At 43.5% G+C, this 288,358-nt stretch overlaps 3 protein-coding genes across 5 annotated transcripts; 1 reads left to right on the forward strand and 2 right to left on the reverse strand.

The window, feature by feature from the left end:
- Window positions 1–24,882: 24,882 nt before the first annotated feature.
- LOC311228341 (interphotoreceptor matrix proteoglycan 1-like) lies at window positions 24,883–71,747 on the forward strand (the record flags this gene model as incomplete). The annotated part of the gene is made up of 12 exons (XM_084314250.1): window positions 24,883–24,940; window positions 26,056–26,274; window positions 27,210–27,376; window positions 34,829–34,978; window positions 36,721–36,779; window positions 42,250–42,446; window positions 43,743–45,356; window positions 48,302–48,894; window positions 61,021–61,240; window positions 62,504–62,714; window positions 70,207–70,287; window positions 71,190–71,747. 11 exons carry the CDS (start codon window positions 24,883–24,885, stop codon window positions 70,244–70,246), a joined length of 3,528 nt encoding a protein of 1,175 aa, XP_084170376.1. The 3' UTR covers window positions 70,247–70,287; window positions 71,190–71,747.
- Window positions 71,748–71,779: 32 nt separating this feature from the next.
- On the reverse strand, window positions 71,780–239,570 carry LOC311229139 (unconventional myosin-VI-like). Of its 2 annotated transcripts, XM_084315166.1 has the most exons (35): window positions 239,434–239,570; window positions 184,724–184,858; window positions 173,760–173,829; window positions 172,888–172,961; window positions 167,464–167,593; window positions 167,115–167,220; window positions 164,148–164,203; window positions 163,953–164,050; window positions 163,691–163,855; window positions 156,561–156,641; window positions 151,903–152,083; window positions 142,214–142,358; window positions 134,957–135,114; window positions 133,169–133,260; window positions 131,333–131,405; window positions 122,284–122,411; window positions 121,527–121,622; window positions 117,177–117,347; window positions 111,293–111,331; window positions 110,568–110,661; window positions 109,119–109,249; window positions 108,916–108,993; window positions 108,053–108,182; window positions 105,020–105,110; window positions 103,224–103,374; window positions 98,911–99,119; window positions 96,610–96,688; window positions 93,145–93,305; window positions 92,580–92,621; window positions 91,126–91,161; window positions 88,370–88,408; window positions 84,099–84,202; window positions 81,569–81,700; window positions 74,362–74,580; window positions 71,780–73,857 (listed from the first exon to the last, which is right to left on the reverse strand). In XM_084315166.1, the coding sequence occupies exons 2-35, from the start codon at window positions 184,838–184,840 to the stop codon at window positions 73,658–73,660; spliced, it is 3,876 nt and encodes a 1,291-aa protein (XP_084171292.1). In that variant the 5' UTR covers window positions 184,841–184,858; window positions 239,434–239,570; the 3' UTR covers window positions 71,780–73,657. The 2 variants fall into 2 exon arrangements, with proteins under 2 accessions (XP_084171292.1, XP_084171293.1); XM_084315167.1 differs by lacking the exon at window positions 88,370–88,408.
- Window positions 239,571–240,826: 1,256 nt separating this feature from the next.
- senp6a (SUMO specific peptidase 6a) lies at window positions 240,827–282,802 on the reverse strand. Of its 2 annotated transcripts, XM_084314823.1 has the most exons (24): window positions 282,381–282,802; window positions 279,194–279,287; window positions 278,688–278,751; window positions 278,074–278,183; window positions 277,786–277,938; window positions 274,481–274,501; window positions 274,021–274,082; window positions 272,540–272,637; window positions 271,189–271,597; window positions 268,196–268,440; window positions 264,505–264,645; window positions 263,933–263,966; window positions 262,665–262,853; window positions 254,007–254,200; window positions 249,009–249,244; window positions 248,225–248,341; window positions 246,798–246,920; window positions 246,596–246,688; window positions 245,812–246,185; window positions 244,788–244,876; window positions 244,385–244,473; window positions 244,131–244,199; window positions 243,307–243,457; window positions 240,827–241,679 (listed from the first exon to the last, which is right to left on the reverse strand). In XM_084314823.1, the coding sequence occupies exons 1-24, from the start codon at window positions 282,409–282,411 to the stop codon at window positions 241,449–241,451; spliced, it is 3,417 nt and encodes a 1,138-aa protein (XP_084170949.1). In that variant the 5' UTR covers window positions 282,412–282,802; the 3' UTR covers window positions 240,827–241,448. The 2 variants fall into 2 exon arrangements, with proteins under 2 accessions (XP_084170949.1, XP_084170950.1); XM_084314824.1 differs by lacking the exon at window positions 277,786–277,938.
- Window positions 282,803–288,358: the final 5,556 nt, after the last annotated feature.

A 288,358-nucleotide genomic window follows, 5' to 3' on the forward strand; every position in this document is an offset into this window, starting at 1 on the left:
GGGATGGTTGATGGCCGGTGACTGCCCCTCTGACGCTTGGCCCCTAGGGTGTGCGACGGCAGCACTGAGGTCTGTAGGATAGTGGTACAGTACCTCACCCGGCCTAAGAGGTACTGTCTTAACCCAGTTGTACAGTAAATTACCAAGTATGGCTTTGTCAGTATTCCAATGTACAGTGTACAGTGTCGTCCCCCCCTACCCCAACCCCCCCCCCCCCCCCTCCAATGTACAGCCCCCACCCACCAACCCCACCCCACCCACCCAACCTCCTCCAATGTACAGTTTCTACGTCAAATGTATATACACTCTTTTTCTGGACACTTTTTGTATCACAAACAGTACTGTATTTGCAAATCTGATATGTCATAAATAGGGATGCTCGATATTGGCTTTTTTACCGATACCGATATTCCGATATTGTCCAACTCTTAATTTCGATACCGATACCGATACCGATATCAACCGATACCGATATATGCAGGGTTTCCCCCCAAAAAAACTGAATAATTTCAGGTAATTAATAATTTCACTGGATGCATTCAAAAGGCTTTCTAAATGTAAGCATTATCTGTGCAAAATATGATAATTAAAAAAGTTAAAATTAACATTACATATCTCTTGTTGTTGAATTAAACCAACATGCATACTTTTGACAATAAATAAAATAAGAATTGGTTCTTACTTTCTTGCCTGGGTAAATAAAGGTTAAATAAATGTAAAAAAAAAAAGATTTTTTTTTTTTTTTTTTTTTTTCCCGATACCGATATTTTCCGATATCACATTTTACTGCCGATATCGGCCGATAATATCGGTCGGCCGATAATATCGGACATCCCTAGTCATAAATGTATAGATGTAGCAGTACTGTCTATCTGTATGTCATGTATGTCATATATGTTATGATGAATTGAAAATGGGGGACCCTGACAAGACGAAAGTCTTTCTCTGGTCTGCATCCCCTTAACAATTGTATGTATTGAGCTGTACTGTACTGTACCCATTCTGCAATCTGTTAATAAACTTTTCAATCAATTCAATCAATCAAAGCCCCTCTGCAAACTGCTTGCTGACAATTTGCTCCAGCTTCCTCCCTTCACCAGCAGACTCCAGCCAGGGTGGCCAGCAGCTGGATCTGGTGCTGGTCGGTCATATTGTAATGTTGGGCACCAGTGTAGCAAGAATGGTGCTACCCCTAGGTTCTTCTTCCAACACAGTAGGCGTGGAGACAGTTACACACGCACGCACGCACGCACGCACGCACGCACGCACGCACGCACGCACGCACGCACGCGCACACACACACACACACACACACACACACACACACACACACACACACCGGTGTGTGTGTGTGTGTGTGTGTGTGTGTGTGTGTGTGTGTGTGTGTGTGTGTGTGTGTGTGTGTGTGTGTGTGTGTGTGTGTCCACTTCCAGCACACGACTATAGAGAGAGGAGAGAATAATTAGTCAAGCGCACCTGGCAAGGCTCCCATGAGCCATTCCTACCTATTTCTCCCCTGCATCTGAGCCCAAACCACAACCCCCCCAATAGGGTAAACTGCTGTGGAGGCAAATGGAGTTGGGAGTCAATGCATAATTGGAATGACAGTGTTGTACCTCAGTCAACAACTTTAACATCAATTCAGTCAAGATTTCTGTCTATATTCACAGTGAATGTGTTGCCGTCCTCATTCCCTTTTATCACGCTGCCTCTTCCATATAGTCTACAACACGACTGACATTGAATGAACTGACAGAGGGCACTCGTGTGTGACTCATGTCTCTCGTGAAATGATGGCCCCAATGAATAGTAATTCAAACTCATGACAGCAGTTTATTAGATGCTTCACACGGAAGTCTTCATGCATTTTAGATGAACTTTGGCCCCTTGGTTTATAAATCTTTTTTTTTTTTAAATAATGAAAGAAAGAAAGAAAGAAAGAAAGAAAGAAAGAAAGAAAGAAAGAAAGAAAGAAAGAAAGAAAGAAAGAAAGAGAAAGATAGAAATCGATCTTGGTCATTGGTCCTTTCTTTTTCTGAAATTAGGTGTGTTTGATATCTAATGGGAAATACCTGGAGGGTGGAAGCACAGTTAATGATAGATTGAAGAACCATTTCACCGCCATCCTACTAGTATGATGTGTGCGTGACACATGAAGACTTTGACTTGATTGCCTCCATCTCAGACAATCAAACTCAAGAACCTTTTGATTTGTCTTGTTGTGACTCTGTCCCCCTCTCATCCTATTACAGTGCCAATACACTTCATCCCTTTTACAGGCTTGTTGTGATCTTCCGTATATTACCCCGGTGATGACAGCGTGTTCACCATTGGCCGTGTCTTGGTAATATTTGGTGACAGGGACGTGGCCTAGTACCCCCATCCGGAAGACTAGCATTTGGTTCAGGCAACCCATGCTGCTTTGTCGGGCTCATATGATGTCTTCATGATGTGAGTCCGATACACTCACCCATTTCTCCTGTCACTTGCCACTGTATGTTACTGGCAGGGGTGTAAAAAGTATCCAGAAATTATACTAAGTGAAAGTATGGGTACCGTCTCAAAATCCTACTCAAGTAAAAGTATCTGGCTAAAAACACACTTGAGTAAAAGTAAAAAAGTTTGTACTTTTTTTCTGACTGTATATTCTTGTTTAATCCCCAAAGATCCCCGCTTTCTAGTCTTGCACAAGGACCAATCAGCATGGGTATGGGCGGGTAAATTTTCCATTGATGGGGATTTGATTGGCTGTTTTTAAATAAAGTGCGGCCGGAGGATTAATAACGTTAACGTTAGTTCGGCCAGAGAAACAAATATACTAATTAAAATGGTTGGACCTGCACGATTTGTACTTTGTAGGTCTGCATTTTAAATGTAAGGAGTAAAAAGTATGTTTTTTTCTCTGAAATTGAGTAAAAGTACAAGTATACAAACCTAATAATACTCTAGTAAAGTACAAATCCCCCAAAACAGTACTTAAGTATTGTAACGAAGTACAATTACTCGAGCACACTCGTGTGTGACTCATGTCTCTCATGAAATGATGGCCCCAATGAATAGTAATTCAAACTCATGATAACAATGAGTTATCACACAAAAATTCCTCATGCATTTTTAGATGCCTTTGGCCTCGTTGCAGTGTACATCTCTTTGAATGCCAGGCCAATAGAAACGGGTCATTATCCAAGACATTCTTTATAGCCTTTCTGACAATAATAAAGTTGGCCATAAACGAGTGAATGGAGTTACCCTATAGTGGAGTTACTCCTCAGGCAATAGCCTGTCTAGACACCCACTTCTTCTATTAGAACTCTTTAAAGAATCTGCATTCTAATTTCCATCTTGCATTGTCTCTTTCTGTAATTGGTATTTGCATATTCCCTTTTATTAAAAGAGATCAAGAGGTGCACATTTTGCATGGTGATTAGTGGCGCCCACTGCATTTATAAAAGGTCAAATAAGTTGCATCAGCATTGCAAAATGTTACATTAATTGTCTCTATTCCATTTAGCACACTACCTGTGCTTTGTACAAACCCTGTATTTTAGATAAATCCTAAGCAAACTAAATTAAGACCCCCCCCCCCCCCACACACACACACACACACACACACACACGCACACACACACACACACGCGCACACACACACACACACACACACACACACACACACACACACACACACACACACACACACACACACACACACACACACACACACACACACACACACACACACACAGTATATAAGTATGTTTATTTTTTTATCCACTTTTTCTCCCCATTTTCTATTTTTCTCCCATCCCAATTTCGTATATCCAATTCTTCCCTCCCCTGTCTTGAACGTTGCTAGACTATGCCTGCCACAGGTCGGTTGTAGTGAGGACAGAAGCCTTGCATCACGTGTCCCCTTTGGTACACGAGGAGGCAGCCTGTCGCATCTTTTCACCGCAGCAGCTCGAGCTCTCAGTGGCGAGGAGTAACGCGTGTGAGGCTCACGCTGCCCCCATCACTTCCTGCTTCCGTCGCACCGGCGTCACCAAACCGACCTGTAGGAGTCGCTGTCCACAACATCAAATCCCCACCCACCGGCTTTCCCACCCTCTAACACTTGCCAATTGTGTTAGTATGAACGACCGGCCAGCCGGTAGCAACGCCGAGAGCTGGGCTCGAACCCAGCGTCTCCTGCGTTAGAAGCGAGCGCCTTGCCCACTGCGCCAATCAGCCGCCCAGTATATAAGTATGTTAATGTTTATGTTAATGTCCCAGGTTTAATCATTCTTTTAGTGATTCATGTTTTGATTGTCCTGGTTACGCTATGTGTTTTCAGTGTTTGTGTGGCCATCATTTGTGTTGTGTATAACAGTTTAAACCTGTTCCGCCTGTGCGGTCCATCGGTGGACCGCAAATGACATCACAAATATGTCATAAATCAATATCTCCAGACTGTTTGACAAAAGTATCGTTTTTATTTTCAAACGTATTCAAGTATAAACATCATAACCATGTCACAACAGCATTTATAATGTATATTATCATCAATACGTTAGTTTAGTTTATCTTTTTTTTTTGTAAATTTTTTATTAAATTATAATGTCAAATATTGTAAGGAAGGGGCAGGGCTTGTTAAGTTGTTTTACTTCCACCTGTTCCTTCTCGAACACTTATTGTATGGAAATAGTCTTTGACTATTTACCTTTTTGTTTTTTAAACTTGTTTTATGTTTCTATGTTCGAGACAAATAAAAAAAATCAAATCAAATCAAATCAAATCAAAGAAGGTACTGAACGTCTGGTCATTATTAGCATGGTGTTATTCACTGTCAAAGATGCAAAGAAAAATCATAATTAATATTCTCCTTTGTTTCATCACAATTTAAGCAAGCCTAGTAATATACACAATATTTCTGACACTGGGAATACATTCACTGAGGTATTCACACATAAGAATATGCAAATGGGCCTTGTAGAAGTGGAGCAATATTCAATTTACTTAGGTATGTATTTTAGACATTTTTCAGAAAATAGGCTCCGGGCTTAAGAGGTTAAGAATACGGCACACACCAGTCTGTCAACTTACGACTGCTATTCAGCGATCCTAAATCCTGCTCTTAGTTAGGACCGAAGCCAAGACAAGGGACGGTTGGTGAATCCCAAAATCTGCCCGAAAATGTCTTAAGTGGCGCTAAGACAAAGATTTGTCAGATCTTTTGTCCTATGTCTGTTGGTGAATGAGTCTCATTCCCAAACGAAGTTACGATTTTTTTTTGTCTTAGCCAGATTTCGGCCCATTTAAGACATATTAGGGCTGGGAGTGGGAGTCCCCAAATTTTCCTGAGATCAGATTTGATCGTGGCTGAGAGCAGATTTAAGAGTGCTGAGGAGCACTCTTAAATCTGCTCTCAGCCACGATCAAATCTCATGATTGATTGACTAATTTAAAATGTCATTATAACTTGACAGACTGTGTTCTCATAGTGATTCCTTCACGTCAGCGCTACAGGCCTCCTTGGAATTAATTACTTAATCATAATTAAAATAAATATGACAATATTTGTACGATAAGAAATTACGCATTTTGATGTCGGAAAAATAAATAATATGGATTCATTTGATCACAGGGCAGCTGCTTAACCATATCTGAACCAGCTATTTTGGACAAATGTATAATTACTTTAATTACTCAGATATTCAAACACAATTATGCAATTATTGTGAAATGATTGAAAATAATAATTATTTAATGCCTTTTTTTAATTTTTTTTTTATCTTTTTTCCCTCCTTTTTCCTCCGATTTTCTCCCATCCCAATGTTAGTCGTTATGCCAATTCCCAATCCCATTCCTGGTCGCTGCGCACTTATCCCCCACAGTCGGTCTGGGAGAGTGGAGGCTATCACGTGCTTCCTCCGACACACGTCTAGCCAATCAACCGCTTCTTTTCACCTGGCAGCACGGACTCTCACTGAGAGGGTGTAACGTGTGGAAGGATCACACTACCCCCCTTAGATCCTATCCGCGCTGAGCAGGCGCCCCGACCGAACTGTAGGGGTCGCTGTTTACAACGACCCGGACCCACCCCGCCAGCTTCCCACCCTCTAATACTGCCAATTGTATTAGTGTGAACGGCCAGCCAAGCTGGTGACAACGCCGGAGCTGTGAGCTGGATTCGAACAGGCGAATCCAGCGTCTCCGGCGTTTGGTGACGAACGCAATCTCCGCTACGCCACCTGACCGCCCCTGTTACACATCTGTTTTAATGATTAATTATATACATTTGAAGGATGCAGGTCAACATGCAATGTATCCCATTGATTGGTATACAATGGGACAGACCTTTGTTTGATTGATTGATTGATTGATTGATTGAAAACTTTATTAACAGATTGCAGAATGGGTACAGTACAGTACAGCTCAATTACATAATGGGATGCAGACCAGAGAAAGAATTTCGTCTTGTTTACATCAGGGTCCCCCATTTTCAATTCATCATAACAAATATGACACACACGACACAGATAGACAGTACTGCTACATCTATACATTTATGACATACCAGATTTGCAAATACAGTACTGTTTGTGATACAAAAAGAGTCCAGAAAAGAGAGTACATTTGACGTAGAAACTGTTGGAGGAGGTTGGGTAGGAGGGGTGGGTGGGGGATAGACTTACACTGTACAAGCAAAACTGTACATTGGAATATTGACAAAACCATACTTGGTCATTTACTGTACATTGGAGGGGGTTGATATAGCTATAAACCTGCATTCCTTCGAATATATCATTAATCAATTAAACTTATATTGAAATACACTGTATAGCCTATACACCAACACTGAAATGACAGTGGATAAATAAATAAGAACTAAAGCTAATCGGTGCACTGGAAATAGACTGCATTAATATTCCATAACAAGTCTTGTGTGCGCCTACGAATGAACAGTAGCCTATAGGCTTAATTATGGAATAATAAGCCATACTGCGTTCATTCATTACGCCCGCCGTAGGCTATATATATTATATTTCATTCATTCATTCATATACAGTACTGCGCGCGCGCGCGCGTGTGTGTGTGTGTGGGCGTGCGCTGCGGCAGGTGTACCACGAGCTGTATATGATGCCAATACATTAATCTAATCTAGTTTTGATGGCACGCAAGCGTGATTCGAAACCTAGCCGCATTTCTCGGAGACGCTCTCTGATTGGCACTGACTGACGCTAGGTTTCGTAATCACGCGGCTCGCAAGACTCGCAAAGCACTTCCGCCAACTCATTTGCACACAGCTGCGTCACTAGTTGCCTTATAAGGAGCTCTGGAGGCGGTGTTTTGTATGCAAATGACCTGAACGGGAACGCGCTTTCGAGTTTAAGACAGAATGCCATTCTCCAAGCAGATATCAGATCATATAATTTGTGCGACCTTTTCAGCCACTTAAGACATATTACCAGCACGTTCAGGACTCAGAGTGAACTTGTCATTGATTATGTCTCAGTGGTTCCAAGATAAGTCTTCCAGAATATATCTTTGAAAAATGTTCGGGAATGGGACCCATTGTCTGCATTTTTACTCATTTTTACTAATTGTACTTAGATTGTATATTGTATTTTTACTGTATGTATGAGTATGAGTGTCATGTACTGTACACACTCTCACACATAACCAAGCATTTCACCGTAAAGTACATGTATTTTATATGTGACAAAATAATAAACAACTTGAAACTTCTTTTTGGCAGTAGCTGAGCTCTATTCCAAAATGAGATACCCACCATTTGAAAACTGTGGGGCGAATTCACAAAGAATGGATTGCGGCTGCTAATAGCAACTTTAAATGCGTGTAATTTGCGCCCGCTATGTGCTCTGCAGCTCCGTCTGCAGCTCTGTCTGCAGCTGAGTGCAATTTGCTCCGGATATCTGGCAGCGCAGTTGGCTCACGGAGCAGCTGAGTGCAATTTGCTCCTGATCTGGTAAAATAGTATAAATACTGCCCATGCAGTATGCATGTCCTAGGACAATGGCAGACAGAAAACGAAAGCTTCGATTCTCTGATCGCGATTTGGAAGTCCTGACGAATAAATAGCTCTTAGTTTCTTTTTTGATCCACTTTTTTCTCCTCTTTTTTCTATTTTTCTCCCATCCCAATTACCCGCTGTGCCAATTCTCCCCTCCCCTGTCTTGAATGTTGCTCGCATATGCCCCCCACCGGCCGGTTGTAGGGAGGATAGAAGCCTTGCATCACGTGTCCCCTCCGATACACGAGGAGGCAGCCTGTCACATCTTTTCACCTGCCAGCGCGGACTCTCATTGGCAAGGTGTAACGTGTGGGAGGCTCACACTACCCCGCCATTTCCTGTCTCTGCTGTGCAGGAGTCCCCAACCGACCTGTCGGAGTCGCTGTCCACAACGTCCAGATTACCACCCATCGACTTCCACCCGCTAACTCTGCCAATTGAGTTAGTATGACGACTGGCCCAAGCCGGAGGCAACGCCGACAGCCGGAGTCGAACCCGCAATGTCCGCTGCGCCACCCAGCCGCCCATAGCTCTTCGTTTCTATAGATAGACATTTTCCCCATTTGTAGTTAGTTTATTTCGTAATGTATAGAGCTTTCTTAATTTGTATTTTCATGACAATTGCATCCTTTTTGTGAGGTTTCTGTCCTTGCTCTCTCACTCGTTCTGTTCCTTTAACCACCTCGCTCTGTTTTCATTTGTTTTTTCTGTTAGGTTTTTCAATTCCCTCATTCACACGCTTCTCCCCAGTGACGTCATCAGAGACGTCGCTGATTGGTTCTCTCAGGTCCGCACGCTTTTCAATCACATTCCCCAGCTGTTACTGCTTGTCAATCAATCAATCCCTTATTATTTATACCCCGTTTCTCCACTCTAAGTTTGTTGGATCGTCTTGATTTTTCTCTGGTTGCATTCTCCGTTTTGCTGCTGCTGCTGCTTTTGCTCTCTGTGCTATCTCCAGGATTTTTCCAAGAAGCCTTCCTCTTGGACACCTGTTCCCGTGGCGCGCGCTCGCTCCGCTGTTGTTCCAGCACCATTACGCATTACGTCTGGGTGAGTTTTATTGACTGTCTTGATCTATTCCGTTTTTCGTGTGTTACTATTACACTGAAGATTACCACCTTTTTGTCAGACAGTCACTCACCCAGCGTTCCCTTTTGTTTGTTCCCTCTGGGATAATATTTTTGGGACTTTTCATCTCCCTCTGTGTGTTGCTCACACCGAAGATATTATTTCACATTTGGATTGTTTTTGGACTTCACTACTGTGTGTATATTACACGAAGATATTCACTTGGGACTGTGTTTGGAATTTTGCTCACTGTGTGTATTACACGAAGAGATTCACTTGGGATTTGTTTTGGAATTGTGCTCACTGTGTTTAATTACACGAATATTAGTTCACCCTGTTCTCCTGCTTGTTCAACCTGCACTGTTGTTGACTCGTTCCCTCTCTCCCTCTCTCGGTCTCGCAACACATCGGAGATTCTGCCGAGAGAATTCTGCAGAGCGGTTCTGACGTCAACATCTGCTATTCCCAAACTACCACCACGGGAGATGCTGCAGAGCAGCAGAACTTTTGCCCCCTGGCCTATGTACCTGTCTTGTTGACTTGCCTATCCTGTACTCTTTATATTTAGTATTCAAATAAACAAGCCCTTGTATTTGGCAACTCTGAATTCCTACTCTCTTGTGTTGTGCGTTTGGGGTCGGTGTCAAACCATAACATTACGATCCAACCAAAATGACGACCCCAGCCGACACAGAGAGGGTCAGAACCGCACTTGCAAATCAAGTCGAGTTGACCAGGGATCACAGTCTCCAATTAGAGCGGGCTGCGGCTGCGGTGCAGAATCTCAGGGATCTGGTCCTGCCTATGCAGGGTTCTATGGCCGCTATGGCGGGACAACAGTCCGACATTCTCGCTCAGCTTCACTCGCTGGGCGACACCGTTAATACCTTTCATCTCTCACACCCTTCAGGAGCATTCCCCGCAGCCCCAGCAGATCTCGCATCTCGGGAACCCCGTCTCTCCGTCCCACGGCTGTTCGACGGTAATCCCGAGGAATGTGCCACATTCATCATGCAATGTGAGTTGGTTTTCCGTCATCAACCAAGCCGTTTTTCTGCTCGTGGGTCCCAAGTGGCTTATATAACGAACTTACTTTCAGGCCATGCTGCCCAGTGGGTCACTTCCTCCTGGGCAATGGAAGCAGATTTTTTTGTTTTCCTATCCAGACTTCGTGGCGGAGCTCCGCAGAGTGTTCCACCATCCAGCCCGAGGTCTGGACCCTGGAGCCCGGTTGGGGACCTTCCGACAGGGGAGCGGCAGGGTGACGGACTATGTCATGGAGTTTCGACTGGCGGCGGTGGAGAGTGGATGGAACGAACCTGCTCTTCGCCTAACCTTCTTGAGGGGGCTCAGTGACGCAGTCCGGGACCAGCTCGCTACCCGGGAGTTGCCCGACTCCCTCGAGGATCTGTTTAGCCTCGTCATCCGTATTGACGGACGCCTCCTGGAGAGAAGGCGCGAGAGGACCCGACTGTTACCTCCTGAAGCACCCCGGACTCCTGGACGCCCCGTCCCCAACACTACTGGTGGTAACAGGCTTCCCCGTTCGGTTCGCGAGGAGGAACCCATGCAGCTGGGACGCTCTCATCTGAGCCAGGCGGAGCGTGAGGCAAGGCTCAGGTCCGGTCTCTGCCTCTACTGCGGAGGTGCGGGACACCGTATCGCCGACTGCCCCACCCGGCCAAAGGATCAGGCTCACCGAGACCCCGGGAGATCCTGGTGAGCCGTTTTTCCCATTCCCAGCGCCGCGCACCACCTGACCATCTGATGAGCGTCACCCTGGCCTGGGGGGACCAACGTGCCACGGTGGAGGCCCTCATCGACTCTGGGGCAGACGAGAATTTCCTCGACTTCGAGTTTGCCACCCGAGCCAACATACCTCTTGAGGACCTTGTGAGGCCCTTGGAGATCTTTTCGTTGGACCAACACCGCCTGGCCGACATCTCTCAACGCACCGGCCCAGTCGTGCTGACCATCGCTGGGAACCACGTCGAGAGAATCCAGTTCCTCATTACCCAATCCCCCCTTGTCCCGGTGGTCCTGGGTAGGCCCTGGCTCGCGCTGCACGAGCCCCACATCGCCTGGTCCTCCGGTACCATCAGGGGCTGGAGCTCCTCCTGTCACGCCCGCTGTCTGCACTTCCCGCACAGGAGACGGAAGTGGCAGTTCCCTCCGTGCAGGTCCACCTCGACCGCTGCCGACGAGTTTGGGAGATCACCAGGACCGCGCTGCTCCGGACATCTGAGCGCGCCTGTCGTGGTGCCGACCGGCGCCGGGTTCCTGCGCCGACTTACCGCCCTGGGCAGAGGGTGTGGCTCTCCGCGAAGGACCTCCCGCTACGGTCCTCGGCCAAGAAGCTCAACCCCCGTTTCGTCGGGCCTTTCGAGGTCCTGAAGGTACTCAGTCCGGCGGCCCTGCGCCTGAAGCTTCCTGCATCCATGCACATCCACCCCGTGTTCCATGTCTCCCGGGTTAAGCCCGTCTCCCTCAGTCCCCTTATGCCTCCAGCTCCTGATCCGCCGCCTCCCGTGTTGGTGGATGGTCACCCCCAGTGGCAGGTCCGCCGGTTGATGGGCGTTCGTCGGCGGGGCCGGGGGTTCCAATACCTGGTGGACTGGGAGGGTTACGGCCCTGAGGAGCGTAGCTGGGTCTCCCGGCAGCTCATCGTGGATCCCGGCTTGATCACCGACTTCCATCGAGCCCATCCTGACGAGCCGGGTCGGCCTGGTCGCCGGGTGGCTCCCGTGGAGGGGGGGGTACTGTGAGGTTTCTGTCCTTGCTCTCTCACTCGTTCTGTTCCTTTAACCACCTCGCTCTGTTTTCATTTGTTTTTTCTGTTAGGTTTTTCAATTCCCTCATTCACACGCTTCTCCCCAGTGACGTCATCAGAGACGTCGCTGATTGGTTCTCTCAGGTCTGCACGCTTTTCAATCACATTCCCCAGCTGTCACTGCTTGTCAATCAATCAATCCCTTATTATTTATACCCCGTTTCTCCACTCTAAGTTTGTTGGATCGTCTTGATTTTTCTCTGGTTGCATTCTCCGTTTTGCTGCTGCTGCTGCTTTTGCTCTCTGTGCTATCTCCAGGATTTTTCCAAGAAGCCTTCCTCTTGGACACCTGTCCCCGTGGCGCGCGCTCGCTCCGCTGTTGTTCCAGCACCATTACGCATTACGTCTGGGTGAGTTTTATTGACTGTCTTGATCTATTCCGTTTTTCGTGTGTTACTATTACACTGAAGATTACCACCTTTTTGTCAGACAGTCACTCACCCAGCGTTCCCTTTTGTTTGTTCCCTCTGGGATAATATTTTTGGGACTTTTCATCTCCCTCTGTGTGTTGCTCACACCGAAGATATTATTTCACATTTGGATTGTTTTTGGACTTCACTACTGTGTGTATATTACATGAAGATATTCACTTGGGACTGTGTTTGGAATTTTGCTCACTGTGTGTATTACACGAAGAGATTCACTTGGGATTTGTTTTGGAATTGTGCTCACTGTGTTTAATTACACGAAGATTAGTTCACCCTGTTCTCCTGCTTGTTCAACCTGCACTGTTGTTGACTCGTTCCCTCTCTCCCTCTCTCGGTCTCGCAACACATCGGAGATTCTGCCGAGAGAATTCTGCAGAGCGGTTCTGACGTCAACATCTGCTATTCCCAAACTACCACCACGGGAGATGCTGCAGAGCAGCAGAACTTTTGCCCCCTGGCCTATGTACCTGTCTTGTTGACTTGCCTATCCTGTACTCTTTATATTTAGTATTCAAATAAACAAGCCCTTGTATTTGGCAACTCTGAATTCCTACTCTCTTGTGTCGTGCGTTTGGGGTCGGTGTCAAACCATAACACTTTTCTTTTGTCATTGCATTTGTTTGTCATCCCAAAATAAATTAGTTTGAGCAGACCTGTCCATGGCGCTGAATCTTTCGGTGAAAATATTTTCAGATTCAGAAATATTTATATATATTTATATAGGAGTGAGTAATTAAGTATTTTATTTAATGTTTAGTTAAGAGAATAAACCCGCATTTTCATATACTCTTTTCATTAATAATAATAATAATAATAATAAACTTTATTTGTATAGCACTTTTCATACAGAAGTTGCAGTTCAAAGTGCTTCACAACAGTAAAAAATACAGGCATACGCGAGCATAAAAAAAGATAGAGAGGTAGCAAGGTAAGGTAAATCACAGTGTTTCACATTATCTAGCATCCCAATAGGCCTTTCTGTTTACAGTTTCATTCAGTAATACAAATAATAAAAATAGAATAGACAGAGTAAAAACAAAGTGCGGTTGGATTCAGTTTAAAAATAGGCCAAAAATTATAAAATAGAACGGACATACAACAGGGTATTTAACATACAACAGAGCAGTGCATCAGTAAGAAGTAAAAAGTGTGATAAAATAGTTAAATTTTGAATTACAACAGAGCAGTGCTCTTAAAATTACAGTGCATAGAACCGACACATGAATTTGATAGGTAGGGTAAGAATAGTGCAGGTAAAGTACAATTTGTGTCAGGATATCCCTGATGTTTCATTTAAATGCCTGAGCCAAGAGATAGGTTTTAAGCTGTCTTTTGAAGATGTCTAGCGAAACATTGACCGTGTTTCCAGTGTCTACTCCTCATAGACCTGACGAAACGTTACACATTAAAACTTTATTCTGGAGCATAATAGTGTGTGGGTTGGGTTCTATTCTCTTTATTGTGATTATTACCTAACCCTGGCTACAATCACTGCTGCCATTATCACCGGAGACGCTGGCCATGACACCCCATATAAATGTGCTTAGTTACCACCAACTCTCTGAAGACGTAAATAATTTCACTTTAACGGCGTGTGGCAATTAGCCCCGATCTTTGTGAATTGGAGTGTTTTTGCAATGAGGCTCATTTGCATAGAAAGGGGCACAATAGCATGGACGCACAGAGACGCAATGATGATGGTAACACAGTTAGCACAGTATTTCACCCTTTGTGAGTTTGTGAATAGCAAGGTTGGTTATGGGGTTATTTGCACAGACATAGCATCAGAAAAAGACACAATGACTTCTACTTACACAATTATTTGGAATAGGACATTTACAGTAGAAGAGGGTATGGAATGTTATGATTCATGTAATGTTAAAGCAAACGCTGGAAGATCCAGAGAACTTGAAGGCCACTCCTGATGAATCGTGGTAATCTCCTTTGGTCCGCCTTTAGATCGCTGTACCAAAGAATTGTGTTAGTATTGCTATGGAGAACCATTGTTTTTCTCCACCTTTTTGTTTATTATAATTTTTTTAGGACATACAAGTCAAAGTATATGCATTATTGTATTTTCATTGTCCACATAGAACAGATAACAACATTAAACTGAGAAAAAGAAAAAGTAAACAAGAAGACAAACAAACACTGACTTGGTCGCACAACACAGTTATCTCAAAAGTATAGTATATCATATATAACACATGTTCAAGTACCCAAACACGCTTCTCCAATATATATATATCAAATAGATCACACTGTATTATCGTTCACACAGATGAATGCAAGCAAGCAGCACGAGAATTGCTATTCTGGAATAGTATGGAACTGTACATCCATTGTTTCAAGTATTGACAAAATTCACTGAGGTCTTTTGTCATGCTCAGGCTGGGATTCCTTGCCACCAGGTGGAGATGAATCCCAACCTGAGCATGACATAAGTGCAAAATGGCTGCGGTGTGAATATGGTCAAAGGACAATGAGTTAGACTCAGGAAGTTGGAAAGCTTAACTCAAATACCATTGGCAATTCTATAAATGTATTCTGTGTTCTCACAGGTTAGTGCTACGGTATGCTTCAGAAACATTTCAGTGTGTGAAAATGGGAAATGCCCAATCAGAGCTTCTACCCATCACAAAAGGTGTTCCACAGGGATAAAACCTGGGCCCTGTCTTATTTACCATTTATATTAATAATATTGTCTCATCTCTGAGCAGCTGTCAAAGCCACCTTTACGCGGATGACACAGTTCTCTATTCTGTACTGCTGATTCTGTGCAACTGGCCACAAAATATTTACAACTCTCCTTTGACGCCCTGCAAGATGCACTTATTAGTCTAAAATTGTTGCTTAATGCCAGTAAAACTAAATTCATGTTGTTTTCCAAAGCCAAAAATATTGTTTATAGTAGTTGCATATATCTACTCTGAACGGTTCTGATATCGAGATAGTTCGTATTTGGATTGATGAAGGATTTACATTTAAATACCACTGGGCGTTCTCGCCAGTAAATTACGGAAAGATATTGGCTTTTTGTATAGAAATAGAGCCAGCTTCCCTATAATTAGCAGAAAGAGAGTTGTTGAAGCAGTGTTCCTATCTGTTTTGGATTATGGAGATGTGATTTATAGACATGCAGCGGCTTCCACTCTTAAGCCCTTAGACTCTGTTTACCATTCAGCCATTAGATTTATCACCGGGTTATGGTACTCACCATTGTATCCTATATAATAAGGTCGGTGGTCCTCTCTGACAGAGAGACGTAAGTTCCATTGGAATCTTTTTATTTATAAAGCCATAATTAGAGATTGTCCAAATTATATTAATTCTTTATTGGAATGGACCACTGGACCCTGTCATACACAATCCCGTTTTTGGCTTACACTTAGAGTGCCTAGAGTTTGTACTGAAGTTGGTAGATCTGCTTTTGGCTTTTCTGCCCCTACATCATGGAATATACCCTGCAGGAAACACTGAAACTAGAAACTATGGGTTGGTTTAGAACCTTAATGACCAATCAGGTCACCACAATATGTAATTGTTTTTAAATTATTACCTCTGTTTTATTTTTTTTGCTATTTTATTAAAAAAAACGAAAAAAATAGTGTATGTATTTTAAAATGTGCTCTTAATTATTCTGATTGTCTGATGTCTTTATATTTATGAACGCACTGTGACACTTGTGAATGTAACATCTCGACGGCACTGTAAATGAGTTTAATTACTCAGTGTATTATCGAGTATAAATAAAGATTGAATGAATGCTACTGCGTTGATCTCACATAGGTTAGTGCTATAGTATGCTACTGTGCTGATCTCACAGGTTAGTGCTACAATATGCTAATATTGTGTACCATGGTGTAAGATACAACATGTATCTTGTTGATATGTCAAATGATTGTGTAAACAGTTTGATAAAACCATGTTGGCATATTACTCTAAGGGGGAGAATGGCTATGGATTCCTAAGCAGCTGAGGCAATAACTGAAGCCATTGCAGTTCGTATTATTTCCAAACCCTCAGGCAGCGTAGACCCAGGCAATGTAAACAAGGTTTCGACTCATATTATGTCTTTAACTCACAAGGGGGTGGACATGATGAGGTTTGCTGGTGTCATTCTTTTTCTCCTTACAGAAGGTCATGGAATATAAAACAGTTCAGATTTATCAAACAGCTTGATGTTACAGTAGCTGTATTTTCAGAACCATTCTGACCTGTTGTGATCTATTAAGGTAGTCCTGTATCATGGAAAGTTAATTTGGTTATTATTTAGTATCTCATTTCTTAAAATGTATTTTCGATATGAACCCTTGTGTTTTTATTATGTTATGAGCTTCACTTGGTTTCTATCATCAAGCGTTGTCTGTCCTGGACGCCAGCTGTCTTTGGACTTCGTCTATAACTAGGGTCATTCACATACTCACATTGGGGACATTTTGTCAGTAAGACAGTAAGTGCTTGTCTCGCCTGCAGTCATCCATCGCCTGATATCCACCGCCCCGGGGGCACTCTGTCAGTCGAAACATGTCAGTCACCGCCCATTAAGCTACTCCAACGTAGGCCTACAGGGCAGCTATAGCTCCCTGTTCATTAATAGGATTACAACACCAAACTGTTGTTTTTTTCCCTCTCACGTCAAACTCACTTGACTTACGGCTCTGCATGGCCTGTGTTTACTATGCGGTGGGGAAGATTCAAGATTCAAGAGGTTTATTCATCACATACATACACAAGACATACTGTATAGTGAAATGAAGGTGGCCATGCCCGCTTCGATTGTGCAAAACAATTCAAGTAATAATAATAGAATAAAAGGCAATGAGTTCCATGTACACTTTCTATACAATATACAGTTCTGCCCTATGTCACTATGCTATCCTAACTATACTATACAAAAACATCCAGTTATGTTTTGTTTTTTTCCTTTAAAGTGACCTTTTTCCTTTCCTTTAAAGTGACAGAGTCCATTCTCTTCGGTTCAAATAACAAACTCAGCAAGACCGACGGCTTCTCAGTTACAGTGGGTGACAATATTGTCACAAGGAAAGAAGATATTACCTACCTGGGTTCCATCCTAGAGGCTAATCTTTCCTGTAACAAAATGGCATCCAATGTAATAAAAAAAAGTCAACCAACAAACTCGATTCTTGTACCGGATCTCCTCACTGGTAAACAAGAATACCCTGAAGACTCTAGCAGGAGCACTCATTCAAGGGTACTACGACTATGCTTGCACCTCATGGTACCAAAGCACCTCAAAGGCGCTAAAAACAAAATTACAAACATCTCAAAACAAACTGGTCAGACTACTGCTTGACCTTACTCCTAGAACCCACCTCACCCCTGCCCACTTTGACAACCTAGGATGGCTTAGAGTAGACGACAGAGTACAGCAACTTGCAATGGGCCTGGTCTACAAGATACACTACACGACCAAGGTACCCATGTACATGTCAAAATACTTCCCAAAGGTCAGTGAATACCACGATCACAACACCAGAGGGAGCTCCACAAATCATGTTAAACCCAGATTCGGCTCAAACAAGGGACTAAACACGTTTCGCAATTATGCCACATCAATGTGGAATGCCCTACCCAAAGCTGTAAAGGAATGTGAATCACTACCCACTTTCAAAAACACTCTCAAAAAACACCTAAGGGAGACTGCAACTCGAAACTGGCCCCTGTAAATGTCCGAACACAACCCCCTCCAATGTACAGTAAATTACCAAGTATGGTCTTGTCAATAATCCAATGTACAGTTTTGTTTGTACAGTTGTACAGTGTCCCCCACCCACCCCTCCTACCCAACCCCCCCCCCCCCCCCCCCCACCCACCCAACCACCTCCAATGTACAGTCCCCCCCCCACCCCCACCTACCCAATCCAATGTACAGTTTCTACGTCAAATGTATACTCTTTTTTTCTGGACTCTTTTTGTATCACAAACAGTACTGTAATTGCAAATCTGGTATGTCATAAATGTATAGATGTAGCAGTACTGTCTATCTGTATGTCATGTATGTCATATATGTTACGATGAATTGAAAATGGGGGACCCTGATGTAAACAAGACGAAAGTCTTTCTCTGGTCTGCATCCCCTTAACAATTGTATGTATTGAGCTGTACTGTACTGTACCCATTCTGCAATCTGTTAATAAAGTTTTCAATCAATCAATCAACCTTTTCTCATGTGATTAAAGTGGGGTTGTGTATTTATAGCAGTATCTCGTAAAACGTTGATACTGACTGGGTTAACAGTCGTTATGGTCTTGATCAGATTGTAGTGTGATTCACTGGGTGGTTGTTCTTCAGGAGGTGAACGGTCCGCCATATTGCCTGAAAGCTGCCGTGTTTTACTAAACCACTAGAATCGTGTAAAAACTACTTTTGTTATTGAAGAACATATGAAAGCCACTATCTCAGAATCAGAAAGCTCTTTATTGCCAAGTAAGCTTGCACATACAAGGAATTTGTCTTGTTCATTTGGTGCATCAACATTAACAGTCAATATCAACACTTACAAATCTGAAATATCCTCAGTGGTGGAAGAAGTACACAGTTCCTTTACTTAAGTAAAAGTAGAAATACCCAGATACATGAGTACTCTGGTAAAAGTAAAAGTCCACCATTAAAAATTCGACTTAAATAAATGTATAGAAGTATTTGATATTGGGCAGCTGAGTAGCGCAGTGGGCAAGGCGCTCGCCACTAATGCAGGAGATGCTGGTATCGAGCCCAGCTCTTGGCGTTGCTACCGGCTTGGCCGGTCGTTCATACAGTACTAATACAATTGGCAGTGTTAGGGGTGGGAAAGCCGGTGGGTGGGGATTGGACGTTGTGGACAGCGACTCCTACAGGTCGGTTGGTGCGCCTGTACAGCAGAATCAGGAAGTATCGGGGGCAGCGTGAGCCTCCCACGCGTTACTCCTCGCCACTGAGAAATCGTGCTGTTCAGGTGAAAAGATGCAACAGCTGCCTCCTCGTGTACCGGAGGGGACAAGTGATGCAAGGCTTGGTCCTCACTGCAGCCGACCAGTGGGAGGCATAGTCTAGCAACGTTCGAGACAGGGGAGGGGAGAATTGAAGGGAGAATTGGCGAGGCGAAATTGGGATGGGAGAAAAATAGAAAATAAGGAGAAAAAGTGTATACAAAATTAAAAAAAGTATTTGATATTGAATGGTAAAGGATTCGCACTACAACTCGTACACCTTACTGTAAATTGTACCTAAATTGTACCTCATCCCATTTCTGCTTTGCACTATATAGTATTGTATATTAGTATATTGCATAGTATATTGTATATTGTATGGTAACTCAGTTACTTCTAGTCTGCATCGAACATTGTACATATGTCTATACTGAACACTGTGACCTCTATTTTTACTTCTTTTTACATGCTACTTTATTTTATTTCATACTTATCTTGTCTAGCACAGTCTCTGGAGCGTAACAGTAAGAAGCATTTTGTATACAAGTATTCTGTACTTCTGTATGACAACTATTAAAGAAACTTGAATGAATTTAAGTATCTAAAGTACAGTAAATGCTTCCTTTTTCAGGGCTTAGCGTACGTGTACCAGAGGCTGCCGTTCGGCTACTCTCTGGTTCCTCGCATCTTCACCAAGTGCGTGGAGACCGCGCTGGGGCCTCTGCGTCGTCAGGGGATACGAATTTTATTCTACCCTGGATGACGTTCTGGTCCTCGGCCGGTCAGAAGAGATCGCCAGGTCTCATACCAGGCAGGTGGTGGAATTCCTCACCAGCCTGGGTTTTGCTATAGATTGGTAGAAGAGTACTCCTCTTCCCAGTCAACGGGTGGAGTACTTGGGCTTATTTCTAAGCTCAAGGTCTATATGGGCATCCCTCTCAGAGCGGCGGCGAGTGGATGTTCTCGGCGCGCTCGGGAGGTTCCGTCCTAGGACGGTTACGGCGCTGTCCGTGATGCGCCTGCTCGGTATGATGGCATCTGCTCACTCTGTGGTCCCTCTTGGCCTCCTCTTCATGAGGAGGATACAGAGGTGGTTTTCCAGTATGAAAATAGACCCGGTGATAGACAAGTGGAAGCGGCTGAAGGTTCCAGTGTCTGTACTCCTCAAATGCCTCTCCGACAACCTAGGCATCACCGGTACAGCTCTGTCATGGTTTCATTCATATCTCACTAATAGATCTCAGTTTGTCAGCGTCAGCGGCTCATCCTCCCCCCCGGCCCCAGTCAACCACGGTGTCCCCCAGGGCTCTGTGCTGGGTCCCCTACTATTCACCATTTACATGCTCCCCCTCGGTCAGATTATACGTCACCACGGACTCAACTTCCACTGTTATGCTGATGATACTCAGCTCTACATCAGCACCTCACCATCCTCCCAGCTCCCCCCACAGTCTGTAGTCAACTGCCTCCACGCTATAAAAACCTGGATGGCAACCAAATTACTCAAACTCAACAGCAAAAAGACAGAGCTCATGGTTGTGGCCCCCAAGGCACTGCTCGGGAAGGTTGGAGATCTCCTCCTCCACGTTGACGGCTGTTCCATCTCCCCGTCTCTCGAAGTCCGTAACCTGGGCGTCACCCTTGACTCCACACTTTCATTTCACTCCCACATCAAATCTGTCACCAAGTCTGCCTTCTACCACCTCAGGAACATCTCCCGTCTCCGACCCTCACTCTCAGACTCTGTGGCGGAGACCCTGATCCACTCATTTGTCACCTCCCGGTTGGACTACTGTAATGGAGTCCTGTTCGGGGTACCCAGCAAAGCCCTGGACAGGCTCCAGTATGTCCAGAACTCAGCTGCCAGGGTTCTCACTCACACCAAGCCCTGGCAGCACATCACCCCCACCCTCATCCATCTCCACTGGCTTCCAGTCAGGTTCCGCATCACCTTCAAACTCCTGCTCCTCACCTACAAATCCCTCCATGCCCTCGCCCCCCGGTACCTGTCTGATCTCCTCCACCAGTACACTCCATCCCGGAACCTACGATCCTCTGATCTAGGTCTCCTCTCCATCCCTCGCACCAGGTTACGGACTTTTGGGGACAGAGCCTTCAGCGTGGCGTCCCCTACCCTCTGGAACTCTCTCCCCCCCGAAATCCGCAACGCCCCAACCCTGGACACCTTCAAATCCGCTCTAAAAACACACCTCTTCACCAAGGCTTTCCCCATCAGTTAGTTTTAGATTAAATTAGGTCCATTATCCCCTACTTTCCCTCATCCCCTCTTCCCCCTCCCCCCCCTACTTTCCTTGCCCTATTTTTTGTCCTGATTGTAAAGCGACCTTGGGTTCTATGAAAGGCGCTATATAAATTTGATTTATTATTATTATTATTATTATTTACTGGGGGATCTCGACCACTGGGGGGGGCCTCGGGCCCTCTCCAGCGGGGTCTCCATGGGCAGCAGGCTATCACACGTCACGGTCTTCACCGACGCCTCCCTCACGGGATGGGGGGGGACGTGTCGGGCCGACGCAGTAGGGGGCAGCTGGCAGGCCATGCGGCCCGGTCTGCACTACATATCAATGTGTTGGAATTGAAGGCAGTCCTTCTGGTCCTCAAGCGGCTCGGCCACCTTGTGGTGGGCGAGCATGTTTTGATCAGGATCGTCAGCGTCGTATATCAACAGACAGGGAGGAGTACGTTCCCCCCGTCTGCACCGGGCGGCGGTCGAGCTCTGGCTATGGGCGTCTCTCAATCTGCGCAGCCTGAGGGCTCTCCACATCCCCGGCAGGGAGAATGTGGGTGCAGATGTGATGTCGCGGGGCGGTCCTCACCCTGACGAGTGGGGACTACGTCCAGACATAGTCAGACAGGTCTGGGACCGATTCGGGGAGGCCACGGTGGACCTGTTTGCGAGCAGACAGTCCCACCAGTGCCCCTTGTGGTTCTCGGTCAGTCGGAAGGACAACCCCTCTCTGGGGGTGGTTGCCTTCTCGATGTGTCTGTGGCCGCCCGGGATTCTGTACGCGTTCCCCCCCATACACCTGATAGCTCAGCTGTTGGGGCGGGTACGTCAGGAGTGCGGGACTTTGATCCTGGTCGCGCCGGGCCGGGGCTCGGCTGTGTGGTTCCCGGCCCTGATTCAGCTCTTGGTGGCCCCGCTGTGGCCTGTTCCGTGGTCACCGCGGGCCCTCTCTCAGGCACGTGGAACTCTGTTTGCCTCCTGTTCTGGGGCAGCCCCTGATGGCTTGGCTGCTGAAAGGGTGAATCTGGTGGGGATGCGTCTTAACTCTTCTCTGGTTAACGCCATCCAGAACGTGCACGCTCCATCCACTACCGCGGCTTACGCAGGGAAGTGGCGTATGGGTCGAGAGTGGTGTGAGGTTGGGGGCTTGGACCCGGTGTCATGCCCCCTGGACTCAGTTCGGCCTCAACAGTGAAGGTATACGCCGCAGCTATATCTTCTTGTCATGTGGGCTTTGAGGGCAGAACACTGTTCAGCCACCCTCTCGTGGGACATTTCTTGCTTGGCGCACGGCGTCTCAAGCCTGTGGAACGTTCTCTGTCTCCGAGTCGGGACCTCCAACTGGTCCTGGGCCGGTTGTCGGAGGCCCCGTTTGAGCCTCTTGAGCAGGCGCCGTTGGATCGGCTGTCTTTTAAAAGGCCTAATCCGGTCTTCGTGCCAAAGAATATCCGGAGCTCTTTTCGCTCCAGGGATATTGTGATTCAGGCATTTCATCCTCCTCCTCATGCTGGTGGGTTGGAGTCGAGCCTTCACCTGTCGTGTCCTGTCCGTGCACTGAGGGTTTACCTTAGTCGCACGCAGGATCTCAGGGCTTCCGATCAAGTGTTTGTTTGTTTGGCCCTCGCGTGGGTGAGGCGGTATCCAAGCAGCGCCTGTCACATTGGTTGTGTGAGGGCATTGCCCTTTGCTACACGTTGGCTGGACAGGTTCCCCCCGGGGGCGTCAGGGCGCACTCCACTCGTGGTGTGGCGGCCTCTGCTGCCCTGTTGGGCCCCTCGGTGGCCCCTGCGGCCTCCTGGTCCTCCCCGAGTCCTTTCGTTAGGTTTTACCTCATGGACATGACTGGGGGTTCTGTCTCCCAGGCGGTCCTGAGGTCCGGGACCTCTCCTGCATCCCGCCACCAGGTGGGCTAGCAGGAGTGTGTGAGTGTTTGTTTTGTTTCCCAGAGCACACTGGGAGATAATGATATATCTCAGTAGGCAGAGCGAGACGCTCAGCCAGTATTCATATAACTAGGGTAGGATAACCTTACGTTTGGCCTCCTTTGTAGTTAAGTTATGTAGGCCTATATAATCAGGGTCATTGATAGGGTTACTTGATAGGGTGCTTGAGGACATGGAAGAAAAGGCTCCGAGCATACAGTACACAGTATGAACTTGCTCTTTCAGTCCATCTATACAACACTGCATCTTTCTGGCCTGAGGGCTGTCTGCCTGAATACCAAATTATGTTGCCACTTACATGAAATTGCCTCCGGCCTTAGAGAGATATTGCTTATCATATCACCTTCCTTTGTTAACAGTTCAAAATTCAATGGGGCAATAACTATCACCTCTGAATTGTAATGGAAATAGTTCCAGTGGAATCTTGTGGAATGTCAAAACTGTGAGGAAGAGCAGAGGTTAGATGAGTACAAGGTCATTTGGTATAAGTGAGAGTTTTAGAATTCATTCTGAGATAAAAAAAAATCTAACATTCACTACTTTACGTTTAACCATTTATCATTTCTTTTACTGTTTGAAAATTGTTCCGACTATAACTGCCATTTGTTCTCAACATTAAGGATAACCCTTTGTCATGTCGCAGTGAAAGGGTTAACCCTTTGGTAGTGTGGTAGTGAGGAGCGAATGTTCAGATGATCCATAGACAGAGCGGACGCAGGTTCCGGAGGAGACACAACAATGCGTGACATTCTCCCTCTCCAGTTCACCGCCGCCTGTAGGGAGGGAGAGCGGCTCGTCTTGAGGGGAGCTTACCTCAAAGCCCTTTCGGGATAGGTGCAAAAATAAGCACGGATGTTAAAAACCTTTTGATGGATGTTGTTGATTTGCGGGGCTTCAGGGGTACCCTCAGGTGAGGATGGACGGTGGGCCACGGGATGCCAGGGGAGGGCGACGCAGCTGGTCCCTGCAGTTGACAGATGCCCCCAGAAAGCCACTAACAGGATGACGCCAGCGCTGCAAGGCCCATGGGGGTAAATAGGGATTAGGTCTGAGCAGTAGATAAACAGATTATTCCTGAAGCAGTGGCTACTTTTTTAACCTCGTCACTCTTGCCACACTTCGACTGTCCCGCTTACCCCGAGCGAGTGCTAAGAGTAGCCAGGGTTCAATATTATGCCCGCCCGATACCATCGTGGAATTATCACCATCCATTGGGAAGGTAACATTTCAAAGCCTTAGCCTATAATGACCACCCATCTCCATGTACGGTCGACCAATACTCGTGGTACCAAGTGATGCTAGATTCTAAAGATGAGCGTAATAGTGCTCATGAGTTCCACCTGAGGTAGAGGAAGCCACTCCTTGGAATATACGTTTGGATTCTAATTCTGGAAAGAAAAACTGTCGTCCACGATGCATTGGAATTTAATACTTCTGCTGCAGGCATTCCTTGTGCTCCAGGCCACTGGAGGTAAGCCCCGTTTTGTCGGGGGGAAAAACCCACAACACCTTGAACCTAATGAGGAATAAAGTGTGAATTCATACCTGTAGTCTCATGGAATCATATACTGTACTTTAACATTTCATCTTTACAGTATGTATGCAAAGGATTAACAATATCCTCACTATCAAATAGATGGACTGTACGACGCTATATAGACAATTTGAAGTATGGAACTATCTACTCACATGTCTAGGTATAGCACAATTCTGAAGCTACCAAACAGACAAAAAGTAAAGTGTAATGCAATGGTTATTGAATAAAATGCAGGTATTTCTTTTCCTGGATAATTTTTTTTATAATTTAAGCCATTGACCTGTTCCTTTTTACACATTCAATGAAAATGAACAGCAAATTGCTCAAGGATACTATATACATGCTTTGTCCAAAGACACAAATGTTTTATTGTTTGGTAAATTACAAAACACCCACCCAAACTAACCCACATTCACGTGACACAACCGAAGACATGCATACAAAGCAACACTGAATCATTTTAATTAATTCATTTTGATTTTCTTTGTATACATGAAATATCTAGGGATGTGCTCTTGGTTTCCTTGGATACAAGTGGGAAAGTACAAAGGCTCCATTACGGTCAGCGTTACAGTCTGACTGTCAGCATCACTGCCTGCATGGGGACAGAAGTGTTGCAGTGAATGATGGCCATCTGCCATTTCTCTTATCAGCACCTGCACTGACAAATCATCCTCTCTTACAGCCAGAGGGAAGATTGCCTGCACAGTGATATCTCTGAGCTATAGCACAGAGGCTGATGTTACAAAACCTGACAGCCTAAAATGTTAAAAGTCAACAATCCTTTTATTTATTTATTATTATTATTATTATTATATACACTGAATGTATTTGAGCTCCATGACAATCAGTCATGCACATTTACCACATGCAGGCCAGATACCAAGCCCGGGGTAGTATGTTAGTATCAACTGTATCATCTGTTTTTGTGTTATATTCTTCTAATTGTGTACTGTTACACGGTATGTTTACTGCTACACACTGTACAACCTGAGGCATCCATCTTACAGTGAGAATAACTAACACTTGTTGTTGTTGTTTATGTTTAGAGAGCGTTAAGCAAGACTCTCTGAGGAAAAGAGAGGCCGTCAATTCTGTGCATTTGGTTGAGCTTTTGAAAACGACCAAACAGCCGAACTCCACAGTTTTCGCCCTCGAAAGGCATCGCATCAGGAGGTCTGTTTTTAAACACTCTGGAGTAAGAATTTGTCCCAAGGAAACCATCGAGGAAGTCCTGACCAGCCATCAAGCATATTACCAGCTTAGAGGTATTGTTTATTGTTTGTTTATTCTTATGGGTTTCCCCTGAAGACTGTAGTATTACTACAGTTTAACACGTGACATCTTTCTGTGTTGGAGTTTAGTCTCCTAATCACTGGTTGACTTTCTTTGCCAAAGTGAACTGAAGGATAAGAGTAGTGCTTCCACTGTGACTGGTGCTTTTATTGCTCATACTGTAATTACACAATGACTTTTCTGAAGAGCTGTCAAATACAAATTGAGCTATCTCAAGCCCCAAACTAATTTCTTGATCCTCCAATCACAACTGCCGCTGTCCAAGGAAAGCAATGGTTGTGATTGGAGGATCAAGAAAAGAGGGCGGTGTTTGAGATAGGTCAATTACAAAACACACTAATAATTCAATGCACATTTTTAATACATGAAGTGAAAATACTGCTCATCTCTGAAGGGAATTAAATGTGTGTGGGGATTTATAAACATTACCTCAGGGCGAGCATGAGCATTATATAGCACTCTTGGAGTGGGAAATTATGACCAAAGTTCATTGAAAGTATGCTGAGTCCATAGAGAGTAGGCTATACTGTATGCTGAAAGTACACAGTGTGCTATCAGAGAATCTTTTTGTGAATTTGTTGTGAAATCTATTTCAATAACCTTTTGCTAGTGTTATGAATTAATAATAGCAATGCATTATGTAAACATGTATTCATCCAGAATGTGTTGCCAAAAATACCAAATATTCTAATTTATTCAACCATCATCCATCCACTATGACAGTAGTAGATACATTACTGAGTAGATAATTATACTGCAGTCGACTTTGCCAAAAAACATCTACTATATACCTTATCCTTAGATAGGTGCAATGGTAATTTACTCTGCTTTTACTTGTAAATGGTAAATTATCTATCTCAGAAGAACTTTGGTGAAATGCAAAAAACAAAACTGTGTCCTTGGTCAGTTTGCCAGGAGGCTGTGTGGGAAGCTTTCCGGATCTTCTTTGACCGGATCCCTGGGACGGCGGAGTACCAGAGATGGGTTCACGCATGTCAACACGAATCCCTCTGTATTTCTGACCTGGCCAAAAACTTCAGTAGCTCCGAGGAGCACATGAGCATAATCAACAAGGTAATGAAACAGAAAGAGAAACAAGGGCTGCTTATCTGTCCTTTAGTCCATTCAATCGGTTGGTCGACCAAGACTTTCTTGAACTTTGATGAATTTTATTTTTGAATGCTCACCTCACCACTGTGGTAATTATCTGCACCATCCTTCTGCACGATTGCATGTAGGAAACACAATTTTATAGATTTGTCGAAAAAATCAAGTTCTATGACTCTATGCTCCAGGACAGTCCTAATAGAAACCCATCCTTTCATTGTTATTGTTAAGCACCCACGGCTAGTGAGTGAACATATGCACGAATGGACCTATTCCAAGCCCCGCCCTCTTTTCTTGATCCTCCAATCACAATTATCTTTGCAACCAATTAAGAACTAAACATGTATCGACTTTTACAATTACTTGTATATTGTATAGTGTATATTACTATATGGCACACAGAAGTATTTGTTTATTGACCATATTCACACAGCCATTTTTCTCTTATGGCATGCTCAATATGGTCAATTGCTCTGTTTGTGTGACACATGTTTCTCCTGTGGCTCTATGTCAACAGAGGATGAACCGGTGGCGCGCGGGGAGGCAGCCGTCACGGTAAGGGACACCAGAGATTAGCCAGTGCCCAGAGAAATGATCTCCATTCACAATGACTGTCACTGAAATGAGAGACTTTTCATTCTATAGCACTATAGTTCTATAGTGCATTCTAATTGGCAATAATAGCTGTTGAACAGAACAGACATTATACATTTCCTGGGGCATTCAGGTAAAAAGTATGTATATAATGAACGTTATATCTTTTATAGGAGAGACATGGGCGGTCCGTTGCCCTTCACATCTGTTTCTCCATTCAGTAGAACAGGAGCTGAGTTCAGTCCCATGAAAGCAGCAAGGGTCAGGACCAGGAGAGGGTGAGGGTCAGGAGAGGGTCAGGACCAGGAGAGGGTGAGGGTCAGGAGAGGGTCAGGACCAGGAGAGGGTCAGGACCAGGAGAGGGTCAGGACCAGGAGAGGGTCAGGACCAGGAGAGGGTGAGGGTCAGGAGAGGGTCAGGACCAGGAGAGGGTGAGGGTCAGGAGAGGGTCAGGACCAGGAGAGGGTCAGGAGAGGGTCAGGACCAGGAGAGGGTGAGGGTCAGGAGAGGGTCAGGACCAGGAGAGGGTCAGGACCAGGAGAGGGTCAGGACCAGGAGAGGGTGAGGGTCAGGAGAGGGTCAGGACCAGGAGAGGGTGAGGGTCAGGAGAGGGTCAGGACCAGGAGAGGGTCAGGAGAGGGTCAGGACCAGGAGAGGGTGAGGGTCAGGAGAGGGTCAGGACCAGGAGAGGGTCAGGACCAGGAGAGGGTCAGGACCAGGAGAGGGTCAGGACCAGGAGAGGGTCAGGACCAGGAGAGGGTCAGGACCAGGAGAGGGTCAGGACCAGGAGAGGGTGAGGGTCAGGAGAGGGTCAGGACCAGGAGAGGGTCAGGAGAGGGTCAGGACCAGGAGAGGGTGAGGGTCAGGAGAGGGTCAGGACCAGGAGAGGGTGAGGGTCAGGAGAGGGTCAGGACCAGGAGAGGGTGAGGGTCAGGAGAGGGTCAGGACCAGGAGAGGGTGAGGGTCAGGAGAGGGTCAGGACCAGGAGAGGGTGAGGGTCAGGAGAGGGTCAGGACCAGGAGAGGGTGAGGGTCAGGAGAAGGTGAGAGTCAGGAGAGGGTCAGGAGAGGGTGAGGGTCAGGAGAGGGTCAGGACCAGGAGAAGGTGAGGGTCAGGAGAGGGTCAGGACCAGGAGAAGGTGAGAGTCAGGAGAGGGTCAGGACCAGGAGAGGGTGAGGGTCAGGAGAGGGTCAGGACCAGGAGAGGGTGAGGAGAGGGTCAGGACCAGGAGAGGGTGAGAGTCAGGAGAGGGTCAGGAGAGGGTCAGGAGAGGGTCAGGACCAGGAGAGGGTGAGGGTCAGGAGAAGGTGAGGGTCAGGAGAGGGTCAGGACCAGGAGAGGGTGAGGGTCAGGAGAGGGTCAGGACCAGGAGAGGGTCAGGACCAGGAGAGGGTCAGGACCAGGAGAGGGTCAGGACCAGGAGAGGGTCAGGACCAGGAGAGGGTGAGGGTCAGGAGAGGGTCAGGAGAGGGTGAGGGTCAGGAGAGGGTCAGGACCAGGAGAGGGTGAGGGTCAGGAGAGGGTCAGGACCAGGAGAGGGTGAGGGTCAGGAGAGGGTCAGGACCAGGAGAGGGTGAGGGTCAGGAGAGGGTCAGGACCAGGAGAGGGTGAGGGTCAGGAGAGGGTCAGGACCAGGAGAGGGTGAGGGTCAGGAGAGGGTCAGGACCAGGAGAAGGTGAGAGTCAGGAGAGGGTCAGGAGAGGGTGAGGGTCAGGAGAGGGTCAGGACCAGGAGAGGGTGAGGGTCAGGAGAGGGTCAGGACCAGGAGAGGGTCAGGACCAGGAGAGGGTGAGGGTCAGGAGAAGGTGAGAGTCAGGAGAGGGTCAGGAGAGGGTGAGGGTCAGGAGAGGGTCAGGACCAGGAGAAGGTGAGAGTCAGGAGAGGGTCAGGACCAGGAGAGGGTGAGGGTCAGGAGAGGGTCAGGACCAGGAGAGGGTGAGGAGAGGGTCAGGACCAGGAGAGGGTGAGAGTCAGGAGAGGGTCAGGAGAGGGTCAGGAGAGGGTCAGGACCAGGAGAGGGTGAGGGTCAGGAGAAGGTGAGGGTCAGGAGAGGGTCAGGACCAGGAGAGGGTCAGGAGAGGGTCAGGACCAGGAGAGGGTGAGGGTCAGGAGAGGGTCAGGACCAGGAGAGGGTCAGGACCAGGAGAGGGTGAGGGTCAGGAGAGGGTCAGGACCAGGAGAGGGTCAGGACCAGGAGAGGGTGAGGGTCAGGAGAGGGTCAGGACCAGGAGAGGGTGAGGGTCAGGAGAGGGTCAGGACCAGGAGAAGGTGAGAGTCAGGAGAGGGTCAGGAGAGGGTCAGGACCAGGAGAGGGTGAGGGTCAGGAGAAGGTCAGGAGAGGGTCAGGAGAGGGTCAGGACCAGGAGAGGGTGAGGGTCAGGAGAAGGTGAGGGTCAGGAGAGGGTGAGGGTCAGGAGAGGGTCAGGACCAGGAGAGGGTCAGGAGAGGGTCAGGACCAGGAGAGGGTCAGGAGAAGGTGAGGGTCAGGAGAGGGTCAGGACCAGGAGAAGGTGAGAGTCAGGACCAGGAGAGGGTCAGGACCAGGAGAGGGTCAGGACCAGGAGAGGGTCAGGAGAGGGTCAGGACCAGGAGAGGGTGAGGGTCAGGAGAGGGTCAGGACCAGGAGAGGGTGAGGGTCAGGAGAGGATCAGGACCAGGAGAAGGTGAGGGTCAGGAGAGGATCAGGACCAGGAGAAGGTGAGGGTCAGGAGAGGGTCAGGACCAGGAGAGGGTGAGGGTCAGGAGAGGGTCAGGACCAGGAGAGGGTGAGGAGAGGGTCAGGACCAGGAGAGGGTGAGAGTCAGGAGAGGGTCAGGACCAGGAGAGGGTGAGGGTCAGGAGAGGGTCAGGACCAGGAGAGGGTCAGGAGAGGGTCAGGACCAGGAGAGGGTGAGGGTCAGGAGAAGGTCAGGAGAGGGTCAGGAGAGGGTCAGGAGAGGGTCAGGACCAGGAGAGGGTGAGGGTCAGGAGAAGGTGAGGGTCAGGAGAGGGTGAGGGTCAGGAGAGGGTCAGGACCAGGAGAGGGTCAGGAGAGGGTCAGGACCAGGAGAGGGTGAGGGTCAGGAGAAGGTGAGGGTCAGGAGAAGGTGAGGGTCAGGAGAGGGTCAGGACCAGGAGAGGGTGAGGGTCAAGAGAGGGTCAGGACCAGGAGAAGGTGAGGGTCAGGAGAGGGTCAGGACCAGGAGAGGGTCAGGAGAGGGTCAGGACCAGGAGAGGGTGAGGGTCAGGAGAGGGTCAGGACCAGGAGAGGGTGAGGGTCAGGAGAGGATCAGGACCAGGAGAAGGTGAGGGTCAGGAGAGGATCAGGACCAGGAGAAGGTGAGGGTCAGGAGAGGATCAGGACCAGGAGAAGGTGAGGGTCAGGAGAGGATCAGGACCAGGAGAAGGTGAGAGTCAGGAGAGGATCAGGACCAGGAGAAGGTGAGGGTCAGGAGAGGGTCAGGACCAGGAGAAGGAGAGGGTCAGGAGAGGGTCAGGAGAAGGTCAGGACCAGGAGAAGGTCAGGAGAAGGTGAGGGTCAGGAGAGGGTCAGGAGAAGGTCAGGACCAGGAGAAGGTCAGGAGAAGGTGAGGGTCAGGAGAGGGTCAGGAGAAGGTCAGGACCAGGAGAAGGTCAGGAGAAGGTGAGGGTCAGGAGAGGGTGAGAGTCAGGAGAGGGTCAGGAGAAGGTGAGGGTCAATAGAGGGTCAGGAGAAGGTAGGAGAGTGCCAGGAGAGGGTTAGGGCCAGGAGAGGGTTAGGGTCAGGAGAAGGTCAGGGTAAGGACAGGGTCAGGTCAGAGTCAGGGTCAAGAGAAGGGTCAGGTCAGGCAGGGTCAAGAGAGGGCAAGGGCTCAATCAATAAAAAACATAAACTGGATCTGAGCACCACCGGCGTGGTGGGTCTGCTCTACGCCGTCCTCAGTCTGACCATGCCTGCTCTACTTCAGCTGGATCTGGGTGGTTCTCCTGCCCCCTGGGGAGAGTGACCTTGAGCCATCATCTTGTTTCTCATACCAGCGCTTGTATTCCTATGATGTTCTTATATACTTTAGATAATATTGCTACTATGAATATGTATGTGTTTATATTTCATGTATATACAGTATGCATATACATACCAATTGCTTGTTCTATTCTCCATCAATCTATCATCCACTGCAACACCATATATCACCGACACCTGATGGGGGATCCCCTTTGAATTGCCCATCTGAGGTTTCTCCCCACGTTTTATTTTCCTATTGCTAGGTTTTAGGGAGTGGTTCCTTAATATCTTCATTGGGGAAAGTCTGGGGGTGTTGCAAAATTGTGGATTTTATGGTGTTTTTTGTTGTGGATCTATTGTGATGTTTCTTTTTGATCTGTGAAGCCCATGGGGGAAATACGTTGTGATTTAGGGCTATACAAATACATTTTGATTTGATTTGGATTTGATTTGATTTGATAGAAGGGAACGATGGAGTGCCCTTTAAAAAAAAATCTTTTATACATTTTCAGTTGATGTCCTGCCCCATTTTAAATGTTGATTATGGTCAACTCAAATCTATATGCAAAGATTTACAATAAACAGGCTCTGTATTGGCAGGGCAAACTGGCAGGGACTCCAAGCCCCCTTTGGACCCTTTCTGTGCAGAGGACTCCCTAAACACTTGGTATCTCATGTACAGTATGAACCCAGCCCCCCTCATGTTACTCTATTTAGAACAGCCTTCTTTTTGTTAGCAACCTTACCTTTGTAGCTTTCCAACAAGCCATCTCAAGAGCAGTGTGCTTTTGGAGCCTTACTTACATACTGTATTAGTTGACTATATTATTTCAATGACTTATCTTGAAAGTAAATTAATAGTTTTTGATGTGTGTTGGATAATATCTTCCATTTTCACTCTGATTCCTCTCCCAAGACTTGGGAGAACACATTTCTGAAGCCGTTTCTGAAAATAAACCCTAGAATAATCTCAGCTTCAAATAGCTTACAACATGTTTCTAATATCAACACAAATCCAAAAAGTGAGCCTTTGAAACGAAGTGAGTTAGTTTAAAATTTCACTTATATTTTTATTCACTAGAGGTTTTATTCACTAGTGGTTTTATACACTAGAGGTTTTGTTCACTAGAGGTTTTATTCACTACATGTTTTGTCCATTAGAGGTTTTATTCACTAGAGGTTTTGTCCATTATAGGTTTTATTCACTACTAGAGGTTTTATTCACTAGAGGTTTTGTTGTTGTTGTTATTTGTTGTGGTAGTGAAAGGGTTAACCTTATGTAGTGTGGTTGTGAAAGGGTTAACCATTTGCCATGTGGCAGTGAAAGGGTTAACCTTCTGTATTGTCGCAGTGAAAGGGTTAAACATTTGGTAGTGTGGTAGTGAAAGTGTTAAACAGTGTTCCAGTTTTCCTCTCGGGACGCTTCCTATATTCAGTGCGAATGATCACCTTTCAGAAGTTCCCATTTCAATCCCAAAACTGCATAGTACAGATTTCAATCTTCCACATATTCCCTGCTCTCATAAATTGGTTTCTTAGAGGAGGCGAGTGTTGTAACATACTATAGCAAATTCAGGGGGCAGCCTGGAATCGAACCCGGGTCTCCCAGACCACAGGCAAATACCTTCTGCTTTTTCTACCAACAGAGAAGGAGCCACGACTACAGCACTGCAGGTCCCAGAGAAAGCAGATGGGGAACCTCTCTCCAGCCCTCCGAGCACCTCTCCCAGTGCTCCTCTGGACGGGACGGATTTTTTTAGTATCACAAACAGTACTGTATTTGAAAATCTGGTATGTCATAAATGTATAGATGTAGCAGTACTGTCTATCTGTATGTCATGTGTGTCATATGATGAATTGAAAATGGGGGACCCTGATGGAAACAAGACGAAAGTCTTTCTCAGGTCTGCATCCTCTTAACAATTGTATGTATTGAGCTGTACTGTACTGTACCCATTCTGCAATCTGTTAATAAACTTTTCAATCAATCAATCAATCACAGAGGAGGTAAAAAGCCTTTTCATTTAGCTCACTTAACTCCTTTCAAGCCACAAAGGAGAGCGTACATGAATAATTAGCTGTTGTCTAGAGGGGTGTGAGTGAGGTGACGGCACAGAGACAGAGGGTGTCCCAGTGGATCATGCCTTGCAACAGACATTAGCTCCTTCCAGGGTAGGAAGATAACAGGGACAATGCCCCAGAGAGACTTCGCAATAACCAGGAAATATACTGCATTCTAACTGGCACAACAGACATTATACATTTCTTGGAGCCTTCAGGTACTTTAAAAAGTATGTGTATTGTGAATGTTATTATCTTTTATAGGAGAGTTATGGAGTTCGGGTGTTGTGCGTGGGCAGGCTTAGCATAGTTTTTACTTCATTGCGACAGTAGGAAGGCTGATCGAGAGACAGTAGGAAGGCTGATCGAGAGACAGTAGGAAGGCTGATCGAGAGACAGTAGGAAGGCTGATCGAGAGACAGTAGGAAGGCTGATCGAGAGACAGCACTTGGAGAGACCATTTTCTCACAGACCTGACCAGCTATAAGGCACATGTGGTTCCAGCCAGGGGACGGTGGGACGGGGTTCTTAGTGACTGTTCAGTCTCTTGGTCTCTTTTTAACAAAAGATTTCTCTGGGCACTGGCTAATCTCTGGTGTCCCTTACCGTGACGGCTGCCTCCCCGCTCGCCACCGGTTCAGCCTCTGTTGACATAAAGCCACAGGAGAAACATGTGTCACACAAACAGAGCAATTGATCATCCCATAAATGCTGACATTTCCCCCCCCCCCAAAAAATCTGTTCACAGGGGCGGTTCACATAGAAAATAATGCTCCTTTTGTTGTCTCCTCTGGCTGTAGGACTCAGAGATTCCAAACCTTGTGCCCGAGAAGCCAGTGGGGCAGACGGTGGAGTTCATTATCGACTTGGTGGACCCGGGCTATAGAGAACTACTGGGTGACCCAGACTCTCCCCAGTACATAGACCTGTCTCACCACCTGCAAGAACAGGTACATAGACCTGTCTCACCACCTACAAGAACAGGTACATAGACCTGTCTCACCACCTACAAGAACAGGTACATAGATCTGTCTCACCACCTACAAGAACAGGTACATAGATCTGTCTCACCACCTGCAAGAACAGGTACATAGATCTGTCTCACCACCTACAAGAACAGGTACATAGATCTGTCTCACCACCTACAAGAACAGGTACATAGATCTGTCTCACCACCTACAAGAACAGGTACATAGACCTGTCTCACCACCTACAAGAACAGGTACATAGACCTGTCTCACCACCTACAAGAACAGGTACATAGATCCCCGGTACATAGACCTGTCTCAACATCTTGAGCAAGACACTTAACCCCTAATTGCTCGCGATGTGCAGGTTAGCACTTTGCATGGTTGCCTCCACCGTCGGTGTGTGAATGTGTGAGTAAATGGGTGAATGTGAGGAACAAAATAGATTTGATTGGATAAAAGCGCTATATAAATGCACCATATGATTTACCATTTACATAGACCTGTCACACCACCTACAAAACAAGGTGGGTAAATACACCCTAGTGGTGCATAGACCTGTCACACCACCTACAAAACAAGGTGGGTAAATACATCCTAGTGGTGCATAGACCTGTCACACCACCTACAAAACAAGGTGGGTAAATACACCCTAGTGGTGCATAGACCTGTCACACCACCTACAAAACAAGGTGGGTAAATACACCCTAGTGGTGCATAGACCTGTCACACCACCTACAAAACAAGGTGGGTAAATACACCCTAGTGGTGCATAGACCTGTCACACCACCTACAAAACAAGGTGGGTAAATACACCCTAGTGGTGCATAGACCTGTCACACCAGCTACAAAACAAGGTGGGTAAATACATCCTAGTCAGTGCATATACCTGTCTCACCACCTACAAGAACAGGTACATACTGCAAATCCCTAGTACATAGAGCTGTCTCACCACCTACAAAACAAGGTGGGTAAATCCACCCTAGTAGATACTGTAGACCAGTCTCACCACCTACAAGACCAGGTACATAGATCGGATCCCCAGCACAGTAGCACACAGACCTGTGTCAGCAAAGATCAGGTGAGATACTCATAAGATTAGATGCTTTGTGGATCCTCTTTACTCATGACGAGACGCAGGCTTAAAAGAGAAGAGAATACACAAGCTCCAGTGTGACCCGCGACCACCTATTACTGTACACGCAAGAGTGTCCCCGTCCTCGTGGCCTCCAGACTGACGGGGGTCGCGGTAAAGAGGCTCAGGACAAGTGCCGTAAGGTCACGACAGAGAAAGCGAGATGTTTGGAAAATTCCACTCGGACAGCAGCTCTCTCGGGCAATGTCACTCGGGCAATGAAATTAAGTTCTTATAGCACATCATTATCATCATGTTATCTGAGTGCTTTTAAAAGTAGCTGGAACACACTGAGCTGTGTTCGCGCCGCTGGCGGCTGTTCTATAACGGAGGCCTAAGACGATTACATCATACGAGTTTACAGGTGCTTACTGTAACACGTCTAAAAATAGCAGTCATTGAGGGTTTCCCATTCATACTTTGTTTCCCTTTTTTGTGTGTTTTACTTACAGTACTCATTGCACGGTTGCAAGGTTTTGTCTGTGGACTGAAAGGGCTACATAAGGTCAACATAAGGAGTCATTGACCTCTTGCCCCGTTCATTTAGGCAGTGAAATAGGATTTTAACGCACATTTGTTTTATTTGCAGATGCAACATGTGTTTGACAACCTTCCAGGTTTCAAAGATATCCATGTATTAGGAATCAGGTGAGTCTAAGGCATGACATTTGTATCTGGTTCCAAAAAGTTAGGGGCACCCATCAAATTTTTTTTTAATGCTGATTTATTTTGTACATAATCTCACACACATCCAAAATCTCAACCGTTTTGCATACATTCATTTAGTTTGACAGTTATTGAGAATTAATGAGTTTGAATATGGTCACCAGGAATATGTCAATTAATCATTTCGCTGTGTCAATTACAGCTCCATGAAATTATGTAGATGAAAAATAGCGATACCTTGTCTGATTCCTTATCATTTCACTGAGCTTTAATTAACACATGATTCACCGATGACATCACTGGTGACCACATTCAACCTAATTTACTCTCAATATCTGTCAAACTAAATTAATGTGTGCAAAATTGTTTTCAGAGTTTTGGGATGTGTGTGAGATTATGTGAAAAATAAATCAAATAAAATTGGTGCCCCTTTAAGTGCTGGATCTAAGTTGGCAAATCAAAATAGTGATGAACGGTGAGCAATAAAATATACAGCGTATCTTATGCTGGTGAGAAGTCAGAGTCTTGATAATGTCGTTATACTTTGAAGGAGTTCATTTAGCATGATGAATGTGCTCATTTCAATAGATAAGATGCTCATTCTCATCTAAATTGTTGCCAGAATCGAATCACATGCCACAGCAGAGGAGAAGAGCCACAGGCATCATGTTGTATTGGACATTTCTCATTTATATTAGACACTCTTGACACCTTCAGATCGATGGTGTTCTCATGATGACATGCAAATCACATTAATATTGTGATTGACAGTTGAAAGTAAATGACATGGAATCTCTCTCTTTGTTAGTTATTATTCCAAATACTAACGCCCTCTTTTCTTCTTTCAAAATGCAAGCGAGACACAGGACACAGAGGGGTAAGGGGTTTTTGAGTGGTTACCTTGGTTTCCCCTGTGTGTATGCTGGTACGCTACTCTGCATATTATTTGGATCTAACTCAATTGAATCAAATGACTTAAAACGTAATGACTTTATTTAGTTTGCTATGGAAAAGCCAGACAGAATTATTTCTGTTAGAGGTAGAAAGTTAGAAACACTATATTTGCTGTAAGAACTGACAAGTCATGTGGCTACACACGACACTTTTTTATTTCACATACATGTATGTATCATCATAGATATTGATTTTAGATTTTTTTTTTAAACACAAACAAAAATCACAAACATAAGTTTAACGTCCTAGTTTGACGTCCTAATTATCAGATTTACACTGGATCAAAGCACATTATTATTAAAGGTCCACTACACCCTAAAAACATGTTTTTCTACAGTTAACTCCTCTTGGAGGCATGACTTTGACTCAACAGGTTGTCATTTGTGCAGAACTTGTCAGAGCGCCCTTTTCACAATTCTTCCACTGAACGAAGGGGAACTTCTCTGTACCTCCTTAAAATCTGAGCCGCCTGTGTGACGCAAATAATCCTGCGAACCTACAGTATCATGGTCGTTCTTGCCCAGTTGGCCACACTGTCACCCAGGAAATGCTAATAGATCACGTGAAATGCTAATGTGACTTGTATTATAAGCTGATCTAGTGATCTATGCACAAAAACAATATTTACTTAGAATTAGTTTAGAACAAGATTGTTGTGTTTGGGTGAAACACATTTTTGGTGAACAGTTTAGGTGGAAAAAGAGAAAGCTAACCGACTTGGTGTAAGATTAAAATAAAACATGTGTGGAGGGGATCTATACAATTCAACGTTCTGAATTCTGTGAGGCTTTTCCTTAACAGACTAAAATGTAGTTGTTAGTCATTAATGGGGTAAATCCATTAATGAAACTTGCATTGTAGCTTTATACTTTGACTGATTTGAAACGTCAACTGATTTGTGCTCAGCTCAGCTAGTACCTTAGTCCTGTAAAGGGACACTGGGGACATTAATAGCTTAAAAGTTATTTCCACAAAGGGTGTGAGGGGGGGGTGTCCTAGTTGAGTTTTCCTCACGTATGCTCTTCTCGTTAAAGCGTAACGCGAGGCCTACGGTATGATGTTACTTCCTCCTGAACAAGTGTATATTGCTCTCTCAACTTCCCTGTGTGGAGGCAAGTGAGCAGAGACATGCAGAGCCTTGTTCTGTAGTTGTCAAGATGTTCCCTTTAGTAATTTGTCTTCCCTGGTGGCTAGTGTTGTCACAGCAAATAACACTGATGCCTGCCCGCAGCTGGAGCCGGTCCTAATCTCATGAAGGATTCACAACTCACTTGACCTTTTGTCTGTCAGACCTCAATGGCCACAAAAAAAGGAAATACACCGTTCACGGCGTTGCCGCACATAATCAAAATCCCATTGAACACATCAGTTTTATTCTCAACAACACTCTCAACAACATTGCCTTGATATTATTTTTCGGTGGTGTCATCGTAGTCTGCAGCAGTAAAGTGGCTTGCCGCTTCGCCTTGCATTCTAAGTGTACTCCATTTCCAAGTGTACTCCATTTCCAGTCCATGGCTGACAGATACAGTGAGAGAACAAAGACAGGTCCTGAGAGCGGCTGAGAGGAAGTATAGAAAGTCACGCCTCACTGCTGACATCGACACATATCACAACCTCTTGTTAACATTCTCCAAAACCATTACTAATGCCAAAGCTTCCTTCTTTCACCATAGGATCGAGGCCTCTGCCAAGAATCTTCGCAAACTGCATGCTACCATGTCCTCCCTCCTCACCCCCCCCCCCCCCACCCCCTCCCGCTCCCCCCTCATCTTTCTCTGCCGAAGACTTCGCAATCTTCTTTGAGGAAAAAGTGGAGAACATCCGCAGCTCCTTCTCCCAACCCCCACCCATTCCAAATGCTGAATCAAGAACCTCATCCTTCACTCTGTCATCTTTCTCTCCCATTACAGAAGCCGAGACCCTGACACTGGTAACGTCGAACCGTCCGACTACATGCCATCTGGACCGGCTACCCTCCCCACTCCTCCAGACCATAGCACCAGACATCCTCCCATTCCTAACTGCAACCATCAACTCCTCACTCAACTCGGGGGTGGTCCCCACCTCCCTAAAACAAGCCAGAGTCACGCCGCTCATAAAAAAACCAACCCTGAACCCCACCGTCATAGGCAACTATCGTCCTGTCTCTCTTCTCTCCTTCCTTTCTAAAACACTTGAACGTGCTGTATCCAACCAACTTACTGCTTATTTCTTACAGAATGACCTCCTAGACCCTAATCAGTCTGGCTTCCGGACTGGCCACTCCACAGAAACGGTCCTCATTGCGGTCACAGAGGCACTTCACTTAGCAAAAGCGAAAGGCCTCTCCTCTGTCCTGATTCTCCTAGATCTATCTGCAGCCTTCGACACAGTCAACCATCAGATCCTCCTCGCGGCCCTCGCAGGAATGGGAGTGGCTGGCTCTGCGCTGACATGGCTGACATCATACCTCAATGACTGCTCCTACCAAGTGTCATGGAGAGGGACCCTGTCGGCCACCCACCCCCTGCGGACGGGTGTCACCCAGGGCTCGGTCCTAGGACCCCTTCTCTTCTCCCTCTACACTAAATCACTGGGTAACATTATCACGTCTCATGGCTTCTCATATCATTGTTATGCCGACGATACGCAACTCTTCCTCTCCTTCCCTCCCTCAGATATCCACGTCTCTGAGCGGATCTCGGCCTGTCTGTCTGACATCTCCACCTGGATGACGACCAACCACCTCGAACTGAATCTAAGCAAAACAGAATTGCTCCACCTGCCGGCCAAATCCTCCCCCCTGACCGACCTTTCCATCACAGTCGAGAATGCAGCTGTGACCGCGTCCCCGACCGCCAAGAACCTTGGTGTTGTCCTCGACGACCAGTTGAACTTCTCTGCTCACATCGCAGCGACAACCAGAACCTGCAGATTCCTCCTGAGCAACGTCAGAAGGATCCGCCCCTTCCTGACAAAAGAAGCCACCCAACTCCTCGTCCAATCAACAGTCATCTCCCGCCTCGACTACTGCAACACACTGCTAGCTGGCCTCCCGGCCACTGCCACCAAGCCTCTTCAACTCATTCAGAACGCAGCGGCCTGCCTGATCTCAAACCTACCGAAGTCGGCCCATGTCACCCCACTTCTTAGGGACCTGCACTGGCTCCCCATTGCTGCACGAATCCGCTTCAAGGCCCTCGACCTAGCATACCGTGCGGCAAAGGGAACCGCTCCCGCCTACCTCCGGTCAATGGTCTCCAACTACACACCCTCAAGACCCCTACGCTCTGCATCTTCTGGCCGCCTCAGACCTACTCCTATCCGAGCTCCGGGAGGGTCATCAAGGAGAAGCCGCCTATTCTCAGTCCTTGCCCCACAATGGTGGAATGAACTACCCACCCCAGTTAGAACAGCTGAAACCCGTCCAATCTTTCGCCGTCGACTAAAGACGCATTTCTTCAACCATTATCTGAAGAAAAAAAAATATTAAAAATATATATCTAACCTTAACTAACCTTACTGTCATGCACTTGTCCTAATAACTAACCTACACTGTAGCACTCAACACGTTGATGATCATTGTTACGCTGATAGAGTTGTGCCCTTCCTGATGACTTGTCGTACAGAACTTGTAAGTCGCTTAGGATAAAAGCGTCAGCTAAATGACTAAATGTAAATGTAATGTAAATGTAAATAACAGACACTTTTGATCATCTCTCAGATCCCTGGGGGTTTGGTGGAGCTTTTTCAGAATGGTAAATACATACTGTCACATGTTGATACTAGTCATTGATACACAGCAGTGGAGGAGAACAAGGGTTTCCAACAACAGGCCACAGATTCAAAACGCAAAGAAGACTAGAGGAAGCCAATACAATCCAGAAAGTGCAGAAACGTGTATTACAGTAACGTGATTAAATTGCACACAACGTAGCAGCAAATTCAAACACAGAATTGTATTTATTTTTATTAAACCTTTATTCAACCAGGCAGGTAAATTAAGAACAACATTTGGATTTACAATGACGGCCTGGCAAGAGGACAAAAGGGTCTCTCGAAGGGTAACAGGGAAAGGGGACAAAAATTATGAATAAAATAGAAAAGAGTCGGATGATACATACATCACAGAGGTAAGGGAAATAATTAAAAAACACACATCAAACAAACAACCAAATAAAATGACAAGGTATGTAAATACATGAAACAATCAAATTACAGTTAAAAGGCCGGGTGACAGTTGCAGGTGTGTGTAAACAACTCTGCGATAGAGTCCTTAAAAGTAGTGAGGTGGATCAATTTATCCATTTTGCATCTCGTTCCAACTGCTGGGAGCAGCAAATTGGAAGGAGGATTGACCGAAGGAAGTGTATCAAATAAGGAGTGGTCAGACTTTCAGACTACAGTCTTAAATTCAACATCACTTATCTGTTGATACATAACACAAAATCCTTCATATGGATCTTTAATCTTTATCACAAGGGTAATAGTCTTTTATTTAATGTTTTCTCTTCAGACCTGGAGGAGTGTCAGTGCACTACTCTCTCCTCTTTGAGATCAGTTCACCCGACATCGATGCTGAGGCTGCAGAAGGTGGGGCCGGGACAGAAGAGTCCCCTGCCAGTCCTCCCAGCCTACGGGAAATGGTGACCAAGGCTCTGAGTGAAGATGCCTCTCTCCCCATTGATATGGATTCACTTGACTTTGAACCAGGTAGGAAAGTAACTTTGCTGCACATCTTTGTTTCCCTACCCTTTTCTCTCCCATCCCCCAATTTTGTTGTTATCCCAATTCCCTTCCTGGTCATTGCGCTGCCCTACTGTCAGTCTGGAGAGGGTTTAGACTACCACACATCTCCTCCGATACATGTGTAGTTGCTAGCCGCTTCTTTTCACCTGACAGCTAGGAGTTTCACTGGAAGAGTGTATCGCGCGCAGAGGTTCATGCTATCTCCCCCAGATCCCCTCCCTGCTGAACAAGCGCCCCGACTGACCAGTAGGAGTCGCTATTGCAATGACCAGGACTCATACCCCACTGGCTTCCCACCTGCGAACACCCAATTGTGGGCGTAGGGACGACCAAGCCGGAGGTACCGCTGACACTGGGATTTGAACACAGTGTCTCTGCGGTGGTAGGCGAGTGCTTAGATCTCTATACCCAGCCGCCCACTTTGCTGAAATTCTGACCCCTCACCAATCCCTTTGTTTATTTTTCTATGGTTTTATGACTATGGTATGACTTTTGAATTTTGCTTTGCTGCTCTACATACTTTTATAGAAACAAAGGTCCCCCCACCTTCAACAACAACAACCTCCCCCGTTAAAGAAGAGGTGAGTGAGAGTCTTGTCTGTGTTGTTTCGAAGAGCCCAGTACTACTACAAATGACTACATTTACTACATATCGGAACACTATCAAGCCTGAAAAACAATAAGCATTCAAAGTGAAACAGGCGTGCTACTAGTTTAAAGTGTATATGTCATTCAATTGGAAGAGGAGAGTGTGCTCCCCAACTCCCCCTACCTTCACGCTAGAAATGTTGTGTTTTTTTGCATTTTCATAGGCCAGTGAGATGGATTCGCACAATGACTTTGAAGTTTCCACAGATGAGCCAGAGAGACATAAACCCCGGCTGGACATTTCACTCGCCCCTGTGGAGAAAGAAAATTCCATCGTCACCCTGCTGGATCCTACTGTTGTCCCAGAGGCAACAGAAGCAGACAGCAATGATGATTCCTATGTCTCTGAGGATATTATGGATGAACCGGAAACAATTGATGTGAGTGACGCAGAAGAAGAAGAAGGAGAAGGAGAAGCAGAAGAAGAAGAAGAAGAAGAAGAAGAAGAAGAAGAAGAAGAAGAATTCATCATCACACACATGGTTGAGACCATTCATGAAACAACTGGTGAGCTTGTAAGAGACTACATCCCAACCTCTCCTGTGACTACCATTCCTGCTGAGGAGGAGATCGATGCTTCAAATATTGACCTCTCTCCTGATTCGATGCAAGAGGAGGACTTGGCTCCTGTTGACGATGGCGGAACACAGAGTTTAGATGTCGCTGAACCCACATCTGCCGCTCCGATCCTGCTCACCACTACGAGCTCCTCTGACAGGGATGTGACAGTAGCTGTTGGAGAAGTGGCATCTGACTTGGGAGGAGTACCTGTGACAACTCTGTCAGCCATCACAGGTCAGCCACCGACTGAACTGATACCGCAACTTCAAGAGGAAGATGATCTTAACGTTATCCCCGGTGAAGAGGGGGCTGAATTGGGGGAGGATGTTTTAGAAGCACAGGGTGAAGTTGAGACCCTGGAGCCAGAGGAAGAGTATGTAGTAGTAACACCACCACTCGAGCCAAAGGCAGAAGCGGTGGAGTTTTTAGAATCCGAGGAGGAGGAAAAAGAGGTTTCAGAACCGGGAGAGGAGATGGCTGACATTCCAGAGCCTGATGTAGCGTCAATAATGTTGGAACACCAGGAGCCAGATGAAGAGGTCGCTTTAGAACTGGATAAGGAAGCTCTGGAACCAGACGAGGGGGTCGTTGAAGTGCCAGAGTCAGTGGAAGAGGTAGTTGAGGTTTCAGAACCAGCACCAGAAGAGGAGGTAGTTGAGGTTCTAGAACCAGAACCGGAGGACGAGACAGCTGAGGTTCCAGAAACAGAGACAGAAACAGAACAAGACATGGATGAAGATTTAGAACCAGCAGAAGAGTTAGCTGAAGTTTCAGAACCAGATGAAGAGACAGTTGAGGTTCCAGAAACAGAACAAGAGGTAGTTGAAGATCCAGAACCAGCAGAAGAGTTAGCTGTAGTTTCAGAACCAGATGAAGAGACAGTTGAGGTTCCAGAAACAGAACAAGAGGTAGTTGAAGATCCAGAACCAGCAGAAGAGTTAGCTGTAGTTTCAGAACCAGATGAAGAGACAGTTGAGGTTCCAGAAACAGAAACAGAACGAGAGGTAGTTGAAAATCCAGAACCAGCAGAAGAGTTAGCTGTAGTTTCAGAACCAGTATCACAAGATGAGGTAGCTGATTCAGAGCCAGAAGAAGAGGCAATTGATGTTACGGAGCCAGAAGAAGTGGCTTTTGACATTTCAGAACCTGATCCAGCGGAGGAGGTAATCGAGAATGCAGAACCAGAGCAAGAACCAGAACCAGAGGCGGAATCAGAATCAGATGTTTTAGAGCCAGAGGAAGAGGAAGTTGAGGTCTCAGAGGAAGAGGAGGATATAATTACAGTTTTAGAACTAGAACCAGAAGAAGTAGTTGAGGTTGCTGAACCAAAGGAAGAAGAGGTTGAGGTTCTAGGGCCAGAACCAGAAGAAGCAGTAGTTATGGTTGTTGAACCAGAATCAGCAGAAATTAAGATTTCAGAAACAGAACCAGAAGTGGATGTCAGTGAGCCACCAGCCGATGAGGAGTATCTGCCGGTTGTGCCGACGGGGGAAATCTGCCCGTTGTGCCCTGAAGAGGCCACAGATGAAGTTGAACCTGAATATCCTGAATATGACGACGCATATGTTGATAGTATAGATGCGACTGACGAGGGACACGACGAAGATACACAACAAGAGACAGATGGGAGCAACCTTCAGACTGCACCTGACACCAATGAAGCAGGTTAGCAGGAGCAGATGACAGACTGAATGCAGAGTGTAATATTATGTGATTAAATGCCCCAATTAGGCCAGTAGAGTTGGGCAGTGATATTACGGATGATAATTACAGGCAGACACAGTGGGATATTAATGTTCTATTTTATAGGGGTGAGTGAGAGAGCACGGTGTGTGCCTGTTGATAAACGTTCTGTCTTGTTCGCATGCAGTTGACACAAGTCATTTTAACACTGCATTACTTATTTTATGTACTAATGGTTATACTGAGATACATACTGTATCAAAAGACCAAATTTTTTATAAAATAAATCAGAGGAACAGTATCGAGAGGATCCTTACAGAAACTAAGGAACAGTTTAAAGCAGGGGTGTCAAACTCATTTTCACAGAGGGCCACATCAGCATTATGGTTGCCCTTAAAGGGCCAAAGACCGTATAAATGTTAATGTAATGTAAAATAAATGTAGCTACTCATTTACATATTGTTAAACATGTTGTTTCTGTATTTATTACTTATTCAAGTTATACATATTGCATATGCATTTGCATAGATGTAAAAATATATGTTAGCTTATGTTATTTTAACAAATAATTTTTGTTTATCAGAACCCCATATTACTCCATTAATCAATGATCAAACCATTCAAGTAAATAACAAAGAAGAAGATCATCAAATACAAGCTATGACATTAAGTTTGTTCAAAAACTTTTTGTCACAGTCAAGAGGGGCAGAACTAACAACTGAGCTGCAAAGAACACGTGGGACAGATGTAGCAGATGTTACAAAAACAAATGGCTGCACACAACCTTGCAGAGGCCATACATCCAACTAATGGAAGATCGTTTAATTAACTTTAATTAACAGATTGCAGAATGGGTACAGTACAGTACAGCTCAATACACACAATTGTTAAGGGGATGCAGACCAGAGAAAGACTTTCGACTTGTTTACATCAGGGTCCACCATTTTCAATTCGTAATGAAATTGCTATTATGTGTCTGCATGAACACACAACTGTAACTGTACTAAAAAATAACAAAATAAGGGTTGTCTCAGTTCACAACTATATTGGTCAAGTTTTGGGTGGGACTTGTTTGCGTCCCTACAGCTTCTTATTCTTTGAATTGAGCGAGATGCTCGGTTATGTCACACAGCCAGTTTGCATCCGACAGTTCAGACAATATTTCTTCAACCCTTTGTTACCTATTCCGCCTGGATCTTTTTTGTATTTTGGGCTCTAAAATTGTCAAAGAATGTCTGAGGAGTAAGTGCTTTTGGCTTTTTTCCTTTGTTACTTCATCAATACCTCAGATGTTCAACATACATGTATGTGTAACAATGTGTAATAACTAAGGCTGTCAAAGTTAAAGGGGAACTATTTTACTATTCCTAGCACTATTTGGGCAACTTTAAACAATTCCTGTCAGTCTATTGAAGACATCTGTACGTTTACTGTACATGCATTGGTTTATATTTCTAATCAAGTACTCAAACCCATCATTTTTCAGCCACAAGAAATCAGGCTGTTATGGCCCCGCCCATAAGCACTTTGAGTGACAGTCAGTCGAGAGAGAGAGAGAGAGAGAGAGAGAGAGAGAGAGAGAGAGAGAAAAAAAAAAGTGTAAACACTCTGCGTGTCCTCCCGGGAGAGGGAGCCGGGAGGACACGCAGAGTGTTACAGTTCTCTCTCTCTCGGTTCGGGAGCATGGGCTGTAGCGCAGCACGGTGGTGGACTTCCTCGAGAGGGAGACACGCAGAGCGTTTACAGTTCTCTCTCGGTTCGGGAGCATGAGCTGTAGCGCAGCACGGTGGTGGACTTCCTCGAGAGGGAGAGGGAGACACGCAGAGCGTTTACAGTTCTCTGCTTCTCTCGCTCTCGCTCGGCGGGCAGCTAGAGGGGGCGGGTGTTATTATGCAAATACGCTTACGCACCATATGACGTCCCATATAGGCTAATTTTCAGATGACTCACTTGAGGGAGGGACATTATTGTGAGGGGAGAATTGGAAGAATGCGCCAAATCGAGAATTAGAGACATAGATCCTATTACTATAAGTCCACATAGCTAGAAAATAACCCTAAACACTGGAAAAGGTCATTTATAAGATAGTTCCCCTTTAAAGCTTTATTAACGCATTAACCCACAATTATTTTAACACCGCTATTTTTTAACCCAAGATTAATGTTTAAAAAAAAAAATCCAGAGCTCTTGGGGGGCCACATCAAATGACGTGGCGGGCCACATTTGGCCCGCGGGCCATGAGTTTGACACCTATGGTTTAAAGGGTTTTAATTCCCATTGTAATGTGTGAGGGTTCAAACTGCAAATACATTACAAAGCTACGGAAGCATATTGCTGCCACACCAGAAAAAAATTTAAATATCCGTATCACGTTATAACATAAAGGTTTCACGTTATAACATAAAGGTTTCACGTTATAACATAAAGGTTTCATGTTTATGTTATAACGTGAAACCTTTGTTATAACGTGAAACATTTTATGTTAAAACGTGAAACCTTTATGTTATAACGTGAAACCTTTATGTTATAATGTGATAAGAAGTTATCACGTTATAACGTGAAACGTTTTATGTTAAAACAAGAAGTTATCACGTTATAACGTGAAACCTTTATGTTATAGCAAGAAGTTATCACGTTATAACGTGAAACGTTTTATGTTAAAACAAGAAGTTATCACGTTATAACGTGAAACCTTTATGTTATAACATGATACGGATATTTTTATTTTGTTCTGGTGTGGCAGCAATACGCTTCCGTACAAAGCAGCATGAATGTACAGTATAATGTCTTACATAGATGGAATATTTTGTGAATATTTACTATTCTGAGGAAATTCTTAATAATAATAATAATTAATAATAATAATAATAATAATAATAATAATAATAATAACTTCATTCAAAACCTTTTGGGCCCTGTCTTGCCAGAGGAGAAAGAAGAAAGCGATCCATCCCCTGGTGACAGTGGTGTGACGGCAGAACCCACGTCGGACTCCATCCCTACTCCCCCTGCAGATTCACCAGACGTTCTGTCCGAGATGCCCTCATCACTCCCAACTAGAGACACTGGACTCTTTGAGTCGGCAGAGGAGGTCGAACAACCAGAACCCGAGCCAGAATCAGCGCAGACTACCATGGTCATCATCGATGAAGACATGGGGGAGGTCCGGGAACACGTAGGTGAGAGTCGAACTACCCCGCCTGCGGCTGATGACGACTCCGTGGACGAGACGGTACAGGACCTCGCGGCTGAGCTTGACCGCCTGGACATTGCGGCGGTAAGCACGGAGAGCGTCGACGAGGGGAGTGGCTTCCCGTGGGCCTACGAAGAGCGCGCCGCTGAGAGCACGGCCGCACCCCCGCTGAGATACCTGACCACGCACGCCATGACCACGGCCTCTCAGGGCAGGGAGCTGGTGGTGTTCTTCAGCCTGCGGGTCACTAATATGAAGTTCTCCGATGACCTCTTCAACAAGACCTCCTCCGAGTACAGGTCACTGGAGAGCACCTTCATGGATGTGGTGAGTGGATGGTTTGGGTTGATATTTATAATTTAGGCAAACATTAAATGCACCCTCTCTCTCTTTTTTAACAGAAGGTAATGTTGGAACTGTTGAAAATGATGACTAAAGCCCTTAGATGTTTACCCCCTGGATATCAACAGTACCAAGCCTTTTTATATACTATATTATTTTATATACTATCAACTTCATCTTTGTTATATTTTACACACAGGTTACCCTGATTGGCCCATCAGTCAGTCTGTCTGTCAGTTGAGTAGTTGTAAAGGATTTCAGTTAGCTAGCCCACAAATAAGTAATGCAACCAGTCTGCTATAATTTAGTGGTTCAAAAACATCCACAGCAACTGTGACAATTTATTTATCATCAATGTTAATCTCCTATAGTAAACGATCATACTGGGCTCGTGATTTTCAAATTTTTTTTAGGTAAAATGTATATTTGTTTAACATTTGAAAGCTTAATGTATTATGATACTAACTTGACATTTCAACTTGACCCCAAGGGGATCAATAAAGGAATATCTTATCTTATTACATGGCGTTTTTAACATTCGCCGAAATGCTTGCTTGTGATTGGTCAATAGCGCTCGTCAGAGGTCCGATATTACTCGATAACGGACCTCTGTGGAACAATAATGACCGCTGTGCCCAGCTGTTCGCAATCAAGCCCCACTGACACACACTGTTTCAGTGCAATTAGACACACCTGCCGGGCTGCCGGCGATAATAATAATCATTTTATTTGGGCTGACAGAGCCACAGAACAACTGCGTCTGCATTTGATCTCGTCTTGTCGATTTTGTAAAATAAATTAGGTATATTGTTAGTAAGTTAGCCATGTAATAAGCGGGATAATGTATAGCTATACTCGGTCATCATCGCAAAATAATTGACCTTCACTGATGTTTAAAACACCTCGCCGAGGCGGCTCGGTATTTTAAACTCCGTGTCGGTCAATTATTTTGCGACAATGACCTCGTAGCTATACATTATCCCTTACTTATCTCATCTTATCTTATTTCCTTTCAAGTAACAGAAGATCATGCCCTCTCAACATACATGAGAGTTAGCTGTGCTCAGAGAGGTTGCACTAAAACAGTTATAACAAATTAAAATTATACATCTGAAGCTGAAATAATTATACTCATGACATTATCATCTCACAATAAGCAAATTATGAATTAAAATAGCATTGCTTTGGATCTTTAATTACGCCTCATTATTCCAATCATGGTTTTGTTGACAATTTATTTCGGCTGTTGAGTTTAGCTAGTTTTCCTGTCCAGGGGTTGTAGTCCCAGTAAGGTTGTTCTGTGAAACTATTGTGGACCAATTCCATTTAATGCGCCTCGTATTATGAATTGATAATGCTTTGATTTGGATGAATGGAATAATAACTGACTAGTTTGGTGCTGGAGTACAATACAATACAATCTCCATTATACACAAAGCAGTGACTCAGCTCGGGTAATGAGCTGAACGGATGCAATGTCATAAACAGACCAGGACGACACCTCTCTGGCCCCTTGGAGGAGTCACTCATTGTGGGCAGAACGTCATAGAATTGCATTATAGATTGTAGCTCGATTAACAGGAAAGAATGCAGATAGGGATGATGATGACGATGACGATGATGATGATGATGATGATGATGATGATGATGATAGTAGTGGTAGTGGTGGTGGGGATGATGATGATGATGATGGTGGTAGTGGTGGTGATGATGATGATGATGATGATGATGATGGTGATGATGATGATGATGGTGGTGGTGATGATGATGATGATGATGATGGTGATGATGGTGATGATGATGATGATGGTGGTAGTGGTGGTGATGATGGTGATGATGATGATGATGATGGTGATGATGATGATGGTGATGATGATGATGGTGATGATGATGATGATGATGATGATGATGATGATGATGATGATGATGATGATGATGATGATGATAGTAGTGGTAGTGGTGGTGGGGATGATGATGATGATGATGGTGGTAGTGGTGGTGATGATGATGATGATGATGATGATTGTAACTGAGGGGTACAATTCCCTGACTGTATTGTTAGATATGATACTTACTACCACTACCTCTTGTACTTTAGACTCTGGCCACCCAGTACTAGGCATAAATAATTATGGTAAACACTCCCACGTAGATGAAACGATCCAACACAAATGTACCAAGTCGAAAGTCTGCGTTTAATAATAATTAATACATAGCAAAAGGTATGTAGAGCAATCACTTAATTACATTTATGATTTGAAATAGGATGCACTTTTATGGCAAATGAGTATTCGTTGGTATATCAATAGAGAACGTCCAATCTCTGGTGGCGCAGGCGGTAAATATACAACCTGGAATATTTAAGGAATAATAGCAATGATACTTTAATGATTATAGAACTGGATACACTAGGGGGGAATTCCGGTCGCTTGTAAGACAACTGGAGAAGGGGGGGGGGGTAGAGTCTGGCTGTATCCGTCTGGCCGAGGGTATCCTGGGAGAACCCACGGTTGTGCGGCTCGGTGCCTCAGCGATCCTCGATCCACAGATGAAAGCAGTTGGACTCTCTGTGGGCCGGCTTCCTTCGGTCCACGATGGAGAGACGTGAAGCGACCTCGTCGTGTAGAGCGTCTCCTCACCTGTCGTCCTCTCCGGGGGGGGGTTTCCAACACACGGCAGTGTTGGTCTTTATCCATAGAATAATCACTGTATACAAAGCATAATCCGTGCCTGGGAAGGCGGGCTGTCGTCGGTAGAATAATCCGGTATGCAGGTCCACTCGCTCGTCGGCTCTGGGGCTCCTCGGGTGCAGCCTCACATGGGGTCGGCCACCCTGGATAAGCAGCCAGTTCTCTGCCCGAAACGATGGGGTACTGACTACGATAGTATTCTCACCGCACGAAGCACTACATATGAATAGACTATTATTAGCTTAATAGACTACGTCCAACTCGACGATATAGTGCCAAATATGACTATTCAAATATTAATATACACGATGTCTCAATACCGATGGTAGGCCGAACTTGGCCTTACTCCCACACGTGGCGTCGCGGGGAGGCTTTACGTCTGTCACTCTATTGGAGGGTAAGAAACTGGACTAAAAAAGGAAGTCCTACTTTAGTAGCGCAGTATATATACGCACTATGAACAAATAGTACCGTTAGTGGTGCGGTAGCCAGATTCCTACGCGGAACTAGGACTTGTTCGTACATGTTGAGCGGTACGTTTGAACTGGGTCTGGGGGGTATGGCAGCCTGGCACCAAGGTCTCGACCAATAGTAGAATGGAGACTATTATGGGATGTTCAGTAGGCTAGAATGGATATTCAATGCATATTGTACAAGGAATATACAAGGGATATCAGGGAATATTAGAGAATATACAAATACAATTAAATATATATATATAAATAAATATATATATTCGGTTTAATCTGGCCCTTCACAACAGCCACCCCCTGATTGGTCCCAGACCTAATCAGTTAAGCAGAGACAGATTAATCGCGTTGTCTATTTACACATAAGGGTTTGCTGTAGGGGTCAGTCAACTTCACAAAGTCATAGGGTTATAGGGTCATGGTCATCATCGATTGTGTCTGGGAGTCGGGGCAGTTCTATGAGCCTCGCCACGGGACGGGTGTACGTGCGACCCTGGACAAGCACTTCAGCTGCTCGGACCTTGCCGTCGGCACCGGTGATCACTTTGCTTACGCGGCCGGCCGGCCACATAGCTCTGGGCAGTGATTGATCAATAATCATGACGACCGTTCCTTCTGTCAAATTGTCTCTCTCCTTTACCCACTTCTGGCGGGTCTGTAGAGACGGTAGGTAGTGCAGTAGGAATGTCCTTTGTTGTGCACTCTCTATGGTAGTGCAATCATCTATGTTGGGGTCTGCGGAGATAACAGTGCTCAATCCACAGAACACAGGCTTCTTATTCTCAGCCTCCTCCTGACTGGCTTCCCTCGGGATAGGCGTGGGCCACTCTCCTTCCGGGAGCTTTAGGAATGCTGGGCCGTCACTGTAGACATTGCGACGGGTGAGGTCATCTAGGGGCATTCCCCGGGTGATGACGTCAGCTGGGTTCTGTTTTGTATCAACGTAGCGCCACTCTGTTTCTCCGGTTAACTCTTCGGTTAAGTCTTGAATCTCGGTGACTCTGACTCCCACGAAGACTTTGTACTTGCATGAGTCCGATTTGATCCAGGCGAGTACTGTCGTGGAATCTGACCACAGGATTGTTCTAGACACCGGTATGGTGAGCTCACGTTGGATGAGCGTGGCTAGGTGCGCTCCGGCTAGGGCTGCGCAGAGCTCTAGGCGTGGGATAGATTGTTGCTTGCGTGGGGCTATTCTCGAGCGGGCGAGGACAAATGCTGTGTAGATCTCTCCCCCCTCTTCTTGGGCCCGCAAGTAGGCTACTGATCCGTATGCGACCTCTGAGGCGTCACTGAAGACGTGTAAGTCCATTTTACATGTCTCTGGCCTCACCGTGGGTGGGAAGTAGCTTCGGCGCATATTAACGCCTGGGAGTGAGTGGAGCTCCATCTCCCACTCTCTCCAGGTGGATGCAAGGTGTGTGGGAATGGGGTCGTCCCAGCCCTGGTCCTTGTCCCACAATGCTCGTACAATCATTTTTGCCCTGGTGGTGTACGGTAGAATACATCCTAGCGGGTCATATTGTCGGGCGAGTGTTGTGTACACACTCCGTCTGGTGGTCGGCGCCGCCGCCGGCCTTCCCTGCTCCGTAGTCAGGGGCTTGTGTCTGTAGTGAAGCGAATCTGTTTTGAATCGCCACACCAATCCCAGGGTCATCTCCTGGGCTTCTCCCGGGATTGTAGCCATCCAGGTCTCGCTGCTGGCTGCCTTGTCCTCGGAGGAGAGGCTGCGCAGTACTTGCGGATCGCTGCTGGCCCACTGCCTGAGATCAAAGCCGCCTTTGATCAATGAGGCGCAGAGTTTAATCAGGAGAGCCTCGGCTTCTTCCTGGGTTGAAAGGCTTTGTAGACAGTTGTCTACGTAGAAGCTGTTCTTTACGCTGTGTCGGACCTCTTCGTCCGCTGCTGGGTCCTCTGCTACATGTTTCTGTAGTGCAAATGTAGCACAGCAGGGGCTGCACGTCGTTCCGAAGGGGAGGACTTCCCATTGGTAGATGGCTGGGTGCTCATCTCCTGGCTTCTCTCTCCATAGGAACCGTAACAGGGGCTTGTCCTCCTCTACTAATCTCACCTGCAGGAACATTCCTTTAATGTCCCCGCTGATGGCCACCTTTTCCTGGCGGAAGCGGAGTAGAACGCCGAGTAGGGAGGGGCCGAGTGTGGGACCGGGCAGTAACTCTTTATTCAGATTTTGGGATCCGATCTGGTAACTGCAGTTAAATACTATGCGGTCTTTACCGTTGTGATGGACCTTGTGGTGAGGCACGTACCACGATTCAGTGGTCTGGTCAGCCTCTTTAATGTCCATCTTTGTGACGTGTCCCGCTGTGATGAGCTTCTCAATCTCAGCGCGGTATACACTCTCTTGGGCGGGGTTCTTGGCTAAGCGCCGCTCCGTGTTCAGCAGGTACCGTTCTGTGGTGTCTGTCTTGGCGTGGAAAGTAGGCATTCCTTCTCGCCGCAGGAGTGGCGTGGCGTATCTCAACACGCCGTTGACCGGGACTCTCTTGGTCCCTGTCTCGAGGAGGTGAATGGCGTAAATGTCATCTTTAGAGCGAATGTCTTTCTTTCCGTTCTTAAAGGGCATTTGTTCCAAGGTCCATAACCGCTCTACGTGTTGCAGGAGTGCGGTTTCTCCCTCTGTGACTCGGGAGTGGAGACATCTAGTGGCTGTACTTCGGTTGAGAGATTTGGCGAGCGGGCCTTGGAGAGTCCATCCCAAACGGGTCTCGACTGCTGCAGGACAGCCTCGGGGTCCGGTATGAACCCGGTCTATCGGGACAATGAGGTCTGCATGGTCGGAGCCTATCAACAGGGTCGGCATAGCATTGTCTATGAGCGGGATCGGTAACTTGCGCAGATGTGCATATTTCTCCATCAGCTTGGCGACGGGGTATGTGTACCGCGACAGTCCTATTTCTTGGCTGGTGAAAGCGTCTGTAATCTGGTACCGTCGCTCAGGCTGGCCGCTTGCTGCGATAGAGAATGAGACATTCTCGCCCTTTATCGTCTTGAAATCTCGTCTTATTGTCCGAATTGTCATTTGGGTTTCGCTTCCCCGCAGCCCTAGCTGGGCCGCAGCGGAGGCGAGCAGAAGGGTCTTCTCTGACCCGTCATCGAGGACGGCGTAAGTGTCCAGGACTTTATTCTGGTAGCTTAGTGTCACACGCACTACTTTTAGGAGTACTCGGGCTCCACTGCTGCTGGCGGGATCGATGTACATGACGCTCGCTTTGCTGCTGGATGGTGCGGGTGAAGGGCGCCGTCTGTTACTGTCGTGAAGTATGTCCAGATGGGCTCCATCGCACTTGGTGCACCTTTTCTTTAAGCGGCATTCGGCTGCCATGTGTGAGCGCGCACAGCGAAAACAGCGCTTGTTGGACTTTATCCATTGACTTGCTTCCTCCGCGTTCAGCTTGGGGAAGGAGTCACATTGCGCTAGCCAGTGTTCTTTCTCACAGTAGGGGCACACTATCTTCCACTTCTCCGTCCTGGAGGGGGTACTGTGGCTCCTGCTGCTCGGTACTGACTCCGATTGGTGCATCACAGTCACCGATCTTCTTCCATCATTTAGTCGTCTGGTTCCTTCTCTGGAGCCAGGGGTGCTCCGTCCGAATGTATCTAGCCGTAGGCTGCTGACTTCTCTCGCCAGGAAGTCTGCTAGATCGAGGAGGTTCGGTTCGGGGCCATTCGGGTCTCGGTGGTCTCTCTGCCGCCTAAAACGCTCCTGTCGAGCGCGCGGCAGCTTCTCCAAGATCCTTTCCACATTTGAGTTGGCGTAAAGTTCATGCCTCCCCTTCTCTCTCTGCGCTCCCAACATCCCTACCAGGGACTGCACTCTGATGGACAGGTCGTCCAGTGCTCGATTGTCTATTGCTGGGGGTAAGCGGTCGATGTGTCGGATCTCCTGGATCACGTAATCCCATATGCGCCCATACCTCTGGTCCAATGCTACCAGCGCTGCTGTGTATGGGGTGGTGGAAGTCGCGTAGGCGAGCGCTATATTATGTGCGCGGGGTACCTTTAAGTGCTTCAGTAGGATGGCGTATTTATGGCGTTCATCCAATACATCCACCAACATGGTCTCCAGACACATGCGGAGTTCTGTATACTGGGCCCGGTTCTCTTGGGTGAAGTCGGGTACCATAGGCGGGCCAATGTATGACGCTGACTGTGGATACATCGGCGAGCGTTGGGGGAGAGGCCTCCTAGGCGAGTCTCCTCCCGCTCCTTGGTATGGGCTGGTACCGGCAGTGTACCATGGCCCGCTTGTCCAGGTGCTGTTCCTCGGTGCGGGTCGTGCGTCATGCTCACCCGGGTATAGAGTCGGGGGTCTGTAGCGCAGCTCCGCGGGAGTATAGCCTGGGCTGTACCGGACCTCCTGGTCCGGTAGAGTACTGTGCTGTCGTCGGGCGTGGTTCTCCTCCTCTTCCTCTTCGTCTTCAGTTAGGTCATCCAGTGCTTGTAGTCTCTGGTTTAGCCTCTCCACAGGATATGCTGCTCCTTCCCGGTTGCTAGGTCTCGCTTGGACCGGTGGGGGGAGGTGGTCTGTGGGGGGTATAGACCTCGTCTGTTGGTCAAGTTCAGGGTTGTTTACTCGGCTAGGGGATGCCGCCCTGGAGGTGTGTCTAGACGAGTTCCTGGAGCCTCTGGCGGAGGGAGAGGGTGTTGTCCGTCTGATCAGCTGTTCTATTAGTTGCGCTTGCTGTCTGTCGCGCTCTGCGTCCCGTAGAGCACCAGCAGCTGCTCGCTGGCTGTCTGCTCGGTCTCGGGCCACATTCTCTTCCATCTGAATGCGTCTTATTTCTAGACGTATATGCTCTTCTTCGCTCCGCTGCTGGATCTGCAGTCGGTCGCGTTCAGCAGCGGCGTTCAGGCTGATGAGGAAGGCCTGCTGTAGGGTCCTCTCTGCCTCGCTGGGAGAAGGCGGTTGTATAGGGGAGCCTTCCCTCGGGGTACTCCTTGCGGAGCCTTGGAGCTCTATCTCCACGGTGCTCTCCCCGTCTTCTTCCGTGCCGAGTTCTCTCTCGGTAGCGTTGTATTCCTCCCGGGACTCATCGGGGACTACTTCTTCAGTACTGGCGGGGTGTGAAGTCATGTCTGGTTCCCACTGGTCCCCACCGTGAACTTGGTCAGTTACATTAGAACCCGTAGGGGCCTCTATGGTCGGGGTAGTCTGGGCGTTGGGGTTAGACATACTTTTACTTTCTAGTTTTACCGCGTTTACTGTTAGTAGAAGACTAGGTTGTTGACTGACAGCGTAAGCCTCTAAGTACTGAGGGAGCCGTCGTTCGCGCTGCGGGCGTTGGTTAGGAGGATCGTTTCGTGGAGTGTTCATCATAGGCCATTTCAATATTAATAACACTATATTAATATTACACTAATTACCCTCCGGCTCGAAGGACCAATTGTAACTGAGGGGTACAATTCCCTGACTGTATTGTTAGATATGATACTTACTACCACTACCTCTTGTACTTTAGACTCTGGCCACCCAGTACTAGGCATAAATAATTATGGTAAACACTCCCACGTAGATGAAACGATCCAACACAAATGTACCAAGTCGAAAGTCTGCGTTTAATAATAATTAATACATAGCAAAAGGTATGTAGAGCAATCACTTAATTACATTTATGATTTGAAATAGGATGCACTTTTATGGCAAATGAGTATTCGTTGGTATATCAATAGAGAACGTCCAATCTCTGGTGGCGCAGGCGGTAAATATACAACCTGGAATATTTAAGGAATAATAGCAATGATACTTTAATGATTATAGAACTGGATACACTAGGGGGGAATTCCGGTCGCTTGTAAGACAACTGGAGAAGGGGGGGGGGGGGGTAGAGTCTGGCTGTATCCGTCTGGCCGAGGGTATCCTGGGAGAACCCACGGTTGTGCGGCTCGGTGCCTCAGCGATCCTCGATCCACAGATGAAAGCAGTTGGACTCTCTGTGGGCCGGCTTCCTTCGGTCCACGATGGAGAGACGTGAAGCGACCTCGTCGTGTAGAGCGTCTCCTCACCTGTCGTCCTCTCCGGGGGGGGGTTTCCAACACACGGCAGTGTTGGTCTTTATCCATAGAATAATCACTGTATACAAAGCATAATCCGTGCCTGGGAAGGCGGGCTGTCGTCGGTAGAATAATCCGGTATGCAGGTCCACTCGCTCGTCGGCTCTGGGGCTCCTCGGGTGCAGCCTCACATGGGGTCGGTCACCCTGGATAAGCAGCCAGTTCTCTGCCCGAAACGATGGGGTACTGACTACGATAGTATTCTCACCGCACGAAGCACTACATATGAATAGACTATTATTAGCTTAATAGACTACGTCCAACTCGACGATATAGTGCCAAATATGACTATTCAAATATTAATATACACGATGTCTCAATACCGATGGTAGGCCGAACTTGGCCTTACTCCCACACGTGGCGTCGCGGGGAGGCTTTACGTCTGTCACTCTATTGGAGGGTAAGAAACTGGACTAAAAAAGGAAGTCCTACTTTAGTAGCGCAGTATATATACGCACTATGAACAAATAGTACCGTTAGTGGTGCGGTAGCCAGATTCCTACGCGGAACTAGGACTTGTTCGTACATGTTGAGCGGTACGTTTGAACTGGGTCTGGGGGGTATGGCAGCCTGGCACCAAGGTCTCGACCAATAGTAGAATGGAGACTATTATGGGATGTTCAGTAGGCTAGAATGGATATTCAATGCATATTGTACAAGGAATATACAAGGGATATCAGGGAATATTAGAGAATATACAAATACAATTAAATATATAAATATAAATAAATATATATATTCGGTTTAATCTGGCCCTTCACAACAATGATGATGGTGATGATGATGATGATGATGATGATGATGATGGTGATGATGATGATGATGATGATGATGATGATGATGGTGGTGATGATGATGATGATGATGATGATGATGATGGTGATGATGGTGATGATGATGATGATGATGGTGATGATGGTGGTGATGATGATTATAATGGTGGTAGTGGTGGTGATGATGGTGATGATGATGATGATGATGGTGATGATGATGATGGTGATGATGGTGATGATGATGATGATGATGATGATGATGATGATGATGATGATGGTGATGATGATGGTGATGATGATGGTGATGATGATGATGATGGTGATGATGGTGATGATGATGATGGTGATGATGATGGTGATGATGGTAGTGATGATGATTATGATGATGATGGTGATGATGGTGATGATGATGATTATGATGATGATGGTGATGATGATGATGATGATGATGGTGATGATGGTGATGATGATGATGATGGTGATGATGGTGATGATGGTGATGATGATGATGGTGATGATGGTGGTGATGATGCTTGTAATGTACATGTTAGTTCACACAGTTGTTGAGATGAAAACCAGCGTACTGATTGAAATTTTGATTGCAGAATGGGTTGTCAGGTAGACTATTGTGATGATTAACTGTAGCATGTCTGCTCAGTGCTTGATGCGCCGCCAGCCTCATTACAATAGTTGGGTCTGTTCCAAGCGTTGTAGTACAACTCAGAAAGCCAGTTTCAGAAAGCTTTAAAGCCCCAATCCGCAATCTAAACATAAACAAATAGGTAACCGCACCACTTAAAGAAAATTAAACATGTTTTCTTTCTTTTGTAATTATATATTTGTAAGTTTCAACCTCATTCCGAGCAATGCAGAAATGTAGCATACTAGAAATTTTAAATGTTCTGCATGGTTTGTCCAAGTCTATTTCTAACATTGGGATTTTAGGAGTTTAGTTAGTTTATCCTATGATTAACCCTTTCACTAGCACACTACCAAATGTTAACCTTTCACTTTCACTGTGGTAGTGAAAGGGTTAACCTTCTGTAGTGTGTTAGTGAAAGGGTTAACCCTTTGTCGTGTGGCAGTGAAAGGGTTAACCTTCTATCGTGTGGCAGTGAAAGGGTTAACCTTTTTGTATTGTGGTAGTGAAAGGGTTAAGAGGGTGGGGCACGAGATATTTGAGTCCTGAGAAGACATTCCAAAAAACGTGCATCTGAAAGGGTTAACTGTTATCCTACAAGATACTCGGTACATAGTTCAACAGAGCTGCTGGTACGTGAACCCAACAGGAGGGTTATGTTGGACTGACTACCCTGCTACTGAAGGACCCTTGTTCAATACAGTGAAACACAGTGGCAAGAGGATGTAGCCTGTGTTGGTTCACTTACTTTCTCCGTAAAGGCTACCACTGTAAGATTTCTGACTGTACATCATTCTAGTAGAAGTAGATGATATGTACTGTATGTACACTGTACATTTTCTGCTAGTGTATGTATGCTTTTATAAATGTACATACATTCAGAAAAACGTGAGATGCTTGTTTTTCTCAGTTGAGGAGCTGGGAAAAACAAGCATCTCACGTTTTTCTGAATGTTTTTATGTACATTTTCTGCTAGAGTACAGTACGTATGTATATACATAGACTGTATGTTTTCTGTGCATCATTTTGTAGCAGGCTAGCTACAAACTGCACAGAGCTCCAGAACAGATGTCCAGGCTCAGTATGAGTATGATCATCATCACGCTTCGTCACACTTCACAGTCGCCTGTATGCACAATAGTGCTTATACGACTTTGAACTTGATACATGGTAATTGTGGAGAGTAATAAAAAGATTTGCAATTACAATGTTTTACGCCTAATACCGGGAATTAATTAACTGGGAAATTGCCTACATGTAAAAAAAAAAAATAGCCAGGCTACCGTGTGTCATAAGAATTAATTAGGTAATTGTTCTGGTTATAAATCGTGAATTACGACGAACCTTGCACGGCTCTGAATGGAAAAAAAGATCTCATAGTCTCTCTATAGTATTGGGTCAAAAACGCAGATGCCTGTGTATAATCCACACACTCGTCTAATCCCACTCTCTCACCTTCCCAGCTGTTGCCGTATCTGCAGTCTAATCTGACGGGATTCAAGAAGCTGGAGATCCTGAACTTCAGGGAAGGGAGCGTAGTGGTCAACAGCAAGATCAAGTTCTCCAGGTCTGTGCCGTACAACATCACGCAGGCCGTCCATGGTGTCCTGGAGGACTTCTGCTCCGCTGCAGCCCAGCGTCTGCACATAGAGATCGACAGCCGCTCTCTGGACGTGGAGCCAGGTAACCAGTCCAGGATGTGCCTAAACCCATCCATACCCACTGTTTTTTGTTTGTAAAATATAGTTGACGTGATTTTTTTTAAGCTGATATAAATCATTATAATGAATTCATGTATATCTTAGTATTATAGCTGTATACACTGTAGTACTATGTGGTATAGTACCTTATATATATATATATATATACTGTATACATATGTAACGGATGGTGTCGTGAAGCGCAGTCAAGAAGGGCTGGGGTGAGTAGCGGTGCTATGGGTTAAACTCACTCTCACATCCTCAAAAGACGCATAGACCCAGTACTTAGAAGTGGATTCACCTCTTGGTATAGCGGTCTGTGTTGCTGCCTGCGGTGTGGGAGACCAGGGTTCGACTCCCACTCGGGGCATCGAAGTGCCTTGGGTGGAGTGGAGTGAGTTTGAGAGGGTGAGTGTAACAGATGGTATCGTGAAGCGCAGTCAAGAAGGGCTGGGGTGAGTAGCGGTGCTATGGGTTAAACTCACTCTCACATCCTCAAAGACAGATAGACACGTTGCGAAGTAGTGAATTCACCTCTTGGTATAGCGGTCTGTGTTGCTGCCCGCGGCGTGGGAGACCGGGGTTCGACTCCCACTCGGGGCATCGAAGTTTGAGGTGACGTTGTCACAACCGTTACACATAGTGTACAGTACACAGTATAGTACTGAGCAGTGTGTTGCTTTTGAGGAAATAGAAGAAAATAATATCATTCAGCCACTGCTGAGTCTCCGCTCGTATGTTACGGTTCAGTATGAAGGTCAAAAAAGAGAGTTGGCTATAAAGGACCTACAGTCCTACAGTATATGAGCTAGGAAAGAGTAAAAACAAATTCATTTCCCTGTAGTGCATCTAAAGTTTAGTCTATCTGGGAACGTTGCCGGGAGCTACACTTTGAATGTCAACACAGACGAGGATCTCATTCAAATCTAAGGCACCTCAGTATCAGGTGAGAAGTAAAGCTTTAAAAAAAAAGATGAATGAAAACCATTAAGGGGAAGCTGTGATGTAGGCTCTTCTTCTTTCTTTAAAAACGGAGCTATTCCAATTACCAAGCATATCTTACCTACATTGGATTAATGTGACTAACTTTAATATATTGAAAGTGTGCTCTGTGCTGCTATATTATCTAGGAAAATACAAATATCAGATCGGAATCAATATCAAACGACTCAGGTCGGGATCGGGTGCCAGAAAAAACTGAGTATAGGTACTAAATGAAACACATATATTTCCTCTCTCTTCGCAGCCGATCAGGCAGACCCTTGCAAGTTCTTGGCCTGCAACGCGTTCTCTCGCTGTGTGGTGAACCGTTGGGGGAAGGAGGCAGAGTGTTTGTGTGACCCTGGCTACATGTCGATGGACGGCTCGCCTTGTCAGAGTCTCTGTGTCCTTCAGCCCGACTACTGCTCTGAGGGGAGAGAGTGTGTGGTCGTCCCGGGCCATGGAGCCACATGCAGGTACCCCAGTACTCACAGGTGTTCAGTGTGCTGTTTAACCCTTTCACTACCACATTAACAAAGGGTTAACCCTTTCACTGCAACACGACAAAAGGGTAACACAAGGGTTAACGCTTTCACTGCCACACTACAGACGGTTAACCGTCTGTAGTGTGGTAGTGAAAGGTTAACCTTCGGTAGTGTGGTAGTGAAAGGGTTAAACAAACCTTTTTACTTCACTGAAGGAAGCCAATTCCATATCCTTTTCTTTGTTATATTCACTAATATACTATATTGTTGGCTTGGCATTTTGAATGCTACAGTATTTTAACCACAGCCATCACCTACAAACATTGCAACAAACACATAATAGTATGCATGATATGTACACACAAGCATACACACAGATCCAAATGCACGCACACACAATGATGGAATGTATAGTTGTCTAAAGATTGAAATGCACACTTTCATGTCAGTACAAGTTAGTTCCTGACTCCAACAGTATTTACAGTGTCTGGAAATCTTAAAAGCATGTAATTCCATGGGCATTTGCAATTGACAAAATGTTGGTACAAACTACACCCACTGGTAGAATTACAAAATGGTGGAACATGGCGAAATTCAACCTTCTGCACTAAAGGCGCGTTTGGAACCTTAGACCACTGGGGTCATTTACTGTACGTCAGATCTAATGTTTCCTTTTAACCTCTGTAGAGGTTATTTAGGTAATACAGTAACTTTAATGGGGATTGCTGCATTGATAAGGTGGCCATGCTAGTAGACCCCCTCTTCTCTATGAATTAATGAATGAATGAAAACTTTATTTAACAGATTGCAGAATGGGTACAATACAGTACGGCTCAATACATACAATTGTTAAGGGGATGCAGACCTGAGAAAGACGTTTGTCTTGTTTCCATCAGGGTCCCCCATTTTCAATTCATATAGACATTTATGACATACACAACATACATGACATTTATGGCATAGGGACATATAGGTATTTAGTACTGATACATTTGTGACACAAACGGTATTCAAATATACAGTACTGTTACCCCTAGATCCTGACAGAGTATATACATATGATGGGGAGGGGACTGTACACTAGGAGGGGGTGGGTGTGTGGCAGAGAAATATACATACGGCGGGGAGGGAATATATACATGCGGTGGGGAGGAGACTGTCTATTAGGAGGTGGTGGGGGTTTTGGGCATTTACGGTGGCCAGTTTCGAATTGCAGCCTCCCGTAGGTGCTCTTTAAGAGCGGTTTTGAATGTGGGTAGTGATTCACATTCCTTTACAGCTTTGGGTAGGGCGTTCCACATTGTTGTGGCATAATTGCGAAACGTGTTTAGTCCCTTGTTTGAGCCGAATCTGGGTTTTACATGATTTGTTGAGCTTCCTCTGGTGTAGTGGTTGTGGTATTCACTGACCTTTGGGAAGTATTTTGACATGTACATGGGTACCCTGGTCGTATAGTGTATCTTGTAGACCAGGCCCATTGCAAGTTGCTGTACTCTGTCGTCTACTCTAAGCCATCCTAGGCTGTCAAAGTGGGCAGGGGTGAGGTGGGTTCTGGGGTTCAGGTCAAGTAGTAGTCTGACCAGTTTGTTTTGTGATGTTTGTAATTTTGTTTTAAGCGCCTTTGAGGTGCTTTGGTACCATGAGGTGCACGCATAGTCGTAGTACCCTTGAATGAGTGCTCCTGCCAGAGTCTTCAGGGTATTCTTGTTTACCAGAGAGGAGATCCGGTACAAGAATCTAGTTCGTTGGTTGACTTTTTTTATTACATTGGATGCCATTTTGTCACAGGAAAGATTTGCCTCTAGGATGGAACCCAGGTAGGTAATTTCGTCTTTCCTTGTGACAATATTGTCACCCACTGTAACTGAGAAGCCGTCGGTCTTGCTGAGTTTGTTATTTGAACCGAAGAGAATGGACTCTGTTTTGCCCATGTGTAATGATAGTTTGTTATCAGCGAGCCATATGCAGATTTTGCCTAGTTCTGTGCTGAGGGTTTTTTCAACCTGCAACGTGTTCTTGTCAGAGACCAGCAGGGCTGAGTCGTCCGCAAACAGGAACAGGTTGCAGTCACAGGCTGACGACATGTCATTTGCATAAATTAGGAAGAGTAGCGGTCCTAGTATGCTTCCTTGTGGAACACCACAGCTCACTGTGAGGGGGGGGGATACCTTGACCTTGAACACTTTATGTTGCGATAGGCCCCATGATAATCATGTACAGACTGTGTGTGGACAATAGGCTGTGACTTTGGCAGAAGCAGGCCTTTTTACACCGGTGTACAAAGTGCAATGAGGTATTATAATCACTTGTGTGTGTCTGTCTGTCTGTCTGTCGGTCCGTAACGCAATAACTTGCATATTTCTTAAACCGATGTGGCTCAAACTTCCTGGATAGGTTGACAGTCAATCAAGGACCTGCATTATATATATGTGAGTGTGACTCATGTTGAGGTCCTGGGGTGAGCCGGGGGAGGGGGGGGGGGGGGGGAGAGAACGAGCGAGTGTCCATGTTAGGATGATCACTGTACAGTTGTATCAGTTGTTGTCTTGTCATGTGGTGTTGAGTTACTGTCTTGGGAAGTCCTCTTATGTATTGTTGTTGTTGTATTGTGATATGTTTTGTTTCATGTTGGAAAAAAGAAAAGAAAAATATTTGATCAAAAAAAAATATATATATATATATATTATATATAAATCAAATTGGCTTAAGATTCATGCATATATTGAGGTCAAATTTTAGCTATTGGTGATATATAGTACTGAGGACCAAGATGGCATTTGAAACTTAGGGACGCTTAGTGTGAATACAAATGAGGTTGAGGCGAGGTCTACTCAGACTACACAATATTACCATGAGTCTTCTCACTCTACTTGCTGTTCTCCTAGATTTTCACAACTGGAGTGGGTGTACAGGTCGATGTGTGCTGTAGCATGGTGTTGCATCTCTGTGAATGCTGTAGTTTACTGTAGTTTATTGGTATGTCTGTATTGAGTTTGTGTGTTCAGGTAGCGCTCTTTATCCGTCACGGTGACGCGTTGTCAGTTTTTAATGTAACCTTTAGAGCTGCTAGCCAATGCTTAGAGCTGCTAGCCAATGCTTAGAGCTGCTAGCCAATGCTTAACTCAGTTGAAATAAGGCTTCCGCCTGGGGGAGGGAAATCATCAAAAGGTTGCGTTTGTCTGTCTGTCTGTACATGACTCTGTCCACAACTAATCTTGCAAACTACAGGGTGATTTGGATGAGACGTTGCTCATAGGGTCGCAGAAGGCCAAGGACCTGGATTCTGGAATCTTTTTCAGATTGGTCAGCGACAAGTATTTTATTTGAATACATTTCCATCATTGTCCATTGAAAAACATATTCAGTATGAAGTTACACCTTTTTAATGCAAGAGGGCGCTACTACACAGGTTCACTGGTAATCAGCTCTCTGGTACCTGTTTACAACATGCTATAGTGAACCTATTGCCGTTGATATACCTATATGCATTAAAAACATTTATCAATTCATTGTCCGTTGAAATAAGCTTTGCCCCGTTTCATATCTCATGAACCATCTGTCGTAGAGACTTAAAATATCCCAAATAGTTTTAGATGTTTATTCAACCTAATAGTGTAATCCTGTGTAATAGTGTAGTCGTTTGCGATAGTGTAATAGTGTGTAATAGTGTCAGTGTGCTAGTGTAATAGGAATGAGGGGAGATCTGCTTTCATTGGTCTGTTTCCACCGCCCCCTACACTTAAGCCCTGCCTAACATGTAGGCTACTAGAAAATGGGTGTCTGCCACCTGATGGAGATTTGCACTCTACTGAGTGCACCTTTTCAGTTTTATATAAGCTAGCTGATTAATTGAAAATGGGGGACCCTGGTGGAAACAAGACGAAAGTCTTTCTCTGGTCTGCATCCCCTTAACAATTGTGTGTATTGAGCTGTACTGTATTGTACCCATTCTGCAATCTGTTAATAAAGTTTTCAATCAATCAATCAAAGCTACCAGCTTTCTCATGCTGTTTCCCTGCCAGATAAATCGAATTCCAAACCCAATTAGATGTTTACACCTCAGTCCCTGATAGACAAAGAGCATACCTTTGATTCTAGATGTCTTTATTAGCCTCACCATGTTTTATTAGCCTTGTCATGTCTTTTTCACTCTTCCATACACATGACTCATCTCTTTGCCACTGGCTTTGGTAGTTTCTGTAAAGGAATCCCAAATCTCTGACTCTTATCCCCACACACAATCAAATCCATTTTGGGTAACATTTTATTGTACGTGGGCACAAATAATGCTTAAGTATCTAGGATGAGGAACTGAAATAGGAACAATTATTTGTAATTTAATTAAGTTAAGAAAAAAAAGAAGTGAATTAATGGGATGCGCCAACATTTTGGGAAATTAGCTTACCGTCTTCTCCAGAGGGAGACAAGAAGATAGATACCAGTTTCCTCTCTGTGCGTTCAGTAGAAAGCTATCTGGCTGCATGTTAGCCTAGCTTTTTCAGATTATATATTAGATTAGATTTAGATTATTGGATTAGATTATATATTGTAACTATTTATTGTAGGGCAAATATAACTGAGAGGGCATACATACCCTCATCTTGCACCTTGTTGCCCATTATGCACATGTCCAGAGTTAATTATATTGATTTGTTATATTGTTTACACTGCTTTTTACTAACTGTACCTCCCCTCCCCCATGCTGCTACGATGCCTAAATTTTCCCAAGGGGATCAATAAATGAATATCTTATCACAATGAATGGAAGCGGACATGACCGGTTAGCCTAGGCATTGTCCAACTAACACCTCTCCCGAAGGCTAACTGGTCATGTCCGGTTCCATTCATTGTGCTAAGCTAGGCTAACATGCAGCCAGATAGCTTTCTACTGAACGCACAGAGAGGAAACTGGTATCCATCTTATTGTCTCTCTTTGGAGAAGACGATAAGCTAATTTCCCAAAATGTTGGCGTGTTCCTTTAAGAGTGAAATGGATTGTTCTTCACTGAATGTGTAAATTGGGAACCAAAGTACAAGCCCTTCTGGAAGGATTTCCCTGCACAGACACGTCAGGTCTGAGTAACTTGAGTTAATCAACTGTTAACATTCAGTACTTAATCATCATTATAAGTAAAGTGTTACCCAGTCGTGTGTACTTTCACATTTGCCCATTTACTGACCTTGAAAGGCAGATACTCCTACATGTAACAATAACCCATCATCTACACTCATTGCACACACATCCACATGCACACTCACTTTTAAACAAACACTCACTTTACAAACACTACATTATATTTATCTATTATTAAAGAGATTTGCACAGGGGCGTCATTTTGGTATGGCAAGGTATGGCACTCGCCATACCTTGGCAAATAAAAAATAAAAATAAATAGATTTTTTTTTTATTACAAATTTGTATGTTGATTTAGAATTCGAATGTCAACATTATGAACGAGGCTTCGAACTATTCGGTACAGCCCTAGCATGTTTTGATATAGTCAATTATCGCACTTTTACTAGGTGACTTTTACTGTGACTAACTGAAATATGCCAAAAAAAAGGGAAAATGGACATACAGACGTTTTTTAATCAGAGGGCAGCAGAGACAAGTGATACAGGGACACGGGTAAGGACTTACAATGGCTTAGTGATTATAACAGTGCAGTTCAGAATTCAGTAACCCATACTTTTTGTGAATGTGTTTTTGATACTATATTCTGTTGAACACACACCTCAAAACCGTACCTAAGGAAAATTGGCTCAATTGCAAGAAAAATAATAGACCGTTATATTACATTCTGCATAATTTGTATGGAAAATAGTGGTGGACACATTTCTATATTAAAAATGCTTGTGTAGTCCTGTGTCATACCTAAATGTCATACAAGTGAATTGTATAGAAACCCCCTTCACCACCCCCCACCCTCCCTCCTCGCCATACCTTGGCTTTTACTGAAATGACGCCACTGGATATTTGCACTACATTCATACCTCATTTGCACCTTACTTCAAAGTTGTGTACCTCATTTTCTGCATTGTACCTCACTGTTTATGTTTACTCATTTTTACTGTATATTCCTCTGTTGTTACTTTTTACTTACTTTTTTTTACTGTATGAAACACTCAGGGGCTCATACAGAACCAAGCATTTCACAGTAACATAAAGTACTTAAGTAAGTCATTTTATTGTGATGTGATAATAAAGAAACTTGAACTTGAAACTTGTTATAATAATATTAAGTGTTGAAGTAAAGGTGAAGATGTCAGTTCTCTCGCTTTTAAAAGGTGTCATTTATACAAGTAGCTTTTCTGCTTGTCTGGGGATTGTGGGGTTTTGCCATGTCAGTCACCAACTCCCAGGCCAGGATTTGCTACCTCACATTAACACAGACTGTTATGTCTAATTCCAGCTCACAAACCTTCAGGGAACAGATGCTGTGAACAAAAACAAAAGTGAACAATGTCCACCAAACAAAACCCTAGAGGTTATTATTGTATCCCATGCAATCTGATTGTATTTGCGTATTTTGAAATGTTGAGTGTCAAAGTTAAAGAGCAATAACAGCATGCAATTCCCAGACAAATCCATACCAATGAACGTGCAGCACAAAGGCCAGAGATTTTCTTTATAAAACTATTGATTTGTAAATATCTCTCCAACTGAGATATATTGAACTAGACTACAGACCTTTACACATGGGCTTTCCAGAACCATTGTTCCTGTTCATATGTGATTCCCATGACTCCACGTGCGCTTACATGATTTCACACATGGACATTTTCAATGGCATCGCGTTGAATGATCTCACATTATTATCTTTGTAGCTCACATGACAGTATTTTGATCGCAAGTGCACGGTCATTTGTGGAGGCGATTAAGACACATGTATTATTCACGTGGCTTCTCTGTAACCATTTACACATTGAGCAGCTAAATAGATTTTTAAAGATGTCGTTAATAGGATGAGAAAATTAGAAAGAAAATGGATCTTCTCTGGGTAACATGTGGCTCAAGATGATTTTCTGCTCCTGTGACTGAACCCACCCTGGTCTTTCCTGCAGTAATAATGCACATTGTGCCATTTCACCTCCTCATTTCCCTCTTGGGGTAATAGTGTGTAAAGTGGTAAATTGCATTTATATAGCTCTTCTATCCAAAGCGCTTTACAATTCATGCCTCACATTCACCAATTTACTCAAACCAATGGCGGAGGCAACCATGCAAGGTGTCAACCTGCTCATCTGGAGCAGTTAGGGGTTAAGTGTCTTGCTCAAGGACACTTCGACATACTGTCGAGAGGAGCCGGAAACTCACCGGGGAACCTTCCGATTACCAGACGACCGCTCTGCTTCCTGAGCCACTGTCGCCCCCATATAGTGCCGTTTGGTTTCCCCATCTCCTTTTTGTACTTTTCTGGTGCTGGTTGCTGGTCTCACTTGATGTCCCACCTTTTCCCTTTTTTTCCCCGTTTTGTCTTAGATATAAAGACAACTATCTCCTGCCAGCCTTGACGAGTTAGAAGAATAGATGGTTGAATGGCTCCAGTGAAAACTACACAAGGTAAGGATTCTTCACAACAGACAAGTTGACGAGAGAGAGATGATTGAATGGCTCCAGTGAATACTACACACGGTAAGGATTCTTTGCAACAGACAAGGTGATGAGAGAGAGAGACCAGTGAAATACTACCCAAGGTAAGGATTTTTAACAACAGTTGTCGTTTCTTTCCACACAATGCAGAGCGAGATACAGAACGTGACTGACTGAGTCCACCAAATCAATAGCAGAAAAATGATAAATCCAAAACAAATAAGTACATGGAAGCTGATCCCCAAGAAATAGCATCGTATTATCTTTATTTCTCGTTTTATTCAGAGACATTGGTAGGCTTGCCAGCTTACGCTTCCAGCTCAAATTGGCTTAGTCCTGTGTGTACAGTATGTGTGTGTGCATTAGAGAAACGCATCCGTGTGCACGTTGGTCTCAGCTACATGCGACAGATTTTCTCAAGAGGAGATGAGTCACACAATTTAGAGATCATTTTTAAGCATGTGGTGTGTGGGTTCTCAAGTTTTTTTCTCCTCTGTACTGGACAACCCACATGGAGTGAATACACTGGAACCCTGACACTTCATTGCAATTGACCTTTCAAATAGGTCAAAGGTCATGTGGGGGTATAACCTTCTGTAGCATCAACTTGGGTTAATATAAGTCCAACAAATACTTAACCGTTCTTCCTCTTATTATATTCAATACACCCAAATGTGACAACTTATGTATGCATAATTGTGGAGAACAGCACAGTCTTTGGATTCTCATCTATTCTCAAAGTGAAAGCGTCTCGGTCAGACTTTATTTGAGAAAGAGAAATTCCCAGATTTAATTAAATAGTTTCTAGTCGTCAGCTAAACATTTATCAAGAATTGATACACGCTCAGAATGTTCTCTTTTCCCCCCTCTAGATATAATTAAACAAAGGACTTATCAAGGCGATGGAGAGTTCATCTTCAAGGACGATGTTGTGACAAGACGGCGAGAGTCCTGGCTGGCTGACTGGAAATGCCCCACCACACAATGACCCATGCCCTCTTCAAAGCCCGAGTTTCCTATAGAGAGGGGGGGGGGGGGGGGGTCTCCTCTCTCTGGGGAAAGAGACATTTAGGCAAACTACTGACAGCTATTCCCAATTGTCAAGAAAACAGACGGGGAACAAGGTGTGCACAACTTGGAATCAAACCATGGACTGCTTTTCTACACGTGCACTGATTTCCCCCCCCCCTGTATTTGTTATTGTAGTGATCCAAACACCAGTGAACAGTTAATCCCTCGTTGATCTGCTTCTTCTATTCGATTGTTTGATGAACATCACTCGTCTGAGTCATTGTGTATTTAACGGGGTAACGACGACGCGTGATACACACCGTCAGACGCGTCTGCGTCAATGAGCACCGACCTCGACTGACGTGCGTCGACGTGATGCACCTGTGCTTCTACGTGTTGCTTTGAATCACATGAGGAAGGAAGTCAATGAAAACGGAGAGCGTCCACCGTGTGAAACATGGAATGGATTTTATTTCATCTGTTAGAGATCATTAGAAAAAGTGACAGTGACAAAAAGCGAGGATCTGAGGAATGATTGTAAAGGCATGTGGAGACACAAGAGCATTATTATGATCGACGCCAGACATTTTGTTTGTACATTACAGGGGTTGTTTCCAGGTAGTACGTACACTCTGGTGTTCCAAGTCATAAATAAATACTTAGGGCTTAACGAGAGACATGCCTCAGTAATGCGAGAGGGGAGGGAGGGGGGCATGAATATTAGATAGATCTCATGCGCGCAGAAGACAACCCACGTCGCTTTTTTTCCCGCTTGTGCAGAGCAGAGCGTCAAAGGGAATGAAAAAGCTTAGACACAAACTCAAAGACTAACAGCCTTACTGGAAGAGTAGTTCTATTCTCAGGAGAGATTGTCTCTATATAATGCATATTATGTACATGGCAAAAGGATGTTTTTTTTTTTTTTTTTTTGTGCTTAGTTATTGCTTTTTCTTCACATTAGACAACAATCCCATTATGCCCAAACCATTGAAGTAGAAAGATTACTTTTTAAAAATAAATGTGTATATTCCAGTTGGAAAATTACTCTTTGTCACACACACACACACACACACACACACACACACACACACACACACACACACACACACACACACACACACACACACACAGTTGTATATAAAATATTCTGTGTTGTATTCACGTTTCAGGAGCAGGATGATGATTACCAGTGTATTATATAAGGTTGACTGCCTTTATTTGAACAGCTTATGAATCACTCCTTCCGAGCTCTGCTCTCATTTGGTCCAACATTATGACAATGAAAATGAGTATCTTTGAATTGCACGAGTTACAACTGGAAGTCTGCATTTCCCCCCTGTTCTTACAACAATGCTTAACAGAATACAGCGAGGAAAATTAAGAAAAATTATGGAACACAATTAGCATAACAAAACCAAAAGTGTTTTTTTTTGTAAATAATTGTTGGGTCAAGTGAAAGGTATTTTTGGAACTTACTATTAGCATTACACATTAAATCACACGTATGTGAAGAATATGACACAAACAAACGGGAATGAAAAAATAAGAGGAACAAATCAACTACCTCAAATTACATTCAGTTTGAAAGACATGGGTAAAAAAAAAATGTTACAGTATTATCAAATATTGTACTTAATTCCGTGTGCAGTTACAAGAGAATAACCTTGAGAAAACCTGAAACTCATGCAATACTGCCTCCCGTGAGAGAACAGCCAGACCCATTCACTCCTTGTGCAAGTATTGCCCTGTAAAATCTACATGAAGACAATGTAAACACTAAACAGCAGGTTTAAGTTTGAGTAAAATTATCCAATTAGCCGTTAAGACAGAAGAGACGGAAAAAAAACAACAATGACAATTCAGTGTAATCAGGAATGTATAATTAATTATGAATGACTATGAATTAATACACTTAAACACATTTCAATTTTTTTTGGGGAGGCAGCTCTGAAAACAGTCCTACTTCCAGCAATTAAACCCTGTTAAAGTAGTTATAAGGCCTCAAAAGTTAGAATCGCAGAAATATTATAGAACACATTTGCTTGAAAAATAATAATAATCACAACTAGATGGAATTATTCACCGTCAATGCTCTGCATAGGGTTCACTGCAAGGTCTCCCTGCCCTACACCACCCCCCCCCGTAAGAGGAAGTATGGACTGAAAGTGAACAAGAAGACAAAAAGAAAAAAGACAATTAACCAAAAGACAGTTCACTGAAGTGCCTGCAGTCAGAACACAGTGCAGTATGCATGAATGCCAGCTGTGTTTAGGTAGCTGGTGCATCCGTCCCTTTGTCATACCGAGAAGCCCGTCGGTGTTCATCAGGATTACTTTAACTGACTCTGCAGCATGGCTGTGGCGTAGGTGGGGCGCGCCTGGCGGCTCACGATGGCGCTGCGGAGGTACTGGATGCCGCCACAGCGCTCCCAGATCTCCTCAAACTGCCGCGGCAGGATCTCCGCGCCCCTCTTCCTGGTCAGGCCCGTCTCCTCCAGGCTCAGCTCGCACATCTCCATGTCGTCTTTCCCTGTCAACACAGCAGGGACAGCTCGTTATTAAGGCTGAGACTTTTATACTATACTAAAATACTAGGTCTTGTTTTAGTTAAAACATCCCCATTTCATGTAAATTCAGTTGAATTGCAACTCTGCACTGTGCATTCAATATGCAGTGCACTCCTCCATCACATCCAGAGACCACCGGCTATAAAATGAGAACGATCACCGTGGTAGTTTTGAATGGGGAAATCTGTAACACTAAAGATGGCGGCAACAACAAAGAATTGCTGCAAAATAAACATAAATTTGTTGTAAAAATAATAATAAATAAATAATATATATTTTTTTTAATACCAATACAAATATTGATATTTATCGATAATTTGGTCCCAATTTATCGATTCTTCCAAATGGCATATCGTCTCAGCCTTACTCGTTATGCATAAACGGGTGGATAAAACAAAAAACAAGGTTTATTTTCTGTGTCAGAAGAGTTCCGGGACGACCCGTTGAGAGCGCCCCGCGTCACTGACCTGCCACCAGCATGATAGGTTGCTTATCGGGGTGTAGCTCCATCTGCCTGGCGATCCACGGCCCGTCGAAGTGGGCGTACCACCAGCCCTTCTTCTTGTTCTGGGGGTCTTTGTACTGGTCCCCCGGTCTGATGAAGGGGATGCGGAAGTAGCGCTGCTGCCTGTTCATGGCCACTTCATGCTGCCTGGCCGGGATGGGCGGGGCTGGGTTCTGTAGGGCTGTTGGGTGGGACAGAGACATTATTACGCAGCTCCAGCCAGTAGCCACCCAGGAGTCGGTGAGTCTCGCTGCTAGAGCTGGGGGAGAGGGGAGAGGGTCAGTAGAGATCATAAAAGGCGCTAATCAAAGGGGAGCAAATCAGACAAGCATGGCAGATGTTTGTTATGGAGCTTATGAATCACTCCTTTGTAACAAGTAGGAGAAAACTACATTGTCTGCATATCTATACTACGTAGGGTTTAAAACGAGGAAACTGACGGCGTGTCGGGGAGGTTCTCCATTTGATCAGGGAGAGAGACAGGAGTGCAGCTCTGCAGTGTAATAAGCAAGACGGAATGAACCAACTCCACCATGAGAGCCTCACTTTGTTCCAACCCCACCATGAGAGCCTCACTTTGTTCCAACCCCACCATGAGAGCCTCACTTTGTTCCAACCCCACCATGAGAGCCTCACTTTGTTCCAACCCCACCATGAGAGCCTCACTTTGTGCCAACCCCACCATGAGAGCCTCACTTTGTTCCAACCCCACCATGAGAGCCTCACTTTGTTCCAACCCCACCATGAGAGCCTCACTTTGTTCCAACCCCACCATGAGAGCCTCACTTTGTGCCAACCCCACCATGAGAGCCTCACTTTGTTCCAACCCCACCATGAGAGCCTCACTTTGTTCCAACCCCCACCATGAGAGAGCCTCACTTTGTTCCAACCCCCACCATGAGAGAGCCTCACTTTGTTCCAACCCCCACCATGAGAGTTCCCCACCACTTTGTTCCAACCCCACCATGAGAGAGCCTCACTTTGTTCCAACCCCCACCATGAGAGTTCCCCACCACTTTGTTCCAACCCCACCATGAGAGCCTCACTTTGTTCCAACCCCCACCATGAGAGTTCCCCACCACTTTGTTCCAACGTCACAGAGAAAAACTTCACACCGCCTCCCAAGAGGTGTGGGAGCAGAAACGGTTGACGAGCGCTGTGAAGATAACAAGATAACCACGGTCGTCATTTGGCGATAACCACCTGCTATTTGATTACAATCACCTGTTTGCCACCAAGACGTCTGCAATGGAACACTATGAATTATAAGCAACAACATCTCTGCTTTATGGACTGGACAGAAGCAACACTTCTATTTAAATCAGCAAGTACAGCAGACTTGTTATGTCGTCATAAACACAAAACGTATATCCACATCCAATTACAATCAAGACAAATGGCCACGAATGCTTCCAGCTCCTGTCTCACTGTGGCATTAGTAGCAATGCATTAGTATGTAATAAGTCATTACAGCAGCAGCATGAATAACAGAAGTCATTACAGCAGCAGTATGAAATCACCTTGAACCCATCTTCACTTCCTAATATCAACGCGTGCTACATAATATATTCAACTAAAGGCAACCCGTTAAAGGTAGACTCTGTAATGTCATCAAATCGCAACCTCTAGGCAAAAGAGATTTGCAAAAGAAAATTTGGTCCGATTATTATACTGTGAATTTCTCCAGACCTCTCTTGGCAGAGACTTGAGGTGTGGCCAGCAATAGTAAGTAACCCCCATTCAAATCCAACCTGCACACAACGGAAAAACATGTAAACAAAGTGCAACACCAAGCACGGGCTCTTTTGCCTAGAGGTCGCTGTTTGGCGGCATTACGGAGTCTACCTTTAACGGTTCACTTCTACCGACACTGGCACGGTGATAAACAATATAGCAAAAGGGCTACAGCAGGCTAGACGGTTTGAAACGTGAAAATCTCTTCTTTGTCAGCGGCGTCGCACTGTGAAACCCTGAGTGTGGAGACAGCGGTTGCCATAGAAATCCCTCCTGCTCTCACCTCATCAAGAGTACGCTCAAGAGTTGCCACTTTTCAGGGTGACTGAGGCGAGCGGCATGTGGCAGGAGACACACACCCCGGTCTCTAAGCACATCCCTGTTTCCAGAGGGTTAATGAGGGAATTTAGCACTGGGGTTGGTTAGTGGCGTTACATGGTACCACTTACCATGTACCACTTACTTAAAGTACCACTTACATGCTTTTCTCACAGCAGGTGCATGATCTGAAAGTAAACATGCCAGGTTACACACAAGACACGTAGTGGAGCACAGGCTGCAGCACAGTGGGCAGCAGGCTGGATGTCACTTACTGGGAGGAGGAAGAGGAGGATGAGGAAGAGGAGGATTCAAACACAATATAAAACATGCACTATCATGATATAGACAACAAGACAAAAGGATTAACACCTGTACAGTTAGATCTGAGACACAACAGCTTTCTGAGCTTCATCATGGCAGTACATTATAAAGATGCCGTGTTTCCATTTTCCATTCTTCTGATGCAAATTCCAGCACACAAGTCAATTCCAATAATTGCTTGGAATTAATAAAAACGTGTCCGCATTGCCGTGTGACATCTCGATCGTTACACCCCGTCTGGCTGACTAGTTAATTTAGATCACTAAGGTTCAGATAAAACAAGCTTCACTTTTAAAAAGGCATGCGAGTGGCTCTTTTATTTAATTACCGACACTCTCTACTATACCATTGAATAGAGCGGAAATAAGATACTCTTTAGAAGCTTTTCCTCTGCAAATGACCTGTCATACAGCAAACACAAAGACAAAAGGGTAAAGGGTCCTCACAGAAGGAGAGCTAAGGTGGGGATAGAGTGTGTGTGGTGGTGGGGAGAGTGTGTGTGGTGGTGGGGAGAGTGTGTGTGTGGTGGTGGGGAGAGTGTGTGTGGTGGTGGGGAGAGAGTGTGTGGTGGTGGGGAGAGTGTGTGTGGTGGTGGTGGGGAGAGAGTGTGTGTGGTGGTGGGGAGAGTGTGTGTGGTGGTGGTGAGTGTGTGTGGTGGTGAGAGTGTGTGTGGTGGTGGGGAGAGTGTGTGTGTGGTGGTGAGTGTGTGTGGTGGTGGGGAGAGTGTGTGTGGTGGTGGTGAGTGTGTGTGGTGGTGGGGAGAGTGTGTGTGGTGGTGGTGAGTGTGTGTGGTGGGGAGAGTGTGTGTGGTGGTGGGGAGAGTGTGTGTGTGGTGGTGGGGAGAGTGTGTGTGGTGGTGGGGAGAGAGTGTGTGGTGGTGGTGGGGAGAGTGTGTGTGGTGGTGGTGGGGAGAGTGTGTGTGGTGGTGGGGAGAGTGTGTGTGGTGGTGGTGGGGAGAGAGTGTGTGTGGTGGTGGGGAGAGTGTGTGTGGTGGTGGGGAGAGTGTGTGTGGTGGTGGGGAGAGAGTGTGTGTGGTGGTGGGGAGAGTGTGTGTGGTGGTGGGGAGAGTGTGTGTGGTGGTGGTGGGGAGAGTGTGTGTGGTGGTGGGGAGAGAGTGTGTGTGGTGGTGGGGAGAGTGTGTGTGGTGGTGGGGAGAGAGTGTGTGTGGTGGTGGGGAGAGAGTGTGTGTGGTGGTGGGGAGAGTGTGTGTGGTGGTGGGGAGAGAGTGTGTGTGGTGGTGGGGAGAGTGTGTGTGGTGGTGGGGAGAGTGTGTGTGGTGGTGGGGAGAGAGTGTGTGTGGTGGTGGGGAGAGTGTGTGTGTGGTGGGGAGAGTGTGTGTGGTGGTGGGGAGAGAGTGTGTGGTGGTGGGGAGAGTGTGTGTGGTGGTGGGGAGAGAGTGTGTGTGGTGGTGGGGAGAGTGTGTGTGTGTGGTGGTGGTGAGAGTGTGTGTGGTGGTGGGGAGAGAGTGTGTGTGTGGTGGTGGGGAGAGTGTGTGTGGTGGTGGGGAGAGAGTGTGTGTGGTGGGGAGAGAGTGTGTGTGGTGGTGGGGAGAGAGTGTGTGTGGTGGTGGGGAGAGAGTGTGTGGTGGTGGGGAGAGTGTGTGTGGTGGTGGGGAGAGAGTGTGTGTGGTGGTGGGGAGAGTGTGTGTGTGTGGTGGTGGTGAGAGTGTGTGTGGTGGTGGGGAGAGAGTGTGTGTGTGGTGGTGGGGAGAGTGTGTGTGGTGGTGGGGAGAGAGTGTGTGTGGTGGGGAGAGAGTGTGTGTGGTGGTGAGAGTGTGTGGTGGTGGTGGGGAGAGTGTGTGTGGTGGTGGGGAGAGTGTGTGGTGGTGGTGAGAGTGTGTGTGGTGGTGGGGAGAGTGTGTGTGTGTGGTGGTGGTGAGAGTGTGTGTGTGGTGGTGGTGAGAGTGTGTGTGGTGGTGGGGAGAGAGTGTGTGTGGTGGGGAGAGTGTGTGTGGTGGTGGGGAGAGTGTGTGTGGTGGTGGGGAGAGAGTGTGTGGTGGTGGGGAGAGTGTGTGTGGTGGTGGTGAGAGTGTGTGTGGTGGTGGTGTTAGAGTGTATGTGGTGGTGGTGGGGAGAGTGTGTGTGTGTGGTGGTGGTGAGAGTGTGTGTGGTGGTGGTGGGGAGAGTGTGTGTGGTGGTGGGGAGAGTGTGTGTGTGGTGGTGGTGGTGAGAGTGTGTGTGGTGGTGGGGAGAGTGTGTGTGTGGTGGTGGTGGTGAGAGTGTGTGTGGTGGGGAGCGTGTGTGTGGTGGTGGTGGTGGGGAGAGTGTGTGGTGGTGGTGAGAGTGTGTGTGGTGGTGGGGAGAGTGTGTGTGTGTGGTGGTGGTGAGAGTGTGTGTGTGGTGGTGGTGAGAGTGTGTGTGGTGGTGGGGAGAGAGTGTGTGTGGTGGGGAGAGTGTGTGTGGTGGTGGGGAGAGTGTGTGTGGTGGTGGGGAGAGAGTGTGTGGTGGTGGGGAGAGTGTGTGTGGTGGTGGTGAGAGTGTGTGTGGTGGTGGTGTTAGAGTGTATGTGGTGGTGGTGGGGAGAGTGTGTGTGTGTGGTGGTGGTGAGAGTGTGTGTGGTGGTGGTGGGGAGAGTGTGTGTGGTGGTGGGGAGAGTGTGTGTGTGGTGGTGGTGGTGAGAGTGTGTGTGGTGGTGGGGAGAGTGTGTGTGTGGTGGTGGTGGTGAGAGTGTGTGTGGTGGTGGGGAGAGTGTGTGTGTGGTGGTGGTGGTGAGAGTGTGTGTGGTGGGGAGCGTGTGTGTGGTGGTGGTGGTGGTGAGAGTGTGTGTGGCGGTGGGCTCGTATTCTAATCAGCAGTCTAAACAGATAGCACAACAAAGTGCATCTGCACTCCGCTCAGAGTAAGAGCTCTTTGTCGCCATGACAACTATGTGCGGCGCGGCACGAGGAAATGAGACGACGCCACCAGAGAGGGAGAGAAAGAGAGAGAGAGAGAGTCCATTTGTGACTCTTCACAAGATGGGAGTCTAGACAGAGAACAGTGATGAGAGCTGAGCATAGTATCATCACTACAACATATTTTAGGGGGGGGGGGGGGGTCTCTGCCACAGCTGATGTTTGGGAATAGTATGTAGAGACAGACCAGTTCCACCGATACGTCATTTATATCCATTTGGTCAAATTCAACAAGGGAGATCTCCCCTTCCTTCGGATGAGACGCTAAACCGAGGTCCTGACTGAATTTGGTCGTTAAGAACCCAGGGCGCCGGGCGCTCCAGTAGCACAGCACATAGCGCGCTGAGTCGCGAAGCGGTCGCCCGGGGTTTGTTTCCCAGACCCGGTGGCCATATGCTGCATGTCTTCCCCTCTTCTCCTCCCGTTTCTCCCTCTCTCCTCTGTCGATCCTGCGTGACCAAGAAAAAGCTGTCGGTCCTGCGCGACCAGAAAAAGCTGTCGGTCCGGCGCGACCAGAAAAAAGCGAATAAAGATAAGAAAAAAGAACCCGGGCGCCTATCGCAAAGAGTTCCCCCGACGTTCCTGGCCAAATTCCCAATCAGGTCTCTGACATCAATGCCACCTAATCATCCCTCCCCCTTAATTGGTTGATATCAATCCCTGTCTCCTGAGTCATTTTGTAGTGTGATGTGTGCCTGGTGCCAGTGTATGGCAGCCATTGAGCCTGCGTAGCCCAAGGTTGGGTGGTAAAGGAGACAATTTCCACCCTACATTGTGGGGAGTGCTTTGAGTGTCTAGAATAATGTAATGTATATAAATGTAATGATCATTCATTCATTCATCTCATACATGTTCTATAACTTTTTCTTGCGTAAAGTCTTGAGTTAAAAAGGGGCATCCATTTAATGCTTAAACATTAAGGAAAATGTCACCCTTGCTCAACCCCCCCCCCCCCCCCCCCTTCCTTCCAGGTCTAACACTCTTGTTGTGGTGTGTAACCCTCTGTTCAATAGTCTTCTCATGACGTGTCTTGTAGGGTTGGGTACAGAACGCAGTACTTTTAAGGGTACCGACCCAATTGCATTGGTACTACCGAGTACAGACTCATGCTAGATCAATCGGTACCAAATTTCATTACCTTTTACATGTTTAGTGTAAGAATGTAATATAGTTGACAAGAAGGAGCCTTTTTCACAAAAGTTTTACTTTAATGTCCCGTCTCTTGGGTCTTTGGAAAGACCAGACGAGGTCAGAGGAGTTTGATCATATTTACAGAGGATGGCTGGATAATGTTGATATTTTAAACATTTAAAAACATGATACATTACATTATCATGCCATTAATTTTGTGTGGTGTGTTACAACAATAAAAAACATTTAGAGTCTAACTGTTTTACAAATTAAATTAAATGTTTCGTTATTACAGAGAGTTAAAGGAAAACTCCAACATTTTGGGAAATTAGCTTATTTGCCATCTACCCTCAAGAAGATGCATACCTTTTTTTTCTTCTCTGTGCGTGCAGTAGGAGTAGGAAGACGTGCACCGTTAGCCTAGCTTAGCGTCAGTCACTGGAAGTAGGTTCCTCCATTAGCCTAGTTCCCAACGTCTTCCTACTCCTACTGCATGCACAGAGAAGAAAAAGGTATGCATCTTCTTGTCTAACTCCAGGGTAGATGGCAAATAACCTAATTTCCCAAAATGTTGGAGTTTTCCTTTAAGTACAGAAGAAAGCTAGCGGTATCTGTTCAAATGTGAACGGTACCCGCCCCTAGTGTCTACTCTAGTGCCTATACCAACATGGCGCCGTGCCACAGCTCATTGGCCACGGTTGTCATTCCAAGATAAATGGCCTGTTATTTCATTACAAATCACCACTGAACTAAGAGCAGGCTCCCTTACCGTGGTCCGTGACACACTTGGGCGCCCGCTGCTCCGTCTCCGTGTTGCGCTTCTTGTTCTTTGATTTCCAGGCGTGGTAGACCTTGAGCCGCCGGTGGAACTCCTCTCTGCAGGCCGCCAGCAGCTCAATGTCTGCGGGTGAAAGGATGGAGAGTTGTGACGACAGGCGACGAGAAACTCTTTCCAATCAATAACACACAACAGCTGCTGCTACAGTATATACAGTACACACTGACGTGCATGCACGCACACGCACACAGTTTCAACCGCAGGCTGATGAAAGAGGAGTTCAAGCCCAGAGCATTAAGAGAACACATTCAATCTGGTTCAGGGATGAAAAAAAGTATCCAAGTTGCCGTCCCAAGTACGACAGCTTGTGCTGCACAGTGAGGTGTTTAATGCACAAATGACTCAATGTTTTGGTCTTTCTTCCTCTTTTTGGTTTTCCATTCTTCCATCTTAAGATGGAATCATACGTATTCTAGTGACAGCCGACAGCTTTGTATAGCTGGCTGGAGGGCAGCCTTTTTCTATTCATTCACCCTCCACCTACAAATCCTGTGGCTGCAGCCACACACACCACTCTGACTCCAGCAAACAGCCTTCCTCCTCCATCCTTCTGACCATCACTGCAATCAGGGATCCAAACGTAAGTGAATGGGCGGCCGCCGTAGCCCTGCCCCCATAGCCCCGCCGCCAAGAATAAGAGTGGAGACTGAATGACTCAAGCTTTTGATACAAGGACCAACGTGAGTTTTTTTTAATTGTATTTTGTGGCACGACGTGTTTGTTTACATTGGTCATGTTAACACATCTTGCGCCAAAAACGAGTTTACTCGTTATTGCCCGCCAATCGAATAGCGCCAACAACGAGTTTATTCGTTTTTATGATCGTTATTTCCTTTATTCGCTATTGGCATTCATAATTCATCCAGGAAGGCTCCGGGAGCCAGCTGGACCCTGTCTGATATTTCAACGCCTCAATACCGCCGCCTGGTGGATTTCGGGCGAGTTGCACTCCACTCTAAACCGGATGTGGCGCTCTGTGCATCGGGAAAAATCCTCCGGCAGAGATATCTTGTAACGTGGATCAAGATACACACTCGAGTGCATGGGATCGCTTTCGAGACGCAAGAATCAATATGCTTTCGGCGTTTATTGCATCATACAAACGGAAAATGGATCTAGCAGATCGACATCAAATAATTGGAAAACAAAATTCTCCAGACGCATCGGCCACAGGTAAGAGGAATCTAACGTTAATTCCAGCTCGATTGTCCATTTATTTCATTGCAATCTATCCGATCAACGTATGGTGTCGTACTAAAGAAAGCCGTTAGTGACAATCAAGGAATCATAAACGACCCCCCCGCCCCTTTCCTTCACGCATGATGGAGCATAATGTATAGCGTGTATAGGAACGAAAACGCCAATCGATTATGTATAATACGCGCCAGGGCCTATAACGCGCGTTCTAGGAATGACTGCTATACACTCTAAAAACACTTATATTCACGACGGTACTAACACGACAATGTATGAATGGAAAAATATAACGTTCCCACATCCGGATACCCGATGTTGAATGGGCCATAGTAATATCGTATAGCTATAATATTTAAAAAGTTATAGCCCTGCAAAGAAGGTGAGCCACTCCATAGGGTTACAGCACTGGCAGAGAGTGGTATAAGATGGGCTTAGGAAGTTCCAGGCGAGGGTATTTTCCATTTTTCTGAAATTCTGAAGTCTGTTGTTATTCCATCATTTATTTTCGTCGTCGACAAAACCTGGACTGTGCTTTAGCGCCGGCTATTTTATAAACCTGTGCATTTGATGTATTCACAATGATCACTTTGGAGTCTTGTTTTGGGAGAAAGAGGCAGTGGTTTGTTCACAATGTTTACCCGTTTACAACGGCTCGTTGTTGCCCTCTAGTGGTCGGAAAATAATTATTGCGGTGGAGTGGAGTGCGGCAAAAAAAACTAAATTGGGGCTCACTTTAACATTGAACGAATTCCATTGTGAGAACTGAGGATATTATTCAATATTATTAAGAGCTGCCGTGAACAAGATCCATGACAACTATGAAGAGTTTGGAAACGGCCGTCTGAGAGGAGACACTAATTACAGTAATGTCAAAGATGGAGTTGAAGAACTAAAGCTACTGTATAATAATAATAAACTTTATTTGTATAGCACTTTTCATACAGAAATTGCAGTTCAAAGTGCTTCACGGCAGTAAAAAAATACAGGCATAAGAAAGCATAAAAAAGATAGAGAGGTAGCAAGGTAAGGTAAATCACAGTTTTTCACATTAGGATCCAACATCCCAATAGGCCTCTCTGTTTACGGTTTCATTCAGTAATACAAATTATAAAATAGAATAGACAGAGTAAAAAAGTGCTTTTTGATTCAGTTTAAAAATAGGCAATACTAAAAATAATAAAATAGAATAGACAGAGTAAAAAAAGTGTGATAAAATAGTTCAATAAAAATATACAATAATGTCATAACAATGCGTCGTTCCTACCGCAGGAGGTGTTGATGGCGTCCCTCAGCTCGGCGTACTTCCACTTGCTCAGCTCGTACTTCTTCGTGCCGGCCGCAGCCTTGGTGGCCGCCACCTGGGGCCCTCTGGCAGAACAGAAGCATACAGGACACATGGGGTCAGCGCCGCAACGCGCAGCAAGAGAGATAACGGGACAGGGAGCCTTGCGGAGAGATCACAGAGGGCAGGGAGCCTTGTGGAGAGATCACAGAGGGCAGGGTCACGTACTTGATTCACATTACACACTGACGTAACAGGTGTAGTAGCCGTTGTAAAAGTCCCACACCTTCAACTCCATGTGCTGGATGCTATAATGATTCACTGCTATTGTACTGTACTGCCCGAAAGGACTGGACATTGCAGTTGTGATTGGAGGATCAATCACAAAGAGGGCAGAGTTTGAGATAGGTCCAATTGTTTGGACAAATAAATAATTGCTAGCTAAAATAAGCTCTCGGAAAAGGCACGGTGAATGACCTTCATTGTGTTCGTTGTGTTACATGACACTCCGTACAGTTCTACTTTTTAACCCTTTCACTACCACACTACAGACGGTTGGTAGTGAAAGGGTTAACCCTTTGTCATGCAACAGTGAAAGGGTTAAAGAGAGGCTGCAGCGGCCGACAGTGAAGCACAGAGATCAATGGTGGGAGACGTACTACAACGGCTACACTGTGAGGACAGAACAGTGAAAGCAAAGTTAGGGAGAAGATATTCATTCCATTAGATTAGTGGCATCTTCATAAGCAAGTGAAGATCAAATGAAAACAGCGTAGTTAAAATGCATGCTGCTGCTCCAGACACCAGGAAGTCAGAAAACAACCACCTCGACAGCACGGCACAGAGCTGCTCCAGACACCAGGAAGTCAGAAAACAACCACCTCGACAGGACGGCACAGAGCTGCTCCAGACACCAGGAAGTCAGAAAACAACCACCTCGACAGGACGGCACAGAGCTGCTCCAGACACCAGGAAGTCAGAAAACAACCACCTCGACAGCACGGCACAGAGCTGCTCCAGACACCAGGAAGTCAGAAAACAACCACCTCGACAGCACGGCACAGAGCTGCTCCAGACACCAGGAAGTCAGAAAACAACCACCTCGACAGCACGGCACAGAGCTGCTCCAGACACCAGGAAGTCAGAAAACAACCACCTCGACAGCACGGCACAGAGCTGCTCCAGACACCAGGAAGTCAGAAAACAACCACCTCGACAGCACGGCACAGAGCTGCTCCAGACGTGCTCATTCTGCTGAATTATAAATGATGATTTGACAATAAGGAGTATTTCAGCTCTCCAGCTGTTGGGAGCGTTTCTGTTGGCCTGCCGTTGGTATCCCTCTGTGGCGCAGCTGACGGGCTTGATTAAAGCCTTGACTGGGATTTGCCCTTTATAGAACACTGTGGAGATGAGATGGGGGGGGGGGGGGGGCGGAGCCTCTGCTGCCTACATCCCTTCCGCTCTGTAATCCCATTGGTTGGATCCTTATTAGGGGAAGTCACACTGACCTTTAGGCCTGGCCACTTTCTGCGATGACTTCCTGTAGACGTGCGTTTGTGGTGTCGTGTGAGAGGCAGCCTGAGCCAATTAGTCACAGACAAGAGTGACGGAGCGTCCCGGGGATAAACTGGCATGGGGCGTCCGAAAGATGTCACTCACTCACAGTCCATTCAGAGTGGAGGAGAGGCTCACCACCGGTGCTACTGCAGGACACCAGCCACCAGGAGAGGCTCACCACCGGTGCTACTGCAGGACACCAGCCACCAGGAGAGGCTCACCACCGGTGCTACTGCAGGACACCAGCCACCAGGAGAGGCTCACCACTGGTGCTACTGCAGAACACCAGCCACCAGGAGAGGCTCACCACTGGTGCTACTGCAGGACACCAGCCACCAGGAGAGGCTCACCACTGGTGCTACTGCAGAACACCAGCCACCAGGAGAGGCTCACCACCGGTGCTACTGCAGGACACCAGCCACCAGGAGAGGCTCACCACTGGTGCTACTGCAGAACACCAGCCACCAGGAGAGGCTCACCACCGGTGCTACTGCAGGACACCAGCCACCAGGAGAGGCTCACCACCGGTGCTACTGCAGAACACCAGCCACCAGGAGAGGCTCACCACCGGTGCTACTGCAGGACACCAGCCACCAGGAGAGGCTCACCACCGGTGCTACTGCAGAACACCAGCCACCAGGAGAGGCTCACCACCGGTGCTACTGCAGAACACCAGCCACCAGGAGAGGCTCACCACCGGTGCTACTGCAGAACACCAGCCACCAGGAGAGGCTCACCACCGGTGCTACTGCAGGACACCAGCCACCAGGAGAGGCTCACCACTGGTGCTACTGCAGAACACCAGCCACCAGGAGAGGCTCACCACCGGTGCTACTGCAGAACACCAGCCACCAGGAGAGGCTCACCACTGGTGCTACTGCAGAACACCAGCCACCAGGAGAGGCTCACCACCGGTGCTACTGCAGGACACCAGCCGGGCCACCAGCGGAACCTTATAGAACAATGGTAATGGTTCGTAAACTACGGGTCGCGACCCAAAGTGGGGTCGTGGGCAGGTGACGGTGCATAGGCAAAAAAAATATTGTAATCTTTATTTAATTTTTTGCAACATATTTTGGCTAAATAAATATGCCTCGTTTTATAAATGTGTATCGATAACAGTGCTGTAATAAAATGTTCTAATAAATATGCATGATCAAGTTCAACAATGTGTGCTTTCATTTCGATATTCCTTAATTCTACATTGAAATTACGCAATACATTAACACATCCTGCGCCAAAAACGTCATACAACGTGTTTCAAGTTCATGCTAATTCTGCCAATCCACGGCGTACAACGTTATTGAGATCATAATTTTCGCAATGTTATTCATAATTCCCTCACAGAGCCTGGTTTGATGCAGTGGGACTCGGCACAACTCTGCAACGCTTCAATACTGCCCCCTGGTGGATGATCGGCGAGTTGCCAAACCGGAAATGGACGAGTCGACCTCGGTGCGTCTCCGAAATGCGTCCGGCACTCGCATGTTGTTGCGGGACTCTAGCCACACACGTGTATATGGATCGCTGCCATAACTCAATAATCTACATGATTTGGGCGTGTATTATTATTATACAAACCGTAAAAATGGATCGACTCGATCGCCATCAAATAAGTGGGATCTTTTTGCTCCAGTCTCATCGCCCAGCGGTAAGAGGACGCTGACGTTACTTTCAGCCTGTTTGTTTATTATTATCCATGCAAACTGCTCTGATCAATATATCACCCATACTTCATAAAGCATTTAACGACGATCACGGAATTATAAACGCCCCCCCCCCCCGCCGTTCATCCGCGCATGATCAGTGATAACGTTTAGGATCATGTACAGTTGAAATTTTTTTATATTAGGGTGGATCGGCAACAAACAGCATTTGATAATCTATATATGCGTTTATGCCTATATCTCACATTCTAGGAATTAGTGCAGAAAACGATAAAAACATATTTTTATTCTAGACGGTATTTTCGTATAAATGAAAAAGTAAAACGTTCCTACATCCTGAACGATAGATAATCGATGTTGAATGGGCCATAGTAATGTCAATTTAGCAATACAATTTAAAAAGTTATAGCCCTGCAAAGAAGGTGAACATCTCCATAGGCTTACAGTGCTGGCAGAGAATGGTATAAGATGCTCAAATTGCATGGCAGGGAATGTGTTAAGTGTGGGGTCGCCAAAAACAATTATAATAAAATCGGGTCGTGGTATAAAAAAGTTTGAGAACCCTTGTTATAGAACACACTGGTAGGAGTAACCGGCTCCAAGACACTATACTTGGAAAGGTCTCACCCAGCTTATTTCTTCTCTTTATGAGACTAAATTATGAGCTCCTCCGTAAATACGTACTGTATGTCTCTTGCTGTGTGGTCGATTTGTGGCACAAGGTGACCTGTGTTGGCAAGCACTGCCTGTATGGAGGACATACCTCCTGCTGTTTAGCAGAAGTCTTGATTTCAATCACAAAGCATAACATAGGGACAAAGATCACAAAAATAAAGAGGTAGATTTCCATGTTGCATGCTTGTAACAGTGATTCTCATAATATGTATATATATATATACACAACGCATATATATATATATATATAAAAAATGTCTGTTTGAAATCTTGTTCATTTCCAGCAGAAAGGTGAAAAGATTGGGAAGAGCTTCTCTTGATTGATAGAAGACAACAGGGACGACTACCCACCTAGCCAGCAGCTCAGACATTTCCTTGGCCATTTCATCCCTAAAAGAACATGACGGCCCCGGTATACAAGAGTTAGTACACCAGACAGTGTTAAAACCTCTCAGGCACTTTTCAACAGCTGTGCCATAAAAAAAAACATTAAAAAACAAAGACACACGACGATGAGTCTTGAATGACCAGCAAAGAAGAAGTAAGAGTTGAACGAAGAGAGAAGAAGAAGTAGAGGAAGAACCACAGAAGCAGCAGAAGTAAAGCGAAGTCCTATGGCAGGAGGTGCGTGTGTGTGGACGTAAAGCAGAGTCTCTCTCTCTCTCTCTCTCCGTGTTTCGGGACTCACAGACGCGTGACTTGCTGTGGTCGAGCAGCGTGTAGAATCACTTCAACGTGAGGCAGCAGAGTGGAGGCTCAGAGTCCAGCGCGGGGGCCTGAGGGCCACTATGATTAAACACATCACTCCACTGCTCTCAGTCCCCTTGTTTTCAAAGTGTAATAGCCACAACCCCAATGACTAGCACAATATCATTATCATCAATATCAGAACTATTGCATTCATTGATTTAATTTAATGTAAATGACTAAATCACGAGAGAGAAAGATAATTTTCTTTGAAGTTGAACTTAAAGAACCATACCAGTCTAATTATCACCATTAGCCGAGATTGTCCCCGTCTTTAACACAGTTCTTCGTGTATGTTTTGGTAGATCTCAGCCTACCTTTCACACTGACATTCAGGGAACAAAATAAGTACCAGCCAACCGCCAATGGCTGGTAAAAAATCTGCCTGGCTGGTAGTTTTTAAAATCTACCAGCCAAATGGCTGGTAAGTCAAAAAGTTAAGTTTGTTCCCTGAGAGCAGAGCTACACAGCAGTGCGCCTATTTTGCGAGCCGAAATAAGTCTGTGGTTTTTTCTTCTTCTCACAACGGGTCAAATGCATCGTCGCCATTCCTTTATGCCCACATCGCCCGAAATGAACGTTATGTTAGCGTAAGCTAACAAGCTAATCCTGATCAGCGGCAGAGCCACAGAGAACAGCAGACAGTGTGGACTGGGGAAAGGGAAATGGGGGGGGGGGGGGGCACTGTGTGTGCGTGCGTTTGGAAAGACGATGAAGTCACTAGTCAGGACTCAGGAGAGGAGTATATTGTAGTAAACTCAGGATTACTGAGGATGCACAAACAATGTTGATATTCAAATATAAAAAGGTTTCGAGAGGAGTGGAAGTTTGAAGACAGACTAGACTACAATATGATGCGGGGTGGTGAGTTGAAACAGTGTGTGTGTCCCCGACCCCACTTCTATGTTTCAATACATTATTTGCATTTAAAACTATTAACGCTGACTCATTCCTTCAGTCCACTCAAAATTATGCTAATATTCCTTATGTTGTTTATGATATTAATTGAAAATAGCATATGAGAGTATTATATAGTAATAATAACACATGGCGATATACTAAAAAGCTATTTTTAATTTTTGGCTGGTAAAAAATCTGCCTGGCTGGTAGTTTTTAAAATCTACCAGCCAAATGGCTGGTAAGTCAAAAAGTTAAGTTTGTTCCCTGCTGACATTGATGTTGAAAAGGGTTGAAAATTATCCATTCAATTTGAAAGTTGCTAGTAGGTGTAGGTCATTTACCCGTGTCAATTTTCACTAATGTTACTGTATTATTCTACTACATTGCTATTCACATTTTACGCAGCAAGCTGGGGTCCTCTGACCTCTAGGGGGCTCCAAAACCCCACCAACTGTGGCGCGATTCTGTCTTTGCTTTTAATTTATTTATCAAATACATTAATTGTGTGTGTGTGTTGAAATACAAACCAATTAATGCAGAGTTACTTTACTTTACTTACTTTATTTGCAAGTAAGAAAAATATTATGATTGGTTTGCTGGCTGCATCTGTATCATGCAGTATGATGATGATGGTGACCATGTTGGTGACAAACTATGAAAGGAAGCGCTCTTTTTCCAACAGCTAAAAACAGTAACGTTATACTACTGGATTGCGCAGGGGTGTGTGTGTGGTGTGTGTGTGTGTGTGTGTGTGTGTGTGTGGGGGGGGGGGGGGGTCGCCAAGAGTTTGTGCCCAGGGGCCTCTCTGCATTCTTAATCCATGCTTGCTTGGATTTCCCACCCCTTTTCAACATCAATGGCAGATTGAATGACTACATTTTAGTAAGGTAAGCTGATATCAGCTAAAACACACACCGTATACAACTAACAACACAACATCTGTTAAAGACTCAATATCTGGTAATGGCAGAATTAGACAGGTATGGTCCTTTAAGAAATAGGGCTGTGGAAAATAACCAGAAGGCATAGAAATTGCTCCAAAACACCATTTCAGGGTGTGCAGTCCAAGTGATGTGTGGAGGGGGTGAACCAAAGTGCAGAGAGGAGGGGGGTGAACCAAAGTGCAGAGAGGAGGGGGGTGAACCAAAGTGCAGAGAGGAGGGGTAAAGGCAGTGGAGGACTGGCATCAATTTATAAATAAATGTAAATACATGTAAAATAGTATAAGCCTTCTAAGAGGTCTAATAGCGCATACACTATTTATGTGACATTATCATAAATCATAGCTATACTTAATTAAAGTGTTAGATATATGTCCTATCAGCTAGCTTTTTCTTTTTTCTTTTACGTTTGTAGTCAAATCAGATCAGTGCAATGGTGATGCTTCTCCATGTCCTAGATAAGCCATCTCAAAGTGTGATAAAGGTGCTTGTGAAAGTGATGTTTGAAAGGCAACCTACATAGTCAAGCTCTTGAGCTTTTGAGTTCCACCAGGACTGCAAACAAAGAACAAGAGGATTATAAACTGGAGCATGACTGTAAATCACTAGACTAGTCTGTAACTCACTATACTAGTCTGTAACTCACTATACTAGTAACACTGTAACTCACTAGACTAGTCTGTAACTCACTAGACTAGTCTGTAACTCACTATACTAGTCTGTAACTAACTATACTAGTAACACTGTAACTCACTAGACTAGTCTGTAACTCACTATACTAGTAACACTGTAACTAAATGTACTAGTGTGTAACTCACTATACTAGTCTGTAACTCACTATAGTAGTCTGTAACTAACTATACTAGTAACACTGTAACTCACTAGACTAGTCTGTAACTCACTATACTAGTCTGTAACTCACTATACTAGTAACACTGTAACTCACTATACTAGTCTGTAACTCACTATACTAGTCTGTAACTAACTATACTAGTAACACTGTAACTCACTAGACTAGTCTGTAACTCACTATACTAGTCTGTAACTCACTATACTAGTAACACTGTAACTCACTATACTAGTCTGTAACTCACTATACTAGTACCACTAACTCACTATACTAGTGTGTAACTCACTATACTACTGACACTGTAACTCACTATACTAGTCTGTAACTCACTGTACTAGTTGGTAACTCACTATACTAGTCTGTAACTCACTATACTAGTCTGTAACTCACTATACTAGTCTAACTTATTATACTAGTGTGTAACTCACTATACTAGTCTGTAACTCACTATACTAGTCTGTAACTCACTGTACTAGTTGGTAACTCACTATACTACTGACACTAACTCATTATACTAGTCTGTAACTCACTAAACTAGTAACACTAACTCACTATTCTAGTCTGTAACTCACTATTCTAGTACTGTAACTCACTGTACTACAGTAGTAACACTAACTCACTATACTAGTCTGTAACCCACTGTACTAGTATAACACTAACTCATTATACTAGTCTGTAACCCACTGTACTAGTAACACTGTAACTCACTACTCTAGTCTGCAACTCACTATACTAGTACCGTTACTATACTGGTCTGTAACTCATACTAGTACCACTGTAACTCATTATACTAGTACCACTGTAACTCATTATACTAGTCTGCAACTGTAACTCACTATACAAGTGGTGAATAGGTCAATCACGAATGGGGGAAGTGACCCCCCCCCCCCCCCCCCACCCCCCAAATTGATTCCCATCTTTGATCAGAGGACAGATCATATGTCCATCATGAACAACAATTAGATGATACAAACTGGGACTAATAACTAATACAAGTCAAATCTAAGTAATGAAGAATACTAGATTTAAGTAAGTTAGCTGGCAGATTGCTAAAGCATGCAGGGTAGTCATGGTTACGGTGGTCAAAGGCAGGTTGGACTGGGATTAAATCGCTGGGTCTTACGCTGCTCTCTCTGGGGAGGATGGAACACCTGAGGTGCCGTTACTGGGAGGAGAGAGAGAGAGAGAGAGAGAGAGAGAGAGAGGGAGAGAGAGAGAGAGAGAGAGAGAGAGAGAGAGAGAGAGAGAGAGAGAGAGACAGAGAGAGACAGAGAGAGACAGAGAGAGAGAGACAGAGAGAGAGAGACAGAAGAAGAAAAAGAAGAAGAGATTGGTTACACACGGATGCTCTAGGAGGAGGTCTTTCTCAAAACCTCCCCTGTGGAAAGCGAACGTCTTTCTCATCTCTGGTTTGCGTCAGAGGTCAGCTTGAAGCCCACACTTCTATATTAGCAGGGCTTGAAAAGGGTCAGTGTCCTTCAAGATCTTTGGCACAGTATATCCAAAAATCACCTTTGAAATAAAAAAACACTGGTACCAGCATAAAACATATATATATATATAACATAGGACATGATTGACAGATGTCAATGTCAGTTCAGTGAATAAATACACTAACAAACAAACAAACAAACAACAACAAGAATGGCCAAGTGGGAGCTATGAGGACTGAGCCTCGGCGGTGTTACCTGCGCAGCCCGCCGTCATTCTGGACCTCCTCCGGGATGAGCTCAGACTCGCTCTGGGCGATCCTCATGGCGAGCTCCCTGTCCCGCCTCTCCTGCTCCAGGACCACTTGGCGGGACGCCTCCTCTTCTCGGTCAGCCTCCAGCTGCAGCTCCATCTCCGCCTGCACACCGCAGAGTGTTAACACCGCGAGGGCCGGGGCCACCAGGCAATAGTACGGCTCATCATGTTCCAACGGAATCATATCGTGACATGAATTATGGTACTTGTGATATTGCGGATTCCGTGGTCTAAAATATAGTGCCGTCCTCGACTAAAGGAATTCTTTGTTGACGAATAACGACAGAACACGGCATAAAGACGGAATACACCAGAGGGTTTATTTAGAGGAAAACCTTGTCTCCTCCGTCCTACTGCAGCCTGTGGCCCCCTGCACTTAACGAGGGTTGTGGACGACGGGTCGCTCGGCAGACTGACAGCATCCTGTCCTCATGTCCACACCTTTATATGTCACTCGCCGCTACAGACCAAGTCACCGAGGACAAAACGACATTGGGTTTTAATGGCATTGGGGAAAACCAGCGCAACACCACGCGGACCCACGGCGCCACCCGTGCGTGTGTCCGACAAAACGTCCCCCGTCATCCGTGAGCGAGTGACCCCGATTTGCCACGCATACCGGTAGTCTACGGCAGCAGTCCTGTGTGTCGCGGGAAAAGAAGGCGGAAGGTGCTGAAGTATGAAGGGAAAGACTTTTCACTACCACACAACCAAAGGGTTAACTCTTTCACTGCCACACGGCAGAAGGTTAAACCCTTTCACTGCCACACGACAAATGGTTAACCCTTTCACTACCACACTACAGACGGCTAACCCTGTCACTACCACACTACAGACGGTTAACAGTCTGTAGTGTGGTAGTGAAAGGGTTAACCTTCTGTAGTGAAAGGGTTAACACATACGTCATCCATTTTTTTATCATGACCTAAAAGAAACCAGATACTGATGCGACTGCGAGTTAGAAGTCCCATCCAAGTGCTCTCCACTTTCATTGGTCCTCATTTCCGTACGACTTTATATATGTCAGGGGCTTCATTATCTAGCGACCCCGTCTAAGAGTGGCAAGGCCCTATTAGTCTTCTTACTCAAACCGCTAATGAGTCTTGCCCTTAACCTACGGCTCCCTCGGTTGCCAATCTGCTGGACGCCATTCCGGGGCTTCAGAAGGAGAAAAAGCGACAGGGCGCTCTCATCTAGGGCCTCACTCGAACGGGACCCTGGGCACACCGCCTCAGATTACCACTCGAGAGACGACAACACAAAAGTCTGAGGGGTTGTACTATCTGGTAGAAACCTATTTCAGATATAGGAACATCAGCGAGAGTGTGCGAGATAGATATAGGTATATATACAGTATATACACACACTGTAGAGTGGAGAGAGAGAGAGGGAGAGAGTGAGACACTGTAGAGTGGGGAGAGGGAGAGAGAGAGAGGGAGAGAGAGAGACACTGTAGAGTGGGGGGAGAGAGAGAGAGATAGAGTGAGAGACTGTAGAGTTGTGAGAGACTGTGGCTGATTGCATTTCCCCCCTAAACATCTAAAGCGCCTGAACGCAGCAGCCACTGTCATGAATATTTACAGAGGGACATGCGTGCACAGAACCCTTAATCAGAAAGAGTCCAAGTAAAAAGCCTTTTCAGAGTAGCTCTGCTTCAGGCTTAAGGGTGCAGGTCTTGGGGGGGCGCACGCTCCCAGTGGGGATTCCAGGGTTTGCGTGGCCATCAGAACAGTGCTTTCAAGCAGCAGATGAACTATAAAACTGTCCCCAATGAGAAACCACTCAAAATCAGACATCTTCAAATCTTTAGAATTTCTAATCCTTTCTCTTGAAAGGCGCTATATAATAATTAAGGCTGTCAAAGTTATTAACGCGTTAACGCACAACTCTTTTAACGCCACTACATTTTTTAACGCAAGATCAACGTTTAACATTTATTTTAAATTTTTATATAATTCAGAGAACTTTGTCACGCATTGGGAATCGATTGTAAAATGAATATACCAACTTTTATTATATGAGAGAGAAGTGACTATTGTGGCAGAATAGTTCCCCCACCCCCCTCAAACAATCACCCAGCCTCCCTCCTCCCCCCAACTCCCCCAGGGCCATTCTACCCAGAACCCCCAGCTCTCTCCACTATAAAGACCTACGTCTCACTGGGTTCTGGAGCTCACCTGGGAACACACCAGCTGGTGTCCCCGTTGGGTCATCCAGCTCCAACTCTTGATAATAAACCTGTGTTAACCAAGTCCATCTTTGACTACCTACTAGGGCTGTACCGAATGTACTTTTTTAACATTCAAAGCTTCTATTGAAGTATTTGAATGAAGCTTCCAATGTCTGTCGTCATATATATATTTTTTAATATCCTCAAACTAAATTCTCAATTTGAATAAAGTGATTACCGGTAATCTGATTAAATTAGTATTTTTTTTTTATTATTAAATCAACTTTCTTTAATGAATATAACTAGTCAGTTTCGTCAACATAAATAATCCAATAAGGGCACGGTTGGTATGAAAGTGATGGTGACTGCTTGATGGAGCGCAGAGTGCCAAGCGGATGCAGATAGGCTACATCATTTATGATAAATGTTTTATTTAAATTTTTATGATGACTATAATAGTATAATATTAGTGTAGCCTAATCTTTATCTGCAACTGTGAAGAAAAACCCCATTGGTTTAAATGGAATGAATAGACATTTAAAAAATAAATTAAAACATTTATTTGCATGTTGATTTAGAATTCGAATGTCAATGTTATGATCGAAGCTTCGAACTATTCGGTACAGCCCTACTATCTACACTCATTAATCGGGTTAATTTCCCTCACATAACCCTTCACTCTCCTCCAGAGAGGGGGTGTGTGTTTGTGTGTGTTTCCACACTCGGGTCACCTGCAACAGTGCTGCATAAGGACACCAGTGTGAAGCCATGTTCAATCTGTGTAGTGACAACTCACTGTTTTCTGATATTTCAGCAAACACCCTGATGTTGTTGTTGTTAATGAGAATAACAGAGGTTCTCATTCTAGAAGTTGGCTGTACGTTTGACTACAGTCTAGAAGAAGCTTTTACAACCAAAATGTTAAGTATCAACTGTTAAGAGCATACCATATCACAACTGGGCTACAACTGTAAACTTTTAGTTTTCATATTTGGAAGCCTGGGTCATGTTCATAAGTTGGGTGTTGGAGGCCTTCAGATGGCCGGTCTTCCGAAGGGAGTGTGTGTAACTTTGGTTGCCAATTTGGGCACGAATGTACAGTAACAGAATAACCCACAATGTCCAATTGCACTGATGATATTTGTGTCCTTTAGACATTGTATTTATATGTGGACACAAATAAAGATTCTAAATGTGTGTTTGTGTGACAAGGTCGGCGGTGCGTGGAGACACCAACCTGCATCTTCCTCTCCTCCTCCTCCCTCCTCTTCCGCTCCTCCTCCTCCTGTTTCCTCTTCTGCTCCATCTCCACTTTCCTATAAAGGAGGGTGAAGCAGGGATGAGAGGGAGCCGGGGGGAGCGCCGTGTGTGTGGGGGGGGGCTGTCGGCGCTCAGCTGACACATCCTGATCGATACAGAGCGACGAGGCGGCCGGCTCATAGGCTTTTCTGAGCCTGTGCTTCTCTGAATAAGAGCGTCTCAAGGTCGTACGCTGAAGAGCCGCCGGGAAGTAACGCTCCCCACATTAAAGTAACTCCTGAATTAAGATTCAGCTCATTAGCTGAATCAATAGTCCAATGTACAATTTTGTTTGTTTGTACAGAGTCTCCCCCCCCCCTCAATGTACAGTTTTGCTTGTTTATACAGTGTGCCCCCCCCCCCCCCCAACCACCTCCAATGTAAATTACCCAGTATGGTTGTCAATATCCCAGTGTACCCAACCCCCCCCACCCAACCTCCTCCAATGTACAGTTTCTACGTCAAATGTATATACTCCCTTTTCTTGACTCCTTCTGTATCACAAACAGTACTGTATTTGCAAATCTGGTATGTCATAAATGTATAGATGTAGCAGTACTGACTATCTGTATGTCATGTATGTCATATATGTCCTGATGAATTGAAAATGGGGGACCCTGATGTAAACAAGACGAAAGTCTTTCTCTGGTCTGCATCCCCTTAACAATTGTGTGTATTGAGCTGTACTGTATTGTACCCATTCTGCAATCTGTTAATAAAGTTTTCAATCAATCAATCAATCAGCTCATTCTGGCACATTTACATTGATGTGGAAACTGAAGATGTTGATTAATGTGCACTGTCCCTGGGTAAAAAATAAATAAAATAAACTTAAACTCTGCATGTTTTCCTCAGGGGCAGCCTTGACATAATTGCCTGAACATAATTGAAAATATACATAAAAAAAAAACATTACGATGCTGATGACTTTATCAAGGTCTTCTGACACAGGCATCTATGAGTCAACCTTCTGTTAATGGTTTCCACGGTTATGCCCTCCGGTTACCTGGGAGATGAATTTGAGGTGTTCATAATTTGCAGACTAATATGTCCATAAAAATCTGGGGCCGTCATCCTCTAACGCCTGGAAATTAGGAGGCAATGATTTGTGATAAAAATGAGCCCATGGGTTCTCCTAAAAGCCTTTACACGCTGCCGAGAGAGAAGGTGGATGCGTGCGGAATGTCTGATAAGGTGTCTGTAGTCCCTTCTCCCAAAGACACTTAAAGGTAGACCCTGTGATGTTGTCAAACAGCAACCTCCAGGAAAAATAGCCCCTTGTGGTCTGATGTATGGGTGGGAGTCGAGTGGGGACAGGGGGAGGGGTGCTGCTGGCCCCGCCTTAGCCTCTGCCAAGAGAGGCCTGGAGAATAATAAGTAACTATATGGCTAGAATATATATATATATATATATATATATATATATATATATATAGCACTTTTATAGAACTCAAAGCCACTAAGTAATGAGACAAACAATAGAGCTAAGACAAGGCAGTGGAGACGAGATGGGTCTTGAGGTGAGATTGGAAAAATTAAGAGTCTCCAATGTCTCTTTGGGGAGGGAGTTCCAGAGCCTATATACAACCAGACACAGATATATATATATTTTTTATATAATATAATATATATAGCTATAATAGTAACTTATTATAGTGTGAGTTTCTCCAGTCCTCTCTTGGCAGAGCCTGAGGTGTGGCTAGCAATAGCAACCCCTCCCCTGTCACCACCCAACTCCAACCCCCACGTCAAACCGAAACAAAACTATTTAAACAAAGTGCAATACGAAGCAAAGCTATTTTTGCCTAGAGGTCACCGTTTGATGACATTACAGATTCTAACTGGTTGGCCGAGGAACAGAGGTCTGAAAATGCTTGGCAAAACAACAGCAGTGTGCAGTAGAGATCATCAGCAGATATGGAGAGCGGGAGGTAGAGCAGTCGCCTGGTAATCCGGAGGTTCCCGGTTCGATTCCCGCTCCTCCCGGGCAGCGTGGCGAAGTGTCCTTGAGCAAGACACTTAACCCCTAATTGCTCCCGATGAGCAGGTTGACACCTTGCATGGTTGCCTCCGCCATCAGTGTGTGAATGTGTGAGAATGGGTAAAATTGTGAGCAACAAATTGTAAAGCGCTTTGGATAAAAGCGCTATATAAATGCAGCCATTTACCATTTATATCGAAAGTGTCCAATTTTACACACACACACACACACACTCCCAAATCCCAAACTCCCACTTACAAACGTCTGTCCTCTTCCTCCTGCTTGCGATGCTGCTCCTCTTCCTCCCTCCTCTGCCTCTCCCTCTCCATCTCCTCCTCGATGCGCTTCAGTCGCTCCCTCTCCTCCTCCTCCTTCTTCTTGTTCTGCATGGCGATCAGCAGCTGCTCAGAGCGGGTCACCAGGGCCCGGTACTCATGGTCGATCTCAATGCGAGACATTATCGTGCCCTAATGTGGGAGACAGATGTGATGCAGAGACGCATGCGTTACAGCAGCAAGTACGAGACAATACTATACATTTGTGGTGGTGGTTTTATCATAATTTCGTTTGTTTGATTACGTTGAAAGTGTAATCCGGAATTGCGGCGTGGCACCCTCAGCACTGTTTTAGTTTAGTTCAGTTTACTTTGACAATCAATAACAAATGCACAGCCAACAGTCATGCAGACATTATAAAATCATTGAGGTTGACACATTAAAGTTTAAAACATTTTCAAGGACAAGATGAATAGGCAGACATGGCAGTGGCACGTCTAACACAGATTGAATCATGAAGTACATAGTGTTTTAGTGTTAGTTTCAGTTTCAATTTGCAATTCCAACTCATTACATTCCCAGGCGCCCTGATATGCAAATGTTTCTTTCGCCATTCTGTAGACCCCTACATTAGCTATGCTGGCCCTGGTGTTATGATTGTGACCATTTCTTACATATGGAAAGTAATTCCTCCCACTAATGGCTTTGTTTACACTGCTGACAGCGTTCTACGTGGTTTTCATTTACATTTAGTCATCTAGCTGATGCTTTTATCCAAAGCGACTTACAAGTTCTGTACGACAAGTCATCAGGAAGGGCACAACTTCGAGGGCATAAAAGGCCTTATTTGTTTTGGAGCGGTTTGCAACTAAGAAACTAGTCTCTAGAAGTCAATTTCGCGTGATATGAGCAATGGCCGTCAGCTGACGTTGACTGCTGGCGCCGGTTTGCTGGCGAGGGAAGAGTTGGCTGCCCTCAGTCATGAGCACAGTCAGTTGCAGGCCAACCCTGCTATAATGTAGATCTGGCTCACTGCCGCAACATCACTGGCGCCGCATGCATGTGGTAATCAGTTAACTTCAACTGAACAAAGAAGAGTGAGTCGTGGTGTCACTTCCTTTCTGAATACACATTTTTTTTTCTTTTTTTTTAAACAAACATGACAACACACGATTAGATATACTGTACAAGCATTGTAAAACAGTGTACATCAGTTAACTCATCGTTTGGATAAATGTCTTATACAAGATATACCCCTAATACCTGCTATCTATTCCCCTACACACATAATGCTCTACTACAGCTTCATTATACGTTTAAAAAAAGGAAGAAAATAAAAGATTCTCTCTGCTTGTGTTCCCAAGCATTATCAGAGCTGACATTTCCACATGACACATGCTGCGGTGTAAATATGGACTTGTTTAACGGTCTCACTCGTGATAAATATTCATCGGCATCTGCCGTCAACGTAACCTTGTTATCAGACCGGGCTGGTTTTACTGCACAGCTGCAGCCTGTTGTTTGATGCGACTGGAACATCTTGCCAGGAGATTGTAGGGCAGGGTTTGTCCTAGTGGTCCTAACCTCAAACATCAAGGGCGTCTGTCCAACCTGGCCTTCTAAGTGGACCCATGACCGAGTAGAGCTGGACAGATCCATTGGTCAACGGATAAATATTGTCCAACATTAACTTTCACTGGTACTGTCGGCAATAGAGCACCAATAGAACAGTAAGTAAATAAATGCATAACGCTGAAGATGTTAAAACAGTGTTTTATTCTAATAGTAACATGCCTATATATATCTTTGTTAGAAAGGCATGTTGATATATCTGGTATTTATTTTTTAATTTTATTTATTTGTTTTTAGCATGAGGTTGTTTACATAGAACTTACTTAGAAATCAATTTGGTATTTTCTTCAGGTTAAAAACAATAATGTTTTGTTGAAATAAACATTTGCTTTTAGTGCAATCTACATAGATTTATGTCCAAAAAGAGATAACTTTTCACAACTTCTTTGAAAAAAGAAAAGGAAAAAAAAGGGACATTGAGTACTGTATACAGGAAGCTCCCAAATATCGAAATTGGAATCGAAACAACAGATCTCCGATAACCTGAGCCTCACTACTAAAATAGAAAAGTACTACTTCTGAAGATAGAGATTTTATTTTACTGTGTGGCTTTGTACAGGTCTTTTTCTAGCATAGTCTGCATACCTTTCAAGGTACAGTAAATGGCATCAGGACAGCGTTCCTACACATGAAGCTCAGAAATATCAAAATCGAAACAACAGATCTCATTGGGCCAGCGCCACTCCAGACTTCTCGAAAAAAGAAACACCCGGATGCGAGGAAATAGAGGAGCACTGAATCATGCCGTTTGAAATACATGAAAGCAAGATGTATCTCAAGACGCTCGAGTCAAAACCGTTGGAAGTGGAGGCTTGAATGAAGACTGTGTTGTGAAAAGGAAGTGAGGATGAGGATGAGAATCTAAAAGATTTATCAGAGGCTCGAACATCTGTGGAAAATGTGAGAAAGAAGACATGCGACTGGTGATAAAAAGCCTCTCAATTTATCATCTGTTATTTGCCCTTCGTAATGACGTGCCATCTGGCGTGAGCCTCGTTCCACAGGTTCCGCTCTCATCAAACTGAACCACAGTGCACACGTTTCTACAATAGGTTACAGATTGTGATTTTTGACTTTGATGAATGTATATATTTTTGGAGCAAGTATCAGAACGTGTCATAATGAACAGTGAACCTCGGGTATCGTCACAAGCTGCAGTGCTGCGACTACGGTAATTATCGTTTTCACTTAAAAAGTTGCTTATAAAGGCGGCTGGGTGGCGCAGCGGACTAAGCGCTCGTCACCAACGCGAGAGACACTGGTATCGAATCCGGCTGTCTGCGTTGCCTCCGGCTTGGCCGGCCGTCATACTGGCTCAATTGGCAGAGTCAGCGGGAGGGAAGCCGGTGGGTGGGTCCGGGTCGTTGTAAAAACAGCGACTCCTACAGTTCGGTCGGGGGGCCTGCACAGCGAGGGAAGGATCTGGAGGGAGGTAGTGTGACCTTCCACACGTTACACTCTCCCAGTGAGAGTCCACGCTGCCAGGTGAAAAGAAGTGGTGGGCTGGGTACACATGTGTCGGAGGAAGCATGTGATAGTCTCCGCCCTCCCAGACCGACGGTAGGGGGTAGAGTGCGCAACGACCAGGAAGGGGATTGGGAATTGGCATAACGACTAACATTGGGAGGGGAGAAAAAAGAAAAAAAAAAAAAAAAAAGAAAAAAAAATTGCTTATAAACTCTTACCTTAACCCATAATACTGTAAATACATCAGATTACCATATTTACTCAATAGCTTCGCTATAATCCAACTTAATTACTTATTACACTGTATATTGTTCTGCACTTCACTGTTACCTAACTTCATATCTTAACCGTTAAAACTAACCAGCAACATAGTATTGCTGTGTTTGTATCAGGGTGGGTGATTGGCTTAGTCTAGTGGGGGCGACAGTGGCTCAGGAGGTAGAGCAGTCATCTGGTAATCCGGAGGTTCCCGGTTCGTTTCCCACTCCTCCCGGGCAGCGTGTCGAAGTGTCCTTGAGCAAGACACTTAACTCCTAGCTGCTCCCGATGAGCAGGTTGGCACCTTGCATGTTTGCCTCCGCCGTCGGTGAGTGAATTGTAACAAATTGTAAAGCGATTTGGATAAAAGCGCTATATAAATGCACCATTTAGTGGTAAGAGCACTCGCAACCACAATCACTCAACTCTCGTTGCGGTGTTTGTTTCGGATTTTTGCAGATACAAAAAACGTAAATATATTACTTATACAATACGTAACTATATTACATGCCTATATACAACCTATATATAGCCTATATACAACATACATTATGTACCTTTTTTTCCTGTGGTCGATACATTTTCTTATGTGTTGGTGAGAGAGTGCAACTTCACAATTACAAACACTTATTTTTACAGGTTGATAAGATGACAGACATCCCTTTATTTGTAATGATTGGACATCGCTCCTGTATCGAGTTTTGTGGCCATAACTGAACTGATAACTGATTTGATCTGCTTGGATGAACTTGCGTAACGTAACCCCAGTCCCAGAGAAGCAGCCATGCAACGAGAGAAAGCCTGAATATTAATTCATTCATATGAATTTTGAATCACATCATTATAGTTATATCAGTTCACATTTTGCCAAGTTCAATCAATATATCGATGGAATACATAGCAGAATGCAGGGCTACATGTAGCACCTATCTCACACACTTTGATTTTGACCATCAGGGTGTTGATTGAGGAGTCCAGGTCCTGGATCTGCTTGGCCATTTCCTGCTTGCCCTCCTTCAGACCGGCCACTACCTCGTTGAACTTGTCCATCCTGTTCTTCAGGTTCCTCACCTTCACAAGCCCATCAATCCTGAATCACACAACCACACGCATGCACACGCACACATTAAAACCACATCTATACATGTTCATTGAGTTGTCCTCACTTCAGAAGACAATCAAACCTGAATCACAAAACCACACCCACACACTAAAATACCATCTACTGTGTTCACTGAACTGTCCTCGCTTCAATATAGCCATAATGTTATATTTCTTATTATTTCCAGTAATGACTAATGATGACTCATTCAGCATAAAAATCCCATAAGAAATGACTAATCAACTAGAAAAAAAAAAGGCTTGTACTACGACCTGAAGGGACCCGTTAGTTTATCTGAGCACTAATGTGCACCTTGAAACCTCATGCACAACATGACACACTCACACACACCACATCACACACACCACACCACACACACACAACATCAGACACGTGACATCACACACGCGTCATCACACACACGCCATCAGACACGCAACATCACACACTCCCAAAACTGTTAAATAAGATCTCACCCATGTAATGCCACACCCTGACATAATCACATACACTTAACACAATCACAGTCCATTAGCCCTGTGCCGCCACGTGACCCTCTCTACATGTCTGATGTGCTAAGCAGCCTGGCACCACTGAGCTGTGAGAGAAGAGGAGAGAAGAAGAGACAGGAAGAGGAGAGGAGAGGAGAGGAGAGGAGAGGAGAGGAGAGGAGAGGAGAGGAGAGGAGAGGAGAGGAGAGGAGAGGAGAGGAGAGGAGAGGAGAGGAGAGGAGAGGAGAGGAGAGGAGAGGAGAGGAGAGGAGAGGAGAGGAGAGGAGAGGAGAGGAGAGGAGAGGAGAGGAGAGAAGAGAAGAGAAGAGAAGAGAAGAGAAGAGAAGAGAAGAGAAGAGAAGAGAAGAGAAGAGAAGAGAAGAGAAGAGAAGAGAAGAGAAGAGAAGAGAAGAGAAGAGAAGAGAAGAGAAGAGAGGAGAAGAGAGGAGAAGAGAGGAGAAGAGAAGAGAGGAGAAGAGAGGAGAAGAGAAGAGAGGAGAAGAGAATAGAAGAGAAGCAGCCTGGCACCACTGAGCTGTGAGAGAGGAGAAGAGAAAAGAAGAGAACAGAACAGAAGAGAAGAGAGAAGACATACTTCCCGCAAATTGCAAACACCCAAAGAGACTTGAAAACATGGAAAATAACTCAAAACTTCCATACCTACTGGGAGAAATACAACAATGTGCAAACACAGCAGCAAGATTTGTGAGCTGCTGTGACAAGAAAAGGACATCCAACGGAATACAACCACCATAAAGACGGTCAATCACACCAAAAATTCCTTCTGTACTGTACTGATTTCTTCTGATTTCTCTGTTTGATTGTTTTGTTTTGTTTGGCTTTGGCAATGTAAACGTATGTTACCCATGTCAATAAAGCCCATTTGAATTTAATTTAATTGAAGAGAATAGAATAGAATAGAATAGAATAGAATAGAAGACGAGAAGAGAAGAGAAGAGAGGAGAGGAGAGGAGGGAGAGGAAGAGGGGAGGAAAGCAGGGATATGAGAGGGAAGGAGGGAGAGGAAGAGAGAGGAGGGAAGCAGGGATATGAGGGAAGGGGGAGAGAGAGGAAAGGAAGGAAGGATGTGACAAGGGGGAAGGGGGAGAGAGAGACAATAAGAGACGGAGAGAGAGACCCACCGAGGCTTGTGCTTCCTCCTACACAGCCACATGCGCACTGTCTTCTGCATCTTGATGCAGGCGTTCGCACGGTACGCCATCTTATTGGTCACTGTGAGGTAGACAGAGAGGTAGAGAGAGAGACAGACAGACAGAGGTAGACAGAGAGATGGAGAGAGAGACAGACAGACAGAGAGGTAGAGAGAGACAGAGAGAGGTAGACAGAGAGGTGGAGAGAGAGACAGACAGAGCGGTGGAGAGAGAGACAGACAGAGGTAGACAGAGAGAGATTTTTATTTGTTATATTATTAGTAGTGATAATATAACTTGGCAGGGTGTTTAATGAGAGATATCCCCTTGTCGTCACCTCCAAGGTTGGTACTTGGTAGATATGAGCAGGCCATTGAGAGTGAACAATTTAAAACAAGTGTACTGCATAGCGGTACAGAGTGCAGATCTATTTAAGCAAACAGAGACAATGCAGACAGACAATAACATTAGCGTTAAATAATAAATAAATACATTTTGTGTCTCATTCATTATCATTATTATTAAATTGTTGTATTTTATCAGATACAAAAAAAAACTAAAATCAGCATTATATATCAGCCATCGGCCGCCCTGCTCTCAAAGAATTGCCATTGAAAAACCAGGTCGGCCACTAATCATTGATACAAACGGGATTGGTCAAATTCTGTAGTGTAAAATAAACCCCACTGGGAACAGTCGCTCTGATCAACATCTCTGGCCAGACACCCACAGACCTTCTGGGACTGGCAGAGACGCTGCAGTGATGCACGCAGACACAACAGTATGGTATGGACATGCAAACAGGAGGGGGGTAGAGCAAATACACCTGTCTGTATGTGTAGCACAAGGAGCTAACAAGCTCCACTGTCGACAAGGTCTAACTGGTAAACGATGGCTGTCCAAGTAGAACTTTGTACTTTCTCTGAGACTCATTGAGGGCGGGCTCTCATTTATGCACGCACGCGCATGCACGCACACACACAGAGCTGTGAGAGATGCCTATCATCTGTTGATCAGAACAGTTGGCGCTGTGGATGTTTATTTTAGTGCATATGTCATTTCAGGAGGCGTAAAGAGCTTTTCATCACTGGAGACAGACGTCATCCTTTCCATTCCATGTTTGATCCTGTTGTGATCACATGGATACACTGTCAAAATACCTGTCACCTTTACTCAACCCTCCACTGCTTCAGTGCTACTGTACAACTATGTTTCTATGGTTACGGTTATTTTAATGGTTTAGTTAGACGTCACATTCATGTTCTTGGCTTCGACTCACCATGCTTTCCGGTAATCACAATTAATTTCTAATTTTTTTTGTATCTACTTTTTCTCCTCCTTTTTCTGTGATGTTTTCTCCCCATCCCAATTTACTTCTTGTGCCAATTCTCCCTCCCCTGTCCTGATCGTTGCTCGCATATGCCCCCCACTGGCCGGTTGTAGGGAGGATAGAAGCCTTGCATCACATGTCCCCTCCGATACATGTGGAGGCAGCCTGTCACATCTTTTCACCTGCCAGCACGGACTCTCATTTGGCGAGGAGTAACGTGTAGGAGGCTCACACTGCCCCCGCCATTTTCCTGACTTTGCTGTGCAGGCGCCCCAACCGACCTGTAGGAGTCGCTGTTCACAACGACCAGACTACCACCCTTCGACTTCCCATCCGCTAACTCTGCCAATTGAGTTAGTATGACGGCCGGCCCAAGCCGGAGGCAACGCCGACATCCGGATTCGAACCCGGTGTCTCTTGCGTTGGTGACGAGTGCAATGTCCGCTGCGCCACCCAGCCGCACATCACAATTCATTTCTTTCAATTACTCCGTTCTTTTGACTGTAATTTAACTTGAATTTAGTTCAATCAAATTCACCATTCGCCACCCTTTTATCCTTTTGCATTCAAGCACTACTATTCCATTACCCCAGTCAGACAATAAGAGGTGCAGCCTGACGCAAGACAAAGAAACACAGTCTCAAATTAAATTATTAATAACCTTATTATTGAATAGATGGTTGTTGCATCTCTCTCCCTCCCTCCCTCCCTCTCTCTCTCTCCCTCCCCCTCTCTCTCTCCCTCTCTCTTGTCCATCCAAGTTCCTCACCTTCACAAGCCCATAAATTCTGAATCACACAACCACACACACACACACAAGTAAGTGGTATACAGTGTACCTGTATTATACCTCGACTAAGGGCTGAATCCTAGTCTATTTGAATAGAACTTACTTTTAGATCACTATCTATTCCCTAATCCCAGTCAAGACCGTAATACTTTACGGTTCGGTTTCAATTTGGGAATATGAACAAGTCTCAGCTGAATATCAGAGAGACAAAATATTAGTGATGATGTCATCAAGAGACAAATCCTGGAGCTGCTCCATAGACAGTGGAACAACTCCTAGGACACTATAACAGTATCCATGGTGATTTTATTTGGATAGGGGTACACTTTCAGATTCAGAGCCGTTAGTCCTACAATGAAATAAAACTAATTTGGATGCAATAGCTCAAACAAGAATGCTATGTGTCAAAGCACTAATTCGTTGTCTTATTGACTAACTCTAAAAAGTGTCACTTGATGACATCACAAATTCAAGATGCTCAGATTTCCAGCTTCTAGATCATTGGACAGCTTTCTAGTGTTTACTAAAATGGAATACAATCTGTTTCAGGGAGAGTCTAGAGGGCCAGTCAATAATCAGGAAGTTGGACTTGTTCTGATTGGATCACTTCCTCAGCTCATCACTCCCACTGGGCAGAGTGGGATGCCAACTGCCACCGTGTGTGATTTCAAATGATCTACCGACCCAATTAAGTCATTCCACTCCGGCTTTGACCCGAATATGACTGGCGCCATGAGAGCTCTAAAAACCCAACTGTTCAGACCTCAGCGGCGTTCTGAAAGGCCCGCCTCGCTCCAGCAGGTTAATTGGGGCGCGGCTTTAACGGTGGAACCGTGGGTGAATAAAACGACCCGGTGACGACGTGAGTAACGTCCGGGGCGAAAGGAAGCCAGATGTTCCTTACGTTTAATGACGGACAGGGCGCCCCACTGGACCTTCTTCCATCGGCTGTGGATCAGCCACGTGTTCACCTTCTTCACCAGCTCAGCCAGGTGGTCCGGGTCCGACTTCATGATCTGGTCAAACTCTGCAAACTGGGGGTCCAAGTCAGGTTTATTTGTATTAGCCCAAAGTCCACGAGCCCACAATGGAACTACACCGCGCTGACCTAACCCTCTGTGAAGATAAGAAGAGACTCCCACAAAACCTCCCAAAAAGAAACCTCAGAAGGGCATTTCAATAGGAGATCTGTAGTGTGGCAGTGAAAGGGTTAACCTTCTGTAGTGTGGTTGTGAAAGGGTTAACCCGTTGTCGTGCGATAGTGAAAGGGTTAACCTTCTGTAGTGCGTTTGTGAACGGGTTAACCCTTTGTCGTGTGGTAGTGAAAGGGTTAAGGAGGCATCAAGAACATCTATAATAAAAAGGAAGATATGGTCAACGGAGGATAAAGTATGAATGTATTCATAAGAAGCCAAATGATGGCGTCAAAGTTGCCCTGAAGTCCTCAGCAACAAATGGAAGCCTTTTCCGGCAAAATTGTTCGAAAGCGGCAAGTCCAAATAAAATATGATGAATTATTCATCTTCGGAGAAATGAATACCCCATCTGTTAGCCCAGGTCTACCGGTATTCAATTTTTTTTATTCACCAAATGACTATGACAAAGTGGCCATAAGTGACTAATGGACTTTCCTAACCAAATGCATTCACTCACTATAGGGAGCATTGCAATCACATCACATTAACATGCAGCACGGAGGAGGAGGAGGAGGAGGAGGAGGAGGAGGAGGAGGAGGAGGAGGAGAGGAGGAACTTCAAAATGCCTTACCTTCCCCGGTCTGAAAAACACCCTCGTCAGACCAAACTTGTAGTCGTTCTCATTCAGACCCAGCGCTTTGAATAAAGCCTGCGGCACAAACATACAGACCCATCAATAAACATAACATGGTAACCGTGGGGGGGGGGGCATACATCACAATGGTAATGTGGGGCGTGCTTGGAGCGGGCCAGCGGGGCACCAGTGGGACTGACCTTGCAGAAGAGGCGCGGGTCCAAGCGAGTCAGTTTGGGAGGCATGTACTTCTGATACATGTTGTAGAGCTCGTGGAAGGGAGCCCGGGAAGGGAAGCCTCCCTGCATGAGGTCCAGGACAGACACCATGCCTAGCGGGGGTCACACCAAACAATCAACTCACTTTAAATGTAACCACTTAAACATTGAAAATGTTCAGTTCACTTGGTAACAATGAGTTTTCAGTCTCAGTCTCTTGGGATTACTGGAGCCTTTTCTTTTGTTTTATTTGGAAGAAAACCCACTCGCTGACTTGGTTGAATTGAAAGGGAATTGACCGTAACCCAAGTCACAAAGGGAGATTAAGACCGGGATTAGGAACTCCAAAGGAAATCAAAACAAGTATAAAACGAACATATTCTCTTTACTGTGTACCGGTAATCTGTGACTTTCCAAAACGTCCATGATTGGGCCCACAATGTCCCCTGTGTGTTACAGACTAACACTAATTAACTAACCAATGCCTCGCCCTTGGCTGGAGAGGTACTGCTCAGAATCGGAGCCATGAATTATCAAGTTCACGTGTTCAGAGTTTTATGCATCTCTGAGGATACAGAACATGATGTTCGAAAAAATATATATACTATGCAAATGGTGGTGTAGGGAGACGAGACTGCCTTTGTGATTGACAAACATTTCAGAGGATGAGCCAGTGCTAGACACCTGGGACCGATGACCCTCTCTTTGGCCATGTACAAAACGTCAGCAGTATGATAAGTAGGGATGGGTACCGAATCAGATACTTTTAAGGGTACCGACCGAATCACGTCAGTACTACCAAGTACCGATTCACGTGAGATCCGCCGGTGCCACATTTTGTAACTTTCTTTTATACATTTTTTTGATGACGTCAATGTTTAGTTTACCGCGAAACGAAACCTATGAAGTGTGTCGCACGTTCACGTCAACACGCACAATACACGCTTACCTAGGATTTTACTTGATTCAACAACAAAGCAGTCGGGGCAATGGCAAGCCCAAAACGGTCGCAAGTGTTGTTACACTTTACAAAGCTAGATGCAGACAACGCTCGCTGCAATATTATATATATATATATTAACAAATAGTTCTAAATAAATAATAATGATAATAAATTATTTGAAGTTTGGATTTTTTTTTACAACTGAGGTAGGTAGATTAAAGTACCGAAAAAAGGTACCGTTGGGTACCGGCATCGATTCACAGGTACCGGTATCGGTTCAAATGTGAAAGGTACCCAACCCTAAGATGAGTTACCCTTTATTTTGCACCTGAGAGAAGTACAATATCTCTACTAACCCGAGCACTGCAGCTGATAGAAGTACAATGAGTTAACCTTTCTCTGTATGGAGTATCTCAGCTGACCTGAGAGCAGCAGCTGAAGGGAGAAGAATAGATTCACCCTGTGCTGCACTGAATACCTCCGCTGACCTGAGCACTGCAGCTGAGAGAGAATTTGAGCCCCTTCAAACTGGTGGCTGATCATCTTCAAATTGGGTTTGATACAGCGGACGAAACTGGAACCCTGGGAGGATGGAGAGAGAGGGAGAGAGAGAAGAGGGGGAGAGAGAGATAGAGGGAGAGAGGGAGATAGAAGAGGGAGTGAGATAGAGAGAGGGAGAGAGAGATAGATAGAGGGAGAGAGAAGAGGGAGAGATAGAGAGAAGAGGGAGTGAGATAGAGAGAGATAAAGAGAGATAAAGATAGAGAGAGAGAGAGAGAGAGAGAGAGAGAGAGAGAGAGAGAGAGAGAGAGAGAGAGAGAGAGAGAGAGAGAGAGAGAGAGAGAAGAGGGAGAGAGGGAGATAGAAGAGGGAGAGAGAGATAGATAGAGGGAGAGAGAAGAGGGAGAGATAGAGAGAAGAGGGAGTGAGATAGATAAAGAGAGAGAGAGAGAGAGAGAGAGAGAGAGAGAGAGAGAGAGAGAGAGAGAGAGAGAGAGAGAGAGAAGAGGGATAGAGGGAGAGAGAGAGAGAGAGAAGATGGAGAGAGAGAGCGAAGAGTGAGTGTGTGTGGGCATCATCTCAGACATCAACATTTAGCTAAATTGCCCTTTGGCCCCAATTAAATGTATAAATGAAGGACTAACCCTTCTTCACCCATTTGTCCTGCTGAACAAAGCAATCAGTGTTTCTAGGATAAATAAGAGGTACTTACGGTGCTGCGAAGCTTTTCTAGCAGAATATTCAACTGGGTCTGTATAGTAAATAGAAGATATACTTTTGTTTACCAATGCAAACAGTCATATTTCATTTGTATGATAAATGGCATTATTATACATACTACAGATATAGCAACATTAGGTTACAGCGACGTGTAGACAAACAGTAAGTGTGTGCTTTTGAAAGGGTGCCCGTCCAATCCAGGCACTCTGAATAAGCACTCCTCTTCAGGACACACTGTCAACTACTGAAGCAACGATGAGGTGGCCTTGAGATTCACGTGAGGGTGCACAGAGATGACACGCAAGAACATTTGTAAGAATAAATAGAATACATCCCAGTTGTACTCCTGTTCAGAATGCCGAATCAATACAGAGATACACAATACACATACCACAATACAGAAGGTTAACCTTTCACTACCACAATACAGACGGTTGTGAAAGGGTTAACCCTTTGTCGTGTGGCAGTGAAAGGCGTTAAACATCGTACAAGGCTCCCCTTTAAATACGAGAGTGACGGGGCTCAGCGCTGCCCGTGCTGCTACCGGGAGGTCAGTGGAGTCACGCACCATCTGGTGGCATCTCTCTACCCTTCCTTATTTACGTGTGTGTGCGTATATCCGATTCAAGTAAGTCAAAAGACATGGCTATCTTTACCAACCTGTCATCTCAGTACAATCATCCGACGAGTTGCAGAGCTTATTATTTTCTTATTAATTGCGCATTATCACTCCGCTATACCATGCTCAACGTTGTGCACGTCATTCATTCATTCATTCAATCAATCCCTCACTTATTTAGTTGTAATGCAATTCCTCCCGCAATTGACGTTTGCGTGGTAGTATAGCGATTGATATTGTAATGCGATTACACCAGTGTAGAGCTTTTGTAGCTATTGCCTGTGATACATAATGCCTTTTGATGCATATTAATTAATGGTCAATGTTTATTGCAGTTTATTCATGATACCAACCTTTGATTATCATCATGTTAAATATTATGTCAGATTATTATTGAATACTCAACTTCCAAATGTAATCCCTGCAATACGATAGGGAATACGAATATTAATTGATTCATTGTTTGATTGGATCATTTAATAATTCTCTGTACTATTAAATGTTCTCTCCGTCTTTCTAGAAACCACACACAATGCAACAATACTTAATTCAAGACCTGTGCTCAAACCTCTGTACCTCTGTAACCCTCTGTCTGCAAATGATCCACTAAACAAAGTTAATTCTTCTCTGCTTCTTACCCAAGCCCCACAAAGGATGGGCCTACACCACCAGCAATAAGCAACATTATGACTCATTAATTTGAATAAAAAATGTGTTGTAATTTAATTACATTTTCAACTCCTCTACATTCATTCTGCAGCAGCAAAGAAAACCCAAATTATAACTAGTACTACTTTCTGTTGTCTAGTGTTAAGAATGGGTGTTTTTGTCATGATAACACACTCGAATCACACACTCGTTAACTGTCTGTAGTGTGGTAGTGAAAGGGTTAACATTCTGTAGTGTGGTAGTGAAAGGGTTAATGATCAATACTGTATGCAGTTCAAAACCGTGATCACTGACCACTGTGTACCGTTTATTTGTCCGTTTACCCGTCGTCAACTGCAAGCCAATGTTCCGAGACATATTTATATATTTGTAATTGTTAGGCTATTTGAATCCACCATTTAGGGCTAACGGTGTATTCAAATAGCCTAACAAATTAAATTTAATATGTCTCGGAACATTGGCTTGCAGTTGCATTATTGCAAACTAAAGAAATGTGAATTCAAGAAGTTAAAACGAAGTTTAGCCTATTCAATAGTTTTAGAAGGCTATAGCCAAAGTCGTCTTTTACGCACCGCTTAGCCTATATTTTACACACTGTGTTTAGCCTATATTAAATAGTCTAATTGTTTTTTCAGCCTGTTATTTGTTTTAACTTTCAGCCTGTTAATAAATATGTCGTTAATTCAGTATTTAACTTCTTGAATTCATATTTATTTAGGCTATGCTAATTAAAAACACAAATGTTATGGACATCCAATTTAATTCTCTGCTTATTTATTAATATATTGCTGACGCAGTTTTTTTTATTTTGACGTGGCATTGATCCATTGTTCTATTGAAGCCCATTACCACCATCCTCTCACTAAACAACTTGTACACTGTGTTGTTTTTATGAGTGCCCACCAGTGCATGTGAGCGGATCGGAGCGCGAGCGGCGCGGGGCGCGGAGCGGCCGGTTTTGACGTGAGCGAGGAGTGGGTTTTAAAATGAGTCGGCGCGACGTCCGGAGCGAGAGTTCTCCTCCGCTCCAATCCACTCCAGGCCGCTCACAGTGGTTTAACACTGATGTAATATATACATGCAGTACAATGCCAAAGCAACAGATGGCGATGTACAAACATGAAGGCCATTTTCAACCAATGAGAAGGGTGAACCTGTGATAGGCTGTTCGTTCAGGCTTTGTCACTGTAGAGACGCCCACACTCACTCTAGTTAGAAAAAGTATATCGACGCCATTGTTGTTGACGTTAGCTTACATGCTAACGTTAATGGCAGCGACCATAGCATTGTGGCTCGGCTAGCCTATCATCGCTTAATAGAGATAGTGAATGGATAAACAACGTTATTTAACATTGCAGAATGGCTACAATTACAATGCGGCTCAATACAAACAATTGTTAAGGGGCCCAGGGGGTGTAGACTGTTGTAGTTTGAGCTCATTTACACCATGCTCCAAAAAAAGAAGAAAAAAAACTGCCGAGCGATCTGGCGCGGGGAGCGGGGAGCGCTCGATTCAAGGTGAGCGGGGAGCGAGCGGAGAGCGACTTGGGGGCGGGGTCAACATGAGTGATTAGCGGAGCGGACCAAGCTTTAAAGAGCGAAGAGCGGATTTCTCGGCCGCGCCGATCCGCTCACGTGGTCTGGTGCCCACAAGTAGCTGTTTAATTTGGTCTTCTGCCCATATTTCTATCAGGGCTTTCACCTCGTCATTCGCCCACGTCTGTCCACGAGACATGTTTACCGCATGCTTGTTTTGCAGTGAATGCGGCCGCAGTGTTTGTTTTGTTTCCTTCTACCCAAGATGCACAGTTTATCAGGTCACTTCCTATATTTGGTCTTGCGTTTGGTCCGATGAAGCGAACCGAGACCTACGTTTTCAGGGGGACCAGAGTTCGCGTGTTTGGTCCGCAACAGAGTTCGACTGAGCATTCACACCACCCCAAAAAAAGCGGACTATCCGAGGAAACGAACTCTGGTCCGATAGTCCGGACCAAACAGCTGTGGTGTGAAAGCACCCTAAATGAGGGCAACCTCAATGATCTAGGAGCTATAAATAAAGGCATGGTGATAATGATGATTGAATATAATAAGGTACAGGAAATGACTATAATGTGCTAAAATAAGGCTTCATCAGCACTACTGCACAGTTTATCTGTAAAAATGAAGCTCAATTATGTGTAATAACTCAAAACAAGTATCCCGTTCACTGCCAACCGCAGGATGACTCAAGAACGACTTGGAGTCTGCTGTAGAGACAACTACATTTTGATTTGTATACGTTTCTTTTTCATTTAGTTTTAGAAGACAGTTGTATTTGTATGTTCAGAAAGAAATAATCGAGATCTCCAGATGTATTTTAAACACTATATTGATTAACCATTTTTATAAATGTTTTTTTTCCCCACCACATTGTTCAATAGACTAAAATGTCTATTGAGGGTCTTTAAATTAAAATGTATTCCACTATCCTATCACTGCTGATTCAATCTGCAAAAATGGGGAATAAGTCAATCTAATTTGATAGTATTAAGTGTCTTCGGTTTGGTATGCAAATAGAGGCTTATATTTATGGTGACTGAGAACTAAACTTTAACAGATAGATAGAAAACGTTATTCCCATTTCAACACATGGTTGATTGGGCCATCTTGTTAATGGGGAGATTAACAAGACATGACCCCTATCTCTTGGAATGGGGAGTCATCCATATCCTTACCATACATATTGTTTTTCTTTTACAAACCAGAATGGTTCATTTAAAAAATCAAAAAATTCCACTTCAATGTATAGAAGTTTCTGTCACAGAATCATTGGTTACCATGGCAACCATTCACTACATTATTCCCAGCCTTTTGGCAGTTTGTGATTAAACAACTTTAAAACTCACACTTCACCTCAAAATGCAGTCAATTATTATTTTACTCAACATAAAATCACATCACATTTAATTATTTTCTCTGAATATGTAATTTTCTTGAATTTTTTGGTAGTTTTGGTGTTGCCGCCATCTTTCGTGTAATGGATTTCCCCATTCAAAACTCACACAGTGCTCCGTCTCCACATTATATAGTGCCTCTGTTATTACTACATCAAAGACACCATAATTGCCATGAATACTATTAAATGCTTCTCCATTGCATGTACACCCTACTGTTATCTTGCTTTGGCTGCATAAATGTATACCAGGGATGCACCGACAGTGGAGTGGCATATCGGGCAAATATGCACCGATGCAATATCTTACATTTAGCTTCTTGAAGAAACCAGTTTATTACTATGCACCGAGGCCGTCTACCTAGTTAGTTCCAAGATACCGCGTTGGTCCGAGAGAAGAATCAAGCATTGGAAATACACGAGGACTGTTGTATTCTGTAGTGGATGATTAAAACTTTTGTTTGCATGTTGTGGTGTGAATTAAACAAATTTTCTTTGTTACCGGACCCTGTGTGCTACCTGTCTGGAGCCGTCTGTCTGTCTTGATTGATTGATTGATTGATTGAAAACGTTATTAACAGATTGCAGAATGGGTACAGTACAGTACAGCTCAATACATACAATTGTTAAGGGGATGCAGACCAGAGAAAGACTTTCGTCTTGTTTACATCAGGGTCCCCCATTTTCAATTCATCATAACATATATGACATACACGACATACAGATAGACAGTACTGCTACATCTATACATTTATGACATATCAGATTTGCAAATACAGTACTGTTTGTGATACAAAAAGAGTCCAGAAAAGAGAGTATATACATTTGACGTAGAAACTGTACTGTCTGCCTGTCTGTCTGGAGCTGCCTGTCTGTCTGGAGCTGCCTGTCTGGAGCTGTCTGTCTGTAGCTGCCTGTCTGTCTGTAGCTGCCTGTCTGTCTGGAGCTGCCTGTCTGTCTGGAGCTGCCTGTCTGTCTGGAGCTGCCTGTCTGTCTGGAGCTGCCTGTCTGTCTGGCGCTGTCTGTCTGTCTGGCGCTGCCTGTCTGTCTGGCGCTGCCTGTCTGTCTGGCGCTGCCTGTCTGGAGCTGCCTGTCTGGAGCTGCCTGTCTGGAGCTGCCTGTCTGTCTGGCACTGCCTGTCTGTCTCGAGCTGCCTGTCTGTCTCGAGCTGCCTGTCTGTCTCGAGCTGCCTGTCTGTCTGGCGCTGCCTGTCTGTCTGGCGCTGCCTGTCTGTCTGGTGCTGCCTGTCTGGAGCTGCCTGTCTGTCTGGCGCTGCCTGTCTGTCTGGCACTGCCTGTCTGTCTGGCGCTGCCTGTCTGGAGCTGCCTGTCTGTCTGGAGCTGCCTGTCTGTCTGGAGCTGCCTGTCTGTCTGGAGCTGCCTGTCTGTCTGGAGCTGCCTGTCTGTCTGGAGCTGCCTGTCTGTCTGGCACTGCCTGTCTGTCTGGAGCTGCCTGTCTGTCTGGAGCTGCCTGTCTGTCTGGCACTGCCCGTCTGTCTCGAGCTGCCTGTCTGTCTGGAGCTGCCTGTCTGGAGCCGCCTGTCTGGAGCTGCCTGTCTGTCTGGAGCTGCCTGTCTGTCTGGAGCTGCCTGTCTGTCTGGAGCTGTCCCACTTTAACCTGGTGGGGTAAAACCAAAAGCCCTCGTTTCTGACTCACCTTGAATTTGTTGCCAACGCTGATGAAGCCGAGCTTTCCGGTCTTGTGCTTGGAGTCCTTGGTGTTGTTGGAGTTCTCAAAGAGATCCCTGACAAATCTGTCCTTGGACTCGCTCACCAGACACTCCAGAGACATGTGCAGTGCATCGTTGTTCTTCTCCACAAACTTGGTCTGAAAAGTAGACATTCAGAGACCATGACCGGGCAATTCTTACAGTAGAGCAATATGAGCAATATTGTGAATTATATTGAATGTCCACCTGAAAGGACAGGCTAGTCACAAGTTGCTTGGTTTAATTGACTAGTTTTGATTAAAAGTAGACAGCGGATTTCATAGCACTTTTCCACCAAGTTAGTTCTGGTTCTGGAACCTATTCCATTGGTTATTCTTGGAACCTTGGTGCTATCGAGCAAACCGGACCTCGTTTCCCCCCCCCCCCCATTTTGAGCCGAATCACGGCATCATCAACGGAGGGCGTTGCTCAATCAATGTATTTGCTGAAAGCATAAGGAACACATAATTTTTTACGGTCAATTACTTCTAGGTGGCGCTCATAAGGTGGTGTGTCTGGAAAAAAAACTTTTACCGTATGTTCAAGATTGAGAATGACCTTGTTTCCGACTATGAGAGTAAAGTACCCACGGCAGCATTGGGCTGCACAAGAGTGCACTGTGGTTATGGATATTGCCCTGTCTGAATCTGAGATGTATGTGTCTGAGATTGTTTAGCTTAAATATTTTGGGGAGGTTGCTTTTGCCTTCGGTAATGGACGCAGGCCTTTCATACTGGCCCATTATGTAAAATGGATGGCTGCTTGAAAACTCAACACATCACCCCAGTCCTCCACTCCCTTCACTGGCTGCCAATAAATCAACTTTAAAAGGTTCTCCTGCTGGTCTACAAGGCCATAAATCACTCCGGCCCGACCTACCTCCAGGACCCCCTCTCCCCTCAACCTGCATCCAGGTCACTCAGGTCTGGCAGCCAAAACCTCCTCGCCATCCCATGCACTAGGCTGTCAACTATGGGGAACTGTGCTTCTTCCGCACTGGGGCCACGCCTGTGCAATCAGCGGCCAGGATCCATCAAGGCCTCGGACTCCCTTGCTGCCTTGAAGGCCAGCCGTAAAACACATTTATTTTTACTCTGCCTTCCACTAGGGCCTGTTTTTTTTTATTGCTCCTACTGTATGTTTTTATGTTTTAATTTAATTTACATTACATACATGACGATATGTCAGGCAAGCGTCTTTTTACACGCGTGTCAAATGACCACCCCGGACTCCCGAGGCTCCAGAACTGCAAATCATCCGCTGATTGTGAAAATGATTGGTCAGTGTTGTAGCCAATGAGTGTAGCTTTCCAATGATAGCTTTTTTTTTGGCACACGGTTTACCCCGATCTCTCTCAAAGAGCCATTTGTGAAGGATTTTTATAAAGTTTGTGTAGTACATAAGACTTCAGGCAACCACTACAGAAAAGTGTGAGTACACAAGTTCAGACCTCTGTTACTCTATTTCATTAGCACTAAAAGTGATTTAACTTTTTTTTGCATTAGTAACTTCAGAATGTTATCTTTCAAAAGAGACCAGGCTTATGCAGGTGCTATAAGCATAAAGTATAAAGATAATCTTTGCAAAAAAAGTATGCAGTCCTCAAGTTCAAGTAAACAATTGCCACTTTTCTGGGTGCCTGTTAACACTTTGAGTGCCAACGATGAGATTAGTCGTCCTAACTCGCCATGCGTTGAGTGCCAATGACGAGTTCTCGTTATTTAATCGTTATTTCTTTTATTAGCAATATCCATTCATTTTTCATCCATCCAGCCTGACGTTATCATTGTGAATGGGTCTGAGCTCGAAAAGGGCAAATACCGCCGCCTATCGTCTCCCGGATGGTATTGCACATCATTGGATTGGATTGGGTGGCCATGTGCATCAGAAAAAAAGTCTGGTCCAGGGTTTTCCCATCTCTGGCAAGCAGTATCGTGTTACCAGATTGACTGAGGACCCTCAGAGCAGCATCGATTATGTTTTTCGGACTACAACGTTGGATCAATAAACGCAATCAATATTTGGAATGGCGATCAGGAATTGGATTAATCTTTTTGCAGAACATCTGATGTGAGGTAAGGACTCTATTTGACCAGTATTGGGTTAATCAGATGTTTTTTTTCATAGCGATCACAACGTGTCTGTATGTGTGTGCGTGTATGACGTTAGCGCTGACCAGGTCATGGATAATAGATTTTTCAGCCCGCTTCTCTAGCATGCATAAGTACACATATACTATCGATAATCTAGAGTTTATTTGAAAACGATTAATAAATCAGCCGAAAAATGACAACGTGTTTTGTGTATTCCACTAAAGGGCTATTATCGCGGAATTTCTCTGAAATTACTAGAACTCTCCGAAACTATACTCGTATTCAAAACAGTATAAAACGGAAATGTACCAATGAAAAAACAATCCGTTTCGTTGACTGCAAGCAAGTCATTGATAAGCAAGGGGTGTTTTAGACCCATAGCCATAATTTAAGATATAGTTTAAGCGTTCGCAAATATCCCGACCTCCCATTGACTAAAGCGCTGGCACGGAAGAGGTTATCTGGTCAAAGGGGCGTGGCACTCAATGTGTTAAGAGGTTAAACCTTCTTATTCTTATGTTTTTATTTTATTCATTTGAATGTTTTTATGTTTTAAACCTTTAATTTTTTCCTTTTCGCTGTGAAGCACCTTGAGATCTCACTGTGCCATTAACGTATATATACGTTTTCTCGCCAACCGTTGAGTGCCAATCACGTATATATACGTTATTTGGTCCGTTTTCCTTTTTTTTCCGATTTTAATATCCTATACAGTCTCACGGACCTCTGTGTATCATTGGAACTCATCCTGAGATCCCGAGAGTGCAATACCGGCTGAATACTGTGGCAGTATCGCCTACCCTTTGAAACCTTATTTCACACTGTGTGTTACATTGTATAGGTCCGGTCAGAGAATTTAGACCAAGCCAAATGAATCGCTTCATACGAGCACTTTGGAACGCGTTCAGCACACTTCATGCATATTTTGTGCCATTTCATGTTAGGGACCCGATGGACATCAATACTGGAAATCGCGATCAGACAATTGGAATATTATTTTTGGGATACCTCCTAGTAAAGGTAAGGACTATATGACATCAATCCTACTTTGATTCAACAACGATCATATGTACCGTACTCCAAAACATATGCCGTTGATGACGATCAGAACATAAAAAAACGACCCCCCCCTCCCCCCTTTGATGCATTCATGATGAAACATAATAACTATTATATACCTTTGATTCTGAAATAGTAACGTGTCCAGGCGAGCAACACAAACGACTTTAGCAAAATTCACATTGCGCTCCATAACTCAGCTTTTCAGCAATTAGCCCGGATCACTCTGAAACTATACAGTATTCACCACGGGATAACACGCAAACGTATACATGACAAAATTGTAACTCTTTTTTACATGTTGGACGAGAGATAGTGACTGTCAAATGAGCCATAGTATTGTCTCCATAGCTATAATATAGAATATAGATATAGCTCTGCAAACATCGTGACGCACAGTGAAAATAGGCAATGGAAAGCTGGCGCATTGACTACAGGGATGAGGGTAATAGCTGGCAGTGAATGAGTTAAAGTGTGTTATATAAATGAAATGTATTATTACTATGGAGGTGCACAATTCTTGCACGACATGTAATCCATCTCTATTGTAGACTAAACTAAATCTAAACCCAAAGAGCAGATTTAAACAATTCAGGGGAATCTCATATGATTTAGCTTGTCTTGTCCACTGATCATATCCATTCCCCACACAGATTGACAGCTGCACTCCCAAGTCGCCTGGGCAAAGTGAAAGGTCCTTTGTTTTGGATTTAAATGCAGTATGCACAAATTGTTTCTTTTGTGTTCTAAATGGAGATAGCAGCAGACCGGACCACTGCACACTTTCTTTCACTTGACTTCTCCATTCTCTTTCCAACCTGCAGAATATGACACGCCTACTCAGTTCGCAAGAAAAACCTGCTATTTCGTGTTACGGCTGCGAACCAACTTTTCGGGTAAATGAACCAATCTATCTTTGGTCGAAATGCCCCAAACGGGTTAAAATTAGGTGCACGAAACAGAATGGAAACGGTTCCCTGTTGGTGGAAAAAGCCAGTGCACTTTTATTTAATAAATCATTTATTAAATATTTTTGTCATCAAAATCGAGATATTGAATATTGGCACAAAATATCGATTTAACAACAGCTTCAGGACCAAAACATCAGTATCAGCCTTCAAAAGGCGAGCCTTATTCTGAACATACCGTCTCATAGCACACAGCTCCTGCAAAGTGTCGAACAATGAAGCCCTCATCGTCCCTCACGTTCCTGTGGACAGCAAGCTTGGACTTCCTGGGCACCTGAGGAGCATACACAAACATCCTAGAACATCAAACTGATAATCGTTTTCATTTCTCAATACACGTATAGTCAATCTGTCAATATATACTATACTGTATGTTAGTGTTAATATGTATAGTCGAGATAAGACACTCCATGGATACTTATTATTTTACTGTATATTATTATGTCCTTATGTGATGACAATACAGCAATGTCTATGGTTGGAGATATCAGGTTTTTGTTGTTATTATCTAAACTATTATCCAATAATTTATTTGCTTGCGTTTCATATATCGTTGCTGTTGACATGTGAACTTCTTCACGCAGGGTTAATGAAGTACATATCCACATCTATCTGTGTAACAGCACACATACAGAAGCAGAACTACTTTCAACAGGACACCAGTGCTTGAACTCCTTTAGCATCATATACCCTAGTCCTGCGTTTAGTAGTCCCCCTCCCCTTCATGCCCTCATTCCAGTGAGCACCATGTCTAATACGTTGATGCAAGGGAACCCTCAGCTGACGAGGGGTTGTTGTTTTGTAACCTTGGTAACCTTGGTTTGGGATTCCCACCTCGGGAAGCATGGGAAGGGAGCAAACCAGAGGGGATGTTTTCTTTTATTTTATTTTTTTTAACTGAATGCAGCCCCCCAGTGGTAATTTGATGCACTCACGGTCAGGCGGAAGTGGCCCTTGTGTTTGTTGTGTACTGTGTCAGTAAAGTGCTGGTCACTGGGTTGAGGTAGTCGGTTCTCTTCGTCCAGGATGTCCAGGATGCCAACAAGCTTCGCCTCCACAAGGTCTGCAGAGTGAGAATAGCAGAGTGAGAAACACCACGGTAGTCCGCAAGCGTAGCCTAGTTCTTGGATCGCCCAGGGCCAATGCCGAAGACGTCATGAATCATGAAATAACCTCAGGGAAGAAGAGAGGCAAACCAGTCCAGAATTCAATCAAATGGTATATGCTTGGTTCAGAACGGTCTGCCCTTGACCTACACTGACTGGACAACGAGTAGCGCTTTAGTGTGGGTTCGTGGGAGAGATAATGTCACCCAATAAAGCCTAGAAGAACAAGGACACTTTCAAAATAAAAAAAACTGGCCAATTTCTCTCACAGATTAATCATTTTTTTCCCTAAATACCACAGGTGCACCAAGTACCAATATGAGTCCTTGATGTTGAAACATTTTGTAGCTTTATAAACTGTAGAAAACAGTTAGGTTTTAAAACTTTTAATCAAACCAAATTCCAACCACTAATTTTATTTACTATTTTAACTGATAACCCTTTCATGATCATTAAATAGCTTTGTGCTAGTATTCAGTTCCTGGTATCTGTGACATAAATATATACAGAGCACAAGTATTTTAGGCTGATATCGGGCCAATATCGGTATTGGTGCGGCCCTACTAAATAGACAAAGAGAAATGCGCCTTTCAGCAAGAACCATTTTCTGGTGCGAGTTGAGGTAATTTGCCGAAATATGCTAACCATGTACGACACATTGAGAAAAAGCACACCGGTGCATGAATGTGGCTCTGCTCAAGGTCGCCATGTCTCATCTAAAGAATTCTACCGCCAGTCATGAGAAAGCTTTTGAAAGTAGAACATATTTTCCTACAAAATACTAGAGAACATCTCGTCTCTCTTGCAGAGGCTCAAATACCCAACACTCCCAGGGATGGATTCATGGTGAGTACAATAGAAATCTATGTGTTGAAGCAGATTATAGGCTTATAGAGTCTTGGACCCCCGAGTCCTCTGTCCTATTTCCCACTGATGTTGTCCTTCCTCAGCACAATCCATGCTCTTTGTTGTGAAGGGCCAGATTAAACCGAATATATATATTTATTTATATATATATATATTTAATTGTATTTGTATATTCTCTAATATTCCCTGATATCCCTTGTATATTCCTTGTACAATATGCATTGAATATCCATTCTAGCCTACTGAACATCCCATAATAGTCTCCATTCTACTATTGGTCGAGACCTTGGTGCCAGGCTGCCATACCCCCCAGACCCAGTTCAAACGTACCGCTCAACATGTACGAACAAGTCCTAGTTCCGCGTAGGAATCTGGCTACCTAATGGTACTATTTGTTCATAGTGCGTATATATACTGCGCTACTAAAGTAGGACTTCCTTTTCAGTCCAGTTTCTTACCCTCCAATAGAGTGACAGACGTAAAGCCTCCCCGCGACGCCACGTGTGGGAGTAAGGCCAAGTTTGGCCTACCATCGGTATTGAGACATCGTGTATATTAATATTTGAATAGTCATATTTGGCACTATATCGTCGAGTTGGACGTAGTCTATTAAGCTAATAATAGTCTATTCATATGTAGTGCTTCGTGCGGTGAGAATACTATCGTAGTCAGTACCCCCATCGTTTCGGGTAGAACTGGCTGCTTATCCAGGGTGGCCGACCCCATGTGAGGCTGCACCCGAGGAGCCCCAGAGCCGACGAGCGAGTGGACCTGCATACCGGATTATTCTACCGACGACAGCCCGCCTTCCCAGGCACGGATTATGCTTTGTATACAGTGATTATTCTATGGATAAAGACCAACACTGCCGTGTGTTGGAAACCCCCCCCCGGAGAGGACGACAGGTGAGGAGACGCTCTACACGACGAGGTCGCTTCACGTCTCTCCATCGTGGACCGGAGGAAGCCGGCCCACAGAGAGTCCAACTGCTTTCATCTGTGGATCGAGGATCGCTGAGGCACCGAGCCGCACAACCGTGGGTTCTCCCAGGATACCCTCGGCCAGACGGATACAGCCAGACTCTACCCCCCCCCCCCCTTCTCCAGTTGTCTTACAAGCGACCGGAATTCCCCCCTAGTGTATCCAGTTCTATAATCATTAAAGTATCATTGCTATTAGTCCTTAAATATTCCAGGTTGTATATTTACCGCCTGCGCCACCAGAGATTGGACGTTCTCTATTGATATACCAACGAATACTCATTTGCCATAAAAGTGCATCCTATTTCAAATCATAAATGTAATTAAGTGATTGCTCTACATACCTTTTGCTATGTATTAATTATTATTAAACGCAGACTTTCGACTTGGTACATTTGTGTTGGATCGTTTCATCTACGTGGGAGTGTTTACCATAATTATTTATGCCTAGTACTGGGTGGCCAGAGTCTAAAGTACAAGAGGTAGTGGTAGTAAGTATCATATCTAACAATACAGTCAGGGAATTGTACCCCTCAGTTACACTCTTCATACTGGATACCTGCAGCTAGTGATGCACCGATGTGAAAATTGTGGCCGATACCGATAACCGATATTAATATTGGCGTTCTGGCCGATACCGATATTTACCGATGTCGATATCTCTGTATAGAAAACACTTTTTTATGATAATCGAATAAAGAGCTATTTTCCAAAACTTTTTTTTTTTTTACTTTTGTAACTTATTTTCATAAATGACAGATATTTGTAAACTATCTAAGGCCAAAACATGTAAAAAAAATATATACTTTTATTTTTTATTTTGATATCGGACCGATACCGATGTGTAAAAAAACCGCTATATCAGCCGATATTATATCGGCGTCCGATATATCGTGCATCACTACCTGCAGCTCTGGCTAAATGCTAAATGGCTGCATTTATATACAGTAATTTTCGGACTATAAGCCGCGCCTTTTCCCCCCATTTTTCGACCCTGCGGCTTATAACGGTGCGGCTAATCTATGGATTTTTACAGCTAACGGCCACTAGGGGACCTCCTAAATCTATGGATTTTACAGGTTACATGAAGAGTTTATCGCCGGCCACTAGAGGGCAGCGCCTTACCAGTATCCAACCGGATATGCCTTGCTCCGTTATGGTATAGACCACTACACTTCCGCGTTACATTGAAATCGGGGAGGAGATAGCAGGGGGAGCAAATGAATGAATGTGGATGAGAGCCGTGATGTAAGTGGTTGCAGCTACGGCTGTGGGGGTGCTAGAGACATGATCGAATAGACTTTTATGCGCCCATTCCTAATCGATCAGAACTAAATCAGCCGAGATCAAGTCCCTTTTCCAGCACCTACTCCCCATACACATGCGCAGATTGTCAACGGAGTCTGGACGACGCGAGACGACGCACGAGTGAATGTGGACTGTTCCATCAGAGGGGGGGAGCTTCGGTGGTAGTGTGAGTGGCTACAGACGACTGCACTTAAATATAAACATTAGTCTACCTGGAGACTCAATGAGGTACTGTAATTGTAGATGTCGCCATAAGACGCGTCTGGCCATTTAGTGGGATAATTTTTTCATTATCCTGTTCGGCTGAAAGGACACTGGCCACCGAAGCTCCCCCCTCTGATGGAACAGTCCACATTCATTTGTGCGTCATCTCGCGTCGTCCAGACTCCGTTGACAATCTGCGCATGTGTATGGGGAGTAGGTGCTGGAAAAGGGACTTGATCTCGGCCAATTTAGTTCTGATCGATTAGGAATGGGTTGCGCCGTGTTCAGGAAACTGGGCGCATAAAAGTCTATTCGATCATGTCTCTACTAGCGTCCCCCACAGCCGTATCTGCAACCACTTGCATCACGGCTCTCATCCACATTCATTCATATGCTCCCCCCGCTATCTCCTCCCCGATTTCAGAATCCCGGAAGTGTTGCGGTGGTCTATTGCTGAGCGGCCATCTTGGTTTTCACGGACATTCATTCACTCGCCTCGAGTCGAGACGTTCATTCAATTATTCATGCAAGATGTTTACTTCACTGTTATTGTTGATATATATTATATAGATATATATTTGTTACTATAGTGTTGTTATTTGTTATTTGAGCACACCGTTTAAGTTTGAAAGTTGAAAAGTTTGTGTGTCTGAAACGCTATGTGTGTGAAATGTTAATAAATGGGAGCTTCCTCAACAGCCATCTCTTTCCCGACAATCCCCTCTGTGCACGAATCCTTACATATGGTAATTAAACATTAAAAACACCTGCGGCTTATAATCCAGTACGGTTTATATATGTACACACCAGGGGCGGATTTAGGATTGTAGGAGATCCGGGGCTTAGCCCAGATGGGCCCCCCTATTTTTTTTTTTTTTTTTTTAATATATTTATTTTTTTGTGCAGGCAAGGGGTGGTTTGGAGGGGGTCAGGCACGACCCCCTCCACGACAGATTTTTTTTGAATTTAATGAACCTGTACGTGCAATTTCCTGCAATATAGAGCCTTCAATCTTGACCAATAAAGCTGCTCTTTTCACTATAAAACTCAGTTAACCATAATGTAGTTATGGTTAGATTTATATATTGGGGGGGGATATATCATATTTTTCATATAATCAAAAAGTGGTGGAGCAAGATCATACCTTTGCTCCCCCAAGTTCAATAGTGGGAGAGCAGAGATGCTCCGAATGCTCTTATGGCCAGGCGTCTATGATTCACTGATAAAAAGTAAAATAGTGCAGTGCAATAAAATAGTTAGTAAAATAGAATAAAATAATGCAATAGTGCATTGCAATAAAATAGTTATCATCGTATTTTTTCGGGAGGCCGGTAAGGAGTGCATTACAGTAGTCGAGTTGGCTTGAGATAAAGGCATGGATCTGGTTTTCAGCGTCCTTTTGATTTATAAATGGCCGTACTTTAGCTATGTTTCTAAGGTGGAAGAATTAAGTTTTTGTCAACTTGTTGATTGTGATTTAAAGCTTAGGTCTGAGTCTACCATAACACCAAGACTTAACTCACTCAAATACAGTTAGCAGCTGGATAGACCACAGATGGAAATTAGCTTCTGCTAAATCTGGTGCAAACATATTTTCATGTAACAATGATGAATTGTAAAAAAAAAAAAATAAAAAAAAAATTAAATAGATTCGGGGCTTTTCAGAATACATCCGGGGCTTGAGCCCAGGTAGCCACCCCCTAGCTCCGCCCCTGGTACACACCATTCAATTTAGCTGCTGCGGCTTATATTCAGGTGCGCCTTATAGTCCGAAAATTAAGGTAACAGCTTTTATCCAAATCGCTTTACAATTTGTTCCTCACATTTGACCCATTCACTCACACATTAAACATGTAAAAAAGTAAGAACTAATGTAAAAGCTAGATGTGTTTCAATTTTGGGAGTTAAATTATGGAATAGCCTTAGTGACGGGTTGAAGTTGTGTACTTCTCAGGGTAGATTTAAAAAAGCCTTAAAGGATAAAATAATTCAGGAGTACAGTTTTGAGTAAAACATCAACCATTTGTTTTTTTCTTTCAAAAAAATTATACCTTGCAGCATATTTTAAGTTTTTCTTTCTTATATTAAAATATATTTAGTTTTTAAGAATTTGTAAAGGATAGGCAAAAATAAGCATGACTTCAGCATATTCCTTTTTCGCCCCCCAACTAGCTTACTGGTAGCCACAAAAAAAACAATGTAAAGTAATGGGGCCACTCTACAAGCCCTGAAACCTACAGTATGCCACAGTGCACCCAAAGCAAAGGAGGTTGCTCTTCATTATGACCCCATTAACTTTACATGTTAATGTTACAGAGCCTCCAGAACCCTGAAGCGTGCAGGTAAGGTTGTGGCCGACCCCCATCACCCCGTTCACACCCTGTTTGAGTCACTCCCCTCTGGCAGGAGGCTGCGGTCCATCAGGGCCAAAACCTCACGCCACAAGAACAGTTTATTGTACTATATTCTATTGTGCTATATTTAATTTATATCCCATTTAATATGATTAAACCTCTTTGTTGTGAAGGGCCAGATTAAACCGAATATATATATTTATTTATATATATATATTTAATTGTATTTGTATATTCTCTAATATTCCCCGATATCCCTTGTATATTCCTTGTACAATATGCATTGAATATCCATTCTAGCCTACTGAACATCCCATAATAGTCTCCATTCTACTATTGGTCGAGACCTTGGTGCCAGGCTGCCATACCCCCCAGACCCAGTTCAAACGTACCGCTCAACATGTACGAACAAGTCCTAGTTCCGCGTAGGAATCTGGCTACCGCACCACTAACGGTACTATTTGTTCATAGTGCGTATATATACTGCACCACTAAAGTAGGACTTCCTTTTTAGTCCAGTTTCTTACCCTCCAATAGAGTGACAGACGTAAAGCCTCCCCGCGACGCCACGTGTGGGAGTAAGGCCAAGTTCGGCCTACCATCGGTATTGAGACATCGTGTATATTAATATTTGAATAGTCATATTTGGCACTATATCGTCGAGTTGGACGTAGTCTATTAAGCTAATAATAGTCTATTCATATGTAGTGCTTCGTGCGGTGAGAATACTATCGTAGTCAGTACTCCATCGTTTCGGGCAGAGAACTGGCTGCTTATCCAGGGTGGCCGACCCCATGTGAGGCTGCACCCGAGGAGCCCCAGAGCCGACGAGCGAGTGGACCTGCATACCGGATTATTCTACCGACGACACCCCGCCTTCCCAGGCACGGATTATGCTTTGTATACAGTGATTATTCTATGGATAAAGACCAACACTGCCGTGTGTTGGAAACCCCCCCCCCCGGAGAGGACGACAGGTGAGGAGACGCTCTACACGACGAGGTCGCTTCACGTCTCTCCATCGTGGACCGAAGGAAGCCGGCCCACAGAGAGTCCAACTGCTTTCATCTGTGGATCGAGGATCGCTGAGGCACCGAGCCGCACAACCGTGGGTTCTCCCAGGATACCCTCGGCCAGACGGATACAGCCAGACTCTACCCCCCCCCCCCCCCCCTTCTCCAGTTGTCTTACAAGCGACCGGAATTCCCCCCTAGTGTATCCAGTTCTATAATCATTAAAGTATCATTGCTATTATTCCTTAACTATTCCAGGTCGTATATGTACCACCTGCGCCTTCAGAGATTGGACATTCTCTATTGATATACCGACGAATACTCTTGCCATAAAAGTGCATACTAATTCCCATTCATAAATGTGATTGATTTGATTAAGTGCTTGCTCTACACACCATCGCTGTGTAGAAATAAAGACCTATTTCTAATTCGTACATTTGTGTTGGATCCGTTTCATCTACGTGACAGTGTTCATCATAATATATTTATGCCGAGTACTGGGTGGCCGAATATTAAGTACAAAGGTAGTGGTAGTAAGTATCATATCTAGTAATACAGTCAGGGAATTGTACCCCTCAGTTACACTCTTTATTCACAGTTGTACAGCCCTGGCCTATATTTTATTTTATTCCATAATTCTATTCCATTCTATTGTGCTTAACTTAGTTCATATTTCATTTAATCTTACTCCACCTCTTTATTGTATTATCTGTCTGTTAATGTCTGTCCGCCAATGTCGCACCGAAAACTACCAAAGCAAATTCCTTGTATGTGAAAACTACTTGGCAATAAAGACCTTTCTGATTCTGATTCTGATGTGTTTTGTGGCAGCAGTATGAAGCACAGTATGGATTGTACTGAGAAACGACTCCACGGTTCCAACATCATCATCAATGAGGAGTAGAAAATAGGGCTAAGGGACCAAAGATCCTTAACCTACCCTTTAAAGAATGAATCAGCTAATTAATCCTTTATAGAGATTCTGTTATTCAATTATGAGTCACATAATAGGTCACATAGAGCCAATCAGATGACACGACTGGGACTCAAATAGCCTGATTTCCACAACACAGCACTTGAAAGGGCTCATTTCTAATTATTTGCCACTCAATTTCTCATAAAACAACTTTTCTATCATCTCATTTCAGAGAACAGTACACTTCTAAAAAGGTTCAAATAAACGAACAGAGCTTTGATCACACAGCATAAAAACATTTCAGGTTGGCCCTGGAAAAGTGGCTTGATACCTTTTCACAGAGAGTAATGATGTCATAGTGTATTTCATCCAGGACTGAAGTGGGGCTGGGAGGTATACTGAATATGAAGGTATAGCATCATGGATCAATCCAAAGGTATGGACTTTTATTATAGTTTTGTTTGTTAAGAACTAGACTATTTCGAATGAAATAGCACCATAACAATTGTATTACAAAATAATTACATTAGAAAAATGTCACATCTCAATACGATACCATCAAATACTTGTATACTGCCAAAACTAAGCAATATGATATTTGGCCATATGGCCCATAGAACCCTAGACTGGGTCTACAGCACTCTGCAAAACAGGGCTGGAACCCAGCAGTCAGACGTTTATATAATATACCGGTAGTCATTATAGTCAGGGGCAAACAAGCTCTTCTTCAACTATATAATCAACTGGTGACAAAACAAATCCCCAAAGAAAAGAACACTGGTTATCTTTTTTTTTTATCCACTTTTTCTCCTTATTTTCCCCTGTCTTGAACGTTGCTCGACTATGCCCCCCACTGGTCGGTTGTAGAGAGGATAGAAACCTTGCATCACGTGTTCCCTCCGGCACATGAGGAGGCAGCCTGTCACATCTTTTCGCCTGCCTCGCCACTTCCTGTCTCTGCTGTGCAGGAGTCTCCCAACCGACCTGTAGGGGTCGCTGTCCACAACGTCCAATCCCCACCCATCGACTTCCACCCGCTGACTCTGCCAAATGAGCCAGTACGACGGCCGGCCCAAGTCGAAGGCAATGCCGAGACTGGGATTCGATACCGGAGTCTCTTGCATTGGTGACGAGCGCAATCTCCGCTACGCCACCCAGCCGCCCAGAACACTGGTTATCTACAGTATAGTACATTTTAAAATGTTAAGATTATTATTAACATTATTATAGACAGACCTATGCAGTCCTGATTGTCGACATAATGCACCTCGTTCACTCCAAGCCCCTCCTTGTTGTACAGCTCTTGCTCCTGGAATTCAAACAAGATGACACTAATGAGAATTCATAATGGCAACATGGGGACTCGGGGAGCATGCCACTCTGCACTAATGAGGGACCAACATTGGTTTGTATTGTAGCCTTCAGAGCATACGTGCTTTCCAATAAGAGGGCATTTGTAATAAGGTTTCCACTTCCGCCAACCTTTCCTAGCAGATTATGCATCCAAAAGGTTAGGCTTTTATCTTGGTGTTAAGTTCCGGCATGTGGCTGTATTTCGTTTGTCCTTTTGTGTCTACCCCTCTCTCCCTCTCTCTCCCCCTGCTACTCTGATCCAGGTTCCTGTCGTTCATCGAGACACCAATAGGAACCCAACCAGTCATCATGCAATCCACCAGTTGGCCAATCAGAAGCCGCCCTCTTGTTTTAAAACCATGTGGCACTTCCTGTTTCTTCCCCTTTGTCTCTGGTTTGCTGTTGGTCTGATATGTTTTTGTGTAACTCATTTAGCCAACTCTGTAATTGTGAGTGTTGGGAATTGGAGCAGGTAAGGGGCCCAATACATTTTGTGATACACATAAGAGTATATTGTCTAGACCAGTGGTTCTCAAACTTTTTACACCAAGTACCACCTGAGAACGTAGCTGGCTCTCCAAGTACCACCATATGACCGGCGTTAAAATACAGTCTATTCAGCTATGCACAGTTCACGCAGGAGGCAAATGTTTTCCTAATACCATTATTTATTGTTAACTTTTGTCAGACACAGCCACAATGTACAAAGGGATAGCACTAGAACTAGCAAACGCTTCCACACAACTCATACAATGCAAGGGGCATTGAGAACATAATAACTAACATTCTCACATAGCAAGTGAGAAAATTAAGAACAACTGTATTTCAGCAAATGTACTTAATTCTCTCTCTCTCTCACACACAGCAAGCAATTGTCCGTCATTCTCTCTCACACACACACACACACACACACACCACACACACACACACACACACCACACACACACACACACACACAATTATTTTGTTACAAAAACTTAATTTCCTGCATTCTGGTGCAGGAATTTCTGAATTTTTACCCTTTAAATGCCAGTGTTTGTGATGGGCATCACAAATTATTGTAAAAAAGAAAAGAAAACACATATTCAATACATTTTTGAATGTTTACCCTTTAAATGCCAGTTTGTGTGATGGCATCACAAATTATTGTTAAAAAAAAAACACAAAAAGTAAAATATTTTCAATATATCAAATGCAAAGTAAATTTTTCTGGGGGGGATTATTACAGGCTAGGCATGTGTCAATGATTAGCAGCAACACAGATTTTGATGGATTTTTTGTAATGTCAGATTTAACACCAACTCTTTTCAGAAAAGTGGGAGTATTTCATTTTGTATCTGACATTACAAAAAATCTAAAAAGATAAATGGTTATGATCAGGGCTGAAGTTGAATTAAAGATTTATGACTGTTTAGACTGCACCTGGCCTGTTTCTAAGTTCAGTGGCCTGAAATATTTTTTTTTGCTTTTTTGTAAATGTTTTCAAGTACCACCAGCAGTACCACCAAGTACCACTAGTGGTACGCGTACCACAGTTTGAGAACCACTGGTCTAGACAAACGTCAGGACCAACCCTGTTTTGGACATAATATGTTTGGGTAGTGTATTCCCTACCAAGTTAGTTTTGTTTTGTTTTACTCAGTCCATTCCTTTGGCACCATTCAAGCCATGTTCTAACAATTGTTTGTGCTACCAGAGATGAAATTGTCGTGCACCTACCTCTTTAAGGATGCGCTCGTTGAAGAACTGCTGCAGTTTCTCATTGCAGTAGTTGATGCAGAACTGTTCAAAGCTGTTGTGTTCAAAGTACTCTGAAAAAAAAGATCCCAGATCAAGGGGATGTTAAAAGATGCTACAGATGCAACCCCCCCCCCTTTCTGTTACTTTCTATGCATCACTTACCAGTCTGAGTCAACCATTTGAATGTTATTTTTTATATGATTTAAAGACACTATACAGTTTAGATGGACATGCCATGTGGAAGAGAGAGAAATGGAATGATGTGTAACATAGGTTGTGAAAATAGCTAATAAAGTAGTCGGCATAAGTCTGTAGTACTGTTAATAATATGCACAGCAGCAGGACACACGGACTCGTTTCAGCCCTGGGTGTTCTGCCCTGGGCTTTCCTGAAGGCTGAGGAAGGCCTCAGGCTGAACCGCATCCGTGTGTCCTGCAGACTCCTGCTGCTGTGCATTATTCAAAGTGCTACAGACTTATTTCCCAGTGCTAACGACTTACTTTGCTATTTCTGTGATTTTTTTGAGTCTGCTCCCATTATAGTCGGACGACATTCGAGTTGAGCACGCCAGTTCTTTAGTTTGCGTAATATAGGCTGTGAGCTGGGTTTGAATGCAAGATTATATACCTTCAACACGTTCAGCCGCCAAGATTCCCCTACGTCAACGTTCGGTTGCTCATACGTCAATGCTCAGTTGCTCATACACCAACGTTCAGTAGCTCATACATCAGCGTTCAGTAGCTCATACATCAACGCTCAGTAGCTCATACATCAGCGTTCAGTAGCTCACACATCAACGCTCAGTAGCTCATACATCAGCGTTCAGTAGCTCATACATCAGCGTTCAGTAGCTCATACATCAGCGTTCAGTAGCTCATACATCAGCGTTCAGTAGCTCACACATCAACGCTCAGTAGCTCATACATCAGCGTTCAGTAGCTCATACATCAGCGTTCAGTAGCTCATACATCAGCGTTCAGTAGCTCATACATCAGCGTTCAGTAGCTCATACATCAGCGTTCAGTAGCTCATACATCAACGCTCCGTAGCTCATGTCAACATTCAGCAGCTTGTACGTCAACATTCAGTCGCTCATACATCAGCGCTCAGTAGCTCATACGTCAGCGCTCAGTAGCTCATACGTCAGCGCTCAGTAGCTCATACATCAGCGCTCAGTAGCTCATACGTCAGCGCTCACTCCGCTCAGTAGCTCATACGTCAGCGCTCAGTAGCTCATACATCAGCGTTCAGTAGCTCATACATCAACGCTCCGTAGCTCATGTCAACATTCAGCAGCTTGAACGTCAACATTCAGTAGCTCATACATCAGCGCTCAGTAGCTCATACATCAGCGTTCAGTAGCTCATACATCAACGCTCCGTAGCTCATGTCAACATTCAGCAGCTTGTACGTCAACATTCAGTCGCTCATACATCAGCGCTCAGTAGCTCATACGTCAGCGCTCAGTAGCTCATACGTCAGCGCTCAGTAGCTCATACATCAGCGCTCAGTAGCTCATACGTCAGCGCTCAGTAGCTCATACATCAGCGCTCAGTAGCTCATACGTCAGCGCTCAGTAGCTCATACGTCAGCGCTCAGTAGCTCATACATCAGCGCTCAGTAGCTCATACGTCAGCGCTCAGTAGCTCATACATCAGCGCTCAGTAGCTCATACGTCAGCGCTCAGTAGCTCATACATCAGCGCTCAGTAGCTCATACATCAGCGCTCAGTAGCTCATACGTCAGCGCTCAGTAGCTCATACAGACCGAAGCCGGCGATGTCCAGCACGCCGATGAAGTTGGCGGAGGAGTGGAATGGGAAGCACTGATTGACCCTGGTGACCACGTGGTCAAACAGACGGCTGTACACGGCCTTGGCCAAGGCGTCGCGGGCGTTGTTCGCCTGCTCCACCTTCAGCGGCACTCTGGGGGGAAGACAGATTAAGGAGGAGTAAAAGGAGAGAAAGAATTAAACTCAGTTCTATCTACTGCAGCCACAACATTCAGTCTAAAAAGGGGGCCTCGCTTCACTTCCCAAGCGGATAATTGTGTTATTGACAACTTGGAGAAAAAAAAGGGTAATTGGGAGCTTGATAGCGGCAGTAGAGCAATGGAGAGGCCCGTGGAGGTATTGTAATTGCCTCTGACGCCACTGGAGTGCCGTTCAATATAACCACACAAAAGGAAAAGACCCAAAACGCAAGAGGGGGATGAGAAATTTCATGTTTCACCTTTGGACTTTATAGCGCAGCTATCTGTGAGTGCACTTGAGGCAATCGCTCTACTAATGGGGCGGCTGTACACCAGCAACAACCCATTATTCCAATTCTCACTCCGCCTTCCTATTCTCTGAATTTGCACCAGCAAGTTACTATGACCACTATGACTAAGTGGCAGCAGCATACATTGGACTGAAGTGCTGGTAATAAAACATGAATCAAACATAGAAGTCTTGTTTTTCCACCAATAGCCAGAGGCGGGATACGCCAGTGAAATGGCCCAGAAATAGGTTTTCAAGGCCAGAATGACGACGTACTGCCATTCAATCGTGACGCAGTGCACTAGGAATAGGTGCAAGTCTGACTGAGAAATGTACTCCTCCACACATTTGAGCCACAGGCAACAGAAGGACACCACAGGTAAGACTTACAGAGTGGGTTCAGGGCTGTCCTCAACTAATGACATTAAGTTGACTAAAAGTAACTCTGACTCAGTGTCGACTAATCGATTCGTTTGGCTCAGTGGCTCAGGACAGTGGCTCAGGACAGTGAGAATGAATGAGGAGCATACGTTGTAAAGCACTTTGGATAAAAGCGTTACCAATGTAAACAAAGCTATTATGGCCACAAATACACCAAATACAATTGAACCGTTGTACTAAAGAACCATACGAGTCCATTTTGAAATTCTGGACAGCCCATGTACGCAGGGCTCCAGACTAACTTTTTACATTGGTTGCACCAGTGCGCCTAACTTTTTCATTTAGGTGCACCAGCACATAATTTAGGTGCACCCAAAGATTTTCACTGCGCCTTTTGCCGCTGCAATAATACATTTTTTTATTTTTTTATTTATTGATCTTTTCCCCCCTCCTTTTTCCTCCGATTTTCTCCCATCCCAATGTTTAGTCGTTATGCCAATTCCCAATCCCCTTCCTGGTCGCTGCGCACTTACCCCCCACAGTCGGTCTGGGAGAATGGAGGCTACCACGTGCTTCCTCCGACACACGTCCAGCCAATCAACCGCTTCTTTTCACCTGGCAGCGCGGATTCTCACTGAGAGGGCGTAGCGTGTGGAAGGATCACACTATCCCACTTAGATCCTATCCGCGCTTAGCAGGCGCCCCGACCGAACTGTAGGAGTCGCTGTTTACAACGACTCGGACCCACCCCGCCAGCTTCTCCCACCCTCTAATACTGCCAATTGTATTAGTGTGAACGGCCAGCCAAGCTGGTGACAACCCCGGAGCTGTGAGCTGGATTCGAACAGGCGAATCCAGCCGCTCCGGGGTTGGTGACGAACGCAATCTCCGTTACGCCACCTGACCGCCCCTGCAATAATACATTTTAAGCATTACCTTTACCTTTTTTGTCAGTTCCCATACACAAGTAATTTCTTAAGATGTTATGTAAATGATTGTAAAAAAACAACATTGTATTACAGTTAGCTCACAAAGTCCAATCCTTCACTTTTTTATGTCTATTCTAACACATTCAGCTAAGCTCCAGTTAGAGCTGTCCGCAAGCCTGTTTTTGGGATTCGAACATTCGCCAGGGTTATTCGAACGGATGTTCGAACAATCGTTTTTAATCATGCAAACAATTTGCTCCTAAATAGGGAGGTGTAGTCTGACGTCACTTTGTGTACAGTCTCCTAATGTACAGTCTCCTCCCCATCATATATTATGTATATATTCTCCGTTAGGATCCCTGGGTAACAGTACTGTATATTTGCATATCGTATATGTCACAAATGTAACAATACTATATACAGTACCTGTATGTCATGTATGTCCCTATCCTATGCCATAAATGTCATGATGTCATGTATGTTGTGTGTCATAAATGTCACTATGAATTGAAAATGGGGGACCCTGATGTAAAGACAAATGTCTTTCTCTGGTCTGCATCCCCTTAACAACTTTATTTAACAGATTCCAAAATGGGTACAATACAGTACGGCTCAATACACACAATTGTTAATGGGATGCAGACCAGAGAAAGACGTTTGTCTTGTTTACATCAGGGTCCCCCATTTTCAATTCATAGTGAACATTGCTGCGGTTGAGTAGTAGTACCTACTTACTGGTCACAGGAGGCTTGCATAACGTTTGAATGATAATCCATTTCGTGAATACATTTGTTGAAACAACTTTGTTGGCCACACACACACACCACACACCACACACCACACACACACACACACACACACACACACACACACACACACACACCTGCTGGGAGCACCAGTGCGACAACGGAAAACATTAAGTCGCACTGAACTGAATTTCGGTCGCACAGTGCGCCTAAAATGGTCGCACTCTGGAGCCCTGCATGTACGGTATTTGCAGTTGTAACATCAATCCAAAACACTTGGGCGTGTGAATGTGATATATCACCAGAAAGTACTCAACCTCTACCGTCTTGAACTATGAATGAACACAACATTCTAACTTACCATCTTTAGATAATAACGTTTGCAAACATTGTTCTTCTGAAAACGTCAAACGGAACTTAGTCTGAGGTACTCAATACAATTTTTAAATGTAGCTGTTGTCTTGTGTTAATCCTTCCATCAAGAGCTCTGTCAATCAGCTAAGAGAATGAAAAATGTCATTATTCCTATTTAGCTTTTTTTTTTGCGTAGCACCACCCATGTGTTCTCATTCGGATCACTGATTTACCGGCAGACAGTTAACTGGCTGTAGTGTGGTAGTGAAAGGGTTAACCTTCTGTAGTGTGGCAGTGAAAGGGTTAATAGCATCATTGGAAGAATTTCAGAAGATGCTGTTTAGGCTGGATACGGTCATTACCACCATCATGCAATAATGTGATGTGACCCCCTATGTAGCTCAATGGGTAGAGCATGTCACTAACTCTGCCAGGGTTAAAGCTTCGATTCTCACTCCTACACCAAATGGCATATAATACTATGTTATGTAATTACATAGGTGCTCCCTTGCTTTCAACAAGCTGTTAACCATCGACAAGGGTCAATACAATGGACATCTCTCTCCCTGTTCTTCTGCCTCCTCCACACTCACATTGTGTGGCAAAATGGCATGAGAATACTATGAATACAGATGCTCTGTACCCCATTGTCTCTCTCTCTCTCTCTCTCTCTCTCTGACCCACACATGAAGTGGAGGCCAGAGGCCATTAGAAAAGCATTCCCGCTTACATAAGGTATAAAAATAGCCAGCCAGCTTAGGGTGTCGCAGACAGCAAGCAGAAATCCAACAGCTATCCTATTGCAAGTCACTTACTGTTCTCACTTTGCTATTGTCAATACTAATGCAGGATTTTTTCAAAGTACATAAATTGGTCCTAACAAGCACCAGACCAACTGATTGCCGTTGCCCTTTGTACCATGAGAGGTTGCACACGCACTACCCAGGCACACACAGTCGGCGAGGCATAGAGAATACTAAAAAAACAGAGCTGTTCTCTGCTCCGGGGATTAAGTGGAGACATACACATTAGTGTGGGAGGTTGGTAATTGCAGAGAGTGACTTGGCATTCAGATGGTGTGCAGTGGGCCAAGCTGTCCGTGAAACAATAGCGCGGCACTACACTGCCACAGATAAATGGAGACAAGACTTGGATGGTTAACCCTTTCACTACCACACTACAGAAGGTTAACCTTTCACTACCACACTACAGACGGCTAACCAACCGTCTGTAGTGTCGCAGTGAAAGGGTTAACCATTTGGTAGTGAAAGGGTTAAGGAGGTGGTGAGAACACAAAGGCCCTCTCTGTATGTGGAAGGTTTTCTTACTCTCATCAACACGTCAAAAGTCTCTGGTGTTTTTTCCCTGTTCGACCCTACAGTGCGGCTTCTCTCCTCACGTGTTGTGGTCCCACATGAGCTGACATGAACCTACGTCAGGGGGACGGCGCGCTTGGCTGGTAGGGGAACAGAGACGTGATACTGTCTGAGAAGGACTACTACTGGATACACAGCCTCTCATGAACACAGACTACTAAGTACAACCTTGGCATCTTCTTATGGTGGGAAGAGAGTGCATTGTGTGTGTGTGTGTACACACACAATGGCATGCAATATGTAATACCTGTATTTTTGCCATTAACCTCTTAAGCCCGAACGGACCGACAATGACATCACGCCATAAATCCATCTCTACAGAATGTATGAATTAATGTTGGCGTTCTTTTTCTCAAATGTAGCCAAGAGTAAAGACCCTGTCAAAACAGCAGTCAAAGTGTATATTTTCAGCATTACGTTTGTTTACCAATGATTTTAACTGTTATTAGTGAAATATAAGATTATAGAAATCTCAGGGCATTGAGTCGAAAATCGGCGCAAAACTACACTTCCCAGCTCACGCCAGCCCCTGTCAATCATCGGACTTCTGGATTTACTTTTTTAATTAGTCTTATTTTTCGGGATTATCTCCCACAAACCTGAACGTTATTACCATAAAACAGGACACAGTTAGTTTCTCTACCTTTCTGTGAACGTTTAGCAAAAAACTGCGTTGCAATCTGATGAAAAATGGCAGAGAAATGTACAAAAAAAAGTAACTGTACTTACAGTAGATTTCATTCACGATTTGTGAATCACGCCTGGTGATACTAAATCCAGATTGACCTCTGCCATTGGAAAGGGGAGATTTGGCCCAATCCATAGATGTACGACTTGGCCATAATAAGGTAATTTATAGGCCTGATATTCTATAATCATATTTCAAATTGCATGTGTCCGGATGGCAGAATTCAGTAACGTCTCTACAAAATCTCCTGTTTAATCATCTTCCCTTTATTCATTTGCTTAGATGTTTTGTACAAGTGATCTCAAGAAGGTGCTGAATGAGCTCAGTGGCCATTTTTCATGTCTGGTCATTTTTAGCATGGTGTTATTCACAGTCAAAGATAAAAACAATTATTTGATATTCTCCTTTGGTTCATCACAATTTACTCAAGAACAGACATGAGACAGACACAATATTTATACAGACACTGGGAATACATTCCCCGAGATCCATAGATGTCCCTAGATACCAATAACATGCAAATAGACCTTGTAGAAGTAGTGCAATCTTCCATTTACTTTTAGGCAGGTAATTTTAGGCAGATTTTCTGAAAATAGGGCTCATGCTTAAGAGGTTAAATGGACACTTCACTAAAATACAATGCTGATTTTTATCTCACACACATCCAAAAACTATAAACCGTTTTGCACACATGAATTTAGTTTGACAGTAAATTCATATTGATTATGGCCATCAGTGATGTCATAGGGGACATGGAATCCTTGTGTTGTGTTAATTATAGCTCCATGGAATTATATAAAAATGTGCAATACCTTGAAGGGATAATCATGTTGTAATTAACACAACACAATGACTCAATGTCCCTGATGACATCACTGGTAGCCATATATAAACTAATTTACTCCCAATAACTCAAACTAAACGAATGTGTGCAAAACGGTTTAGAGTTTTTAGATGTGTGTGAGATTATGTGCAAAATAAATCAGCATTGTTTTTTGGTGAAGTGCCCCTTTAATTGATACTCACAACACAGCCATCAGAACATTTCCAGGTATGTACTGTAGATCCTATATCACACATGCTCAGAGCAGGATCGTTCTACTACCAGTATTTGAAATTCCAGAAGTGAATAGAAGTGACAATCTCTACACAGCACTCTTCCAGGGCGATCTTTGTTTTTTTCCCCTACTAGATTTTCTCAAAGCAAACACAGCTGGAACCCCAGACATACGGCACAGCTGGAACGTACATATGTTGGCAATGTCTCTGGACAGTGAAAGGGGGAGCAACTCCACAACAGAGGACACATAAATCCATTGCTCGTGTGTGACCTCCGAGTGAAGCAGGTCACTTTAAAAAACATAACTGTATGATTTAGTATAGTTAGTATAGATAGTATAGTATAGTTACATATAGCATAACTGTATATTGTATAGTATATTGTATAGTAGTGTATATAGGACTCATTACCTTAATTCGTAAGCTTAGCATTGCATTGTATTTTATCTTAGTACCTTTTATCATGTCTATTTTATTATCTTCTATTTTATTCTATTATTATTTGTATTCTTTTGCACAATGAAGGCGGGCATGGCCACCTTCATTTCACTATATGTCTCGTGTATGTACCGTAATTCCTCTAATAGTAACCGGTATTCAATTAAAAACCGGGTCTCTATTAATGACCGGGTGCGCTGTTGAGCTAAGTAATTATAAGCCGGCCTCCTAATACAAGCCGGGTTTCATGTATATTAGAGGAATTACGGTATTTCCCTCAACGGATTTACCATAGGCAATATATTTTGTTATTGTTGTTATATGCTGGCCTGGCTGTGCAGTAAATACCATATAATGGTACGGTGTTAATGTTTACCAAGAGAGTAAGCCTACCTCAGAATTGTATAAAACGAAGTTATTATTATTATTATTATTATTATTATTATTATTATTATTATACCAGTATTGTGATTGCACTATTTTACTTTATTTAACTTTTTTTGACCACCTGTAATTGCACTGTTTACTACCGTATTTCATACAGTACTTGGTTTCAATAAATGAACCCAGTACATTTTACTGGGTTCAAACTGACACAAAATGTTGATTTATTCATTATGATCCGTTTGAAAATTAGAAATATAGGCCTCTCTCTTATACATGCCTCCTCCTAATACAAGCCTGGTATCCGCTACAGTTGAAACAAATACAAGCCGGGGTTACTATTAGAGGAATTACGGTATGTGATAAATACATCTCTTGAATCTTGAAGGAGTGAGGCGGCGGTCCTTACTTGATAACTGTTCCTTTGACGCCCCCTGCTGTCGTGAGCATGACCCTGGAGGTGAGGCTGACCCGCAGGTCCTCCTCCTCCAGACCCAGCAGCTCGGCACAGTGCTCCAGGGTCTGGCTGGACTGGTTCTTGATGGTGCAGCCACCTAGCGGGGGACGGGGCAGAGCAGACGCAGAGCAGTTGCATGAATGTCCCTTGCTCTCACACGGTGACACAGTTGTGTACTTCTCAGGGGAGATAAAAAAAAAAAAGCCTTAAAAATGTAAAATAATCCAGGAGTACAGTTTTGAGTAAAACAACTTAAATATATAAAAATATATTTAGTTTTTAAGAATTGTAAAGGATAGGCAAAAAATAAGCATGTGCTTCAGCCTATTCCTTTTTTCGGTCATTGAGTTTGGATTGTGTGTGTGAGCTTACTTTGAATATGTACATTTGTGATTTTTTCTTTTTGTAAGTCCACACAAGTGTGTTTTTGATTTGTTGTAAAGAAAGACAGAACATAAACGATTCATTCATTCATTCAAAATTCCACTGTGCATCTCTCCTCGTAAAACCTGTCGATATTATTCTCAACAGAATAATATGCAGAATGGTGTAATAAGATTCTTCCTCTAGGGGTCATGAATGTGCACGGCATATTTTTGAAAATGTTTGAATTGGGAGCTCCAGTAGCTCACCGCGTACCTCGAGCGCTATTTCGGCGCCGGGGACAACCGTGCTCGTCACGGATCTGGGGTTTAGCAAGTTCGAATCCCGGACTGCAGCCGTGCCTTTCCCAGAGTGTCTTCCCCCCCATCTGTACCCATTCAGCCTGTTTCTGTCGGTCATTCTTGACCAGAGTAAATGCGATAAACGCAAAAAAGAGCCAGCGGAATGGCCAAAGTTTAAAAAAAAAAAGAAAATTTTTGAATTAGAGCATCTTGGAGATACACTTGACTCATTTGAAAATCGAAAGTTTGGCGCGAGAGGAAAGGTCATGGGGTCACTAGAGGAAAGGTCACGGGGTCACCAAAATCAATAGGGTTCCTCCTCTAGGGGTCATGAATGTGCACCGTCAATTTTTAACGATTAGAATAATCTTTACAAATTGATCCATAACGACACTGTTGTTCACTACCGGCTACTCTACTGCATGAAGTGTGTTTAGTATAACGCTGTCATGTGACTCTTTTGAACAGACTAAAAGCCAAAATGGTAATCTTGTGATGATGAAAAATCACAAATTTTGAGAAATATGGAAACACCGCAAAACATGAAAATCAGCTTAATCAAATGTATGCCTTTGTTGGCTATTTTCCCACCTTTGGATCGACAGCATTCTCACAGAGCGCACCGGGGTGGACCAGGACGTGGTCTTTAAACAGAACGTGGTTGTTGAGTGTAAGGCTGAGACGATATGCCATTTGGAAGAATCGATAATCGGGACAAAATTGTCGATAAATATCGATATTCTTTATTATTTTTAACCCATCTCCCGCCAATATCGCTGTTCAGCATTATTGCCCGCCATGCGTTGTCTGCCAATATCGCTGTACAGCGTGTTTCAAGGTCATATTTCATATTTTCGTCATGGAATTCACATTTCACCCACGGAGCATGCTGCGGGAGCCATCACAACTCTGCAACGCTTCAATACCACCACCTGGTGGCCGATCGGTGAGTTGCCAAACCGGAAATGGCCGTTTCAGCTCGGTCCGTCCCCTAATTCCGTCCGGCCACTCATTTATCGTCGCGGGACTCAATCCACACACCGTGGACATGGATCGTTGCCATAACTCAATAAACAACATGATTTGGGCGTATATTAGTATTATACAAACCGGAACTGGATCGCCTCGATCCCCACCACATAACTGGGATCTGTTGGCTCCACTCTCATCGCCCAACGCTACGAGGAAGCTGACGTAAGTTTCAGCGTTTTTCTTTATCATTTTCGATACAAACTGCTCTGATCTATATATCACCCATACTACATAAATCATTTAACGTCGGTCACGGAATTATAAACGACACCCCCCCCCCCCCCTCCGTTCACCCGTGGATGATCAGTCATAACGCTTAGGACCATGTACAGTTGACATTTTTAATATAACGTTGATCGGTATCAAACGGCATTTGATAATCTAATATATGCATTTATGTCTATATCTCACGTTCTAGGAAATACTGCAGAAAACGATAAACATATTTATACTCTAGACGGTATTTTCGTATGAATGTGTGAATGAAAAAGTCAAACGTTCCTACATCCTGAACGATAGCTAATCGATGTTGAATGGGCCATAGTAATGTCAATTTAGCAATACAATTTAAAAAGTTATAGCCCTGCAAAGAAGGTGAACATCTCCATAGACAAATAGCGCTGGCAGAGAATGGTTTAGGATGATCAAAGTGGTGGCAGAGAATGGGTTAATATATATATATAATTTTTCCCCCCATTATTTAAACAACTAATTTATGTTTATTTTGCAGCAATTCTTTGTCGTTGCCGCCATCTTTAGTGTTACAGATTTCCCCATTCAAAACTACCTCAGTGATCCTTCTCATTTTATAGTCGTGGTCTCTGGATGCAATGGAGGAGTGCACTGCATATTTAATGCACAGTGCAGTGTTGCACTTCAACTGAATTGACATGAAATGGGGACGTTCTAACTAAAACATGACACAAGACCTAGTATGTTAGTATTGTACAAAGTATATAAAAAAATATATACAGTATATATATATTTCTTTTACACATGCAAAAGAAAGTGACGCCACTTATCGATTTCACGCAGTTATCGATAAATCGATAAGTGGTCTCAGCCTTAGTTAAGTGAGTGTTATCATCTCCCCAGATGACAAGAGGCTTAAAGATTCAGTACAATGAAAATCTTGTTTTTCAATCTTGTTGTGTTTTTTAACAGAAGGTATGTTGAGATAAAATTACCCAAAATGTTAGAGCTGTTGTTGTGAAAATTGATGATTAAAGCCCTTTGATGTCGATCCCCCTGGGTATCAACACAATCAAGCCATTTTAGATCCAATCCACTTCCTTTGAAATATTGCATAATATACACGGGTTACCCCGATTGGCCCATCAGTCAGTCTGTCAGTTGTCAGTAATTGTAAAGGATATCAGCAGAAACTAGTTTTCTAGAATTTAGTTAATGTTAGTGGTTCAAAAACATCAACAACTGTGACAATGTATGCATCACCTGCTAGCACAGGTTAGCCCATGTTAATCTCCCATAGCAATCGATCACACTGGTCCCATGTATTTGTTTACATTTGAAAGCTTCATGTATTATGATACTAACTAAACATCTCCTTTCAATGAACAGAAGGCCATGCCCCCTTCAACATACTGAGAGATGGCTGCGCTCAGAGAGGCTGCAATACAACAGTTATAACAAATCAAACGATACATCTGAAGCTGACATTAACATTCCACAATAAGCTATTTATGACTGAAACAAAACACCATTGTACTGGATCTTTTAAAAGTCCGGGGTTCAATTCAACCAGACTAAACAAGGCAGGCATGAACGGAGTAAGAAAAGGAAATACTTTGATTCTCTGAAACAAACCGCATTCTAGATCAATAATCATCCAGTAGTGCTTTAGAGAAGGGGAAGTCTGACATTGAGCAAATCCATCACATTCATCTGAACACAGTGAGCTACATTGTAAGTAAAAGGTATTGACCTGTATTGAACCCAGTTCTCTGCAGTGGTAGGCGAGTGCTTATACCTCTAAACTACCCCTCCCCTCCAGCTTTAAGAAACGAGCACAAAGCAAAAGTACAGATGGTCAGCTATTGATTCAGACGATTTGCTTAAACGAAAACAATTCTATAGTAGGAAAATACTGTCCGAGTCAGCAGGAAGGGCGCTAGGGGGTGTGTTGAGTAAAATGAAAGTGTGCACTGACCTTGGGTTTTCAACATTTACACAACTATATGATTCAATGGTTGCTTCTGTTTTATTTTATGCTGCTGGAGTATGGGGTTTTGATGATGCACCTGAATGTAATGCTATCCAGAACCGTGCCAGGAGATACTTCTTGGGAGTCCATAAATATACATCAAAAGGGGCTATAGAAGGGGACATGGGTTGAGACTCATGTTTGGTCAAGCAAAAATATGAAATGGTTAGGTTATGGAACCGCCTGTTCCAGCTGCCAGATTACAGGGTGACTAAAAATTAGAGGTGGGCATAGATTAGTTTTTTTAATCTAGATTAATCTATCTGCAATCGTGGATTTAATCTAGATTAATCTAGATTAAAATGGCTCAAAAAAAAAAAAAAAAAAACCTGCCGAAGGCATTCAAAATATGTGTGTTCTACCCAAATAATGACCAGAAGTAAGTCCTTACTTTTTCTTTCCTCCTTATGTTTCTCAGGCCAGGTGGCCCATTACACCATGAGCCCATCTCCCGTTTCCAAAATGCATTACAGACTGTTTGAAAAAGCTGTTTTGCTATAATAATTGGTAATGAAATATCAAAATAATGTTCAATAAGATGTACTTGTGTTTAATAAGTTGTTTTATTCAGAAGTTAACACAAATACATAATATTACCAGTACAGTACAGTATCTAGCACACTCTCAGGAGCAAAACAGAAAGAATCATTTCAAACTTGAACTATGTGACATGGCTTGAATCAACTGGCTTGAATCAGTTGCTCAGAGGCCAATGGTGTCAACTGTGGTTGTACTGGGCAGCTCCCAGGTGTGAATGGAAAAGAACATCTGTGCTCAGCGAACCTACCCTGGGTAAATAAAGGTAGAAAAAAAATGTAAAAAAAAAAAAAATGTTTTTTTTTTTTTAGATTAATGCGTTAATTATATTATCGCGCGATACTAGTATAGCGTTAACGCAGCACGTTAACGCCGTTAACGGCCCAGCTCTACTAAAAATATATATTTAACTGGGACAGAGCACACGGTCATCCTTGGTCAAGAGAGATGTCCATGATCTTTTCTTCTGCTGATTTAAGTATGATTTTTTATTTTATTTAAGAAAGTTCAATTTGTAAATCCGGATTTGTTTTGGCAGTCTGAGAGTTGTATGTTGAGTTTGTTTTTTGTAGGAGATTTTAAGTTTTGCAGGATTTTTGGAGAAAGCATGGCACTTGAGACAAAACACATTACCGGTATATCCTTTATAATTTGGCCATCTTGGTCTATATACTTATTGTTTATGTGTCTTGTAATCCCATATGGGCTGGGCATACATACTGTACATACACAAAAAAAATATATCAATCAATCAATCTATACCCGCCACAGCCCCTATCCTAATTTCAGGTAAACATGAATATAGGAACAAATTAGCCTAATCTAAAGTCATATAAATTGAACATCTTTGAAAGTGGCCTTTCTCATAAAATAAGTGTGAAGCTAATGACAAAATCAACAGCAGACTATGGCAAAAACCAATAGTGGCAGAAAGCATCAACGTCTAGTCTACATGAAGTACCTACAGTATAGAAAGCAGGATAGAAATTCACAGTAGGATAAAAACCATGAAAGTAAAGCTCCATCACATCCCATCTCTCCTCATAGATATACCACTTTGTTCAGGAAAATCATTTTGGTTCTGAAATGAATCTCCCGGTGGCTGCATAGCACGCTCTGTGTAACATCTCAAGCACCTAGGGCGGGATGTCTAGTGCTTGATGTCGAGGGACATCAGCAGAATTAGCCCGGCGCCCCCATCTCTCCGAAACCCACGCTCATTATCTGCTCTGACTGGACACATTTCTCTCCAACGCTGTAGGGAAAAAAAGTGCCTCGATGGTGCCCTGCTGCAAGAAGTACTCTCTGTGTCCGCCCCCTGGCCGTGCACTGGAGAGGGAGAGGAGGACAGGGAGGAACCCAGAGACTCTATACATTTCACTGGAAGCACTTGATTTCCATGGAGATGAGGCTTCCTTTGGTTAGTCTGAAATGCCGTTAAGTTCGAGGCGTCGCGGAGACGACGAAGACAACGATGATGTACAGCCTTCAAAATAAAGATATAATGACTCCCGAATAATAATCACATTGCCCCTGAATATGAAACAATGCATTTTTTTGGGTCGAAAATACACCTGGAAAAATGCAGAAATCCTCCTACAAGTCATACATCTGCGGAGTAGAGATTGAAAGAGATGTCTGGAAAGAGTGTTTATCTTTGGAGCCATGTTTAGTATGTTTAGCCCCTTTCCCAGTAAGCTAGTGTCACATATTTGGTATCAATGGATTCTCTAGTTTCATGAGATACCATGATCTTTACTAGTGCTCGCTACGGCCTCAGAAAGACAAATAGTTTGTATTTATTTGTAGACACGCTCGGGAGATCCAATAAGCCTCGGGGGGTTTGACAAGTGGAAATCCATCTATGACAGTCATTTCAAAATGTGTCACACGTAATTTAGCTTAAGACTGCAGGGTCTCGGGGGTGCAATGCAGTTGCTTAAAAAACACATGCTGTACAGGTACAAACACACACACACCAACGTGCTTGCACGCACAGTCACACACACACACACACACATACACCAACGTGCGTGCACTCAGTCACACACACGCCATCATCTGAACACAGTGAGCTACAGTACATAGTGCTCTTATACAAAAGCAAATTCACTTTCATGCACCAGCCTCCAACTACACCATCCCAAGTGTCAATTACAGTAGTTTATCCTACAGTAGATTCACTCTCTGACTGGTACACATATACATACATGCATGCATACACACCATCACACATACACAAGAATATACATGAATAACAACCACACACAGACACTAGGGTTGGGTATCAGTATTAGATACTTTTATAGTATTGATCGAATTGCATTGAAATATGCTGTAGTAACTAAATTTGGTATGAAACGTAAGTAGTTCATCTCGCCAGTGTCAGTGAGCCAATAAGCATGTTTGTTCCAAGATATAACATTATAATATAGATAGATATAACTGTTCAACCGCAATCCCAAATCATCCAAAGTGTAACAAAGCGTCCGATTGGCTCACACAGCACACATAAAAAGTATTGTAAGTAAGTATTGTTTTGTAGCAGTATCGAATCCCAGGTATCGGTATAAAAAATAAAATCTACAGAACTATAACTTCTATTTGGGCCTATACAATGACTTTCCAATATGTTTCAAAAGTATATAATAAACCCCCCTCGAGCGCAGAGAAAAATGTACGTCGATTCATATCCTCACAAAACACAGGCTTTGTATCAATAATGAATGGGAGACAGTGGGAGTATTCGACACCAGTGGTGCATCGATCGTTAACTTCATACATAAGTAGTATACATAAGCATTCCTCACTGACGAGGACATGGACATGAGAAAAGAGCACAATATTGCGGCGATCGATCAAACAACAAGGTCGCCCCGGGGGAGGCTCAGCATTCAAACTCAGAGAATAGCGTTATAGAGAAGCCTGCCTCTGATCGCAGGTGCCATGATGTGGCCATAAAGACCCAGACAACTTTAAAACCCATCATCAAGCACCTCTGGCTCTTCGATTGCTGCACACGCACGCGTGCACGCTCCTGCTGCTGGCGTTAAAGACGGCTGAGTGAATGTGGTGAGAGGCCGTTAGCGGTAATGTCAGTGGCTCATTCATCGCCATCTGTGGAACGATGTTATCTTCCTTTGAGATACCCTGACAGGCCCTGGGTGCAGCCTCTTGCATCTCAACGAGGTGGGAACGGGGTGCAAAGGCACCCGACCCGAGTGTGACATAAGGGCAAAATGGCCGCCGTGTGACTGCGGTCAACATGCTTTCAGTAGGCGGTCAGGTGGCGTAGCGGAGATTGCGTTCGTCGCCAACGCTGGAGACGCTGGGTTCGCGTGTTCGAATCCAGCTCCCGGCGTTGTCACCAGCTTGGCTGGCCGTTCACACTAATACAATTGGCAGTATTAGGGGGTGGGGAAAGCTGGCGGGTGGGTTCTGGGCGTTGTGGACAGCGACCCCTACAGTTCGGTCGGGGCGCCTGCTCAGCGAGGGTAGGATCTGGAGAGAGGTAGTGCGGCCTCTCACACGTTACACTCTCCCAGTGAGAATCTGCGCGGCCAGGCTGGCTGCCGGCTGGCTGCACATGTGTTGGCCGGAGCCTCTCGGACCAACAGTAGGGGAAAGTGCGCAACAACCAGGAAGGGGGTTGGGAATTGGCATAACGACTAACAGTGGGATGGGAGAAAAATTGGAAAAAAGGAGGGGGGAAAAGATATATATAAGTATATAAAAAAAAAAAAAAAAAAAAAAAAAAAAAACATGCTTTCAGTTGTTGGACGGACTTCCGGAATGATTCTGGAAAAAACATTCAGTAGAGAACAGACTCATTTGAGTGACAATTGATCTAAAGACTAACTATCCAATGAAGGAGGAGGTGGGGCGGGTCAAGGCCTTTAAAAATGCAGGTGTAAACAGTGACTAAACGATCCAAGTTTCCTTGATAACAACATGAGGGTTCTGTAGTCGTGGGACCAGCACGGACCTATAAAAACAGAGGAATGCCTGTTCGCGTCACTCCAACATGTTTTATAACATGTTCCCCAACATGTTTAGCCCGATCGGCCCGGTACAAGATTTATTTCACATCATAAATAGATCAATACAGTCCGTATTAAGTAATGTTGCGTTTCTTTAAAAAAAATTGCCAAGAGTAAAGACCCTAACCCTATCAAAACAACAGTCAACGTGTATATTTTCAGCACTACGTTTGTTTACCAATGATTTTAAGTGTTATTAGTGAAATATGAGCTTATAGAAATCTCTGCAGATTGCACCGGAAATGGACAATTTAGACACAAGAAGAAGAAGCACTCATGAAATCGTTGTAGTCCTAAGAAATGGACATCGTAATTTCATAAAACTACACAACCCAGCTCCCACGAGCCGCCGGCAACGAAAGTCCAACCATTCTTCACGTAATTTTTCTGACGTGAATTTCGTGTTTATATCTCACGGGTCGAACAAACTTCAATGTTATTGCCATAAAATACAACGTATATTGTTTCTTTACCTTTCTGTGAATGTCAAAACGTGTCGCAATCCAGTGAACAATGGCGGAGCTATGGACATTATACAAAAGTAACTGTACTTATAGTAGATTTCATTGACTGTCTTTGCTGCCCTGTAACTGGCGCCTGGTGGTACTAAATCCAGATTTAACTCTGCCATTGGAAAGAGGAGATTTGGCCCGATCCATAGATGTATGACTTGGTCATAATAAGGTAATTTATAGGCCTGATATTCTATATTCATATTTAAAATTGCATGTGTCCGGATGGCAAAATTCAGTACTGTATCTACAGATCCCCCTGTAAATCATCTGCCCTTTATTCATTTGCTTAGATCTTTAGTACACTTGATTTCAAGAAGGTGCTGAATAAGCTCAGTGGCAATTTTTTACGTCTGGTCAATGTTCGCATGGTATTATTCACTGTCAAAGATGAAAAAATTTAAATAATTATAATCATTTATATTCTTCTTTGGTTCATTACAATTTACTCAAGCAGACACGATATCTCTGACACTGGGAATACAGGTTGAGAACCACTGATCACTGGCCCCATGACAGTCCATGAGCCGTTTATGGTACTTCCACAAATCAGTGACTAAACCTCTGCAACATTATAAACCCTGGGGGGGGTGGGGTCGGTGGTGCCACCATACAGAGCTCACCAGCTCACCTGAGGTGCTCCCTGCCTCCTCAAAGTCGATGTTGCCCAGGTGCAGCACCCCGGCCACCACCCGGAACAGGTCCAGCTTCTCCGTGTCGTCCAGGCCGATCTTCTTCATGGCCCCACACATCCTGTTGAAGTCCCCCTGGTCGTCCAGCAGGGGGTCTTTCAGAGGCCCGATCTTCAAGTACTGAGGGACAGAGGACAGCTAAGTGCTGAGGCACGGAGAGGACAGCGAAGCTAAACTGACTTTAAGAAAAGGTGTACTCTTTGTATAGACCACCGCAACACTTCTGGTATTCTGAAATCATGGGAGAGAGAGCGGGGGGAGAAAATGAATGAATGTGGATCCAATAGACTTGCAGAGTTCGAGAGTAGGTGCGTAACAGTGACTACTGTAGCTCGGCCGAGACTTGGGATTGGTGTCTCCGTATTCAGGAGATACAGGCGTATAAAAGTCCATTGGATCATGTCTCCAGCACCCCCACAGCCGTAGCTACAACCACTTCATGTCGAGGCTCTCATCCACATTCATTCATTTTCTCCCCCCACTCTCTCTCCCATGAGCTCAATGTAACGTGGAAGTGCAGTGGTCTAAGCAATGGCAATAAAGCTTACAGGACACTTCTCAACATGTATACTTGTACCTCCCACTTGTATAAAACTACAAAAACACGGCAACTGCTGGGCATGGATTTCAAGACAATTTAAGGATTTAAATCTGTGACAATATATACACACACACACACACACACACGTATATATATTTAAGTACCAACATCATAAATCCGCACAGAGAAAGAAAGAATGGACTATATTTACATGGGGCCATTTTGCTCTTACGTCATACTCATGTTGGGATTCCTTTCCACTCCAACTGTTCCCATCCCTCAGTTGGAAAACCCAACCTGAGCATGAGATAAGAGGAACATGTCTCGCCATGTGAATATGATCAATAGCACATCAAGCCTGCAGCAGAGAGAAGGACAGCGAGGTGGACATCGTGCCTGGAGAGCCGGCCAGGAGGAATGTCACACTGTGACGATGACATGCTGGTATCAAGCCAAGGTAACAAGCTGTGGCTGTTTACCAGGCCGGGCTGTATTATTCAACCCTGTCCTCTGCCACAAATCACGCATGAAAGGAGCTCATCTCCTCCGCATGTATAAACTCATGCACATGCGGAGCTAAAGACGCCTCGTTAAAGCGCCCGTGTGATCTACTAGACGTGCCGGTGTTTAGGAGCACGTTGTTCTCTGCAGAGAAATAACTGCATAATCCAATAATACAGTACATTACATTTTCAGCTCATCTCCTTTCCTCGCAAATTCTCAAATCAGCACTTTTGCGCTGCACTTTATGTACAGGGCCGACCTCTCCCGGGGGCGAGACTATACAGCGACAGCTTGGGGAGGCACTTTTGGAGAAGTGAGCGCTTCCTGGGTTGTGTGCTATATATACCAGTGTACTGTCTGACATTCTGGGCGACTTATGAGAGCTGTCATGAAAGATCATTTTGATTTAAAAACTCTACTCTAGATAGAGAAGTACTGTGACACAACACACTTGAGAAGAGCAAGAGGGAGGGAGGCGGGGAGAGACAGAGAGAGAGAGAGAGAGAGAGAGATTCACTACACTCAGCAACGCACAAATGTGAACCCGGTGATGAGACATCGCCAAAATTCACATCATTTTGAAGACATTTTATAAAAAAGGAAAAACCGTAAAAAAAACTGAAAAGAGGATCAAATCACCTTATCATCCTCCTGTATGATATTGAGATGAAGCAATGTGAGGAAACATGCAGTACATCATAGGTCAATTTAATTATTATTAGAGTATTATATATGGTATTAAAGCAAGGAACATAAGGAATATGGACTTGTTCTATCGAGCAAGTAATAAGCAAGAGCACTTCATAAACAAACTGTTCAAATTCTTTTTTTTTCCAAGACAGAATAAATTTGTTATACTTATAACCTGTAAAGTCTCCCTTTCAAACTCTACTACAAAATGCTCTACAAATTGGACTAGATCTGCTAAGAGAGAAGCCACTTAACCTTTCACTACCACACTACAGACGGTTAACCTTTCACTACCACACTACAGACGGTTAACCTTTCACTACCACACTACAGACGGTTAACCTTTCACTACCACACTACAGACGGTTAACCTTTCACTACCACACTACAGACGGTTAACCTTTCACTACCACACTACAGACGGTTAACCTTTCACTACCACACTACAGACGGTTAACCTTTCACTACCACACTAGAAGGTTAACATTTCACTACCAGACTACAGACGGTTAACCTTTCACTACCAGACGGTTAACCTTTCACTACCACACTAGACATTAACCTTCTGTAGTGTGGTAGTGAAAGGGTTAAGCTGTGTCAGCTACCGTGGTGAAATTACCCTGCAAAGCATTATTACACACAACCACAATCTTGTACCACATAAACACTATTAGATGGAGACAAACAAGAGCAAGAAATAGGTCCTAGAATGGCAAGGATTTAGCTTCCACATTCTTCACCTCCTCACTAAGGAGCAGCCAGGCAAACTCCTCTTCAGGTTCCCCTTGACGGCAATAATAATGAATTACTCTGGTCCTGAAGGGAGGCTACTGTATATATGGCAGCAATATAACATGCATAATTAATCAAAAGGCAAAGAGAGAAAACTCATTTCAGAAGATAAAGTATTCTCCCTTATCCGTACCATCCTGGTCTCGACCAGCCCGCCTCCTCATGAAAATGTCTAGAGGCCAATCAAAATGTCTAGAGTCTAATCAAAGTCTAACGAACGGGAAGGTTCTAACGAATGGGAACGAGTGTTAGAAGGGGACTTCGGGAGGTTTGTGCTGGTCGTGATCAAGAAAATATTAATCAAACTCGTAAGGGTGTCTTGAAATACATGTTATTGCCTGCAGGGGTAGGAAAACACCCTTTAAAAAAAGGGGGTGTTTTGAGCAATTAAAAAAAAGTACAATCTGCAATCAAATCTTTTTTTTTTTTTTTTTTTAAGTGTGGGTCATGCCACCACTGTAAACCGAACCATGGGATTAGAGAGATTTGGGTGAGCTCTTGATGCAATTATGTGCCAAACTAAACAAGTGCTGTTGAACTGTTCAAATTGCTGTTTTGTTTAAATGTATTAAAATGCATTATTATTAAATATATATATAATTTTTATATAATGTATAACAAAACTGCAGTTTTCTTTTAAAGTTGCAACTGGAATTCTGGTCTCTATTATATAAAATAAAGAGACAATCTCACACCAACCCTTCCACTACCACACTACATAAGGTTAACCTTTCACTACCACACTACATACGGTTAACCATCTGTAGTATGGTACTGAAAGGTTAACCTTCTGTAGTGCGGTAGTGAAAGGGTTAACCTTCTGTTGTGCGGTAGTGAAATGGTTAACCCTTTGTAATGTGGTAGTGAAAGGGTTAACCCTTTGTAATGTGGTAGTGAAAGCGTTAACCCGTTGTAGTGTGGTAGTGAAAGGTTAATGTGAGAATAAGGACAACTCTGCAGGCCACACAATTAAGGAGAAAATGATCATACAGTCTTCTATTTTTTAGATTTTTGGGGGTACATTTCACATACCAGTACAGGATCCCAATTGACTGCCCTCAAGCCCACCCTCTTGTATTGATCCTCCAGTCGCAATTGTTGCAACAGGCTCGAGATTTCTAGGGCATTGTATGCAACTATGAAAAGGCTCATTTATTTTTCCTAGAGCCCTTGTAAATCCCCCACCCTGACTGCATTGCAATACTGACATCTACAGTGTCTTCACATAATTTCACATCACTGCGAGTATAAGAAAAAAGAAGAGAAAAAAAGAAAGAAGAAAAATTCCGCCTCCCCTCAGAGTAAGAGATAATAAAGTGGGATTATGTTGTTCTTTTCAGAATCAGAGGAACCATTTCCTCCTGCAGGTGTCCAGGGGATTACCTGGCAGAGTGAGCAATAACATGAAACCAATGAGGAATGTGCACTGAATACAGCCGATAATACAGAGGGTAAAATGGATGAGTGCACATACAGTGTATAGGGGACCAGGCACGTGCAGAGGGGGGGAGGGGGCTTTGGATGCCCAAGCACTTGCCCATGTGCCCCTTGATGACCAACGTGCCCTTTTTTAGCACGTTTTTTATTTTATTTTTTATATATATATTATTTTTTTGTAAAGAGCAATGCCCATGGTCCTCATCAAGAATATTTTTATAATATTATAAGTAAAAATAAATATTTGAATGCTGAGGTGCATGGTTTTCTGTTATGTTGCGTGACGCGTCGCCCTCCCTCTTGGAATGACGGGCCCATTAGCCAATAGAAATCTATAATACATTTAGATAGATCCCAAACTATTCTAGGGCATAATCATATAGTATGATGCAGTTTGTTGTAAGATTCCGTGTTACATTCTAAGAATATTTGTTGCTAATGCTATAGTTTGGCTGGTTACGTTACGCTGTAGTTGGTGTTCTAACATTTTGATACATGTGTCCTTTACATTTTTTTAACACCTGCCCCTCTAAAAGGTCTGTGCTCGGCCCTGTAGGGGACAGGGAGGATGATTCACATAGAGAGAAAGAGAGAGGGAGAGAGAGAGAATGGAGAAGGTGTGTACTACTGTACCTCTGGGCTCTTTCGGTTCTGAAGAATCTCTTTATCCGTGTCCTTGTTTGCAAAGAACCGCGTGCATCCTCTGTTCAGGTACTACAATAAAAAGAGGGGGAAGACATTTAAGAAGTTTTAACTCACTATTAGTCATTTATTTGATACACTGCGTGTTAAAAAGATATAAAAAGACAAAAAGTTGCTAAGCATGGATTGTAGTGGTGGGGGGGAAATATCGATACGTAGTAGTATCGCGATACTTTGCGTGGCGATACTGTATCGATACAGGGATGCCAAGTATCGATATTTAATTATTTATTTATTTATAAAAGAAAAAAAATATATATATATATATTTTTTTTTGTATAAGGAAGTTGCATTGTTCATTTCAATACCTGTAATAGTACAGTAGTCCACATGTGCATTCAGTTAAGTTGGAATATGACTGTAATACAGACAGTTCAGTTTGTCAGGTACATGCAACACAGATTACAGTGTTTACATCTGTCTGCTTGAGAAAATACCATGTTCTGCAATAAAAATGATTGAAGTGAGATGAACAGACTGAACTTTATTTTATTAGATAAAACATGGTGTTACTTTGCAGTTGAAAAAAGGTAATAAATCGCAATATATCGCAATACTCAGCATATGGCAATATATTTAGTATCGCAATACTATCGTATCGTGACTGTATCGTGATAGTATCGTATCATGAGGCCTCTGGTGATTCCCACCCCTAATGGATTGGGCAATATTACCAATATTTATCACCCATCTTGTTTTGTTTTTTATACCGTGAATCGTGATGCACATAATCTTGTTTCAGAAATATGTAAACTTGAAAATGTACCTGTATCTCAAGCCCTGCCTCTTTGAACACGGGTGGTATTCAAGTCTGCCATATGACCCTATTCTCCTACTTTACAGATTATTAAAAATCCACCACGGTATTCAAGCACACGAGTTGACACTTTTACCCAAAAGCCATTTATTCTCTGCCTCTCTCACGTAATTGCTTGTTTCATAATGGCTCTTCAACCGGCCGCTGCTTCCCTTCCCCCGTCACCGGAGACGCAGAGTTATGATGACTTAAGTCTTAAGACACTGAACTTCCCAGGTGAGCAGGGAGGAACAACAAGATGGCTCTAAGCCGGAGGGCTTATCTCGTTTCGAGCGAGGAAGTCGTTCTAGCTGTCCAGGTGGAAGAGAACAAAGACTTGGGGGAGGTGTTCATCCTCATTATCCCAATTTCACGGTTTAAAAATAAAAAATGAAAAATAAAAAAAGATTGTAAGTTGTGTTATATTTTGAACAAATCTTTTTGCATTCAACTGTAGCGGGTACCAGGCTTTTATTGAAAGGAGGCATGTATAAGAGAGAGGCCTATATTTCTAATTTTCAAACAGATCATAATGAATAAATCAATATTTTGTGTCAGTTTGAACCCAGTAAAATGTACTGGGTTCATTTATTGAAACAGAGTACTGTATGAAATAGTAAACAGTGCAATTACAGGTCATTTCAACGTTTTCAAAGTGAAATCAAGTAACTTTACCAGAGTAAAATAGTGCATATGCAATAATATGCAATGCATAAATCCACTCTGAAAGTAGTGTCTCCATCTCCTCGCTCTCTTTTTTTCTCCCTCCTCCAGTTATGCGTGCTCTTTTACCGTCAGCTGCTTTCAGCTCATTCCTTTGTTTTTTCCAATATCGGATTTTCCTGGAATCAATGTTAAAGTGCTTTGCGGCTTTCTCTCCCGAATGCTCCGCCACATACTTAAAAACGTCCTCTTTAAACTTAACGTCAAACTTTCATCTCTGTTTAGTACCGGTAGCCATGCTTGCTCTGTTGTTGTTGTGTTACGTGCTGCGCGCGACCAGTGTTCCATATACGGAAGTAGGGGAGGTTCGCTCACACGTATATTAGTAACCCGGCTTGTATTAGGAGGTCGGCTTATAATTGCTTATTTCAACAGCGCACCCGGTCATTAATAGAGAGTCGGTTTTTTTATTGAATACAGGTCACTATTAGAGGATTTACGGTAGTCATTTATTCACTGCAATCACAGACCCGGGCTGAGTGGATGACCATGATGATATGATGACCATGATGATATGATGATAAGACCATGATGATATGATAAGACCATGATGACCATGATGATATGATGACCATGATGATATGATGATATGAATGACCATGATGATATGATGACCATGATGATATGATGACCATGATGATATGATGACCATGATGATATGATATGATTGACCATGATGATATGATGATATGAATGACCATGATGATATGATGACCATGATGACCATGATGATATGATATGATGACCATGATGATATGATGACCATGATGATATGATGACCATGATGATATATTGACCATGATGATATGATGACCATGATGATATGATGACCATGATGATATGATGATATGATGATATGATGACCATGATGACCATGATGATATGATGATATGATGACCATGATGATATGATGACCATGATGATATGATGACCATGATGATATGATGACCATGATGATATGAATGACCATGATGATATGATGACCATGATGATATGATGACCATGATGACCATGATGATATGATGACCATGATGATATGATGACCATGATGATATGATGACCATGATGATATGATGATATGATGACCATGATGATATGATGACCATGATGATATGAATGACCATGATGACCATGATCGAGAGCTCATTTCACGTTTTATGGAATCCGTGGAGGACCTTTCGTTATCTTAGTGGCAGGTCGCGGGCATCAACGATCATCCAAAGATAATATTTTGATATCATTTTTTACTTTATCCTTCTTTTTGGATAGGATAATGGCATGGATAATAGAACAATACATTTTCAGTCAGGATTTCCTTTTGGGGGGTTTGGGGGTCCAGGAGCATGGACCAAGGACGAGACCCTTCATCATTATCTTGGTGATGACAGTTGTTTTACAGTTTGCACCGGCCAGTGGCCAGATATAGGTATCCCATAGCCCTAGTCGACCTTCTTGACGACAAGTGCAGTTGATTTAGGGCTTGCATGGGCCAGTGGCCAGATATAGGTTCTGTAGCCCAAAGCACAACTCTGAGTGGATGGTCATTTTGCAGAGGACGTGCACCATCAGCCAGGATTGCTTATTTAGCGAAAGGTCAGTCGTGCTAATAAATCGGACTTAATTTTTTTTTTTTTGGGTAATTTTAGGTGAACATACCTTTTGTTAAAAGTCAGGGCCTGTTGCTAGCATCAACCACTACTACTGGAAGTAGATAAAGAGACAGAGATATATAACGCTATATCTATAGAAAGAGAGAGAGAGAGTGAGAGATGGAAAGAGGGAGAGGGAGAGAGACATAGAGACAGAGAGTTTGATTGAGAATGATGGAGTCCAGGGGGGTGGAGGGGCTGTCATGGTGGTGACAGAGTTCAGTGAGATCACAGCTGAGGGGAAGAAGTAAGAGTGGGGGAGGAATGGCCGTGGTCACGCCCCATAATAACACCACACCGTCGTGTCTAGTTGTTGGGCTATGCTATGGGCTATGCATGGCAAATTGGAGTCACTGTGGGGCCACACACACTCACAGGGATGTTTTGTGGGACACACTGTACACGCAGGTAGCGCAGGACAGCTGGATGGACGAGTCCATTAGGGGCCGGAAGCACCAGTGACTCAGCATCATGATACTCGGCAGGGGACCCTCATTAAGAACAGAGAGGGAGGGAGAGTAATGGCACCTCCACCACAGCAGATGACTCCGATGAGAGCAGCGCTGGATGCTAATGCTGGTAATAAAGCTCTAAAACATTCAAGAAGGAAATGTTCTTGTTTTTTCTGCAGCAAAGATACTGGGTGCGATTTCAAGTCTTCTTTCGGCACAGACACAAAACTGATGAGCAACGAGCAACGTTGGCGTTTGTTTAATTACCATTTGCTGTGGCTCCGTCTCTGGGAGATATAAAAGAAGAGGTCTCAACAGTACTTCCGAGTCATCGGCTTTCTGTCATCTCCGGTTTCCATCGGCCAATGGGGTTTGAACGAATACCCCAGCTAATCCAGAGGTCAATACTTATGTCTCGAGTTTAATTGGAGATCAGCAGAAAATGTCACAGTAATGTTCTCAGAACGATTCCATTTTAACTATCTCAATTACCGCGGACACTGTTGTTGTGGAGAGCTGGAGAGTCCGTGTCTCCCTGGGCGGCGAAGCCGGGCAGCATTATTAAAAGAGAGGAGCGGTCGGTAAACAGGGCACGGAGCCAGGGTGGCTTCATTAACCTCTGTCTGCTAATAAACACGCCTTGAAGCACCAGCAGACAAATTGTTGCTTCTGTTGTGGATTCAGCGCCCAGAGCGCGGTCTCACTTAACAGCTCAGTGCTGCCACGCATTTTCCATGGACACAGAAAGCAACCGAATCCTTCAGATGAATAAACATACTTTTAAAAAAATTATTTAACAGCCCAGAAATTTAGAGTGTGCATGTAAATGGTAAATGGTGCATTTATATAGCAGCTTTTATCCAAAGCGTTTTACAATTTGTGTCACTCACACATCACTCACCGACGGCGGAGGCAGCCATGCAAGGTGCCAACCTGCTCATCGGGAGCAATTAGGGGTTAAGTGTCTTGCTCAAGGACACCTCGACACGCTGCCCCGGAGGAGCGGGAATCAAACCGGGAACCTCCGGATTACCAGATGACTGCTCTACCTCCTGAGCCACTGTCACCTTTTTCTTCTGAAAACTTGAAACCGACGTGCAAAACGAGACCATTAAGATGATACCCGTGTGTGTAATAGACCTAGAGTCCCAAAATAGATGCAGGGCTCCAGACTGCGCCTATTTGGTCGCATTTTGCAAGCTATTTTGGAGTCGGTGCGACTCAAAATTATAACTAGGCGCACCATTGTGCCTTGCAATTAAGTCCCTGCTTTTATTTTTTGGATAGTATTTACTGATGGCCAGATAATGTTGATATTTAAACATAATAAAATTTGTTGTAGGAACGGTTTGGGAGAGGGAGGTAGGGAGGGGTTTTAGGTTGTGATAACAATGTTGAAATTGAGAAGTTTAGACTTAGTTTAGTTTTACAGAGAGAGTAAACTAGAAAAAAAATACCATTGGGTACCGGTATCGATTCCCAGGTAAAAATAAGATTTTCCAGGCTCCGTGTCCCGAGCAGACCCACCATGTAGGACAGATAGGGACACGCCGTGATTTAATAAAAATGTAAAAGGAACTGAGAATAATTAAGTGTGGATCTAAAATAATATCCACTCGAGAGACGACTAGAAAAGCGTAGTTGGCAGAAAATAACTTTGCCTTTTTTTTTCTCTCTTGCTGGCCCAACACTCTCCACACACACTCTCCAAACTAGTCAAATCCATCCGATAGATTGCAGTAATTGCTGCTCCATTTGTCTCTCTCTACACACTGTCGATTTAAGTGGTGCGCCTAACTTTTGTGCTGGTGCTCCTTAAATCTTCAGTAAGGAGCACCAGTTTCTCCTAGTGTCTGGAGCCTTGAGATTACTGTAACTGTTTGCCCATATTATGCCATCATTAATAACCCTTGTGTTGCAACTGGCTCTATCACAATTCCATTATAAAAACATGCACGTTTCCATTCAAACTCTGATTAAATTCCCATCTGAACTCTCAAATTAAATTATTAAACAACTTTGTTTAATTAGCTGATTTTACAAGCAGGAATGCCTTATTGATTTTTAATGTGTCCAATACAATCCCCCTTCTCAACACAGTGCAGAGATCGTCCTAATTAAGAGTTACAAATTACCTCCTTTTAGCATCAGAGGCTATTGAACACCCTGTTCTATTTGTACTCCACAGTAATGCTACTTTCATCAGTATTGATCACGACATATTAATTGACTCTCTTAGCAATTGTGTGGGAGTGTTTAAAATCCTATTTAAATAGGCAGTTCAGCGGATGCCTTGGATAATTATCATCCTGCCTCATCTTTTCCTTTTCTTCCAACTATGCAAATGTCATGAAGTTATCTTCGACTGACTTGACAGTCTTGTGTCATGTCTTACTGATGACATCATCCCCTGAGTCCTGACCAATGGAAGTTGATGACTACCAGATTAACCACCAGAGAAGAAGAACTTCCAGTTGTAGTCCTAAAACCACTGCATAAACCAAGTATAATTCAAAACGTTTATTCTATAAAAGTGGTCCTCTATTCTGACTTGAGGATTATGAAAAGATTATATTGATCTGCATGTTCGTATGAAGGGATCTCCGTTTGCTGTCTTTTGTAAGTTTAACATTCAACATATCCTCAATATTCAACAATTATTTTTGCATATTTGCAAAACAAATTCAGCTTTGAAAATAAGGTGATAGATAGAAAACAATCCAATGTACAAAAAACTACTATTATCTAATTTTTTTAATTCATAGGTGTTTTGCCCTCTAGCCAACAACGTCTGCGTGAAGTAATCCAGGGTTGGTCATGTCGAGGCACACATGTCCTATGACTTTGTTCCTCTGAGGGTAAAGCATTAACCACAGAACATGAAGGTAGAAAGGACATTTCTATTCAAATCTACCTCCTTAATAGTAATTTATATTCAAATCTACATGATTGAATAGTCATTTCTATTCAAATCTACATTCTTGAATAGTCATTTCTATTCAAATCTACATTCTTGAATAGTCATTTATATTCAAATCTACAGGCTTGAATAGTAATTTCCATTCAAATCTACATTAATTTCAACAATTAATACAATCGCTGGTTAGTTCACTTCCTCTTGGGGGCAGAGATGTTCGACAGTGAAACGTAGTCCATCTCTCTCTCCTGTATGCCTTCTAGGCACCTCATGATAACCACACTAGGAAGGCACCGCTCTGTCCCTCAGCCACAGTGTCTACCCTTTCAACCGGTATACCGATACTCAAAGCAATATCAGGGACACAAAGAGATCCGAGGAGAGGTGAAGGTGTCCGGGGAGCCTAGGAAGAACTACAGCTCCCACTCACCCTGAAGGTGTCCGGGGAGCCTAGGAAGAACTACAGCTCCCACTCACCCTGAAGGTGTCCGGGGAGCCTAGGAAGAACTACAGCTCCCACTCACCCTGAAGGTGTCCGGGGAGCCTAGGAAGAACTTCTGCCTGATGTCCTCGGAGGCTCCGGCACAGAGCCGGTAGAAGATGTGGTAGTTCCTCTCCTCCGAGCTCTGCCTGCATATCCTCGACTTCTCCAGCAGGTAGTGGGACACGAAGCCCCCGACCACAGTGTTCTGCAAAACGCACGCAATCACACGTCACATCAGAATCTCCTCACATCGACGATGAATCCACAGTTTTTACTCAAATGAACAGTGAGCTGTACCGTACCTTCTCATTGAAGTGGATTTCTACAAACTTCCCAAAGCGACTACTGTTGTTATTCCGGACCGTTTTAGCATTTCCAAAAGCTTCAAGTAGGGGGTTGGCTGCATAGTTGGAAGAGAAAACAACGCTGAGTTTCAATCCATCCTTAAAACACAGGGAACGACTTTCACTGTAGAGAAAATAATCAGACGCTCTTACCTTCAACTATTCTCTCGTCTATATCTTGACCTGTTCCGTAAGAAGTTGTCAAGTATCTGTTGAAAAGAAATATCATTCAGCGTCAAAACCAACATACTGCACATCTAACCACCTTTTACTGTAGTGGTTCTGAAGAGTATACAGAACATTTCCTGAGCATAAACATTGTTCTGCTAATGTAATTAAGAGAAAGGCACGGGACAGTGGGTACAGACTTGACTGACATGCAGCATTACACAACATGTTGGATGTTGGTTGTGCCTGAAGGCTGAATTACTCTTTATTGGTTGCGGAGGGTAACATCATTTATAGTTCCCTGCGACCTTGTTGCTAAGCCCTCCTCGACGCGAGAACAAGGTACACTTCGGGCAGAGTGTCCTGTGACACTTTCACACTCGGTATCAATTTGACTTCAGTGTCGGCCAAATGCTAGTATATCTTTCTACTAATCTAGCGATACATAGGATATAATGTAATATTCCTTTGTGCCATAGACTAGGGTGTTAAAACGACGTGGGTGGGCAGTGCAGAGAGTGGGTAATGGGTATGTCATTGGGGTGATCAAGTTTGCAACTACCATCACATTTGTGTAAGAGCCACTAGGACTGGGCAATTAATAGAGTTGCAAATTCAATTACAATTTTGGCTACAATCATGAAAACAAAATAATCGAGACTAAATCGTTTTGTCTTGTGTTCCTTCACAGTGTTGCGCTCCAGCCCCTCCCCTCAAGCGCAAACAGTAGCTTCAGCTCGTGTCGAGAGAGAGGAGGGAGCCACAATGTGTTTGTCCAGTTATTTTGAAACGTCTTTGGTAACTTGAAGATGACAGAAAGGCAGCCTTTGGGGCGCCCCGGTGGCGCACCACGTATATACGCTCAGTGTAGGGCTGGGCGATAAAACAATAATGATAATCATTGCAATATATTTTTCCTCGATATAAATATGAAACGTGGTCAACCATTTTATAAAGTTATATAAAAGAATTTTATAAGAAATAAAAGAAAGGCAGCCTTTGGTCGAGAAGGAAAGGAGAAACTAATCCAGTGGTTGTCATATGATGTTCTCAAATCAATGAGTAATTGTGTTTAATAATCATGATTTTAGTATCAATCAAAAATAATCGTGATTATCATTTCTGACATAATAAAGCAGCCCAAAGGCCCACAGCACCTCTAGAAGGTGACAGTAGATGTAAACCTCTCTACACCCACATCCAGCACTGCCACGTGACGTCAGCCTCATCCAGGTCAACAAAACTGACATGTAACTCCCACGACCGACGCTAAGCTGCGATGCCATGGCTGCAAACTATGCTCATCTAAGAGGGAAACGTACCGAGAGACCCAGTATTGTCAACAGTGTCAACAGGCTCCAGGGTATCAACAATGCAGATGATACGATATTACAATGTACTAGTATTAGGGGTGTACACGTACCGAACAATATAATAATAATTATTATTATATATATTTTTTTACAAATCGATTATTAATTTCAATATAGAATATTCGTCGACAGCCCTACAAGTACAATTAGTTACTGCCAAACTTTCCCCCACTGTACCGAAAACCCGTACCGAACCTTGACTTCAAAACCGAGGTACATACCGTACCGTGGTTTTTGTGTACCGTTACACGCCTAACTAGTAGAGTTAAAATATGTATTACAATGTACTAGTACAGTCCAAATATGCATTACAATATAAATATACTAGTACAGTCCAAATATGCATTACAATGTACTAGTATACAGTCCAAATATGCATTACAATATAAATATACTAGTACAGTCCAAATATGCATTACAATGTACTAGTTAGTATACAGTCCAAATATGCATTACAATATACTAGTATACAGTCCAAATATGCATTACAATATACTAGTATACAGTCCAAATATGCATTACACTGTAGTAGTATAGACTCCAAATATGCATTACAATATACTAGTATACAGTCCAAATATGCATTACAATGTAGTAGTATAGACTCCAAATATGCATTACAATATACTAGTATACACTCCAAATATGCATTACAATATACTAGTATACACTCCAAATATGCATTACAATATACTAGTATACACTCCAAATATGCATTACAATATACTAGCAGGGTTTCCCATTAATGATCTAGACTGTGGCGGCCCGCCACAGTCTAATTAGTCCCGCCACAGTTGTATAATGAACCAAAAAATATATATACCGGTATATTAAAAAAAATTAAAAACACAGCCGTTCCATGTATTTGTTAAATTCCACCACCAGCACACCTTGATTCAACTAATAAAGGGCTAGTTAAGTTGAATCAGGTGTGCTGGTGGTGGAATTTAACAAATACATTGAACGGCTGGGGTGCTTCGAGGAGAGGATTGGGAAGCACTAGTCTAGTCGATTTTGTGTTTTGAGCACAAAGTTCATCATAGATCTAGCCTCTTTATTTTGTGTGCACCAGATTGATGCATTTAACTTTAAAATGTAAAAAAAACAAAAAAAAAACGGGTGGGCCATGCCCCCGGACCCCCCTAGAGGGTCAGAGGTTCACCCCCCATAGTCTCTGAAAATCCTGTGGGAAACACTGACTAGTATACAGTCCAAATATGCATTACAATATACAAGTATACAGTCGAAATATGCATTACAATATACTAGTATACAGTCCAAATATGCATTACAATATACTAGTATACAGTCGAAATATGCATTACAATATACTAGTATACAGTCGAAATATGCATTACAATATACTAGTATACAGTCCAACGAACATAACTACACCACTTTGTGATGATCTTCGTAATAATAAGTAATACGTAATAAGTCCTTTGGCTTGGAATTACATTGGCAGGCGAGTATCCTAGTTACAGTAACAGATTGATTTGAAAGGCAGTGCCAGGGCTGGACTGCTACCACCATCAAAGTCACCACACCAGTGGTTCAGAGGATATGATGTCATTCTAACCTGAGCACAAACTTTGTGTTCTCAGTCTTCCCAGCGCCAGACTCTCCGGAGACGATGATGGACTGGCTCATCTTCAGGACCCTCATATCCCTGTACGTCTTGTCAGCTGAGGAAGAGGTGCGAACATTAGATTATACTCTCCAGATTATACTCTCCTTTTGCCGCAAGACACAAACCGAACCTCGAATAATCAAAAGGGCCCCCCCCCCCCCCCCCCCCCCAATATCAAGTTGCTGAGTCACACTGGATGAAGTTTGAAATCAGAAACTTTGAAAAACGAGCATCTACTGCTCTCTAGTGGACAGTTGTGACATTACAGCCATATGGAAGCAGTTCCGTGCTCGCTCACCAATGGCGTAGACGTGGGGTGGCAGCGTGCCCAGTGACCTCCCGTGGTACTGTTTGATGATGTCTGGCGAGTAGAGCTTTGGGATGTCATAGTACGGGTTCACTGCAATCAGGATGTTGGCTACAAACGTCTGGCGGACAGGATGACAAGAGAATAAACAAACAGAAACACAATTTACACATCTACGAGGCTATTAAGATAATATAAGATAAGATATTCCTTTATTGATCCCCTTGGGGAAATTCAGGGAACTTTTCTTAGTGATTAGTGTCTATTTTATGCTAATGTGTGTAAATTATATTTGATTGCACTGCTCGTATTGTCTATTTTATACTCACTATATGCCTGTTAATAGCTAATAATAATGCTAATAGTCTTTTATAGATTTTAATGCCAGAAATCTATCATAATCAATAAGAAATCTATTACAATATCCCCATCCCCCCCCCCCCATAGATTTTAATGACAAAAACTAATCTAAAAGCTTTCCAGGATGTTTTTATATCATGTCTATTTTGTGTCTACATCACTTCTGTGGAGCACTTTGGGCTGCAATTCTTACATACAAATAAAGTGTATTATTATAATAATAATAATAATAATAATAATAATAATAATAATAATAATAATAATAATAATAATAATAATAATAATAATAATAATAATAATAATAATAATAATAATATTTGTATACACTTCATACTGAATATACATCTATTCATAAACCAAGCACTACTGGAGCATGTCTATAACATTTACATTTTACATTTAGTAATTTAGCTGACGCTTTTATCCAAAGCGACTTACAAGTTCTGTACGACAAGTCCGCAGGAAGGGTACATCTCTTTCGGCTGAGTAACAAACTCATCTATAACCAACTCATCCTTATATAAAGTGAAATAAAATTAAACACCGATTTGGCTACAGCCTGGATGTCCTCAGACAGGCCATTCCAAAGCCTAGGGGCCCCGACAAGAAAGGCTCTGATGACCTTTTGCTTTCTGCTCAGACATTGGAACCAGCAACAGGGCAAAAGCAGTTCCTTCAGCAGCCACTAGAGGGCAGCACGTTCACCTCATTGATCCCAACCAGCCTCCGCTCCACCAGCTGGTAGCCCTGTCTCACCGTGGCCTCAGAGAACCCAATTAAATTCAGTAGGGAACAGGATAGCTCTCCCTGTCTGATAACAGAGGCATCTGAGCCTGGGGGCGGAGGGCACGAGGGCCAGCAGGGAGACAGCGAAGACAGGAGCCCTCTCTCTGTGTGTGGTGTGTAGGTGTGTGTGTGTAGGTGTGTGTAGGTGTGTGTAGGTGTGTGTGTGTGTGTGTGTGTGTGTGTGTGTGTGTGTGTGTGTGTGTGTGTGTGTGTGTGTGTGTGTGTGTCTCTCTCTTTCGGTCTGTCTATCTCTGTGTGGTGCAGACAGGGTTTTGCATGTGCATGTCTGAGCGGTTATCTGCCTTGCTTTCTGACAGACACCCAACAGCCCAAAGTAACAGTGAGGTCACAACATGTTTCCAGTAGCATCTTTGCACAAAGTTCAAAATGTTTTGCTCCATTGATGTGGAGGGGGGGGGGGGGGGGGGGACGATGACACACACACACACACACACACACACCCTGCCCTCTGTAATAGTAGCCATAAAGAATCCATCCACCATGCCACTATCCAGCATTAGTTCTACAGCTGTCACTATCTAATGTCCTGTGATTCTTTTCAATTTTCTAATTCTTGAAGAGTTGGAGCTGTACAAATAAGTTTTTTGGAATATTCTTTACCCATTATAAGTCAGAACATAGACAGGTTTTTTGTTTGTAAACAATGTGTTTGAGCCAATCAGCAACACCCGCTGAATCATGTGACTGATTTGCCCCCTACCTGCGACGCCAGAAAAGTACAACAGGGCTCTATGGAGAAACCACGGCACTCCCCTGACTAAAAGTATAATGGAGCTCTATGGAGAAACCATGGCACTCCCCTGACTAAAAGTATAATGGAGCTCTATGGAGAAACCACAGCACTCCCCTGACTAAAAGTATAATGGAGCTCTATGGAAAAACCATGGCACTACCCTGACTAAAAGTATAATGGAGCTCTATGGAGAAACCACGGCACTCCCCTGACTAAAAGTATAATGGAGCTCTATGGAGAAACCACGGCACTCCCCTGACTAAAAGTATAATGGAGCTCTATGGAGAAACCATGGCACTCCCCTGACTAAAAGTATAATGGAGCTCTATGGAGAAACCATGGCACTCCCCTGACTAAAAGTATAATGGAGCTCTATGGAGAAACCACGGCACTCCCCTGACTAAAAGTATAATGGAGCTCTATGGAGAAACCATGGCACTCCCCTGACTAAAAGTATAATGGAGCTCTATGGAGAAACCATGGCACTCCCCTGACTAAAAGTATAATGGAGCTCTATGGAGAAACCATGGCACTCCCCTGACTAAAAGTATAATGGAGCTCTATGGAGAAACCACAGCACTCCCCTGACTAAAAGTATAATGGAGCTCTATGGAGAAACCATGGCACTCCCCTGACTAAAAGTATAATGGAGCTCTATGGAGAAACCACGGCACTCCCCTGACTAAAAGTATAATGGAGCTCTATGGAGAAACCATGGCACTCCCCTGACTAAAAGTATAATGGAGCTCTATGGAGAAACCACGGCACTCCCCTGACTAAAGGTATAATGGACCTCTATGGAGAAACCATGGCACCCCCCCTGACTAAAAGTATAATGGAGCTCTATGGAGAAACCACAGCACTCCCCTGACTAAAAGTATAATGGAGCTCTATGGAGAAACCACAGCACTCCCCTGACTAAAAGTATAATGGAGCTCTATGGAGAAACCACAGCACTCCCCTGACTAAAAGTATAATGGAGCTCTATGGAGAAACCACGGCACTCCCCTGACTAAAAGAGTACAGCAACTGGCAATGGGCCTGGTCTACAAGATACACTACACCACTAAGATACCCATGTACATGTCAAAATACTTCCCAAAGGTCAGTGAATACCACGACCACAACACCAGAGGGAGCTCCACAAATCATGTTAAACCCAGATTCGGCTCAAACAAGGGACTAAACACGTTTCGCAATTATGCCACATCAATGTGGAACGCCCTACCCACAGCTGTAAAGGAATGTGAATCACTACCCACCTTCAAAACCACTCTCAAAGAGCACCTACGGGAGGCTGGAATTCGAAACTGGCCCCTGTAAATGTCCAAACCCAACCCCCTCCAATGTACAGTTTCCATCCCCCCACCCCACCTACCATGGCACTCCTCTGAAACCATGGCACTCCTCTGAAACCATGGCACTCCTCTGATTAAAAGTTGTTTCAAACGAAAACGGCTGGATGTCATTTGGCCAAATCAGCATGGCTGTGAGTCTTTCACCTTTTACACATCTAGCTTTGGCATAGAATGGTTGTTTAGATCAGTGGTTCCCAAAGTCGGGGTCGCGACCCAAAGGTGGGCCGCGAGCAGCCACGGATGGGCCGCGAGATGATTTAATAAAAAAAATAAAATAAAAAAAATAAAAAAAAAACTTTTTTTTTTTTTTTTTTTTTTTTTTTTTTTTTTTTTTTTTTTTTTATTATTATTTTTTTGTCAGGCCACTGAACTTAGAAGCAGGCCAGGACAGTGTTTCTAGTTGTATTCAAAAATTCTATTCTATTGTATTCTAAAATGTGACTATATGGTTTTATATTAACTTAATAAATAAACAAAAACGAAAAATCTACTTATTTCAACGAACATTTCAAACTAAATAACAGATTATGCACATAAAACGCTGAAAACAACCGAAGCAACAATAGTATTTTAATGAGGCTATTATTATTATCATTATTATTTTGCAACAAGTTAGCCCTCTCATAAATAGCACATATAAATGAATAACTAACTTGAACTAACTTAATAGGATTGAAGTGATATTTGGCTTAAAAAATCGGTCGCCTGGCAAAAAAAAAAAAAAAAAAAAACAGACGATGTGCATTGGGCCGCGGCTCTCTGACGCCTTATTTTCTGGGCCCCGGCCGGAAAAGTTTGGGAACCCCTGGTTTAGATCACTAGCATGGCTAAGAAATGCAAATATATGGTACTCTCCCCCATTGTTCTGACCAGGTTCCTTTTTGCCTCCTTTGCGCACAGCGAGTCTGACGGGGACGAGACGCACGTGTATTACTCAAGTGTTTACCAACGCCTCTACTTCCTCAGGCGCCTAAGGAAGTTCCAAGTCAGTCAGAAGATCCTTAAGAACTTCTACTCATGTACAATAGAGAGCATCCTGACTGGCAATATCACCTCCTGGTTTGGGAATAGCACCGCACAAGACCGAAGCAGACTACAGAGAGTGGCACGTTCAGCCGAACGCACAATTGGAGGGGGGCTTCCCACTCTCCAGAACATTTACAACAAGCGGTGCAGGGGTAAGGCTAAGATAATTATTAAGGACTCCAGCCACCCAAACAACTGCCTCTTTGAACTGCTGCGGTCAGGCAAGCGATACCGGAGTCTCATGGCAAGCACAGAAAGACTCAGAAGAAGCTTCTATCCCCAGGCCATCAGGTTGCTCAACGAACAATAACACTATGCAACAACCATCAAATGCACTCACAACACACACATCCACACGCACACACTCACTTTAAACAAACAACACACTGCAGCACCCACTCTCCACACTTTAGAACACCTAAACACACTTTATATTTATTGGTAAAGGATTTGCACTACAACCCATACCTCAGTACACCTTACTGTAAATTGTACCTAAATTGTACCTCATCCCATTTCTGCTTTGCACTATATAGTATTGTATATTAGTATATTGCATAGTATATTGTATGGTAACTCAGTTACTTCTATTCTGCATCGAACATTGTACATATGTATATACTGAACACTGTGTCTACGTACGTGACTTCTATTTTTACTTCCATTTACATGCTATACTATTTTATATATTTTGTATAAAAGTATTCTGTACTTCTGTATGACAACTATTAAAGAAACTTGAACTTGATCACCAGTGTAAACAACCCTTTACAGCCAACATTACCAGTGTAAACAACCCTTTACAGCCAACATTACCAGTGTAAACAACCCTTTACAGCCAACATTACAGTATCAGTGTAAACAACCCTTTACAGCCACAAAATACAGCAAATGTGATTAAAATGTTGTGTAGCGAGTCCATGTTCCAAGATCTCAGTATCAACCAGAGAATGAAAACATATCTCCACTGCCATTTCTAATTTTGGTGGTTTGTTTACATTTGGATTGCTGATAGGACTGTGTCTAGTGTGTGATGGATATCCAACATGCTTTTGTTCATACGATACTTAGGACTGTGTCTAGTGTGCGATGGATGGATATCAAACATGCTTTTGTTCGTACGATACTTACATAAATTTTGTCTTTGCTATATCTCACGCGAACATTGTTGAGAAGAGTGGCTTCATTCAAGTACATCAAAGAACCTGACGGAAAGAGAGAGAAAGGAGGTTATTGAAGTACTACTGGCAAAGGTTTGAAGTGTAAATGCAGACACTGCAACCTTCACAAGAGTGACAGTAAACGCATGTCGCAGCATTGCAAAGGTGTTTGAACAAAACAACGCTTCAGAGGAAATTAACATCCAGCTAGAAACTGTTTCCGCTGTTCTCCAAGTACCTCCGATGTTCCCCAGATAGATTTAGGGTTGTATTCATCATGCATGATAATGCATGATATATGAAACATTATCCTAAGCTTAAAAGGAAGAATTAGGGGAAATGCGCTTACCGTCTTCACCAGAAAAGATAGATACCAGTTTCCTCTGTGTGTTCAGTAGAAAGCTATCCGGCTGCAAGGTAGCCTAGCTTAGCACAAATTAATGGAAGAGGATACGGTCCACGAGCCTATCTTAAAACTCCGGGAGAGGTGTTTTTGGCCAACAGTGGTCCGTATCTGCTACCATTAATCGGTGCGGTCCAGACATACACTAGGTTTTGTTTTCTGTTGTTTTATGGATTTTGAGTTATGCTCAAGCTCATAATAACCATCAAATTGCATTGCCTCAGATGACTGAACATTTTATGGACAGGCATGTTCCCGTACCTGCATGAAACATCTATAACTATCCACTGTTGATCAAGCCTATTGTAGAACTAGAATTATTATCAATGAAAAAAAAATATTTAATTGCTTCATAGCATTGCATTTTAATAATTTGAGAGATCATAGAAATCAAAGCTCATAGAACAACAACAACAACAACAACAACACATTAAACTCACAGTTGTCTTCCACATGTTTGTTGACATCATCTTCAGCAGGAAAAACTTGGTTGACTGCGGCCAAAAAGGTCTACAAGAAAACACAAACCAGGAGAGACTAGTATTTGATTTTTGATTTTTGATTTTGAAGTCTTTATTTCGAACATGCAATGAATACAACAAACAATAACAAAAAAGAAAAACAACTCAATCTGCATGTTCGAAAAGGAGTAGGAAGAAGTATACACTTATTTAATCCTACCCCTTTTCCACTACTCAAATGAGTGTACTATTTTAAACATAAAAAAGAAAAGAAAAGAAAAGAAAAGAAAAAAAAAATATATATATATATGCAAAACAAAAAACAAAAACTATATATGTATAAAATAAAATAAAATAGAAACAAAATAAAAATGTAAACACCCGTGAATATCAAGTCCCTTCTTCATCCCTGTACCTTGTGAACATAATTTCCTTATACATCAGTTTGAATTGTCTCATGTTTGGACATTGCTTTAACACCACATTAAGACTGTTCCACAGTTTCACTCCACATATTGAGATGCAGTGTTTTCTCATGGTAGTGCGTACGTTTAGCACCTTTAAATTGTGTTCTCCCCTCAGATTATAACAATATTAGCTTAACAATAGTCAAAGTCAAGACATCTCACCCTCTACAAGCTCACTCACTAACCGTCATCCAGCACAAAGAGAGTGTAGGTAAGTACAGTATAACGGGAATAAAGAGTGGAGTGTACAGTATGCATTCTATTCCTGTCCCTGCTAATAGCGTATTGATTTGCGCCAGGGCCGCTTGATGCTTTCATCAATGTGTACTTTTTTCTCTCTCTCCCTCTTCAGCTTCACACTGGGGATAAATATATCAACCGTTCCACATTTCCACTGGACTTCAAACTGCAAGTGGCCCCGGGCCTCAGGAGCCAGCGCAGAATAATGAGTGGCACATCAAGGCCTGATGAATAATTTGGAAGGGGGAGAGGGTAACAGGATCTGGCTTAGCTGGGGGGGAGAGAGAGAGAGAGAGGGAGAGAAAGATGTTGTGTAGCGACTGGGACTTGGCACCGGCCGCTCCTCCTCCTGCTCCTCCTCCTCCTCCGGCCGTCCGAGACGCCACTCAACACCTCCGGAGAGAAGGGCACAGCCGTTGAGACGCCAGTCAACACCCCCGCCACACACGTGGCCCAAGCGGGACTAAACACCATTGTGCTCCCGCGCCGTGGTGCCGGGGGTTCTGTTCAGAGTTCAGACCCAGACCCGGACGCTCGTTTTGGGAACGCCTCCCGGTGCAGAGCCAGTGGGTTGACCGTGAGTTCCAGTCTAAAGGGTCAAAGCTGCTCAAAATACACAGCGCTAGTGAGAGTGCTGCGTGACTGCGATGAGAACTTTCTGAGATCTAATGAGTTTGTCCCATCTGTCTGCGTTCTCGTCATCATCGCCACTCAGATCAGCGTGAAGAGATGCAGCTTGGGCGGAAACGGGGTCACATGACAGTGATTTGCCTGAAAACAAGCCACGGGTCGAAGGGTCTTTACCGCTGGTTGTAAAAGATGGCTAATCCAGTCAATCGTTACAGGAACGTTAACAATGATAGGGACTAATGAAGAATTTCAGTGGTGAAGATATGAATTTTACAAGCCACAGCTACTTGGGAGCAGGCTGTGTGACGTCTCTAAGCCCTCTGCTATTAGTTAAGCACACATTTCACATCCTGCCAAGAAAAGACAGATCATGTCGCTGAGCCAAACTCAGAGATTTCAGAGAACATGTGACCCGGGGTGTCGAGGCTGTTTGTCTGTGATCTGCAGGCCAAACACCAACAGGCCACTGCCATAGGTCATGGGGCCCTACCCAGGTAATTATAGTTAACTAAAACTAAAGCTAAACTAAAGCTAAACTAAAACTAAACTAAAACTAGGTGTGCAAAAACATGAGTAAAAAAAATAAAAACTAGAACAAATTGAGTAAAACGATCTAAAATCATGTTTAGTTTTCTGTAGTAATGTCGTTTTAGTCTTTGTCAACACAACAAGCATGAGGAGGCATTGGTCCATAATGTTCATTGAGACAGATGTTTACATGACTGTGGGTCAGTTGCCTTCACAAAGTGATGTATTTGTATTATACAATACCTATAATCCTTTTTTTTTTTTTTCTTTTTTAATATATATACCATAACACATTTTAAACAATAAAAACTAAACTGAGGTCGGCCGGGTAGCCCAGCGGACTAAGCGTCTGTCTACCACCACAGAGACAGTGGGATCAAATCCAGCTGTGGTGCTTCCGGGTTGGCCGACCGTCCATACTAACACCATTGGCAGTGTTAGCGGGTGGGAAACAGCGACTCCTACAGTTCGGTCGGGGCGCTTGCACAGCAAGGGAAGGATCTAGGAGAGGTAGTGTGACCTTCCACACGTTACACTCTCCCAGTGAGAGTCCGCGCTGCCAGGTGAAAAGAAGCGGTGGGCTGGGTACACATGTGTCAGAGGAAGCATGTGATAGTCTCCGCCCTCCCGGACCGACGGTAGGGGGTAGAGTGCGCAACGACCAGGAAGGGGAGTGGGAATTGGCATAACGACTAACATTGGGATGGAGAAGAACGGAAAAAGAAAGAGGAAAAATAATAATAATACAATTAAAATAAACAAAACTGAAACTAGCAAACCCACACTGGAAACTAAATTAGAAAGCTAAATCGAAATAAAAACAAAATGAAAAACACCAAACTATAATAACCTGGGTTATATAGTTCAACTATAATAAGTCTGGGCCCCCGACCAGACCTCCTCCACTGCCAAGGTGTTTAATCTCGCCAATTAAAGAGGCACTGCAGGCCTTTAATACCCAGAGGCTGGCGCACTGAGGTGACGTACAGTCAATTCATTCTTTCCAAGAAAAGGCCTGTTCCACATTCTCAGCCCTGAACTGGCAGGAGCCCACAGCAGCACAGAGCCACGTGAGGAGCCTCCAGGGGCAAGAAGAGGGGAGACAGAGGGGAGAGAAGAAGGGAGAGACAGAGGGGAGAGACAGAGGGAAGAGAGAAGAGGGGAGAGAGAAGAGGGGAGAGACAGAGGGAAGAGAGAAGAGGGGAGAGACAGAGGGGAGAGACAGAGGGGAGAGAAGAGGGGAGAGACAGAGGGGAGAGACAGAGGGGAGAGACAGAGGGGAGAGACAGAGGGGAGAGACAGAGGGAAGAGAGAAGAGGGGAGACAGAGGGGAGAGACAGAGGGGAGAGACAGAGGGGAGAGACAGAGGGGAGAGACAGAGGGGAGAGACAGAGGGGAGAGAGAAGAGGGGAGACAGAGGGGAGAGAAGAAGGGAGAGAAGAGGGGAGAGACAGAGGAGAGAGACAGAGGAGAGAGACAGAGGGGAGAGACAGAGGGAAGAGACAGAGGGAAGAGAGAAGAGGGGAGAGAGAAGAGGGGAGACAGAGGGGAGAGAAGAAGGGAGAGAAGAGGGGAGAGACAGAGGGAAGAGAGAAGAGGGGAGAGAGAAGAGGGGAGAGACAGAGGAGAGAGACAGAGGAGAGAGACAGAGGGGAGAGACAGAGGGGAGAGACAGAGGGAAGAGAGAAGAGGGGAGAGAGAAGAGGGGAGACAGAGGGGAGAGAGACAGAGGGGAGAGACAGAGGGAAGAGAGAAGAGGGGAGAGAGAAGAGGGGAGAGACAGAGGAGAGAGACAGAGGGGAGAGACAGAGGGGAGAGACAGAGGGGAGAGACAGAGGGGAGAGAAGAGGGGAGAGACAGAGGGGAGAGACAGAGGGGAGAGAAGAGGGGAGAGAAGAGGGGAGAGACAGAGGGGAGAGAGAAGAGGGGAGAGACAGAGGGGAGAGACAGAGGGGAGAGAAGAGGGGAGAGAAGAGGGGAGAGACAGAGGGGAGAGAGAAGAGGGGAGAGACAGAGGGGAGAGACAGAGGGGAGAGAAGAGGGGAGAGAAGAGGGGAGAGACAGAGGGGAGAGAGAAGAGGGGAGAGACAGAGGGGAGAGAGAAGAGGGGAGAGAGAAGAGGGGAGAGACAGAGGAGAGAGACAGAGGAGAGAGACAGAGGGGAGAGACAGAGGGAAGAGACAGAGGGAAGAGAGAAGAGGGGAGAGAGAAGAGGGGAGACAGAGGGGAGAGAAGAAGGGAGAGAAGAGGGGAGAGACAGAGGGAAGAGAGAAGAGGGGAGAGAGAAGAGGGGAGAGACAGAGGAGAGAGACAGAGGAGAGAGACAGAGGGGAGAGACAGAGGGAAGAGAGAAGAGGGGAGAGAGAAGAGGGGAGACAGAGGGGAGAGAGACAGAGGGGAGAGACAGAGGGAAGAGAGAAGAGGGGAGAGAGAAGAGGGGAGAGACAGAGGAGAGAGACAGAGGGGAGAGACAGAGGGGAGAGACAGAGGGGAGAGACAGAGGGGAGAGAAGAGGGGAGAGACAGAGGGGAGAGACAGAGGGGAGAGAAGAGGGGAGAGAAGAGGGGAGAGACAGAGGGGAGAGAGAAGAGGGGAGAGACAGAGGGGAGAGACAGAGGGGAGAGAAGAGGGGATAGAAGAGGGGAGAGACAGAGGGGAGAGAGAAGAGGGGAGAGACAGAGGGGAGAGACAGAGGGGAGAGAAGAGGGGAGAGACAGAGGGGAGAGAGAAGAGGGGAGAGACAGAGGGGAGAGAGAAGAGGGGAGAGAGAAGAGGGGAGAGACAGAGGAGAGAGACAGAGGGGAGAGACAGAGGGGAGAGACAGAGGGGAGAGACAGAGGGGAGAGAGAAGAGGGGAGAGACAGAGGGGAGAGAGAAGAGGGGAGAGAGAAGAGGGGAGAGACAGAGGGGAGAGAGAAGAGGGGAGAGAGAAGAGGGGAGAGACAGAGGGGAGAGAGAAGAGGGGAGAGAGAAGAGGGGAGAGACAGAGGAGAGAGACAGAGGGGAGAGACAGAGGGGAGAGACAGAGGGGAGAGACAGAGGGGAGAGACAGAGGGGAGAGAAGAGGGGAGAGAAGAGGGGAGAGAGAAGAGGGGAGAGACAGAGGGGAGAGACAGAGGGGAGAGAAGAGGGGAGAGAAGAGGGGAGAGACAGAGGGGAGAGAGAAGAGGGGAGAGACAGAGGGGAGAGAGAAGAGGGGAGAGAGAAGAGGGGAGAGACAGAGGAGAGAGACAGAGGGGAGAGACAGAGGGGAGAGACAGAGGGGAGAGAGAAGAGGGGAGAGACAGAGGGGAGAGAAGAGGGGAGAGACAGAGGGGAGAGAGAAGAGGGGAGAGACAGAGGGGAGAGACAGGGGAGAGACAGAGGGGAGAGAAGAGGGGAGAGAAGAGGGGAGAGAAGAGGGGAGAGAAGAGGGGAGAGACAGAGGGGAGAGACAGAGGGGAGAGACAGGGGGGAGAGACAGAGGGGAGAGACAGAGGGGAGAGACAGAGGGGAGAGAAGAGGGGAGAGAAGAGGGGAGAGAAGAGGGGAGAGAAGAGGGGAGAGAAGAGGGGAGAGAAGAGGGAAGAGAACAAACAAACAAACAAGAGGGAAGAGAAGAGGGAAGAGGAGAGAGAAGAGGGAAGTGGGGAGAGAAGAGGGAAGAGACAAGAGGGGAGAGACGGAGGGGAAGGAGGTGGGGCAGGTGATGCAAGGGCCCCCCGATTTTCTTTTTTTTAAAGGAACCATCCACGTTTAAAAATCAAGCATAATCTCAGTCTGCGGTGAGACACAAAATGGTGTAGTCGTGCCGGGATTAATTGATAAAGACACATTTCCTGACGTGGCTTTTTGGGACATCAGGAACTCCTTTTGACGATGTAGCCTATTTTGTTTGCAACTTTGAACGTTTGAAAGAGCACAAACGGGCACGGGAAGGTGGAGAGGGATCCATCGAAACCAGTTTTACTAAAAGAATGACATGCAGCGAGAATAATGCAAACTCTGTGGGGACGAGTCGCAGTTCGCTCCGGGGCGTTCTTGCACAGTAGCCCCCAGAGGTTCCAGCTCTGATTGAGAGAGAAAAGCTCCTCTGCAAAAAAAGATGGAATTTCTCATTTTATTGTTCCTTTTGATAACGAGTCACCGACACCGAAGCCCCCCCTGCTGCCAACGACACCAGTGTTGAACGGCGGAGGCCGGCGGGGATACATTACACACCGCATAGGACACAGACTCGGCCATTGTCGCGGAGTGTGTGACACGGTGTCATGCACCGAGGGGCCAATCCCTCCTGACGTTCGTTCACCCAGGGGGCACTGCCAGTTTAGAGCCCGCAGGGAGCCGGTCAGACACTGGCACCAACTGCCCACTGCCGGACAAAATGCACATTGTTGCTGCTAACTCACTCAGACGGCCACACAGCCCGCGGCGGAGGCCAGGAACCGCCACTGCAGTCTAGGGAACGGATGTACTGTACCCGGCTGCGAATGACCCAGAAATATAAACAATCTTACGTGCGATACAAACACACAAAGAGAGCCCCGAGAGCTCCTCGACACATTAAAGGCTCCGGCGAGAGGCTGAATGTCAACAGAATGAGCGAGCGGACTGTTCGAGGACAACACTGGGTCGGAGAGGACCTCCCCGGTGAAGGGCGGTTAGGCCGAATGGGAAGCTTAGGGGGTTACCATAGAGACTGGGTTAAAGTGACATTAAGAGCTTTGCACGGGATGATATGCTAATGGCCCGTGTCAAGGAGGAAAGTGAATTAGCGGCTAGAGCGGTGGCCCATCTGGGAAAATCTGTTTAACTAAACGAAAGAGACACTTCCTCTTTAGATCGTGTGGATTGATTTTGTCTCGTTTTAAGTGACAGTACAGTGGGGCCCCGACATCTGTAAGATAATGTAACTTATCTGTTGGTTTTACATTGATAGTGTCAAATCATAAATTTGAATTATATTTATGGCATCTAGTTTGCCTTACATGATGTGACCTGTGTTAAAGGCTACAGGTTAGGCAGACCTGTGTCAAACAGCATTTGCAAACAGATTATTACCGATTACTTTAACCTCCCGGGAGAGCTAGATGGGTGGGGTTATTAACACATTGAGTGCCACGGACGCTTTTTGTCGTTAGTTCATGCCGACCTTTGAGTGCCCCCGACGCTATATAGCGTTTGTTTGTCGTTTTATTTTATTTTATTATTGGCGATTTGAATTTATATTTCATCAATCGAGCCTCGGGTTAGTGCTGCAGAGTCTCTCTGAGCTCAATTGGGAAGATACCGCCCCCTATCGTCTCTCCCTGTGTAACTGCACCCCATTACTTTACACTGATGCAGGGGGAGTGGTCAGTTTGCTCATTTTACTTTTCCTTCAAGCCAACTGAAGGTTCGATTGTGCTCACCGGCCCGGAAAACGCGTGGATTATGTATTTACAGGACTCAACACTGTAATCAATAAGCGTGATCGATATTTGGAATGGCAATCAGGAATTGGAATAATCTTTTTGGATAACATCTGATCTCAGGTAAGGAATTTATTTTACCAGTCTTAGGATAATCAGAGCTGTTTTCACAGAGATATAAGCTTTTGCCCTATGCGTGTGTGTGCGCGGTGATCGCTGATGAGGAAATGAGAGATCGATTTTTCAGCCCGCCTCTATAGCGTGCATAAATAAATACACATATACTATCGATAATCTAGCGTTTATTTGAAAACGATTCATAAATAGGCCAAAAAAATTACACCGTTGTGTATTCTAGAATATTCCAGTAAATGCCATTTATCACGGAATCTATTATTTTCCTGAAAAACAAGGGCTTTTCAAAATGCTATAAAACGAAAATGAACCGATTAAAAAACAATCCGTTTCGACAATGTTGACTGCAAACAAATCATTGATAAGCGGCAGGCAGATTAGACACATAGCCATAATGTAAGACAGAGATTATGCGTTCACAACGCTATCATTGAAGTGGGTGGTGGCATTTAACCATATTTCCAATGTTAATGGCTGGCACTCAAACTGTTAAGACATTAAACGCTAGAATGTTTACACTGTTTGAAACTACTTTTCTGTGACTGATAAATTACCTGACACCTAGAATTATAAGACGAGGACGTGTCAATGAGTGTCATCATAGAAACGTTTGAAAATGGCTTCCCCTTGCTGTGTAATGTTAACTTGTTAGTTGTTAGCATTAAAGAATTACACCAGGATAGCTTAGCTTAGCAAAGAGCTAATAAGACGTTGTCGCTGTTGGGATTTCGCACCCCTTTATTGATCAGAAATACTCTTAGGCTTATGACCATAGGATGCCTGGTCATACGGCTCTATATTCTCATATACATGTAGATTGACATATAGATTTACAGACACGAGCCAAATCGTTACTAGAGAAGACAAGTTATCGTTGTGCCGGACGGCAGTTAGACAGGAGGTTCAAGTTAAAGGAACATGACAACTTTTGGGGAAATTAGCTTATTTGCCATCTACCCTGGAGTTAGACAAGCAGATGCATACCCTTTTCTTCTCTGTGCATGAATTAGGCTTAGGGAACAGCCACACCGTTAGCCTAGCTTAGCGTCATTCACTGGAAGTAGGTGTGCCAGTGTAGCCTAGTTTCCAACAGTCATGAAATACACTCCAAATACAACTCCAAAACTTTTCTGTAAACATGTTGTGACCTGTGTATTTACTTTGACATTTTCTAAGCAGATATATACTCTGATATAATTTTTTGCTGAACCACTGCTGCCTGGGCACAGTGATTTCATCACCTCAAAAGCCCTGTTGATTTTTTTTAAATAAGCACTAGACTGTTGGGAACTAGGCTACACAGGCACACCTACTTCCAGTGAATGACGCTAAGCTACATAGGCTAACTAAGTTCCCTAAGCCTAATGCTTGTTCAGAGAATAAAATTGTATGCATCTGCATCTAATTCCAGGGTAGATGGCAAATAAGCTAATTTCCCCAAAAGTTGGCGTGTTCCTTTAAATCAAATTAAACCTGTTGCTACATCAAGTACAAACAAGGAGCGCCACTTAGTGACTAAAACATGGCACTGCAACTAAATAATAAACACAAAAATATAGTAGGCACATTTGTGACTATTACAGTTACCACCGGGAGACAAAAGTCTCCCATTGTTGCGCTTCTTCCCAACGCTGCGCCCCATCCTCTTCTTATGATTCTAGCCTTGACAGTATCTGAATCATAGCAGTGGCGGCTGGTGCTACGTATAGTAGGAAGGGCGCGGGGGGTGGGGGTGGGGGCTGAAATCAGTTGTGCAATAGTACATTTTGGTGAGTTTGCGCCGTGCGTACTGCGTTGTGTGAGAGAGAGAGAGAGAGAGAGAGAGGGGGAGAGAGAGTGTGTATGTGACAAATAAACCTCTTGAATCTTGCCATATTCAATCAGTTTCAGTAACTACAGAACAGTACATATTGTAATAGACTCGCTTGTTGTTGTTTTGTGGTCCGGGCTTGAATTTTCCATGATAAAAAGTGTCCATATAAATCCATTTAGTTAGATCCAACACTGCTAGCACAAGCTAAGCTAACTCACAATCTGAAAATACTCCTGGCTCCCCCTCAAGCATTATTTTCTGTCTGTCGACTGAGTACAGTGGCGCACTGAGCTTGCTTCGAGCGCTAGAAAACGCGCCCCCCAGACATCATATTTGAAGACCCTAATAGGCTACATTTATTTGCTTGATCCATTTACATTGGCTGTGAAGATACATTAGCTGCAGTGACGCCCACCACTGTGCGCGTTAAGTCTATGCGCCCAGGCTTGGAGGTAGATGTCACGTCATCAGGAGAGAGTGACGTGAATCACGCACAAAACAATGATTTATATTTGATATATTAACGTTATTGTGCATTTTAAACACAAACATACTTAAAATGTGTAACTAATTATTATTTATTTTAAACATGTTTATTGTATTTTTAGAGTCCAAAATCAAAATCCAAAAAAAAATATTTCTTCTTCACCTTCTCTCTCCACCAGGGGGGGGGGCGGCACCCGAGCACCCTCTATGGACGAGCCGCCACTGAATCATATATATATAACTAGATGGTGCAAGGCGGAGTCTCCAGCGTAGTTCACCGGCGGCCATCTTGTCACAGGCAGCACACCCACTCATAACATGAATGTCTACGGTGCATACTGAAATAACCATAGCTTGCACAATTTTCAACCGATTTACAAACGGTATAGTTGATTACAAACGTTATTAACGTGGCTATGATTCATGATGCTTGGACATGTTGAAATTATTTTCATATGAAAGTCCATTATAAGTATGCAGTATGAAGCGGTCAGGTGGCGTAGCGGAGATTGCGCTCGTCACCAATGCAAGAGGCTGCAGTCTCGACTCCCGGAGTCAGCATTGCCTTGGCTTGGGCTGATCGCTATACTAACTCGTTTGGCTGGGTTAGGGGGAGGGAAGCCGTGGGTGGGAAACTGGCGTTGTGGACAGCGACGCCTACAGGTCAGGTCTGGGCACTTGCTCAGCGGAGGCAGGACTTGAGGAAGGCAGCGTGACCTCCCACGCGTTACACTTCACCAATGAGAGCCCTCGCTGCCAGGTGAGAAGAGAGCCACTGGCTGTCGCCGCACGTGTCGGAGGAAGCGTGCGGATACTTCAGGGTTCCCTTGTACCGACCAGTAGGAGAACATGCGCACAACAACCAGGTAGGGGGGGGGGGGGGGGGGGGGGGGGGGGGGGGGATTGGCACAACGACTAAATTGGGACGGGGAGAAAACGGAGAAAAAAATCGGAGAAAGAGATACAAAACAATTATAATCAAGTATGCAGTATGATAACTACATCTCTGACGTTTATAACAAACCAAACTGTTGAAAATTGAGCAAGCTATGGTTATTTCAATAGTACATGCACCATAGACATTCATGTTATGAGTGGGCGTGCTGCCTGTGGCAAGATGGCCGCCATGTGGCAACGTCGGTCTCCATTGGCCAGCAGCGCGGGTGAGTCATCTAGCCAGTTTATATATGTCTATGATCTGAATAGTCCTGATGTGGGAAACCGGTTAAAACAAGCGCTATAGGGTGTATTCACCTTTCCATTCTGTTTGAGAGGTTCGATGGTCAGGCTGTCCGCCCCGATGTCCACAATGGTCCCCAGCTGGAACCCGTCTGTGGGGTGGGGTGCCCACACCGGCTTCCCATCCTCCATCTCACCGCTCGTCAAGCTCTGGAAAGCACAACACACACAGTTAGATGGTGTTATAAAAAAGGACATATTTTCATCAACGGAACAAAACTGATTGAAAAACATTGTTGAAAAGTGAACCCAGGCTCAGACTTTTCAATGGCTTATCTGTTGAATACCAATGTAATCTGGCAATAGTTTGGTGATCTTTCTTTAACAGCTATTTTGTCCAAAGTAGCAAGAGCAGATGCTGATGTTTTAATAATAATAATAACTTTGTTTTATATAGCGCCTTTCATAAGACCCAAGGCCACTTTACATATAAAAGAAAAATAACAAACATGGTGGACAGACACAACATTCAAAGTGGGAAATTAGGGGTTAAAGGCCAAGCTGAGGAGGTGGGTTTTGAGGATTTGAGGATCCAGAGTTGGGGTGTTGCAGAGTTCTGCGGGCAGGGAGTTCCAGAGGGTGGGAGCTGCCACGCTGAAAGCTCTGTCCCCAAAGGTCCGCAGTCTGGTTCGGGGGAATGGAGAGCTGACGAGTGTCTGAGGATTGCAGGGACCGTGACTGAGTGAGGGGGTGGAGGAGGTTTTGAAGTCTTTGTACGGTTTAATACTGTTTAAATGCCATCAGACCATGAGGCTTCCATCTTTATACCATCTGGTCCGTTGGTGAAACCCGTAGAAGGCCGAGAACAAATACTGTTAAAATGGATGACTTTAAATATGAATAGGCTAACACTTATGCTTATGCATTACGCTAAAATCACAGCACAAGGAACTAGGTGTTGGAACGAACTTCCCACCACAGTCAAGACAGTAGAAACACAATTTACCGCCATAGACCAAAATCACTTTTTCAATCAATATCCGATTGTAGTGCTAATATATATTATGTACTTTGCTACTATGTCTATACCACTATCTAGTATCTACTATGCTACTATAACTATACTACTATGCTAGTCTATACTACTCTCTACTAGGGCTGTCACTTTAACAACAAATCTAATTCGAAATTCGTTGCGGAATTGTCGACAAGTTCGAATTCCAGTGTAAAAATATATATATTTTTTTTTAAATACCTAATGGGCCAATCTCGATTACTCTCTTTGTCTGGGAACGCCCATGGCCAAATTCAGCCACGCCCCATTTTGCGTGACATCCTGGCTCTTTACTCTAAACCCAGCCGGAATTTGTCGTTGAAAGGTAGGTGATGTGAAACTATACTTATTTTAGAGTATATATATCAAATTTCATGAGTATTCATCTATATTTAGTCATCTAAAGACTATTAGAAATGAACGTATGTAACAGTAAGAAGTTGGAATATTTAGAATGTGTTTTGGGCGATGGTGTTTTCCAAGTAGGGATAGCCTCTATAATTGTTGTCCGTTAACTCCCTAGTTGCCCCAAGATAACATAAAATAGTTTGGCTATGTTGCTAGCCATATAGCCAGTGTTATGTCCAACGAAAATGGCTAAATACATTGTAATTGTAACTGAGGGGTACAATTCCCTGACTGTATTGAATAAGTATGGTATCATTAAACCACTACTGAGTTATGTACATTACTACTGGCCATACAGTACACAGGTATATGAGATGAACACACCCACAATAACACGGCTTCACAAGAAATACTGTTTAGAAGAATATTTATTAGCAGCACGAAGATTATCTTACATTACTTATCAAGATTGAGAGTTGCGCTTGTAAGGCGAAGAATGTGCATGAATAGGTCAAGAGCGTAAATCCATGAGCATATTACGCAGGAGATAATTAATACCACCTGTATCATAAGAATTATATATGGTACACTAGTAGATCAGCTGGAGATACTAAAGGGGTCCCTCCGGTTGTAAGCCAGCAGGGGAGAGGATTTGTCGGTAGCAGAAAGTCTGGGTCAACGAGGAATAAGGAGACTCCAGGTACAGGAGACAGTGCAATAATCCCTTGATCCGTAGACGAACAACAGCTATTCTCCGGTATGCAGTGCCGCATGGAGGAAAGCTAGCCAGCCTCAGAGTACTAGAGGCGGGCTCGACGTGGTGCTCCTCACAGGGTAAATCCCACACAACAGTGGGTGTAGACGATTCTCCGCTCCAACAGCTACAGGACCAAAGCAAATATAATCCAGCCGAAAAGGGCTCTGTAGTCGTCGGGTAGGTTATCCAGTGTACATATCCACACGGTTCTCGTCTAGGGCTCCTCGGATGACGGCACCAGGTTAGGCCGCCCAGCCTGGATAAGCACACTAGCTCGGTACGATGAAACGTTGGTAATGCTGGTCACTGTAGAACGGTAGCCGCACGATACACTATACATAATAGACTATTACTTAATAATAGAATAGGTCGAACTCGACGATACAGCGTTAAACTCTGACACTTCAGCTATCAATTCGCACGCGGTCTCAAGGCTCTATTTCGGGGCAAAACGGGCCCACTTCACAGCACGTTGTATCGTGGTGTGAGGCTTCAACTTATTGGGGTAACATAACTGCTGTATTCACCTGCGCCGTATTTATACGTAAGGTGAACAATCTAGTACCAGCCTTATTTCTGTCTCGTATTCTTGCGCAGAACCGGGCATGTCCAGACATGTCTTAGCGGTGACTTTGAACTAGACATTGGGGGGTATGGCCGTGGCGCCTAGGGGATCGCTGTCCAATAGGAGAACGAATATTATGGTCTGGCCTGTACTAGGTAAAGGGATATTCCGTGTATATGTACAAAGAATATACAAGGGATATCAGACGATATACAAATACTATAAAATATATCTCAAGTAATAAATATATATATTCGGTTTAATCTGACCCTTTGTAACAGTAATCTTAACTCATTCGGGGCCAAACACGTAATATTACGTGTTTCACCGCCAATACGCAATACGTTTTTTGATCCTTTGATCTTTTTCCTTTGATCCCTGTTCTAAACGATCATCCGGATCACTCTAGCCGCCCCTGGCTCATTTGCCTACGTTGAAATTGCAATGCCGATCGAATCTCACCAGGTGGCAGTATCACCTACCTTTTGAACTCTGATAGAAATGGATCAGGAGAGACAATGAATGAACTGGACTATCAAGACTCGCTCTGAGGGGGAGGAGCTCCTGCAAAGCAATCGCTAGCAGATCCGGAGGGGCAAGAAGAGGCCCACCCCGATTCCCATCACCATCCGAGGGGAGGAGGTGGAGGAGTCATAAGTTCCTTGGGGTACACCTGAACAATAAACTGGACTGGTCGGACAACACAGAGGCCCTCTACAGGAAGGGACAGAGCAGGCTGGTCCTTCAATGTTTGCAATAGACTGCTGCAGTCATTTTACCAGTCTGTAGTGGCCAGCGTCCTCTTCTATGCTGTGGCATGCTGGGGGGGCTACATCAACTCAAGGGACACCAACAAGCTCAACAAGCTGGTGAGGAAGGCTAGCTCCGTGGTGAGAGTCGAGCTGGTCAGACTAGAGGTGATGGCAGAGAGGGGGATGAGAAGGAAGCTGGCTGCTATCCTGGAGAATCCCTCCCACCCCCTCTACGACGAGCTAGTCAAGATGAGAAGCACGTTCAGCCACAGACTCGTACGCCCCCGACACTCGAGCATCGGACAGTCCTTCATTCCAGCGGCCATCAGGCTCCACAACAGTGGGCAGGGACTGCGGCCAGACATCCAACTAGAACTAATAGGAACCCAAGGAGGACAATAACACTACCTTATGCATACTGCACCTTATGTGAATACTGCACCTTATGTGAATACTGTGATACTGTGAATACTGTATATTTCAGTTAGTTAGATAGTAAATTATAACACTACCTTATGCATACTGCAACTTATGTGACACTGTGAATACTGTATATTTCAGTACTAGATAGTAAATTATATTGACTTATTTGTTTACACTGCTGTGTTGTTTTTACTACCTGTACCCCCCCCCCCCCCCCCCCCATCCCCCATGCTGCCATGATGCCTGAATTTCCCCAAGGGGATCAATAAAGGAATATATTATCTTATCTAAACGAGTAATCGCGATCGCAGATGGGATCATTGGAATTATTCTTTTTGGATTACCTTCTGGCTAAGGTAAGTAGTAAGTACCCCCTGTCTATTTTACCGAACCTGAAACATGTTTCTGTAACAATCACAGTTTCTTACTTTACCGGACATAAACCAAGCGTATTGTAACAATCGCATTTTTTCGGGTTAAGACTACCCCCCCACCCCTTGATAATTTTGTGAAGGCACATGTGTACATGGTATATACCTTTGATTTGGGAGTATTTGGGGTTTCAGGGGATCAACCAGAACGGTTTGGGCTTATTGCATATAACACGTTTTATCTCGCAATCTATGGAAAAAGACTGGATTATCTTGGAAATGGGCGATGTTTAGCATGTAATAAAATACAAACTAGTGTAGAAACAATTATTTTTTTACATATTGGACTAGAAATAGTGTGTCAAATGAGCCATACTTTTGTTCTATAGCTATAATAATATAGAATATACAATAGCTCCGCAAGGATCGTGAAATATCGTGAAAATGGTCATGAAAAGCTGGCACTAGACAGTGAAGGATGGGGGAAGCTTGTGGCGCTCAATGTGTTAAGCAGAGATCTAACTTTGTCTGACGTGATGAACGAAGGGGCGCAGAAATATTCTAAGAAAAAAAGATGCCGCATGAAAAATAATGAACTGTGATTTTGAGTTGTTTTTAACTTGACACACGGAGATCTAACATTAACGTTATGCTTTTATATGTGATTGTATCATTTCAATTTCCCTTGTGTTATAAAACCAAGCATTATTCAGTGTTATGAAAACTTCGTGTTTCCTTTTGATTATCATTTAATAACGTGTATCTCCTCTGTCCCTCTTTCTTTGTTTGTGAGGGGAGGGGGCTTTGTGGGGGAGGGGAGTAACCGATTTAATTTTTTTATACATAAGACTACCGATTCAGATTACTGAGGAAATGTGGGAGAAGCTGGTGTCCAAATGGGGTAAATTCTCTCGGTAGGCACAATCACAACTTATCTTTTACAAAGTGTTGAACAGAAGCTATTGGACGCCTAGTAAACTGGCCAGACTAAAATTAAGGGACAGTGACATCTGCTGGAGATGTGAGAAGGAGACAGGCACTTTACTACATATTATGCTATACGAATGTGAGAAGGTCCGGAAAATGTGGGATAAAATTGTGATATTCCTAAGTAAGGTTCTGAATGTGAAGATAAATAACTCCCCAATGGCATGTATTTTGGGTATAGTACCGAAAGGGATTAAACTGCCTAAATACCGGGGAATGTGGTAGAGAATGGCCATGATATCAGGATGTAGAATTGCATTACGACATTGGAAATCACCCGTTGATATTACTTTTAAAGAATGGATGGAACTAATGTTCCGGACAGCATCATATGAAAGGGTGACAGAGTCGCAGGGAGAGAGGATATGAGACAGATATGAGACAGTTTTCTACACCTGACTGAACGGTCTGGGGACAAATGATTAAGGTGGGATTACAATGGTATCAAGGATGAATGTGAAAAAGGGGATCTGATCTGATGGTACTTGTACTTTATATTGTATTATGTATGTATATGCATAGATTTTATGTCCGGATGGTGTATCTATGGAATGGCCACCGTCTCTATCACACTCTCATATGCGCATGTTTAGCCGCATACACGTATCTAGGATACACATATTCGTATGTGTACATAATAGATTTACACACACTCATATGCACAAGGCTGAGATATACATGCCAGGGGCACACATACATGCACATACTCATTTATAGGAAATAGGCATACACACACGTACATATACACATAGTTGAAGCATAGGCTCTCACTTACACATATGGGGGATATACACATACATAGGGGACACACACATACGTAGCTGAGACGCACATACATATACATACCTGAGATACACACTCACATAGGGGGCAGAGGCACACATGGATACGAGACACACACAAGAGGTAGGAGTACAGTCACACACCAGAAAGATGCACACACACACGTATGAGGCATGCACACATACTTATGTGATACACGTACCCACGTACATATATCTGAGACACACATGCATGCATGCTCTCATGCACACCTACATATATCTGAGACGCATTCTCTCACATGCAATATGGAGAAGGATGGCATCCCGATAGAAGATGCAGCACATACCTGCTCGCAGGTAGATCGGTCTACATGTAAAGTATGTGCATCAGGGATATATATGCACATGTATAGTATTTCTTTTCGTAAGTATTTTTTTAATTTCCATGTCAGTTTTTAATGTATTTGTATGAGTCTTTTACATGTTTTGTATGTTCTTACAAAAAAAGAAAAAGGCAAATCTTGGACGTTGCATATTGTGATGTGGAAAGATATGTGTTGAATATTGGAGAGATTTGTGCAAAAAAAAAAAAAAAAGAAAAAAAAAAAAATACTACCGATTCAGATTATGAGTAACAAGTTAGGGGCATCCATAGAGAGATAATATGCAGACGTTTTACAAATGTGTTCTCTCTCTCCCTCCAAGTTCCAATGAATAAAGTGAGCAGTGAGCATAGTGACCACCAGAGGAGACAGCAGACAGACACGGTAGGTTTGTATGTGCTTGTTTGTTTCTTTCTCTACAGGTGAATGAAGGAGTGTGTGCGTGTGCATGTGCGTGTGCGTGTGTGTGTGTGTGTGTGAGGCTGCCATGCTGAACTGGGTGAAGGTAAGGTTGTGTGTGTTTGCATGTCTGGTAATATTATAATTATATAAATATATAACAACCCTTCTTATTCTTATTATAAAATAATTCTTGATGACACAGAGTACCCAGGGAGTTCAGAACTCAGACCACAACTATAGAATAAAGCTCATCTGTATATTAAAAATAAAAATAAAACAAATGTTCTGTGGGTCTCCCTTCATTGTTAATGGAGCAGTTCCAGACTTTATACTTGATGACATCACACGTTTTGATTCCTACATCTCTGGTTTCTGGCTATATGAGAAAGTAGCTCATGTTCGCATAATATAACATCCTTGATGTGCGTATAACTATCGGCCAAAACAAGATCCTTAACACTTTCCCCGCCAATCACGTTGTACGACGTGTTTCAAGTTCATGCGAATTCTGCCAATCCACGGCGTACGACGTTATTGAGATCATATTTCATATTTTCGCCATGGTATTCATATTTCCCTTCACAGCCTGGTCTGATGCTGTGTGAGCCGGCACAACTCTGCAATGCTTCAATACTGCCCCCTGGTGGATGATCGGCGAGTTGCCAAACCGGAAATGGCCGGTTGGATATCGATGCGTCTCCTAAATCCGTCCGGCCACTCGCATATCGTCGCGGGACTCTAGCCACACACCGTGGATATGGATCGCTGCCATAACTCAATAATCGACATGATTTGGGTGTGTATTAGTATTATACAAACCGGAAATGGATCTACTCGATCCCCATCAAATAACTGGGATCTTTTTGCTCCAGTCTCATCGCCCAACGGTAAGAGGAGGCTGACGTCATTTTCAGCGTGAGTGTTTATTATTATCCATACAAACTGCTCTGATCTATATATCACCCATACTACATAAAGCATTTAACGACGATCACGGAATTATAAACGACCCCCCCCCCGTTCACCCGCACATGATCAGTCATAACGTTTAGGACCATGTACAGTTGAAATTTTTAATATAGCGTGGATCGGTAACAAACGGCATTTGATCATCTATATATGCATTTATGCCTATATCTCACGTTCTAGGAATTACTGCAGAAAACGGTCAAAACATATTTATATTCTAGACGGTATTTTCGTATGAATGTGTGAATGAAAAAGTAAAACGTACTTCCTACATCCTGAACGATAGATAATCGATGTTGAATGGGCCATAGTAATGTCAATTTAGCAATACAATTTAAAAAGTTATAGCCCTGCAAAGAAGGTGAACATCTCCATAGACTTACAGTACTGGCAGAGAATGGTATAAGATGCTGAAAGTGCGTGGCAGGGAATGTGTTAACCGGTTCACACAAACACACCACCACCACTTACTTACTTGCATGTCTCATTTAAACCAACCTCTCCAGGGGTTTGCTAAGGCCACCAATTATGGCTGTTAATGAGACTCAGTAACAGGCTAACAGCTGATCCAGTTACAGTGTGCAGTGGAAACAGTATGCCTTCCCTCGACCACGTCTTTATGCACTCAGAGCTTGCTGTGTCGTCCACAGGTAGTCTACAAAAAACACACAGCCCAAAGGAACGGTAGACCAGCGTCTGTGTCGTCCACATATTCTATAAAGACACACAGCCCAAAGGAACGGTAGACCAGCGTCTGTGTCGTCCACATATTCTATAAAGACACACAGCCCAAAGGAACGGAGGGGGAGGACCAGTGCTTGTGTCGTCCACATGTAGTCTATAAAGACACACAGCACAAAGGAACAGTGGACCGCAACACACTACTACCGTGTGTGAGGAAACAGGAAAAACAACCTGTAGCTGCCATCTCCTGTAACATGTAGTGTGTTTACATTCAACACCATGTCCTGCATTATGCTGTGGCTCAGTGGTTCTCCACTAAAAACAGAAACACCTGTTCACACGCAGGGGCCTCTTACATAGTCTCTTACATAGTCAAGCATGCAGACAGAATGGTGAAGTTTGGCACAAAATAACATTCGATTAATTGTTATGTCCCCCTTTTCAGGCTATTTAACTAGATTAATGATTGGACGGCTTTAGACTTCAAATAATCATTATTTCAATGAATTATAACTTTTGATAGGATGGATGCTTTGCAACCATTTCCCCAGTAGAACATTGCATCCGATTATACTGTGAGCTTCTCTGGGAAAAGGGCCATGTAATGTATCATGGTTGATCAATCATGTTGAAAACACCCTGAAGACAACGCAACACATTGCTATGTTTCTCAATACTGAAGTGATCAGAGAAATTATGGTCTATACTAGTCACATCATGCCAGCACGCTCTGAGAAAATCAAAAGGCAGCTCAAGGCAAACGATGCAGCCAGTGATCCATCAGTGCTTCTAGCAGCCAGCAGCTTGTCATGAGAGACGGACGCATAATGCAGGTCCCCATCATGGTTTAATTATTTCCCATTCCGTGTTTTATCACAACGTCCATTCTACACATTATTCTATTTCTGTGGAACCGTCCTCCTCTTATAATTATAAGAGTATCTCAAATGACATGATCAAAATGACATCACACACTCCCAACTCTTTAAGACTCAATACCTCAAACCAAAGGAATTTGCACAACCGTTTATAGTTTCAGTATACTGTACATGCCATCACGTTGGTTGGTGGGGCCTCAAGTTAAGTAACAACAAAAGATGGATTCAGCCAACAAAAAGTGGTTTCAATGAAAATAAACACATACCATGATGTCACTTGGGATATTTCTCCCAGTCCCTTTTTCCTTCTTAAGGTGGTTCGCCTTAGTTACAAAACGCTCTAAGATAACCAGAGAGATCTGTAAGGCTTGGGGATTTTATGTGATATGTTTTAATATCACACTTTCTACACTTTCTACTATAACATGCACTACTTTTATTATCTTTTATACATATTCCTATGTCTGCACTTTATGCATTGCTTTTATTCTGTCAACTGTATGCTAATTGTATGCCTATGTTCATTTTATGCGATTTGCTGTGAATCACTTTGAGCTGCAATCCATGTATGAAAGGTGCTTTATAAATAAAGTTATAATAATTATTATTATTATCACAACACAGCCATGGTAGTGAGTGACACAAAAAACATATCTGCGTATGTACTGAATGCAGCACATAAGTAGACATGAACTTAAACTAACATCATGATCATCCAACTCAATTAGACCATATGACCCATAATAACATGGCTCTCCTGTCATTTCACCAGCCTTCTACAGAAATATGATTGATGATAGATATGTTTTGAGACATATATGCTTTTATATGGTATGCAGTAGAGAGCGATAAGGGAGATGGAAGAGACGGTTGACATGCAACAAGAGTTGTATCCTGCGGACCCAGAGGGGTCAGTCGCCATGTCATTATTGTTGAGAATGGCAAATTAGTTAAAAAGGTGTTGATCTTTTGAGTAATGGAAAATGTAGCTTACCAATGTACCTGTTGTTGCGATGCATTGAGGTCCATCGTTTGGTTTTAATGCTTACAAAAACAGAATGTTTTAGTGAACCTTTGTAAGAGTAAAGTTAGACACTACATTGTGTGAGTACTCATATTACGGAGTAATGTTACATTTAGCAGATCAACATGGCCATCTGTTGTTGCCTATTGGGCTTTGCCATGTTCTGATTATTTGCAACATGTTATTTGCAGTATCTTTCTTTTCTGGACAATATGTCATTTTGGTTTATTTATTTCATTTAATAAACATTGTACATTTGCATAAAGCAAGCATATCTGGCCACTCCCAAGTTAATAAGAGTATTAAACATTGGAAAAATAAATAACCCTTTAAGGTACATTTTGAACATACTAAAAATAACTGATTAATCAGTTAACCGTGGACAATCATGCGATTAATCACAATTAAATATTTGAATTGATTGACAGCCCTAGTTAAATGCTTTGCATTGTGGGGTAGATTATGAGGACTGAGAGACATTATTAAAGAGGGCAGCCATACTTAACTTAATACAGTCCCCCATGATCTTGTGTTTTTTTCAATTCCTTAATCTTCACCACAAGCACACCTTATTCATCAAGATCATCATAATATATTTAAAAGGGAAGTACTTGCAACAACCAAGGAAACTAGAAAACATGGCCTTATACTAAGCAGATTCTTATCAAATCTCATGAACAATACTGCCAATGTCAGAAATGTAGCGTACTGTAAGTGTCAGGCTAAGTTTCACAATAAACCTAATACAAAAAAAGGTTAATGAGACAATCCCGTTCATCAGGCGACTCTCATTGGAGTTCTCATAACATTGTATAGAATTTGTTTACAACCCAATGTTTCTTGTTTAAGCTTTTCTCATTAAGGAGTAGGTTATAATATATATTCATATTATTATTGACCCATGAACATGAATGAGATGAGATACAGAGTTCATCATGTAGCCTAGATACAATCCAGCACAGGCTTTTGTTGCTTTGAATAATCAGAAAACTAGCCAAGGCCAAGTTGGGTCTATAATGTATCTCTTTGCTGCACACTCTGTGGCTTGATTGAAAATTCAAGAGTTCCCTCTTCACCAGAGGGGCATCTTGGCCTGCGGTCAAAAAGACAACTCCACAGTGCTCCAAGAGTTTTGAATGTGGGACCTTCATTCATTTAAAAATGACTCACCAAACAAACCAGTACTGTGCACAGCTGAGCACTAGACTTACACTGACAAACTAGAAAATTCAATTAGACTGCTAATCACACTATATACGTATCTATTTAAAGTAGCATACAAATGGCTACTTTATTTGGATGACCATCACTGCGATTCGGGAATCCTTCAATTTATTCAGGCATGGTGACAACAACATAGAGCAGTACAGATCAAAGGTTTCTGGTAACTTATTGGCAGGGCCGTGAAGCTCCCCTGGCCATGAATGTGATGCATACAGCAGGATTACATGTTGTTTACCTCAAAGTAGTTCAAGACCACATGAGGAGGAGGAGGGGCCTCCCCCCTGCCACTCAAAACCTGTAGCTTTTTCAAGCAACGGACTCTAATCTCAGCATGAGCTTACAGTACATTCTAGACTCAATGCAAATTGAGCTTCCCTAACAAATTGTATGAAGATCTACACAAGATGGGCCCAAATTACATCAGTGGTCATGACTAGGGACTCTAGGGATGCACCAACCGGCTTTTTCAGTCCCGATACCGATACCTGGCTTTGGATATCGGCCGATACTCATACCATTATCTGATTTTTTTTATATCCAACCCTAACTAACCTTACTGTCATGCACTTAATATACTAACCTACACTGTAGCACTCAACACTTTGATTGACATTGTTACTCAGCTGATAGAGTTGTACCCTTCCTGATGCTAGTCGTACAGAACTTGTAAGTCGCTTTGGAAAAAAGCGTCAGCTAAATGACTAAATGTAAATACCCATTGTTCAATTAATAAACTGTATGCCTCACTGTGTGGAAGACACTGGGATCATTCTTTTGTGCAAGGCAACATCAGGCTTGACTTAATACATTACTTTCCTAACTTAGTGAAACTAAATGTAACAATTTAACACATAAATGTACTGAATTGGAATTGTTATTTCTTATTATTATATATATATTATTTATAAATTAAATTAAAAAAAACGATAAATGATCCAACTATTTTAGTGATATCGGGGCCGATATCCGATATCAATATCGGATCAGTGCATCCTTAGTCATGACAAATGATTCCGATACTGCTCATTCCTGAAACCACATCAGGATATGGGATCAATTATCCAAGAAAGAAAGAAAGAAAGAAAGAAAGAAAGAAAGAAAGAAAGAAAGAAAGAAAGAAAGAAAGAAAGAAAGAAAGAAAGAAAGAAAGAAAGAAAGAAAGAAAGAAAGAAAGAAAGAAAGAAAGAAAGAAAGAAATTTCTAAAAAGAGAGAAAAGAAAGAAAGAAAGAAAGAGAAAGAGAGAAAAGAATATTGTTTGGATAGCCTTGGTTTCAGTGACCAAGGCCCACAGCTACTATCATAGAAGGAACCCACCTATCAGTGAACAAGGCCCACAGCTAGCATCATAGAAGGAACCCACCTATCAGTGAACAAGGCCCACAGCTAGCATCATAGAAGGAACCCACCTATCAGTGAACAAGGCCCACAGCTAGTATTATAGAAGGAATGCGTCTCTACATTTCGTAGCCGCATTTCTGCAGACCCCTCTCCGATTGGCCGAGCGCGCGCATGCGCATGAGCCGCGACAAGCTCCTCTAGCCAGGAGTCAAAATAGCCCCAAAACATGGAGGTCGCGAACGCAATTTATACGCATGGAAGTATTGATTACGCCATAACGAATCATTAATAAAATATACCGTTAACTGGAATATGTTGTGTGTGCCTTTACACATATGTTGGATAGGCTTATGTAATTGGTTTGTCATTAAAAACCAATAATAATCGCTCGCCTTCTTCGCTGACCAGAGCTCTCTCAGATTCAAAGTTTTAATTGCAGCCTGGAACATACATGTTTCGGAACCAATGTGTAACTAGACAGTTACAATATAACATTTATATTAATTAACCCAGTTAATGCCTTAAGAGAAAGAGTCTGGTGGTCAATTGCTATGGAAATGCTGTGTCTTACTAATAATAACTAATTCCTTGGTCAATAGAAGTCTCTGTGATATTCATGATTTGGGAACATCAAATGGGCAGGCCGCGAAATAACATAACGTTACAATGTACAGTTTCTGACAGCTGGCTGTGTTGTGAAATGTGCATAACGTTATGAATAAACCGCGAAGTCGCGCGAAATAACGTTATACGCGATTGATATGATAACATTACATCCGCCTTTTACTGCGTGACGAGCTAAACCAATCAGAGAGGGGCTTCGCTCAACCAATCAGAGAGGGGTCTGCAGAAATGGAGTTCAACCAATCAGAGAGGGGTCTGCAGAAATGCGGCTACGAAATGTAGAGACGCAGAAGGAATCCACCTATCAGTGAACAAGGCCCACGGCTACCATCAGCAGACCTACAGTACATTGAAACATACTGTACTGAGGAATCATTTGAGTAACAATTATTCAACAACAAGCACACACATGCATTTATTTTTTAACATTGGAGATAATGTGAAGCAAGCTCAATAGTACATCGCATTGTCGTTTCTTAGTGCAATACTTGCCACTTGGCAGAACAAGTGTTTATATGATAATGCCAAATGTGTTTAGATATGCAACAGCCAGGTGAAGTAGCGTGCTTACTGCTTAGGGAAAAACATTTTAAATATCCGAGCGAGTCGTTGAACCGGTCATCTCAGAACTCTGAGGTTCAGATAAATTAGGTTCTACTGCATTATGATTATAACTAATACTACTTAGTTAGCACTGATTTTTTTTATTTACATTTTTTTTTACAATATGCTATTTCTACACCACAGCCTAGCCCATCACATATAGTAAGATGGACCTCAGTGAATAAAGATTTAGCGAAGCCGGATACTGCACCTGCTGCACCTGCCGGGAGCCTTGTGAGAAACTGAATGAGAGTCAAGACCAAACCTGAACCCAGCCCAAGCATGTTATTCAGCCCCACCTGAATAGCTAGACAAGATTCTACTGAACACTAAACTTGCATAATACAAGAGCAGGCACAAGTCAGCATTAATAGTAAGCACAGTGATTCACCAAAGCCTTAAAAAAGGTACACACCAACTTTTTGGGAAATTCGCTTATTTGCCATCTACCCTGGAATTAGATAAGCAGATATATACCATTTTCTTCTCTGTGCATGCATCATTATGTTCAAGTTGGTCATGAGCAGTAAGACTCCTGTTTTTATACATAATCAGATTGTTTTTAGTAATACTGTGCACGAGCATTACACTAGAGGTTCCAGTAGTGGGCAGCTTGAATTGCCAGGTCCTAGAACCAGCGCTCTGGGGAGATCTTTTATTTTTAGAGCATTAACTCTGTGGAATGGCCTGCCTCGGAACCTCTGCTGCATTTACAGTAGATTCACTTTTAAAAATAATCTTAAATTGTTTTTAAATTGTTTTTAACACTGTAAAGTGGTTTTTTGTTTTTGTTTTACACTAATGTAATTTGAGCTATTAATTGTTACAGTAGGTTCATTATGCATTGTGTGTACTGACTTTTAATAATTTTGTTTTTTGCAATGGTGATTGTTTTTGTGTTTTTTTGTGCGTGGACCCCAGGAAGACTAGCTGGTTGCTATCGCACCAGCTAATGGGGATCCCTAATAAAATCAAAATCAAATCAAAATCATTAGGCTTAGGGAACAGCCACACCGTTAGCCTAGTTTAGCGTCATTCACTGGAAGTAGGTGTGCCAGTGTAGCCTAGTTCCCAACAGTCACCCCCATTACAACTCCAAAACGTTCCTATAAACATGTTGTGACCCGTGTATTTACCACATGGAGAAATTAATTCGTTTTTTGGACATTTTCGTTTTTTATTATTATAATTTTTACTTATCTTTTTCCCCCTCCTTTTTCCATTTTTCTCCGATCTAAATGTTGGTCGTTATGCCAATTCCCAATCCCCTTCCTGGTCGTTGCGCACTCTACCCCCTACCGTCAGTCTGGGAGGGCGGAGACTATCACATGCTTCCTCCGATACATGTGTAGCCAGCCCACCGCTTCTTTTCACCTGGCAGCACGGACTCTCACTGGGGGAGTGTAACGTGGAAGGGTCACACTACCTCCCCCAGATCCTTCCCTCGCTGTGCAGGCGCCCCGACCGAACTGTAGGAGTCGCTGTTTACAACGACCAGGGCCCACCCCACCAGCTTTAACACCCGCTGACACTGCCAATTGTGTCAGTATGGACGGCCGACCAAGCCAGAGGTACCGCAGCTGGATTCGATCCCACTGTCTCTACGGTGGTTGACAGACGCTTAGTCCGCTGCACTACCCGGCCGCCCTCGTTTTCTAAGCAGATATATACTCTAAAGATTTTTTTGCCGAACCACTGCTGCCTGGGCCCACTGATTTCATCACCCCAAAAACGCAATTTTTTTTTAACTGTATCTGCTTGTCTAACCCCAGGGTAGATGGCAAATAAGCTAATTTCCCAAAAAGTTGGGCGTGTTCCTTTAACTTTATTTATCCCTCTCTCCGATTTTTTTTTATCTCTTTTCTCCCCATCCCAATTTTAGTCGCTGTTCCAATTACCCCCCTCCCCTACCTGGTTGTTGTGCGCATGTTCTCATACTGGTCGGTACAAGGGAACCCTGAAGTATCCGCACGCTTCCTCCGACACGTGCAGCGACAGCCAGTGGCTCTCTTCTCACCTGGCAGCGAGGGTTCTCATTGGTGAAGCGTAACGCGTGGGAGGTCACGCTGCCTTCATCAAGTCCTGCCTCCGCTGAGCAAGCGCCCAGACCTGACCTGTAGGCGTCGCTGTCCACAACACCAGTTTCCCACCCACGGCTTCCCTCCCCCTAACCCAGCCAAACGAGTTAGTATAGCGATCAGCCCAAGCCAAGGCAATGCTGACTCCGGGAGTCGAGACCGCAGTCTCTTGCATTGGTGACGAGCGCAATCTCCGCTACGCCACCTGACCGCACACTCCTTTAACTCTTTGCGCCAAAAATGAGAATTCTCATGTTTCAAATCCAACCGTTAAGCGCCAAAAATGAGTTCTCGTGTTATAATTTTTAGTTTTTTCGATTTTACCATTCTAAACACTCGCACGGACCTGCCTGTCCTGGCACCGCTGCCTACCTTATAATTGCAATGACGATCGAATCCCGACAGGTGGCAGTATCGCCTACCTTTTGAACTGGGTCTCTATGGTGTCTCTCTCTGTGTGCCTGGCTGCAGGAATTCCTCTCCCCCTCAAAGTGAATCAGAACATAGCCATCTGTCGGAGATTTGCTCGCCTGAAACCTATTGTTTCCCGTAATATAGCCATGCCCAATGCACACGAGTAATTGCGATCGCGATGGAACTACTGGGATTAATCATTTTAGAGTACCTTCTGACTAAGGTAAGGTATATTCTAGGTCTATTTTACCGAACCTAAAACATGCTTTTGTATTGATCACAGCATCGTATTTTAACGAACCTAAAACATGCTTTTGGTAACGATTCCAGCTCGTTAAACGACCCCCCGCCCCCTTTGATGGTTTTGTGAAGAAACATATATGGTATATACCTTTGATTTGGAAATATTTGGAGTTTCAGGCGAGCAACCCGAACGATTTGGGCATAATGCATATAACACGTCATATCTCGCAATCTAGAAAAAAATACTATTATTTTGGAAAGGGGCGATGTTTAGCATGGAATAGCACACAAACTAAAGTATGTAGAAATTAACTGGTTAGTCAGTGTTGGACCATAAAGTGCCTGTCAAATGAGCCATACTATTGTCTCCATAGCTATAATATAGAATATACGATGGGTCCGCAAACATCGTGAAAATTGGCAATAACGCTAGCGCCATTGAGTAGAGATGGGAAAACAGCGTGGCGGTCAATAAGTTAATGCTCATTACTCTATTAACCCTTTCACTGCCACACTACAGAAGGTTAACCCTGGCCTTTACTATCACACTACCGACGGTCTTTCCCACATCACATACTGTTTGATAACCTGGTCCAATTCACATTCCACCATTCTGAAACCACTTCAATCACTTTACAAACAAGCAATACAAATTCTAGACAAGAAACCATTCAGGTACCATCATTGTCACATTCTAAAAAAAATATATAATCTACTCGGTTGGGAAAACCTGACCCTATATCAAAACGTCTGTCTAGTTTTTAAAATAAAGTGTGGATTGGCTCCTCCTCCTTTGTCCGGTTTCATCAACCTCAAGTCTGCCTCAACCAGGAACACTAGAGGTGCGGCAAGGGGGGACTGTACAATCCCTTTTAAAAAAAGTGTATTTGGCCAGGCCGTCTTCTCATACAGAGCATCCCACCAATGGAACTCAATTCCTCAAACAATTAGAGTGTCCACATCATACCATACATTCAAGTGCAGGGTTAGGGAATGGCTCATTGAAAACCAGAACTGTCAACACTGAGGTGTCTGTGTGTGTATATGTGTGTGGATATGGTGCGTCTGTCTATGTCTGGGTCTCTTAATATGTCATGATGTGCTCTGTCCTTGTGTCCATGACTGTATTGTGACCTGTATCCCTACTATGTCTATGTGCTTTTGTTGTGTTTTTATTCTAATGTATTTATCTTGATTTTATTCTGTTTTTATTGCTAACCCTTTTTTTTACACAGGATTTTAGCCTGTACCTTCTGGCAGGGGGACTGCCAATGGAAATTAGCCTTTTGGCTAAAATTGGGTGCATTTACATTTGTAAAATGTTTTATTAATGTACACTGTCCCCCTTGAACAAATAAAGTAAACCTAACCTAACCTAGTGTGATAGTAAAGGGTTAACCTTTTGTAGTGTGGCAGTGAAAGGGTTAACCGGCTGTCATGTGGCAGTGAAAGGGTTAACCTTCTGTGTATTGTCGCAGTGAAAGGGTTAACCGTTTGGTAGTTCGGAAGTGAAAAGGTTAACTAATGTTGATTAACGTACCATGTAGTATCCATGTTAATTAATGGACAGTTATTGAAGGAAGCTCAGCTCAGCTATACAGGTGGCTGAACAAGAACCTTTTGTGATGGGCCAGTGGGCCACTCCCAGTGCCACGCCCTTTTCGCCAATTGGCATGAACACAAACACACACACACCTATAGAGCCGCTGGTCGCAGCTAGAAAGCTTTTCATAATGCGAGTCCATGGGCAAATTTAACGCCCATGACATTAGTCAAAATAGATCCCTACAGTACTGTATAGCCAAACCGTTGACGATGTGGTTATCCAAATAAAATGTCACGTTACTTATATCACTCCACCATATTGGCCAAAAAGAAGTATGCATGAACATTTAATGAGAATGTGCTTCAAATTAAATTCTGTGGTTTGCCTGCCCGGTCTTCCTGGAAAGTGTTACCGTTGATGTGTGATGCATGTGGCCACTGCATGGCCAGGCGACAACAGCGCAGCACCCATTCAAAGTCCTGAGAACCACAGAAGCCCTTTCCATCAGAAATGTACAAAGAGAGGCACAGTACACCTAGTCCTTTACAAAGACCTGCATCACAAAGAAGTAGGCTATTTGGTTACAAGGCTGTGTGTATCAGACTTTACATTATGCAAACATATTGTCCTAAAACTAGCATCCACAGGTCTGTTCTGACACGCACAACTACAGACTTTAGATATTGTGACACAAAGTGAAACAATCTGATTTTAACAAAATGGTTGAAAGTGTTACACTGTGGAAGGGATTGGCAATACGCTTTAGCTACACCCCCTCCTATATACAGGCCAGGTTGACTGACGTAATTCAAGAACAGATATACTTAAGACAGATGGAACACTATAGAGTTGAAGGAATCTCTTGCGCTTCAGACCGCAAACCATTAAGCAGAAACACTCCATCTGCCCGACAGTCATCATCATCATCCAAAACAAAACTGATCCAAAACAAAACTGATCAAAAACATTCCAACAGGACAGTTTCTGCGACTGAAAATAAATTGTGAAATTGGAGGAATTGGAGGAATTCCAAAATACCACATTAATACACCAAGACCTTGAGGAACACCATAGAAAAATTCATGCTGTGATTTTGTAACAGAAACTTGACATTTGGAGATTTCAGTAAGAATTGCACTCTTCAGCAATTGGATGGTGAACACAAGTTTAGGCTACAGAGAAAATGTGTTATATTATTGTCAATATACCTAGGAAATCCATACAGCCTCTGAAAGCCCTAGGTTTGTTTCATGATGAGGCTGTGATTATCCTAGAGGCCACAACCACAATAGGTAATTGTATACAGTGAGGTCACGTTTATATATATATATATAAATAAAAGAAAATTAAATGGCTACTATCACATATGAATACAATTGGGATCAAAAGATTCACAGGAGTATTAGCTTTCCGGTCAGACCCAATTTATGCAATTCAAGACTGTTTAGGGACCTCAATATGCAGACATATTCAAATACACCATTTTTAGAATAGACCAGATATAACACATTAATACTACATGCAAGAAACTGCATGATTTCCCCCCAAACTGCATGGGATTAGCAGACAGTGGACATGTCTGTAAAGGGGAGACGTGTGTACCCATATAAGTAAGTAAGTAAAACTTTATTTGTATAGCGCCCTTCTCAGCACGAGTACACAGAGTGCTTCACAGCATTTAAAAAATCATCAGTAGAAAATACAAGACATAATACATGTGAAGAGGAAAAAAAACATAAAACATTTGCTAAAACACCAGAATAGACAACGAAAAACAAAAACAAGAACAATACAGACATGAACAGAGAGAAAACGGCTATGAGTGTTTAAAAGGCCTGCATGTAGAAGTGGGTTTTTAGCTGCCTTTTAAAGATGAGCTCTGAGGGAGCGGTTTTCAGGGCTAAAGGGAGGGCGTTCCACCTTCACACAATACATAAAATCTACACAAGGGAAAGAGTCAAATAAGAGAGGCATACAGGCCATACCAGAGATATCCATAACAGTTATACAGGCCATAGCAGAGATATCCATAACACAGTCATACAGGCCATACTAGCCTACCAGAGATATCCATAACACAGTCATACAGGCCATAGCCTAACAGAGATATCCATAACCATAACACAGTCATACAGGCCATAGCCTACCAGAGATATCCATAACCATAACACAGTCATACAGGCCATAGCCTACCAGAGATATCCGTAACAGTCATACAGGCCATAGCCTACCAGAGATATCCATAACACAGTCATACAGGCCATAGCCTACCAGAGATATCCATAACACAGTCATACAGGCCATAGCCTACCAGAGATATCCGTAACAGTCATACAGGCCATAGCCTACCAGAGATATCCATAACACAGTCATACAGGCCATAGCCTACCAGAGATATCCATAACACAGTCATACAGGCCATAGCCTACCAGAGATATCCATAACACAGTCATACAGGCCATAGCCTACCAGAGATATCCATAACACAGTCATACAGGCCATAGCCTACCAGAGATATCCGTAACACAGTCATACAGGCCATAGCCTACCAGAGATATCCATAACACAGTCATACAGGCCATAGCCTACCAGAGATATCCATAACACAGTCATACAGGCCATAGCCTACCAGAGATATCCATAACACAGTCATACAGGCCATAGCCTACCAGAGATATCCGTAACACAGTCATACAGGCCATAGCCTACCAGAGATATCCATAACACAGTCATACAGGCCATAGCCTACCAGAGATATCCGTAACACAGTCATACAAGCCATAGCCTACCAGAGATATCCATAACACAGTCATACAGGCCATAGCCTACCAGAGATATCCATAACACAGTCATACAGGCCATAGTAGGGATGGGTACCGAATTCGGTACTTTTGAGGTACCGAACCGAAACACGTCGGTACTACCGAGTATCGAATCAAGTGAGAAACCAAAAAAATAAATAAAAAAAAAATATATATATATTTTTTATTAATTTTTTTTTTTTACTTTTTTTTTTTTTTTTTACTTTTTTCTTTTCATGTCAACGTTCACACGCACAATATATGCTTACCTAGGATTTGACTTGATTCAACAACAAAGCAGTCGGAGCAATGACAAGCCGAAAACTGTCGAAATTGTAGTTGTTTGGATTTTTTTTTTACGACTGAGGTAGGTAAATTAAATTTCGACAGTTTTCGGCTTGTCATTGCTCCGACTGCTTTGTTGTTGAATCAAGTCAAATCCTAGGCAAGCATATATTGTGCGTGTGAACGTTGACATGAAAAAAAAAAAGTAAAAAAAAAAAAAAAAAAAAGTAAAAAAAAAAAATTAATAAAAAATATATATATATTTTTTTTTATTTTTTTTTAAAGTACCGAAAAAAGGTACCGTTGGGTACCGGTATCGATTCACAGGTACCGGTACCGGTATCGGTTCAAATGTCAAAGGTACCCATCCCTAGGCCATAGCCTACCAGAGATATCCATAACACAGTCATACAGGCCATAGCCTACCAGAGATATCCATAACCATAACACAGTCATACAGGCCATAGCCTACCAGAGATATCCGTAACAGTCATACAGGCCATAGCCTACCAGAGATATCCATAACACAGTCATACAGGCCATAGCCTACCAGAGATATCCATAACACAGTCATACAGGCCATAGCCTACCAGAGATATCCGTAACAGTCATACAGGCCATAGCCTACCAGAGATATCCATAACACAGTCATACAGGCCATAGCCTACCAGAGATATCCATAACACAGTCATACAGGCCATAGCCTACCAGAGATATCCATAACACAGTCATACAGGCCATAGCCTACCAGAGATATCCATAACACAGTCATACAGGCCATAGCCTACCAGAGATATCCGTAACACAGTCATACAGGCCATAGCCTACCAGAGATATCCATAACACAGTCATACAGGCCATAGCCTACCAGAGATATCCATAACACAGTCATACAGGCCATAGCCTACCAGAGATATCCATAACACAGTCATACAGGCCAAAAAAAAAAAAAGTAAAAAAAAAAAAAAAAAAAAAAAAAATCTATAAAAAATATTTTTTTTATTTTTTTTTAAAGTACCGAAAAAAGGTACCGTTGGGTACCGGTATCGATTCACAGGTACCGGTACCGGTATCGGTTCAAATGTCAAAGGTACCCATCCCTAGGCCATAGCCTACCAGAGATATCCATAACACAGTCATACAGGCCATAGCCTACCAGAGATATCCATAACACAGTCATACAGGCCATAGCCTACCAGAAATATCCGTAACACAGTCATACAGGCCATAGCCTACCAGAGATATCATAACACAGTCATACAGGCCATAGCCTACCAGAGATATCCATAACACAGTCATACAGGCCATAGCCTACCAGAGATATCCGTAACACAGTCATACAGGCCATAGCCTACCAGAGATATCCATAACACAGTCATACAGGCCATAGCCTACCAGAGATATCCATAACTAGGGATGGGTATCGTTAGGATTTTATCGATACTACTACTCTTATCGATACTGCTTAACGGTTCGGTACTTTATCGATACTCTTATCGGTTCTTTTTGGTTATTTTTTTGCAAGAAAAAAAGACAATTAATTAAGAACAGAATCAACATTGCTTTATTATTTATAAATACAACTTTATAAATAAGTATTATAAATAAATATAATTTCTTCAGCAACAGCAGCAGCAATGTTCTTTTATATAACTTTATAAATAAATATAATAAATTAATATAATTTCTTCAGCAACAGCAGCAACAATGTTTTAAATGTGTCTGACTCTGAATTATAGACTTTTTATAATAAACAACAAAGGCAAAAGGCTAACAGAACTGTGACACTCGTTCACCCTATCCTCTGTCATCCTTCCTCTAGCTGCTAGGGAGAAAGGACTTTGGGTGGTGGAGGGAGGTAGAGGGAGGATGTGTGGTGGCCCTGGGCTCACTGGGCTGGGACATAGTGGCTGACGCCTCAGCTTGACGATCTATAAAAAGTTTAGATTGTAGTATTTGTAGCTAAACAATTGTTTTGTTTATTAGCCTATTTGTAATAATTCGTTATTAGCCTAGGCAACTCCGTATCTTGGGTTACGGCTGCAGTATGCAGATGGAACACTGCGCGCAAGGCAGTCGAATACGCGCATTTCTGCACACTAATATCATGTTTTGCCAACAGATGTTTTGATAAATTGATTTGCTCGTATTGCCACCCTTACTGGCAAATGTTTTGTTGCACTTGTGGCAACGTGCATTGTCGGCATTGACCCTTGTAAAGTATATCCATACTTTAGAACGCTTCGCTCTATCCGCCATGATCACGACTCAGTGCATGCAGAGCTGCTGTCTGTGTGCAGCGCGCTATAGCACGGGGCGTCGGGGAGCACTTTCATTAAGGAGTACCCGTATGTAGTACCCGTATGTCTATGTGTAGCACTAGCGAGCGACTCGCGAGGAGTGTGTGTAATAATTGACTCGCTGGCTGCGGCTCGCTTCTCGTGCAGAGACAGAGAGAGAGGATCGTTCGCAACTTTTAAATAATAATAATAATAATAATAATTTCTCTAGAGTATCGATAGCAGTACCGAGGACGTCAGAGCTTATAAATACTCCGGTATTTTCTAATATAGTACCGGTTCCCGTTTAAAACCGGGGTCCGGGGGGCATCCCTATCCATAACACAGTCATACAGGCCATAGCCTACCAGAGATATCCATAACACAGTCATACAGGCCATAGCCTACCAGAGATATCCGTAACACAGTCATACAGGCCATAGCCTACCAGAGATATCCATAACACAGTCATACAGGCCATAGCCTACCAGAGATATCCATAACACAGTCATACAGGCCATAGCCTACCAGAGATATCCGTAACACAGTCATACAGGCCATAGCCTACCAGAGATATAACACAGTCATACAGGCCATACTAGAGATATCATAACTAGGGATGCACCGATCCGATATTGGTATCGGTATCGGCCGCCGATATCAGTAAAAGTTTCAAGTTTTCTTTAATAGTTGTCATTAGGGATGGGTACCTTTCACATTTGAACCAATACGGTACCGGTACCTGTGAATCGATACCGGTACCCAACGGTACCTTTTTTCGGTACTTTAGTCTAAAAAACATTTATTTGCCTACCTCAGTCGTGAAAAAAAACCTAACTTCAAATAACTACAATTTCGACCGTTTTCGGCTTGCCATTGCTCCAACTGCTTTGTTGTTGAAGCAAGTCAAATCCTAGGTAAGCATATATTGTGCGTGTGAACGTTGACATGAAAAGAAAAAAGGTTAAAAAAAAATCGGTATCTCACTTGAATCGATACTCGGTAGTACCGACGTGTTTCGGTTCGGTACCTCAAAAGAACCGAATTCGGTACCCATCCCTAGTTGTCATACAGAAGTACAGAATACTTTTATACAAAATGCTTCTTACTGTTACGCTCCAGAGACTGTGCTAGACAAGATAAGTACGAAATAACATAGTATAGCATGTAAATTAGAAGTAAAAAATGAGGTCAGTGTTCAGTATAGACATATGTACAATGCTCGATGCAGAATAGACGTAACCGAGTTACCATATAATATACAATATACAAGTGTACTAATATACAATACTATATAGTGCAAAGCAGAAATAGCTGGATCGGGTATCTGTAAAAAAAGAAAAGAAATATCGGATTTAAAAAAAATTCAAATAAAAAATGTATAATAAATAAAAAATAACCATTCAGTACATTTATATCTATTGGACAATGGGTATCGGATCGGTATCTGGACTGAAAAAGTCGGATCGGTGCATCCCTAATCATAACAGTCATACAGGCCATACCAGAGATATCATAACACAGTCCTACAGTACAGGCCATACCAGAGATATCCATAACACATTCCACCTCAAGTCAAACTTATAATAATAATACACTGCATTTGTACAGCACCTTTCATACAGAAACTGCAGCTCAAGGTGCTTCACAACAGAAAAAAGACGGGCACAAAATGAGCACATAAAGTGCAGACATAAAATCATTTGACATCATTATGTAAAACATCAACATGTTTCCCTTAGGGCGAGTTTGTAAAAGACATTTTTAAAAAGGTATTGGATGGAGGGAGTGCTTCTTAGGTAATGGTATTTTGCATTGCATCATTCCATACCCAGGGGGGGGGGGGGGGGGGAGGGAGGAGAAAGCAGAAATCTCTGTGCACCCTGGCGACATTTAAAAGAATCAGAATAGTAGATCCTGTGTTATAGTTGCTGGTATAATAAGATACAAGGCTGGAGAGATATAAATAGGTAGTTTACCTAGCATTGTCTTGACAATGAATATCAACGTGTGTTTTTCTCCTTAGAGAGGAACATCCTAAAGATTCATATAAAGTGCAATGGTGAGTGCGTGAGCCTGCACCAGTTACAAAACGTAGAGTCCAGTTTTATTTAATTTTTTTATATAGGGATGAAGTTGCATGCATGTAAATCACATCATCATAATCCAATAGACGGAAATGAGGCTTGCACAATTTTCTTTCTGGCATTTGTAAGAGGCCACTCTTTCTAGGCATGTACCTTCTAGGGGTGGGAATCACTAGAGGCCCCACGATACGATAATATGATATTATCAATTATATATTGATATATTGTTTGTCACGCAAAATATTGCAATACTATGCTGTATCGACCCCCCCTAGTATCTTACAATGACGAGATAGTGGGATCAGCTGCTTTCGAGAGAACAAGTGAAAGTCATATACCGTACTTTTCGCACTATAAGCCGGTAAAGCCGCACCCGACTATAAGCCGCAGCAGCTAAATTGAATGATGTGTACATATAAACCGCACTGGACTATAAGCCGCAGGTGTTTTAATGTTTAATTACAATATGTAAGGGTTCGTGCACAGAGGGGATTGTCGGGAAAGAGATGGCTGTTTGAGGAAGCTCCCATTTATTAACATTTCAACAAACAAGTTGCATATTTAATAAGGGAACAGATAAATAACATTTCAATGCAGTAAAAAAAGCAATATTTCGATTTTTACATTTTCGGGTTTGGTCCACATATAAGCCGCACGGTCCGCACCGTTATATAAGCCGCAGGGTCAAAAAATGGGGAAAAAAGCCGCGGCTTATAGTCCGAAAAGTACGGTATTCATGATAAAAAGCGTCCGGCAGGAGCTCTAATGATCCTGTCATCCGCATACAAATGTATCTTAGCTGGAGTTATTCCATGACCCAAGATTCCAGATTCCATCAGCATTAAAAGTTATGCTGACACAACATGGCCAATTGCATCTGTGCATGCAGATGTTCTGTGGCATTAACGATGCTTTGATCTGTTATTATTTCAGCTGAGTCTCTGTAAACACTGTTGTACAGATTGCTCTCGCCTCGCCACTATCTGCCGAGGGGGCCGCAATCTGACAAACAGCCGGAGGCCAAGATGGGAAGAAGAGCTCGGGGAGAAGAGTGGGTGGGGAGGAGAGGAGAGGAGGGTGTTAAATGTTAATGCAAACAAACCGCGCTCTCTTTTGGACATCCGAGAATATAGCGTTCGGTTCACCGTGCGGCAGAGACAGATGGGGCCAGAACACAGACGGGGGGCCTATATCTAAATAAAGTCCTGATGCTTCCACAGCAGAGGAAGTAGCCGACAGCAGTATTTGAATGGCTTGGGAGGCTCTGTAGCATTGTGGGCCCACTCCTCTGCCTCGGCAGGAACAAACGGAGGCTTGTTTAGAAGTCGCCGCTGACCGCCGCTGACTGAGAGCGCTTACTGTCATGGGGGAATTAGGTCACGTGGTGAACAGGGACACACAGCAACCCAGTGATATGTTTGAAAACAATGGTTCCAGAGGCTGTGAACCCTCTGAAAAGGCCCGACCTGCCTCAGCCTTCAAAGACTAAAATAGTCTCATTGTTATCATAATCATTAGTTATATGGCGATAATATCCTGTGAAAATGGCGAGCCGTACCCTTGTGCCTCAGTGTAGAGGTGGAGTGACGCACCTTCTAGCAGTAGGTCATGGCTATAGTAGCCAATACATGGTATTCTGTACCCATTAGTTTTAGGTGCCAGCTTAATTGATTGGAGGGGCTTAATCTCAAGCCCCTCCAATCACAACTGTTGCTCCCCTCTGAGAAAAATTATGAATCAAGGACATTTTCACATGCATTCTTTTGTAACCTCTCTTTGCTTTTACGTTTCTGTGCGAGTACCAAATACAAATAGTGTCTTTTGTTGGTTACGGCTGAAGGGATTCCAATAGTCCTCAAACCCATCAGATTCCCATGTGAAACCTCGATCGGCGATGTTGCCTAAGGTTCTCCACGAGCCCGGCACAACGCAATGATCAATGAATGAGTCATAATAGCCTGTTTAAACACGTCATAAAACAATCTAAAGGGAATGTGCCACTGCCATATCCTGCCATCCAGGAAGTGGAGTTGGTGTGTAGAGACGTGACCTGTAGCCCAGGCGGAAGAATAAAGGAGTGCTAATGGTTTTTGCAGAGCTGTTACTCCAAACGAGCTGTATTTCCCTCGTGGGACAATGAAGTACTGAACTTGAAATGAACAGAACGGAAGAGTATGATAGTCAAAAGAAAGCACATCAGGAACAACAGCCGACATGCCTTTTCAAGGATATATAGCTAGTAGCTAGACTACATGACTTCCCCCAGTTTCCCTAAGGCATAAGCCAATGGTTTATTATTATGTCCGACATTATATTTTCAGTGTGTGCGTCTGTGTGCGAATGCGTGGTCGCAATATCTCGCAAACAATAGGGCCGAGCAGCTAAGTGCTTTGGTGCAGAGGTGTAAGGATGAGCGTATGGGAATAATTTATCTCCATTGGCCTGCATACAGTTCCGTTTATGGTTCACCTTTTTAACGCTTTTTAGGGCAACAACAACTAATTCTAAGTCATTGCAGTCCCATTCAAAACTCTTATTTGAATATACTACTTTCTCATGTATTTCTACCAAAGTGAAGGTAAATGTGCTTCAATCCCATCAGATGCAGGGAGGGGGGCTGAAACAATTCCTGGAGCTGCACAGACTGTCACATTACCTGAGACAACACCGTCACCATCCCAGCTGCTTGATGCAGCTGATAGTGTTTTAAACGGACATGTACAAATGGATAAATGGCTACTAGGGGTGGAACGGTACGCATTCGAACAGTGTACCGAACAATACACACATGGCCCGAACCGTGGAGGTCGTACCGAACGGTATGCATTCGGGGCATGTGTGTATTGTTCGGTTATATAACGTTACGTTAGCTACGAGCTAACTAACTTTAGCCGCAAGCTAACCATGGAAACGCTCACAGAGAAGTGACTCCACGACACCAGTTCGATTAGTGGGGAAGGGGGGTATATTGACGAGTTAACACTTTGACAAATGTTTCCTACGGTAAACCTTTTTTTTTACCAAATAAATGAGAAGCATGTTTAAATCAGCAATGCCTCCCCTCTTGCTGTACCAAAATCTCTCCTAGCTCTAACCGTCACTGTCAAAATAATGTGCCTGATGTCAAATGGCCTCATTCTTTCAGTATTTGCATGACTACATCCTTGAGAATAACTGAAAAGTTGGATTATTTTTTGGCTAGATATATCTTATGTTGATGTATGGTATTTTTGGAGCGTTACATTTAAAAAAAAATTAAAACAACAACGTATACCGAACCGAAAACCTAAAACCGTGATACGAACCGAACCGTCGATTCTGTGAACCGTTCCACCCCTAATGGCTACTGCCGATATACTACACAGCAAGTAACGTGATATGTAGCTTTGTTAGGCTTAGCTAGATATATTACACAACGGTCATATTCAGAATCAGAATTGTAATGATTTGTAAGAACTACAAATAACTAAGTGAGTAAAATATAAGTGTAAAATGGACAGGAACAAATGTATGAAATTATGAAATCATAAAGGGCATTGAAATATTTTTGCTATGCTCACATTGTAGATAAAGGCTACTCAGGATAATAATGGTCGTTGAAATTCTTGTAAAATCCAATTGACAACTTGAACTGCCTTGAATTGTTTCTACAGAGCAGTGAGGATGGAAACAGCGAGTGTATTGTGAAGGCGCATCAATCTCAATGAAAGCCAGCGACAGCATCAAAGCGGTGGTGACTGACACACATCCTGGAGTCACAGCAGCGGAAGACATACAACGTATCTGTGTACATTAGGGGTAGAACGTAGGGGTGGGTGGTATGGCCTAACATTTATATAACGGTATATTTAAAATTTTGGACGGTAACATTATATATCACAGTATATGTTTTTCTTATAATAATAATAATAATAATACATGCTTAACCCATTCTGCGGCAAAAACGAGTATACTCTGTATTTCCGTCCAACCGTGGAGCACCAACAACGAGTAAACTCGTTTTTATGATCGTTATTTCTTTTATTCGATATATCCATTCATAATTCATGGCTGCAGCCTCTACAGACCCTGTCTGAGCTGGCAGACGGTCAACACCGCCCTCTACTGCCTTGCGGAGCTATTGCACTTCATTGGAAATGGGGGGGGCGCCCCGCTACGAGGACCATTTCATGTATGCACGAGGAGATATAATAATGATAATCTAGCGTTGATTTCAGGAAGATTCGATAATCAGGTGAAAAATTACAACGTGATAAGTGTATTCCACTAAAATGCTATTATCGCGTCTTTTCCTGGGATTACTAAGAATCACCAAAACTATACTCATTCAAAACGGTATAAAACGGAAATGTATGGATGAAAAAACAATCTGTTTTGTGCATGTTGACTGGAAGCAACTCACTAACAATCGACATGTGTATTAGACCAATAGCTATAATATAAGATATATTTTTTAAGCACTCGCAAATTTGGCATTATAAAACTATATCCATTGAATAAAGACCTGGCGCTGAAGGGGGATCAGTGCTAGGGATGGGTACCTTTCACATTTGAACCGATACGGGATACCGGTACCCAACGGTACCCTTTTTAGGTACTTTAGTCTCAAGAAATGTACCTACCTCAGTCGTGAAAAAAAATCCAAACTTCAAATAACTACAATTTCGACAGTTTTCGGCTTGTCATTGCTCCGACTGCTTTGTTGTTGAATCAAGTCAAATCCTAGGTAAGCATATATTGTGCGTGTGAACGTTGACATGAAAAGAAAAAAGTAAAAAAAAAATAAAAAAAAAAGTAAAAAAAAAAATAAAAAATATTTCTTTTTATTTTTTTTTATTTTTTTTTCGGTTTCTCACTTGATTCGATACTCGGTAGTACCGACGTGTTTCGGTTCGGTACCTCAAAAGTACCGAATTCGGTACCCATCCCTAGTTCTAACAAAAAAAATCTCTGCCTTTGATTGGCTAGAACACATGCATTATGCAAAGACCAGCCCAGATCTGCCTCCAATTGGCTCCGACATTTGACTTTGCTAGTCAAGACTCGACAGTACACTGGGTTGAGGCGCGGACGGAAGTGGCCATTTTTCAAAATAAAATACCCGAAAGACTATTAGTATAGGTAGGTGTAGTGGTTACTTCCTGGTCTATAGGGAGGTGTAGTGGTTACTTCCTGGTCTATAGGGAGGTGTAGTGGTTACTTCCTGGTCTATAGGGAGGTGTAGTGGTTACTTCCTGGTCTATTGGTAGGTGTAGTGGTTACTTCCTGGTCTATAGGGAGGTGTAGTGGTTACTTCCTGGTCTATAGGGAGGTGTAGTGGTTACTTCCTGGTCTATAGGGAGGTGTAGTGGTTGCGTGATTACCAAACCTAGCCGCATTTCTCAGAGACGCTCTCTGATTGGCCGACGCCTGTTTCTACACCGATTAAGCTTAGGCACTCTTCGAAGTTGGTTAAGGCTAGAGTTTGTCTTAGAGCGTGACGGCAAGTTCTTTCGACGGTTAAGCTTAGGCACTCTTTCGAAGTTGGTTAAGGTTAGAGTTTGTCTTAGGTCGCTTTCACATATAGTTTTGGTGGACTCTGTGCGGTTCTGGTGGTGAAGTTGCAACATTGTTGCATTCTTCATTTGGTTCGCCTGCGTTCACATAGCAATCTGTCAGGCGCACCGAACTTTCTGAACAATGTCACGCGGTCGAAAAGGGCGCTCGTCTATTGGACAGTGGAAATGTGTGTGTGGCTGCGAGCCTGTGTGTGCGCGCGCGCGTGTGTGTCCGTGTGTGGACTGCGAGCCCTCCAGATCAGCGGAGGCGAGTTTTGACGTGGCATTGATCCATTGTTCTATTGAAGCTCATTACCACCATCCTCTCGCTAAACAACTTGTACACCACGTTGTTTTTATGAGTGCCCACAAGTAGCTGTTTTATTTGGTCTTCTGCCCATATGTGTAGGTGTGCTTGTTTTGCAGTGAATGCCGTGCGCCTCGGTAATAATATAATAAGCCGCGTTTTTTCTTCCTTCTTCCCAAGATGCACAGTTAGATAGATAGGATTAGGGATGCCCCGATCGATCGGCCACCGATCGTTATCGGCCGATAATTAGTATAAATATGCGATCGGGGAATTCCGATAATTAGTCATATTCGCCGATCGCGGAAACTGATCAAGTGGATATCTCACTCGCTTGTCTCAGACGCACAGGACCTGCAAACTGCTCCTCCTCCCTAGCCCCGCCCGTACCCGTGTAGAGTTTGTAAACACTCCGCCTCCTCTGCTGAGTCTAGATAGTGCATTCGACCTGAGCTAACGTTAGCTACCTAGCTATCGTTACTGTTTAAACAAAATTACCCAGTCAACTATTCACTTTTAGTAGGCATTGTCTAACGGTATTTAGCCGGCTAGCTACCGATAGCTCCTGATATCAACAAATGCTCCAGCAAGTCTTGTAGTGCATGTTGATACCTCCGTTAGCTCGCGTTAGCTGACGTTAATTCACTGTTCAAAACGAAATGTCCGATTGAACTAAATAGTTGTCTTAACGTCATCTAGCCGGCTAGCAGTAGCTACAGGTAGCTCCTGATATCAATGTCTTATAACATTGATTGAATGCGTATTCGAGCTGAGGGCTTGCTGAATGTTAAATGACCAAAGCATAACGTTACCAATAGGGTCCCGCTGCAGTGCCGGAGAATCCTTTTTGGTAGCTGGAGGCTACTAGAGTACAGTACACACAGACAGTGGAGCTGTTTGCAGATAGCGAGCATTTTGACTTGTTGCGTGGTGGCGATGTCTCGCAGATAATACAAGTACAAGTCTAATTATATAATATATATATTTTATTAAAAAAATAAATAAAAAAATTATATAAAATAATTTTTAATTTCTTTTTAATCAAAAACGATCGGTATCGGATCGGTATCGGCCGATATGGCTCACGACGATCGGTGATCGGTGGCAAAAAACGTGATCGGGGCATCCCTAGATAGGATAGATAGATAGATAGATAGATGGATAGATGGATAGATGGATAGATGGATAGATGGATAGATGGATAGAGAGATAGATGCAGTGTGCTTGTTTTGCAGTGAATGCTGCGAGCAGTGGTAATAATAAGCACTTCCTATATTTGGTTCGCGTTTGGTCCGATGAAGCGAACCGAGACCTATGTTTTTGGTCGGACCAGAGTTTGTGTGTTTGGTCCGCGGACCGAGTTCGACGCTCATTCACACAAACCCAAAAAACCGGACTATCGAATTCTGGTCCGATAGTCCGGACCAAACAGCCCCTGTGTGAAAGCGACCTTAGAGCATGGCGATAGAACGCCAGGTAGTTTGCAGGCTGTTTGACGTGGAAATGGGCAAAGACACAGCTCGTCACGGATTGGGCAAACGCGTCAGTGGCCAATCAGAGAGCGTCAGTCAGTGCCAATCAGAGAGCATCTGAGAAATGCGGCTAGGTTTGGTAATCACGCGTAGTGGTTACTTCCTGGTCTATAGGGAGGTGTAGTGGTTACTTTCTGGTCTATTGGGAGGTGTAGTGGTTACATGATTGCCGTTTCCGGCCGGTCCATCATCTTGAAAACACAATGTATTTGCCCATTGCCCATTTCTAAATCGTCTCGTTTAAAACAAATAAAGCATCGAACATTTGCATGGTGTACCTTTCTGTGCGTATTCATCCACAATCTATAGCTCAACATGAAAATATTCGCAATTAATTGTAAAAAAAATTATCGCTGAATTTTATTTCAACCAAAAATGCTTAACAAATAATGTTAGTGATAGAAGGGAACTCGTTTTGTTCTAAAATGGAAAGCTTTCCAAATGTTCATGAGGTAGAATTGTTACAATAGCCGATAATCCATTTTCCCAAAGATAAATCCCTATACGGGTGGACCTCGCAGGCGGTCCAAAGTGACGTCAGACTACACCTCCCTATTTAGGAGCAAATTGTTTGCATGATTAAAAACGATGGTTCGAACATCCGTTCGAAAAACCCTTGCGAATGTTCGAATCCCAAAAACAGGCTTGGGACAGCTCTAACTGGAGCTGAGCTGAATGTGTTAAAATAGACATAAAAAGGTGAAGGATTGGACTTTGCGAGCTAACTGTAATACAATGTTATTTTTTACAATAATTTACATAACATCTTAACACATTGGGCGCCATCACTGTAACAGGGAGCGAAATTAACTTTTTGACTCACCGGCCAGTGGCGGGTAGATGGGAAGAATCTACCCGCCAAGCATATTTCTTACCTGCCAACTTTTTTTTGATAAAAAAAAATTATTATTATTATTTTATATAAAAAAAATCTTTTTTAATAAAATATATATATTATTTAATCATACTTGTGATTGTGTTATCTGCGAGACATCGCCACCTCGCTGTCTGCAAACAGCTCCACTGTGTGTGTGTATACTCGAGTGGCCTCCAGCTCCAGCAAGGATTCTCCGGCGCTGCAGCTGGACCCTAAACGCTACATTCAGCATGCAAAAGGATTCTCCTGAGCTACAGCTGGGCCCTATTCAGCAGCCCTCACTCATGCGATGTAAGCCAGGGACTCGAATGCGCATGTTGTTGTAGGACATTGATGTCAGGAGCTATCTGTAGCTACTGCTGGATGGCGTTGGGACAACGCCTCAGTGAACTATTTAGTTTACTGCGACATTTCGTAGTGACTAGTGAGCTACCTAGCCAACGGAGGTATTATGCACTGGACTATTGCTGGAGGATTTGTTGATGTCGGGAGCTATCCGTAGCTAGCCGGCTGAATAACGTTACACAATGCCTCATGTATTAACACTTTGGGTGCCGGGAAACGCTTTACAGCGTCATTCCCGGCCATGCTCAAGTTGCCGAAGGACGCTTTACAGCGTCTTTAATATCAATATTTCAAAAATCTGTGATCGGATTCATATTTCCCCTCCGCTGGCCTGAGATCCACCAGGAGGACCCACTGAGCTCTCTGGCGGTTCAGGAGCGCCATCTGGTGGCCGATCGGCGCAATCGCCAAACAGGAAGTGCTGTGGAGGTTGTGCTGGTCGGCCATATTACTTCCGGGCACTCGGTTTGGCTGCCGGCACTCTGGCTCGTCACAATATATAGCGATCCATTGCCAATAACTCGATAAACAACATGATTTGGACGTGTATATAGTATTATACAAGCTGGAAATGGTTCATCAGGATAAACATCCCATAATCGAAAACGGTCTACACCACGCTGATCGTCCAACGGCGCGAGGAAGATCCGGTAAGATTCAGCGTTATTTTTGAACGTGTTCCATATAAACTGTTATGATGAACATATGACCCACACTAGATGAATGATATAACGCTGCCCACGGAATTATAAACGATCCCCCGCCCATCTGGTCATCATCAGATCATACGTAGATCATTCTAGAAGTACGTCCAATTGAAATTTTTTATATCGCCCCGATTGCCATCAAACTGTATTTCATCATCAATATAATGCATTTGGGGCTATAGATCACGTTCTGGAGAAAGCTGCAGAAAGAGATGAAAACACTTATACATTAGAGATTAGACCATACTTTACTATGAATATGTGAATGAAAAAGTTTAACGTTGCTACACAATGAACAATACATATAGGACTTTGAATGGGCCCTAATAATGGCAATGTAGCAATAGAATTTAAAAAGTTATAGCCATGCAAAGAAGGGGTACTTCTCCATAGACAAATAGAGCTGGCAATCTATGGTATATCATGAATTTAACCCATGGCACCCAAAGTGTTAAATTAAACTAAGTGAATAGTTGACTGGGTCATTTTGTAACGGTAGCTAACGTTATCTCACGAAGGTCCCACACTGACTAGACTAACGTCACGGTGAGGCAATAGCCTCTGTTTACATGCAGGCATACAGAAACAGGTGGGGAGGAGTAGGAGCAGCAGCAGCAGTGCGAGGTGCCCTCTCTGCCACTGCTGTAAGCCTATGGAGATGTTTACCTTCTTTGCAGGGCTATAACTTTTTAAATATTATAGCTATATCTGCATTACTATGGCCCATTCAACATCGGGTATCCATCGTTCCGGATGTGGGAACGTTATATTTTTTCATTCATACATAGTTGTGTTAATACCGTCGAGAATATAAGTATGTTTTTAAGCTTTTCTGCTGTAATTCCAAAAACGCTAGTTATAGGCCCTGAAGCATAATAGATTATCGATTGGCTATATTAAAAAATTCAAATGTATATGATCGGTATACATTATGCTTCATCATGCATGAAGGAAAGGGGGGGGGTCGTTTATAATTCCTTGATCGTCAGTAACAGCTTTATTTAGTATGGGTTGATATATTGATCAGACTGATGCAAACAAAGAAATGGACAATCAAGCTGAAAGTAACGTTATTTTCCTCTTACCGTTCGCCGATGAGACTGGAGGAAAAATATCCCAATTATTTGACGTCGATCTGCTAGATCCATTTCCGGTTTGTATGACGCAATAAACGCCGAAATCATATCATCGATTATTGCGTTTCGAAAGCGATCCAAATGCACTCGAGTGTGTATATTGATCCACGCCACAATATATCTCTGACGGAGGAATTTCCTCAATGCACCGATCCCCACTTCCGGTTTGGCGTGAGTGTAACTCGCCCGACCATCCACCAGGCGGCGGTATTGAGGTGTTGCAATATCAGAACAGGGTCTGGCTGCGATCCGGAGGGAGGCTGGATGAATTATGAATGCCATGGCGAAAAAATTAAATATTGATCCCAAACACGTGATACGCCGTTGTTGGCGTTCAACGCATGGCGGGCAATAACGATTTACGCCGTTCTTGGCGCACAATGTGTTAAGAAATTACTAATGTGTATGGAAACTGAAAAAAAAGGTAATGGTAAAGGTAACGCTTAAAATGTATTATTGCAGCGGCAAAAGGCGCAGTGGACATTTTTGGGTGCACCTAAATTATGTGCTGGTGCACCTAAATGAAAAAGTTAGGTGCACTGGTGCAACCAATGTAAAAGGTTAGTCTGGGGCCCTGAGTGGTATGCCATGAAGCACTCTTCCCATTTAACATTGTAATTATCTCTCTCTCGCTCAACATGACAATATAAATCTATCTAACGTTACCAGACAACATCCATACAACATAGGCTACACACAGCGATCATCCATGAGTTAACACTTCTGCTCATCATCATCAACACAGGCTACACATATCTATCGCATATATTTAGCATTTTGTTTTCTTTTTGATTATATATTAAGATTCTATTTAGATTTTTTGATTATATATTGTAACTATTTATTGTAGGGCAAATATAACTGAGAGGGCATACATAACCTCATCTCGCACCTTGTTGCCCATATGCACATGTCCAGAGTTAATTATATTGTTTACACTGCCTTTTTATTCTATTTTTATTTTTACTTCTTCACTGTACTATAATTATGTGACCTGTACCATGTCTTCTACCAATAATAATAATGGCTTGGATTTATATAGCGCCTTTCACATACCCAAGGCGCTACCTGTACCTTCCCTCCCCCCTCCCCCATGCTGCTATGATGCCTGAATTTCCCCAAGGGGATCAATAAAGGAATATCGTATCTTATATCCACAGAACAGTACAGACTCCAGGAAGGGAGACGAATATTGTGAAAATGACACCACAAACACTCTTGCTTCAAAAACAAACTGAAAGCATAAGGAATACATACTTGTATATTATCAATTATTTGTTAATAATAGGGATGGCTCTCATAAGGAGGGGTGTCTGAAGAACCTTTTTATTTCTCATTCCGGTACAAATCAAAGAGTTGTGGGCAATCTGGTCACTTTGCTCTGGAGATCCACCCCTCTGTGTAGACCTAGGATGGGCGTGTTGGATAACTCGTTCTGCCTCGTGTCTGTTCCCAAGTATGGAAATTACCTGTTGCTGAAGTGACTATGAGAGTAAATATTAGCACTGTGGCTCAACGTTATGCATGGTACGGTGGTGCAGTGGTCACAGTAAGAAGGTCCTGGGTTAGATTCTTTCTGTGCAGAGTTTGCATGTTCTCCCCGTGCTCGCAAGGGTTTCCCCTCCAGAAAAAGAGATAAAGCCAATGGAAAAACATGCAGAACAGATCGCTAATGCCGTCACGTCCCTGACGAAGACGGACAAGAGCACTTGGATTTGTCCCCGGGCGGCGGGCGCGGCCCCACGCTACAGCCCATGTCTTCTCCAAGCTGCCCTTGCTGGGAAGGATGACAGGATGGGTGTGACAGAGTGGGTCCATCACTGACGCCGGGGCAGCACGCACGCACGCACACATACACACAACATTCACTCATCATATACATTCATACATAATCAAACATGCATACATATCCATTAATCTAAGAATACATGCATTTATACATACATACATTCATTCATTCATACATATATTTATTTATTGTGTTGTGTAGGGCTGTCTTAAATACTTCGAAGCTTCGTTCGATGGCACAAGCTTCGAACAAACAAAAAAGAATCGAAGTAAAAAAAAAAATACATTTTTTTTCAAACTTTTTTTTCAATTTTTTTATTTTATTTTTACTTCGGTGTGTGTGTGTGTGTGTGTGTGTGTGTGTGTGTGTGTGTGTGTGTGTGTGTGTGTGCATGGGGCCATTGGGTGGGGCCGGGGGACAAATACACTGGAGGAAAGTAACCCAGCTCAGCACTGCCCAAATTACATCATCACTATTGCCTGTTTGAAGGATATCATCCTCAAACACATATACACCACCTACACGCCTATTCTCAGTCCTTGCCCCACAATGGTGGAATTAACTACCCACCCCAGTTAGGACAGCCGAATCCCATCCAATCTTTCGCCGTCGACTAAAGACGCACTTCAACCATTATCTGAAATAAAATTTAAAAAATAAAATAAAAAATCTAACCCTAACTAACCTTACTGTCATGCACTTGTCCTAATAAACTAACCTACACTGTAACACGCAACACTTTGATGAATATTGTTACTCAGCTGATAGAGTTGTATCCTTCCTGATGACCTGTCGTACAGAACTTGTAAGTCGCTTTGGATAAAAGCGTCAGCTAAATGACTAAATGTAAATGTCTTGTAGAATTCCACACATAAGAAAGAAAGATACTGGGATGAATAAACAAAATAGGAAATAAAATGTAGAAATGCATGAAATACATAAATAAATATGAATCTCCATATATGAAATAGAACATTTAGATAAGGTGCTACTGAGATGTTTTGGTGAGTTCTTTGTTTTTTTGTGGAAGTAGCCCTTCTTAAAAATGCATGAACATTCACTGATAATTGGTCTGTAGTGGAGTCTACAAGGTCTACATTGCCGGACCATGTAGAATCCGGACCTTGTAGACTGACATAATTCTGTGCATAGTTTAGTCTACACAGGCCATATTTCAAATAATCAAAATCTTACTTCATTCATCTTAAACATTCTTGATTTGGGGGATTGGTAGTTCCCATGAAATCTGAAGTTGTTCAAACGACAACAGCGATCCACCTTGAATAGGTCGCTTTCACATATAGTTTGAGGACTCGGTGCGGTTCTGGGGGTGAAGTTGCAACATTGTTGCATTCTTTATTTGGTTCGTCTGCGTTCACATAGAGAAATCTGTCAGCGGACCGAGACCTTCTGAACAATGTCACGCGGTCGAAAAGGGCGCTTGTCTATTGGACAGTGGAAATGTGTGTGTGGCTGCAAGCCTGTGTGTGCGCGCGCGCGTGTGTGTCTGTGTGTGCTGTCTGCGAGTCCTCCAGATCAGCGGAGCGAGTTTTGACATGGCATTGATCCATTGTTCTATTGAAGCACATTACCACCATCCTCTCGCTAAACAACTTGTAGACCAATAATAATAATATAATAATAATAATAGTATTGACGTGGCATTGATCCATTATTAATGCCGTGCGCCTCGGTAATAATAATAAGCCACGTGTTTCTTCCTTCTTCCCAAGATGCACAGTTAGATATATAGATAGATAAATAGATAGATAGATAGATAGATAGATAGATAGATAGATAGATAGATAGATAGATAGATAGATAGATAGATAGATAGATAGATAGATAGATAGATAGATAGATAGATAGATAGATAGATAGATAGATAGATAGATAGATAGATAGATAGATAGATAGATAGATAGATAGATAGATAGATAGATAGATAGATAGATAGATAGATAGATAGATAGATAGATAGATAGATAGATAGATAGATAGATAGATAGATGGATGGATGGATGGATGGATGGATGGATAGATAGATAGATAGAGAGATTAGATGCAGTGTGCTTGTTTTGCAGTGAGTGCTGCGAGCAGTAGTAATAATAATCACTTCCTATATTTGGTTCGCGTTTGGTCCACTGAAGCCGAACCGAGACCTACGTTTTCAGGCGGACTAGAGTTCGCCTGTTTGGTCCGCGGACCGAGTTCGACGCGCATTCACACAGACCCGAAAAACCGGACTATCGAATTCTGGTCCGAAAGTCCGGACCAAACAGCCCCTGTGTGAAAGCGACCTTAGTCACACTGTGCTGGCTGCGTCACAGTCACGAAAGGGGCTACTTAATTCATTAATCCAATCCACTTTATTTATAGAGCACATTTAAAAACAACAAAGTTTACCAAAGTGCTGTACAAGTCCCACAACATAAGATAAAAAAATAAAAATAAATAAAAAACTATATAAAAGAAAATTATATAAAAAAATAATTAAATTAAAGATTGCCAAAAGAAATTCGAAGGTCAGCCCTAGTGTATATGTATTTATTTATTGGGTTGTGAGGGTATTTGGTGTTGGAGGTTGTTTTTAGATAATGTGTGTATAGGAAACGGTAATTCAATTGATGTGTAGCACCTGTTTAGTCTTGTTAATTAATTATGTGTGGCACCTGTGGAGGGGGAGGAGTGCAGGTGTCATGAGGGCTGCGTGCCCAAGGTTCTGGGTTCTTGCCCTGCTCTGTTACAATGAAGGTAACTTAGGGAAGCGCCGTAAGTGTTTTGTTTGTTTTGTGTCGGGCTTGCCCTGCTCTGTTACAATGAAGGTAACTTAGGGAAGTGCCGTAGGAGTTTTGTTTGTCTGTTTATCAAATGAAGTTATTGTGGAACTCATTTGATATTCCAGGTAGTATAGTGTATTTTTTTGTTATTTCGATTGTCACTTTTTGTAAACTAATGTCACCTGCACCGTGGATGGCCGGCAAATAAAACACCAAGATCAAAAAGAAAAAAAGATAAAAAAAAAAAAAATTATATCTTGATATCGGACCGATGTGTAAAAAAACGGCCATATCGGCCGATATTATATTGGCGGCCGATATATCGTGCATCACTAACAACAACAGATCGCTAACGCTGTGGCGTCCTTGACGAAGACGGGCAGGAGCACTTGGATTGGTCCCCTGGCGCGGCCCTCGCCGACGCCTGTCTGCTCCCGGCTGCCCTTGGGGGGGAAGGACGACGGGATGGGTTAATCGCAGAGATGAATCGCATCGGCGATCCTACAAGAGAAGATGCATGCGTGTGTGTTCTGGTGTGTGTGTGTGCTAACCGTGTGTGCTAACCGCTAGACATTGAGGATAATTGCATGCCAATTAAAGACCTCTGAACAGGTCCTGCATTATTATTATTATTATTATTATTATTATTATTATTATTATTATTATTATTATTATTATTATTATTATTATTATTATTATTATGTGCAGTGAAAACTCCAATGCGTCTAACATGCTTTACATCCTCGCCATTCCTGTATGCCCACTCACAGCTAGAAAACAGCGGAGTTCCGATAGTGAGGGAAGGGAGGTGGGGCTGAGCCCGTCTCTCTCTCTCTCTAGGTACAATTATTTATTATTATTTTTTTTTATTATGTTTTTGGTAGATTTTTATTTGTTTACTACCGGGCAGTACGGTAGAGAGAGAGAGAGAGGTAGAACATTACATGGGTCGCCACTTGGGTGCCCTAGGTACAATGATTTTAAGTAGTCAAATGTTACACTATAAAAACGTGTGTGTGTGCGCCCACGCTCGCATCCCATCTCATCCCAATGGTTGTAGGAACGGTTTGGGAGAGGGAGGGGTTTTAGGTTGTGTTGTTGTGATAACAATGTTGAAATTAAGAAGTTTAGACTTAGTTTAGTTTTACAGAGAGAGTAAAGTACAGAAAAAAGGTACCAGTATCGATTCCCAGTTAAAAAGAAGATTGTAGGGCTGGGCTGACCTTCGAAGCTTTTTTTGGCAATCGAAGCTTCGGGGCCGAGCTTCGATTTTAATTCAAAGCTTCGATTTTTTTATTTTTATTTTTCTTAATCTTATGTTGTGGGACTTGTACAGCACTTTGGTAAACTTTGTTGTTTTTAAATGTGCTCTATAAATAAAGTGGATTGGATTAATGAATTAAGTAGCCCCTTTCGTGACTGTGACGCAGCCAACAAGGTTTCACTCGGCTGTGTGATTTAATTCAAGGTGGATCGCTGTTGTCGTTTGAACAACTTCAGATTTCATGGGAACTACCAATCCCCCAAATCAAGAATGTTTAAGATGAATGAAGTAAGATTTTGATTAAGAAGGGCTACTTCCACAAAAAAACAAAGAACTCACCAAAACATCTCAGTAGTACTAGCACCTTATCTAAATGTTCTATTTCATATATGGAGATTCATATTTATTTATGTGTTGCATGCATTTCTACATTTTATTTCCTATTTTGTTTATTCATCCCAGTATCTTTCTTTCTTATGTGTGGAATTCTACAAGGCATTTACATTTACATTTAGTCATTTAGCTGACGCTTTTATCCAAAGCGACTTACAAGTTCTGTACGACAGGTCATCAGGAAGGATACAACTCTATCAGCTGAGTAACAATATTCATCAAAGTGTTGCGTGTTACAGTGTAGGTTTGTTTATTAGGACAAGTGCATGACAGTAAGGTTAGTTAGGGTTAAAAAAAAATTAAAAAATAAAATAAAAATGTTCAGATAATGGTTGAAGAAGTGCGTCTTTAGTCGACGGCGAAAGATTGGACGGGATTCGGCTGTCCTAACTGGGGTGGGTAGTTCATTCCACCATTGTGGGGCAAGGACTGAGAATAGGCGTGTAGGTGGTGTATATGTGTTTGATGATGATATCCTTCAAACAGGCAATAGTGATGATATAATTTGGGCAGTGCTGAGCTGGATTACTTTCCTCCAGTGTATTTGTCCCCCGGCCCCACCCAATGGCCTCGCACGCACGCACGCACGCGCACGCGCGCACACACACACACACACACACACACACACACACGTTATGTTCGAAGCTTGTGCCATCGAACGAAGCTTCGAAGCTTCGAAGCATTTAAGACAGCCCTAGAAGATTGGAGATGTACTGCTCTAGTCTACGCTAACAAGCTCCCTGCTTCTTCCTGCCTATTAGTCTGGCAGTTACTAAGCCTGCAAAATGGAAAACTGGGGTGGAGATTGAGAGAGCACTACCCAAAACTGAGCATGCAATTTTTCCGCATGATTACTTCTAAGGATGTTGACTTTCCCTAAATCATTATGGGCTCATTAACTTTCCCCAAATCATTACAGCTTTTACTTAGAGAACCTGTCTGGTCGGGTAATCTGGCCGTCATTCATGAATTTAGTAATGTTAGGCGTCTCAGACAAGCTTAAACTACATACTGCTTTCAGGATTCTCAAGTTCTTCAAGGTTCAAGCTACTAGTGCCGTTTGTCAAAACAACAGTAGGGTTTCGTCTGCTGCACACTAGCGCCAACACTAACTGACATGGACTCCAGGTGGACTCACAGCGGTCCTCGTACCAATTAATCCAGTCTGAGATGACCTCCCTCCCAGTCAGTTACACTGGACGCACCACACAAGGAAACAGTGTTTCAGCTCAGCTTACAACTAAAGTATCTTAAAAGTCATGGTCCTGAATCCTGATGGCTATAAATGCATCTGTCGTTTTACCTTTTGTGTGATAAATATACTACCCAGAACTTCCAGAAGCACTCTTTCACCACCTTACTACGACTACCCCACCCACAGCAAAGCCTTGCCAGAACTGGGTGTGTAAAAAGATCAGCAGATTAGCAAGTGGCTTCTTTCTATTGAAACAGACTTGTTCAGGGGCGGTCAGGTGGCGTAACGGAGATTGCGTTCGTCACCAACCCCGGAGCGGCTGGATTCGCCTGTTCGAATCCAGCTGACAGCTCCGGGGTTGTCACCAGCTTGGCTGGCCGTTCACACTAATACAATTGGCAGTATTAGAGGGTGGGAGAAGCTGGCGGGGTGGGTCCGGGTCGTTGTAAACAGCGACTCCTACAGTTCGGTCGGGGCGCCTGCTAAGCGTGGATAGGATCTAAGTGGGATAGTGTGATCCTTCCACACGCTACGCCCTCTGTGAGAATCCGCGCTGCCAGGTGAAAAGAAGCGGTTGATTGGCTGGACGTGTGTCGGAGGAAGCACGTGGTAGCCTCCACTCTCCCAGACCGACTGTGGGGGGTAAGTGCGCAGCGACCAGGAAGGGGATTGGGAATTGGCATAACGACTAACATTGGGATGGGAGAAAATCGGAGGAAAAAGGAGGGGGAAAAAGATCAATAAATAAAAAAATAAAAAAAAACAGACTTGTTCAAACACACAGACAAAAACACATCCCTGCTTCTGAGAAGAATACCGTGTAAGGGTCTCAGTAAAGAGGGCGGAGCCGCGTATTCTGCCTTCCTGTGGTCCTCAGAAATTAACGCTACGCATCCGAAGGATGCAATGAAACGTGTCAACAGTGGGGGCAGTGTGGACGCTAAAACTTGACATGGAAAGCTGCACAAAAACAGGTCGAGACCTTTTTCTGACCGTGATCTCAACATAACCTCTGCACGTTCGTGTTGCCATGTTTTACGTTTACGTTGCAAATTTGGATAGTGGATAGTTCACAAGGAAGATATTCTTCTTCTATATAATTTTATGTGTCCCGGCCAGGGAGGATTCTGCCCTGTTCGGCCCCCTAGTGGATACTTTGTAACCCTCCAGGTACACGCAAAATACACAGGCAAGTATGTGAACACTGCCGTTCACAATGCAGCCGCTTGTCTACCCGTACACATAGTTAAAAGCAAGTACACCGAGACCAGAACCCCTCCCATGCACACAGTGGACTTGGCTTTGAAGATTAACCCTTTCACTACCATACTACACAGAAGGTAAACCTTTCACTACCACACTACACTACAGACGGTTAACCTGTGGTAGAGCTGACCTCGACTAATGGATCGAAAGGAGCCGTAGTCGACTGCCAACATCTTAGTCGAATACAAAAAAAAATTATTCTTTCCAAAAGCAAGGCCTAGAAGCGTGGCTAATAGCACACATACCAGCGAGGCTAACTGCCTAAGAAAACGGGCACAGAAAGAGGATTTCACACACTATTATCAAGATGTATCCATCAGTGGACCAATTGCATGCTTTCGCAGAGGACAAGAAGCCTTCAGTCGACTTCTTCAGACATTAACCATCCCCCACATTCGGGGGGGGGGGGGGGGGTAGTCGACTACTAGTCGACTATCTGCACATTTCGGCCAATCAAAGTCGACTATACAAATCCTTAGTCGGGGACAAGTCTATAGTGTGGTAGTGCACAGGTTAACCTTCTGTAGTGTGGTAGTGATAGGGTTAAAGCTTTGGAATGCCAAGCCTAACTGCTGAGCTGGCACAACTCCTGTGACAAAGCTTAAAGATTGACGAGAGTCATCCTTCCTCAAATCGAAGTCTAACGTCAATAGAAATTTCTCGTGGACTACTTAAAGTTGTACATCACACAAACTGGATCTTTCAGAGAGCGTATCAATTACTTTCTGTTTAAGATAGTGTCTGGGCCGTCTTCCAATACGGAAACATCAGTTATTCTGGGAGAAAATCATTCCAGACCTCTTAAGTCTGTCCCTTTTACACTAGCGCTTCTAGTTGGTTCGTCCCCTTTCTGGTGCTTGACCCCTAAAAACGGAGGATTGCCTTTTCATCAGCCCCCAACATGGTCAACCATAGACAGATTGGTGAATTTGGACCAAATAATGATCATTACTTTCCTCTTTCAGGCTGCTTTATCTTTATCTTCACTTGATTAATAACTGGAGGAGGGCTTTTAGACTTCAAATAAGCCTTATTTCACAAGAAAATAAAACATCTGTACCAAAGATTAAAAACATGATGATTTGTATTTGTATATATCTTTTGAGACCAAAATAATCTTGAGACACCCAGGTTGGGAACTGCTGCCTTAACACAAAACCCATTTCTAAAATGACACAAAACCCTAGGGCTGTACAGAATGTCATTTTTTAACATTCTAACAAGCTTCGATTGAAGTATTCGAACGAAGCTTCGAATGTTTATAAAAAAAATTACTTAAAGGGGAACTATTTTACTATTTCTTTCACTGTTTGGGCACTTTTACACAATTCCTGTGAGTTTATGGAACACCTCTGTAATTTTTTATTTTTTTTAATTCATTGTTTTGTATTTCTAATCAAGTCCTCAAAAACAAAAAATTTCTACCTCAAGATCTTAAGCCGTTTTGAGCCTGGGCTCCAACCACAATGGTAAACCACTGCCCCGCCTGATGATCATCATGCAGCGGTGTCTCTCTGACATCACAAATCAGCACATTTTCAGATGACTCAGTTCAGTGAGGGTGAATATTGTGAGAGGAGAATTGGAAGAATGCGCCAATATGAGAATTAGAGACATAGATCATATTAATATAAGTCCACATAGCTAGGAAACAATGCTAAACACTGAAAAAGACCATTTATAAGATAGTTCACCTTTAAGATTTTTTTTTTTTTTTTATTATTATTATTTTTAAACTAAATCTTCAATTTGAACAAAAGTGATTAATCTGAAGAAAAAAAAAAGCAATAACAAGACTGTGGTACAAAGAAGACCCACCGACAATAGCACAATGGGTAGGAATAGTGGAGGAGATACAGGATATGGAGAGGATAACACACATGCTGAGGTTACAGGAAGAGAAATTTGGAGAAAGATGGGGAAAGTGGGAGGATTACAAGGGGAACGAAAACGACATCACAGAGGAAGAAGGGTAAAGGAGGAAAGAGGTTCAAGGAGGGTCTCTGAACCCATGTCACACACTTTTGACTTAGTTAGTATTTTCTGATTTTATTTTTCTTTTTTTTGGGTATTACAATTGTATTACATTTTTTGTACTTTATTATTTATGTCTGTTTAACAATGTTGTATTAATAATCAAGGAAGATGTGGTTTGTAAATGGGTGAATCAAAAGGCAAAGAGAAATTTAGTTAGAGCCATATGAAATCCGTTTTATTATTTTCCAAATTCCATTTAATTTTTTCCCAAATTCCATTTTTTCCGTTTTAATATTTCAGAATTCTGTATTTTGCCTTTTATGCTCATTTTACCATCAGAAATAGTGTCTAATAAGTGGGAATGAATAAATGTCCACAATTGAATAAGATATAACAGTCCATTTAATGTTTTTAAGTGCTTCAACTCAGAAATACAGTTCAATTTTACACAATATTTTTCAATTAATATTGTGACAAAATAAAAATACATATTTCAAGTGTAAACAATAGATACAGCTAGCTACTACTGACATTATCACAATGACAATGTCAGTAACCTAGCTATATCTATTATATTGTGATGAAATATAGTAATGCATAATTTAGGCACCTTTAGTTTAGTTTATTTCGTTTATAAAGGACAGTGTATAATGGCAAACGTTTGCATTAAACAAATGGATGAGTGCACCAGATTTAGCAAGAAGCTATCATTTCCATCTATAGTCCTATGTACTGTAACGTTTCATAGCTATTTAAGTTTATTTAGATTATAAAGGGCAGTGTATAATGACAATAGTTTGCATTAAACAAATGGATGGGTGCACTAGATTTAGCAAGAAGCTATCATTTCCATCTATAGTCCTATGTAATGTAACGTTTCATAGCTATTTAAGTTTATTTAGATTATAAAGGGCAGTGTATAATGACAATCGTTTGCATTAAACAAATTGATGGGTGCACCAGATTTAGCTAGAACTTCTAGAAGCTATCATTTCCATAGATAGTCCTATAACGTTACATAGCTATTTAAGTGTATTTAGTTTATAAAGGGCAGTCGTTTGCATTAAACAAATGGATGGGTGCACTAGATTTAGCTAGAAGCTAAACGTCCTAATAGTGTCGCAAGTGTTTTTGCGGGTCCAGTCAACGGAACGTTGACAGAATTAGCAAAACACCTTATCACCGGAGGCATAAAAGTCATTAGGATACTGTTCTGCTCTGAATTGAGGGCTTATTGTGGAATAGTTTAGCTTCTTGACGATGTTAACACAAGCAGCCAGACGCTTGAGCACCGCGGCTGTGTTGTGTGTAACACGCTGTAGCGTCCCCGCCTCCCCGGACTCGCGTGTACACCAAACGTTCCACCCAAAAACGAAATTTCAGTCCAGATTAGGCCAAATTCTGCAATATTCCACGTTTTGCAGTTGATTCCATTTTTATTGGTTAATTCCGCGATTCCGTCCGCGATTCCGTGAACGCGGATTTCATATGGCTCTAAATTTAGTATAAAAGGAATAGAAAGGGCGAAGGATAAGAGAAGAAAGAAATTCAAGGAGGGTCACTGGACCCATACCATACATATTTGCCTTAGTCAGTATCTAATCCTTTTGAGTAGGTATTAAATTTGTCTATACCTGTTCAAGGGCGGTATACAGTCAATCAGTCTTTGTATTAAGTGCCTGGAAAAACAACTGTAGTGGAAACATATAACCAACAATGCTATTCATGTAACCATTTATGTTCACTGCATTCTTGCATATTGTGTTATGGGATCCATTTGTGTGTAAGTGTTGTTTGTCTATAAATGTTAATAAAAATGTAAGTTTAAAAAAGAAAGTGATGGTGACGTTTTATATTATAATATTAGTGTAGCCTAATCTCTAACTGCAACTGTGAAGAAAACCCCCATTGGTTTAAACACATTGAATAGACACATTTTTTTTTTTAAATAATAATAATAATTTTTTTAATAAAACATTTGAAATTTGAATGTTGATTTAGAATTCGAATGTCAACATTATGATTGAAGCTTCGAAGCATTCGGTACAGCTCTAAAAATTACACACACAACCCTGATTTCTAAAATGACACAACCCATTTCTAAAAAGGAAGAAACGGCCCCATAGCCAGTCCCTTGAGAGCTGCAGAGAGAAACCTCTTCCGCACAATCTTGTTCTCTCAGGCGCTCCGTAATCTGTGTCCGATGTGTTCTGTCCGTTCCCCGTGCCAGATGATTCCATGGAGTTGCCTTGACACACAAGACCCCCCCATGCAGCTGTCAAACTTGAAAAGAGAGGAAGCGCCCCGCTTCAGGTCCACAGACAGACAGGACACAAGGAGATTAGGGTTGAGGTAGCAAATGTTTTTCCAGTGTGTGCTAAACTGTAACCTTTACTGAGACATGAATATATTTAGGCCTAGACCATTAGTTTGGGCTTATTTTGACAATAATGATAAATTAGACTGTTATGGCCTCATATCCCTGTTATGACCTGATAAGGCTGATATCCCTGTTATAGCCTGATTTCTGTTATAACCTGATATCCCTGTTATGAACTGATATTCCTGTTATAGCATGATATCCCTGTTATAGCCTGATCTCTGTTATAGACTGGTGTCCCTGTTATAGACTGATGTCCCTGTTATAGACTTATAGACTGATGTCCCTGTTATAGACTGATATCTCTGTTATAGCCTGATGTCCGATACCAGTATTAGTATCAGTACCGGTGCACCTTTAACACTTTCAGAGCCATTGCTTAACCTTGATTTACCCCGTTGAATGCCACCATCCACTTCAATGTTATCTTAAAAACGCCTAATCTATGTTTTAAATTATGGCTATGTACCAGCTGGCTCCGCCTCTACATATCTACAGATCCCAGGTCAGTCTAAGCGACTGACCTGTTTACACAGGGATAGACGATAGGGGGCGCTTTTTTCCATTCTGAGCTCCTGTAGGAGCTGGTGTACCAACAGGAGACTCGGTTGATGAAATATGATTTCAGATCGCTAATAAAACAATAAAACAATATTTGTCGTCGGCGGCACTCAGTGGGGGGGCTAATAAAACGAGATATGTCGTCCGTGGCACTGAAGGGAAAGAAGATAACGGAGACCAAAGTCGAAAGGTTTTCGTCATCTTCAGCCAAAGGGAAAAAGACACTTTGAGAGACTGGAGCTAAATGTATCTTGCAGGGAAACATAGGTGGTCTCGCAGATCACTAGACCCAAAGAGGCACTGGAGAGAAGTCTGGAGGCTCCTAAGCTGCTTATCTGAATGCTGTCTCCAGTTAGCTGGCTGACGAGTTGAACGGTATTAAAGAAGAGGCAACACAACAGAGGTCCCCATTAACAGGCCAACACAGCCAACGCGGGGCCTGATGTGCAGACCCTGAACCATGGGGTCAAAGCAGAACAGAGGAGCTCAACCTGCGAGTGAATGCAGGACAGCAGGCTTCTCTGTTAGAATAGGCTGTTACTGTGTCTATGACAGGAGAAGGCAGCACTCTAATCACTCTCCTGCATGCTTTAGGGAAAGCTGGTTTAAGGTGGGTCAAAGTTTCCTTTGGATAATAAAGCAACATAACGAGCAACTGGCTGGACACAACCAAGGTACAGCAATGCAACAGAAAGAGGGGGAGATCCATTCATGCATTACATGCACATAACTTCTTCATGCTCCAGTCAACAGCATTTTCTCTCGCCAGACAAATAGCTTGAAGCTTCAGGCAGCAAAACAAAATAGTGAAATACAGGGTCAATGTTTTCATGACCCACTACTCTCACTCACTCACTTTATAGGATTTTTTTTGGGTATCTATTCTAGCCGATATTCAGATAGAAACAACGCATCAAATCTGACTTTGTTGTACAAACAACTAGCCTGTTAGACTGGTCCTCAATCAGGGCAACTCCCAACACATTACCTATACATGTATTATTCAGCGTCAGACGGCCACAGCAGAATGGGCTGCACGCATTACGTACATGTGCAAAGTGCAAACAGAGTTCCTTCAGGGCAGCAATAGCAGAGGCACTTTCTGTGTACACTGGGCGAGCCTAACTCCATAGCAGGAAGAGGCCTTGGGTTCCAAAGGTCACAAACACGTGATCCGCTGGGAGTGGGGATTGGCTATAGGCTTTATTATACGTTACCGAGGTTACACTAGTACAGGGGTCAGCAACCTTTTTGACATGGAGTGCCTGTTTGAAATATAGTTGTAACTAGTGTGCCTCAACAATATTCCATGCATCGTAATTTTTTTTCTCATAATCATGTATTTTTAATGATAATTTTTACATTATTACATCATTATTGTTATTGTTATTATTAACAATATTATTATGATGGTTGTATCAACCCTAAATCTGAGTTGGGGGGGGGGGTGCAATGCAGACAAACGGCTGCATACAGTGCGACCATTTCACTCACATTTGCCCATTCATTTTTGGACACATCACACACCATCGGTGTGTGTACTGTACGTGTGCTGTCATAGCTCCACCTACAGGCCTAATGGAGAACACCAGGAGAACACCAGGATGTGAATGGAGGGTGAATGTGAGGTATATCGTGTAAATAAGTTTTGATTGATCGCAAGACTACACTGTAAAAAAAATAATAATAAGTTACCAGAACTTAAAAATATTGAGTTCAGTTACTGTGCATTAAGGTTTTCAGTTTTCAATCCATAATAAGTTAACAGAAAAATAAGTACACAACCACATTATTTCAACCTAATAAAACTATGTTTATTGTCATTGTTTTAAGAACACAAGTTGACTTGGTAATACTCACATTTTGAGTAAAAAAATGGCTTTTAACATGTGCAATGTTCAATGAAATAGAAAAATAAATAATAAAATTTGTTGATTAATCCCACTGGTCACAACGATGACTGTAATAATGTTTTTGTTATAAGGATCTGCAAATGTTACTGAATGATGTAGCAATGTATTTCCAGCTAAATTGAAATAATAAACAAATAAAGGGTCTCAATTAAATATGTGGTAGTAAAAAGAACCTGTGGGAGGATTTCAACAAGATAAATGCGACAACAGTGCAAAATATTTCACTAATATTTATAAAAAATTTAAAAAAATTAAAAAATCTGCTGCCCCCTGTGCCTATGCAAATGCCCCCACGCGTGCCTAGGGTTGCCTACCCCTGCACTAGTACTTGCTGCCATAACGATGGGTTGGGTTTATTTGCATATTTTACATGCAGGTAGCAAGGCTAAATGGCCAGAGGCAAGAATTACGTAATGGGATTGTCACAGCCACAATGGGGGGGGGGGTCAATGGTTGAGCCAAAAGAAGATACACAGTAACTCTAAGAGTAAACTAACATCTAGAAACTGTAGCTCTGGGGCGGCTAGGTGGTGCAGTGGGCAAGGCGCTCACCACCAATGCAGGAGACGCTGGGTTCGAGCCCAGCTCTCCGCATTGCTATCAGCTTGGCTGGTCGTTCATACCAATACAATTGGCAGTATTAGGGGGTGGGAAGCTGATGGGTGGGGATCGGACGTTGTGGACAGCGACTCCTACAGGTCGGTTGGTGCGCCTGCGCAGCGGAATCAGGAAGCGACGGGGGCGGCGTGCCCTCCAAACGCAGACCCCCGACACCGAGAGATCGCGCTGTGCAGGTGAAAAAATGCGACTGCTGCTTCCTCGAGTACCGGAGGGGACACGTGATGTAAGGCTTAGTCCACATTGCAGCCGGCTTGTGGGAGGCATGGCCTAACAACGTTCGAGACAGGGGAGGGTAGAATTGGACGATACGAAATTGGGATGGGAGAAAAAATTGAAAAAGTAGATAAAAAAAAAGAAACTGTACCTCTGGTCCTAGGATAGCCCGACACGTCAGGGCCACAGAGCGTTCCATGGGTCCGAAGTGTCAGGCTAGTCCTAGGAGTAAGTCCCTTCTATAGCCTACAACCTACAGGGGCTCAGTCTCCCCGTCACTGTGTGTGTCATAGCAACAAGATGTTGAGACAATACTCCAGTAGTCCAAGGAGGTATAGAAGATGAGAGATGTCTGTACCAAACTGCTACACACAAAAAAACATGGATATGACAGGATCACAGGATAATAAAAGTGAGCTCGAGGTGGTTTGACCATTATGTAGCCAGTGGAGGAGACCAGAACACCTGGAGCGCAGGGTCGGGCAACACAGACGGTGTAAGTTGACACTCTTCACTCACAGCGAACAACAGACACTTTAGTCCGCTCAGTGGGGCATGACTAATTCAGCTCACATTCCACTAATTACAAAAGGCACATAGGAGAGTCAATGCCCCCCCCCTCACCCCACCTAAGTATCATAGTCGCAGTAACAGGATATACTGTATGCTCCATTATTCCATCATCGTGGGCCCTGTGGCAAAGTCACATTCTACTGTTGTTTTGGCTGCCGGCCTAAAGAGTTAATTGTGCTATTAAAATTGTGTCCGCTCCTTCTCATGTGGGTGTGTTAAATGCCAGGGAGATAAGGGCCTGATACAACGGTGTTCAACTTCCAACCAAGTGTAGTCATATGAAAAGGATGGGTTGGGCCTAGATTTTATAGATTTAACCACCCAACAAGAAGTCCATAGTCGGTTTACAGCCTGACTGAACTAAAGCCTTCACGTGACACAAGTTCACTTTTATTGCTACGGGATATCGATGATCTTCCGCAACTACCGAGGGATTCACATCACTGAAGAATCCTAACCAGAAAACCTAGCAGAGGTATCAAGGAGGGGTACAACAGACAGTATTCAACACAGACAGCAATAACAAGTTTTCTAAAAAAGCTAAACTAACAGCTTCTCTGGATAATTATGTTAATTGCTGATGGTTAAAATTGTTTCCTCAAAGGACTTTGGCCCCTGGACGTTTAATAGCAGCAGCAGGACGTCACCTCGGGATAAGTTCATTGCCACAGTGAGCACACTTTACTGTGTGTGTCCAGTATTCACTCATAAAACACGGTTATGAAAATGAATGACCAAAGGTCAAAGTTCTTGGACAGAGGAAAAATGGACACAAGTCCCCTTCCAGTTGCAAATATCCTTAAAGGCATCCAACTATAGCAGAGGTCGCCCCAACAGTGGGACAATAAGCACCCACACACAGCCATTATATAACCATGCAACACAGAACCATGTTCAGATGACAGGAATGTGTTAGCTAGAGTAGCTAACGTTAGCTGCACACAGAATCACAGCACAGTATGTTGCACACATTCAGGCCTCGGTAGCAATAGCTGAGACCACCCCTTTTGTGTTTTATGCAAAACATGCCCATTCATCCCTGACAGGGCAGCATTTTGATCGAGGCCGAATTGTCGTTGTATTTTGAATCGCACATATTATTAGATTGTTATTTAACGCCGACTTAATAGCATCCTTTGGATCATCTGTTGTATGCATCAGTGCATCCATTCTTTTGCAGCCTACTAAGTGTGACTCTGTAACTGTGTAATTCCACCAACTGCTGCGTCTGTCAAAATTGCATTTCCAACCAGTGTGTGTAGAATTTGTTGAAAAACATCTACTATTCACTGAAGGGGAGCATGTTTTGTGCACCACCTGGTAAGCATCCCACACACTACCGAGTGCTTTGTTGACGTTTTCCCCCAAGGGAAGGATACCTCAAATGTGATGGCAAACGCTTCCTGTGTTTTGACAGGCTCTCTCTCTCTGCTGCGGTGCATGCATTGTAGCCAGCCTGCTAATATCACCTTCGAACCCATAGCTCTAGGTTGCGGTAAATTCCCTGTGCGTTCAGGAAAAGGCGTTTTACCTACCTCTTTTGTCCGTCAACGTGTATGCTCCGGACTGGTTTCTAATTATGGAGGTGCCAGTTTCCGCGAGGTTCAGATGATCCAAGCTCCCAACTTCCAAGCTCGAGAGAGAGAGAGGGCCAGATCCCCTTCCTGCAGCCTCCGACTCCCACAGAAGTCCAGGGAATTGGTCGTGACGTCACATGCTATGTAAACTGTGTAGCGTCTACTCCCCCGTGGGGGCGCTCTTGCCATGATTAGGCCACCACTGAACAATATTTTGAAATATACTTACAAAGTGTTTAGGCTAGTTACGTTTATGTAATAGAAGACCTTTGTTTGTGTTTGTATATTTTTTAAATTGCATTTCTCATAATTCTATTCTGGTTTGAATGTTGGTGTTATTATCTGCTGTGAACTGAAACTTTTATTAGGGGCGCCAATTTGAGGCGACAGAAGAAAGTAATATTGCCCTCAACCAGAGTAAGAATTCCAACTGGGATGAAACAGTGCGCTGTAAAATAGACAAATGCATGATAAAATACTGCGTCATTATTCGCATAATTGCTAATATACATTACATCATCAAATATGTTGCAGTGTGGAGAGCAATAACATTCATAAGTCATATTTTAGATGTGCAATTGCTTTAGATTTGGTATGGGGAAAGTTGCACTACTTAGCCAAAAAATCATTGAGCTTCCAAATGTGGCATATAACGAAAACATAATTCAAGAATCATGAATGTTTTAGTGATCAGTAACATAAAACTAATTAAGCCCCCCCTTCAATTTCTAAGAAGTCATTCAATACAAGACTGAAAGCTGATAGGGAGAGGTTAAGTGCATTTCATTACAGCCACATTTGCCCTTTCTATTCAGATAATGGTAAACAATTATGTCCCTCATTTACCTTTGATCACAGCGTTGTCATGCATCAAACCTTTCAGGTACATTTGTGTGCTACCCTGCACCACATGCATTAGGGAAATATTGTGAAATACACTGGTTCCATCTGATATTGTCAGGTCACCTGACATGAAAAAAATATGGAACAGATGGTGCAACCACCACGGATTCCATGGAAGATGACAGAATAAAAGGACAAACGGGGACGAGAGTGCCTTTGACACTAGAATGGACAATGGATCTTGGACAATGGATCTTGGAATACACTGATCCTACTTAGGCTTTTAAAATATTTACAACATCCCCTGATGGCAAAAGGGGTAGAACCTAAAAAGCAGACAGTATTCAGGTTATCCTTCTATTTCAAATGGACAGGTACGAGTGTGTGTGTGTGTGTGGGGGGGGGGGGGGGGGGTAACATAAATAGAAAGAAAGCACATTGGGAAGGCAAGCTCTTCATTCTTATAACATCCATGGTGATAAACAGCATAAATAAAAAGCTAAGGCAAAGTAATTGCTCTTGCATCTCAGTTTGTTTTAATGCTGAAGATTCATCCACTCACATTGAAAAGAGACACGACAGGCACCAACTATGTGACTCATGAGAGCGGCTGAGCTTTTTGAAAACAGTTCTTCCAGACCGGTGGATATCATTTACAAATGACAAACGTTTATTTTTCTTTTCTTTTTTTCTAGACAACTTTGTAAGCATAAAAAACATGATGCAAGAGCGTAACAGTATATTCTGCACAGATTCTCCCAAGGAGAACATCTATGAAACATAACTTAAAATCATCACTATGACTCGTCATCATGGCGAGTCATAGTCAAACAGTCAATTACAAAGGCAGCGAAAAAACTCCAGCATATTTACAGTACATGTTTTATTCAATACAAATTTAGTGTATGCGTGTGTGTGTGGGTGTTTGTGTGTGTTGTTGTTTCCTGTGGTTAATGGAAGGAATAGGACAGTTAAGAAATAATGGATTAATCCAGCAGCGTACAATCAGGATTGGCCCCCAGCAGGCCTGGAGGCGGGGCCAAGCCAGGCCAGGCCAGATGAAACGGAACGGGGGGCCTCCAATAGGACCGTGTCAGAGTTAAGAGCGCGTAGCAGCACCGCGTGTCCCTTCAGGAGCTGACGGACTGGTTCTGTGGTGCGCCAGACCCAGAAGTCTCTTCTATTTCGTGCTCCTCGGGAGAGCTCGGTGCCGGGTCGTCCTCCATCTCCTTCTTGTTCTGTTCCTGTTGGGTCTGGAGCTTCAGAATCAGCTCCCGGATCTCCTCACGCTTGGTCTTCATCCGCTGCTGAGGGAACCACTCCACCAGGTTCAGAGGGAGGTGGAAACTGGGGATTGGATTCTGTGTAGAGGAACAAAAAAATCAGTCAGTCGATAATTTTTCAATTTACTCCTCGGGGGGGGGGGGGGGGGGGGGGGGGGGTAAGCAGTACCGGTACTTCAATAGGCATTATTCACTTGTCCATTTATACGTGAACAGGACGTGTTGTGGACAAGACCAGTGTTCCCTACTGTAGCCTTCTGTTCCTGTACTGTTCCCTACTGTACCCTTTTGTTCCTGTACTGTTCCCTACTGTATCCTTCTGTTCCTGTACTGTTCACTACTGTACCCTTCTGTTCCTGTACTGTTCACTACTGTACCCTTCTGTTCCTGTACTGTTCACTACTGTACCCTTCTGTTCCTGTACTGTTCACTACTGTTCCTGTACTGTTCACTACTGTACCCTTCTGTTCCTGTACTGTACCCTTCTGTGCCTGTACTGTTCCCTACTGTATCCTTCTGTTCCTGTACTGTTCACTACTGTACCCTTCTGTTCCTATGTGACCGGTGTACTCTGACGGCGTTGTGTTTAAAGATGACAGACATGGAATGACTGTTGGTCGTATTTATTTTCACCTGTTAGGTTACAAAGGCATAAAATGCAGCAGCATTAGGAATCGTCACAACATCTACAGCACGAGCTCTCTCTGTTCCTGGAGAAACTGACACGTTAAACAGGAAGCAGACAATATGTGTGCTCCGGAAGGGACGGTGTCGATTTCAAAATAAAAGCCGTAGCTCCCAAAAGTGTAATAAAATAAAACGAAAGCAATGAAATAAAACCAAAGCAATAAAATAAAACGTTTAGGATTATTAGTGGAATGTATTAAAGTGTATTTTGTGATGGGGTGTAATTATCCATACAAGGCAACAAGGCACTTGTTACACCTACTGTTCACTACTGTACCCTTCTGTTCCCTACTGTACCCTTCTGTTCCTGTACTGTTCACTACTGTACCCTTCTGTTCCTGTACTGTTCCCTACTGTACCCTTTCTTGCTGACTTGTCGTACAGAACTTGTAAGTCGCTTTGGATAAAAGCGTCAGCTAAATGATAAAATGTAAACATGAATGGGGATCTGTAGCCTACTGGAAAGGCTGTTTGTGAATTGAAATTAAACAATACAATTAAAATACAACTAGATATCAATTTTACACTGAAATGAGGAAAACCTGTGTTAAAGTTAGAGGTTATGTATGATTGCAAGTAACTGAGTAACTGTCTAACTATGTATAACTGTTTCCACTAGAGGGCGCTATAGGCGGAGCTGTTAATGCTGCCGCCAGGTAGAGGGTATAAGGAGATGCCGACTCCCCCTCTGTCTCTTCCACCTTCGCTCTCATAAGAGAAGGATGTCTCATGTACTGCTGTGTACCAATGTGAAATAAACCACACCGTTTAATGGCTAAAGATAGAAACCATGCCTCATGAACATATTATTGTCGCCCCATAGCTGACTCTGTCAACAACCTGTAATTTATTTTGTAAAAGATAAAATAAAAAAAGTATATATATTTGTTTTACATAAAAAAAAAAATTTAAGGACATTGCACCAGCAATGTGCTTTCTGTTCACCCAGTGGCCTAGTGAAATAACAGGACAATTACACTTTATGGGAAATAACAATAAATAAAGTCCTCGCCCTCACCTCGAAGCAGCTCTCCACATACTGCAAGATGTAGACTCCACAGTCGCTGAAATTATCCTGCTGAGGCACACGTGGGCTTGAGCCCTTCATCACGTCTTTCCCAAAACTCCTCTGAGAACCTTTCCTCACCTCCCACTCCACCTCCAGGTACCTGGAGAGACACACACACCAATCCAGTTGGGTTCAGTTGATTTACCAGCATTAGTTTGTACCAGTATTTCTTAAAACTAATGGATCTGGACCCAAAAGGGACCGACAGTGGCTCGAGAGGTCGTCTGGTAATAGGGAGGTTCCTGGTTCGATTCCTGCTCCTGCCGGGCAGCGTGTCGAAGTATCCTTGAGCAAGACACTTAACCCCTAACTGCTCCCGATCAGCAGGTTGGCACCTTGCATGGTCGCCTCTGCCGTCGGTGTGTGAATGTGTGAGTGAATGGGTCAAATGTGAGGAACAAATTGTAAAGCGCTTTGGATAAAAGCGCTATATAAATGCACCATTTAAACCAAAACATGCCATAAGTTTGCTTCTGGCGGGTCTCCACTTAATAACAGTGGATCCCAGGATGAGACTGAACTTACTCAAGTGGGGTGCGAGCTGAAAATGTCTAAGAACCCACAGGTTATGAGATAACATACGCGATGTGAATTGTGACTCATTTCAAACGTCAATCAATCTAAATGTATCTAACTGACTGATAACTCTATAACTCAACTAATCAACTGTGTCACCTGACAATTAATCGACTAGTCGGTTCATCGTCCCCATCCCGTAATAATATCCAACACAATTTGTATGATGATTAACAAGTACAGTAGTAGCAACTTACTCTCTCAAAGTTTTCACAACAGTGGACCTGGCTGGGCCACGCAAGGAATCCATGATGAGAATACAAGGCCTGTGACAAAAGAAATGGAGGTCAATATTTTCAACTAGAGAACACAGTTTGCTATGCTTCAAGTGACCAGACTACTTGATGTTTCAAACATTCACCCAGCTGAAGACATTCAACTTCTCATCAAAACAGTTTTTTTAGCAGAGCAATTGCACCACCTAGAGGCCAACAAATAGAAACACACTCACTGTTGGCAGAGGCTGGGTTTTGAAGTCCAGCCAGAAATATCAGGGTTGAGGGTGTCATCAGCAAGTGTCCCGTCCTCACTACACTCATCCTGGGCAAAGACACACAAAATATCAATATATTATAGTCAGTATCACATCATCACAGGACATGCGTCTCTCGGGCTCTGTTCTGAATGCACCACCCACGGGGGGTTTATTTGATAATTATCTGCACTCACAGCCAACTGTTGCAGGTTTGCATGGATTTGTGCTGAGAGCATCTTGAGAGTCTATACTTCCAAATACAACCGTATAATCATTTGTTGCTATAAATGGTTTAATCACTATGAGGAGAGGATTTCTGACTGAAATATACATGTTATGTCAACTGACTGAAAGATGAACAAAAATAAAATAGAAATACCTGACAGGAGCTTTGGTCATCAGAGAAGGTATAGGTGTCATCATTTCCATTCCCTGATCCATAACACACACTGATTCTATGCAAAGCACCTAAAATCATAAAGACAAAAAAACTAGGGCTGTCAGTTTATCGCGTTAATTAGATTAATTAATTACACAGCAAATAATCGCGTTATGAAAATTAACTCAAAATTAATTACATTTTTTTTTTTTTTTTTAATATAATAATTTTTTTTTTGTATCTCATTCATTCCATAAGCATGTAGAATACACATTTACAGATTTTTTTTTAATATGGTCCATTTGCATGTTCTTGGTATCTGATTCTAGGGACATCTATGAATCTCAGGGAATGTATTCCCAGTGTCAGAAATACTGTGGGCTAGATCCACAAAGAATGGTTTGCACGGTGCAAGTTGCACCCTTACTTACAATTCATTATGAATTCAAAATGGGGGACCCTGATGTAAACAAGACGAAAGCCTTTCTCTGGTCTGCATTCCCTTAACAATTGTGTGTATTGAGCCGTACTGTATTGTACCCATTCTGCAATCTGTTAATAACATTTTCATTCAATCAATCAATCTGCGCTGTGATTGATTGAATGAACATTTTATTTTGAGTAAATTGTAATGAACCAAATGAGAATATCAATAATTTTTTTTTATCTTTGACTGTGAATAACACCATGCTCAAATTGACCAGACCTGAAAAATCTAAGCAAATTAATAGATGGAAGATGATTAAACAGAAGGTTTTGTAGATACAGTACTGAATTCTGCCATCCGGACACATGCAATTTGAAATATGATTATAGAATATAGAATATGAGGCATAAAATGGTAATGCGATTAAAATGCGATTAATTCAATTAATTAATTACAAATCCTGTAATTAATTTGATTAATTTTTTTAATCGCCTGACAGCACTAAAAAAAAACACATCAAAATTGTGACCACGTTCACAAACATTTCTCAACCCATTTCATTGAAAAGGCTAGCAGCGACGTCTAATAGTGACTCACTTGTGTATTGTGGTTCAGAATCGACCTGGCCATTGACCATCACTCCAGGGGCATTTAAAGGCTCTTGTGCCCCGTTGGAAAAGGCAGAATTGTCCATTGGCTGGTCATTGTTGAGGCGAACCTTCACGGGCACTTCCGTTACACCGGGGGACTGGTGCTCGGAGGAGCCCGAGAAGTCATCTCCCTCTGGGGACAGAGGCCGACAATGATCTGGGATAACATCCTCCAACGGTGCACCAGGGGCTGGCGCTGGAGAGGGGCCTTGGATTGTGCCTGGGGCCGAGGCTGGAAACGGCCCCTGATACAGAGGGTTGGGCTTGTGCTCGGGGCCTGGGAGGCCTGCGAAGCAGATCACTGCCAAGTACCAGTGGGCTCTGATCAAAAGAAGACAAGAGGAAACTTTAAAAAGATGTTCGAGTGAGCTTAGCATACGTGTTCAATTGAGTGCGATTTCATTCATTCCTTATGGGTTAAAGTCCCCATGAAACGGCTATCAGAAAGCAGAATTTCTTAAAAACAGGAAGCTAGGGAGGGGCTTGTTGTGTATATTGATTGGCATTTATAATAGCCAATAGCTAACATTAGTAACGTTAGCTATTTGAACATTTGTTCAATTTAGTTAAAGAGGCAGAGTGCTAGCTCAGTTACAATGTGCTGTAAATGCCATTCTAGAAATCTTTATTTTTTTTCGTTTTCCAGGAAATGACAAACATCTATTTTCATGTCATGGGGCCTTTAATATTACGAAGCATTATCAGCAAATCCAAAATTAAAAACAACTCACGACTCATTGATGGGAACAAATATGAAGTCCTTCTGGAAAAGATCCACATGTCGGGTCCACGTCTTCACCCTGTTGTGCTTTCTCTTCTGTATCCTAGAAACCAGAGGAACAAGTGGACACTACTGACATGTCCTCACTGGATTTGGTCAGACATGTATGTAGGCCTAATAATAACTCTTTAAGGGGAGTGGAGGACACTCACGGTAGGTTGGTTGTGTCTGTGGCGTTTCTCCTCTCTCTCTGGTTGAGCCTCTTGTAGAAGAAGGAGCTGAACACGTGACTTCTTTGTGCGTCTTCCTTTTTCATCTTCTCTAAAACTAAATATCTAATAGGAAGACATAACCTTTTTTAATTGTTTCAACACCAAAAATATAAAATTCTAATATATAAATATATATATTTATATTTAAATATAAATATGCCGTTTTACTACAAAGTGTTACTATTTGAATGCAAAGATATTCAGGACACGTGTCATCGACCATATGTGTGGTAAATTAAATGGTAAATGGTGAATTTATATAACAGTTTTTAATCCAAAGTGCTTTACAATTTGTTCCTCACATTTTACCCATTCACTCACACACCGATGGCAGAGGCAATTAGGGGTTAAGTGTCTTGCTCAAGGACACATCGACACGCTGCTCGGGAGGAGCGGGAATCGAACCGGGAACCTACGGATTACCAGACGACTGCTCTACCTCCCGAGCCACTGTCGCCCCAGTGGCTCTGTGTGCGTGCACGCCTGTGTGTGTGTGTAGGGCAAGGGTCATGGCATTAATATTTTGCAACAGGTGTGCAAACTGTGATAGACAAGTCCATTTTTTGATTGCCATTTCGCTGTTGAGCTGTGCATTTTGTTTCGTCTACTGTGTGTAAATGTACTACATTTACATTTAGTCATTTAGCTGACGCTTTTATCCAAAGCGACTTACAAGTTCTGTACGACAAGACAGCAAGAAGGGTACAACTCTATCAGCTGAGTAACAATGTTCATCAAGTGTTGCGTGTTACAGTGTAGGTTAGTTTATTAGGACAAGTGCATGACAGTAAGGTTAGTCAGGGTTAGATTTTTTAATCATTTCAGATAATGGTTGAAGAAGTGAGTCTTTAGTCGACGGCGAAAGATTGGACGTGTTTCGGCTGTCCTAACTGGGATGGGTAGTTCATTCCACCATTGTGGGGCAAGGACTGAGAATAGGCGGCTTCTCTTTGATGACCCTCCGGGTACTACTTTGTTTTTTGAACTGGTTGAACTCTTTGCGAGTCCTGTATGTCATTACACCATGTAATATTAGTAGTATTGCATCACTTAGTTCAATACTGGTATGGAATGTCACTGCACCGTGTGGCAGGGCAAATCGCTTGTATCACTCAACTCATACAAGGCAATCAAGTGATTCTGACTTCATTGCCATGCAAGTTTCTCTCTCTCACACACACACACACACACACACACACACACACACACACACACACACACACACACACACACACACACACACACACACACACACACACACACACACACACACACACACACACACACACACACACACACACACACACACACACACACACACACACACACACACACACACACACACACACACACACAACTGTACTTACTTTAAATAAAAGTCTATGATGACGTCATTTAGAAATTCCCCATCGTTAAGGCAGTGGAGGTCTTCGTTAGTTACCGTCATGCCCCCCTTGGATGGAGGAGGCGGGTATATCATCAACCTGGAAGGCAATCATTCAAACATTATACAGAGAATTAACACTAGGGCTGGGAAATATGGCCAAAATATCACACTCTTTTTTTAGTTTTGACGGTATTACGGTATTTTGTTTTCGAGTATTTCCAATGTGATATGACATACCGGTACTTTTGTCTTTATCTTGTAATACAATTGTCATGGTACCGTTTCATTTGAAATAGTCTGTTCTTTTTATTTTTTTTAATATTTCTGCAAGGAACAATTTTTTTATTAAATATACATGTATATTTATATACTGTATGTATATATACATTTATGTTTGTATAATATGTACATATCATGAATGACGGTATAGTAAAGATCCATACACAGATCCATGATGTTATACCTTCATATTCGGTATACCTACCAGCCCCAACTACACAGCATATAATCCTGTATATTTTTTTAAACCATTCCTCGCATTTGTTTCAGCTGATGGCTGAGGTTTACTGCCTCGTGGCAATTCAGATTTTCGCCAGGCAAGTTGTCCATCATTCAAAATGATACTAAATTGATCAAACTTTCCACCACTGTCCACCTTATCCATCTGGTTCCAAGCTGGTTAAAAGCACACAAACCATTTAAAGTGTTATTTGACCAAAATGCCGGCTTAAGGAACACAGTCTGAGATAACCACTTCTCCTTACTTGACAATTGGTCCAGAGAATGTGGGGTGGAGCTCAGACATGTCCTCGTCTTCGTCGTCGAAGAACGTGTTGGTCTGTTGGCGGGTGGCCATCCGCGTCTGCACTGGCTGGTTCACAGGGTTGACCTGGGCGACCTTACCGACTGGCATGACCTGGGTGACCTTGCTGACCGGAGTCCCTTGGGTGACCGGGGTGACGTTAGTGGCTGGGGTAACTTTGGTTAGCGTTGGCTTTACCTGCAGAGAGAGGCATGTGATGATGAGGAAAGAATCCTATATGGTAGAAAACATGCCATGGCATGAACCCCCACATAGATGTGCATTAGGCCCTAGAAAGCCCATTGGATAAGATTGTGTCCCAATCTGCAAAGAATGTTGTTGTTAAATGGGTGACAATATTGTCACAAGGAAAGACGAAATTACCTACCTGGGTTCCATCCTAGAGGCAAATCTTTCCTGTGACAAAATGGCATCCAATGTAATAAAAAAAGTCAACCAACGAACTAGATTCTTGTACCGGATCTCCTCTCTGGTAAACAAGAATACCCTGAAGACTCTGGCAGGAGCACTCATTCAAGGGTACTACGACTATGCTTGCACCTCATGGTACCAAAGCACCTCAAAGGCGCTTAAAACAAAATTACAAACATCACAAAACAAACTGGTCAGACTACTGCTTGACCTGAACCCCAGAACCCACCTCACCCCTGCCCACTTTGACAACCTAGGATGGCTTAGAGTAGACGACAGAGTACAGCAACTTGCAATGGGCCTGGTCTACAAGATACACTATACGACCGGGGTGCCCATGTACATGTCAAAATACTTCCCAAAGGTCAGTGAATACCACAACCACTACACCAGAGGAAGCTCAACAAATCATGTTAAACCCAGATTCGGCTCAAACAAGGGACTAAACACGTTTCGCAATTATGCCACAACAATGTGGAACGCCCTACCCAAAGCTGTAAAGGAATGTGAATCCCTGCCCACATTCAAAACCGCTCTTAAAGAGCACCTACGGGAGGCTGCAATTCGAAACTGGCCACCGTAAATGCCCAAAACCCCCACCACCTCCTAATAGACAGTCTCCTCCCCACCGCATGTATATATTCCCTCCCCGCCGTATGTATATTTCTCTCCCACCCACCCACCCCCTCCTAATGTACAGTCCCCTCCCCATCATATGTATATACTCTGTCAGGATCTAGGGGTAACAGTACTGTATATTTGAATACCGTTTATGTCACAAATGTATCAGTACTAAATACCTATATGTCCCTATGCCATAAATGTCATGTATGTTGTGTATGTCATAAATGTCTATATGAATTGAAAATGGGGGACCCTGATGGAAACAAGACAAACGTCTTTCTCAGGTCTGCATCCCCTTAACAATTGTATGTATTGAGCCGTACTGTATTGTACCCATTCTGCAATCTGTTAAATAAAGTTTTCATTCATTCATTCATTCAAATATGATTGAGTCCAGAATTTCCATAACTGTCTGTAGGTGGGAAGATAACAGAGAAGGGAGTGATATAATCGCAATATTCATTCTTATATTCAGATTTTTTTTTTTTTTACGATTTTTTGGCGTTTTATCGCTTTATTGCTACTGGGCAGTCCAGTAGAGAGAGACAGAGGAGGAACGGGAGACAGAGTGGGGGGAAGACACTCTGCAAACAACGACGGGAGTCGAACCCGGGTCGGCCGTGTCACGGCTGAGCGCGCTATGTGGTTCGCCACTGGGGCGCCCCATACATTCAGACTTCTAATGAGTTACGGTAAATAATCACCAGAATGCACTCGACAGGTCTAGATGTGCCATCTCTGCCTATTCTTCTAGTCTTCAGTCTAGCGTCGGCGTTAAGAGATGGCTTTTTTATTTTTTTTACAGCTTGGCTGCACCTTTTAAATTGGTTACCATAGAATGTCAAGATAATGTTGTCACGGTAATAAAGTGTAGATTTGATGTACAGGACTCGGAACGTTGATCTGAATCTGGCTGAACATTCCACTTTTCTCACTATCCTTCCCAGTAGCGGTTGTGCCGTCTGTATCAGGGTTTCCGTTAGAATTTTTTTTTGCAGGTCTGAGTGTCCGGTAGATTTCAATCTACCGGACAAATGGGATAAATTCCGGTCAGAGTTTATTGAGCTTAAAAACAATTGATAGGCCTATATAAAGAATGACATCATCAAGGCATTTATAATATTTTAACTTAAAACTAGACTACTTTTGCGTATATACAGTCATTAATATATTCCAAATAAAATAAGTCCCTCGAGACTGCGTGCTGCTGCCGACTTGAGGTGTCGGTGGGCAGTCTGCCCGACCTTAATAAACAGCAGTCTGTTATAATCACATTTTTATGAGCTAACGAATTCCGTTATATTGGACATTTGTATTAATTATATCAAGCGAAGAACTGAGAAATTTGGCAGAGAGACGGCAACATTATCGTGGGTTTGCGCCGTGATGTATATCTCCACCTCCCAACGACTTGGTGCTGCTGCTCATAATGTCCGGTGAAAATAATTCCCTCTAAGCACAATTTGATTATTTGAATTGTATTAAAATAGGCTAAAATTAAATAGCCTATGCGATGAACGAAACAATCATTACATTTGTCGTTGCTTCACCAAGCAGCCGGTCAATGACATCCTGTGTCAGCGAGCTGGCAGCTGATATATTTACGTGAAGCATGGAGCAGGAGCAGACAGAGCAGAGCAGCGGTGTCAACAGCGCCCCCACCCAACAGCTGAATTGCCAATGGCTGAATTGGAGTACTGCACCCTGCCAAGCCATGCTTCACGTAAATATATCAGCTGCCAGCTCGCTGACACAGGATGTCATTGACCGGCTGCTTGGTGAAGCAACGACAAATGTAATGATTGTTTCGTTCATCGCATAGGCTATTTAATTTTAGCCTATTTTAATACAATTCAAATAATCTAATTGTGTTTAGAGGGAATTATTTTCACCGGACATTATGACGGGGGAGATTAGATATGTCGGACTTCACCAGATTTTGCCGGTCAAATACCGGTAATTACCGGCTAACGGAAACGCTGGTCTGTATGCCTGTACGTCACAGCCTGCTAAACACCTGTCTCTACGCCTGTACGTCACAGCCTGCTAAACACCTCTGTCTCTCTACGCCTGTACTTCACAGCCTGCTAAACACCTCTAATAAATAGAGTAACAGAGGTCTGAACTTGAGTTGAACTTGAACTTGTGTATTCACATTTTTCTGTAGTGGTTGCAATATATTAAAAAAAAAATAAGATGGAAAACACTGCGGATCCATAGCCTGAAGTCTTATGTTCATTCGGATGTGTGATTGACTTCTGGTTTTCGCTAGTCAACTTTCACCTAGATCCCTTATTCGCACCCCCCCATGTGGGGTATCATTGGAAAGGTACACTCATTGGCTACAATGGTGACCAATCATTTTCGCCATCCGCGTATGATTGGCAGTTCTGGAGCGTCGGGAGTGGTCATCTGACGCGTGCTACGTAAAAAGACGCTCGCCTGACATATCGTCATGTAACTCGATAACCGAGGCACGGATTTGGTCGAGTGAGGTGGCGTTCGAACAGCAACAAATAGATCTTTCTAACGGTAATTTATATGTTCAGCAAGAAATGCACCACTGAGCCGCTAGATGCTCGCAAAGTGCAGTGAGTTTCGTGCACGTTATGTGGTTAACACATTGGACGCCAACAACGTCATAATTCGTTATTTCCCACCATGCGTTGAACGCCAACAACGTTCGCCATGGCATTCATAATTCATCCAGCCTCCCTGTGGGACTGCAGCTGCACCCTGTCTGATATTGCAATGCCTCAATACCGCCGTCTGGTGGATGATCGGGCGAGTTACACTCCACGGCAAACCGGAAGTGGCGCTGGTGCATCGAGGAAATCCCTCCGGCAGTAATATCTTGTTACATGGGTCCAGACAAACACTCGAGTGCATCGGATCGCTTTCGAAACGCAATAATCTATATGATTTCAGCATTTATTGCGTCATACAAACGGGAAATGGATCTAGCAGATCGACGTCAAATAATTGGAATATTTTTCCTCCAGTCTCATCGGCGAACGGTAAGAGGAATATAACGTTATTTTCAGCCCGATTGTTTTTTCATTTCACGGCAATCCATCTGAACAATGTATCAACCCATACTAAATAAAGCCGTTACTGACGATCAAGGAATTATAAACGACCCCCCCCCTTTCCTTCACGCATGATGAAGCATAATGTATTAACACAACAATGTATGAATGAAAAAATATAACGTTCCCACATCCGGAACAATAGATACCCGATGTTGAATGGGCCATAGTAATATCGATATAGCTATAATATTTAAAAAGTTATAGCCCTGCAAAGAAGGTAAACATCTCCATAGGCTTACAGCGGTGGCAGACTGGACCCAATGATGGGTACAATACACGGCGCCCAATGTGTTAAGTGATGTAGTTATCAGAAAAGTAAACAGACTATAATGCTTCGTCTTTTCTGCATAAGGAAACCATACCTTTATGGCTGCGTTCCTCATCGTTTCCATGGACACAATGAATAAACGAGGCTGCACAGTCTATTATTTCACTTTCTTCAACTAATTTCCGGTTTCGATTTATAAAAAGAGACTTGAAAATATGGGGGGGGAACAATAATAAAATATTATTTATTCAATATGTTAAGGGAAAATAATGAATAAAGGTAGCACTGGTTAAGTCTTCCTGTTTGGGCAGAGATGTTGTGGAGACGGTGGAATGTTGTCCAACACTCTGCGTAGGAGTGTGGCGGCTGTGTTGAGACTCTCATGCACCGTCCACACGCAAAACCAAGCTCACAACCGTAACAACATTATCAAAACTCTACGGAAGCCATCTCTGCTGTACTGAATAAAAACCCAGGACAACCTAGGATCCCCATCTATCCATGTGTTTGAGAGAAGATGTCTCGACGTGGGGGAAAGGCCCACCTTTTCTTCTTTCTCCTTGGTGGCCTTGTTGTAGTTGACCAGTCGGATGTTGGCCTCGTCGAAGGAGAGTTTGGTGGGGAACTCGTCGAGGTTGTTTGTCCGGCCGATATCCGTCAGGATGTCCTCCAAGATCATCTGCTCGTTCATCGACAGCCCGTTCTCAAAGATGAGAACGATGTACTTCTCGTCCGACCCTGTAAGGAGAAAAAGAACAAATACAGTTGATAAAAGTGCTCCAACGAGCAGCAAACTGCTTCCCTTTCTTCTTTATTTCACCAGAAAAGTTGTTTTTAAATGAAGGTTTAACCCTTTCACTACCACACTAGAGGTTAACCTTTCACTACCACACTACAGACGGTTAACCATCTGTAGTGTGGTAGTGAAAGGGTTAATCGTCTGTAGTGTGGTTGTGAAAGGGTTAATAGTCTGTAGTGTGGTTGTGAAAGGGTTAACCATTTGTCGTGTGGCAGTGAAAGGGTTAACCTTCTGTGTTGTCGCAGTGAAAGGGTTAACCCTTTGTCGTGTGGCAGTGAAAGGGTTAACCTTCTGTGTTGTCGCAGTGAAAGGGTTAACCATTTGGTAGTGTGGTAGTGAAAGGGTTAAGTAATCCTTAACCCTCTTCTTTGTGGTCCTGTGTAGCTGCTTGTCCTGTGTAGCTGCTTGGGTGGCGTGCATGGCAGTGGCACTAATGCTGCCAGGGTTAGGGCTTTGATCAGCAATGGGGGGGGTCGGGCTGCACAAATAATTGCATATTAATCGTGATAACAATTAGTTAAAACACAATTGAGTGCGATATTGAGGCGTTTCAATTTGGACTGCCTGCTCCTCTACGTCAAATCAAGCGCTCCCCGTTCCTCAGCCACACTGTCTGACCAATCACAGGTGTTCTTGTGCGCTGTGAGCCATGTCCTCTTGTTTACATCAGTAAAGTTACATGTTAAGAACTGAAAACAGTTCTCAAGACAAGGTATTCGGTCCATTAATCGTAATTAATAATTGTGATCAGAATATCAAGCAAGAGAGAGAGAGAGAGAATTCGGCTGTGGTTGAGTTACACTGACTTTGAATTTACTAGTAAGAGACCGCAAACAGAATGAAGAAAACTTGAAGAGCCGTCTTGTCTTAATCAGAACAAGAAAATTATGAAACTGTTTTAAAATATTGCAATATTTGATGACCCTGCATGTTAGTGTCTGTTATTAGTAGGGATGTCCGATATTATCGGAAAATATCGGTATCGGTTTTCAATTTTCTTTTTTACATTTCTATAGAAATGATGTCCGATATTATCGGCCGATATCGGCATTAAAATGTGATATCGGTTGATATCGGTATCGGAAATTAAGAGTTGGACAATATCGGTATCGGTAAAAAAGCCAATATCGAGCATCCCTAGTTATTGGTTATTATTACATGGCGTTTTAACATTCAGTCATCAGTGCAAGCTGCCGGCGATAACAGCGGGAGCGACAGAACAGAACAGAACTGCGTCTGCATTTGATCGCGTAAAATGAATTAGGTATATTGTTAGTAAGTTAGCCATGTAATAAGCGGGATAATGTATAGCCTATACTCGGTCATTGTAGCAAAATAATTGACCTTCACTGACGTTTAAAACACCTCGGCGAGGCGCCTCAGTATTTTAAACTCTGTCGGTCAATTATTTTGCGACAATGACCTCGTAGCTATACATTATCCCTTACTTATTCATTCAGTCATGATTTCAGGGACATTTTAAAAAGGGGATCGGTGGAGATCTGAGAGATACTATACAGCCCATGACCAAAGAGTAGTTGACAATGTGGCTTGTTATGATCGTAATGCTTTTACAAACTTCAAAGCTGTATTTATCACCTGAATTTGGTGTAAGAGTTTCATATTCTGAATATTCTCAATGAGAATAGTAAGGAGACTAATGAGTACAGAGAGAGAGAGAGACTGACACAGAGACCAGGCAGTGGGTGCGGCACGGGAAAAAACGAGACCCGGACAAGGAAATAATGACAGCTCATTCTCTTGGAGCAAAGCCGAAACCGTTAAAACCTTGCTTTGAGCTTTTCTCCAGTGTGATCCTCTGGCCAAAGCCAGGGTCGCTTTCTTGCTTGTGATTTCAGGACAAAACGTTTGGCTACATATATTACATATATTTCCTCCTGGTGAGAGAACTTGTAATGAGTAACCTCACCGTCGCTGATCATGTACTGTGCAAATCACAATGACTTCAAGATTCCCGTTTACAACACGTGGTATCGTGGCGTGCCTTGGAGAAGAGTTTAATTCACCATCACTCTATGCAAACTGCTGTTTGCTAATGTTCCTTCTAACCATTCTAGTAAAACACTTGGTTCTATTATAAGTCAGTTGATGTTAGTATGGACTGGAGAGCAGTGGGGAACATTTGTGGCAACTCTTCAATTTGGTATTCTTGTTCCCCAATATTTATTTGGAAAGAGAGAGGAGTTGATATATTAGGCGATATTTACAGGGGCAGGGTTTGCATTCTTTCCAAGAGTTAAAGACATATTTTTATTTACCTAATTCCACCTTTTTTCTATTTACAATTAAGATCGGCTTTAAAGGCTGGTGGTGCATTACTTCTCATTCTATTCAGAATATTGTAGTTGATCGTGAGGGCACAAACGGTATAGTTTCTGATATTTATTGCTTCATCGCTCAACACTCAGAGTTACAGGTACGGTTATGGGCATGGTAATAGTATAGTAGTAAGACATAAATAAATGTAGACAATAAAACTATAGTAGGGCTGTACCGAATGCTTCGAAGCTTCGATCATAATGTTGACATTCGAATTCTAAATCAACATTAGAATTTTTTATATATTTTTTTCATCCGTTTAAACCAATGGCTACACTAATATTATAATATTATACATAAGACATCACCATCACTTTCATACCAAGCGTGCCCTTATTGGATTGTTGATGAAACTGATGAGTTATATTGATTAAAGAAAGTTGATTTAATAAAATGGAGGATTTAGTTTATAAAAAAATATATATATGTGAAGTAAAAAAAAAAAAAATTATAGACATTCGAAGCTGCGTTCGAATACTTCAATCGAAGCTTTGAATGTTAAAAAATTACATTCGGTACAGCCCTAAACTATAGTAAAGATAAAAATATAATTAACTCTGAATATAAGAATATGAGCATGTAAACAGTGCAACTCCCTCTACTTGCAATGATGACAGCAACACGTTCTTGATTTTACTGATTGGATTTATTTCAATCCGAACCGTGAGAACTGTGAAACACATACATGAAACAATAAATCACAGCTCAAACAATAACAACATACATCCATATTATCTCTACTTGTCTCTTAGTGTCACATGTCTTTGCAATGTTGTTAACCAAATGAACTTAACCTACAAGCACATTAAATCCTTCAATTATTGATGCTTAGCAAGCACCTTAGCTACATGGCATTGGCCTACACATAGCAACATTTACGACACCAAACGTACCTTATTGGCGCATGCAATAAGAGGGGAAATTATGGACTTTAGCATCTTCTTTCAGGATCTTCTTTCTTGATGCTATGAACTCTTTACACGAAAGACTGTCGGTGGCCGGAACGGCCACTTATATAAGGATGTGCGAGGTTCTATAATGTTCAGCTATGACATCATCACGAACCTTCCAGAATGTTGTGGCAGAGCTAATATTCTAGCATGTTCAGCTATGACATCATCACACACACACGTGCCAGAATGTACTGGTGGAACTAATGTTCTAGAATGTTCCTACCAATAGTCCGGTCTGGTAGGAACCAAACTTAAACTGAACACAGAGGCAGTTACAAACAGTGTAATCAAAGTAAGTAAGTAAGTAAGTAAGTAAGTATTTATAAAGCACCTTTCATACATGTCATGTAGCTCAAAGTGCTGTACACAAACATAGGCATATAACGATAAAAGCAATATTTTTTTTAATTTAATTTCAAATTTACATAAAAACATGATTCAAACTTGAAGGGAGAAATTCGAGATAAATTATATATATATATTTTTTTTAACGGTCAGGTCATATAGGTGAGACTGTGCTGAAAATAATGATACCAAACATAACATGGAAAAAAAAGTTGCCAAAACTTTGAAAATAGCTTAGACTTTTTTTTAGGTTTATTCTGAAATCTGGAACCCATGACATATACATCACCAGACACTAGGGCTGTCTTAAATACTTTGAAGCTTCGAAGCTTCCTTCGATGGGCATGGGATTCGAATATGAAAATAAAATTCGATTATATATATTTTTTTATATATATATGATTTTATATATTTTTTTGTGCAAAATCAACTCTGCCTCTTGTTCATTGTGCTGCTTTTATAAAGCCTCAAATGACGGCTTACAATATTTCATGAAAGCAAAGTGTTTTGTTTGTCTAAGATTTAAAAAGGTTTAAACTTTACAGCACTGTCTGCCACAGTTGAAAGCCTATGGAGATGTTTACCTTCTTTGCAGGGCTATAACTTTTTTAATTTGATTGCTATATTAACATTACTATGGCCCATTCAACATCGATTATCTATCGTTCCGGATGTGGGAACGTTATATTTTTCATTCATACATTGTTGCGTTAATACCGTCTTGAATATAAGTATGTTTATAAGCTTTTCTGCTGTAATTCCAAAAACGCTAGTTATAGGCCCAAACGCATATGATAGATTATCGTAGGGGTGGGCAATATATCGAGTATACTCGATGTATCACGGATTGTTCTACCCGAGATGTAGTACTGTACTATATCGCGAACATCGAGTATTAGTTTATATGGCACCGCCCGCGGCCGAGAGACACTCGCAGTGCTTTCCTCGAAGCGCTGCAGAGTGCAGACTCCTGCTTTCCTCTCTCACACACCCGCGGCCCGCCCACTCTACGTCACACACACACAGAGACAGAGAGGCGGTGCCAAGTCAGCGGCTCAGTGCACATGTTTGGAGGAGACGGTAACCTCGTTCCCAGCTTTATAAGGAGACGGCGAATGAGGGAGTTTAGAGAGTTATTTATTTTATTTATTCCGAAACAACAATGGAAGATGGAGGTGCCACTGCCGAGGCAGATGAACTGGTTACAAAAAAGAACAGTACTGGATCCGTCGTCTGGCGGTGGTTTGGTTACCGCAAGGAAGATGTTGAGACGGTTACCTGCAAAATATGCAGCAGAGCAAACCCGTTGCCACAAAAGGTAGCAGTACCACCAATTTGTTCCACCATTTAAAAATACACCCACTACAAAATGAAGAGTGCGTGAAACTCTAAAGTCAAAGCAACCAGCCCAGATGCAAATGACTCTGGCTTCTTCATTTTCAAAAGCGATCCCGTATGACAAAAAAAGTAAACAATGGAGAGAAATCCATATCCAATCAAAGGGGCAACAGCGCCCTCTGCTGCCACATCACAGAGAGAGCGGGTTGAAACGGAGTTGTCTGTCGATGCTGAATGAATGAATGAATGAAAACTTTATTTAACAGATTGCAGAATGGGTACAATACAGTACGGCTCAATACATACAATTGTTAAGGGGATGCAGACCTGAGAAAGACGTTTGTCTTGTTTCCATCAGGGTCCCCCATTTTCAATTCATATAGACATATATGACATACATGACATACAGATAGTCAGTACTGCTACATCTATACATTTATGACATACCAGATTTGCAAATACAGTACTGTTTGTGATACAGAAGGAGTCAAGAAAAGGGAGTATATACTTTTGACGTAGAAACTGTACATTGGAGGTTGGGTGGGGGGGGTTGGGTACATTGGGATATTGACAACCATACTGGGTAATTTACATTGGAGGTGGTTGGGGGGGGGGGGCGGGGGGCATACTGTATAAACAAGTAACACTGTACATTGAGGGGGGGGGGGAGGAGACACTGTACAAGCAAACACAATTGTACATTGAACTATTGACAAAACCATACTAGGTAAATGACTGTACATTGGAGGGGGTTGGAATGATTGGGTTAGGATATTTACAGGGGCCAGTGTTGAATTGCAGTCTCCCGTAGGTGTCCCTTGAGAGAGGTTTTGAAAGTGGGTAGTGATCCACATTCCTTTACAGCTTTGGGTAGGGCGTTCCACATTGATGTGGCATAATTGCGAAACGTGTTTAGTCCCTTATTTGAGCCGAATCTGGGTTTGACATGATTTGTGGAGCTCCCTCTGGTGTTGTGATCGTGGTATTCACTGACCTTTGGGAAGTATTTTGACATGTACATGGGTACCTTGGTCGTGTAGTGTATCTTGTAGACCAGGCCCATTGCAAGTTGTTGTACTCTGTCGTCTACTCTAAGCCATCCTAGGTTGTCGAAGTGGGCAGGGGTGAGGTGGGTTCTAGGAGTAAGGTCAAGCAGTAGTCTGACCAGTTTGTTTTGAGATGTTTGTAATTTTGTTTTTAGCGCCTTTGAGGTGCTTTGGTACCATGAGGTGCAAGCATAGTCGTAGTACCCCTGACAGATCCCCTACAGTGGTGGAAGATTTACCCCTTTTGCAAAATAAAATGTTCCAATAGAAACCACTAATGACTACAGTACAGTATAAATAAAGAATGGTTTAATGCAGACATATGTTGCAGGGACTACTAGAATCATCATGTTGGCGTGACTGTATTTTATTTTATTTTTTTAAGTGCTTTAGATGAAATGTAAAAATATCGCGATATATATCGTGTATCGCGATATAGCCAAAATATATCGCGATATCATTTAGAGGCCATATCGCCCAGCCCTAGATTATCGATTGCAGTTTCTTTCCTATACACGCTATATAAAAAAATGCAAATGTACCGTATATGATCGGTATACATTATGCTTCCTCATGCGTGGAGGAAAGGGGGGGCGGGGGTCGTCTATAATTCCTTTATCGTCAGTAACGGCTTTATGTAGTATGGGTTGATATATTGATCAGACAAACAAAGAAACCCACAATCGGGCTGAAAATAACGTTACTGTCCTCTTACCGTTCGCCGATGAGACTGGAAGAAAAAGATCCCAATTATTTGACGTCGATCGCCTAGATCCATTTCCGGTTTGTATGGCGCAATAAACTCCGAAATCATATCGATTATTGCGTTATGGAAGTGATCCAAATGCACGCCAGTGTTTGTCTGTAGTCCCATAGCAAAATATTACTGCCGGAGGGATTTCCTCGACGCACCGATCACAACTTCCGGTTTTGAGAGTGTAACTCGCCCGACCATCCACCAGGCGGCGGTATTGAGGTGTTGCAATCTCATTCAGGGTCCCGCTGCAGTCCCGGAGGTTGGCTGGATGAATTATGAATGCCATGGCGAAAAAATGAAATATTGATTTAAAAAAACGGCTTTCGCCGTTCTTGGCGTTCAACGCATGGCGGGCAAACTGTACGCCGTTTTTTGGCGACCAATGTGTTAACAATTGTGTGTATTGAGTCGTACTGTATTGTACCCATTCTGCCGCGCAGGTGATTGATTGAATGAGAATTTTATTAACAGATTGCAGAATGGGTACAATACAGTACGGCTCAATACACACAATTGTTAAGGGGATGCAGAACAGAAAAAGACTTTCATCTTGGGGTCCCTTATTTTCAATTCATAATGAATTGTAAGTAAGGGTGCAATTAGCACCGTGCAATCCATTCTTTGTGGATCTAGCCCTGGGTCTCGTCTCTGGTGATGCTCTGCAAGGCCTCTACTGCAACCGTTTTCAGATCCTGCTTGTTCTTGGGGCATTTTCCCTTCGGTTTCGTCTTCAGCAAGTGAAATGCATGCTCAATTGGATTCAGGTCAGGTGATTGATTTGGCCATTGCATAACATTCCACTTCTTTGGTTGCTTTCGCAGTATGCTTCGGGTCATTGTCCATCTGCACTGTGAAGCGCAGTCCAATGAGCTCTGAAGCATTTGGCTGAATATGATACGATGGATCATATTGGCCGCAACACTTCAGAATTCACCCTGCTGCTTTTGTCAGCAGACACATCATCAATAAATACAAGGGAACCAGTTCCATTGGCAGCCATACATGCCCACCACCACTACTACCACCACCACCGTGCTTCACCGATGAGGTGGTATGCTTTGGATCATGAGCAGTTCCTTTCCCACACTTCTCTTGCCATCATTCTGGTACAAGTTGATCTCATCTGTCCATAGGATGTTGTTCCAGCACTGTACTTTTTTTTTTAATGTTTTTTTTTGCAAACTCTAATCTGGTCTCCCTGTTTTTGAGGCTCAACAATGGTTTACAATCATCTTGTGGCGAACCCTCTGTATTCACTCTAGTGAAGTCATCTCTTGATTGTTAATCCTTTCACTACCAAAATACCAAATGGTTAACCATTTCACGGTGACAATACAGACGGTTAACCCTTTCACTGCCACACGACAAAGGGTTAACCATTTCACTACCATACTACAGAAGGTTAACATAGACACAGATACGCCTACCTCCTATTTTTGCATCCAGAGAGCCTCTCTCTCTCTATATATATCTCCGTCAGTGTGCTGGCCTTTTTTGTTGTTGTATTACTTCAGCTGGGGACACCCACAGTAACAACGTCAAATAGATTCAGCCACGCGTGCCCTTGGCTACAGCGGTGCCGACAAGAGCGGCTGAGAAATGCGTCGCGCGGCGGCGTACTCACGGTTCCCGGCGCAGTCGTACCACAGCCCTCCCTCCTCCTGAGACATGTTGAGCTGGGTGCGCAGCCGGACACACTCCTCCTGGGTGGTCTGGAAGAAGAGCACCGGCAGCTTCCGCACGCTGCACCACTCGCAGCTCACCAGCTCCGAGGCCCGCAGGCTCACCTTCTCCAGGGAGTCGTCCTCTGGGCCTGGCGGGGAGAGATGCGGCGGGACGGAACCCAGCGGTTAGAGCGGATGGAAGAGACCGTACGGTGTATTCTGATGGTGATCTCATCTGCTCATCGATGGTTTCAAAACGGGGACAGGTGCATGAGAATCAGAATGTGGGATTTTATACATGACAGCGGTGCCCTTGAGAGGTTAAGAGGAGTGGGAGCGTGGCCGGCGAAGGTCGCCGGTTTGATCCTGGGAACGAGGGGACATTCTGGGAGGGGAGGTGAACAATGCTCCCCCTTAAAAAGGGGCTGGAAGAGTGGTATTTTATTTGTTAATATCAGCCATCACTGATACAGCGTTTGGTCAGTAACATGGGTCTCCCAGTCTCTCCACTCTGCAGTAAACACTAAATACATTTTATGGTATCCCTTCCCACTTTATCCAATCAGGAGAAAGAACTAGATATTTTTACTTATTTCACCAAATCCCACCAAATTAGCTGGCAGATTACTTTATTCAAGCACATATTTGTTTTAATTTCTTATTTTTGTCAGACCATTTTTGCAGCGTGGAGTTCTCTCTCCTGATTGGACAAAGTGGGAATGGGATACCAGAACATTTATTTTGTGTTTACTGCAGAGTAGGAGGGCCCGGGAGACTAAAATACCACTTAAAGCACCTTTTGACACCCACTTCTGTTGTGCCCATGAGCAAGGTACCTCAACCCCAAAACGATCAAGAGGAGATGGTCAGAAGCCAACAGTCACTGGCTGTGGTTGTACTTGGCAATTCCCTGGTGTGAATGTGTGCAAGTTAACGATATGAATGTGAGACAGGGCATTGCTGAGAAACAGAAGGCGTACGTGCTTCAGCAAATCTACCTTGAGAAACCAATGTCAGCATCTTCAGTGAGACGACATTGTTATTAAACTTTTTGAGTCTCATGCACTAGACCAGTGCATATTTACAAGAAGACGCACATCAAATAACCTCGACTTGGGATTCTAATTCTGTGGATAGAACCCGTTTTAACATAACCAACACAGCGACCAAATAAAAACCCACAGCGGTCTGTGCATTAAGAGATTGAAAATGGGATGGTGTTCCGTACCTACGGTCTCGAGCTGGATGTGATCAATGGAAAACTGCAAGACATAAAAAAGAGCAAGAAAACCGTTTATCAGGGGCACCGTTAAGAGGCAACAGGGGCATTGCAGTGAAAACAGCAGTCTGTTGGCAATATCTCAGCAGCCGCCAGCAGAGTGCGCTCAGGGAGAGAGAGAGAGAGGTATGGTGTGGAGTTACATGAGCAGAGAGAGAGAGAGAGAGAAAGACAGAGACAGAGACACAGACAGAGACAGAGACAGATATGGTGTGGGGATACACGAGCAGAGAGAGAGAGACAGAGAGAGAGAGAAAGAGAGAGACAGAGAGAGACAGAGACAGAGAGAGAGACAGAGACAGAGAGACAGAGACAGAGAGAGATATGGTGTGGGGATACACGAGCAGAGAGAGACAGAGACAGAGAGAGAGACAGAGAGAGAGACAGAGACAGAGAGAGAGACAGAGACAGAGAGAGAGACAAGAGAGATGGTGTGGGGATACACAAGCAGAGAGAGAGAGACAAAGATAGAGAGAGAGAGAGAGAGAGAGAGAGAGAGACAGAGATATCACGGTACTCACAATGACGGGTTTAGTCACCATCCTGCGCAGAGTCCCTACTCTCACACTCCGACACTCCAGGATTATGCTCTCGCACTTGTTGGCCGTGACTCTGGGTTTCTTTACCCGCGGTGAAAACTGCTCGGGAGCGTTTTTTCCAAACTGCAAGATAAGATAAGAGGGACGCATTAAGAGGCTTGTTGTCGTCCTCTGCGGTTCTGTACACTTTCATATGACGTCATTAACCCATCTGGTTTGCACCTGCAGGCCATGTTTGCTTTGTAAACAGCATGAGAGAGATATCACACACACACAGATGTTCTTATCTTTTCAGAATTGCTGCAAAATACCATCCAAACACCTACCTTGGGAAACTCGTCATTCTCATACAAAACACAGACAGTAATCTTGCTACCGAGTGCGAATGAGTGCTCAAGCAGTCTGACGGGGTCAAACAAAAGAGGACTTGCTCTCTCTCCCTTCCAACATGGCTGCCTGTAACCATTGGTAACCACTTTCAAAAATATAATGCCTCATTTCTGTGGTAGAGTAGGTAAAGGATCGGGAAAGCATATTACTGTTTTGTTTGCTTGTTATAAGATCCAGTATTAATATACATTTTTGTTTATATATGCCACAGTCTCATATATCAACACATAGCAACTGTTGTTATGCACATTGTCTCTTCCAGTATGGAGGAAAGATGGACATTCTAAACATTCCATGAGTCCTCATTTAAAAAGGTAGGGGAGGCAATAGGGGTGGGACGATACATCGATCCAGATCGATATATTATTTTATCAATGATCCAATAGGATCGATGCAACATAAAAAGATCGATTCATATTGCGATACTCTTATCTTGAAAATCCGTGGACTCTGTAGAGTCGTATCCGCTCGGATCAACAGCACACAGCAGTAGCGTCTGGAACGCGGACATTGCAACAGAGCAAGGCTAGTGTGCCTATTTTACGACCCAAAACAAGTCCCTGCTGTTTTATTCCGCAACGGGTCAAATGCATCCAACATGCTTTGATTGCAATCCTCGCCATTCCTTTATGCCCACGTCGCATTAAAGACCGAAATTAACGTTACGTTAGCGTAAGCAGAGTGTGGACTGGGAAAGGGGGGGGCAGGCATTCTCCCTTTCTATGTGTGTGTGCGTTTGGAAAGACCAGATGAAGTATAGTATATTTATAGTAAATGTACTTAGGATGGACAAATAATGTTGATATTTAAACATAAAAAATACAATACATATATGACCGGTGTGATCTTGTCTGCGTTGTGTTTAGTCGATTCGACCCCTGTTAAGGGATCGCCCTGAGTGAGAGTTGAACCCCGGACGCCCGCGTCACGGGCGGCATCACAGACCACTAAGCAAGAAGTGAATTCACTTCTTGCTTCCGGGTCTGGATGCCTCTGGGGAGTGAGTTTACTTGCAGTACCGCTTAACGTCCACAGCCACTTCACGACTTGTACCTCGTGACTGTGGATATACTGCGGTACCTCCGTTACACTCACCCCTCTAAACTCACTCCACCCAGGGCATCCGGGTCTAACGGCACCACGTGTAGCCGGTGTGATCTTGTTTGCGTTGTGTTTTTTAGTCGATTCGACCCCTGTTAAGGGATCGCCCTGAGTGGGAGTTGAACCCCGGACGCCCGCATCACGGGCGGCATCACAGACCACTAAGCAATGCTTCCGGGTCTGGATGCCTCTGGGGAGTGAGTTTACTTGCAGTACCGCTTAACGTCCACAGCCACTTCACGACTTGTACCTTGTGACTGTGGATATACTGCGGTACCTCCGTTACACATAGTAAATGTATTCATGATCATCATGCAACATAAAACAATTGCAGGAACGGTTTGGGAGAGGAAGGGGTTTTAGGTTGCGTATTGTGAGTTCCAAAAAAAGTTTAAAGCTCAATATATCAAAACGTGGCACTTTACAGTGAACAGGAGGTCTATTTGTATTAAAAACAATAGATTGTTTTTCATTTAAATGTCTGGAAGAGCTCAAAAATAAAAATGTCAAATGATATTTCCGTTGCCTTTTTTGAGTCGATCTAAATGTTACGGATTGTGTTAAATGGGCATATAATATAGTCTCATATCGATCGCAGGCACCTGAATCGAATCGTATCGTGGCAGACTTTGTGATAGGCAAATATCGTATCGTTGTCCAAAGAATCGATATCGTATCGTGATGAAACTGGTGATTCCTACCCCTAGTAGGCAATTTCAGTGAAATTAGCAAGAGTGAGCTTAACACGTATCAAGCCTGACACCATGCGAGCACAAGAAAGGATTTCCACAGACTCCTAGAGGCACAGGCAGCTTTAAAGGAACATGCCAACTTTTTGGGAAATTAGCTTATTTGCCATCTACCCTGGAGTTAGAAAAGCAGATACATACCCTTTTCTTCTCTGTGCATGCATTAGGCTTAGCCGCACCGTTAGCCTAGTGTCATTCACTGGAAGTGGGTGTGCCAGTGTAGCCTAGTTCCCAACAGTCACGAAATACACTCCAAATACAACACAGTGATTTCATCACCTCAAAAGTCCCGTTTTTCAAAAAGCAACAGGGCTTTTGAGGAGATGAAATCACTGTGCCCACCAGGCAGCATGGGTTCGTCAAAATAGTTCAGAGTATATATCTGCTTAAAAAATGAAAATGTCAAATTATAAAAAAAAAAAAAAAAAGATTCACATGTTTACAGGAAAGTTTTGGAGTTATATTTGGAGTGCATTGTGTGACTGTTGGGAACTATGCTACACTGGCACACCTACTTCCAGTGAATGGTGCTAAGCTAGGCTAACGGTGCGGCTGTTCCCTAAGCCTAATGTATGCACAGAGAAGAAAAGGGTATGTATCAGGGGAGCTCCAGTAGCTCACCACGTATCTCAGCGCTATTTCGGCGTCGGGGACAACCGTGTGCGTCACGGATCTGGGGTACACGAGTTCGACTCCCGGACTCGCCGTATTTTCTCAGAGTGTCTTTCCCTGATCTATATCCCATTCAACCTGTTTCTGTCGGTCATGCTTGACCAGAAAAAGCGATAAACGCTAAAAAATGAAGTTTAAAAAAAGAAAAGGGCATCTGCTTGTCTAAATCCAGGGTAGATGGAAAATAAGCAGATTTTCCAAAAAGTTGGCGTGTTGCTTTAAAGTGGATTAAAATGAATAAATAAAGAATAAAAGGTTTCTGGCCCTCTGATTGGCAGGTGGTTTTATGTACTTTACGAAGAGGAACACAATGGTGGCGTTTTCAGATTCACTTAGCGGCCAACATTATTTTTTTTTTTTTTTTTTGGAATGTCTGATTGCAGGGTGTGGAAGAGTCACAGAGACCTTTTCTCATTTGATTTATTGGCAGCAGATTTCATCAAATATTACAGAAATGGTTTTAAAAAGAAATTGCTGACCCTACCTTTAAATGAGACTAAAGCCAATGTACTATGATGTACTATAATTTCATTCCACTTGCAGGACTATTCATACAATATAATAACATGTTGTGCTAATAATATGCCTTGTATTAAACAATTTATTTCAACATCCCTTTCCGAACGTATTAAATCTAATCGGGATAACCAAACTGAAGATCTTATCACTCAATGTTGCAGAGGGACAGAATTGGGGGGGGCCATGCCATAGTTTGGACAAGAACTTTATGCACCGTTACCACTAGGCATAACAAAACATACCTGATCTTTCACGCGGGGTCTCCTGGGGTGTGCTAATGAGATTGTTGTGTCGACATCGTCATCAAAGAACTCGTAGGTGATGTCCTCCTGCTCCCCGGTGCTCTTCACCGCTGCCTCCACTCGGCCACCAGAGGGCGCCGGCGAGGAGTGGGCGGAGTCTGCGGGTCGAGGAGAGACGCTGTCCAGTCTGTTGACACTCCCTGTGCTGGCGTTGTCCGCCTCCTCGTCATCGCTGGACAAGACAACTGGAAACAAGAGCGTTGCAAATGTCACTCGTTATTGTTACCGATGAGGGCCCTGGTAGATGTTTAACGGGGATTTCTTAAACTCTTTCATGATGGGATCCACAATGGAGAGGCGTTATTGAGGTAACGGAGACAGGCGGACACACTTTTCATGCACTGGATTTAAAGAGTAACTTAACACATGGTCATTTTGCTGTCCTAGTGGTCGATATGGTCACTCTGCCTCACCTTAATTGGTGATGTCATCTTTGGAGGTACTATCAAAGTGGTAAAACATCACAGATTGGGGCGGGGCAGAGTGGTTAGCACTGCTGCCTCACAGCAAGAAGGTCCTGGGCAGGACTGTTTGGAGTTTACATGTTCTCCCTGTGTTCACGTGGGTTTCCTCCCACACCATGAAGACATGCATGTTAGGCAGGGACTACAGATGAAAACTAGCTCATTAGCTAATTCTGGCACATTGATGTGGAAACTGAAGATGCTGATTAATGTGCACGGTCCCTGGGTAAGAAATTAATAAATAAACATAGTCATTGAACGTACAGAGAGAGAGAGAGAGAGAGAGAGAGAGAGAGAGAGAGAGAGAGAGAGAGAGAGAGAGAGAGAGAAGGTATCGGACCGAGCAGCCACTCATTTCCTCACTATTTGAGCTGGAGCTAATATGAACCTAACTTCACTCGATTATGAGCAGCTCCAGGATTAATAATATAATAATAATCACTCCTTCCTGTCTTTTAATTCGATGTTTGATATTAAGTTAGCCCGTGCAACCTTCAGCAACCCTCCCCCCTGCTGGGACCAGCTGTCTGTGAGTGCTACTCTGCTAACCTTAAACCACCATAACGACTGCCGTATAACATTCGAGTCCACGGGTCCCAAAGCGGATCACGAAGGGAGAGTGAGTTAACGTGACACCTCCCACTTACTGACCGCAGCCATTTGACATGTCGTCAGTTGATATAAGGCCTATGAAAGCTATGAAAACGCAGGTATTCCTAGCAGTCTCTTTCTACGACATGTGGCCCTCACTTGTCAACGGTAGAAATGTGACTGTGGGTGAACTGTGGGAATGGAGAGCTGCGGATGCTTTGGGGTTTGTGGTCACTAAGTAAAACACATGTTAGCTGCAATTAGACGTTATGGAAACTTGGAAACATTAACCGCCCCCAGTCCTGCTGATCATATAATAACATTTCGGTATACGGAGCATCGTAATTTTAACTATTTATTGCAGTAAAACGGTAACATAGCTCTGCTCTTCAGGGTGCGAGCCTGCCCAAAATTGCAAGAGGGCAAACGATTAGATAGAAAGATATATCAAAGCAGAAACGGCTTATACTCTTGTCTTGACGACTTTACACGGACATGTGAAATGGTAAATGGTGCATTTATACTAGAGCGCTTTATCCAAAGCGCTTTACAATTTTGTTCCTCACATTCACCCATCCACTCACCGACGGCGGAGGCAGCCATGCAAGGTGCCAGCCCGCTCGTCGGGAGCAATTAGGGGTTAAGTGTCTTGCTGAAGGACACTTCGACACGCTGCCCGGGAGGAGCGGGAATCGGAACGGGAACCTTCCGATTACCAGACGACCGCTCTACCTCCTGAGCCACTGTCTCCCCCCGTGATATTTTGATATGTTGATGATATTTTGACCATGTTGCTATAACATGTTGATGATAATGCAACAGAACCGTCTGTGACGGTAAACCAAAGGCAATTCCAACCAGCCGTAGACAACATGTGTGTGATGGTACAAAGCAGAGGCAAGCAGGCGAGAGGCTGGGGAGGCAGTAGATAGCAGCGTAGCAAGCAGCAGTGGCAACAGCTTTAGTGTATGTGTCTGAGATGAGAGCGGGCTGGTGGGTTTAAAATGGGCCACATGGGCGCGTCGAGCCCCGACTGATGCATCCGGAATGAGCCGACGTCGGCTGAAGATGCTGCGAGTGCATAACTGCTGTGTCCTCCTGCCTGAGCTGCACTCCACATGCGTGTGAATAATTCACTGAAATTCACGGATTCCCTCCCAGCTGCACAAGACGGCTGTGGAGCCCAGCGCATGATTTCGCCACGCACAGAACACGCCATGATCTTCAGTCGGGTTAAGAGTGATTCGTATACACTTCCTCTGAGATCTAGGATTTCACGAGCTTGAGAACAACCTATTGATGCCGTGCAGCAGGTCTAATGAGACACAAACATGACAAACAGCTCAAGGAATTATTCACAGCGATCACTATAATCACTAATCAGTTTAGTTTTGATGTGAATGCATGACACTCCTGATCTCCCCTATGTGGGCTAAATAGATACAAGATACTTTAAATAGATTCATATTCAGTTCTTGAACATAACGTGTATAAAACATCAAAGGAACAGTAACAACGGCTGGTGGGTTGATATTTATTAAACCAGGCACCACTTCTTCCCCACAAATTTAATAGAAAATAGTCTGGTTGTTTAGAATGTGGCTAGAGGCCGGTGTTAAATTCCCATCTTTAACACCAACCAAACACTAACAATCACTGTTCAAAGTGTTCATGTAATGTCAGAGTGTCTGGTGAACATATGGACCTAGTACCAGTGACTGGGGCCAGTTAAGTGAAAAGGTTTGTTTCCTGCTCTGCCAGTGTGTCAATTTATTCCATGAACAATGTATTGTGTCCATTATGAATTGTAATAAAATGAGGAATTGATGCCAATGACCATGGAACCAGGTGAGCGGTGAGCGGGGCAGGGGAACTTACTGAGGTCGTTGAGCGCGTGCTGCTTGGCCGCGGTCCTCTTGCCTTTGGGAGAAACCCTGGCCCCGCAGCAGCTGGAGGTCCCCGCCAGCCCAGCGGGCCTCCCGTTGTGTGGAGGCAGGAGGTTGCCCCTGGCGCTGGTGATGCGTACCGGCAGTATCTCCATACGGGGTGCCCTCATGGTGGAGGCGGCGCTGTAGAAGTTCTTGCTGAGCTGCTGCAGGTTGTTGGGCCCGGGGGGAGGCTGGGAGCGGATGGGGGGCCTGGGGGCCGGAGACGAAGCCGGAGCCTGCTGGACGTGCTGGCAGGAGGGCGTGTCCAGGCTGGTCCCACAGTGCTGACACTCGCCATGGTCCTCGCTGGGCTTGTTGCACTTCCCGCACACCGGTGGGTGAACGCTTGGCTGCAGGGGCTGCGGGGAGGTTCAGGTTAGACTTCATCTGCATCGTTTACTTCATATTCTTATATTCAGAATTAATTATATTGTTTACACTGTTTTCATTTGCCTATATTTATGCGTTTATACCATTACCCTGCCCATACCTGTACCTCCCCCCTCCCCCATGCTACTATGACGCCCAAATTTCCCCAAGGAGATCAACAAAAGAATATTTTATCTCGTCTCGTCTTTAGACTGAATGCCAATCGCGCCGTTATACGAGTGTCGTTTTTTTTTAGCACATTCGGCTGAAATTAACGGCTGAAGACGAAGTGCTGGCATTAAACAGGCCCTGCTCCAACACTTTGATATATCTCTAAAACTATGTGTGGCTCCAGCTGCACTGCCAGAGGTGCGGTTTAGAGGACGGTGTACAGAGAGAGAGAGAGAGAGAGAGAGAGAGAGAGAGAGAGAGAGAGAGAGAGAGAGAGAGAGAGAGAGAGAGAGAGAGAGAGAGAGAGGGAGGGGGAGAGAGAGGGAGGGAGGGAGAGAGCAAGAGACAGAGAGAGCGAGAGAGAGAGAGGGGGAGAGAGGGAGGGAGGGGGGGGGGGGGGAGAGAGGGAGGGAGGGAGAGAGCAAGAGACAGAGAGAGCGAGAGCGAGAGAGAGAAAGAGACAGAGAGAGAGAGAGATAGAGGCCGAGGGGGGAAGAAACAACTCCAGTCTGTCAGGGTCAGAGTCCTCATGCAACGTGGTAAACAGGACAACTCCTAAAGAGGAACCCTGTTGGCCAGACTTTCATCACCACCACCACCATAATCACCACAGTGAACTACAATAAGCCTATTTGGCTTTATTGTGTTTATATCCATGATGGGTTTTAATGGATGCAATGACTACTGTGCAGCATTATGTGTACGTATTTAGATTTCTCAAATAAACACGACATACATCAGTCGTCTAGCGTTTCTCTTACCTCTATTGCTTTGACCGGCGAGCTGAAGCTACAGCAGCCCTCCTGTGACCGCCGATGCTTTTGCTGAATGCGCCGCTTAACGTTCATGTTCTCATCACCTGCAAGAGGAGAGAACAACAGCGGAGGGGGAGAAAAACATGACTCATCCGTTAGATAACATTAAAGATGCTGTAAGTGGCATTTCTTTGTTCAAATAATAAATAGCTCAACAGTCTGACAACCATCACTGGTATATAGTGTTTGGTCAGTAACATGCGTCTCCCAGTCCCTAAGCTCTGCAGACATTTCTTTTTCTTGTATCCATTCCCACTTTATCCAAATCAGGAGAGAGAACCATAGATCATTTTACTAATTTTAAGAAATCTTGCCAAGCCAGATTTGCTTACTGCACTGGCAGGTTATTTTACCCGTTTAAAGCACATATTAGCTTAAAACTAGTTTTTATTTATTATTTTTGTCAGACCATTTTCTATTCAGTGTAGAGTTCTCTCTCCTGATTGGATAATGTGTATTTTCTGAATACTGCAGAGCGGAGGGACTGGTAGATGCACATTACCGAGTACAGACCAAACACTGTATATCAGTGATGGCTGTCGGAATGTAGAGCTATTATTTTAACATGTAGACCATTTATTCTAACAAATAAATACCACTTACAGTGCCTTTAAAAACAGAAGAGAAGCCAGAAAATGCAGAGAGCAATTCTTAATATCCAATATTTCAAGCAGGTGGCGAACGATGATGTGAAAAATGCTTGTTGTTAAGACCAGTTTCACGACAAGGTCACCTTGTACAAAAACATCTCGTCAAACCAGTGTTCCTGCTGAGAGTTGCCTGGGCCTCTGTGGCTGTATTAGCCACTGTGTGACTATGTGTGTGTGTGTGCGTGAGCTTCTTCTCTTTGCTCATCTGTGGCAGCCAAGCAGGCAGGCAGCCACTCCTTCCTCTCATAGGAGCTTTGCGGATTAAACTGAGAGGCCTGCAATCCCCCTCTGGCAGACAGAGGAAGGAGGCTCAGCGCAGATCTGCAGCCCCGCCGACAGCCACACAGTTGGCTGTCACTGGTATACAGAGTGCACACACACACACACAATTTCCCTTCATCCGCTCCCACCCAGCAGAACACCGCGTACCCATCGAAATTCAACACCAGCTATCTGGCAATTATCAACACCGCTAAATAGAAAAATGCACTCTTCCTTCTCGCTCTGTCGAACTATTGGGTGTCGTTGCACACCGGTGAAAAAAGCGCATAGTAGGCGGCAAAAAAAAGAAAAGAAAATGTTGAGTCTGAAAATTATATTTAATATAATATATATATTATATATATATATCATTTTAATTAAGCTCTACAGACTGATATGTTGCATCTTTTAGGGTGTGTCATTCTTTTGAGAGATCCGTCTAATGTAATTAATTCGACAGCCACACAGACAAAAGATGCACAAGGCATTATGTGACCCGTGGTCTGTGTACTGTACCTGGGATTTCTGGACAGGTGAGAATGATGCTATCTACTTCTACTGCTTGCTTGAAGTCATTCCTAAATCAAGGGAAATACATGCTGGTCAGTACAATCACTAGAGTAACCGTACACACGGCACACAAACAGATATAATAAAATTAACAAATAAAATCAATTGAGCTGTGCATTTTAAGCAAATGATGCAATTCTGCGAGGAGTGGAGATGAATACTCAGGTTGGGTTCCACCCTGTGGGAAGGAACCCAAATCCGAGTGCGACATAAAAGCAAAATGTGAATATGGTCAATGGTAGGGTCGGCAACAAAGGTTGGTGGGGGCAAGATGAAAGATGATATGCACTTAAGCACAAGTACTTTTACAATAGCATGAGATGAAATCCATAGTGTGTTAACGGTAAAACTATGCCGATCAATAGAGCAGATTCAACAACAAAGCAAGCTAAAATGCAAGTCTTACCTTTCCTTCAAATCAAGATTGCTTGAGGATGAAAATCAAAAAGAAACAGGTCTTACTGATGCAATCAATTACCAAGTGATAAAACATTATTTATGGTCAAATAACACTTTCAAATTCTTTAAAATAGTAAAAAGGTCCTATATTGTTAAAATTATTCTTTATGTCGATAATGTGGTAAAGATATTTTGTACAATCAGTGTTTCCCCATACATAGATTTATTTGTGGCAGCCAGCTACAATATCAGCATTGGCGGACACATATTGATGTATTTTTCTTACTGCTTAAAATGGGTACAATCTTTATCATATCATTGTAGAGCTGTGCAGAACCCACATTTATTCACAGCCCCTCCTTGCCCCACGTGCTCTCACTCACACATACTACTGAATCAGATCGGAGGAAAGGAGCGCAAAATTACAGTGAAATGAAAACGATACTAGTACAGTGTTTTGGAAGAGGAAATGCTTATAAAAAGGTAGAGCAGGTATATCTTGTTCACTTTCCAATTGCTTTTACAAGCTTACTCTCTGGGAAGCAAGAACAGTTAACATTACAGGCAAGAGGCTGTTCAGGCTTCACTACACAAACAGTGACAGCAACAGTGCTATGTAGGGTTGAGTCAGAACAGTGATGGTTCAGTGATATTGGTGGCAGTAACAATGGTACAGTGATATTGGTGGCAGTAGTGATGGTTCAGTGATATTGGTGGCAGTAGTGATGGTTTAGTAATATTGGTGGCAGTAGTGATGGTTCAGTGATATTGGTGGCAGTAGTGATGGTATAGTAATATTGGTGGCAGTAGTGATGGTTTAGTGATATTGGTGGCAGTAGTGATGGTATAGTAATATTGGTGGCAGTAGTGATGGTTTAGTGATATTGGTGGCAGTAACGATGGTACAGTGATATTGGTGGCAGTAGTGATGGTTCAGTGATATTGGTGGCAGTAGTGATGGTTTAGTAATATTGGTGGCAGTAGTGATGGTTCAGTGATATTGGTGGCAGTAGTGATGGTATAGTAATATTGGTGGCAGTAGTGATGGTTTAGTGATATTGGTGGCAGTAGTGATGGTATAGTAATATTGGTGGCAGTAGTGATGGTATAGTAATATTGGTGGCAGTAACGATGGTACAGTGATATTGGTGGCAGTAGTGATGGTTCAGTGATATTGGTGGCAGTAACGATGGTACAGTGATATTGGTGGCAGTAGTGATGGTTCAGTGATATTGGTGGCAGTAGTGATGGTATAGTAATATTGGTGGCAGTAGTGATGGTATAGTAATATTGGTGGCAGTAGTGATGGTTCAGTGATATTGGTGGCAGTAGTGATGGTATAGTAATATTGGTGGCAGTAGTGATGGTATAGTAATATTGGTGGCAGTAACGATGGTACAGTGATATTGGTGGCAGTAGTGATGGTTCAGTGATATTGGTGGCAGTAACGATGGTACAGTGATATTGGTGGCAGTAGTGATGGTATAGTAATATTGGTGGCAGTAGTGATGGTTCAGTGATATTGGTGGCAGTAGTGATGGTATAGTAATATTGGTGGCAGTAGTGATGGTTCAGTGATATTGGTGGCAGTAGTGATGGTTCAGTGATATTGGTGGCAGTAGTGATGGTATAGTAATATTGGAGGCAGTAGTGGTGGTATAGTAATATTGGTGGCAGTAGTGATGGTATAGTAATATTGGTGGCAGTAGCGATGGTATAGTAATATTGGAGGCAGTAGTGGTGGTATAGTAATATTGGTGGCAGTAGTGATGGTATAGTGACAGATACATCAGAGGGAACGTGGTCTGAATTCTATATTTCATTATATCTCAGGCTGCGCTGTAATGTATAGGCAGGCAGTGGCTTTATTTGGATTTAAGAGGAGGCATTATCTACCGATTTTATTTGTTATATATTTACTATTAATATGTAATAAACTTTTGGGAATTGTCCAATGGAGAAATTAACATATTTTTTCTGGTAGGAACACAGCCATTAGGGAAGCCATTAGAGAAAGAAGAAACCAGTAGGTAGGCTATATTCTAAGCTGTAGTATTTCAGTAATGTGCCTTGTCAATGTGATGAAGAATAATGCATGTCTGAGCTCAAGAAATAAAAAATAAAAATAACTGTCCTAGCTTACATGATATATCTGTCCTAGCTTACACAATATACCTGTCCTAGCTTACACAATATACCTGTCCTAGCTTACACGATATACTTGTCCTAGCTTACAAGATATACGTGTCCTAGCTTACAAAATATACCTGTCCTAGCTTAGAATAGAATAGGGGAGCCATTAGAGAAAGAAGAAACCAGTAGGTAGGCTACCTGTATATTCTAAGCTGTACTATTTCAGTAATGTGCCTTGTCAATGTGATGAAGAATAATGCATGTCGGAGCTCAACCAATAAAAAAAAACTGTCCTAGCTTACAAGATATACCTGTCCTAGTTTACACGATATACCTGTCCTAGCTTACACAATATACCTGTCCTAGCTTACAAAATATACCTGTCCTAGCTTAGAATAGAATAGGGGAGCCATTAGAGAAAGAAGAAACCAGTAGGTAGGCTATATTCTAAGCTGTACTATTTCAGTAATGTGCCTTGTCAATGTGATTAAGAATAATGCATGTCAAAGCTCAACCAATAAAAATAACTGTCCTAGCTTACAAGATATACCTGTCCTAGTTTACACGATATACCTGTCCTAGCTTACACAATATACCTGTCCTAGCTTACACGATATACCTGTCCTAGCTTACACGATATACCTGTCCTAGCTTACACGATATACCTGTCCTAGCTTACACGATATACTTGTCCTAGCTTACAAGATATACGTGTCCTAGCTTACAAGTCAAGATACCTGTCCTAGCTTAAAGATATACCTGTCCTAGCTTACAAGTCAAGATATCTGTCCTAGCTTACAAGACATACCTGTCCTAGTTTACAAGATATCTGTCCTAGCTTACAAGACATACCTGTCCTAGTTTACAAGATATCTGTCCTAGCTTACAAGATATACCTGTCCTAGCTTACAAGTGTTTCCTCTTCCAGGAAATGATAGGCTCACTCAGCTCGTTACTGAATATGTATTTAAAGTTCAGTTATTTAATTAGAAAGTAGAGCACTGTATATCTGTTAGGCCTAATATTATATATATAGTAAATATAATATATATTTATTTATTTGCTTGATCATCCTCTCAGAGCCACAAGCAGAATCAAATTCTGTGGGAAACACTGGCAATAACGTCATGTACTACACAAGAAAAAAATATGCTTGTTTTTTTAAACAGAATATTTTACCTTTGGACAGGTTTCCTTATTGCAGAAGGCATATGAGTATGCTGAAAGTGTCTCCCTTGTAAAACTACTCCTTGAGATGGTGTTGGACTAACGATGAAATAGTTGGTTCTGTTAGGCATAGGGGGTAACGTTGCTACTGTGTGGGGGAAGTCGCTGGAGAAAAGAGAAAACACAAAGACTGCATCACTTGTCGACGGATCACTCGGTTACAAGAGATACTCTCACTTAAAGACTTGAGAGATGTAATAGCATGCACAGAGTACACAGCGATGAAACAATATGCCATACCTGTGCCTCTTTCCAGGTGCTAGTTTGCTCAGGGGCCGTGTGTGATTATTTGGCCTGTTTTCATATGTTCTCAAGGGATCCGCAGGGGAGAAATGCCTAAGGGTGGGAGACTGGTGGAAAGACAAGAAAATATTATTCTTTACCACAAGGACCTGTTTGCTAATATAATTTCAGAACATGTCCTTTTGTCATACACCGTGCCATATAGGTTACATCTCTAATTATCATCAGTATAAGGGAACCAAAAAACAACATTAGGATGGAAAGACATAAGAATAAAACCACAATTCTTTCACTTAAATTATATTAGACTCTGCACTGCGGTAACCTTTACTCTGCCATAGTGAGGGCGTTATCCCTGTCGAACATGAACACAACATTAGGGCAGAAGCAGCAGTCTGGGGCGGCCCCGCATGGCGGTTGCCTGGGTCTTCTGAGTGCCACTGCCCCCCCTGTGACATGACGCGGCGCCAGGCAGGATTTGGCAGCGACCGCACCGGCAACAGGACCGATCAGAGAGAGCCCCGCGGCCCGCTGGGAGTAACAATGCCAGGGATGTGAGTCATGAGGCGGAGAGAAAGAAAGAGAGAGAGAGGGAGAGGGGAGCTCTATACCTTCTTCCCCTCAGGGGAGGTCTGCTGCTGTCTATCCACCTCCTCCATGGTCACCACAGAAGTACTGAGAGGCAGACAAAGAAAAAATAAAAAGGAAAGGGAGGAGAGGGGAAAACAGTCAGAATGAAGTGCGTGTGGGTTCCGCATCGACACATTTCTATACTGGGGCCTATTTCCTGATGAATCGTGATGTTAAATGGAATGGGTGTGTGTTACTTTCTAGCAATACAGGCTCAGTATATGGCTGAAGAGTGAGAGGGAGGGGGGGCCTATGTGGAGCGGATGCAAGCTTCTACGACACAAGACAATTGGGACATGCAGACAAGGTTTGACATGTGACCGGCTCTGTGTTGGTTTGCGCTAAAGGCAGTGTCTCAGGTGTGGAATATATAGGCTGTGCGTCTGAAAACCATGTCATTGGGGTCTTTGTGTTATCTTGAGATGTGGTGGAGGTTGATGCAGTGCAGCGCCGGGTGCTGAGATGAGGTCTCTGGACAAGTGCTTACTCATGTCTCCTTTCCTCTTCACCGTCACCAGAATAAGAAAAGCTCCAGTTCGGCTTGTAACCTCCATCTCGCCTGGCCTCTGTTCTCTCCAGAGCTTGAATATAATAAACCAAACTCACATCAGTTGAGGGATAATAAAAATAAAAAATAAAAGGCCAGACAAAACAATCAGCTGAAATGATCATTTGTAACAAGGGATGCGACTGATCATTTCAACTAGATGAGATATGAAAAACAGTTAACCTCCAGTCCCTTGCCATATCTTTAACCTTTTGGTGGCTGAAAAACAAACATCACTTACTAATCGGTAGGGTTGGGCACCGAGAACCGGTTCTAATAGGGTTCCTAACTTCCGGTTCTGGAACTAAAGTAACGGAAGTAACATATTTGCATTTCGATTCTTAATTTCGATTTTTTTTTTTTTTTAACTTTGTTAATTAATACCCTAGTTACAGTACAGCAACCAAATTAAACTGTATCAAGTCAACTGACAATGTGAATAGTATGCATTTTTTTTTTGATTTTTCAAAAAAATTCTCCTGCGAAATAAGCTGTGACCTGTTTTGACCTGCACCTCAAAGAATCGGAATTGAGAATAGTTTAGAACAGGAATCGAAATGGAGAATCGGAAACGGAAACGGAATCGTTCAAATCCAAACGATGCCCAACCCTACTAATCGGTCACCTTTGTATTGAGTCATTCTTATTTGTGAGGCTTATGTCAATAAAATAGCCCATGTATACAGCAGCAATGCAGGGCTTGTAGTAGGAAATGAATGATAAACGTGTATAAATGTGGTACCCACTCAACACTGTAGATTGTGCCATTGTATGGTGTTCTGCTTTTTGGTTCAGCAAAAAGATCCATTTTGTGTTGGCTACTACTAAGCCTATTTCTGGAATGCAGACACAAATTAGGCTATGTCACACTCACTACAGAACTTGTTTGTATTTTTATATATATATATATTCAGGACAGCTGGAAAGGTTAGCAATGATATTAGTCTTAAGGCAGTAAGCTAAAATTACTCCTTTGTATTTGACCAACAATATTCAGCAGTGAACAAAGTATGCTTGGGTTCAAATACAAAGTCAAAACTTAATTTTGATGGAAAAATCCAATCAATCAATTGCTTAGTTGTGTCTATGAGTGGGGTGCAAGGGTGTATCATGAAATCCACTTCTTCCCTAATGAATGCCCCACGTCGCAGCATTGCACATTATTAGACTAGCCTATACATTTAGGCTCATTTCACTAAAGGGGCCCAAGAGCGTGGTGTACTTAGGAGCTACGCTGATTGGTTACAATTAGCACATAAGTGAAATTGGATACTCAGTTATATCAGAGCAATGACAGCTATGTTACTTTACTTACTACCATGATGTTACCATTCTAATTGGTCGTCCAAAGAAAACTAGTTGCCATAGGGATAGGTTAAATTGTTCTAATTTCATGAGAAACGGTTAAGTAACTAATAAGAATGATCACATCATAAAGGCCTAGCCTTTTTTCAACTTGAATAGGCCTATCAGACATCTAACAATGTGAAACAATAATAAATAATTAGTAGGGGTGGTGGTAGACCAGGGTGGGTATTATTACAGTATAGTATCATTCATGATATAGTATCATGATTGGCCCTTCAATATTGTATCAATGAGGGATGGCCATACTATTTTAAGGTTGTTAATGAATTACCTTATGATGTTCTGTAAATAATTGGGCTAGGTGAGGTCAGGTACTCCAAGTCAGAGATGGGCAAAGAGTTTTTGGGCCGTTCTACTGTCATGTAAGTGAGGTCAAGTGCACCTCAACTAGTTAAATTGTAAACCATATTCAAATGTATTATTTGCCCAGCCAATTTGTCCACTTTTGAAAACAATTCAACCATCCTTTCAGTCCTTTATGTCGAGACTAAGTAGGCCTAATTGAGTTGGTTGGTTCCAACCTATATTATCTTTTTTGCCCGAGTAGCTGAAAACTAAAAGAAACAAATCCATAACTTACTCACACTCAGCAACTAGGCGTACAGCGTTGTTTCCTCTATACCACCCTACCTTGAGTGGCTAGAAGGGGAAAATGTAGCCCTAATTATTCTACTATATTAGCCTATAAGTCCTACAGCTAGGAGACAATCTAACTACTGTACAACTCTGAATGCAACTGGTCGTAGGATATAATCAACCAGTATTGTATGCCTCCAACCCCTCTCAATTGAGCATCTGTATTAGTAGACACTGTCAGTTGAGGCTGAAGTTTTTTTTTTTTTTTTTAAGATTTATGGTATGGTACAATTAGAAATGTTCAAGGTATGATGACTATGTTTATTTTTTATTATATTTTTTTCAAGCTGGGCTGTGTGATGATGAGGGCCCCAAATCTATACTGCCCCTCGCATTCCACAATGGTATGTTTTCTTAAACCGGTTTCAATGAACTGTATTAGTGTGCACATTCTCCAGACAAATTCACCGGTGGGGTGCAAATGAATAATGCCACCATCAGCGAGAACACAATACAATACCATTGCATAAAACAGACAAAAGCATTGTTTATAAGGTTAGAATGTTGCTCATACGTTCCATTTGCCGAGTTGTCCATGCAAGACACCCTCAATTAGAGTCTCCAGGTATCAACTTAGCAAGCACGGACACATACTGTATCTGTATCCTTACATTATCCAACGTTAACTAGCAGCCTGACGTTAGCCGCCGAGCTAACAGACAGGAAGGCCTGCAGTCACTACATCCAAGTCCCACATTGCCAAGAGAGCTGCCGCCAGTGCTAACAGGGCTAGCACTTGACTTGCCCACACAGCCAATTTATCTTCATTTCCATCCAGCTAGCTACGTATAATTCTGTTTGGCCTTTTAGATATTATAATTAACGATTGTCGGCTCGCATCGTCGTTATCGATACGACTCGGTAGGGATGGGTTAATAATTATTAGCTCGGCAACGCCAACGGTGTCTTGCCTATAATGTTAACAGCTAGCCCGCGTTAGCTCTCCAGCGTTAGCCGACTCGTTTGGTGCCACAAGATATTTGGGACCAAACAAATATGTGGCACTATAGCGCTGTTGTTGACCAGGATATCTCCTTTTTTGATTATCATGATTCCAGGATCGCTGCGACATAGGAAATGCCATTGTCTGTATGAATTGTGGTGCGGAATGCCCAAACCTTACCTTCTAAAAAATAGCTGTTATTGTGGGCCATGTTTTATTCCATGTTCCTTCACAGATGATGGTGGTGTTGCTCATCCGCGACCCAGTGAGAGCAGCAGGGTAGAGGCTAGAGGCGACCCTTCAGGCTGCCTGACTGCTGCTGCTCGCTGCTGGACGGGCTGCAGCCCACTAACAACTTCTTATCTTACGCTTCCAAATTCGGGCTTTGCTTACTCTACTTACTGCAACAATAGCAGCATATTCGAGAAAATATCAGGAGTCAATTGCACAAAAGCACAGCAGCAATACCATGTAATAAAAAAAAAATGCAGAGGGTCGTGTACAGTCAAATATAGCCTACTTTTGTCTTATGCCTACCAGTGATCCCTACTTATCACAATTAAAACCCACGAAAACCCAGGCAACCCATAACATATTTTGCTGGCTATAGCTTCCCTCTGTTGTTCGCATTCCCAAATGACACGAGTAGGCTATGGTTATAATAATACTAGCCTATAGCTAGATGGCGATGTTCCTCGTCCCTCAGTGGCACGACACATCTCACATTGTTAGCCTATTTCATTCAAATGATATAGTGGCCTACAGTACTTTGGGGGAATTATCTATTTGTTAACACAGAAACACTTATTTACATGTATACCACGTTTTGTATGTAGCTTCAAATAATTTTCTTCTGAATGAATGAATGAAAACTTTATTTAACAGATTGCAGAATGGGTACAATACAGTACGGCTCAATACACACAATTGTTAAGGGGATGCAGACCTGAGAAAGACGTTAGTCTTGTTTCCATCAGGGTCCCCCATTTTCAATTCATATAGACATTTATGACATACACAACATACATGACATTTATGGCATAGGGACATAGGTATTTAGTACTGATACATTTGTGACATAAACGGTATTCAAATATACAGTACTGTTACCCCTAGATCCTGACAGAGTATATACATATGATGGGGAGGGGACTGTACATTAGGAGGGGGTGGGTGGGAGAGAGATATACATACGGCGGGGAGGGAATAAATTATATACATGCGGTGGGGAGGAGACTGTCTATTAGGAGGTGGTGGGGGTTTTGGGCATTTACGGTGGCCAGTTTCGAATTGCAGCTTCCCGTAGGTGCTCTTTAAGAGCGGTTTTGAATGTGGGTAGGGATTCACATTCCTTTACAGCTTTAGGTAGGGCGTTCCACATTGATGTGGCATAATTGCTAAACGTATTTAGTCCCTTGTTTGAGCCGAATCTGGGTTTAACATGATTTGTTGAGCTTCCTCTGGTGTAGTGGTTGTGGTATTCACTGACCTTTGGGAAGTATTTTGACATGTACATGGGTACCTTAGTCGTATAGTGTATCTTGTAGACCAGGCCCATTGCAAGTTGTTGTACTCTGTCGTCTACTCTAAGCCATCCTAGGTTGTCAAAGTGGGCAGGGGTGAGGTGGGTTCTGGGGGTAAGGTCAAGTAGTAGTCTGACCAGTTTGTTTTGTGATGTTTGTAATTTTGTTTTTAGTGCCTTTGAGGTGCTTTGGTACCATGAGGTGCAAGCATAGTCGTAGTACCCTTGAATGAGTGCTCCTGCCAGAGTCTTCAGGGTATTCTTGTTTACCAGAGAGGAGATCCGGTACAAGAATCTAGTTCGTTGGTTGACTTTTTTTTATTACATTGGATGCCATTTTGTCACAGGAAAGATTTGCCTCTAGGATGGAACCCAGGTAGGTAATTTCGTCTTTCCTTGTGACAATATTGTCACCCACTGCAACTGAGAAGCCGTCGGTCTTGCTGAGTTTGTTATTTGAACCGAAAAGAATGGACTCTGTTTTGCCCATGTGTAATGATAGTTTGTTATCAGCGAGCCATATGCAGATTTTGCCTAGTTCCGAGCTGAGGGTTTTTTTCAACCTGCAACTTGTTCTTGTCAGAGACTAGTAGGGCTGAGTCGTCCGCAAACAGGAACAAGTTGCAGTCACAGGCTGATGACATGTCATTTGCATAAATTAGGAAGAGTAGCGGTCCTAGTATGCTTCCTTGTGGAACACCACAGCTCACTGTGAGGGGGGGGGGGGATAGAGTACCGTTTACCTCTACCATCTGTTCTCTCCCCTCCAGGTAGGATTGCATCCAGCTCACTGATAAGCTATCAAAACCAATTGCTTTTAGCTTGTCAATCAGAATGGAGTGATTGACAGTGTCGAAGGCCTTTTGTAGGTCCAGCATCTCTGTAATTAGTAGTAACCGCAGGTGTGCGAGATAAATATTGGCCTGTGGAATTAAAAGGAAGATCACCTATATATTGTTAAATGTAATTGAATATGTGTAAATTAAAATGTAAGTACCAGTAGGCTATACTTTCCATCCTTGGCTAGATGGAATTAGCACAATGACAGATAGCTTAATCTTGTGCAGTATTACCCTATACTGTAGGTGTTTTACAGTTAAATTAAAATGGAGATAGAGAGAGAGGAGGGAGCATTCCCGATATACTGATGATATTCTATATTATAATTCCATGTTATTTATTTAAGCAATATAGCAGGGATCTCACCACAGGGAGGTGTATGTGGCCACATGTTCTAACATTTGAACAAATGTCTACTGTATGTATAGACTGTAAATTACAACATGTCCTCTGCAAATGTGATATAGCTACACAGTGAAGCTCTTGTGAAGACAGCTTAAGAGCACAAGTCAATTTCAATGCCCACACAGGAAAAACTCCTTGGCTATTTGACACTACTGTTGTACCTCAGCCAAATACGTTTAATCTATAGTAGCTTATCCAATGTTGTTTTCGGTTCTCCTTGCACATGAAAAATGGCATGGACCTAGATTTTACGAGCAGAATAAAATACTTCCCAGAATACTGTAGGTCCCATTATTTGTCATGTCATCTTTATTTGGCAAAGGACTGGCTATTACTATCCACAGTATCACTCAGAGTAGTTTCATAGCCATAGCAAACACAATGATTTCCAATATGTTCACCATAGTATTCCTATCCATCACAGAGACATCTTGGTCGACAAACAACGGGTGATTGTATTCAAATAACAGGCCATTTTCATTAAATGAAAACCGTGGCCAATGAGCTGTATAGTGTATACACTATATTGACTGGCATGACACATCATAAGATACTATGGATAGAAGAAACGTAATGTCACTCTCAACTGCATGCACGGTTACTAACACATGCATACAGCTTGTACACACGCTAAGGTTTAAGGAATGTGAAACATTCTGAGTTGTATTCATGCAAGACTGTTATTTACATAATATTACACACTCTTCTCCCTCGTATTAGGAAGATCCAGAATTTGCAAATGGGGCCATTTCCCCCTTTATCTGCAATTAGCATCTATTTTAACTTGGGGAGGAACTGCAGGTGAATGAGAGAATGGGTCTACTCTACACAGTATGACCTCAATGCATTCAGAGAGGGATTTTAACCCTTTCACTGTCACACTACAGAAGGTTAACCTTTCACTACCACACTACAGACGGTTAACCTAGTGTGACAGTGAAAGGGTTAATGAGCTTCTCTTGAATTTCTGCTGGGATCTGTGACTATACTATAGAATAGATTATTGTTGTCATATCCTTATAGATTTCCAAAATGAGGTAGTTCTCATACAATATCATGTGACACTCACAGTGGTGGGAAGTATTTTTACTCAAGTACTGTACCTGAGCAAATTTTTGAGGTACTTGTATTTTACTTGAGTATTTCAATTTAATGGAATTGTACTTTTACTCTGCTACATTTGAAAGGAAATATTGTACTTTGTACTCTACTACATTGATCTGAACCCATCAGTTATTAGTTATTTGACCATGTACAAAATTCAAGCCTGCCAACTTCAAGAGGACATAATCAGAAGGTTACCATAACCTTTAGAGGCCAGTGGAGCAAGGATTGCACATTCCCAAGAAAGGAAGTAAAATAATGTCACATCAAATGTGTACCTTTACTTATAATATCAAATACTTTTCTAATTTAATTTAAGTAAAGTTTCAAATGAGGACTTTTACTTTCACCAGATTACAACATTATTTGGGTATTTCTACTTTTACTTAGGTAAAGGAACTGTGTACTGCTTCTACCACTGTGTGACAGTATATTTACAACATTGATTTAACTTGTACACGTCTTGAAAACAATGTACTTGAAAACTCACGCACACCGTATTCCTTACTGCTGAAATATTTATTGATTACAACGTTTCGGTCTGTCCGACCTTCTCCCGGTATATGGGTAGCATCACAACACTTCCATTTATAGGTATTGGAGCTGCCTCAGTCATCCAATCATCCAATCAGATGACCACAGAGACTGGTCTGGCTGATGAGTACCATGAACTTACTCAAAGCATATGCGTCACCAGGCAGAAAATAGCATTAAGAAGATTAGAAAGACACAGTAGCTATACATGCTATACATCTACGAATTCCAATCTGGCTTCAGAACATCCCACTCCTCAGCGGCTAGGTGGTGTAGTGGGCAAGGCGCTCGCCACCAATGCAGGAGACGCTGGGTTCGAGCCCAGCTCTCTGCATTGCTATCAGCTTGGCTGGTCGTTCATACTAATACAATTGGCAGTATTAGGGGGTGGGAAGCTGATGGGTGGGGATCGGACGTTGTGGACAGCGACTCCTACAGGTCGGTTGGTGCGCCTGCGCAGTAGAATCAGGAAGCAACGAGGGCGGCGTGTCCCTCCCACACAGACCCTCGCCGCTGAGAGATCGCGCTGTACAGGTGAAAAGATGCAACGGCTGCTTCCTCGAGTACCGGAGGGGACACGTGATGCAAGGCTTCGTCCACATTGCAGCCGGCTTGTGGGAGGCATGGCCAACAGCGTTCGAGACAGGGGAGGGTAGAATTGGACAATACGAAATTGGGGAAGGGAGAAAAAATAGAAAATGGGAGAAAAAGTAGATAAAAAAAAAGAACATCCCACTCCACTGACACATGCCTTCTCTATTTGAATGACCACATCAAACAAGAGGTGGACGCAGGCAAATACTGCGGCATGGTCATGCTGGACCTACAAAAGGCCTTCGACACTGTCAATCACTCCATTCTGATTGACAAGCTAAAAGCAATTGGTTTTGATAGTCAGTGAGCTGGATGCAATCCTACCTGGAGCGGAGAGAACAGATGGTGGAGGTAAACGGTACCCTATCCACCCCCCCTCCCAGTGAGCTGTGGTGTTCCACAAGGAAGCATACTAGGTCCGCTACTGTTCCTAATTTATGCAAATGACATGTCGTCAGCTTGTGACTGCAACTTGTTCCTGTTCGCGGACGACTCAGCCCTGCTGGTCTCTGACAAGAACAAGTTACAGGTTGAAAAAACCCTCAGCTCGGAACTAGGCAAAATCTGCACCTGGATCGCTGATAAAAAACTATTATTACACCTGGGTAAAACAGAGTCCATTCTCTTCGGTTCAAATAACAAACTCAGCAAGACCGACGGCTTCTCAGTTACAGTGGGTGACTGTGACAATATTGTCACAAGGAAAGATGAAATTACATACCTAGGTTCCATCCTAGAGGCAAATCTTTCCTGTGACAAAATGGCATCCAATGTAATAAAAAAAGTCAACCAACAAACTAGATTCTTGTACCGGATCTCCTCTCTGGTAAACAAGAATACCCTGAAGACTCTGGCAGGAGCACTCATTCAAGGGTACTACGACTATGCTTGCACCTCATGGTACCAAAGCACCTCAAAGGCGCTAAAAACTAAATTACAAACATCACAAAACAAACTGGTCAGACTACTGCTTGACCTTACTCCTAGAACCCACCTCACCCCTGCCCACTTTGACAAACTAGGATGGCTTAGAGTCCTTAGACGACAGAGTACAGCAACTTGCAATGGGCCTGGTCTACAAGATACACTACACAACTAAGGTACCCATGTACATGTCAAATTACTTCCCAAAGGTCAGTGAATACCACAACCACAACAC

This window comes from Notolepis coatsorum, assembly GCF_963971535.1.
Source record: "Notolepis coatsorum genome assembly, chromosome: 5".
Lineage (NCBI taxonomy): Eukaryota > Metazoa > Chordata > Actinopteri > Aulopiformes > Paralepididae > Notolepis > Notolepis coatsorum.

Bases quoted from the DNA above. Each gene is read 5' to 3' on its own strand.
- LOC311229139 (XM_084315166.1), bottom strand. From the start codon at position 184,840: ATGGAGGATGGGAAGCCGGTGTGGGCACCCCACCCCACAGACGGGTTC. The intron at 108,994-109,118 runs GTCAGTCCCACT...TTTGTGCCGCAG, and splicing joins ACCCGCGCCTCTTCTGCAAG to GCTTTATTCAAAGCGCTGGG. The intron at 103,375-105,019 runs GTGGGTCTCTCT...TGTGTGATTCAG, and splicing joins AGGAGGAAGCACAAGCCTCG to GATTGATGGGCTTGTGAAGG.
- senp6a (XM_084314823.1), bottom strand. From the start codon at position 282,411: ATGGCCCACAATAACAGCTATTTTTTAGAAG. The intron at 248,342-249,008 runs GTAAGGAGAAGT...ATTGCCTTCCAG, and splicing joins TTCTCTGGACCAATTGTCAA to GTTGATGATATACCCGCCTC. The intron at 244,877-245,811 runs GTGAGTCACTAT...TTATGATTTTAG, and splicing joins TTCTGAACCACAATACACAA to GTGCTTTGCATAGAATCAGT.